The sequence below is a fragment of the Schistocerca serialis genome, unplaced genomic scaffold (assembly GCF_023864345.2).
Source record: "Schistocerca serialis cubense isolate TAMUIC-IGC-003099 unplaced genomic scaffold, iqSchSeri2.2 HiC_scaffold_1352, whole genome shotgun sequence".
In the NCBI taxonomy this organism is placed as follows: Eukaryota; Metazoa; Arthropoda; class Insecta; order Orthoptera; family Acrididae; genus Schistocerca; species Schistocerca serialis.
Window position 1 is genome coordinate 1,411,770 of NW_026047572.1, and position 288,358 is coordinate 1,700,127.

A 288,358-nucleotide genomic window follows, 5' to 3' on the forward strand; every position below is an offset into this window, starting at 1 on the left:
CTACGGTCGCATGTTCGAATTCTGCCTCGGGCATGGATGTGTGTGATGTCCTTAGGTTAGTTAGGTTTAATTAGTTCTAAGTTTTAGGCGACTGATGACCTGAGAAGTTAAGTCGCATAGTGCTCAGAGCCATTTGCACCATTTGATAATGGTCGAAATAGAGAGGACATAAAATGTTTCTGAAGAAGAGAAATTTGTTACCATGGAGTAAGGATTTAAGTGTCAGGAAGTCTTTTCTGAAAGTATTTGTGTTGAGTGTTGCCATGTATGGAAATGAAACATGGACGATGAACAGTTTACACACGAAGAGAATAAAACCCTTTGAAACGTGGTGCTACAGAAGAATGCTGAAGATTAGATGGGTGGATCACGTAAGTAATGAGGAGGGTACTGAATACAATTGGTGAAAAGAGAAATTTGTGGCCCACCTGACCAGAAGAAGGGATGGTTGTGTAAGACATATTCTGAGGGATCAACTGATCACCAATTTAATACTGGAGGGATTCATGAGGGGTAAAAAGCGTAGAGGAGACCAGGAGATGAATACACAAGCAGATTGAAAAGGATGTAGGTTCCAGTAGTGACTCGGAGATGAAGAGACTTCCACAGGATAGAGTAGCATGGAGAGCTGCATCAAAGCACTCTTTGGATGGGATATCACAACAACGGCAACAACAGCAACAAACAAAAATTTTCACTGCTTGGCTTAGCATTCGTCAAACAATTTAACATTTACCATATATCTTACAGACAATTACCATGTGCTTCTAACAATTTATTGTTCGCTGTCTAATTGAATGCAGAAACTGCACGGTAATAATTCATACTGATGGAAATAAAATCAGACTGACAACCCCTTCTAGAAAAATCTGTAGAAACTTTGTCGCAAAACTGTGATTGTTGCCAATATCAAGTAATTGTAAAAAAACGTCTTATGTTGAGATTTATACTGAGAAAACGAGACACTTAAATTCAATGCAGCTGCGCAATACACACATCAAAAAAGTTTTGCATCATCCCGGTTTCCAGACCTCTTGAAGATAGACGTTGATTGTGGATACTGTATCACAGAAACAGTCCCTCTGACTGTTCAGAGATGTTACTAAACCCGCCCAAAGATGTAAACAACTATGCATGAGCAGCGCCTATTGGGCGGAGGGCGTCCGCTAGCCGATCACTTCCAGTCATTCCACCAGGAGGGAGGTACACGGCTCGTAGTCAACCATGCCTAAACGGTTAAAACCGCGGTTTGACCACGTCCGCATTGTTACTTTTCCCTTGTTGATAGCCCTTCCTGGGATGGTGTCCAGGCGTTTCTGAGTGAACCAAAGTGATGTTGTTTGCACATGGAGGAGATACAGAGAGACAGGAACTGTCGATGACATGCATCTCTCAGGCAGTCCAAGGGCTGCTACTGCGAAGTATGACCGCTACCTTCGGGTTTTGGCCTGGAGGAACCCAGGCAGCCAAGCCACCATGTTGAATAATGCTTTACGTGCAGCCACACGACGTCGTATCCAGCTCAAACTGTGCACAATAGGCTGCAGGATGCGGGAATTCTCTCCCGACGCCCATCGCGAGGTCCATCTTTGCAACCACGACACCATGTAGTACGGTGCAGATGAGCCCACCAACATGCCGAATGGACAACTCAGAATTGGCATCATGTTCTCTTCATCGATGAGTGTAGCAAACGGCTTCAACCAGACAATCGTCGGAGGCGTGTTTGTGTCTAAAGCGTACAGCCTGACGTGGTTACCCCCATTGTCCAGCGAGTGCCGCAAACTGGAGGTTCCCTGCCGTCTTGGGTGGGATTATGTGGGGACGACGTACGCCACTGACGGTCATGGAAGGCGCCGTAATGATTGTACGATACGTGAATGCTATCTTCCGGCCGGTACTACAACTATATCAGCAGCATATTGGCGAGGTATTTGTCTTCAGGGCGACAATTCGCGCACCCATCTGCACATCTTGTGAATGACTTCCTCCAGGATAAATACAACGCTCGACTAGAGTGGCCAGCATGTTCTCCAGACATGAACCCTATCGCAGATGCCTGGGACAGATTCAAAAGAATTGTTTATGGACGACGTGACCCACCAACCACTCTGAGGGATCTGCGCCGAATCGCCGTTCAGGAGTGGTCCAATCTGGACCAACAGTGGTTTGATGAACTTGTGGGTAGTATGACATGACGACTACAGGCATGCATCAATGCAAGAGGATTCGCTACTGGGTATTAGAGGTACCGGCGAGTACAGCAGTCTCGACCACCACTTCTGAAGGTCTCGCCGTACGGTGGTACAACATGCAATGTCTGGTTTTCATAAGGAATATAAACGGCGAAATAATGTTTATGTTGATAAGCCAAACACAGAATCGATATGCAAACGCATCTCACACCTCCTGTCTTGTCAGGACTCACTTCATTCACCCTGGTTGCTACACAGCATCGGTATAAGCCCAAAGTAGTTCACCGGAAAGACACATAGCGGATTCGTTCTCAAATCTTAACACAAACAGAATCAAATACCGTCAGATCAAGTTGTTCCGCAAGTCAATTTTGCAATTCGAGGTACCTTCGCGCCTTTCAGTCGAAGCGTTGTTGGTAAGATCGTAGTTAAAGTGATTTTTTGTCGATGCAACAAGTAGTGATGAACTTGTGTTTCAACGAAGGTATATTAATTAATAATGGACCAAACGGGGGGGAGGGGGAAAACGAGAGGCACTTTATACCCGCCTTTTCGAAATATTGCTATCGAGTCATTTACTAGACTTGTGTAGACTTAGAGAAAGCTTTTGACAATGTTGACTGGAAGGAGTAAAACACACGGAGCGAAAGGCGATTTACAATTTGTACAGAAATTAGATGGCAGTCATAAGAGTCGAGGGACATGAAAGGGAAGCAGTGGTTGGGAAGGGAGTGAGACCGGGGTGTAGCCTCTCCCCCATGTTATTCAATCTGTATATTGAGCAAGCTGTAAAAGGAACAAAAGAAAATTTCGGAGTAGGTATTAAATCCACGGAGAAGAAATAAAAATTTGAGGTTCGCCGATCACATTGTAATTCTGTCACAGACAGCAAAGGACTTGGAAGAGCAACTGAACGGAATGGACAGTGTCTTGAAAGGAGGATTTAAGATGAACATCAACAAAAGCAAAACGAGGATAATGGAATGTAGTCGAATTAAATCGGGTGATGCTGGGGGAATTAGATTAGGAAATGAAACACTTGAAGTAGTAAAGGAGGTTTGCTTCTTGGGGAGCAAAATAACTGATGATGGTCGAAGTAGAGAGGATATAAAATGTAGACTGGCAATGGCAAGGAAAGCGTTTCTGAAGAAGAGAAATTTGTTAACATCGAGTGTAGATTTAAGTGTCAGGAAGTCATTTCTGAAACTATTTGTATGGAGTGTAGCCATGTATGGAAGTGAAACATGGACGATAAATAGTTTAGACAAGAAGAGAATAGAAGCTTTTGAAATGTGGTGCTACAGAAGAATGCTGAAGATTAGATGGGTAGATCACATAAGTAATGAGGAGGTATTGAATAGGATTAGGGAGAAAAGGAGTTTGTGCCACAACTTGACAAGAAGAAGGGATCGGTTGGTAGGACATGTTCTGAGGCTTCAAGGGATCACCAACTTAGTATTGGAGGGCAGCGTGGAGGGTAAGAGTTGTAGAGGGAGACCAAGAGATGAAAACACTAAGCAGATTCATCTCCCAGTACCTACTGCAACCTACATCCTTCTGAATAAGCTTGCACATGGGAGAGTTGCATGGAGAGCTGCATCAAACCAGTCTCTGGACTGGAGACCACAACAACAACAAGAGTCTTTTACTTTACATTTTAAAATTTTGAATGAAATTGTTGTTTTTAATTAATTGTCCTACCAGATTACATTTTTTTTAATTTTTCACTTAAATTTAACCCAAAAATTTAAGCTGTAATTGTGGAAGCCATTTCTCTGATGTATTTTCAAGTTGAGGACATCACTTACGCATCTGTACCTCTTTAAATAGTAAGTTGTGAGTAAATTTCAAATTTGCGTTTCTTAAATAAAGTAAAAAGACCAGTTTGGATTCCGGAAAGATAGAGGAACCAGAGAAGCAATATTTGCTCTAAAATTAATAACAGAGAAACGACTAGATAAGAACCTGGACATCTACATTCGTAGATGTAGAGAAATCCTTTGATAATGTTAAATAGAATAAGATATTTGAGGTACTCAAAAAAGTAGGAATAGACCATAAAAATAGAAAACTGATATGGAACCTGTACAAAAACGAGACAGCAGTTATCCATGGACGGACAAAACAAGAAGAGGTGCAGATACGGAAAGGTGTCCGACAAGGTTGCGCACTATCCCCTGTTATCTTTACTTTTTTCAGCGCCTCTTCATTGTATACGTTAAAGGAAATCTCACAGACATGTGTAGTAATTCATGTCCAACGAATAGATATGATAAGATATGCCGATGATATAGCTGTCCTGGCTGAAAGTGAAGAAGATCTTGTAGTCCTACTGAATAGAATGGATAAAGTTATGGGTGAAGAATATAATATGAGAATTAATAAAGCAAAAACAAAAGTAATGGCATGCGACAAAGAAGGTAAAGTGAAAGTGAAAGTCCAAGTTCATGTAGGCAATGAACCGCTTGAACAAGTTGATAAATTTACTTGTCTGGGCAGCAATATTACCATGGGTGGAAGGAGCAAGGCAGAAGTGAGAAGTAGAATAGCTCAAGCAAAGGCTGCTTTTAACAAGAAGAAAAACATATTAACATCTAAGAGCATCACCCATGAAATCAGGAAAAGATTTTTTAAATCATATGTGTGGAGTTTGGCATGCTATGGGTGTGAAATATGGACTCTCGGGACAGAGGAAGACCAGAAGCTAAATTCTTTTGAAATGTGGTGCTATAGACGCATGTTCACAATAAAATGTATCGACAAGGTCACAAACGTAGTGATTCTGGAAAGAGCAGGTGAGAAGAGAAGCTTCTGGAGTTTCATTGTTAAAAGAAGAGTCCAATTTACAGGCCATCTATTAAGACATAAAGGACTCCTGAACACAATCATAGAGGGATATGTCGAGGGAAAAAGACCAAGAGGAAGACCACGACTGAGATACATGGATCAAATCGTGAAAGATGTGGGATGTAACACCAATAAAGAAATGAAGAGAAAAGGTGAAAGGCGCACAGAATGGAGTCAAGCTGCCATTGTAGCTGCTGCAAACCAATCCTTGGATTGACCACTACAGAAGAAGAAAAATAATGTACCCCATCCCGTTTGTAGTACACGTTACTGAAGGTGTGTTGTTATTGTGAAGTGTGCTAAGAGATATTTGCAGGTTCTGGATCCTACTTAACATCAGTATGTCTTCGAAAACTATGTTGCTGATACAGCTCAAAAATAAATAACGAATTTTAATAATTATTTCGATACTATTTTAGGGTTGACAGTAAGTACGCCAAACCCGCTGCCCTTGGTGAAGCGCGTTATGAAAATTCGTTGGTATTAATACTGCCAAATTTCTCACCAGATGTGAGCTGTCACTTGATCGGAAGCCACTTGAAGTGAGAGTTGTGCTAATGCATTACTTTTGTTGTATTAACAAAGACATGTTCGTAAAAGAAGTTTGGAAGGTAGGAGACGAGATATTGGCAGAAGTAAACCTGTAAGTACCGGGCGTGAGTCGTGCTTCGGTAGCTCAGATAGTAGAGCACTTGCCCGCGAAAGGCAAAAGTCCCGAGTTCGAGTCGCGGTCGGGCACACAGTTTTAATCTGCCAGGAAGTTTCATATCAGCGCACACTCCGCTGCAGAGTGAAAATCTGTTCTGGAGACATGTTCGTACATTGCAAGAAATACAGAACCGAGGTCATTATGTCAAGCAGGCACAGAAAGGGGCAAAAGATATTTATTTAATGTACTGCAGCGTCATTCATTAATATTTTCAAAGTACCCAGATGTGATTACAAATTCTTCTTTTCAGTTTATATGGCAGGAGCATAGCAAGTTCATTGTCAGACCCTGACAGGATACAGGCAGAAATAGAAAAGGTATTACAGCAGCGTGTCATTGAACCAACGGTTAGGTCTTACAATAATCTGTTGTTAATTACCCCAAAGAAAAGAGTCAGAATTTTATCGTCCACTGATTTGAGATAGTGGTATTGGCAGAAACGGTTGCATCCGTCGTGTCCAAGATATACGTCATCTTTGTGTAATGCCTCTTGTCATTACCTTCACAAACTGCCTCTTAGACTGACGATAAGTTTGGCTACTTCCATTAGATGTTTCAGTATTATTTTTCGTTCTGATTTAAGACAGTGTGTAAGATGGATCTTCATGATATCTTGAAAGCAGAAAATAGTTGGTACAGGCATATTGATGGGTTAGATTTTTAAGCGTGATTGAAAACTGTAGGGTGCATGGTAACACAGAGAAAACAGATTTTAGTATGTGGGGCTTCTGTATCCTCCCACATCAGAATGTTCGTTACATTTTGGATATGTTTCGTTTTTCTATTGCAGGGTGTGATCTGCCAGTTTTTGTTTTGCCAGATGAACATAAATATTTTGGCTACTCCTTTTGTTTGTGGACAAAATGGTAAAAATTCCCCATGTACTAGGGATGCCCAGGTGCAAACTGACTGTAGTGTGAAACACGTTTATTATGAGGCTTCTCTCTTAACACAACTTGATTTGAGTAAGGATCTTTCTGTTTCGTTGAACAGTTGTAGAACTGGTCTTAGTCTAGAGCTCTTTGAAGAGTTAGAAGTCGATGATTTTATGTGTCATCTAACTGTTGTTTCTGAGAGCTGAGTACTCACAAAATTTGAATGTTACTATATAGTTATTGCACTGAAACATTGATGGTTACATGGGGATTTGTTAATTTCGTTCTTATCTGTTCGGTTAGGCGAGCAAGGTACCCATGCACCACAGAGCTTTACAGTTTCTGATGAGTTTAAACATCCGTGATTTATCAGATGAGTGCTATAACTGATTTGATTTCACTGTTACTAAAATCCTAGGAAAAAATGTATTACTACTGATACTCTCCAGCGCTGCATAGTGAGAGCAAGGAGAGTCATAATGAGAATAGGTTAATTTTCTTTTATTTGCCTGGATTTCTTTCCGAAAGTTTTATTACACGTTCACTTGCCAGAAGTGGTAACAAATGGTACAAGAATCCTTCTTGGAAGGGAGTGAATTCAAAGCGGATAGTTCACTTCACTATTGGAATTTGACAATACTAGGTAGTTGAAAATGACATTTTCTTTATGAGAAAGTATATCAGCAATTAGTGTAAGGGGACTTTTATACCGTCTTTATAATACCTGCTGCTTCGTTAACATAGAGAAAAGATTCAGTAAGCCACAGCTTCACGAAAATCTTGCCTGAAAGGTAAAGCTAATGACTCTACCTCAATGCTGCCTGTACCTGCGATGAAACATCACTATCCTAGCAGCTATGTTTCAGGAGATTGTGCCAATGCCTGGTGTTTGAAAATTAAAGCACTGTAACATGGTGGTCTCTTCAACTCATCGCACATCTTGCATTTCTTTCCCACCTTCTCAGTATAGCCCATCGCATATTCCTATAACATAATTCACACTGTAACAAAGGTGCTGGTGAAATCTCAAAAGTTAACAAGCAAGATAAATACATTGCCACTTGAGTTTTTCCTGTTTTATGCCGAACCAGTTTTGGTAATGTAAGTGGAGCAATGTAATGCTGAGGACAAAACTGTGTTGTGCCCTAGAACAATGTACCGAAACCTGGAAATTGTCTGTCACATTTGCGCTTTCCATTTCTGAATTTCGAGCATTTGCTGAAAAGTAATGAGTCCACACTTTTTATGTGAAATCTCTGAACTGAATTCCGTATGTTTAATGTGAGGATAATGCATTTCAGATGTGTTTGAAATTGCTTTCACTGACAAAGTTTCATGAGCAGCAGTGTTTTTTTGAAAATATGTAAATAACGCAATGTTGTAGTAATAACTTATAGTTTGAAGAGACAGGGAGGATTATTTTTCTCAATTAAACGTGTGCTGTTGTATACAAATTGTTGTTTATAAAACACTTCCCCCTGGGTGAAGCTGACGTCTGTGTCTGTATTAATTGTATTGAAATGTATATATTTGTAATTTTTCGTCTCACGAACTGTAAATTTTCAGTATCTGGCAGCTCAATGTCAACGTCTCGCGTCATTTCAGTTAACTCTCTGCAAGGTGTTCATTGCATGTTCAGTAGTGAAGTGTAAAGATAGAACTAACAGTACGTCTACATCTCCAACTACAGCCACAAGTCACTGTATGGCGCACGGTGCAGGGTACCTTGTACTACTAGTCGTAATTTCCTTCCTTTTTCCACTCGTAAATGGAACGAGGTATAAACGACTGTCTATATGCATCCGTGGGGCCACTAGTTTCTCTTATCTTGCCATTGTGACCGTAACCATAATGTATGTGGTGGTAGTAGAATCGTTCTGCAGTCAGCTTCAAATTCCGGTTCTTTAAAACTTCTCGGTGGTGCTTCGTGACAAAGGAAGTCGTCTTCCCTCAAAGGATTCCCATTTGAGTTCCCAAAGCAACTCTGTAATACCTGCAAGATGATCTCACGTATCGAAAACAAGTCTAAGCGGCACACGTCAGAACTGCTTTCTTTCTTTCTTTCTTTAATCGCACCTGTTGGGAATCGCACACAGTTGAGCAATACTGAAGTATTCCTTGAAAAATGAGTGACGTTTTCCTAAAATTCTCCCAGTAAGCCGATGTCATCCATTCTCCTTCGCTACCACGGCCCTTACGTGCTCGTTTCATTTCAAATAGATTTGTGACGTCACCCCTACACAGTTTAACGACGTGCACACCACTCATGCTTTATTCGAACGTTACAGGATTGTTTTTCCTTCTCATCCGCATTAACTTACATTTTTCAACTTTTAGCACATGCTGCCATTCGGCACACCAACGTGAAGTTCTGTCCAATTCATTTTGTATCCTCCTATAGTCGCCTAACGATGACACCTTCATGTACACCACAGCATCACAAGCAAACAGCCGCAGATCTCTGCCCACCCTGTCCACCAGATCATTTACATATACAGAGAATGAGGGCGCTCCTGTCACACTTGTAGGACGCAATCCTGACGGCGCCCTCCCTCTGACGAATACCTGCCGTTGAGGACAACTCACTGTGTTCTATTGCTAAAGATGTCCTTGAGCCAATCACGAATGTGAGAATATAATCCGTATGCTCGGACTATATCGTTCTGCAGTGGACACTGTACCAAACGGTTTCCGAAAATCTAGGAATATGGATTCTATGTGTTTCCCTTCACCCACGGTTTGCAGGAAATCACGTGAGAAACCAGTAAGCCGTGTTCTGCACGATCGTTGCTTCCTAAATCGGTGCTGGTTTATGGAAAGTAGCTTTTCTGCCTCAAAGAAATTTATTATATTCGAACTGCGAATATCCTCAAGAATTCTGCAGGAAACTGATATTAAGTGTATTGACCAGTAATTTTGCGACTCCATTCATTTAGTCACATCATACACATGAGCCATTCGAGGTTTGATCCCAGATAAGGGAGGGTTTCGCAATAAATTCAAGCTAAGGAAATGTCAAATGCCGAACAGTCCTTGCTATCAAAATAAATTGTGTTTCTACCCGGTACAGGCGGCTTGTTTTCAAATTTTTCAGGACGTATGTTTCACTATCCCCCTCACGGGAGTCTGCGCGACGCTCATACGATTCTCCTTAATGAATGATTTTTTAAACAAAAATTAAAATTTCAGTCTGGAAAGAAACCGTCGACTCGTTCAGTGGTTACTATATAACGATGGAAATTGTTGTATGCTTCGGGGCTCGACCTTTTTCTACATGCACGAATTGCTAATTTTGCCTGTCGATATTTCCGCCTTCCTTTTCTAATCCTGAGCATTTTCTGAATGTTGTTATTAAACCACGATGGGTCTTGCGCGCTTAGTCGCCACATGCTACTCCAGAGCGCGATTTGCAGCCAGATTAGTCTTGGCCAATGATGCATCCACGCTAATCGTATTGGAACTAAGTGCTGTTGATTTATAGTCTATGTGGAATGCTAACAACTGTTGATCCGCTCTTTGGAGTTTAAAGAACGGTCCTAGCTTTCTTTATCGACTGAATTTAAACTTTGTATTATTTCCAGCTACTCGGTTCAGCACCAATGACTACGGTAGATTTTAATGGCATGTGTCTATTCTAGCATCTTCAGAAACCTCATTTATCTATCTGCGCCTCATATTCTCGCGAGTCAATGTCCCTTTTATCTTTCCTCATCCGCATCAGAGACTTTCACAATGAGTGACAATTTAAGTTCGTCATTGCTCTCTCAGTCATTCCTGGAAACTCCCTCCTGACGACAAAAATAAGACAGAGGTAGTGTCATTGTCTCTCCTCCCACGACGTGGGTGTCGGGCCTTACCCAAAAACGTTGCTCTCTGCTGTTCTATTCCTATCATGAATGGCTTCTGCGGATCTTAGCTGCAGACGAATTTAGAAAGATAACGAGAATTAGTTCAACTGCAGAGGAATTTGGTGAGTATACAACAGAACGACAGGTGGTTGAATGGTAACGAAATAAATTGCGTAACGGTGATAATGTAAATAGATAGAAAGACCAGTTGGTTCTACACAAAGGTATCTTGTTTAATACATGCAGATATGGTTTAGAACGAAGGAGAGTGTGTATTCCTTTGGATTATAGATGTGAATTCATTTGGTATATCTACTAGACTTACGGTCATTTTGGTATTAAGAAATATATAGCTCACTTAAGGAGATATCACTATTGTAAAAGCATTAATCGAATTATCAGACAGAAATTAAGTACATGTAAGCTATGCCAACAAACCAAGTATGCATTAGACACTAGGCTGGTACTCATTTTCCATTTATACGTAGGAAGTACGCTGACATTTCTTCAACTGACACGTTTTGCCGGTTACCGAGAGGAATAGATGGTATATGTCAAATTATAGTCACGGTAGACTTATGTTCGAAGTTCCTTACATTACATCCTGTCAAAGCTGCCACTGGCCAAGCTGTTTCTATCGGGATTCCATATCTAATGCTGGGAAACCTGAGAGGTAACATCTGACATTGGAGTGCAGTTTATATATAGAGAATTAAAGAATTCAAAAAATAACTGGTGTTGCACGTGGCTACATTCGGCACCCACACCTAATATGTTCCATACCCACTTACTCCTAAATATAAAAATCAATGCCAATTTTGAGCACACTAATTAAAATCTATATAGAAATTTTAAAAAAATTATTTTTAAATGTTTGCCATCCTGAGCGAACTAGAATTAAAAAAAAAATAATTTGATGTCCAATAGCATTTAATATTATTTTATAATCAGTCAACAAATTTTCAGCAACACCTTTTGATTGGAAACGTACCAGGTTTTTTTCTGGTGGTACTCTCTTTATTTCATTTCAACCCACTAATTTTTTTTTAGTCAGTATCGCTTTTGGACTGCGATTCACCCATCGTCTTCTTCTTCTTGTTCTTCTTCTTCTGGCATCCTCTTGGCAACAATTTCTGCAGATGGTGCAGTTGCTAATAACAGATGTCCTCATTTTCTTTTTGATGTGCTCAAGCAAATAACAATAGTATTGGCCAGGCAAATGTAAACGTTATTTGCTTGCCTGTGGAGACAGCTGAATAGCTGTAGGTTTTAAGTTGTATGTACAGTTAGTATTTGAGAACAAAGCTGATTGAAGAACAAAAATGAGACACCAGCTTGCGGTTTCCTGGTCCAGCTCCAGCTGCTAAGGCTGTCCAGGAAGCTGTGGCTGGACAGCACGGCGCGGCCTCCCCGCCGCTCCGGATGGCGATCAGAATGTGAGAGAGACACAGGTCACTCAGGAGGCAGGTGCTAAGCTATATTTCACGCCAGCCAGCCTGCTGAATTGATCTAATTTCTTTGATTTTGCAGCCAAATATTAACCAGTTTTAAAAATTCAAAATTCTGGTATAATCTACATGAAAATGGATGTTGTTGTGGTCTTCAGTCCTGAGACTGGTTTGATGCAGCTCTCCCTGCTACCCTATCCTGTGCAAGCTTCTTCATCTCGCAGTAACTACTGCAACCTACATCCTTCTGAATCTGCTTGGTGTATTAATCTCTTGGTCTACCTCTACGATTTTTACCCTCCACGCTGCCCTCCAATACTAAATTGGTGACCCCTTGATGCCGCAGAACATGTGCTACCAACCGAGCCCTTCTTCTAGTCAAGTTCTGGCACAAACTTCTCTTCTCCCCAATCCTATTCAACACCTCCTCATTAGTTATGTGATCTACCCATCTAATCTTCAACATTCTTCTGTAGCACCACATTTCGAAAGCTTCTATTCTCTTCTTGTCTGAACTATTTAGCCGTGTATGGAAGTGAAACATGGACGATACACTCCATACAAATACTTTCAGAAACGACTTCCTGACACTTAAATCTGTACTCGATGTTAACAAATTTCTCGTGTTCAGAAACGCTTTCCTTGCCATTGCCAGTCTACATTTTATATCCTCTCTACTTTGACCATCATCAGTTAATTTGCCCCACCAAATAGCAAAACTCCTTTACTACTTTAAGTGTCTCATTTCCTAATCTAATACCCTCAACATCGCCCGACTTAATTCGACTACATTCCATTATCCTTGTTTTGCTTTTATTGATGTTCATCTTATATCCTCCCTTCAAGACACTATCCATTCCGTTCAACTGCTCTTCCAAGTCCTTTGCTGTCTCTGACAGAATTACAATGTCATCGGCGAACCTCAAAGTTTTTATTTCTTCTCCACGGATTTTAATACCTACTCCGAATTTTTCTTTTGTTTCTCTCACTGCTTGCTCAATACACAGATTGAATAACATTGGGGAGAGACTACAACCCTGTCTCACTCCCTTCCCAACCACTGCTTCCCTTTCTTGCCTCTCAACTCTTATAACTGCCATTTGGATTCTATACAAATTGTAAATTGCCTTTCGCTCCCTGTATTTTACCCCTACCACCTTCAGAATTTGAAAGAGCGTATTCCAGTAAACATTGTCAAAAGCTTTCTCTAAGTCTACAAATGCTAGAAACGTAGGTTTGCCTTTCCTTAATCTAGCTTCTAAAATAAGCCGTAGGGTCAGTATTGCCAGACGTGCTCCAATATTTCTACGGAGTCCAAACTGATATTCCCCAAGGTCGGCTTCTACTAGTTTTTTCCATTCGTCTGTAAAGAATTCGCGTTAGCATTTTGCAGCCGTGACTTATTAAACTGATTGTTTGGTAATTGTCACATCTGTGAACACCTGCTTTCTTTGGGATTGGAATTATTATATTCTTCTTGAAGTCTGAGGGTATTTCGCCTGTCTCATACATCTTGCTCACCAGATGGTAGAGTTTCGTCAGGACTGGCTCTCCCAAGGCCGTCATTAGTTCTAATGGAATGTTGTCTACTCCCGGGGCCTTGTTTTGACTCACTGCGTGAAGAGTTTGACAGAGCACTGAAAGACCTATCATATCTCCCATTTCATCTTCATTTGCATCCTCTTCCATTTCCATAATATTGTCCTCAAGAACGTCTCCCTTGTATAGACCCTCTATATACTCCTTCCACCTTTCTGCTTTCCCTTCTTACTTAGAACTGGATTTCCATCTGAGCTCTTGATATTCATACAAGTGATCCTCTTTTCTCCAAAGGTCTCTCTAGTTTTCCAGTAGGCAGTATCTATCTTACCTCTAGTGAGATAAGCCTCTAAATCCCTACATTTATCCTCTAGCCATCCCTGCTTAGCCATTTTGTACTTCCTGTCGATCTCATTTTTGAGACTTTTTTATTCCTTTTTGCCTGCTTCATTTACTGCATTTTTATATTTTCTCCTTTCATCAATTAAAATCAATATTTCTTCTGTTACCCAAGAATTTCTACTAGCCCTCGTCTTTTTCTCTACTTGACCCTCTGCTGCCTTCAATACTTCATCCCTCAAAGCTACCCATTCTTCTTCTACTCTATTTCTTTCCCCCATTCCTGCCATTTGTTCCCTTACGCCCTCACTGAAACTCTGTGCAACCTCTGGTTTAGTCAGTTTATCCAGGTCCCATCTCCTTAAATTCCCACCCTTTTGCAGTTTCTTCCGTTTTAATCTACAGTTCATAACCAATAGATTGTGGTCAGAGTTCATATCTGCCCCTGGAAATATCTTGCAGTTTAAACCTGGTTCCTAAATCTCTGTCTTACCATCATATAATCTATCTGAAATCTGTTAGTATCTCCAGGCTTCTTCCATGTATACCACCTTCTTTTATGATTCTTGAACCAAGTGTTAGCAATGATGAAGTTGTGCTCTGTGCAAAATTCTACCAGACGGCGCCCTCTTTCATTTCTTACCCCCAATCCATATTCACCTAATATGTTTCGTTCTCTCCCTTTTCCTACTATTTAATTCCAGTCACCCATGACTATTAAATTTTCGTCTCCCTTCACTATCTGAATAATTTCTTTTATTTCATCATACATTTCTTCAATTTCTTCGTCATCTGCAGAGCAAGTTGGCTTATAAACTTGTACTATTGTAGTAGGCGTCGGCTTCGTGTCTATCTTGGCCACAATAATGCGTTCACTATGCTGTTTGTAGTAGCTTACCCGTCTTCGTATATTTTTATTCATTATTAAACCTTCCCCTGCATTCCCCCTATTCGACATTGTATTTATAACCCTGTATTCGCCACACCAAAAGTCTTGTTCGTCCTGCCACCGAACTTCACTAATTCTCACTATATGTAGGTTTAACCTATCAATTTCCCTTTATAAATTTTCTAATCTACCTGCCCGTTTAAGGGATCTGACATTCCACGCTCCGATCCGTAGAACGCCAGTTTTCTTTCTTCTGATAACGACGTCCTCTTGAGTAATCCCCGCCCGGAGATCCAAATAGGGGACTATATTACCTCTGGAATATTTTACCCAAGAGGACGCCATCATCTTGAACCATACAGTAAAGCTGCATGCCCTCGGGAAAAATTACGGCTGTAGTTTCCCGCCGGCCGCGGTGGTCTCGCGGTTCTAGGCGCGCAGTCCGGAACTGTGCGACTGCTACGGTCGCAGGTTCGAATCCTGCTTCGGGCATGGATGTGTGTGATGTCCTTAGGTTAGTTAGGTTTAAGTAGTTCTAAATTCTAGGGGACTGATGACCACAGCTGTTAAGTCCCATAGTGCTCAGAGCTATTTGAACCATTTTTTGTAGTTTCCCCATGCTTTCAGCCGTTCGCAATACCAGCACAGCAAGTCCGTTTTGGTTAGTGTTACAAGGCCAGATCAGTCGATCATCCAGACTGTTGCCCCTGCAACTACTGAAAAGGCTGCTGCCCCTCTTCAGGAACCACATGTTTGTCTGGCCTCTCAACAGATAACCCTCCGTTGTGGTTGCACCTACGGCATTGCCATCTGTATCGCTGAGGCACGCAAGCCTCCCCACCAACGGCAAGGTCCATGGTTCATGGGGGGAGGTGAAAATGGATGTTTAGAAAAATTATAATGAATAAAATTGGGTATGACAAGTATACAGTTTTTCTGTTTAAATGTTTTCAGTAGGTATTCTGTGTTGAGCTTCCCATCTAAGTTTTTTCTTACTATACATGAGTATATAGAGAAGTGCGTCTTTTGATACCTTATCATTAAACGGACCCGCCAAATTCATTGGTGTCTTTTGACTTGTAACTATTTTGTCCAAGTGTCATGTTGATCACATATGAAGGACAATGTGTTATGAAATTAGGGGGATTTATACCAGTACCTCTTTTGTTGAGTAACTCGTTTAAAATAAAGAGAAGTGTCACAAGCTTTCAGATAATTATCTACAGGTTCTAAATTCCAAGCTTCTTGTGGAAACATGTCCTTTTTTCCGATTTTCATATACAGATTATACAGCCTTAGACGATCATAAATTGACTATCAGGAAACTGGAGGAGAGAGTCACTGCTCAGAATAACATCAAATTTGAGTAACATATTATTGATGCAGCGGGGAAATGCCATAGGATAAAAAACATTTAACGAAAATTTGACCAATAGATGGCACTGTAAGCGTCAGAATCTGCTTACCAATAGACGCACAGCACATAGCCCTCCCAGAATTGCGATTCATCTGTCAACGATAGCCGATTCCAGTTATGTTAAGACCCTTACAGCGCCATCTGGTGGGAATATTCGTCTCCATGATATTTCCCCCTGTGTCAATTATATGTTGTTCAAATATAGCGTCAATCTGAGTATTGTTTCTCATTCTACGGCGTTTTGAAACGAAAAATTTAATTACGGACATCCTATGTGTGTGTATGTATGTATGTATGTATGTATGGTCCACAGCAGTTCCTAAATCACTGTCCCGATTTCAACCACAATTGGTACAAATACCATTTACGATCTGGAGAGAAATACTGTCGAGTTAAGAACTGCCAGCCTCCTAGTGGGGTGGGGTCGGTAACTTAAGAGAGTGAATGGGGGAGGAGTAGGCTGTCATAAACAGGGGAAGGAGGAGTTGTGCAGAGAGAATGGGGAGGAAGAAATAGGCCGAGACTGGGGGATGGAGGATAAGGTTGGTGATGATGTTTGGTTTGTGGAGCGCTCAACTGGGGGATGGAGGAAGTGGATAGGGAGCAGAGTCAAGGGAAGCAGGAGACAGATGGGATGGTGGTGAGGGGGGAGAGAATGTGATGGACAGAGAGAGGGGTAAGGGGGAGATGGACAGAGAGAGGTGAAGGTGGAGATGAACGCTTGCAAGACTGGGATAAAAAAATATGTGGGCCATACCAAGTACTCAGTAAGTTCATTATAATTGCTCCATTGGCAAAAAGCCAGGAACGATCGAATGCCCATTTTAATGTTCATAACACTATCTGTCTAAAATCGTGTCCTAATCTTTTACTTCTATTGTGTTTTGTCTTAAATAATAACTGGTTCCTAGACAATGGTCTAGGGGTAGCGTCTTTGATTAATAATCAAAACTTCTTCGGTCCCGGGTTCGATCCCCGCCACTGCCTAAATTTTGATAAATAATCAGCATTGGCGGCCGAAGACTTCCGGCATTAGAAGTCAGCCTCATTCTGCCAACGGCCTTGTCAAAGAGGGCGGAGGAGCGGATAGAGGTTCAGGGCACTCTCTTGTCCTAGGGGTGGGAAATTGCCCCTGCCGCCGTTGGATAAGCAGCTGCAGCAGCAAGTCGTATACTCCTAGCTCACTCATTTGTTACATAGTTTAATTCTTAATTTCTTTGCGTGTTTTTGGTTCTTGCATTGTTTAATTCATAAATTTCGGGCGTATTATAGTATTTGAGAGTGTAGCATCGTGTTTTAGTACCTGAATACTGTAATTTCGCTTAGTCTCCTTCCGCCGCCGAGCAGTGTCAGCAGTGAGCGAGTAGCAGCATTACTGCATTTACTAGGCAATCTTGTATTTTAATAACCGTTTAAATTTTGTCGATTTGTTTGCGCTCTCTGTAGATTAGTTCAGACGTTCTTAGCAAAACAGTTTTTAGCATGGATAGTGACTGCAACTGCTGCGTTGGCTTCGGTCACACAGCTTGAGGCTGTTGCCAATGGGCATCACTGTGGGGGTCGGGATGGGGGTTTGTCGGGGACAGCCAGCTCGTCCCACGCATCGCCTGATCGGACTACGACTGTGGTTGCCCGGGATACTGCCCGCATTGAGGCTGATCCCTCACCTGTGGTAGAGTGGGAGGTCGTTTCAAGGTGTGGCAGGGGGCGAAAGACATTCCGGAGGGCTGAACGGAAAGCCTCTCCAGTTTGTCTGACGAACCGGTTTCAGGCTCTGTGTCAGGCTGATACTGATCTTCGGCCTGACATGGCTGCTTGTCCTGTTCCAGAGGTTGCCCCTCAGTCTGCAAGATCCGGGCAGTCGCAGAGGGTGGGCTTACTGGTAGTTGGGAGCTCCAACGTCAGGCGCGTAATGGGGCCCCTTAGGGAAATGGCAGCAAGAGAGGGGAAGAAAACGAATGTGCACTCCGTGTGCATACCGGGGGGAGTCATTCCAGATGTGGAAAGGGTCCTTCCGGATGCCATGAAGGGTACAGGGTGCACCCATCTGCAGGTGGTCGCTCATGTCAGCACCAATGATGTGTGTCGCTATTGATCGGAGGAAATCCTCTTTGGCTTCCGGCGGCTATCTGATTTGGTGAAGACTGCCAGTCTCGCTAGCGGGATGAAAGCAGAGCTCACCATCTGCAGCATCGTCGACAGGACTGACTGCGGACCTTTGGTACAGAGCCCAGTGGAGGGTCTGAATCAGAGGCTGAGACGGTTCTGCGACCGTGTGGGCTGCAGATTCCTCGACTTGCGCCATAGGGTGGTGGGGTTTCGGGTTCCGCTGGATAGGTCAGGAGTCCACTACACGCAACAAGCGGCTACACGGGTAGCAGGGGTTGTGTGGCGTGGGCTGGGCGGTTTTTTAGGTTAGATGGCCTTGGGCAAGTACAGAAAGGGCAACAGCCTCAACGGGTGCGGGGCAAAGTCAGGACATGCGGGGACCAAGCAGCAATCGGTATTGTAATTGTCAACTGTCGAAGCTGCGTTGGTAAAGTACCGGAACTTCAAGCGCTGATAGAAAGCACCGAAGCTGAAATCGTTATAGGTACAGAAAGCTGGCTTAAGCCAGAGATAAATTCTGCCGAAATTTTTACAAAGGTACAGACGGTGTTTAGAAAGGATAGATTGCATGCAACCGGTGGTGGAGTGTTCATCGCTGTTAGTAGTAGTTTATCCTGTAGTGAAGTAGAAGTGGATAGTTCCTGTGAATTATTATGGGTGGAGGTTACACTAAACAACCGAACTAGGTTAATAATTGGCTCCTTTTACCGACCTCCCGACTCAGCAGCATTAGTGGCAGAACAACTGAGAGAAAATTTGGAATACATTTCACATAAATTTTCTCAGCATGTTATAGTCTTAGGTGGAGATTTCAATTTACCAGATATAGACTGGGACACTCAGATGTTTAGGACGGGTGGTAGGGACAGAGCATCGAGTGACATTATACTGAGTGCATTATCCGAAAATTACCTCGAGCAATTAAACAGAGAACCGACTCGTGGAGATAACATATTGGACCTACTGATAACAAACAGACCCGAACTATTCGAATCTGTATGTACAGAACAGGGAATCAGTGATCATAAGGCCGTTGCAGCATCCCTGAATATGGAAGTTAATAGGAATATAAAAAAAGGGAGGAAGGTTTATCTGTTTAGCAAGAGTAATAGAAGGCAGATTTCAGACTACCTAACAGATCAAAACGAAAATTTCTGTTCCGACACTGACAATGTTGAGTGTTTATGGAAAAAGTTCAAGGCAATCGTAAAATGCGTTTTAGACAGGTACGTGCCGAGTAAAACTGTGAGGGACGGGAAAAACCCACCGTGGTACAACAACAAAGTTAGGAAACTACTGCGAAAGCAAAGAGAGCTCCACTCCAAGTTTAAACGCAGCCAAAACCTCTCAGACAAACAGAAGCTAAACGATGTCAAAGTTAGCGTAAGGAGGGCTATGCGTGAAGCGTTCATTGAATTCGAAAGTAAAATTCTATGTACCGACTTGACAGAAAATCCTAGGAAGTTCTGGTCTTACGTTAAATCAGTAAGTGGCTCGAAACAGCATATCCAGACACTACGGGATGATGATGGCATTGAAACAGAGGATGACACGCGTAAAGCAGAAATACTAAACACCTTTTTCCAAAGCTGTTTCACAGAGGAAGACCGCACTGCAGTTCCTTCTCTAAATCCTCGCACAAACGAAAAAATGGCTGGCATCGAAATAAGTGTCCAAGGAATAGAAAAGCAACTGGAATCACTCAATAGAGGAAAGTCCACTGGACCTGACGGGATACCAATTCGATTCTACACAGAGTACGCGAAAGAACTTGCCCCCCTTCTAACAGCCGTGTACCGCAAGTCTCTAGAGGAACGGAGGGTTCCAAATGATTGGAAAAGAGCACAGATAGTCCCAGTCTTCAAGAAGGGTCGTCGATCAGATGCGCAAAACTATAGACCTATATCTCTTACGTCGATCTCTTGTAGAATTTTAGAACACGTTTTTTGCTCGCGTATCATGTCTTTTCTGGAAACCCAGAATCTACTATGTAGGAATCAACATGGATTCCGGAAACAGCGATCGTGTGAGACCCAACTCGCCTTATTTGTTCTTGAGACCCAGAAAATATTAGATACAGGCTCCCAGGTAGATGCTATTTTTCTTGACTTCCGGAAGGCGTTCGATACAGTTGCGCACTGTCGCCTGATAAACAAAGTAAGAGCCTACGGAATATCAGACCAGCTGTGTGGCTGGATTGAAGAGTTTTTAGCAAACAGAACACAGCATGTTGTTATCAATGGAGAGACGTCTACAGACGTTAAAGTAACCTCTGGCGTGCCACAGGGGAGTGTTATGGGACCATTGCTTTTCACAATATATATAAATGACTTAGTAGATAGTGTCGGAAGTTCCATGCGGCTTTTCGCGGATGATGCTGTAGTATACAGAGAAGTTGCTGCATTAGAAAATTGTAGCGAAATACAGGAAGATCTGCAGCGGATAGGCACTTGGTGTAGGGAGTGGCAACTGACCCTTAACATAGACAAATGTAATGTATTGCGAATACATAGAAAGAAGGATCCTTTATTGTATGATTATATGATAGCGGAACAAACACTGGTAGCAGTTACTTCTGTAAAATATCTGGGAGTATGCGTACGGAACGATTTGAAGTGGAATGATCATATAAAACTAATTGTTGGTAAGGCGGGTACCAGGTTGAGATTCATTGGGAGAGTGCTTAGAAAATGTAGTCCATCAACAAAGGAGGTGGCTTACAAAACACTCGTTCGACCTATACTTGAGTATTGCTCATCAGTGTGGGATCCGTACCAGGTCGGGTTGACGGAGGAGATAGAGAAGATCCAAAGAAGAGCGGCGCGTTTCGTCACTGGGTTATTTGGTAACCGTGATAGCGTTACGGAGATGTTTAATAAACTCAAGTGGCAGACTCTGCAAGAGAGGCGCTCTGCATCGCGGTGTAGCTTGCTCGCCAGGTTTCGAGAGGGTGCGTTTCTGGATGAGGTATCGAATATATTGCTTCCCTCTACTTATACTTCCCGAGGAGATCACGAATGTAAAATTAGAGAGATTAGAGCGCGCACGGAGGCTTTCAGACAGTCGTTCTTCCCGCGAACCATACGCGACTGGAACAGGAAAGGGAGGTAATGACAGTGGCACGTAAAGTGCCCTCCGCCACACACCGTTGGGTGGCTTGCGGAGTATCAATGTAGAATGTAGATGTAGATGTAAAGGCGGAAGAATCCGCAATGTTCAATGACATGAGGATGCAGAAGGCAATGGAAACCACTGCATTAAAGACACGTAACGTGTATCCACATCCATGTGGCCTGTAATTGAAGAAGTGTCATGATGATCTCTCCATTGGTAAAAGATTCCGGAATAGTCCCCCATTCGGATCTCCGGGAGGGGACTGCCAAGGGGGAGGTTACCATGAGAAAAAGATTGAATAATCAACGAAAGGATAACTTTCTACGAATCGGGGCGTTGAATGTCAGAAGCTTGAACGTGGTAGGGAAACTAGGGGAAATGCAAAGGCTCAATCTAGATATAGTAGGGGTCAGTGAAGTGAAGTGGAAGGAAGACAAGGATTTCTGGTCGGATGACTATCGGGTAATATCAACAGCAGCAGAAAATGGTATAACAGGTGTAGGATCCGTTATGAATAGGAAAGTAGTGTGTTACTGTGAACAGTTCAGTGACCGGGTTGTTCTAATCAGATTCGACAGCAGACCAACACCGACAACGATAGTTCAGGTATACATGCCGACTTCGCAAGCTGAAGATGAACAGATAGAGAAAGTGTATGAGGATATTGAAATGGTAATGCAGTATGTAAAGGGGGACGAAAATGTAATAGTCGTGGGCGACTGGAATGCAGTTGTACGGGAAGGAGTAGAAGAAAAGGTTACAGGAGAATATGGGCTTGGGACAAGGAATGAAATAGGAGAAAGACTAATTGATTTCTGTAACAAGTTTCAGCTAGTAATAGCGAATACCCTGTTCAAAGATCACAAGAGGAGGAGGTATACTTGGAAAAGACCGGGAGATACAGGAAGATTTCAATTAGATTACATCATGGTCAGACAGAGATTCCGAAATCAGATACTGGATTGTAAGGCGTGCCCAGGAGCAGATATAGACTCAGATCACAATATAGTAGTGATGAAGAGTAGGCTGAAGTTCAAGGCATTAGTCAGGAAGAATCAATACGCAAAGAAGTGGGATACGGAAGTACTAAGGTATGACGAGATACGTTTGAAGTTCTCTAACGCTATAGATACAGCAATAAGGAATAGCGCAGTAGGCAGTACAATTGAAGGGGAATGGACATCCCTAAAAAGGGCCATCACAGAAGTTGGGAAGGAAAACATAGGTACAAAAGAAGGTAGCTGCGAAGAAACCATGGGTAACAGAAGAAATACTTCAGTTCATTGATGAAAGGAGAAAGTACAAACATGTTCCGGGAAAATCAGGAATACAGAAATACAAGTCGCTGAGGAATGAAATAAATAGGGAGTGCAGGTTGGCTCTGAGCACTATGGGACTCAACTTCTGAGGTCATTAGTCCCCTAGAACTTAGGTTAGTTAGGTTTAACTATTTCTAAGGACATCACAAACATCCATGCGCGAGGCAGGATTCGAACCTGCGACGTAGCGGTCTTGCGGTTCCAGACCGCAGCGCCTTTAACCGCACGGCCACTTCGGCCGGCGGAAGTGCAGGGAAGCTAAGATGAAATGGCTGCAGGAAAAATGTGAAGACATCGATAAAGATATGATTGTCGGAAGGACAGACTCAGCATACAGGAAAGTCAAAACAACCTTTGGTGACATTAAAAGCAACGGTGGTAACATTAAGAGTGCAACGGGAATTCCACTGTTAAATGCGGAGCAGAGAGCAGATAGGTGGAAAGAATACATTGAAAGCCTCTATGAGGGTGAAGATTTGTCTGATGTGATAGAAGAAATAGGTGTCGATTTAGAAGAGATAGGGGATCCAGTATTAGAATCGGAATTTAAAAGAGCTTTGGAGGACTTACGGTGAAATAAGGCAGGAGGGATAGATAACATTTCATCTGAATTTCTAAAATCATTGGGGGAAGTGGCAACAAAACGACACTTCACGTTGGTGTGTAGAATACATGAGTCTGGCGACATACCATCTGACTTTCGGAAAAGCATCATCCACACAATTCCGAAGACGGCAAGAGCTGACAAGTGCGAGAATTATCGCACAATCAGCTTAACAGCTCATGCATCGAAGCTACTTACAAGAATAATATACAGAAGAATGAAAAAGAAAATTGGGAATGCGCTAGGTGACGATCAGTTTGGCTTTAGGAGAAGTAAAGGGACGAGAGAGGCAATTCTGACGTTACGGCTAATAATTGAAGCAAGACTAAAGAAAAATCAGAACACTTTCATAGGATTTGTCGACCTGGAAAAAGCGTTCGACAATATAAAATGGTGCAAGCTGTTCGAGATTCTGAAAAAAGTAGGGATAAGCTATAGGGAGAGACGGGTCATATACAATACGTACAACAAGCAAGAGCGAATAATAAGAGTGGACGATCAAGAACGAAGTGCTCGTATTAAGAAGGGTGTAAGACAAGGCTGTAGCCTTTCGCCCCTACTCTTCAATCTGTACATCGAGGAAGCAATGATGGAAATAAAAGAAAGGTTCAGGAGTGGAATTAAAATACAAGGTGCAAGGATACCAGTGATACGATTCGCTGATGACATTGCTATCCTGAGTGAAAGAAAATGAAGAAGAATTAAATGATCTGCTGAAAGGAATGAACAGTCTAATGAGTACACAGTATGGTTTGAGAGTAAATCGGAGAAAGACGAAGGCAATGAGAAGTAGTAGAAATGAGAACAGCGAGAAACTTAACATTACCATTGATGGTCACGAAGTCAATGAAGTTAAGGAATTCTGCTACCTAGGCAGTAAAATAACCAATGACGGACGGAGCTAGGAGGACATCAAAAGCAGACTCACTATGGCAAAAAAGGCATTTCCGGCCAAGAGAAATCTACTAATATCAAATACCGGCCTTAATTTGAGGAAGAAATTTCTGAGGATGTACGTCTGGAGTGGAACAGAAGAGAATCGAAGCATTTGAGATGTGGTGCTATAGACGAATGTTGAAAATTAGGTGGACTGATAAGGTAAGGAATGAGGAGGTTCTACGCAGAATCGGAGAGGAAAGGAGTATGTGGAAAACACTGATAAGGAGAAGGGACAGGATGATAGGACATCTGCTAAGACATGAGGGAATGACTTCCATGGTACTAGAGGGAGATGTAGAGGGCAAAAACTATAGAGGAAGACAGAGATTGGAATACGTCAAGCAAATACTCACCACCACTTCCATGTTTCCAAGATCGTAATTTTATAATGTAAGACCGAAAGTCTTCGTAGAGGTCTACGATGATGATGCAGAAATGTCAGTCTAGCTCGCACTTAGCTTGGTAAAACGCATTATCAATTTGAAGAAACAGTCATTATGAAATTTGTCATAAGACAAAAAAGGAAAGAACACTGTGTACACATTATTTCACATGACATTAAAAATAAGGTTTACCCATTAACTGATGAAAGAAAATTTCCTTCAAAAGGAATCTGAAAAGTAGTTCATCGTATCGCGTCAAGTGGAATACGATAGTAGCGAGTATAAGAGCATTTTGGTTATATCAGAGTCACAGGAGAAGAAGTTAGTTGTACATTGGCTACCAGGTTGCGCCCACAATAAAAGAAAAACATAGTCTACATTAATAGAAGAACAACAGGCACAAACGTAAGTAAAATGAAAGTTACATTAAAAATATTGTTTTCGTTTGTCTTTCCATACTTCGGTACACAAAAATTAGCACATAACAACGATAAATATACAAGTTTAGCAAATTCTAATTGACTTGAGGACTAAAAAATATCAGACAGCTCTACAATAGAACGACATAACATTTTTCACATAAAATGAAAAGTTCGGACAATGGATGCAATACCCCAGGAAGTTACTTTGATGAGGAATCTACCATTACGTCTTGCAATGCATTAGGAGCTAAGGTTCTGCAGAGTCCAAAATTTGCAGTGACAAAGAGATGGAGTACAATGGAAATCCTTCTAAGTTGAAGTTCAACAAGTACTACTTTGGAACATTAAAGATAACTTCTCTTCTGAAAATAGGGAAAAAGAAAAAATTGGAATTATTTCTACAGAAGACTCATATATAAAAGTTGGCAGTAGAGGAAACAACATTTTTAGATAAGAATGTGATTGATAGACAACATTAGAATTTAGAAAGGTAGCCCAACAATAAAAATAGTGGAAAACACGCCAGTGTTTGAAACAGCAATTTATGTAAGCAAAAAATTGTTGGTAGTATAACAGAATTTACGTCTACATCAGAAAAATATGCATGCTAACACCAAAGCGCAAGAATAAAAGCTATAGTGTTACAAATTTCCATGCACTATAAATGATTACAGAAGAAATTTGCAGGAAGTAAATCAGTTTTGGGGTCTTTTAGATTCTGAAGTCACCAATACACCTAAAACCAACGTTACACTTCTTTTCCTTCCCAGCTTGGACGTTGAAGTCACCGAGAAGTATTTTAAGAATATTGTAGGCGTATATCCAGCACACTTACGAACAAACAGAAATGGAGAAAGTCTGATAATGTGCGTAAAATGTTGCACTTAAAACGATCTCCTGCACATTTTCGCAAACTACCAAGAAAAGCCAAAACTTAGATATCTCCAAATCAAAAAGTAGGAGAATATCAACTGGATCACATAGCCACATGTAACAGGCGTTTCATGGCAATCATGGACGTTAAAGCAATCAAATGTGCGGAATTTTATTGAAGCCATTAGCACAGTATAGTTAAAATACGATTTCTCCCCTTTAACAACAGTAGTACAACCAAGAAAGTAATCAGATAAAGTCTCGGAGCAACATAAAATATCGACATCACTTTAGCTTATACAGAAGCGGCGCGCCGTGTGAAAGGCAATGGATTGACGTCAAGTTACAATACCGTACACTATACCACCACTGGGAGGGAAATCCAAAACGCACAAGGCCCAAATACATCATCATGAAGGCTAACTGGGAAGAACTAAGAAGGGTGTTTCAGCGTCCGGGAAGTTCATCCCGCAAGAACTGACAGTGGCTATACATAGAGCAATGGAGGCATCCATACCTGCCGGCGCAAGTCATTCTAAAGGAGTGCCTCGCATCTGTACTGAGGTGCTGAAGAAACTAAGATGTGAAGCAGGAAGAGCCAGGAAGCTATACCTGAACAGCACGCCCCAAGGAGAAAGAATCCAAAGGTTGCATAGATACAGATACGTTAAGTAACATTTTACGGAAGACAAATGTAGGAAACAAAAATGGAACGATAAAAGCAGTTCGTGGAGGCCAACTTAGAAACCAATCCTTGGGGTATACCGTATAAAATAATCTGCGAGAAAATACGATCATTGGCAGTTTAGCCCACGCTCAAAACAAATGATGGACGGTAACAGGAAGTTGGCAACAGTCAGCTGCCCTGCTAATGGAAACACTACTTCCTGATGATGGAGATGACAGCTAGACAGAAGGTGACCATAGTTTACAAAACTGTTATGGGAAGACTACAGAAACAATAAATTTGTGAAACCCTTCGCACAAGAAGACGCTAGGCAAATAATTTTAAGGCTGAAGAAGAAGAAAACCTCCAGGACCGAAGAGACCCCTGCTGAAGTAATACAAGCTCTATGTGACCAATTAGATGGTTACTTGTGCGAACTATACAACAAATGTCTCTTGCAAGGAAGGATCCGTGTAGTGTGCAAGACTGCTGAAATGGTAGTAATTACTAAAGGGCAAGACAAGGATATCCGAATCCTACATACCAATCTGTCTAATGCAAGTTTTCCATAAGACATCTGAAAACTATTATTCAAATCGTTACAAGGTTATTGGCTGCTACATGGGATAAGCCGTCACGAGTGCGGGCTCAGAGGAGGCATGTCAACTGAAGACGTAATTAATAAGGCGATTTCGCTAACGACAGATACTCATTCTATGTACTCTCTAACGATAATGTTCGAACTGAGTGTCCTGGAGCACCGTTCCACTGCCTGAGAGATTATTGCCACCTCTGACGCGCTTCTTTAACATGCCCAGGAAAGACAATAACGAAGAGAATAAGAAAAGATTGTCCACAGGATCACTGGGTGGTCCAGAATTTTGGGATGTAGCACTGGAGCCTATACTACAAAAGTTGCATGATAGCTGCAACATAACACGTAACTGCAAATGCTACCAGACCGCTCAAGAGAAAGCAGACAGAACAGGTACAAACTTGATGAATAAAATTATAGAAAATGCAAATAGGCTATTTAGGACTCAGAGTTTACCACCAATATATATTAGCATCAGTCGTGGAATGTGGTGTGAGCGTTTGGGCCTGTAGACTGCAGATAGCGAAGCTAGCCTCAGTAGTAAGAGGAGTTCAACGAGGAGTGTTAGTAAGATTAATGTGCGCCTGCAGTGCTACACCGAATGATACCTTGGTAGTAATTCTAGGAATAGCCGTGCTTGACTTGCCAATTAGAAAAAGGCGAGCCTTTTACTGGTTAAAGAACGACAGTGAAACGTAAGTACGAAGGGTGCATGAAACTGTGGCGAATACGAAAAAGGCAATAAAAGATGGCATATTACAACTATGGCAAAATTAATGGGACACTTCGGGCCCAGGCATGGGAACATACGAATTTCACTCTAACATGAGAGACAGCCGAAAACATTTCTTAACCCATCGACTGAGTTGGTAAATTATCTGACAGACAGTGGCCCATATTCTGTAGGTCTATTCAAAATCAAAAGAAAGATGAATGATAGCAGCGCGTGCGGCTTTGTGGGCATACCACAATTCCATAGTGGGTCTGCACGCTTTATCGAGATGGGGTGGGCAATGGAGTAACGCTTCAAACGGTCTGTGCTTGGAACCACTGCTGGGAGTCCAGCAGTAGATTCCGATGCATCACTACAGGCTGACTGTAACCCTTGGACCTTCACAATGGCGACGAAACATAGAAATTGCATCGGGATTGAATAGAAAAGGCACAATGCCGACTTATGTCCATAGGGAGTAACGCTTCAAACAGTCTGTGCTTTGCACCTTACCTCGAAGACCACTATCAGGATCTGATGCACCACTAAAGGTTTACTATATCCCTTGGACCTTCACATTGACGCTGAAACACAGAAATTGCATCGGAATTGAGTACAAATGTCACAATGCCGACATATGTCCATGGGGAGTAACGGTTCAAACTGTCTGTGCTTGGAACCGTTCCTGGGAGGCCATTATTAGATTCCATTGCACCACTGAATGTAGACTGTAACCAATGGACATTGAAATAGAGGATGAAACACAAAATTTCCATCGGGAATGTGTACAAAAGGCACAAGGCCGACTTTTGTCCAGGGTGAGTATCGCTTCAAAAAGTCTGTGCTTTTAACCTATCCTGAATGTCCAGTAGCAGATTCCGTTGCACCACTGCAGGTTTACTGTAACCCTTGGACCTTCGCACTGGCCATGATGCACAGAAATTACAAATACAAATGGCACAATGCCATCTTCTGTCCACGTTGAGTAACGCCCCAAACAGTCTGTGAATTGAACCTTTCGTATAAGACCACTAGTAGATTCCGATGCACCACTGGAGGTTTACTGTAACACTTGGTTCTTCACATTGACCCTGAAGCACAGAAATTGCATCGGTATTGAATACAAAACGCACAATGCTGACTTCTCTCCAGGGTGAGTAACGCTTCAGACAGTCTGTGTTTGAACCTTTCCTGGGACACCAGTAGTAGATACTGATGCACCACTGCAGGTATACTGTAATCCTTGGACCATCACATTGACGATGAAACACATAAATTACATGGTGATAGAATACAAAAAGCACAATGCCGACTCCTCAAACAGGCGGTGCTTTGAACCTTTGCTGGGTGTCTAGTAGTAGATTCCGATGCACCACTGCAGTTTTACTGTAACCCTTGTACCTTCACATTGACGATAAAACACTGCCACAACAAAATCATATTCAGATGCCACAAGGGAATTGTGCACAAACACGCAACACAAACCAACAAATGACATCAGTCAACGGAAAACAGACAGGCGATTGGCAAAGACAAAATCCTAATGTAAATATTATTGTGGTAGCTAATGAAACTAAAACTACAATTACCAATGACCAGGTAAACTAGAACCAGTGATTACTGAGCCCTAGGTCGTGACTGAGTAACGTTTGGGTGCCAACTTCAATTTAGAAACTATGTTTGAATACACTCTTGCTAGTGAAACTGTGAAACAAGAAAAATTATCATTTACACAACAAGAGTTGCCTGCACTATTCTTAAGATATAATTAAAGTGGAAACTTAGCTGCTGATCTGATAAATGACAACACACAATGTAAAGAAAATATTGGTTCTGTCTTCCTCCTCAGGCATTGTTGGAGGTATACCTATTAACGTAATTATTGATACAGGAGCTGCTGTCAGTGTGATTTCTCACAGTTTTATACTATGATGAAGGAAACTTATATGATACCAGAGTTCCCAGTTCAAAACTGTTTAATATTAACTGCATTAGGTAATAAGTTAAGTAGGGTTAACAAGCAGGTATTAGTGACTGTTAATATGGGAAATGGAATCGTACAAAAGCCTTTCCTAGTTGTCCAAAACCTTGCTGCTAATTGTGTATTGGGCTTTGGTTTTCTTTGCGAGAAGGACTGCACTATAGACTTCTCCAAAGGCATTTGTTATTTTAAGCATGAAAGCAGATACATAGTTTGGAACTTGGACACTCGACTAGTAGACCATAACATGCGCTGTTCTGGCTACAAGATACAGATTATACATGAGACTGACGTAGATTCCACACAAAACCTGTATAACACTGTGAGGTAGTGAATGATAGAATTAATTTGTTTAAGTACAACTTATCAGAATGTGATGCTATTAATGAAGAGGAGAGGTCCCGTCTTAAACATATTTTATTTAAGAATAAGGATGTTTTCACTAGTAAGCCAGGTAGGATTAACACATATATGTATACAAAGTCAAGGCTCACCAAATCTATTACCGTTAAGTCATACTTCTACCATACCTCTAGCTCTGCGACCTGCGGTTTGGGAAAAACTAAAGAAAATGATTACATGGAGTATTATAGAACCATCAACACTCCATATTGTAGCCCTTTGCATGTAGTGAAAAGACACCATGGAAGTATCAGGTTAGTATTAGATGCAACAGCTATCAACCAAATTATCTTACCTGTGAGGACACAACCAGAGAATTTTTAGAGAATTAAACAGATTCATGAGAATATATACCTCAACACAGCACACAAACAGGCTACATTGCCTAGCACTTTTGGGGGAAATACACTACAATTTAAGTATATACAACACACCCTACACTCCCAGAGAAATCATGTTTGACGCAAAGGAAACTAATGAATGGAGCAACCCACTACCAAAATTTTCTGACACCAAAACTTCACACGAGGAAAAGATATGGGATGTACTCATCGCAAGTACTGAACAAGCTAAGATTAGAAATAAGAACTATGAAGCTAATCTTAAAAGAAGGCAAAATTTTACACTTGGCATGCAAGTTTTACTTAAGACCCACTATAAATCGTCATCACCTCTAAAACGTAATGTTAAGTGGCGTCCATTATATGAAGGTCCTTAAACAATCATTGATATACCACACACTGGAGCATATCTTCTACAAAACCGCAATAATAAGAGAATTTTAGGTTAGTACCCTCACAAAGATTTGAAAACCTTAAGCCTTAGCAGAGTATGCTGATACAACAACAAGGTAAGTCACATCTGGTGCATCAAGCTGGAAGAAGAAGAAGACATAAGCTACAATCTTAAGTACCTACATTTTACAGCACCAGCAACGACAGCAGCGTCAAGAAGATAAGACACAGGAAGAACTAACAATTTTCATACAATGCACAGCTACAGATTATATTTATTAATACCCTGCAGACAAGCTGACAGACTAAATGACCGGAGACAATTTCTGCCCTGAACCTGATATATTAATTGGCATGATAGACACTTGATTTGCTATTCACGCTCACACCATAATCCACATGAACAAACATGCACAAAAAACATTGAACAAGGAATGACAAATGAGATTAATTGAGCAAGGCTATATACTTTATTTTATTTGTAAATGGTACTTTGTGCATGTGCTAATTTGTAAATGATTGTGGGTGTGACGTGTTGTGTCTTATTGTAATCATGACTTTTCAGGACAGATCATCTCCAAAATGTTTTCTAATCTACTATGAAAGTTTGTGTTGCAGGAAACATTTAATGAGGAAGAACACTTATTGTCTAGTACTGATGTAAAGGAAAATATACTTAAAAGCAAAACTTTATTAAAAAAAAAAAACACTGAACCTATAAGATAATTTTTTTTGTGTCTGACCCATATGTATTTGTAAATATCTAGTTTAATGCAACTGCAAAATGTAAAATGTGTATATGTATTACCAAACAATGTAATGTCAATGTATAGGTACATGTTTCACAGAAAAGTTTTTATATCTACGTAGATATGTAATAGAACACTTTACTCAATGTGAAGTATAAATTGTTATGTTTTGTGCTCTCTGTTGTGAACGAACATATTGTTTTGCAATTAACAATGTATGAACAAGTTGTGTGCAAATTGTTAAAAAACGGTTCACTGCGCTCGTGATGGGACACTATAGGTGACGTGAGTCGCAAAACCACGACACACTTTTCGACGAAACGACGACACAATATCCAGGAGACGATATACGCCTTTCGGAAGACGAAATATGGAGGTTACTGACTAGATGTAACACGGACTGGTCAGTATGGAACCACTGACACCATGTATTCCTACCAAGACGAAACCACATTTTAACTACGTCTTCCAAAGCACACTTCATTGCGGGATTGTTGATCTCCAACTTATTTCTTCAAGAACTTTCGTCTCAACGTAAACTAAACGTGTGACATGTGATGTTTATTTTAAAGTGCAATGACTTTAGCACAGTGTAAACCATTTCTAACAAGCGACATTCTACAGAGAATACGTTCACATATCTTTGAATATGCACAAAAAACGTTAATTATTTTTATTCATTGAGTGAACATGTGAAATAACAATTTGAAGTGAAAGAGAACATTTGACTATACACCCAACAATTTTTTACAAAGTAACAGCACAAATGAATACGAACTGTGAAATGAATGTTAAGGTCTATCTTGTACAATAGCGAGACACTTGTAGCAACAAGCATCAGTAGTATCAGTCTGGCTTTAGCTGTCGCCGCGGTCGCACGCTCCTCAAGTTTGCTCCGTGAACGTTCAGTGTTTACGCCAGTGTTTTCGTGTTTCGTGATTGTTTATTGGCGTTTTTCACGTGAATAAATAGAGGTCTTGGTCTTCGTTCGTGTCGTCTTTCTACGCAGTGCCGTTGGGATTTCGGCGTTGTCCGAAATTTCTTCGCTGCAAAACACCATGGCAAACTCCGTGAGAAAAAACACCGTGATTTTCACTTTCAACAAGTACACCCGTCGAGAACAGCCCTCTGCACTTGAAATACACGACTGGATTACCGACGCAATTGGCCTTCATTCTGAATCTGTTCATACCATGCAGCTAGACTCCTATGAATACTGCATTTTTGTATGTTAACGGTCCCGTAAGTGTAGACTGCTTTCAGGAAAGATTTGGTTATGAAACGGAATTTATACACCGTGATGGTACAAAAAGTACTGTAAAACTCAGGAATTATGAGTCTGCAATTAGAAATGCTAGGTTTGTGAATATTCCTATAGAAGTAGACAACTCGAAAATTAAAGATGTCCTTTCAAAGTATGGGGTTGTGAGGCAAATAGTCAACGAAAGGTGGGCTTCGCATTTCAAGCTGCAGTGCTTTAATGGCATTCGCTCCGTGGAGATGAAAGTGAAGGCAAACATTCTCTCCCACATCTTTGTTGACGGGTACAAGGCGCATGTTATTTACTCAGGGCAAACCCCTACATGTCATGTAAGTAACGAGTCTGGTCACCTCCGTCAGCCGGCCGGTGTGGCCGTGCGGTTCTAGGCGCTTCAGCCTGGAACCGCGTGACCGCTACGGTCGCAGGTTCGAATCCGGCCTCGGGCATGGATGTGTGTGGTGTCCTTAGGTTAGTTACGTTTAACTAGTTCTAAGTTCTAGGGGACTAATGGCCTCAGAATTTCAGTCCCATAGCGCTCAGAGCTAGAGCCACCTCCGTCAGGACTGCCCTCGCCGTATTTTTGTGCTAAGAAATAACCTTACACAACGCCGGAAATTAAAACTCAACGATTTGTTGCCAGCCAGTAATACAACTGAGCCGGCGGCTGCCGTGGATCCTGTTACTACCTCTTAAAGACTGAAATTCATTAACATTGAGTGCAACATTTTCAAACCTGCTTTAACTGCTGAAATTCCGTCCCGTGACAGCGAGATTCCCACCAAAAAGCGTCCTCTAGAGGACACTGAAAAAATGTTGATGAGGACTCTCTCCCTGTGAAACACCCGTTGCCAGGAAGCAGAAGCCAAGTCCTGAAGATTTGTTGGAAGTGAAAAAGAAGAAGAAATGCAGGTCTATGTGGCTCCCACTTACGCATAAGGAATTATGCAGCCACGAAAAAGATAGTGACGCAGCGGGTTGTTACCTTTAACAGAAATGTGACCCTGAGCCTTAGGTCACAGCGGCAATAACCGCATCAAGTGCGCAGCCCATACAGTGCGAACAGTACGAGGAAGTACCAAGTAAACAACGTGCTGACTCCGAAGCGCAACACCGCGCGAAGGAGGAAATAAACAAGCATCACCGCCTCGCCAGCAAGACAACACAACAGACAACACGCCGGAGCCAAATATCGACGACTGGCAAGTCACCGCCGTTGCGCCAGACGGCCACCGTCGGAGGCTGCGACCGAAGCCAGGTTTTGCTGCCACGCGTCATCGTGCAAAAGCCACACCAGAGAAGAAAGACACCAAGAAAAAGAATAATAAATATGAAGTCATCAGGGCCAACACTGACGAGGAGAAAGAGAATGACCACAGTGACTTATAGCAATGCATTGTCAGAATTTCAGGATAATTTTCTTTTCAAGCACCTTGTTTAAAAGCAGTAAAAAATTTTTCTACGAAGTTAGTACTTGTAATGGGCACACAGCTTGTAAAGATCGTGACTTGTAACGAAGCACGTTGCTGCTATGATCATACCGATCCTCATCCCAAATAGCTTCTTCTGGCATGTCTGTGATGAAGCTTATAGCATTACTACTATTAACATTAATAAAATACAGTCACCGTCGAAATTGGCAGCACTAAAAGAATTCTTGTACCAGTGTGGGACAGATCGCGTTGCTACAAGAAGTTGCGATAACGGAATTTCGGATCCCAGGCTTTTTTGAAATTTTTGGTGTTTCTACGGAAGCCAATAGCGGTACAGCCATTCTTATAAGGGACGGCATTCCAGAGACTGAAATCGAACGACTAGAATCAGGAAGAGCCGTAGGCATAAAAATTTTCGATGTGACCGTGCTTAACCTTTACGCCCCTTCAGAAAATTCCCATGAATTGGATCGTGCGAAGTTTTTTCAAGATGAACTAATTTATTTATAGAGGAAAAATCCGTGTTCTCTTATACTAGGTGGGGATTTTAACTGTGTTTTAAACCAGAAAAATGAACAACCCAGTTTCAACTACTCGCCACAGTTAAAAAAGTTAGTAAGTTATCTACATCTTAAGGATGTGTGGGAACTTCAGTACCCGACGTCAGTCGAGTTCACGTATATAACCAGCCACTCCCGCAGCAGACTAGATAGAATTTATGTGTCACCAAATTTGCAAAATTTTTTATTAAACGTTGAAACTGTTCCCGTGTATTTTAGCGAACACAGTACACTTTGAGGCACAGTCGATTCAGAGGCCAATGGAATTTGAATATCTCTGTTTTAACTGACGAGGAACTGGAACAGGCAATAAGAGTAGCGTGGACTATGTGCCTCCGCACAGCAGACAAGCACCCAACAGTCATTGACTGGTGGACTAGGAGGGCTAAGCCGAAGCTACGGAAAGTTGTCATTTAGTATAGTGTAGCGAGGCACAAGGAGTTGAGGAATACAATGGAGTTTTATTATAATGTATTAAGAGACTTATATCAACAGGCACATGATGACGTAATTCGTCTGAATGATATAAAAAAATAAAAGCCAAGTTATTAAGAATTAAACAGCAACAGATGGAGGTACTAAAAATTAAATCGAAAGCCACATCAGTAGTAGCAGATAAAACAGCTTCTCTGTATCACTTGGTGCGACATGCTAAAAACAAACGTCAAACTTTTATTGATGAAGTTCAGACGCATACTGGTACTAGGCTCACATGCCAGAAAGAAATACTGGACGGAGTCCACAGGTACTATGACAACTTATATGCCCCTACCACAGTGGACGATGCAGCTCTCGATGACTTTCTCACTATTTTAGTTCCACAGTTGTCGGTAACAGAAAACGCTGACATCCTGCCACCTATTACTAAAGATGGAGTGCATGAAGCAGTGCGTAACTCACGTCTCAAAAAATCTCCGGGACTTGATGGCCTCCCTGTGGAGTTTTATGCCCGCTACTGGTCCATAATTAGGGACAAGATCATTTCCATGGCGAATGACGTCCTAAATGGAAAAGTGGTCCCTGCAGAGTTTAAGGAAAGTAAAATAGTACTGATTCCTAAGAGTAAAGGCAAAACTAACTCAAACAATTTTCGGCCTCTTTCGCTACGAAATTCTAATTACAAAATAATTTCGCATTGCCCTTTTTCAACAAAATATTGAGTCATCATCAATCTCGTTCTCCAGCCAGAACGATATTCGAAAGGCTATCTGCATACAGAGACGTCATTGCAATTACCACAGTGACGAGTGTAAAATGTGCTTTAATCTTCATAAATTTCAACAAAGCTTTTTACCGCGTTAGTCATAGATACCTCTTTGCGACACTGTCAAGAATGGCTTTCCACCCTCAGAGCGTCAACATGCTAAGAAATACAGGGTGTTACAAAAAGGTACGGCAAAGGTTCGGGAAACATTCCTCACACACAAACAAAGAAAAGATGTTATGTGGTCATGTGCCCGGAAACGCTTAATTTCCATGTTAGAGCTCATTTTAGTTTCGTCAGTATGTACTGCACTTCCTCGATTCACCGCCAGTTGGCCCAATTGAAGGAAGGTAATGTAGACCTTGGTGCTTGTGCTGACATGCGACTCATTGCTCTACAGTACTAGCATCAAGCACATCAGTACGTAGCATCAAATCACATTAATCATGGAATGGAAACACACAGCAACAGTACGTACCTGCATGACTTCAAACACTTTGTTACAGGAAATGCTGAAAAACTCCTCGTTGGCGGGGATACATGCATCCACCCTCCGTCGCGTGGAATCCCTGATGCGCTGATGCAGCCCTGGAGAATGGCGTATTGTTTCACAGCCGTCCGCAATACGAGCACGAAGAGTCTCTCATTTATGGGGGCATTTAAAAGCTCTTGTCTACGCAACCCCGGGACCAAATGTAGAGACTCTTCGTGCTCGTATTGTGGACGGCTGTAGAGCAATGAGTCGCATGTCAGCAGAAGCACCAAGGTCCACATTACCTTCCTTCCATTGGGCCAACTGGCTGTGAATCGAGGAAGTGCAGTACATACTGACGAAACTAAAATGAGCTCTAACATGGAAATTAAGCGTTTCCGGGGACATGTCCACATAACATCTTTTCTTTATTTGTGTGTGAGGAATGTTTCCTGAAAGTTTTGCTGTACATTTTTGTAACACCCTGTATTACAACAGGTGCAAATGCGAAAATAGCAATCAATGGCCAAACATCTAAACACATACAGATAAGGCGAGGGGTTCCACAGGGCAGTCCCTTATCTATGTTTTTGTTTTCCGAATCTTTAGAGCCCTTTCTCAGCACTGTCCACGCAATATTAACAGGCATAACATTGAATGGCGAGAAAACTGTCATACGAGCTTATGCTGATGACGTGGGTGTTGTAATAAGGAATAAGGAGGAGACAGTTACACTGGAAAGAGAAATCCAAAATTATTGTCTAGCATTGGGAGCGACAACAAATGAAAACAAAAGTAAGGTATTGAATCTGCGGGGCCTAAATCACCTCCGACTGGCATGACCAAAAAAAGGCAACAAACATAAAACTTTGAGAATAACCTTAATGGCATGTCCGATGAGGATGGCTGCTTTTAACTGGACGAAAACTAGGAGGAAAGTTCATGGTGCCGTAATGGAGTACATCCATCGAACTATGAACCAGGTGCAAAGAGTGAGATTCATCAACTACTGCATTTTGTCTAAAGCGTTTTCCACTGCACAGGTATTTCCAATCTCCAAACTACTAGCGAAAGGGATCATGTCCAATGTTACCAATTATTTATGGTGAGGAGACATATTCAGGGTTGGTGCGACTACCGTTATACTGGATGTCAGAAACGGTGACCTCGGTTTTGTGGATATTCGAAATAAAGCATCTGCTCTGTTCCTAAAATGGACTTTCCATATACTCAGAGAATTTCCACAATGTGTAAAAGCAAAGCTCTTTGAGGCTGTGACACCCCATAGACTGCAAGCACCGATTAATGGGCGAAGCATTAATGCCCATCTTTAGTTAAAAAAAATGGTTCAAATGGCTCTGAGCACTATGGGACTTAACATCTGTGGTCATCAGTCCCCTAAAACATAGAACAACTTAAACCTAACTGACCTAAGGACATCACACGCATCCATGCGCGAGGCAGGATTCGAACCTGCGACCGTAGCAGTCACGCGGTTCCGAACTGAGCGCCTAGAAGCGCTAGACCACCGCGGCTGGCTAGACGATATTTAATTTACTGAACTTAGATTATATGTATCGATTTCTTAAAACAAGAGAACGCAAAACAAAGGAATTAACACCGCTCTCTTTTCGCAGCCAGTAGGCATCAACTCACTCTTATGTCATTCGTTGCCCTAGAAGGACGTAATATTTTTTGTAGCTCCATATTCATACTTATTTGAAGAACAGAGGATCAGAATTAATAAGTCGCTCTCATTTGTGAATTATCAGCAATTATTTAACTAGAATTTTACGTAAGTGTCATTAATATCGTAATGTATATGTTAAAACGAATACATGTTTTATTTAGTCGTATATTTTTCTCTTTTTTAGTAGTTTTAGCCACCCCATTGTCATGATTGAAGCTGAGGTCAGATATCAGACTTTGTCTAAGAAAATATATAATGAGCCCTGGCTACGTTGAGTACATCTTCGGACGTGCGAAGCTCGATAAATTTGCGGCGTAAATTACATTTAGTTTATTGTGTGACCTCAAAGAACAATGCTACGTAAGACTATATGAAACATTAAGCAACTCAATTGCAGTCTTAAACGCGAAACAAACTTTAATCTCTCAATTACTTATCCAAACAACAAAAATTATTATTGTTAAAAATTATTATTATTATTTTATTTTTCATTTTATTTGTTAAAGAGTACGGTATTAGAATCAGATGCACCACTGCAGGTTAACTGTAACCCTCGGACCTCCACATTGACAATAAAACAGAGAGACTGCGTCGGGATTGAAAACAAGAGGCACAATGCCGACATCTGTCCATTGAGAGTAACGCTTCAAACAGTCTGTGCTTAAAACCTGTTCTGGGACTCCAGTAGTAGATACCGATGCACCATTGCAGGTTAATGTAACACTCGAACTTTCACATTGAAGATAAACCACAGAAATTGCATCGGGATAGAACACAAAAGGCACAATACCGACTTTTGTCCAGGGGGAGTAACGCCTGAAACAGTCTGTGCTTTGAACCCTTCCTGGGAGTCCAGTACTAGATTACAATCCACCACAGCAGGTTTACTGTAACCCTTGGCCCTTCACATTGCCGATGGAACACAGATATTGCATCGGGATTGAATACAAAACACGCAATACCGACTTTTGTCCAGGAATTGTAACGCTTCATACAGTCTGTGTTTCGAACCTTTTCTGGGAGACCAGTATTAGATTCCAATCTCCCGCGGCAGGTTTTCTTTACTCCTTGAACCTACACATTGACGATAAAACACAGAATTTACATAGGTATTGAATACAAAGGGCACGTTGCCGACATCTGTTCAGGGAGAATAAAGTCTCAAACAGTCTGTGCTTTGTTCCTTCCCTGGGAGTGCAGTAGTAGATTCCGATGAACCACCGCCGGTTTCCTGTATCCCTTCTACCTTCACATTGACGATGAAACACAGAAATTGCATCGGGATTGAATACAAAAGGCACAGTGCCGACTTCTGTCCAGGGGGATTAACGCATTAGTCTGTGCTTTGAACTTTTCTGGGAGACCAGTATTAGATTCCGATGCACCACTGTGGGCTTACTGTTACCCTTGGACCATTACATTGACGATGAAATACAGAAGTTGATTCAGGATTGAAAACAAAAGACACAATGCCGACTTCTATGCAGGGGGTGTAACGTTTCAGACGGTCTGTGTCGGAAACGTTCCTGTGAGACCAGTATTAGATTCCGGTGCACCACTGTAGGTTTTCTGTAACCTTTGTGTAGACTTATCAGTCCGTCGCTGACACAGAAGACTGCAAACCTCCCTTCCTTCCCGTCTGGGCATCCTGTGCAGTGACTAGAGTACATGTAAAGCTTGCTGGGACAGGGTAAATGCCAGCTACAATGAAGTCGGGAATTCCATCGTATTATTGCCATTTTAATTTTGTATTCCCCACAACTGACAAAGTCTACAAAAAAAATGTGAATCTCTTGTCCATCCACACACTCCTGAGAATGGCTCATTAACAATTTCCAGTTTCGCGCCCCTATTACCGGCAGCTGCGCTGATAAATACTCGGCACCTCGCAAGGCTATCTTCTGGATCGAGAGTATTGGGTAAGTTGTTGGAAGTGGTTGGGCGTTGGTGAAAATCTCGCTTCTAAGCTCACAAAGATCTCTAACCGCAGAACTCTGCACGGAACACGCGTTGGTGCAATGCTGCGATACAGGCCGTATATCTTCCTACGAAACGATGGCCAAGACGCCGTCTCCAAGGCCGTACTGCTCGATGGCTGAAGGCGAATTCCTTCCACAGTTCTCTCGGCTCGCACGCGCACGAAAACGCGGCGGAAAAATACTCAATTTCGGCCAATGTCGATCGCTCTATCATCCCCGAGATCCCTCCACTGAGATCTACCCGATGATTGAGTAGGTCATAACGCCCCTTGGCAAACGAAACTCCCGTCCTCGCAACGTATTGCCCAGCACAGATGGCTCCGGATGCCGGGCTACCCCCAAAACCGCCGTATTGTCCCGCGTTTCCGGTGACCGCTAACTACCGCCCATGGCGGCCCGGCGAGCTACGGCCATCTGCAGACTTTACGTTCCGCAACTCTCAACTTCCGACGCTTTTCGCCAACACTTTAAGATAGTGGCTCAATCCTGCAGACATGCAGGGAGTACCGCTCGAGAGTGCCTCATATTTAACAAAATTCTATAGAGTCATGATCTGATGCCCCTGCCAGTCCCTTTATTATTAATACTAATGTCGGTAAGCTAATGTGTAAGTGCCCATGTCCTGGCACCTTACACAGCCCCCACCTTTGTAAAAAAAAATTGTTAGTATCAGTGAACCAGTGGTTATGGTGAGCGAATGAAAAATATTTTCAGGTGTCCCGAGACTAGATGCTACCCATGTGCCATTCTCCTTATTCACACACTCATACAATCTTTGTGAGACATGAATTAATGGGAAATCTACGAAAAGCAGGACTGAATCCCATTAGTTTTACCGACACTGCTTGAAGGGAGCTTGTTCCCGTGCCGTCCCCACGAACATTCCCCTATCAAAATGTAATCTACATAGCACGTGACGCGCTCATTCAACGTCTCATTCATATCGTTCCCAGACCGCGAATGAATGCAGCTGAAGATACATTTAGCCCGAATGGTAAACATCGGAATCTAGTAACATCGGCCGAATGCTAGAAAGGCTGTATATTTGCGACACTCTGGCGCCAACTGTTTTTTACCAAAAACTATTTCGCAAATCGATCGAAGAAAAGATCGATACGCCGTCAAACTGCAGCAACAGCTCTTCTAGCGTCTCCGATGTATCCGTTTCTGGAATGATGATGGTGTTAATTTCACGGGAGTCTAGGACCATGCGGATTTTTCCATTCTTTTTCTCTACTACACGCAAGGGGCTGTTGTACGTGGACCCAGCCTCTTCTATTACTCCGTCTCTTAGCATTTCCTGAAGTTCGAGCGCCACCTGTTTCCGATATACCAGTGGAGTGGGATAGGGAGATACACGGAAGGGAACATGCGTCCTTAATCTAAACCTATATTGAAACCGTTTTATTTCTCCTGGTTTCGAAAGAAATACCTCCGCATTTCTTCTGAGTACTGTCTCTAATTCTATTCTCTCTGCAGCAGTTATGTCTTCCAGTAACGCCATTTTTCCTTGTATTGCATCATGGATTTCTGTCAGTGCTTCGTCTCTATCCTGACAGTTCGTTTGTAATTGGTCCTGTGCAGAATACGGTCGCACACCCTGCCTCTGGTCTCCAGTAATCCTTAGATTCAGACAATCCACTGGTAGTTCACCTTTCGTCTTTTATTCTGCAAACCTAATGCACGTTTCGCCCTTTTCTCCTAATGGCAGTGTGCCTAGGCCCATATTGATTATCGCTTTGTGTTGGGTCCTAAAATCAATCCCAATGATCATTTAAACCGCGAGATGTGGTACGATGAAAAAATTTCCGTGTAGTACATACCCCTGACAACTAAACTCCAGTCTTGTCTCTCGCCTAATTTCAGTGGGTTTCCCTCTGACGGCACCTCGGATTTTAATCTTCTGGGCCTTTAGTGTCGGAGGTTTCAACATGTTGCATCTGTCAAATAGGGTTTCCGAGATCGCTCAAATTTCGCTCCCGCTATCTAGTACAGCCTCAGCTGTTACGTCACCTAGTTTAATCTTAACGACCGGGTGCAGATCTCGCGTAACATCTTCCTCCCTCTCTTCTAAGAGCGATTCCCTAATATCCTCATACATGAGCATGCAGCTGTGGCGGTTTCCGATACGTGGTGCGGGTTTTTGTGCCACCGTCCCCGCAACGTTGGCTAGTCATGGCTGTTCGTGTACCTCTTCTATCTGTGCACGCCCAGGATTTGGCCCCCTAATATCTATTGTCTGCGAATTTTTTTCTCGACTTTTGTGAGACGCAAAGTTCGGTTGTGGGTGTCCTTGCGACCACGGCTGGTTGTTACCCCACTTTTCTTTCTTCCATCTATTACCGATATTCGTTTTTTCTTCCTGTTGACCGTTATACATTTGCCAGCTCTTACTACTATGCCATTGGTTCATCCGTTTATGATCTGCTTGTGCAGTGAAATTTTGTGACTACTTTCGTTTCTGTATCACTCTTACGGTTACGCGCCAGCTCCTCGTTCAACACCAATTCGACTTTTTTTAGTATATTTCTGAAGCCCTCCACATCTTCTCCGCATTTACCTATAAGATTTTGTTGGTGACGTGAGAGAAGCTTCATGCAGCAAATACGGATAATCTCGTTATTCGTATACGGGTTGTCTAGGAATTCATTCTTCTTGACCTTCTGGTCGAGGAATTTCACTGTGCTCTTAAAGCCTGCAGTTTCCATGTCCTTATCCATCATCATTTCGTGTTTTATTCTGGTCTGAGTACTTTGTGACCTGTATCGATTGAGAAATATTGGCGAAATTCTTCGAAAGACTCGCAAGACTTCCCACACTTAAGCATCGTTTCTGCCACTAACCCTTCTAAATGTGCACATACAAAGTTGATCTGTTTCCGCGTTCGCCAATGCGGTGGAAATGCTTCTGTGGTTTGGGAGATAAAAGTCCGTGGGTGCATAACATTATTGTCCTCTCGGTAGTGTTGGAATCTTCGTAGGCTTAAGTACTTTTCATGGCCGAACTGCTCCTCGTATCTTGGAGTACGTTCATTTCCATGACCCTGCTGTAGATTGTAGTGTGTCGGCGGTGTACTGTCTCCTCCGTTCGTACTGATTTGTGTTTCCGTACTACCGGAATTTCCGCTCTGCGAGTTGCACCATTGCAGAGGTAAACTGTTCTCATGGCTGCTTCGTACCGATCTCGGCTCTGCAACCATGAGAGCCACCGTACCTTTCCTCATCACGACCTGTCTAGCTGCTTGAGTGGGACTTGATTCGTAAGTGGGAGGTGGAGGACCTGATTGCTTCTGTCCCGCGCTACCTGCACTGCCACCGTTCAGAAACTCTGTGTCCCCAGTTAGCGGTGTTACATTTCCTGCACTCTCTTTTGATTGCACCGCGTCCCCAGTTATCTGCGTGCGAAGATATTCGCGTTCTTGCTGCACGACCTGCATGACCCTTTCGTCGATGGACTTTTCCATCTCCGCTACTCTCTCTTCAACTACTTCCTCGACATGAATCTGTAATGATTTTCCCGCAACTTTCGCTAGTTTGTCCAGGCGATGTTTCAGTTTAGTCAGTTACTTTGTTCCGACGGAGGTCGCCGTCTTAGTAAGCTCGCGAGCCTCTTGGGCAAACCGTTTCGTGCCGCGTGCGTCTCGTCTCGCCAGAACTGCGTCCCCCCCCCTGCGGGTCCGGGGGTTAGAATAGACCCGAGGTATTGCTGCCTGTCTTAAGAGCCGACTAAAAGGAGTCCATCCCCCTCAAGGGGGTTGTTAGCACCTGCGTCCGGAGACGGACGGTTCCACGACCCATATTTGCGGTCATTTTGGTTTTTCACCTATTCTGGTTTCTTCCTTCCTTTGGATGGTTCCTTTCTTTGTTCTTCTCCATCTCGCTGTCTTACTTACTCTTTCCCTTGCCTTCTTCTCCTTGCTTTCTTCTCCTTGCCTTCTTCCCCTTGCCTTCTTTGGTCTCCGCCTCGGCGTTTGAGACAGTCCTTTCTCTACCTGTCTCCCTCTTCTTCCTTCCTCCCTGTGCGTGCCTGAAGGCCGACCCACGCGTTCGCACGCGTAGCCGGTGACGGGGTAACGCGTAATTCCCCGCCCTGGGTAGACAAGTAAAGCACGCATGTACCCCCTGGTAAAGGCCAGGCCCAGGAAGGGGTGATTGCCTGAGTGGGCATCTTCCGACCATGCCGATTGGTCCCTCCGTCCGTTCCTCGGGAGGTGTGACCTGAGGTGTAAACATTCACCTAAGGCGGGAGTGCCCTCTGAGAGCGTCCCCACAAGGAAGGAGCGCGCCATCGGAGATGCTGGCAATCATGGGGGATTCCTCCGCAATGGATTTCTCTCCTTCTTCTCTCTCGACTTCTGCCCCAAAACGGAAACTTGACCAGCCACCAGTGACAAAAGTACTACCGCCTGCCCCACAGTTCCTCGTAGTTTCTCGATCTGAGGACGAAAAGGATTTTTCCTGTGTCAACCCTTTCGTTATATAGAAGGGCGTAGATGCCATAGCCGGTTCTGTCAAGTCTTGTACCAGGTTGCGTAACGGTACCTTGTTACTAGAAACTGAGAGCGCCTTTCAGGCACAAAAACTGCTTCGGGCCACATTCCTGTACACGTTCCCTGTCCGGGTGGAGGCTCACCGCACTTTGAATTCGTCTCATGGTGTGGTATATACTGGATCACTCGACGGATTGACTGACGAGGAGATTCAGTCTTTCCTCGCTGAGCAGGGCGTGACAGCTGTCCATAGGGTCATGAAAAATGTCAAAAATGACCTTGTACCGACCCGGACACTTTTTTTGACCTTTGATAGTGTTCAGCTGCCGTCGCGCATCAAAGCGGGCTACGAGGTTATTTCTGTTCGCCTCTATGTCCCGACACCTACGCGCTGCTATCAGTGTCAGCGTTTTAATCACACTCGCCAGGCTCGTTCAAATGCGGCTAAATGTGTCACTTGTGGCACGGATGCCCATGAGTGTGACTGTCCACCTCCGTCTCCTCGTTGTGTGAACTGTCAGGGTGACCATGCAGCGTCCTCCCGCGACTGTCCCATCTACAAGGAAAAACGCTGTATACAGGAAATTCGGGTCAAAGAGAAAGTGTCCACCTCGGCTGCTGGCAAGATATTTGCTAGTAGGAAACCCACACTGCCCCCAACGGGGAAATACGGTACCGTCCTCGCCTCTCCTCGAACTACCAGGGAGGTGGCGACGCAGACATGTGATCTGACCTTCAGTACTATGGTCGTCCGTTCGGCCTGTGCTAAGATCGCCCGGTCAACGTCTTCTCTTCCTCCCGTCACCCCTCAGACACGAGGACCTTCATCAGCTTCTGCCAAGAAGACCCAGAAGTCAGATGCACGGGCCTTCAAGAAGGAACTGTCCCGTGCAGACTTCCTACGTACCTCGAACTCCCAGCCATCGACTAGTACTTCCACCAAACGACCTTCCAAGAAGGCTCATAGGAAGCAAAGTTCTCCTTCTCCGCCACGGCGCTTTTGTTCTCCTGGGCCACCCAGCGGTTGCCGCCCCAGGCCGTCATCCGTTTCGCCTGGCCGCACCGCTGGTAGCCGAACATCTGGCCGTTCACCGGCGGAGGAAGCTCCCCCTCCCGGCCATCTTAACAAGATGGCCCATGAACCTATTGAACCAATGGGCGACGACTGTCCGCCTACTGATGGCGGTGGCAGTGCTAGCTCGAAGCAAGGCGCTCAGCGGCCTTCGAGGTGACCCCTTCTTGCATCTTCTTTTTCTTTTTCTTATCACGATGGCACTTATTCACTGGAATATTCCCAGTATTCGCTCCAACCGAGAGGACTTGAAGTTCCTGCTCCGCTTGCACCGTCCGCTTGTCGTAGCCCTCCAGGAAACGAAGCTACGCCCATGAGATCAAATTGCCTTGGCACACTACACCTCTGTGCGTTTTGACCAACCCCCTGTGGCAGGTATTCCGGCTCATGGAGGAGTTATGTTGCCGGTCCGGGATGATATTTACTACGATCCCATCACATTGCGCACCGGCCTGGGGGCAGTTTCCGTCCGAATTACTCTCCCCACTTTTACATTTTCCATTTGTACCGTTTACACTCCATCGTCGTCTGCCGTTACCAGGGCAGACATGATGCAAATTATTGCTCAGCTACCTGCACCATTTTTGTTAACTGGAGACTTCAATGCCCACCATCCCTTTTGGGGCTCTCCAGCATCCTGCCCGAGGGGCTCCCTGTTAGCAGACCTTTTCAAGCAGCTCAGTCTTGTCTGCCTCAATACTGGCGCCCCTACTTTTCTTTCGGACACATCTCACACCTATTCTCATTTAGACCTCTCTATATGTACTACCCAACTTGCACGCCGGTTCGAGTGGTATGCACTTTCTGATACTTATTCGAGCAACCACTTCCCGTGTGTCATCCATCTCCTGCATCATACCCCCTCTCCGTACACAGCTAGTTGGAACATCTCCAAAGCAGACTGGGGGCTCTTCTCTTCCAGGGCGACCTTTCAGGATCAAACCTTCACAAGCTACGATAGTCAGGTCGCACACCTCAGGGAATTCATTCTCACTGCTGCTGAATATTCCATCCCTCCACTACTTCTTCTCCACGTCGCGTACCGGTCCACCGGTGGTCCGCAGCATGTATAGATGCTTTACGTGCTCGTCGACGTGCTTTACGCACCTTTAAACGCCACCCTACAGTGGCGAATTGTATCATTTATAAACGATTACGTGCGCAGTGTCCTCGTATTATCAAAGAAAGTAAGAAAGCGAGCTGGGCTGCTTTCACAAGCACCTTCAACAGTTTTACTCCTTCTTCTGTTGTCTGGGGTAGCCTGCGCCGGATATCTGGCACTAAGGTCCACTCACCAGTTTCTGGCTTGACGGTCGCGAATGACGTCCTTGTGGCCCCTGAGGATGTCTCCAATGCCTTCGGCCGCCTTTTCGCAGAGGTTTCGAGCTCCGCTCATTACCACCCTGCCTTCCTCCCCCGAAAACAGGCAAAGGAGGCTAGGCCACCTAACTTCCGCTCCTCGAATCATGAAAGTTACCTGTGTTGCATCGTTCTGCCTGCATTTGCTCATGCTCAAACGGACCCTCGTGAACTTCTGCGGCTACCAACTTCCTATTTTCCTCACTATGGCCTTCCATATTTCTCTCACGAGCCTGCGTTCACTCTTCCGCCTTGGCCTGGCTGCGCGTCCTCATGAACTAACGATTATTAAACCCAAAATAACAATTAACTACACAAAATGCAGCACATAAAACACAAATCAAATCACAAAAGAATTCAAATGCAACTTACAGCAAAAGACAAGAAGAAGAGAAAAACAAAATTTCAACGATTTTGCGAAAACTACACTTATGCACGATACAGGAAGCCCATCACATGTGCGATTTCTGTGTCACTGTCCCACCAATATTTCAACATAGTCGTAGGCTACTGTCTCGCCTCAATACATATACAAGAACATACAAACTACATTACGTATCTAATATCCTGAAAAACGAAAAAAAAATCACAACGATTCAGCAACAACACAAGAAATCATTTATCTTATATCGCACAATTGCTGCTTCAAACCTCCTACATTATTCAGTAGCGAGAGTTTACAACACCACAACTAATCGCTGAAATTAAGGTCACCTTTAACAAAAATTTAGAAAATATGACAACGTCACAAAAAATGCCTATTTATGAACAATCCTGGCTCTGATGCACCTTGTGTAAACTTAGCAGTCCGTCGCTGACATAGAAGACTGCAAACCTCCCTTCCTTCCCGTCTGGGCAAGCTGTGCAGTGACTAGAGTACATGTGAAGCTTACTGGGACAGGGAAAATGCTAGCTATAATGAAGTCGATAATTCGATCGAAATACTGGCATTTTAATTTGATATTCACCAAAACTGACAAAATTTACAAAAAAAATATGAATCTCTTTGTCCACAAACTCACTCCTGAGAATGGCTCATTAACAATTTCCAATAACGCGCCCCTATTAGCGGCAGCTGCGTTGATAAATACTCTGCACCTAGCAAGGATAACTTCTGGATCGAGAATATTGGGTAAGTTGTGAGATGTGGTTAGGCGGTGGTGAAAATCTCGCTTCTGAGCACACAAAGAGCTCTAACCGCAGAACTCTGCACGGAACACGCGTTGGTGCAATGCTGCGATACAGACCGTATATCTCCCTTCGAAGACGATGGCCAAGACGCCGTCTCCAAGTCCGTACCGCTCGATGGCTGAAGGCGAATTCCTTCCACAATTCTCTCGTTTCCCATGTGTACGAAAACGCGGCGGATGAATACTCAATTTCGGCCAATGTCGATCGCTCTATCATCCCCGAGATCCCTCCACGGAGATCTACCCAATGATCGAGTAGGTCATAACGCCCCTTGGCAAACGAAACTCCCGTCCTCGCAACGTATTGCCCAGCACAGGTGACTCCGGATGCCGGGCTACCCCCAAAACCGCCGTACTGTCCCACGTTTCCGGTGACCGCTAACTGCCGCCCACAGCGGCCCGGCGAGCTACGGCCATCTGCAGACTTTACGTTTCACAACTCTCAACTTCCGACGCTTTTCGCCAACACTTTAAGATAGTGGCTCAATCCTGCAGACATGCAGGGAGTACCGCTCGAGAGTGCCTCATATTTAACAAAATTCTATAGAGTCATGATCTGATGCCCCTGCCAGTCCCTTTATTATTAATACTAATGTCGGTAAGCTAATGTGTAAGTGCCCATGCTCTAGCACTTTACACTTGTACCTTCACATTTACGATGAAACACAGAAATTGAATCGGAATTGAATAAAAAGCCACTATGACGACCTCTATCCAGGGAGAGAAAAGCCTCAAAAAGTGTGTGATTCCACCGATGTACCAGGGCAAGTGTACTGTAACCGTTTGACACTGAAATAAACGATGAATCACAGAAATTGCATTGGGATTGAATACAAAAGGCACAAAGCCGACTTCTGTCAAGGGGGAGTAAATCCTCAAGCTGTCTGTGCTTTGAATCTTTCCTGGGAGTGCAGTAGTAGATTCCGATGCACCACTGCAGGTTTACTGTAACCTCTGGACGTTCACATTATCGATCAAAGAAACGGCATCGGGATTGAATACATAAGGCACATTGCCCACTTCTGTGAAGGGCGAATAACGCTTCAGTCAGTGATTGAACCTTTCCTGCTAGACCAGTATTAGACATCGATACACCATTACAAGTTTCATCGTCAAAGTGAAGGTCCAAACGTTACAGTAAACACAGAAATTGCATTGGAATTGAATACAACAGCCAAAATGACGACTTCTGTATAGGGGGAGTAACGCTTTAAAGAGTCTATGATTTGAACCTTTCCACGTAGTCCAGTAGGAGATCGCGATGCACCACTGCAGTTTTACTGTAACCTTTCGACATTCACATTGACGATGAAAAACAGAAGCCGGCTGGAGTGGCTGTGCGGTTCTAGGCGCTACAGTATGGAGCCGAGCAACCGCTACGGTCGCAGGTTCGAATCCTGCCTCAAGCATGGATGTGTGTGATGTCTTGAGGTTAGTTAGGTTTAAGTAGTTCTAAGTTCTAGGGGACTGATGACCTAAGATGTTAAGTCCCATAGTGCTCAGAGCCATTTGAACCATTTTCTTGAAAAACAGAAATTCCATCGGCGTTAAAAACAAAAGGCACAAAGCCGATTTCTGCTTAGGGCGAGTAACTCCTCGAACAGTCTGTGCTTTGGAACTTCCTGGGAGGCCAGTGACCGATTCCGATGCACCACTAGAGGAGTTCCGGAATCCTTGGACCTTCACATTGACGATGAGACACAGAAATTTCATCGGGATTGAATACAAAAGGCACAAAGCCGACTTCTGTCCAGGGGGAGTAACACCTCAGAGAGTCGGTGCTATGAAAATTTCCTGGAATGCCAGTGTTCGATTCCGGTGCACCTCTACAGATTTTCTGCAACCCTTCGATCTTCACATTGACGAAAAAACACAGAAATTGCATCGGGAGTGAATACAAAAGCCACAATGCCGACTTCTGTCCAGAGCGACAAACACCTCAAAGAGTCGGTGCTTGAAACCTTTCCTGGGAGGCCAGTGTTCGATTCCGATGCACAACTACACGTTTTCCGCAACCCTAGAACCTTCACATTGACGATGAAACACAGAAAATGCATCGGGATTGAATACAAAAGGCACAACGCCGACTTCTGTCCTGGTGGAGTAACGCCTCAAAGACACGGCGTATGAAAATTTCCTGGGATGCCAGTGTTCGATTCCGATGCACCACTACAGGTTTTATGCAACACTTGGAACTTTACATTGACTATGAAACACACAAATGGCATCGGGATCGAAAACAAAACCCACAATACCGACTTCTGTCCAGGGCGAGTAACACCTCCAAGAGTCAGTGCTATGAAAATGCCTGGGAGGCCAGTGTTTCGATTCCGATGCACCAGTATAGGTTTTCTGCAACCCTTAAACGTTCACATTGACGATGAAACAGAGAAATTACATTGCGATCGAATACAAAAATCACAATGCCGACTTCTGTCCGAGGGGTGTATCGCCTCAAAGAGTCGATGCTTAGAACCTTTCCTGGGATGCCAGTGATAGATTCCGTAACCACTAGAGGTTTTCAGCAACCCTTGGTATTTCACATTGACGATGAAACACAGAATTTGCATCGGGATTGAATACAAAAGGCACAGTGCCGTCTTCTGTCCAGGGGGAGTAACGCCTCAAAAAGTCATTGCTATGAAAATTTCCTGTGATGCCAGTGTTCGATTCCGATGCACCACATCAGGTTTTCGGCAACTCTTTGACTTTTACATAGAAGATGAAACACAGAAATTACATCGGGATTGAATTCAAAAGGCACAAGGCCGGCTTCTGTCCAGGGGGAGTGACGCCTCCAACAGTCGGTGCTTAGAACCTTTCCTGGGAGACCAGTGATCGATTCCGATGCACCACTATAGGTTTTCTGCAATCCTTGGACCTTCCCATTGACGATGAAACACAAAAATTGCATCTGAATTCTGTACAAAAGGCACAATGCCGACTTAAGTACAAGAAGACTGACTTTTCTTAGTGTCTAGGTGTTGAGCTCTTCCTGTGAGACCAGTTTTAGACTCCGATGCTTCACATCTGGTTTACTGTGTCCCTTGGACCTTTACATTTACGATGAAACACAGAAATTGGATCTGAATTAAATACAAAAGGCATAATGCCGACTTAAGGACTACAAGACTGAGTCATCTTACCGTCTAAGTTTTGAGCCTTACCTGTGAGACCAGTTTTAGATTCCGATGCTTCACTTCAGGTTCACTATATCCCTTGGACCTTCACTTTGACGATGAAACACAGAAAATGCATCCGAATTAAGTACAAAAGGCACAATGCTGACTTAAGTACAGGAGGACTGAGTCTACTTAACGTCTATGTTCTGAGCCTTTACTGTGAGACCAGTTTACGATTCCATTGCTTCTCTTCAGGTTTACTGTATCCCTAGGACCTTCACTTTGACGATGAAACACAAAAATTGCATCGGAGTTAATTATAAAAGGCCGACTTAAGTACAAGAAAACTGACTTTTCTTAGTGTATATGTTTGAGCCTTTCCTGTGTCACCAGTTTTAGATTCCGATCCACAACTGCTGGTTTACAGTTCTTTTGGACCTTCACATTGACGATGACACACAGTATTTGCATCGGAATTTAATACAAAAGGCACAATGCCGACTTAAGTACAAGAAGACTGAGTCTTCTGACTGTCTATGTTGTGAGCCATCCCTGTGAGACCAGTTATAGATTCGGATGCTTCACTTCAGGTTTACTGTATCCCTTGGACCTTCACTTTGACGATGAAGCACAGTAATTGCATCGGAATTAAATACAAAAGGCACAATGCCGACTTAAGTACAAGATGATTGACTTTTCTTAGTGTCTATGTTTTGAGCATTTCCTGTGAGACCAGTTTTAGATTCCGATGCTTAACTTCAGGTTTACTGTATCCCTCGGATCTTAACTTTGACGAAGAAACACAGAAATTGCATCTGAATCAAATACAAAAGGCACAATGTCGACTTAAGTACGAGAAGACAGAGTCTTCTTACTGTCTATGTTGTGAGCATTTCCTGTGAGACCAGTTGTAGATTTCGATGCTTCACTTCAGGTTTACTGTATCCTTTGGAAATTCGCTTTGACGATGAAACACAGAAATTGAATCGGAATTAAATAGAAATGGCAGAATGCCAACATAAGTACAAGAAGATTGAGTCTTCCTACTGTCTATATTTTGAGCCTTATCTGTGTCACCAGTTTTAGTTTCCAAAGCTTTACTTCAGGTTTACTGTATTCCTTGGACCTTCACTTTGACGATGAAAAACAAAAATTGCATCGGAATTAGATACAAAAGGCACAATGCCGACTTAAGAACAAGAAGACTAAGTCATCTTACTGTCTATGTTTTGAGCCTTCCCTATGAGACCAGTTTTAGATTCCGATGCTTCACTTCAGGTGTACTGTATCCTTTGGACCTTCCCTTTGACGATGAAACGCAGAAGGTTTACATGTAGTGGCATATTGCTCCTGCAGGACTGACCACAGTAATAATTAATGAGTGGAAAGAAGGAAAGTAGGTCGAGCAGCTGGCAGCAGTAACTATGACTCTCTTAAGGTAGCCAAATGCCTCGTCACTCGGCGAAATTTATTTGAAAACTCGAGGAAATCGTTGTTGAAGTAACTCAGACAACGGTAACATGGACAGGTGGTGGCGTATCGCTTCTGCAGGACTGACCACAGTACGAATTAAAGACAGGAAAGATTCAAAGAAGGGGGAGCAGCTGGCTGCAGTAACTATGACGCTCTTAAGGTAGCCAAATGCCTCGTCATCCGGCGAGGTACATTTGCTAACTCGAGAGACTCGTAGTGGGAGTAACAGAGACGACGTTAACGTGGACATATAGTGGCACATCGGTTCTGTAGGACAGCCATAGCAAGAATGATAGAGAGAAAGGGCTTAGAAAAGTGGGAGCAGCAGGCAGGGGTACTATGACTCCCTTAAGGTAGCCGAATGCCTCGTCACCAAGTAAAATTTTTTTGAAAACTCGAGGATATCTTCGTTAAGGTAGCTCAGACAACGTTAAGAATTACATGTAGTGGCATATTGCTCCTGCAGGACTGACCACAGTAATAATTAAAGAGTGGAAAGAAAGAAAGTTGGTCGAGCAGCTGGCAACAGTAACTATGACTTTCTGAAGGTAGCCAAATGCCTCGTCACTCGGCGAAATGTATATGAAAACTCGAGGAAATCGTTGTTGAGGTAACTCAGACAATGGTAACATGGACAGGTGGTGGCGTATCGCTTCTGCAGGACACCACAGTACGAATTAAAGACAGGAAAGATTCAAAGAAGGGGGAGCAGCTGGCTGCAGTAACTATGACGCTCTTAAGGTAGCCAAATGCCTCGTCATCCGGCGAGGTACATTTGCTAACTCGAGAGACTCGTAGTGGGAGTAACAGAGACGACGTTAACGTGGACATATAGTGGCACATCGGTTCTGTAGGACAGACATAGCAAGAATGATAGAGAGAAAGGGCTTAGAAAAGTGGGAGCAGCAGGCAGGGGTACTATGACTCCCTTAAGGTAGCCGAATGCCTCGTCACCAAGTAAAATTTTTTTTGAAAACTCGAGGATATCTTCGTTAAGGTAGCTCAGACAACGTTAAGGTTTACATGTAGTCGCATATTGCTCCTGCAGGACTGACCACCGTAATAATTAAAGAGTGGAAAGAAAGAAAGTTGGTCGAGCAGCTGGCAACAGTAACTATGACTTTCTGAAGGTAGCCAAATGCCTCGTCACTCGGCGAAATGTATATGAAAACACGAGGAAATCGTTGTTGAGGTAACTCAGACAATGGTAACATGGACAGGTGGTGGCGTATCGCTTCTGCAGGACACCACAGTACGAATTAAAGACAGGAAAGATTCAAAGAAGGGGGAGCAGCTGGCTGCAGTAACTATGACGCTCTTAAGGTAGCCAAATGCCTCGTCATCCGGCGGGGTACATTTGCTAACTCGAGAGACTCGTAGTGGGAGTAACAGTGACGACGTTAACGTGGACATATAGTGGCACATCGGTTCCGTATGACAGGCCATAGCAAGAATGATAGAGAGAATGGGCTTAGAAAAGTGGGAGCAGCAGGCAGGAGTACTATGACTCTCATAAGGTAGCCAAATGCCTCGTCACCATGTGAAATTTTTTTTGAAAACTCGAGGATATCTTCGATAAGGTAGCTCAGACAACGTTAAGGTTTACATGTAGTGGCATATTGCTCCTGCAGGACTGACCACAGTAATAATTAAAGAGTGGAAAGAAAGAAAGTTGGTCGAGCAGCTGGCAACAGTAACTATGACTTTCTGAAGGTAGCCAAATGCCTCGTCACTCGGCGAAATGTATATGAAAACTCGAGGAAATCGTTGTTGAGGTAACTCAGACAATGGTAACATGGACAGGTGGTGGCGTATCGCTTCTGCAGGACACCACAGTACGAATTAAAGACAGGAAAGATTCAAAGAAGGGGGAGCAGCTGGCTGCAGTAACTATGACGTCCTTAAGGTAGCCAAATGCCTCGTCATCCGGCGGGGTACATTTGCTAACTCGAGAGACTCGTAGTGGGAGTAACAGTGACGACGTTAACGTGGACATATAGTGGCACATCGGTTCCGTATGACAGGCCATAGCAAGAATGATAGAGAGAATGGGCTTAGAAAAGTGGGAGCAGCAGGCAGGAGTACTATGACTCTCATAAGGTAGCCATATGCCTCGTCACCATGTGAAATTTTTTTTGAAAACTCGAATATATCTTCGATAAGGTAGCTCAGACAACGTTAAGGTTTACATGTAGTGGCATATTGCTCCTGCAGGACTGACCACAGTAATAATTAAAGAGTGGAAAGAAAGAAAGTTGGTCGAGCAGCTGGCAACAGTAACTATGACTTTCTGAAGGTAGCCAAATGCCTCGTCACTCGGCGAAATGTATATGAAAACTCGAGGAAATCGTTGTTGAGGTAACTCAGACAATGGTAACATGGACAGGTGGTGGCGTATCGCTTCTGCAGGACACCACAGTACGAATTAAAGACAGGAAAGATTCAAAGAAGGGGGAGCAGCTGGCTGCAGTAACTATGACGCTCTTAAGGTAGCCAAATGCCTCGTCATCCGGCGGGGTACATTTGCTAACTCGAGAGACTCGTAGTGGGAGTAACAGTGACGACGTTAACGTGGACATATAGTGGCACATCGGTTCCGTATGACAGGCCATAGCAAGAATGATAGAGAGAATGGGCTTAGAGAAGTGGGAGCAGCAGGCAGGAGTACTATGACTCTCATAAGGTAGCCAAATGCCTCGTCACCATGTGAAATTTTTTTTGAAAACTCGAGAATATCTCCGTTAAGGCAGCTCAGACAACGTTAAGGTTTACATGTAGTGGCATATTGCTCCTGCAGGACTGACCACAGTAATAATTAATGAGTGGAAAGAAGGAAAGTAGGTCGAGCAGCTGGCAGCAGTAACTATGACTCTCTTAAGGTAGCCAAATGCCTCGTCACTCGGCGAAATTTATTTGAAAACTCGAGGAAATCGTCGTTGAAGTAACTCAGACAACGGTAACATGGACAGGTGGTGGCGTATCGCTTCTGCAGGACACCACATAACGAATTAAAGAGAGGAAAGATTCAAAGAAGGGGGAGCAGCTCGCTGCAGTAACTATGACTCTCTTAAGGTAGCCAAATACCTCGTCACTCGGCGAAATTTATTTGAAAACTCGAGGAAATCGTTGTTGAAGTAACTCAGACAACGGTAACATGGACAGGTGGTGGCGTATCGCTTCTGCAGGACACCACAGTACGAATTAAAGACAGGAAAGATTCAAAGAAGGGGGAGCAGCTGGCTGCAGTAACTATGACGCTCTTAAGGTAGCCAAATGCCTCGTCATCCGGCGAGGTACATTTGCTAACTCGAGAGACTCGTAGTGGGAGTAACAGAGACGACGTTAACGTGGACATATAGTGGCACATCGGTTCTGTAGGACAGCCATAGCAAGAATGATAGAGAGAAAGGCTTAGAAAAGTGGGAGCAGCAGGCAGGGGTACTATGACTCCCTTAAGGTAGCCGAATGCCTCGTCACCAAGTAAAATTTTTTTGAAAACTCGAGGATATCTTCGTTAAGGTAGCTCAGACAACGTTAAGAATTACATGTAGTGGCATATTGCTCCTGCAGGACTGACCACAGTAATAATTAAAGAGTGGAAAGAAAGAAAGTTGGTCGAGCAGCTGGCAACAGTAACTATGACTTTCTGAAGGTAGCCAAATGCCTCGTCACTCGGCGAAATGTATATGAAAACTCGAGGAAATCGTTGTTGAGGTAACTCAGACAATGGTAACATGGACAGGTGGTGGCGTATCGCTTCTGCAGGACACCACAGTACGAATTAAAGACAGGAAAGATTCAAAGAAGGGGGAGCAGCTGGCTGCAGTAACTATGACGCTCTTAAGGTAGCCAAATGCCTCGTCATCCGGCGAGGTACATTTGCTAACTCGAGAGACTCGTAGTGGGAGTAACAGAGACGACGTTAACGTGGACATATAGTGGCACATCGGTTCTGTAGGACAGACATAGCAAGAATGATAGAGAGAAAGGGCTTAGAAAAGTGGGAGCAGCAGGCAGGGGTACTATGACTCCCTTAAGGTAGCCGAATGCCTCGTCACCAAGTAAAATTTTTTTTGAAAACTCGAGGATATCTTCGTTAAGGTAGCTCAGACAACGTTAAGGTTTACATGTAGTGGCATATTGCTCCTGCAGGACTGACCACAGTAATAATTAAAGAGTGGAAAGAAAGAAAGTTGGTCGAGCAGCTGGCAACAGTAACTATGACTTTCTGAAGGTAGCCAAATGCCTCGTCACTCGGCGAAATGTATATGAAAACTCGAGGAAATCGTTGTTGAGGTAACTCAGACAATGGTAACATGGACAGGTGGTGGCGTATCGCTTCTGCAGGACACCACAGTACGAATTAAAGACAGGAAAGATTCAAAGAAGGGGGAGCAGCTGGCTGCAGTAACTATGACGTCCTTAAGGTAGCCAAATGCCTCGTCATCCGGCGGGGTACATTTGCTAACTCGAGAGACTCGTAGTGGGAGTAACAGTGACGACGTTAACGTGGACATATAGTGGCACATCGGTTCCGTATGACAGGCCATAGCAAGAATGATAGAGAGAATGGGCTTAGAAAAGTGGGAGCAGCAGGCAGGAGTACTATGACTCTCATAAGGTAGCCATATGCCTCGTCACCATGTGAAATTTTTTTTGAAAACTCGAGGATATCTTCGATAAGGTAGCTCAGACAACGTTAAGGTTTACATGTAGTGGCATATTGCTCCTGCAGGACTGACCACAGTAATAATTAAAGAGTGGAAAGAAAGAAAGTTGGTCGAGCAGCTGGCAACAGTAACTATGACTTTCTGAAGGTAGCCAAATGCCTCGTCACTCGGCGAAATGTATATGAAAACTCGAGGAAATCGTTGTTGAGGTAACTCAGACAATGGTAACATGGACAGGTGGTGGCGTACCGCTTCTGCAGGACACCACAGTACGAATTAAAGACAGGAAAGATTCAAAGAAGGGGGAGCAGCTGGCTGCAGTAACTATGACGCTCTTAAGGTAGCCAAATGCCTCGTCATCCGGCGGGGTACATTTGCTAACTCGAGAGACTCGTAGTGGGAGTAACAGTGACGACGTTAACGTGGACATATAGTGGCACATCGGTTCCGTATGACAGGCCATAGCAAGAATGATAGAGAGAATGGGCTTAGAGAAGTGGGAGCAGCAGGCAGGAGTACTATGACTCTCATAAGGTAGCCAAATGCCTCGTCACCATGTGAAATTTTTTTTGAAAACTCGAGAATATCTCCGTTAAGGCAGCTCAGACAACGTTAAGGTTTACATGTAGTGGCATATTGCTCCTGCAGGACTGACCACAGTAATAATTAATGAGTGGAAAGAAGGAAAGTAGGTCGAGCAGCTGGCAGCAGTAACTATGACTCTCTTAAGGTAGCCAAATGCCTCGTCACTCGGCGAAATTTATTTGAAAACTCGAGGAAATCGTCGTTGAAGTAACTCAGACAACGGTAACATGGACAGGTGGTGGCGTATCGCTTCTGCAGGACACCACATAACGAATTAAAGAGAGGAAAGATTCAAAGAAGGGGGAGCAGCTCGCTGCAGTAACTATGACTCTCTTAAGGTAGCCAAATACCTCGTCACTCGGCGAAATTTATTTGAAAACTCGAGGAAATCGTTGTTGAAGTAACTCAGACAACGGTAACATGGACAGGTGGTGGCGTATCGCTTCTGCAGGACACCACAGTACGAATTAAAGACAGGAAAGATTCAAAGAAGGGGGAGCAGCTGGCTGCAGTAACTATGACGCTCTTAAGGTAGCCAAATGCCTCGTCATCCGGCGAGGTACATTTGCTAACTCGAGAGACTCGTAGTGGGAGTAACAGAGACGACGTTAACGTGGACATATAGTGGCACATCGGTTCTGTAGGACAGCCATAGCAAGAATGATAGAGAGAAAGGGCTTAGAAAAGTGGGAGCAGCAGGCAGGGGTACTATGACTCCCTTAAGGTAGCCGAATGCCTCGTCACCAAGTAAAATTTTTTTGAAAACTCGAGGATATCTTCGTTAAGGTAGCTCAGACAACGTTAAGAATTACATGTAGTGGCATATTGCTCCTGCAGGACTGACCACAGTAATAATTAAAGAGTGGAAAGAAAGAAAGTTGGTCGAGCAGCTGGCAACAGTAACTATGACTTTCTGAAGGTAGCCAAATGCCTCGTCACTCGGCGAAATGTATATGAAAACTCGAGGAAATCGTTGTTGAGGTAACTCAGACAATGGTAACATGGACAGGTGGTGGCGTATCGCTTCTGCAGGACACCACAGTACGAATTAAAGACAGGAAAGATTCAAAGAAGGGGGAGCAGCTGGCTGCAGTAACTATGACGCTCTTAAGGTAGCCAAATGCCTCGTCATCCGGCGAGGTACATTTGCTAACTCGAGAGACTCGTAGTGGGAGTAACAGAGACGACGTTAACGTGGACATATAGTGGCACATCGGTTCTGTAGGACAGACATAGCAAGAATGATAGAGAGAAAGGGCTTAGAAAAGTGGGAGCAGCAGGCAGGGGTACTATGACTCCCTTAAGGTAGCCGAATGCCTCGTCACCAAGTAAAATTTTTTTTGAAAACTCGAGGATATCTTCGTTAAGGTAGCTCAGACAACGTTAAGGTTTAAATGTAGTCGCATATTGCTCCTGCAGGACTGACCACCGTAATAATTAAAGAGTGGAAAGAAAGAAAGTTGGTCGAGCAGCTGGCAACAGTAACTATGACTTTCTGAAGGTAGCCAAATGCCTCGTCACTCGGCGAAATGTATATGAAAACTCGAGGAAATCGTTGTTGAGGTAACTCAGACAATGGTAACATGGACAGGTGGTGGCGTATCGCCTCTGCAGGACACCACAGTACGAATTAAAGACAGGAAAGATTCAAAGAAGGGGGAGCAGCTGGCTGCAGTAACTATGACGCTCTTAAGGTAGCCAAATGCCTCGTCATCCGGCGGGGTACATTTGCTAACTCGAGAGACTCGTAGTGGGAGTAACAGTGACGACGTTAACGTGGACATATAGTGGCACATCGGTTCCGTATGACAGGCCATAGCAAGAATGATAGAGAGAATGGGCTTAGAAAAGTGGGAGCAGCAGGCAGGAGTACTATGACTCTCATAAGGTAGCCATATGCCTCGTCACCATGTGAAATTTTTTTTGAAAACTCGAGGATATCTTCGATAAGGTAGCTCAGACAACGTTAAGGTTTACATGTAGTGGCATATTGCTCCTGCAGGACTGACCACAGTAATAATTAAAGAGTGGAAAGAAAGAAAGTTGGTCGAGCAGCTGGCAACAGTAACTATGACTTTCTGAAGGTAGCCAAATGCCTCGTCACTCGGCGAAATGTATATGAAAACTCGAGGAAATCGTTGTTGAGGTAACTCAGACAATGGTAACATGGACAGGTGGTGGCGTATCGCTTCTGCAGGACACCACAGTACGAATTAAAGACAGGAAAGATTCAAAGAAGGGGGAGCAGCTGGCTGCAGTAACTATGACGCTCTTAAGGTAGCCAAATGCCTCGTCATCCGGCGGGGTACATTTGCTAACTCGAGAGACTCGTAGTGGGAGTAACAGTGACGACGTTAACGTGGACATATAGTGGCACATCGGTTCCGTATGACAGGCCATAGCAAGAATGATAGAGAGAATGGGCTTAGAGAAGTGGGAGCAGCAGGCAGGAGTACTATGACTCTCATAAGGTAGCCAAATGCCTCGTCACCATGTGAAATTTTTTTTGAAAACTCGAGAATATCTCCGTTAAGGCAGCTCAGACAACGTTAAGGTTTACATGTAGTGGCATATTGCTCCTGCAGGACTGACCACAGTAATAATTAATGAGTGGAAAGAAGGAAAGTAGGTCGAGCAGCTGGCAGCAGTAACTATGACTCTCTTAAGGTAGCCAAATGCCTCGTCACTCGGCGAAATTTATTTGAAAACTCGAGGAAATCGTCGTTGAAGTAACTCAGACAACGGTAACATGGACAGGTGGTGGCGTATCGCTTCTGCAGGACACCACATAACGAATTAAAGAGAGGAAAGATTCAAAGAAGGGGGAGCAGCTCGCTGCAGTAACTATGACTCTCTTAAGGTAGCCAAATATCTCGTCACTCGGCGAAATTTATTTGAAAACTCGAGGAAATCGTTGTTGAAGTAACTCAGACAACGGTAACATGGACAGGTGGTGGCGTATCGCATCTGCAGGACACCACAGTACGAATTAAAGACAGGAAAGATTCAAAGAAGGGGGAGCAGCTGGCTGCAGTAACTATGACGCTCTTAAGGTAGCCAAATGCCTCGTCATCCGGCGAGGTACATTTGCTAACTCGAGAGACTCGTAGTGGGAGTAACAGAGACGACGTTAACGTGGACATATAGTGGCACATCGGTTCTGTAGGACAGCCATAGCAAGAATGATAGAGAGAAAGGGCTTAGAAAAGTGGGAGCAGCAGGCAGGGGTACTATGACTCCCTTAAGGTAGCCGAATGCCTCGTCACCAAGTAAAATTTTTTTGAAAACTCGAGGATATCTTCGTTAAGGTAGCTCAGACAACGTTAAGGTTTACATGTAGTGGCATATTGATCCTGCAGGACTGACCACAGTAATAATTAAAGAGTGGAAAGAAAGAAAGTTGGTCGAGCAGCTGGCAACAGTAACTATGACTTTCTGAAGGTAGCCAAATGCCTCGTCACTCGGCGAAATGTATATGAAAATTCGAGGAAATCGTTGTTGAGGTAACTCAGACAATGGTAACATGGACAGGTGGTGGCGTATCGCTTCTGCAGGACACCACAGTACGAATTAAAGACAGGAAAGATTCAAAGAAGGGGGAGCAGCTGGCTGCAGTAACTATGACGCTCTTAAGGTAGCCAAATGCCTCGTCATCCGGCGGGGTACATTTGCTAACTCGAGAGACTCGTAGTGGGAGTAACAGTGACGACGTTAACGTGGACATATAGTGGCACATCGGTTCCGTATGACAGGCCATAGCAAGAATGATAGAGAGAATGGGCTTAGAGAAGTGGGAGCAGCAGGCAGGAGTACTATGACTCTCATAAGGTAGCCAAATGCCTCGTCACCATGTGAAATTTTTTTTGAAAACTCGAGGATATCTTCGATAAGGTAGCTCAGACAACGTTAAGGTTTACATGTAGTGGCATATTGCTCCTGCAGGACTGACCACAGTAATAATTAAAGAGTGGAAAGAAAGAAAGTTGGTCGAGCAGCTGGCAACAGTAACTATGACTTTCTGAAGGTAGCCAAATGCCTCGTCACTCGGCGAAATGTATATGAAAACTCGAGGAAATCGTTGTTGAGGTAACTCAGACAATGGTAACATGGACAGGTGGTGGCGTATCGCTTCTGCAGGACACCACAGTACGAATTAAAGACAGGAAAGATTCAAAGAAGGGGGAGCAGCTGGCTGCAGTAACTATGACGCTCTTAAGGTAGCCAAATGCCTCGTCATCCGGCGGGGTACATTTGCTAACTCGAGAGACTCGTAGTGGGAGTAACAGTGACGACGTTAACGTGGACATATAGTGGCACATCGGTTCCGTATGACAGGCCATAGCAAGAATGATAGAGAGAATGGGCTTAGAGAAGTGGGAGCAGCAGGCAGGAGTACTATGACTCTCATAAGGTAGCCAAATGCCTCGTCACCATGTGAAATGTTTTTTGAAAACTCGAGAATATCTCCGTTAAGGCAGCTCAGACAACGTTAAGGTTTACATGTAGTGGCATATTGCTCCTGCAGGACTGACCACAGTAATAATTAATGAGTGGAAAGAAGGAAAGTAGGTCGAGCAGCTGGCAGCAGTAACTATGACTCTCTTAAGGTAGCCAAATGCCTCGTCACTCGGCGAAATTTATTTGAAAACTCGAGGAAATCGTCGTTGAAGTAACTCAGACAACGGTAACATGGACAGGTGGTGGCGTATCGCTTCTGCAGGACACCACATAACGAATTAAAGAGAGGAAAGATTCAAAGAAGGGGGAGCAGCTCGCTGCAGTAACTATGACTCTCTTAAGGTAGCCAAATATCTCGTCACTCGGCGAAATTTATTTGAAAACTCGAGGAAATCGTTGTTGAAGTAACTCAGACAACGGTAACATGGACAGGTGGTGGCGTATCGCATCTGCAGGACACCACAGTACGAATTAAAGACAGGAAAGATTCAAAGAAGGGGGAGCAGCTGGCTGCAGTAACTATGACGCTCTTAAGGTAGCCAAATGCCTCGTCATCCGGCGAGGTACATTTGCTAACTCGAGAGACTCGTAGTGGGAGTAACAGAGACGATGTTAACGTGGACATATAGTGGCACATCGGTTCTGTAGGACAGCCATAGCAAGAATGATAGAGAGAAAGGGCTTAGAAAAGTGGGAGCAGCAGGCAGGGGTACTATGACTCCCTTAAGGTAGCCGAATGCCTCGTCACCAAGTAAAATTTTTTTGAAAACTCGAGGATATCTTCGTTAAGGTAGCTCAGACAACGTTAAGGTTTACATGTAGTGGCATATTGATCCTGCAGGACTGACCACAGTAATAATTAAAGAGTGGAAAGAAAGAAAGTTGGTCGAGCAGCTGGCAACAGTAACTATGACTTTCTGAAGGTAGCTAAATACCTCGTCACTCGGCGAAATGTATATGAAAATTCGAGGAAATCGTTGTTGAGGTAACTCAGACAATGGTAACATGGACAGGTGGTGGCGTATCGCTTCTGCAGGACACCACAGTACGAATTAAAGACAGGAAAGATTCAAAGAAGGGGGAGCAGCTGGCTGCAGTAACTATGACGCTCTTAAGGTAGCCAAATGCCTCGTCATCCGGCGGGGTACATTTGCTAACTCGAGAGACTCGTAGTGGGAGTAACAGTGACGACGTTAACGTGGACATATAGTGGCACATCGGTTCCGTATGACAGGCCATAGCAAGAATGATAGAGAGAATGGCCTTAGAAAAGTGGGAGCAGCAGGCAGGAGTACTATGACTCTCATAAGGTAGCCAAATGCCTCGTCACCATGTGAAATTTTTTTTGAAAACTCGAGGATATCTTCGATAAGGTAGCTCAGACAACGTTAAGGTTTACATGTAGTGGCATATTGCTCCTGCAGGACTGACCACAGTAATAATTAAAGAGTGGAAAGAAAGAAAGTTGGTCGAGCAGCTGGCAACAGTAACTATGACTTTCTGAAGGTAGCCAAATGCCTCGTCACTCGGCGAAATGTATATGAAAACTCGAGGAAATCGTTGTTGAGGTAACTCAGACAATGGTAACATGGACAGGTGGTGGCGTATCGCTTCTGCAGGACACCACAGTACGAATTAAAGACAGGAAAGATTCAAAGAAGGGGGAGCAGCCGGCTGCAGTAACTATGACGCTCTTAAGGTAGCCAAATGCCTCGTCATCCGGCGGGGTACATTTGCTAACTCGAGAGACTCGTAGTGGGAGTAACAGTGACGACGTTAACGTCGACATATAGTGGCACATCGGTTCCGTATGACAGGCCATAGCAAGAATGATAGAGAGAATGGGCTTAGAAAAGTGGGAGCAGCAGGCAGGAGAACTATGACTCTCATAAGGTAGCCAAATGCCTCGTCACCATGTGAAATTTTTTTTGAAAACTCGAGGATATCTTCGATAAGGTAGCTCAGACAACGTTAAGGTTTACATGTAGTGGCATATTGCTCCTGCAGGACTGACCACAGTAATAATTAAAGAGTGGAAAGAAAGAAAGTTGGTCGAGCAGCTGGCAACAGTAACTATGACTTTCTGAAGGTAGCCAAATGCCTCGTCACTCGGCGAAATGTATATGAAAACTCGAGGAAATCGTTGTTGAGGTAACTCAGACAATGGTAACATGGACAGGTGGTGGCGTATCGCTTCTGCAGGACACCACAGTACGAATTAAAGACAGGAAAGATTCAAAGAAGGGGGAGCAGCTGGCTGCAGTAACTATGACGTCCTTAAGGTAGCCAAATGCCTCGTCATCCGGCGGGGTACATTTGCTAACTCGAGAGACTCGTAGTGGGAGTAACAGTGACGACGTTAACGTGGACATATAGTGGCACATCGGTTCTGTAGGACAGCCATAGCAAGAATGATAGAGCGTAAGGGGCTTAGAAAAGTGGGAGCAGCAGGCAGGGAAACTATGACTCAGTTAAGGTAGCCAAATGCCTCGTCACCATGTGAAATTTTTTTTGAAAACTCGAGGATATTGTCGTTAAGGTAGCTCAGACAACGTTAAGGTTTACATGTAGTGGCATATTGCTCCTGCAGGACTGACCACAGTAATAATTAAACAGTGGAAAGAAAGAAAGTTGGTCGAGCAGCTGGCAGCAGTAACTATGACTCTCTTAAGGTAGCCAAATGCCTCGTCACTCGGCGAAATTTATTTGAAAACTCGAGGAAATCGTCGTTGTAGTAACTCAGACAACGGTAACATGGACAGGTGGTGGCGTATCGCTTCTGCAAAACACCACAGTACGAACTAAAGAGAGGAAACATTCAAAGAAGGGGGAGCAGCTGGCTGCAGTAACTATGACTCTCTTAAGGTAGCCAAATGCCTCGTCATCCGGCGAGGTACATTTGCTAACTCGAGAGACTCGTAGTGGGAGTAACAGTGAAGACGTTAACGTGGACATATAGTGGCACATCGGTTCCGTAGGACAGGCCATAGCAAGAATGATAGAGAGAATGGGCTTAGAAAAGTGGGAGCAGCAGGCAGGAGTACCATGACTCTCTTAAGGTAGCCAAATGTCTCGTCACCATGTGAAATATTTTTTGAAAACTCGAGGATATCTTCGATAAGGTAGCTCAGACAGCGTTAAGGTTTACATGTAGTGGCATATTGCTCCTGCAGGACTGACCACAGTAATAATTAAAGAGTGGAAAGAAAGAAAGTAGGTCGAGCAGCTGGCAGCAGTAACTATGAGTCTCTTAAGGTAGCCAAATACCTCGTCACTCGGCGAAATTTATTTGAAAACTCGAGGAAATCGTTGTTGAAGTAACTCAGACAACGGTAACATGGACAGGTGGTGGCGTATCGCTTCTGCAGGACACCACAGTACGAATTAAAGACAGGAAAGATTCAAAGAAGGGGGAGCAGCCGGCTGCAGTAACTATGACGCTCTTAAGGTAGCCAAATGCCTCGTCATCCGGCGGGGTACATTTGCTAACTCGAGAGACTCGTAGTGGGAGTAACAGTGACGACGTTAACGTGGACATATAGTGGCACATCGGTTCCGTATGACAGGCCATAGCAAGAATGATAGAGAGAATGGGCTTAGAAAAGTGGGAGCAGCAGGCAGGAGAACTATGACTCTCATAAGGTAGCCAAATGCCTCGTCACCATGTGAAATTTTTTTTGAAAACTCGAGGATATCTTCGATAAGGTAGCTCAGACAACGTTAAGGTTTACATGTAGTGGCATATTGCTCCTGCAGGACTGACCACAGTAATAATTAAAGAGTGGAAAGAAAGAAAGTTGGTCGAGCAGCTGGCAACAGTAACTATGACTTTCTGAAGGTAGCCAAATGCCTCGTCACTCGGCGAAATGTATATGAAAACTCGAGGAAATCGTTGTTGAGGTAACTCAGACAATGGTAACATGGACAGGTGGTGGCGTATCGCTTCTGCAGGACACCACAGTACGAATTAAAGACAGGAAAGATTCAAAGAAGGGGGAGCAGCTGGCTGCAGTAACTATGACGTCCTTAAGGTAGCCAAATGCCTCGTCATCCGGCGGGGTACATTTGCTAACTCGAGAGACTCGTAGTGGGAGTAACAGTGACGACGTTAACGTGGACATATAGTGGCACATCGGTTCTGTAGGACAGCCATAGCAAGAATGATAGAGCGTAAGGGGCTTAGAAAAGTGGGAGCAGCAGGCAGGGAAACTATGACTCAGTTAAGGTAGCCAAATGCCTCGTCACCATGTGAAATTTTTTTTTGAAAACTCGAGGATATTTTCGTTAAGGTAGCTCAGACAACGTTAAGGTTTACATGTAGTGGCATATTGCTCCTGCAGGACTGACCACAGTAATAATTAAACAGTGGAAAGAAAGAAAGTTGGTCGAGCAGCTGGCAGCAGTAACTATGACTCTCTTAAGGTAGCCAAATGCCTCGTCACTCGGCGAAATTTATTTGAAAACTCGAGGAAATCGTCGTTGGAGTAACTCAGACAACGGTAACATGGACAGGTGGTGGCGTATCGCTTCTGCAAAACACCACAGTACGAATTAAAGAGAGGAAACATTCAAAGAAGGGGGAGCAGCTGGCTGCAGTAACTATGACTGTCTTAAGGTACCCAAATGCCTCGTCATCCGGCGAGGTACATTTGCTAACTCGAGAGACTCGTAGTGGGAGTAACAGTGAAGACGTTAACGTGGACATATAGTGGCACATCGGTTCCGTAGGACAGGCCATAGCAAGAATGATAGAGAGAATGGGCTTAGAAAAGTGGGAGCAGCAGGCAGGAGTACCATGACTCTCTTAAGGTAGCCAAATGTCTCGTCACCATGTGAAATATTTTTTGAAAACTCGAGGATATCTTCGATAAGGTAGCTCAGACAGCGTTAAGGTTTACATGTAGTGGCATATTGCTCCTGCAGGACTGACCACAGTAATAATTAAAGGGTGGAAAGAAAGAAAGTAGGTCGAGCAGCTGGCAGCATTAACTATGAGTCTCTTAAGGTAGCCAAATACCTCGTCACTCGGCGAAATTTATTTGAAAACTCGAGGAAATCGTTGTTGAAGTAACTCAGACAACGGTAACATGGACAGGTGGTGGCGTATCGCTTCTGCAGGACTGACCACAGTACGAATTAAAGACAGGAAAGATTCAAAGAAGGGGAACAGCTGGCTGCAGTAACTATGACGCTCTTAAGGTAGCCAAATGCCTCGTCACTCGGCGAAATTTATTTGAAAACTCGAGGAAATCGTTGTTGAAGTAACTCAGACAACAGTAACATGGACAGGTGGTGGCGTATCGCTTCTGCAGGACTGACCACAGTACGCATTAAAGACAGGAAAGATTCAAAGAAGGGGGAGCAGCTGGCTGCAGTAACTATGACGCTTATAAGGTAGCCAAATGCCTCGTCATCCGGCGAGGTACATTTGCTAACTCGAGAGACTCGTAGTGGGAGTAACAGAGACGACGTTAACGTGGACATATAGTGGCACATCGGTTCTGTAGGACAGCCATAGCAAGAATGATAGAGCGTAAGGGGCTTAGAAAAGTGGGAGCAGCAGGCAGGGAAACTATGACTCAGTTAAGGTAGCCAAATGCCTCGTCACCATGTGAAATTTTTTTTTGTAAACTCGAGGATATTTTCGTTAAGGTAGCTCAGACAACGTTAAGGTTTACATGTAGTGGCATATTGCTCCTGCAGGACTGACCACAGTAATAATTAAACAGTGGAAAGAAAGAAAGTTGGTCGAGCAGCTGGCAGCAGTAACTATGACTCTCTTAAGGTAGCCAAATGCCTCGTCACTCGGCGAAATTTATTTGAAAACTCGAGGAAATCGTCGTTGGAGTAACTCAGACAACGGTAACATGGACAGGTGGTGGCGTATCGCTTCTGCAAAACACCACAGTACGAATTAAAGAGAGGAAACATTCAAAGAAGGGGGAGCAGCTGGCTGCAGTAACTATGACTCTCTTAAGGTAGCCAAATGCCTCGTCATCCGGCGAGGTACATTTGCTAACTCGAGAGACTCGTAGTGGGAGTAACAGTGAAGACGTTATCGTGGACATATAGTGGCACATCGGTTCCGTAGGACAGGCCATAGCAAGAATGATAGAGAGAATGGGCTTAGAAAAGTGGGAGCAGCAGGCAGGAGTACCATGACTCTCTTAAGGTAGCCAAATGTCTCGTCACCATGTGAAATATTTTTTGAAAACTCGAGGATATCTTCGATAAGGTAGCTCAGACAGCGTTAAGGTTTACATGTAGTGGCATATTGCTCCTGCAGGACTGACCACAGTAATAATTAAAGAGTGGAAAGAAAGAAAGTAGGTCGAGCAGCTGGCAGCAGTAACTATGAGTCTCTTAAGGTAGCCAAATACCTCGTCACTCGGCGAAATTTATTTGAAAACTCGAGGAAATCGTTGTTGAAGTAACTCAGACAACGGTAACATGGACAGGTGGTGGCGTATCGCTTCTGCAGGACTGACCACAGTACGAATTAAAGACAGGAAAGATTCAAAGAAGGGGGAGCAGCTGGCTGCAGTAACTATGACGCTCTTAAGGTAGCCAAATGCCTCGTCATCCGGCGAGGTACATTTGCTAACTCGAGAGACTCGTAGTGGGAGTAACAGAGACGACGTTAACGTGGACATATAGTGGCACATCGGTTCTGTAGGACAGACATAGCAAGAATGATAGAGAGAAAGGGCTTAGAAAAGTGGGAGCAGCAGGCAGGGGTACTATGACTCCCTTAAGGTAGCCGAATGCCTCGCCACCAAGTAAAATTTTTTTTGAAAACTCGAGGATATCTTCGTTAAGGTAGCTCAGACAACGTTAAGGTTTACATGTAGTCGCATATTGCTCCTGCAGGACTGACCACCGTAATAATTAAAGAGTGGAAAGAAAGAAAGTTGGTCGAGCAGCTGGCAACAGTAACTATGACTTTCTGAAGGTAGCCAAATGCCTCGTCACTCGGCGAAATGTATATGAAAACACGAGGAAATCGTTGTTGAGGTAACTCAGACAATGGTAACATGGACAGGTGGTGGCGTATCGCTTCTGCAGGACACCACAGTACGAATTAAAGACAGGAAAGATTCAAAGAAGGGGGAGCAGCTGGCTGCAGTAACTATGACGCTCTTAAGGTAGCCAAATGCCTCGTCATCCGGCGGGGTACATTTGCTAACTCGAGAGACTCGTAGTGGGAGTAACAGTGACGACGTTAACGTGGACATATAGTGGCACATCGGTTCCGTATGACAGGCCATAGCAAGAATGATAGAGAGAATGGGCTTAGAAAAGTGGGAGCAGCAGGCAGGAGTACTATGACTCTCATAAGGTAGCCAAATGCCTCGTCACCATGTGAAATTTTTTTTGAAAACTCGAGGATATCTTCGATAAGGTAGCTCAGACAACGTTAAGGTTTACATGTAGTGGCATATTGCTCCTGCAGGACTGACCACAGTAATAATTAAAGAGTGGAAAGAAAGAAAGTAGGTCGAGCAGCTGGCAGCAGTAACTATGAGTCTCTTAAGGTAGCCAAATACCTCGTCACTCGGCGAAATTTATTTGAAAACTCGAGGAAATCGTTGTTGAAGTAACTCAGACAACGGTAACATGGACAGGTGGTGGCGTATCGCTTCTGCAGGACACCACAGTACGAATTAAAGACAGGAAAGATTCAAAGAAGGGGGAGCAGCTGGCTGCAGTAACTATGACGCTCTTAAGGTAGCCAAATGCCTCGTCATCCGGCGAGGTACATTTGCTAACTCGAGAGACTCGTAGTGGGAGTAACAGAGACGACGTTAACGTGGACATATAGTGGCACATCGGTTCTGTAGGACAGCCATAGCAAGAATGATAGAGAGAAAGGGCTTAGAAAAGTGGGAGCAGCAGGCAGGGGTACTATGACTCCCTTAAGGTAGCCGAATGCCTCGTCACCAAGTAAAATTTTTTTGAAAACTCGAGGATATCTTCGTTAAGGTAGCTCAGACAACGTTAAGGTTTACATGTAGTGGCATATTGCTCCTGCAGGACTGACCACAGTAATAATTAAAGAGTGGAAAGAAAGAAAGTTGGTCGAGCAGCTGGCAACAGTAACTATGACTTTCTGAAGGTAGCCAAATGCCTCGTCACTCGGCGAAATGTATATGAAAACTCGAGGAAATCGTTGTTGAGGTAACTCAGACAATGGTAACATGGACAGGTGGTGGCGTATCGCTTCTGCAGGACACCACAGTACGAATTAAAGACAGGAAAGATTCAAAGAAGGGGGAGCAGCTGGCTGCAGTAACTATGACGCTCTTAAGGTAGCCAAATGCCTCGTCATACGGCGGGGTACATTTGCTAACTCGAGAGACTCGTAGTGGGAGTAACAGTGACGACGTTAACGTGGACATATAGTGGCACATCGGTTCCGTATGACAGGCCATAGCAAGAATGATAGAGAGAATGGGCTTAGAAAAGTGGGAGCAGCAGGCAGGAGTACTATGACTCTCATAAGGTAGCCAAATGCCTCGTCACCATGTGAAATTTTTTTTGAAAACTCGAGGATATCTTCGATAAGGTAGCTCAGACAACGTTAAGGTTTACATGTAGTGGCATATTGCTCCTGCAGGACTGACCACAGTAATAATTAAAGAGTGGAAAGATAGAAAGTTGGTCGAGCAGCTGGCAACAGTAACTATGACTTTCTGAAGGTAGCCAAATGCCTCGTCACTCGGCGAAATGTATATGAAAACTCGAGGAAATCGTTGTTGAGGTAACTCAGACAATGGTAACATGGACAGGTGGTGGCGTATCGCTTCTGCAGGACACCACAGTACGAATTAAAGACAGGAAAGATTCAAAGAAGGGGGAGCAGCCGGCTGCAGTAACTATGACGCTCTTAAGGTAGCCAAATGCCTCGTCATCCGGCGGGGTACATTTGCTAACTCGAGAGACTCGTAGTGGGAGTAACAGTGACGACGTTAACGTGGACATATAGTGGCACATCGGTTCCGTATGACATTCCATAGCAAGAATGATAGAGAGAATGGGCTTAGAAAAGTGGGAGCAGCAGGCAGGAGTACTATGACTCTCATAAGGTAGCCAAATGCCTCGTCACCATGTGAAATTTTTTTTGAAAACTCGAGGATATCTTCGATAAGGTAGCTCAGACAACGTTAAGGTTTACATGTAGTGGCATATTGCTCCTGCAGGACTGACCACAGTAATAATTAAAGAGTGGAAAGAAAGAAAGTTGGTCGAGCAGCTGGCAACAGTAACTATGACTTTCTGAAGGTAGCCAAATGCCTCGTCACTCGGCGAAATGTATATGAAAACTCGAGGAAATCGTTGTTGAGGTAACTCAGACAATGGTAACATGGACAGGTGGTGGCGTATCGCTTCTGCAGGACACCACAGTACGAATTAAAGACAGGAAAGATTCAAAGAAGGGGGAGCAGCCGGCTGCAGTAACTATGACGCTCTTAAGGTAGCCAAATGCCTCGTCATCCGGCGGGGTACATTTGCTAACTCGAGAGACTCGAAGTGGGAGTAACAGTGACGACGTTAACGTGGACATATAGTGGCACATCGCTTCCGTATGACAGGCCATAGCAAGAATGATAGAGAGAATGGGCTTAGAAAAGTGGGAGCAGCAGGCAGGAGTACTATGACTCTCATAAGGTAGCCATATGCCTCGTCACCATGTGAAATTTTTTTTGAAAACTCGAGGATATCTTCGATAAGGTAGCTCAGACAACGTTAAGGTTTACATGTAGTGGCATATTGCTCCTGCAGGACTGACCACAGTAATAATTAAACAGTGGAAAGAAAGAAAGTTGGTCGAGCAGCTGGCAACAGTAACTATGACTTTCTGAAGGTAGCCAAATGCCTCGTCACTCGGCGAAATGTATAAGAAAACTCGAGGAAATCGTTGTTGAGGTAACTCAGACAATGGTAACATGGACAGGTGGTGGCGTATCGCTTCTGCAGGACACCACAGTACGAATTAAAGACAGGAAAGATTCAAAGAAGGGGGAGCAGCTGGCTGCAGTAACTATGACGCTCTTAAGGTAGCCCAATGCCTCGTCATCCGGCGGGGTACATTTGCTAACTCGAGAGACTCGTAGTGGGAGTAACAGTGACGACGTTAACGTGGACATATAGTGGCACATCGGTTCCGTATGACAGGCCATAGCAAGAATGATAGAGAGAATGGGCTTAGAGAAGTGGGAGCAGCAGGCAGGAGTACTATGACTCTCATAAGGTAGCCAAATGCCTCGTCACCATGTGAAATTTTTTTTGAAAACTCGAGAATATCTCCGTTAAGGCAGCTCAGACAACGTTAAGGTTTACATGTAGTGGCATATTGCTCCTGCAGGACTGACCACAGTAATAATTAATGAGTGGAAAGAAGGAAAGTAGGTCGAGCAGCTGGCAGCAGTAACTATGACTCTCTTAAGGTAGCCAAATGCCTCGTCACTCGGCGAAATTTATTTGAAAACTCGAGGAAATCGTCGTTGAAGTAACTCAGACAACGGTAACATGGACAGGTGGTGGCGTATCGCTTCTGCAGGACACCACATAACGAATTAAAGAGAGGAAAGATTCAAAGAAGGGGGAGCAGCTCGCTGCAGTAACTATGACTCTCTTAAGGTAGCCAAATGCCTCGTCACTCGGCGAAATTTATTTGAAAACTCGAGGAAATCGTTGTTGAAGTAACTCAGACAACAGTAACATGGACAGGTGGTGGCGTATCGCTTCTGCAGGACTGACCACAGTACGCATTAAAGACAGGAAAGATTCAAAGAAGGGGGAGCAGCTGGCTGCAGTAACTATGACGCTTATAAGGTAGCCAAATGCCTCGTCATCCGGCGAGGTACATTTGCTAACTCGAGAGACTCGTAGTGGGAGTAACAGAGACGACGTTAACGTGGACATATAGTGGCACATCGGTTCTGTAGGACAGCCATAGCAAGAATGATAGAGCGTAAGGGGCTTAGAAAAGTGGGAGCAGCAGGCAGGGAAACTATGACTCAGTTAAGGTAGCCAAATGCCTCGTCACCATGTGAAATTTTTTTTTGAAAACTCGAGGATATTTTCGTTAAGGTAGCTCAGACAACGTTAAGGTTTACATGTAGTGGCATATTGCTCCTGCAGGACTGACCACAGTAATAATTAAACAGTGGAAAGAAAGAAAGTTGGTCGAGCAGCTGGCAGCAGTAACTATGACTCTCTTAAGGTAGCCAAATGCCTCGTCACTCGGCGAAATTTATTTGAAAACTCGAGGAAATCGTCGTTGGAGTAACTCAGACAACGGTAACATGGACAGGTGGTGGCGTATCGCTTCTGCAAAACACCACAGTACGAATTAAAGAGAGGAAAGATTCAAAGAAGGGGGAGCAGCTGGCTGCAGTAACTATGACTCTCTTAAGGTAGCCAAATGCCTCGTCATCCGGCGAGGTACATTTGCTAACTCGAGAGACTCGTAGTGGGAGTAACAGTGACGACGTTAACGTGGACATATAGTGGCACATCGGTTCCGTAGGACAGGCCATAGCAAGAATGATAGAGAGAATGGGCTTAGAAAAGTGGGAGCAGCAGGCAGGAGTACCATGACTCTCTTAAGGTAGCCAAATGTCTCGTCACCATGTGAAATATTTTTTGAAAACTCGAGGATATCTTCGATAAGGTAGCTCAGACAGCGTTAAGGTTTACATGTAGTGGCATATTGCTCCTGCAGGACTGACCACAGTAATAATTAAAGAGTGGAAAGAAAGAAAGTAGGTCGAGCAGCTGGCAGCAGTAACTATGAGTCTCTTAAGGTAGCCAAATACCTCGTCACTCGGCGAAATTTATTTGAAAACTCGAGGAAATCGTTGTTGAAGTAACTCAGACAACGGTAACATGGACAGGTGGTGGCGTATCGCTTCTGCAGGACTGACCACAGTACGAATTAAAGACAGGAAAGATTCAAAGAAGGGGGAGCAGCTGGCTGCAGTAACTATGACGCTCTTAAGGTAGCCAAATGCCTCGTCATCCGGCGAGGTACATTTGCTAACTCGAGAGACTCGTAGTGGGAGTAACAGAGACGACGTTAACGTGGACATATAGTGGCACATCGGTTCTGTAGGACAGACATAGCAAGAATGATAGAGAGAAAGGGCTTAGAAAAGTGGGAGCAGCAGGCAGGGGTACTATGACTCCCTTAAGGTAGCCGAATGCCTCGCCACCAAGTAAAATTTTTTTTGAAAACTCGAGGATATCTTCGTTAAGGTAGCTCAGACAACGTTAAGGTTTACATGTAGTCGCATATTGCTCCTGCAGGACTGACCACAGTAATAATTAAAGAGTGGAAAGAAAGAAAGTTGGTCGAGCAGCTGGCAACAGTAACTATGACTTTCTGAAGGTAGCCAAATGCCTCGTCACTCGGCGAAATGTATATGAAAACACGAGGAAATCGTTGTTGAGGTAACTCAGACAATGGTAACATGGACAGGTGGTGGCGTATCGCTTCTGCAGGACACCACAGTACGAATTAAAGACAGGAAAGATTCAAAGAAGGGGGAGCAGCTGGCTGCAGTAACTATGACGCTCTTAAGGTAGCCAAATGCCTCGTCATCCGGCGGGGTACATTTGCTAACTCGAGAGACTCGTAGTGGGAGTAACAGTGACGACGTTAACGTGGACATATAGTGGCACATCGGTTCCGTATGACAGGCCATAGCAAGAATGATAGAGAGAATGGGCGTAGAAAAGTGGGAGCAGCAGGCAGGAGTACTATGACTCTCATAAGGTAGCCAAATGCCTCGTCACCATGTGAAATTTTTTTTGAAAACTCGAGGATATCTTCGATAAGGTAGCTCAGACAACGTTAAGGTTTACATGTAGTGGCATATTGCTCCTGCAGGACTGACCACAGTAATAATTAAAGAGTGGAAAGAAAGAAAGTAGGTCGAGCAGCTGGCAGCAGTAACTATGAGTCTCTTAAGGTAGCCAAATACCTCGTCACTCGGCGAAATTTATTTGAAAACTCGAGGAAATCGTTGTTGAAGTAACTCAGACAACGGTAACATGGACAGGTGGTGGCGTATCGCTTCTGCAGGACACCACAGTACGAATTAAAGACAGGAAAGATTCAAAGAAGGGGGAGCAGCTGGCTGCAGTAACTATGACGCTCTTAAGGTAGCCAAATGCCTCGTCATCCGGCGAGGTACATTTGCTAACTCGAGAGACTCGTAGTGGGAGTAACAGAGACGACGTTAACGTGGACATATAGTGGCACATCGGTTCTGTAGGACAGCCATAGCAAGAATGATAGAGAGAAAGGGCTTAGAAAAGTGGGAGCAGCAGGCAGGGGTACTATGACTCCCTTAAGGTAGCCGAATGCCTCGTCACCAAGTAAAATTTTTTTGAAAACTCGAGGATATCTTCGTTAAGGTAGCTCAGACAACGTTAAGGTTTACATGTAGTGGCATATTGCTCCTGCAGGACTGACCACAGTAATAATTAAAGAGTGGAAAGAAAGAAAGTTGGTCGAGCAGCTGGCAACAGTAACTATGACTTTCTGAAGGTAGCCAAATGCCTCGTCACTCGGCGAAATGTATATGAAAACTCGAGGAAATCGTTGTTGAGGTAACTCAGACAATGGTAACATGGACAGGTGGTGGCGTATCGCTTCTGCAGGACACCACAGTACGAATTAAAGACAGGAAAGATTCAAAGAAGGGGGAGCAGCTGGCTGCAGTAACTATGACGCTCTTAAGGTAGCCAAATGCCTCGTCATACGGCGGGGTACATTTGCTAACTCGAGAGACTCGTAGTGGGAGTAACAGTGACGACGTTAACGTGGACATATAGTGGCACATCGGTTCCGTATGACAGGCCATAGCAAGAATGATAGAGAGAATGGGCTTAGAAAAGTGGGAGCAGCAGGCAGGAGTACTATGACTCTCATAAGGTAGCCAAATGCCTCGTCACCATGTGAAATTTTTTTTGAAAACTCGAGGATATCTTCGATAAGGTAGCTCAGACAACGTTAAGGGTTTACATGTAGTGGCATATTGCTCCTGCAGGACTGACCACAGTAATAATTAAAGAGTGGAAAGATAGAAAGTTGGTCGAGCAGCTGGCAACAGTAACTATGACTTTCTGAAGGTAGCCAAATGCCTCGTCACTCGGCGAAATGTATATGAAAACTCGAGGAAATCGTTGTTGAGGTAACTCAGACAATGGTAACATGGACAGGTGGTGGCGTATCGCTTCTGCAGGACACCACAGTACGAATTAAAGACAGGAAAGATTCAAAGAAGGGGGAGCAGCCGGCTGCAGTAACTATGACGCTCTTAAGGTAGCCAAATGCCTCGTCATCCGGCGGGGTACATTTGCTAACTCGAGAGACTCGTAGTGGGAGTAACAGTGACGACGTTAACGTGGACATATAGTGGCACATCGGTTCCGTATGACATTCCATAGCAAGAATGATAGAGAGAATGGGTTTAGAAAAGTGGGAGCAGCAGGCAGGAGTACTATGACTCTCATAAGGTAGCCAAATGCCTCGTCACCATGTGAAATTTTTTTTGAAAACTCGAGGATATCTTCGATAAGGTAGCTCAGACAACGTTAAGGTTTACATGTAGTGGCATATTGCTCCTGCAGGACTGACCACAGTAATAATTAAAGAGTGGAAAGAAAGAAAGTTGGTCGAGCAGCTGGCAACAGTAACTATGACTTTCTGAAGGTAGCCAAATGCCTCGTCACTCGGCGAAATGTATATGAAAACTCGAGGAAATCGTTGTTGAGGTAACTCAGACAATGGTAACATGGACAGGTGGTGGCGTATCGCTTCTGCAGGACACCACAGTACGAATTAAAGACAGGAAAGATTCAAAGAAGGGGGAGCAGCTGGCTGCAGTAACTATGACGCTCTTAAGGTAGCCAAATGCCTCGTCATCCGGCGGGGTACATTTGCTAACTCGAGAGACTCGTAGTGGGAGTAACAGTGACGACGTTAACGTGGACATATAGTGGCACATCGGTTCCGTATGACAGGCCATAGCAAGAATGATAGAGAGAATGGGCTTAGAGAAGTGGGAGCAGCAGGCAGGAGTACTATGACTCTCATAAGGTAGCCAAATGCCTCGTCACCATGTGAAATTTTTTTTGAAAACTCGAGAATATCTCCGTTAAGGCAGCTCAGACAACGTTAAGGTTTACATGTAGTGGCATATTGCTCCTGCAGGACTGACCACAGTAATAATTAATGAGTGGAAAGAAGGAAAGTAGGTCGAGCAGCTGGCAGCAGTAACTATGACTCTCTTAAGGTAGCCAAATGCCTCGTCACTCGGCGAAATTTATTTGAAAACTCGAGGAAATCGTCGTTGAAGTAACTCAGACAACGGTAACATGGACAGGTGGTGGCGTATCGCTTCTGCAGGACACCACATAACGAATTAAAGAGAGGAAAGATTCAAAGAAGGGGGAGCAGCTCGCTGCAGTAACTATGACTCTCTTAAGGTAGCCAAATGCCTCGTCACTCGGCGAAATTTATTTGAAAACTCGAGGAAATCGTTGTTGAAGTAACTCAGACAACAGTAACATGGACAGGTGGTGGCGTATCGCTTCTGCAGGACTGACCACAGTACGCATTAAAGACAGGAAAGATTCAAAGAAGGGGGAGCAGCTGGCTGCAGTAACTATGACGCTTATAAGGTAGCCAAATGCCTCGTCATCCGGCGAGGTACATTTGCTAACTCGAGAGACTCGTAGTGGGAGTAACAGAGACGACGTTAACGTGGACATATAGTGGCACATCGGTTCTGTAGGACAGCCATAGCAAGAATGATAGAGCGTAAGGGGCTTAGAAAAGTGGGAGCAGCAGGCAGGGAAACTATGACTCAGTTAAGGTAGCCAAATGCCTCGTCACCATGTGAAATTTTTTTTTGAAAACTCGAGGATATTTTCGTTAAGGTAGCTCAGACAACGTTAAGGTTTACATGTAGTGGCATATTGCTCCTGCAGGACTGACCACAGTAATAATTAAACAGTGGAAAGAAAGAAAGTTGGTCGAGCAGCTGGCAGCAGTAACTATGACTCTCTTAAGGTAGCCAAATGCCTCGTCACTCGGCGAAATTTATTTGAAAACTCGAGGAAATCGTCGTTGGAGTAACTCAGACAACGGTAACATGGACAGGCGGTGGCGTATCGCTTCTGCAAAACACCACAGTACGAATTAAAGAGAGGAAAGATTCAAAGAAGGGGGAGCAGCTGGCTGCAGTAACTATGACTCTCTTAAGGTAGCCAAATGCCTCGTCATCCGGCGAGGTACATTTGCTAACTCGAGAGACTCGTAGTGGGAGTAACAGTGACGACGTTAACGTGGACATATAGTGGCACATCGGTTCCGTAGGACAGGCCATAGCAAGAATGATAGAGAGAATGGGCTTAGAAAAGTGGGAGCAGCAGGCAGGAGTACCATGACTCTCTTAAGGTAGCCAAATGTCTCGTCACCATGTGAAATATTTTTTGAAAACTCGAGGATATCTTCGATAAGGTAGCTCAGACAGCGTTAAGGTTTACATGTAGTGGCATATTGCTCCTGCAGGACTGACCACAGTAATAATTAAAGAGTGGAAAGAAAGAAAGTAGGTCGAGCAGCTGGCAGCAGTAACTATGAGTCTCTTAAGGTAGCCAAATACCTCGTCACTCGGCGAAATTTATTTGAAAACTCGAGGAAATCGTTGTTGAAGTAACTCAGACAACGGTAACATGGACAGGTGGTGGCGTATCGCTTCTGCAGGACTGACCACAGTACGAATTCAAGACAGGAAAGATTCAAAGAAGGGGGAGCAGCTGGCTGCAGTAACTATGACGCTCTTAAGGTAGCCAAATACTTCGTCATCCGGCGAGGTACATTTGCTAACTCGAGAGACTCGTAGTGGGAGTAACAGAGACGACGTTAACGTGGACATATAGTGGCACATCGGTTCTGTAGGACAGCCATAGCAAGAATGATAGAGAGGAAGGGCTTAGAAAAGTGGGAGCAGCAGGCAGGGGTACTATGACTCCCTTAAGGTAGCCGAATGCCTCGTCACCAAGTAAAATTTTTTTGAAAACTCGAGGATATCTTCGTTAAGGTAGCTCAGACAACGTTAAGGTTTACATGTAGTGGCATATTGCTCCTGCAGGACTGACCACAGTAATAATTAAAGAGTGGAAAGAAAGAAAGTTGGTCGAGCAGCTGGCAACAGTAACTATGACTTTCTGAAGGTAGCCAAATGCCTCGTCACTCGGCGAAATGTATATGAAAACTCGAGGAAATCGTTGTTGAGGTAACTCAGACAATGGTAACATGGACAGGTGGTGGCGTATCGCTTCTGCAGGACACCACAGTACGAAGTAAAGACAGGAAAGATTCAAAGAAGGGGGAGCAGCTGGCTGCAGTAACTATGACGCTCTTAAGGTAGCCAAATGCCTCGTCATACGGTGGGGTACATTTGCTAACTCGAGAGACTCGTAGTGGGAGTAACAGTGACGACGTTAACGTGGACATATAGTGGCACATCGGTTCCGTATGACAGGCCATAGCAAGAATGATAGAGAGAATGGGCTTAGAAAAGTGGGAGCAGCAGGCAGGAGTACTATGACTCTCATAAGGTAGCCAAATGCCTCGTCACCATGTGAAATTTTTTTTGAAAACTCGAGGATATCTTCGATAAGGTAGCTGAGACAACGTTAAGGTTTACATGTAGTGGCATATTGCTCCTGCAGGACTGACCACAGTAATAATTAAAGAGTGGAAAGATAGAAAGTTGGTCGAGCAGCTTACAACAGTAACTATGACTTTCTGAAGGTAGCCAAATGCCTCGTCACTCGGCGAAATGTATATGAAAACTCGAGGAAATCGTTGTTGAGGTAACTCAGACAATGGTAACATGGACAGGTGGTGGCGTATCGCTTCTGCAGGACACCACAGTACGAATTAAAGACAGGAAAGATTCAAAGAAGGGGGAGCAGCCGGCTGCAGTAACTATGACGCTCTTAAGGTAGCCAAATGCCTCGTCATCCGGCGGGGTACATTTGCTAACTCGAGAGACTCGTAGTGGGAGTAACAGTGACGACGTTAACGTGGACATATAGTGGCACATCGGTTCCGTATGACATTCCATAGCAAGAATGATAGAGAGAATGGGCTTAGAAAAGTGGGAGCAGCAGGCAGGAGTACTATGACTCTCATAAGGTAGCCAAATGCCTCGTCACCATGTGAAATTTTTTTTGAAAACTCGAGGATATCTTCGATAAGGTAGCTCAGACAACGTTAAGGTTTACATGTAGTGGCATATTGCTCCTGCAGGACTGACCACAGTAATAATTAAAGAGTGGAAAGAAAGAAAGTTGGTCGAGCAGCTGGCAACAGTAACTATGACTTTCTGAAGGTAGCCAAATGCCTCGTCACTCGGCGAAATGTATATGAAAACTCGAGGAAATCGTTGTTGAGGTAACTCAGACAATGGTAACATGGACAGGTGGTGGCGTATCGCTTCTGCAGGACACCACAGTACGAATTAAAGACAGGAAAGATTCAAAGAAGGGGGAGCAGCCGGCTGCAGTAACTATGACGCTCTTAAGGTAGCCAAATGCCTCGTCATCCGGCGGGGTACATTTGCTAACTCGAGAGACTCGTAGTGGGAGTAACAGTGACGACGTTAACGTGGACATATAGTGGCACATCGGTTCCGTATGACAGGCCATAGCAAGAATGATAGAGAGAATGGGCTTAGAAAAGTGGGAGCAGCAGGCAGGAGTACTATGACTCTCATAAGGTAGCCATATGCCTCGTCACCATGTGAAATTTTTTTTGAAAACTCGAGGATATCTTCGATAAGGTAGCTCAGACAACGTTAAGGTTTACATGTAGTGGCATATTGCTCCTGCAGGACTGACCACAGTAATAATTAAAGAGTGGAAAGAAAGAAAGTTGGTCGAGCAGCTGGCAACAGTAACTATGACTTTCTGAAGGTAGCCAAATGCCTCGTCACTCGGCGAAATGTATATGAAAACTCGAGGAAATCGTTGTTGAGGTAACTCAGACAATGGTAACATGGACAGGTGGTGGCGTATCGCTTCTGCAGGACACCACAGTACGAATTAAAGACAGGAAAGATTCAAAGAAGGGGGAGCAGCTGGCTGCAGTAACTATGACGCTCTTAAGGTAGCCAAATGCCTCGTCATCCGGCGGGGTACATTTGCTAACTCGAGAGACTCGTAGTGGGAGTAACAGTGACGACGTTAACGTGGACATATAGTGGCACATCGGTTCCGTATGACAGGCCATAGCAAGAATGATAGAGAGAATGGGCTTAGAGAAGTGGGAGCAGCAGGCAGGAGTACTATGACTCTCATAAGGTAGCCAAATGCCTCGTCACCATGTGAAATTTTTTTTGAAAACTCGAGAATATCTCCGTTAAGGCAGCTCAGACAACGTTAAGGTTTACATGTAGTGGCATATTGCTCCTGCAGGACTGACCACAGTAATAATTAATGAGTGGAAAGAAGGAAAGTAGGTCGAGCAGCTGGCAGCAGTAACTATGACTCTCTTAAGGTAGCCAAATGCCTCGTCACTCGGCGAAATTTATTTGAAAACTCGAGGAAATCGTCGTTGAAGTAACTCAGACAACGGTAACATGGACAGGTGGTGGCGTATCGCTTCTGCAGGACACCACATAACGAATTAAAGAGAGGAAAGATTCAAAGAAGGGGGAGCAGCTCGCTGCAGTAACTATGACTCTCTTAAGGTAGCCAAATGCCTCGTCACTCGGCGAAATTTATTTGAAAACTCGAGGAAATCGTTGTTGAAGTAACTCAGACAACAGTAACATGGACAGGTGGTGGCGTATCGCTTCTGCAGGACTGACCACAGTACGCATTAAAGACAGGAAAGATTCAAAGAAGGGGGAGCAGCTGGCTGCAGTAACTATGACGCTTATAAGGTAGCCAAATGCCTCGTCATCCGGCGAGGTACATTTGCTAACTCGAGAGACTCGTAGTGGGAGTAACAGAGACGACGTTAACGTGGACATATAGTGGCACATCGGTTCTGTAGGACAGCCATAGCAAGAATGATAGAGCGTAAGGGGCTTAGAAAAGTGGGAGCAGCAGGCAGGGAAACTATGACTCAGTTAAGGTAGCCAAATGCCTCGTCACCATGTGAAATTTTTTTTTGAAAACTCGAGGATATTTTCGTTAAGGTAGCTCAGACAACGTTAAGGTTTACATGTAGTGGCATATTGCTCCTGCAGGACTGACCACAGTAATAATTAAACAGTGGAAAGAAAGAAAGTTGGTCGAGCAGCTGGCAGCAGTAACTATGACTCTCTTAAGGTAGCCAAATGCCTCGTCACTCGGCGAAATTTATTTGAAAACTCGAGGAAATCGTCGTTGGAGTAACTCAGACAACGGTAACATGGACAGGTGGTGGCGTATCGCTTCTGCAAAACACCACAGTACGAATTAAAGAGAGGAAAGATTCAAAGAAGGGGGAGCAGCCGGCTGCAGTAACTATGACTCTCTTAAGGTAGCCAAATGCCTCGTCATCCGGCGAGGTACATTTGCTAACTCGAGAGACTCGTAGTGGGAGTAACAGTGACGACGTTAACGTGGACATATAGTGGCACATCGGTTCCGTAGGACAGGCCATAGCAAGAATGATAGAGAGAATGGGCTTAGAAAAGTGGGAGCAGCAGGCAGGAGTACCATGACTCTCTTAAGGTAGCCAAATGTCTCGTCACCATGTGAAATATTTTTTGAAAACTCGAGGATATCTTCGATAAGGTAGCTCAGACAGCGTTAAGGTTTACATGTAGTGGCATATTGCTCCTGCAGGACTGACAACAGTAATAATTAAAGAGTGGAAAGAAAGAAAGTAGGTCGAGCAGCTGGCAGCAGTAACTATGAGTCTCTTAAGGTAGCCAAATACCTCGTCACTCGGCGAAATTTATTTGAAAACTCGAGGAAATCGTTGTTGAAGTAACTCAGACAACGGTAACATGGACAGGTGGTGGCGTATCGCTTCTGCAGGACTGACCACAGTACGAATTCAAGACAGGAAAGATTCAAAGAAGGGGGAGCAGCTGGCTGCAGTAACTATGACGCTCTTAAGGTAGCCAAATACTTCGTCATCCGGCGAGGTACATTTGCTAACTCGAGAGACTCGTAGTGGGAGTAACAGAGACGACGTTAACGTGGACATATAGTGGCACATCGGTTCTGTAGGACAGCCATAGCAAGAATGATAGAGAGAAAGGGCTTAGAAAAGTGGGAGCAGCAGGCAGAGGTACTATGACTCCCTTAAGGTAGCCGGATGCCTCGTCACCAAGTAAAATTTCTTTTGAAAACTCGTGGATATCTTCGTTAAGGTAGCTCAGACAACGTTAAGGTTTACATGTAGTGGGATATTGCTCCTGCAGGACTGACCACAGTAATAATTAAAGAGTGGAAAGAAAGAAAGTTGGTCGAGCACCTGGCAACAGTAACTATGACTTTCTGAAGGTATCCAAATGCCTCGTCACTCGGCGAAATTTATATGAAAACTCGAGGAAATCGTTGTTGAGGTAACTCAGACAATGGTAACATGGACAGGTGGTGGCGTATCGCTTCTGCAGGACTGACCACAGTACTAATTAAAGACAGGAAAGATTCAAAGAAGGGGGAGAAGCTGGCTTCAGTAACTATGACGCTCTTAAGGTAGCCAAATGCCTCGTCATCCGGCGAGGTACATTAGCTAACTCGAGAGACTCGTATTGGGAGTAACAGTGACGACGTTAACGTGGACATATAGTGGCACATCGGTCATGTAGGACTGCCATAGCAAGAATGATAGAGAGAAAGGCCTTAGAAAAGTGGGAGCAGCAGGCAGGGGTACTATGACCCCCTTAAGGTAGCCAAATGCCTCGTCACCATGTGAAATTTTTTTTGGAAACTCGAGAATATCTCCGTTATGGTAGCTCAGACAACGTTAAGGTTTACATGTAGTGGCATATTGCTCCTGCAGGACTGACCACAGTAATAATTAATGAGTGGAAAGAAGGAAAGTAGGTCGAGCAGCTGGCAGCAGTAACTATGACTCTCTTAAGGTAGCCAAATGCCTCGTCACTCGGCGAAATTTATTTGAAAACTCGAGGAAATCGTCGTTGAAGTAACTCAGACAACGGTAACATGAACAGGTGGTGGCGTATCGCTTCTGCAGGACACCACATAACGAATTAAAGAGAGGAAAGATTCAAAGAAGGGGGAGCAGCTCGCTGCAGTAACTATGACTCTCTTAAGGTAGCCAAATGCCTCGTCACTCGGCGAAATTTATTTGAAAACTCGAGGAAATCGTTGTTGAAGTAACTCAGACAACAGTAACATGGACAGGTGGTGGCGTATCGCTTCTGCAGGACTAAACACAGTACGCATTAAAGACAGGAAAGATTCAAAGAAGGGGGAGCAGCTGGCTGCAGTAACTATGACGCTTATAAGGTAGCCAAATGCCTCGTCATCCGGCGAGGTACATTTGCTAACTCGAGAGACTCGTAGTGGGAGTAACAGTGACGACGTTAACGTGGACATATAGTGGCACATCGGTTCCGTAGGACAGGCCATAGCAAGAATGATAGAGAGAATGGGCTTAGAAAAGTGGGAGCAGCAGGCAGGAGTACCATGACTCTCTTAAGGTAGCCAAATGTCTCGTCACCATGTGAAATATTTTTTGAAAACTCGAGGATATCTTCGTTAAGGTAGCTCAGACAGCGTTAAGGTTTACATGTAGTGGCATATTGCTCCTGCAGGACTGACCACAGTAATAATTAAAGAGTGGAAAGAAAGAAAGTAGGTCGAGCAGCTGGCAGCAGTAACTATGAGTCTCTTAAGGTAGCCAAATACCTCGTCACTCGGCGAAATTTATTTGAAAACTCGAGGAAATCGTTGTTGAAGTAACTCAGACAACGGTAACATGCACAGGTGGTGGCGTATCGCTTCTGCAAAACACCACAGTACGAATTAAAGAGAGGAAAGATTCAAAGAAGGGGGAGCAGCTGGCTGCAGTAACTATGACTCTCTTAAGGTAACCAAATACCTCGTCATCCGGCGAGGTACATTTGCTAACTCGAGAGACTCGTAGTGGGAGTAACAGTGACGACGTTAACGTGGACATATAGTGGCACATCGGTTCCGTAGGACAGGCCATAGCAAGAATGATAGAGAGGATGGGCTTAGAAAAGTGGGAGCAGCAGGCAGGAGTACCATGACTCTCTTAAGGTAGCCAAATGCCTCGTCACCATGTGAAATTTTTTTTGAAAACTCGAGGATATCTTCGATAAGGTAGCTCAGACAGCGTTAAGGTTTACATGTAGTGGCATATGCTCCTGCAGGACTGACCACAGTAATAATTAAAGAGTGGAAAGAAAGACAGTAGGTCGAGCAGCTGGCAGCAGTAACTATGACTCTCTTAAGGTAGCCAAATGCCTCGCCACTCGGCGAGATTTATTTGAAAACTCGAGGAAATCGTCGTTGAAGTAACTCAGACAACGGTAACATGGACAGGTGGTGGCGTATCGCTTCTGCAGGACTGACCACAGTACGATATTAAGGGAGGAAAGATTCAAGGAAGGGGGAGCAGCTGGCTGCAGTAACTATGACTCTGTTATGGTAGCCAAATACCTCGTCACTCGGCGAGATTTATTTGAAAACTCGAGGAAATCGTCGTTGAAGTAACTCAGACAACGGTAACATGCACAGGTGGTGGCGTATCGCTTCTGCAAAACACCACAGTACGAATTAAAGAGAGGAAAGATTCAAAGAAGGGGGAGCAGCTGGCTGCAGTAACTATGACTCTCTTAAGGTAGCCAAATGCCTCGTCATCCGGCGAGGTACATTTGCTAACTCGAGAGACTCGTAGTGGGAGTAACAGTGACGACGTTATCGTGGACATATAGTGGCACATCGGTTCCGTAGGACAGGCCATAGCAAGAATGATAGAGAGAATGGGCTTAGAAAAGTGGGAGCAGCAGGCAGGAGTACCATGACTCTCTTAAGGTAGCCAAATGTCTCGTCACCATGTGAAATATTTTTTGAAAACTCGAGGAAATCTTCGATAAGGTAGCTCAGACAGCGTTAAGGTTTACATGTAGTGGCATATTGCTCCTGCAGGACTGACCACAGTAATAATTAAAGAGTGGAAAGAAAGAAAGTAGGTCGAGCAGCTGGCAGCAGTAACTATGAGTCTCTTAAGGTAGCCAAATGCCTCGTCACTCGGCGAAATGTATATGAAAACTCGAGGAAATCGTTGTTGAGGTAACTCAGACAATGGTAACATGGACAGGTGGTGGCGTATCGCTTCTGCAGGACACCACAGTACGAATTAAAGACAGGAAAGATTCAAAGAAGGGGGAGCAGCTGGCTGCAGTAACTATGACGCTCTTAAGGTAGCCAAATGCCTCGTCATCCGGCGGGGTACATTTGCTAACTCGAGAGACTCGTAGTGGGAGTAACAGTGACGACGTTAACGTGGACATATAGTGGCACATCGGTTCCGTATGACAGGCCATAGCAAGAATGATAGAGAGAATGGGCTTAGAGAAGTGGGAGCAGCAGGCAGGAGTACTATGACTCTCATAAGGTAGCCAAATGCCTCGTCACCATGTGAAATTTTTTTTGAAAACTCGAGAATATCTCCGTTAAGGCAGCTCAGACAACGTTAAGGTTTACATGTAGTGGCATATTGCTCCTGCAGGACTGACCACAGTAATAATTAATGAGTGGAAAGAAGGAAAGTAGGTCGAGCAGCTGGCAGCAGTAACTATGACTCTCTTAAGGTAGCCAAATGCCTCGTCACTCGGCGAAATTTATTTGAAAACTCGAGGAAATCGTCGTTGAAGTAACTCAGACAACGGTAACATGGACAGGTGGTGGCGTATCGCTTCTGCAGGACACCACATAACGAATTAAAGAGAGGAAAGATTCAAAGAAGGGGGAGCAGCTCGCTGCAGTAACTATGACTCTCTTAAGGTAGCCAAATGCCTCGTCACTCGGCGAAATTTATTTGAAAACTCGAGGAAATCGTTGTTGAAGTAACTCAGACAACAGTAACATGGACAGGTGGTGGCGTATCGCTTCTGCAGGACTGACCACAGTACGCATTAAAGACAGGAAAGATTCAAAGAAGGGGGAGCAGCTGGCTGCAGTAACTATGACGCTTATAAGGTAGCCAAATGCCTCGTCATCCGGCGAGGTACATTTGCTAACTCGAGAGACTCGTAGTGGGAGTAACAGAGACGACGTTAACGTGGACATATAGTGGCACATCGGTTCTGTAGGACAGCCATAGCAAGAATGATAGAGCGTAAGGGGCTTAGAAAAGTGGGAGCAGCAGGCAGGGAAACTATGACTCAGTTAAGGTAGCCAAATGCCTCGTCACCATGTGAAATTTTTTTTTGAAAACTCGAGGATATTTTCGTTAAGGTAGCTCAGACAACGTTAAGGTTTACATGTAGTGGCATACTGCTCCTGCAGGACTGACCACAGTAATAATTAAACAGTGGAAAGAAAGAAAGTTGGTCGAGCAGCTGGCAGCAGTAACTATGACTCTCTTAAGGTAGCCAAATGCCTCGTCACTCGGCGAAATTTATTTGAAAACTCGAGGAAATCGTCGTTGGAGTAACTCAGACAACGGTAACATGGACAGGTGGTGGCGTATCGCTTCTGCAAAACACCACAGTACGAATTAAAGAGAGGAAAGATTCAAAGAAGGGGGAGCAGCTGGCTGCAGTAACTATGACTCTCTTAAGGTAGCCAAATGCCTCGTCATCCGGCGAGGTACATTTGCTAACTCGAGAGACTCGTAGTGGGAGTAACAGTGACGACGTTAACGTGGACATATAGTGGCACATCGGTTCCGTAGGACAGGCCATAGCAAGAATGATAGAGAGAATGGGCTTAGAAAAGTGGGAGCAGCAGGCAGGAGTACCATGACTCTCTTAAGGTAGCCAAATGTCTCGTCACCATGTGAAATATTTTTTGAAAACTCGAGGATATCTTCGATAAGGTAGCTCAGACAGCGTTAAGGTTTACATGTAGTGGCATATTGCTCCTGCAGGACTGACCACAGTAATAATTAAAGAGTGGAAAGAAAGAAAGTAGGTCGAGCAGCTGGCAGCAGTAACTATGAGTCTCTTAAGGTAGCCAAATACCTCGTCACTCGGCGAAATTTATTTGAAAACTCGAGGAAATCGTTGTTGAAGTAACTCAGACAACGGTAACATGGACAGGTGGTGGCGTATCGCTTCTGCAGGACTGACCACAGTACGAATTCAAGACAGGAAAGATTCAAAGAAGGGGGAGCAGCTGGCTGCAGTAACTATGACGCTCTTAAGGTAGCCAAATACTTCGTCATCCGGCGAGGTACATTTGCTAACTCGAGAGACTCGTAGTGGGAGTAACAGAGACGACGTTAACGTGGACATATAGTGGCACATCGGTTCTGTAGGACAGCCATAGCAAGAATGATAGAGAGAAAGGGCTTAGAAAAGTGGGAGCAGCAGGCAGAGGTACTATGACTCCCTTAAGGTAGCCGGATGCCTCGTCACCAAGTAAAATTTCTTTTGAAAACTCGTGGATATCTTCGTTAAGGTAGCTCAGACAACGTTAAGGTTTACATGTAGTGGGATATTGCTCCTGCAGGACTGACCACAGTAATAATTAAAGAGTGGAAAGAAAGAAAGTTGGTCGAGCACCTGGCAACAGTAACTATGACTTTCTGAAGGTATCCAAATGCCTCGTCACTCGGCGAAATTTATATGAAAACTCGAGGAAATCGTTGTTGAGGTAACTCAGACAATGGTAACATGGACAGGTGGTGGCGTATCGCTTCTGCAGGACTGACCACAGTACTAATTAAAGACAGGAAAGATTCAAAGAAGGGGGAGAAGCTGGCTTCAGTAACTATGACGCTCTTAAGGTAGCCAAATGCCTCGTCATCCGGCGAGGTACATTAGCTAACTCGAGAGACTCGTATTGGGAGTAACAGTGACGACGTTAACGTGGACATATAGTGGCACATCGGTCCTGTAGGACTGCCATAGCAAGAATGATAGAGAGAAAGGCCTTAGAAAAGTGGGAGCAGCAGGCAGGGGTACTATGACCCCCTTAAGGTAGCCAAATGCCTCGTCACCATGTGAAATTTTTTTTGGAAACTCGAGAATATCTCCGTTATGGTAGCTCAGACAACGTTAAGGTTTACATGTAGTGGCATATTGCTCCTGCAGGACTGACCACAGTAATAATTAATGAGTGGAAAGAAGGAAAGTAGGTCGAGCAGCTGGCAGCAGTAACTATGACTCTCTTAAGGTAGCCAAATGCCTCGTCACTCGGCGAAATTTATTTGAAAACTCGAGGAAATCGTTGTTGAAGTAACTCAGACAACAGTAACATGGACAGGTGGTGGCGTATCGCTTCTGCAGGACTAAACACAGTACGCATTAAAGACAGGAAAGATTCAAAGAAGGGGGAGCAGCTGGCTGCAGTAACTATGACGCTTATAAGGTAGCCAAATGCCTCGTCATCCGGCGAGGTACATTTGCTAACTCGAGAGACTCGTAGTGGGAGTAACAGTGACGACGTTAACGTGGACATATAGTGGCACATCGGTTCCGTAGGACAGGCCATAGCAAGAATGATAGAGAGAATGGGCTTAGAAAAGTGGGAGCAGCAGGCAGGAGTACCATGACTCTCTTAAGGTAGCCAAATGCCTCGTCACCATGTGAAATATTTTTTGAAAACTCGAGGATATCTTCGATAAGGTAGCTCAGACAGCGTTAAGGTTTACATGTAGTGGCATATTGCTCCTGCAGGACTGACCACAGTAATAATTAAAGAGTGGAAAGAAAGAAAGTAGGTCGAGCAGCTGGCAGCAGTAACTATGAGTCTCTTAAGGTAGCCAAATACCTCGTCACTCGGCGAAATTTATTTGAAAACTCGAGGAAATCGTTGTTGAAGTAACTCAGACAACGGTAACATGCACAGGTGGTGGCGTATCGCTTCTGCAAAACACCACAGTACGAATTAAAGAGAGGAAAGATTCAAAGAAGGGGGAGCAGCTGGCTGCAGTAACTATGACTCTCTTAAGGTAACCAAATACCTCGTCATCCGGCGAGGTACATTTGCTAACTCGAGAGACTCGTAGTGGGAGTAACAGTGACGACGTTAACGTGGACATATAGTGGCACATCGGTTCCGTAGGACAGGCCATAGCAAGAATGATAGAGAGGATGGGCTTAGAAAAGTGGGAGCAGCAGGCAGGAGTACCATGACTCTCTTAAGGTAGCCAAATGCCTCGTCACCATGTGAAATTTTTTTTGAAAACTCGAGGATATCTTCGATAAGGTAGCTCAGACAGCGTTAAGGTTTACATGTAGTGGCATATGCTCCTGCAGGACTGACCACAGTAATAATTAAAGAGTGGAAAGAAAGACAGTAGGTCGAGCAGCTGGCAGCAGTAACTATGACTCTCTTAAGGTAGCCAAATGCCTCGCCACTCGGCGAGATTTATTTGAAAACTCGAGAAAATCGTCGTTGAAGTAACTCAGACAACGGTAACATGGACAGGTGGTGGCGTATCGCTTCTGCAGGACTGACCACAGTACGATTTTAAGGGAGGAAAGATTCAAGGAAGGGGGAGCAGCTGGCTGCAGTAACTATGACTCTGTTATGGTAGCCAAATGCCTCGCCACTCGGCGAGATTGATTTGAAAACTCGAGGAAATCGTTGTTGAAGTAACTCAGACAACAGTAACATGGACAGGTGGTGGCGTATCGCTTCTGCAGGACTGACCACAGTACGCATTAAAGACAGGAAAGATTCAAAGAAGGGGGAGCAGCTGGCTGCAGTAACTATGACGCTTATAAGGTAGCCAAATGCCTCGTCATCCGGCGAGGTACATTTGCTAACTCGAGAGACTCGTAGTGGGAGTAACAGAGACGACGTTAACGTGGACATATAGTGGCACATCGGTTCTGTAGGACAGCCATAGCAAGAATGATAGAGCGTAAGGGGCTTAGAAAAGTGGGAGCAGCAGGCAGGGAAACTATGACTCAGTTAAGGTAGCCAAATGCCTCGTCACCATGTGAAATTTTTTTTTGAAAACTCGAGGATATTTTCGTTAAGGTAGCTCAGACAACGTTAAGGTTTACATGTAGTGGCATATTGCTCCTGCAGGACTGACCACAGTAATAATTAAACAGTGGAAAGAAAGAAAGTTGGTCGAGCAGCTGGCAGCAGTAACTATGACTCTCTTAAGGTAGCCAAATGCCTCGTCACTCGGCGAAATTTATTTGAAAACTCGAGGAAATCGTCGTTGGAGTAACTCAGACAACGGTAACATGGACAGGTGGTGGCGTATCGCTTCTGCAAAACACCACAGTACGAATTAAAGAGAGGAAAGATTCAAAGAAGGGGGAGCAGCTGGCTGCAGTAACTATGACTCTCTTAAGGTAGCCAAATGCCTCGTCATCCGGCGAGGTACATTTGCTAACTCGAGAGACTCGTAGTGGGAGTAACAGTGAAGACGTTAACGTGGACATATAGTGGCACATCGGTTCCGTAGGACAGGCCATAGCAAGAATGATAGAGAGAATGGGCTTAGAAAAGTGGGAGCAGCAGGCAGGAGTACCATGACTCTCTTAAGGTAGCCAAATGTCTCGTCACCATGTGAAATATTTTTTGAAAACTCGAGGATATCTTCGATAAGGTAGCTCAGACAGCGTTAAGGTTTACATGTAGTGGCATATTGCTCCTGCAGGACTGACCACAGTAATAATTAAAGAGTGGAAAGAAAGTAAGTAGGTCGAGCAGCTGGCAGCAGTAACTATGAGTCTCTTAAGGTAGCCAAATACCTCGTCACTCGGCGAAATTTATTTGAAAACTCGAGGAAATCGTTGTTGAAGTAACTCAGACAACGGTAACATGGACAGGTGGTGGCGTATCGCTTCTGCAGGACTGACCACAGTACGAATTCAAGACAGGAAAGATTCAAAGAAGGGGGAGCAGCTGGCTGCAGTAACTATGACGCTCTTAAGGTAGCCAAATACTTCGTCATCCGGCGAGGTACATTTGCTAACTCGAGAGACTCGTAGTGGGAGTAACAGAGACGACGTTAACGTGGACATATAGTGGCACATCGGTTCTGTAGGACAGCCATAGCAAGAATGATAGAGAGAAAGGGCTTAGAAAAGTGGGAGCAGCAGGCAGAGGTACTATGACTCCCTTAAGGTAGCCGGATGCCTCGTCACCAAGTAAAATTTCTTTTGAAAACTCGTGGATATCTTCGTTAAGGTAGCTCAGACAACGTTAAGGTTTACATGTAGTGGCATATTGCTCCTGCAGGACTGACCACAGTAATAATTAAAGAGTGGAAAGAAAGAAAGTTGGTCGAGCACCTGGCAACAGTAACTATGACTTTCTGAAGGTATCCAAATGCCTCGTCACTCGGCGAAATTTATATGAAAAGTCGAGGAAATCGTTGTTGAGGTAACTCAGACAATGGTAACATGGACAGGTGGTGGCGTATCGCTTCTGCAGGACTGACCACAGTACTAATTAAAGACAGGAAAGATTCAAAGAAGGGGGAGAAGCTGGCTTCAGTAACTATGACGCTCTTAAGGTAGCCAAATGCCTCGTCATCCGGCGAGGTACATTAGCTAACTCGAGAGACTCGTATTGGGAGTAACAGTGACGACGTTAACGTGGACAAATAGTGGCACATCGGTCCTGTAGGACTGCCATAGCAAGAATGATAGAGAGAAAGGCCTTAGAAAAGTGGGAGCAGCAGGCAGGGGTACTATGACCCCCTTAAGGTAGCCAAATGCCTCGTCACCATGTGAAATTTTTTTTGGAAACTCGAGAATATCTCCGTTATGGTAGCACAGACAACGTTAAGGTTTACATGTAGTGGCATATTGCTCCTGCAGGACTGACCACAGTAATAATTAATGAGTGGAAAGAAGGAAAGTAGGTCGAGCAGCTGGCAGCAGTAACTATGACTCTCTTAAGGTAGCCAAATGCCTCGTCACTCGGCGAAATTTATTTTAAAACTCGAGGAAATCGTCGTTGAAGTAACTCAGACAACGGTAACATGAACAGGTGGTGGCGTATCGCTTCTGCAGGACACCACATAACGAATTAAAGAGAGGAAAGATTCAAAGAAGGGGGAGCAGCTCGCTGCAGTAACTATGACTCTCTTAAGGTAGCCAAATGCCTCGTCACTCGGCGAAATTTATTTGAAAACTCGAGGAAATCGTTGTTGAAGTAACTCAGACAACAGTAACATGGACAGGTGGTGGCGTATCGCTTCTGCAGGACTAAACACAGTACGCATTAAAGACAGGAAAGATTCAAAGAAGGGGGAGCAGCTGGCTGCAGTAACTATGACGCTTATAAGGTAGCCAAATGCCTCGTCATCCGGCGAGGTACATTTGCTAACTCGAGAGACTCGTAGTTTGAGTATCAGTGACGACGTTAACGTGGACATATAGTGACACATCGGTTCCGTAGGACAGGCCATAGCAAGAATGATAGAGAGAATGGGCTTAGAAAAGTGGGAGCAGCAGGCAGGAGTACCATGACTCTCTTAAGGTAGCCAAATGCCTCGTCACCATGTGAAATATTTTTTGAAAACTCGAGGATATCTTCGATAAGGTAGCTCAGACAGCGTTAAGGTTTACATGTAGTGGCATATTGCTCCTGCAGGACTGACCACAGTAATAATTAAAGAGTGGAAAGAAAGAAAGTAGGTCGAGCAGCTGGCAGCAGTAACTATGAGTCTCTTAAGGTAGCCAAATACCTCGTCACTCGGCGAAATTTATTTGAAAACTCGAGGAAATCGTTGTTGAAGTAACTCAGACAACGGTAACATGGACAGGTGGTGGCGTATCGCTTCTGCAGGACTGACCACAGTATGAATTAAAGACAGGAAAGATTCAAAGAAGGGAGAGCAGCTGGCTGCAGTAACTATGACGCTCTTAAGGTAGTCAAATGCCTCGTCATCCGGCGAGGTACATTTGCTAACTCGAGAGACTCGTAGTGGGAGTAACAGAGACGACGTTAACGTGGACATATAGTGGCACATCGGTTCTGTAGGACAGACATAGCAAGAATGATAGAGAGAAAGGGCTTAGAAAAGTGGGAGGAGCAGGCAGGGGTACTATGACTCCCTTAAGGTAGCCGAATGCCTCGTCACCAAGTAAAATTTTTTTTGAAAACTCGAGGATATCTTCGTTAAGTTAGCTCAGACAACGTTAAGGTTTACATGTAGTGGCATATTGCTCCTGCAGGACTTACCACAGTAATAATTAAAGAGTGGAAAGAAAGAAAGTAGGTCGAGCAGCTGGCAGCAGTAACTATGAGTCTCTTAAGGTAGCCAAATACCTCGTCACTCGGCGAAATTTATTTGAAAACTCGAGGAAATCGTTGTTGAAGTAACTCAGACAACGGTAACATGGACAGGTGGTGGCGTATCGCTTCTGCAGGACTGACCACAGTACGAATTAAAGACAGGAAAGATTCAAAGAAGGGGGAGCAGCTGGCTGCAGTAACTATGACGCTCTTAAGGTAGCCAAATGCCTCGTCACTCGGCGAAATTTATTTGAAAACTCGAGGAAATCGTTGTTGAAGTAACTCAGACAACAGTAACATGGACAGGTGGTGGCGTATCGCTTCTGCAGGACTGACCACAGTGCGCATTAAAGACAGGAAAGATTCAAAGAAGGGGGAGCAGCTGGCTGCAGTAACTATGACGCTTATAAGGTAGCCAAATGCCTCGTCATCCGGCGAGGTACATTTGCTAACTCGAGAGACTCGTAGTGGGAGTAACAGAGACGACGTTAACGTGGACATATAGTGGCACATCGGTTCTGTAGGACAGCCATAGCAAGAATGATAGAGCGTAAGGGGCTTAGAAAAGTGGGAGCAGCAGGCAGGGAAGCTATGACTCAGTTAAGGTAGCCAAATGCCTCGTCACCATGTGAAATTTTTTTTTGAAAACTCGAGGATATTTTCGTTAAGGTAGCTCAGACAACGTTAAGGTTTACATGTAGTGGCATATTGCTCCTGCAGGACTGACCACAGTAATAATTAAACAGTGGAAAGAAAGAAAGTTGGTCGAGCAGCTGGCAGCAGTAACTATGACTCTCTTAAGGTAGCCAAATGCCTCGTCACTCGGCGAAATTTATTTGAAAACTCGAGGAAATCGTCGTTGGAGTAACTCAGACAACGGTAACATGGACAGGTGGTGGCGTATCGCTTCTGCAAAACACCACAGTACGAATTAAAGAGAGGAAAGATTCAAAGAAGGGGGAGCAGCTGGCTGCAGTAACTATGACTCTCTTAAGGTAGCCAAATGCCTCGTCATCCGGCGAGGTACATTTGCTAACTCGAGAGACTCGTAGTGGGAGTAACAGTGAAGGCGTTAACGTGGACATATAGTGGCACATCGGTTCCGTAGGACAGGCCATAGCAAGAATGATAGAGAGAATGGGCTTAGAAAAGTGGGAGCAGCAGGCAGGAGTACCATGACTCTCTTAAGGTAGCCAAATGTCTCGTCACCATGTGAAATATTTTTTGAAAACTCGAGGATATCTTCGATAAGGTAGCTCAGACAGCGTTAAGGTTTACATGTAGTGGCATATTGCTCCTGCAGGACTGACGACAGTAATAATTAAAGAGTGGAAAGAAAGAAAGTAGGTCGAGCAGCTGGCAGCAGTAACTATGAGTCTCTTAAGGTAGCCAAATACCTCGTCACTCGGCGAAATTTATTTGAAAACTCGAGGAAATCGTTGTTGAAGTAACTCAGACAACGGTAACATGGACAGGTGGTTTCGTATCGCTTCTGCAGGACTGACCACAGTACGAATTAAAGACAGGAAAGATTCAAAGAAGGGGGAGCAGCTGGCTGCAGTAACTATGACGCTCTTAAGGTAGCCAAATGCCTCGTCATCCGGCGAGGTACATTTGCTAACTCGAGAGACTCGTAGTGGGAGTAACAGAGACGACGTTAACGTGGACATATAGTGGCACATCGGTTCTGTAGGACAGACATAGCAAGAATGATAGAGAGAAAGGGCTTAGAAAAGTGGGAGCAGCAGGCAGGGGTACTATGACTCCCTTAAGGTAGCCGAATGCCTCGTCACCAAGTAAAATTTTTTTTGAAAACTCGAGGATATCTTCGTTAAGGTAGCTCAGACAACGTTAAGGTTTACATGTAGTCGCATATTGCTCCTGCAGGACTGACCACCGTAATAATTAAAGAGTGGAAAGAAAGAAAGTTGGTCGAGCAGCTGGCAACAGTAACTATGACTTTCTGAAGGTAGCCAAATGCCTCGTCACTCGGCGAAATGTATATGAAAACACGAGGAAATCGTTGTTGATGTAACTCAGACAATGGTAACATGGACAGGTGGTGGCGTATCGCTTCTGCAGGACACCACAGTACGAATTAAAGACAGGAAAGATTCAAAGAAGGGGGAGCAGCTGGCTGCAGTAACTATGACGCTCTTAAGGTAGCCAAATGCCTCGTCATCCGGCGGGGTACATTTGCTAACTCGAGAGACTCGTAGTGGGAGTAACAGTGACGACGTTAACGTGGACATATAGTGGCACATCGGTTCCGTATGACAGGCCATAGCAAGAATGATAGAGAGAATGGGCTTAGAAAAGTGGGAGCAGCAGGCAGGAGTACTATGACTCTCATAAGGTAGCCAAATGCCTCGTCACCATGTGAAATTTTTTTTGAAAACTCAAGGATATCTTCGATAAGGTAGCTCAGACAACGTTAAGGTTTACATGTAGTGGCATATTGCTCCTGCAGGACTGACCACAGTAATAATTAAAGAGTGGAAAGAAAGAAAGTAGGTCGAGCAGCTGGCAGCAGTAACTATGAGTCTCTTAAGGTAGCCAAATAGCTCGTCACTCGGCGAAATTTATTTGAAAACTCGTGGAAATCGTTGTTGAAGTAACTCAGACAACGGTAACATGGACAGGTGGTGGCGTATCGCTTCTGCAGGACACCACAGTACGAATTAAAGACAGGAAAGATTCAAAGAAGGGGGAGCAGCTGGCTGCAGTAACTATGACGCTCTTAAGGTAGCCAAATGCCTCGTCATCCGGCGAGGTACATTTGCTAACTCGAGAGACTCGTAGTGGGAGTAACAGAGACGACGTTAACGTGGACATATAGTGGCACATCGGTTCTGTAGGACAGCCATAGCAAGAATGATAGAGAGAAAGGGCTTAGAAAAGTGGGAGCAGCAGGCAGAGGTACTATGACTCCCTTACGGTAGCCGAATGCCTCGTCACCAAGTAAAATTTTTTTGAAAACTCGAGGATATCTTCGTTAAGGTAGCTCAGACAACGTTAAGGTTTACATGTAGTGGCATATTGCTCCTGCAGGACTGACCACAGTAATAATTAAAGAGTGGAAAGAAAGAAAGTTGGTCGAGCAGCTGGCAACAGTAACTATGACTTTCTGAAGGTAGCCAAATGCCTCGTCACTCGGCGAAATGTATATGAAAACTCGAGGAAATCGTTGTTGAGGTAACTCAGACAATGGTAACATGGACAGGTGGTGGCGTATCGCTTCTGCAGGACACCACAGTACGAATTAAAGACAGGAAAGATTCAAAGAAGGGGGAGCAGCTGGCTGCAGTAACTATGACGCTCTTAAGGTAGCCAAATGCCTCGTCATCCGGCGGGGTACATTTGCTAACTCGAGAGACTCGTAGTGGGAGTAACAGTGACGACGTTAACGTGGACATATAGTGGCACATCGGTTCCGTATGACAGGCCATAGCAAGAATGATAGAGAGAATGGGCTTAGAAAAGTGGGAGCAGCAGGCAGGAGTACTATGACTCTCATAACTAGCCAAATGCCTCGTCACCATGTGAAATTTTTTTTGAAAACTCGAGGATATCTTCGATAAGGTAGCTCAGACAACGTTAAGGTTTACATGTAGTGGCATATTGCTCCTGCAGGACTGACCACAGTAATAATTAAAGAGTGGAAAGAAAGAAAGTTGGTCGAGCAGCTGGCAACAGTAACTATGACTTTCTTAAGGTAGCCAAATGCCTCGTCACTCGGCGAAATGTATATGAAAACTCGAGGAAATCGTTGTTGAGGTAACTCAGACAATGGTAACATGGACAGGTGGTGGCGTATCGCTTCTGCAGGACACCACAGTACGAATTAAAGACAGGAAAGATTCAAAGAAGGGGGAGCAGCCGGCTGCAGTAACTATGACGCTCTTAAGGTAGCCAAATGCCTCGTCATCCGGCGGGGTACATTTGCTAACTCGAGAGACTCGTAGTGGGAGTAACAGTGACGACGTTAACGTGGACATATAGTGGCACATCGGTTCCGTATGACAGGCCATAGCAAGAATGATAGAGAGAATGGGCTTAGAAAAGTGGGAGCAGCAGGCAGGAGTACTATGACTCTCATAAGGTAGCCAAATGCCTCGTCACCATGTGAAATTTATTTTGAAAACTCGAGGATATCTTCGATAAGGTAGCTCAGACAACGTTAAGGTTTACATGTAGTGGCATATTGCTCCTGCAGGACTGACCACAGTAATAATTAAAGAGTGGAAAGAAAGAAAGTTGGTCGAGCAGCTGGCAACAGTAACTATGACTTTCTGAAGGTAGCCAAATGCCTCGTCACTCGGCGAAATGTATATGAAAACTCGAGGAAATCGTTGTTGAGGTAACTCAGACAATGGTAACATGGACAGGTGGTGGCGTATCGCTTCTGCAGGACACCACAGTACGAATTAAAGACAGGAAAGATTCAAAGAAGGGGGAGCAGCTGGCTGCAGTAACTATGACGTCCTTAAGGTAGCCAAATGCCTCGTCATCCGGCGGGGTACATTTGCTAACTCGAGAGACTCGTAGTGGGAGTAACAGTGACGACGTTAACGTGGACATATAGTGGCACATCGGTTCCGTATGACAGGCCATAGCAAGAATGATAGAGAGAATGGGCTTAGAAAAGTGGGAGCAGCAGGCAGGAGTACTATGACTCTCATAAGGTAGCCATATGCCTCGTCACCATGTGAAATTTTTTTTGAAAACTCGAGGATATCTTCGATAAGGTAGCTCAGACAACGTTAAGGTTTACATGTAGTGGCATATTGCTCCTGCAGGACTGACCACAGTAATAATTAAAGAGTGGAAAGAAAGAAAGTTGGTCGAGCAGCTGGCAACAGTAACTATGACTTTCTGAAGGTAGCCAAATGCCTCGTCACTCGGCGAAATGTATATGAAAACTCGAGGAAATCGTTGTTGAGGTAACTCAGACAATGGTAACATGGACAGGTGGTGGCGTATCGCTTCTGCAGGACACCACAGTACGAATTAAAGACAGGAAAGATTCAAAGAAGGGGGAGCAGCTGGCTGCAGTAACTATGACGCTCTTAAGGTAGCCAAATGCCTCGTCATCCGGCGGGGTACATTTGCTAACTCGAGAGACTCGTAGTGGGAGTAACAGTGACGACGTTAACGTGGACATATAGTGGCACATCGGTTCCGTATGACAGGCCATAGCAAGAATGATAGAGAGAATGGGCTTAGAGAAGTGGGAGCAGCAGGCAGGAGTACTATGACTCTCATAAGGTAGCCAAATGCCTCGTCACCATGTGAAATTTTTTTTGAAAACTCGAGAATATCTCCGTTAAGGCAGCTCAGACAACGTTAAGGTTTACATGTAGTGGCATATTGCTCCTGCAGGACTGACCACAGTAATAATTAATGAGTGGAAAGAAGGAAAGTAGGTCGAGCAGCTGGCAGCAGTAACTATGACTCTCTTAAGGTAGCCAAATGCCTCGTCACTCGGCGAAATTTATTTGAAAACTCGAGGAAATCGTCGTTGAAGTAACTCAGACAACGGTAACATGGACAGGTGGTGGCGTATCGCTTCTGCAGGACACCACATAACGAATTTAAGAGAGGAAAGATTCAAAGAAGGGGGAGCAGCTCGCTGCAGTAACTATGACTCTCTTAAGGTAGCCAAATGCCTCGTCACTCGGCGAAATTTATTTGAAAACTCGAGGAAATCGTTGTTGAAGTAACTCAGACAACAGTAACATGGACAGGTGGTGGCGTATCGCTTCTGCAGGACTGACCACAGTACGCATTAAAGACAGGAAAGATTCAAAGAAGGGGGAGCAGCTGGCTGCAGTAACTATGACGCTTATAAGGTAGCCAAATGCCTCGTCATCCGGCGAGGTACATTTGCTAACTCGAGAGACTCGTAGTGGGAGTAACAGAGACGACGTTAACGTGGACATATAGTGGCACATCGGTTCTGTAGGACAGCCATAGCAAGAATGATAGAGCGTAAGGGGCTTAGAAAAGTGGGAGCAGCAGGCAGGGAAACTATGACTCAGTTAAGGTAGCCAAATGCCTCGTCACCATGTGAAATTTTTTTTTGAAAACTCGAGGATATTTTCGTTAAGGTAGCTCAGACAACGTTAAGGTTTACATGTAGTGGCATATTGCTCCTGCAGGACTGACCACAGTAATAATTAAACAGTGGAAAGAAAGAAAGTTGGTCGAGCAGCTGGCAGCAGTAACTATGACTCTCTTAAGGTAGCCAAATGCCTCGTCACTCGGCGAAATTTATTTGAAAACTCGAGGAAATCGTCGTTGGAGTAACTCAGACAACGGTAACATGGACAGGTGGTGGCGTATCGCTTCTGCAAAACACCACAGTACGAATTAAAGAGAGGAAAGATTCAAAGAAGGGGGAGCAGCTGGCTGCAGTAACTATGACTCTCTTAAGGTAGCCAAATGCCTCGTCATCCGGGGAGGTACATTTGCTAACTCGAGAGACTCGTAGTGGGAGTAACAGTGACGACGTTAACGTGGACATATAGTGGCACATCGGTTCCGTAGGACAGGCCATAGCAAGAATGATAGAGAGAATGGGCTTAGAAAAGTGGGAGCAGCAGGCAGGAGTACCATGACTCTCTTAAGGTAGCCAAATGTCTCGTCACCATGTGAAATATTTTTTGAAAACTCGAGGATATCTTCGATAAGGTAGCTCAGACAGCGTTAAGGTTTACATGTAGTGGCATATTGCTCCTGCAGGACTGACCACAGTAATAATTAAAGAGTGGAAAGAAAGAAAGTAGGTCGAGCAGCTGGCAGCAGTAACTATGAGTCTCTTAAGGTAGCCAAATACCTCGTCACTCGGCGAAATTTATTTGAAAACTCGAGGAAATCGTTGTTGAAGTAACTCAGACAACGGTAACATGGACAGGTGGTGGCGTATCGCTTCTGCAGGACTGACCACAGTACGAATTCAAGACAGGAAAGATTCAAAGAAGGGGGAGCAGCTGGCTGCAGTAACTATGACGCTCTTAAGGTAGCCAAATACTTCGTCATCCGGCGAGGTACATTTGCTAACTCGAGAGACTCGTAGTGGGAGTAACAGAGACGACGTTAACGTGGACATATAGTGGCACATCGGTTCTGTAGGACAGCCATAGCAAGAATGATAGAGAGAAAGGGCTTAGAAAAGTGGGAGCAGCAGGCAGAGGTACTATGACTCCCTTAAGGTAGCCGGATGCCACGTCACCAAGTAAAATTTTTTTTGAAAACTCGTGGATATCTTCGTTAAGGTAGCTCAGACAACGTTAAGGTTTACATGTAGTGGGATATTGCTCCTGCAGGACTGACCACAGTAATAATTAAAGAGTGGAAAGAAAGAAAGTTGGTCGAGCACCTGGCAACAGTAACTATGACTTTCTGAAGGTATCCAAATGCCTCGTCACTCGGCGAAATTTATATGAAAACTCGAGGAAATCGTTGTTGAGGTAACTCAGACAATGGTAACATGGACAGGTGGTGGCGTATCGCTTCTGCAGGACTGACCACAGTACTAATTAAAGACAGGAAAGATTCAAAGAAGGGGGAGAAGCTGGCTGCAGTAACTATAACGCTTTAAGGTAGCCAAATGCCTCGTCATCCGGCGAGGTACATTAGCTAACTCGAGAGACTCGTATTGGGAGTAACAGTGACGACGTTAACGTGGACATATAGTGGCACATCGGTCCTGTAGGACTGCCATAGCAAGAATGATAGAGAGAAAGGCCTTAGAAAAGTGGGAGCAGCAGGCAGGGGTACTATGACTCCCTTAAGGAAGCCAAATGCCTCGTCACCATGTGAAATTTTTTTTGGAAACTCGAGAATATCTCCGTTATGGTAGCTCAGACAACGTTAAGGTTTACATGTAGTGGCATATTGCTCCTGCAGGACTGACCACAGTAATAATTAATGAGTGGAAAGAAGGAAAGTAGGTCGAGCAGCTGGCAGCAGTAACTATGACTCTCTTAAGGTAGCCAAATGCCTCGTGACTCGGCGAAATTTATTTGAAAACTCGAGGAAATCGTCGTTGAAGTAACTCAGACAACGGTAACATGAACAGGTGGTGGCGTATCGCTTCTGCAGGACACCACATAACGAATTAAAGAGAGGAAAGATTCAAAGAAGGGGGAGCAGCTCGCTGCAGTAACTATGACTCTCTTAAGGTAGCCAAATGCCTCGTCACTCGGCGAAATTTATTTGAAAACTCGAGGAAATCGTTGTTGAAGTAACTCAGACAACAGTAACATGGACAGGTGGTGGCGTATCGCTTCTGCAGGACTAAACACAGTACGCATTAAAGACAGGAAAGATTCAAAGAAGGGGGAGCAGCTGGCTGCAGTAACTATGACGCTTATAAGGTAGCCAAATGCCTCGTCATCCGGCGAGGTACATTTGCTAACTCGAGAGACTCGTAGTGGGAGTAACAGTGACGACGTTAACGTGGACATATAGTGGCACATCGGTTCCGTAGGACAGGCCATAGCAAGAATGATAGAGAGAATGGGCTTAGAAAAGTGGGAGCAGCAGGCAGGAGTACCATGACTCTCTTAAGGTAGCCAAATGCCTCGTCACCATGTGAAATATTTTTTGAAAACTCGAGGATATCTTCGATAAGGTAGCTCAGACAGCGTTAAGGTTTACATGTAGTGGCATATTGCTCCTGCAGGACTGACCACAGTAATAATTAAAGAGTGGAAAGAAAGACAGTAGGTCGAGCAGCTGGCAGCAGTAACTATGACTCTCTTAAGGTAGCCAAATGCCTCGCCACTCGGCGAGATTTATTTGAAAACTCGAGGAAATCGTCGTTGAAGTAACTCAGACAACGGTAACATGGACAGGTGGTGGCGTATCGCTTCTGCAGGACTGACCACAGTACGATTTTAAGGGAGGAAAGATTCAAGGAAGGGGGAGCAGCTGGCTGCAGTAACTATGACTCTGTTATGGTAGCCAAATGCCTCGTCACTCGGCGAGATTTATTTGAAAACTCGAGGAAATCGTCGTTGAAGTAACTCAGACAACGGTAACATGCACAGGTAGTGGCGTATCGCTTCTGCAAAACACCACAGTACGAATTAAAGAGAGGAAAGATTCAAAGAAGGGGGAGCAGCTGGCTGCAGTAAATATGACTCTCTTAAGGTAGCCAAATACCTCGTCATCCGGCGAGGTACATTAGCTAACTCGAGAGACTCGTATTGGGAGTAACAGTGACGACGTTAACGTGGACATATAGTGGCACATCGGTCCTGTAGGACTGCCATAGCAAGAATGATGGAGAGAAAGGCCTTAGAAAAGTGGGAGCAGCAGGCAGGGGTACTATGACTACCTTAAGGTAGCCAAATGCCTCGTCACCATGTGAAATTTTTTTTGGAAACTCGAGAATATCTCCGTTAATGTAGCTCAGACAACGTTAAGGTTTACATGTAGTGGCATATTGCTCCTGCAGGACTGACCACAGTAATAATTAATGAGTGGAAAGAAGGAAAGTAGGTCGAGCAGCTGGCAGCAGTAACTATGACTCTCTTAAGGTAGCCAAATGCCTCGTCACTCGTCGAAATTTATTTGAAAACTCGAGGAAATCGTCGTCGAAGTAACTCAGACAACGGTAACATATACAGGTGGTGGCGTATCGCTTCTGCAGGACACCAAGGTACGAATTAAAGAGAGGAAAGATTCAAAGAAGGGGGAGCAGCTCGCTGCAGTAACTATGACTCTCTTAAGGTAGGCAAATGCCTCGTCACTCGCCGAGATTTATTTGAAAACTCGAGGAAATCGTCGTTGAAGTAACTCAGACAACGGTAACATGCACAGGTGGTGGTGTATCGCTTCTGCAAAACACCACAGTACGAATTAAAGAGAGGAAAGATTCAAAGAAGGGGGAGCAGCTGGCTGCAGTAACTATGACTCTCTTAAGGTAGCCAAATACCTCGTCATCCGGCGAGGTACATTTGCTAACTCGAGAGACTCGTAGTGGGAGTAACAGGGACGACGTTAACGTGGACATATAGTGGCACATCGGTTCCGTAGGACAGGCCATAGCAAGAATGATAGAGAGAATGGTCTTAGAAAAGTGGGAGCAGCAGGCAGGAGTACCATGACTCTCTTAAGGTAGCCAAATGCCTCGTCACCATGTGAAATTTTTTTTGAAATCTCGAGGATATCTTCGATAAGGTAGCTCAGACAGCGTTAAGGTTTACATGTAGTGGGATATTGCTCCTGCAGGACTGACCACAGTAATAATTAAAGAGTGGAAAGAAAGAAAGTTGGTCGAGCACCTGGCAACAGTAACTATGACTTTCTGAAGGTATCCAAATGCCTCGTCACTCGGCGAAATTTATATGAAAACTCGAGGAAATCGTTGTTGAGGTAACTCAGACAATGGTAACATGGACAGGTGGTGGCGTATCGCTTCTGCAGGACTGACCACAGTACTAATTAAAGACAGGAAAGATTCAAAGAAGGGGGAGAAGCTGGCTGCAGTAACTATGACGCTCTTAAGGTAGCCAAATGCCTCGTCATCCGGCGAGGTACATTTGCTAACTCGAGAGACTCGTAGTGGGAGTAACAGTGACGACGTTAACGTGGACATATAGTGGCACATCGGTTCCGTAGGACAGGCCATAGCAAGAATGATAGAGAGAATGGGCTTAGAAAAGTGGGAGCAGCAGGCAGGAGTACCATGACTCTCTTAAGGTAGCCAAATGCCTCGTCACCATGTGAAATATTTTTTGAAAACTCGAGGATATCTTCGATAAGGTAGCTCAGACAGCGTTAAGGTTTACATGTAGTGGCATATTGCTCCTGCAGGACTGACCACAGTAATAATTAAAGAGTGGAAAGAAAGACAGTAGGTCGAGCAGCTGGCAGCAGTAACTATGACTCTCTTAAGGTAGCCAAATGCCTCGCCACTCGGCGAGATTTATTTGAAAACTCGAGGAAATCGTCGTTGAAGTAACTCAGACAACGGTAACATGGACAGGTGGTGGCGTATCGCTTCTGCAGGACTGACCACAGTACGATTTTAAGGGAGGAAAGATTCAAGGAAGGGGGAGCAGCTGGCTGCAGTAACTATGACTCTGTTATGGTAGCCAAATGCCTCGTCACTCGGCGAGATTTATTTGAAAACTCGAGGAAATCGTCGTTGAAGTAACTCAGACAACGGTAACATGCACAGGTGGTGGCGTATCGCTTCTGCAAAACACCACAGTACGAATTAAAGAGAGGAAAGATTCAAAGAAGGGGGAGCAGCTGGCTGCAGTAAATATGACTCTCTTAAGGTAGCCAAATACCTCGTCATCCGGCGAGGTACATTAGCTAACTCGAGAGACTCGTATTGGGAGTAACAGTGACGACGTTAACGTGGACATATAGTGGCACATCGGTCCTGTAGGACTGCCATAGCAAGAATGATGGAGAGAAAGGCCTTAGAAAAGTGGGAGCAGGAGGCAGGGGTACTATGACTCCCTTAAGGTAGCCAAATGCCTCGTCACCATGTGAAATTTTTTTTGGAAACTCGAGAATATCTCCGTTAAGGTAGCTCAGACAACGTTAAGGTTTACATGTAGGGGCATATTGCTCCTGCAGGACTGACCACAGTAATAATTAATGAGTGGAAAGAAGGAAAGTAGGTCGAGAAGCTGGCAGCAGTAACTATGACTCTCTTAAGGTAGCCAAATGCCTCGTCACTCGTCGAAATTTATTTGAAAACTCGAGGAAATCGTCGTCGAAGTAACTCAGACAACGGTAACATATACAGGTGGTGGCGTATCGCTTCTGCAGGACACCAAGGTACGAATTAAAGAGAGGAAAGATTCAAAGAAGGGGGAGCAGCTCGCTGCAGTAACTATGACTCTCTTAAGGTAGCCAAATGCCTCGTCACTCGCCGAGATTTATTTGAAAACTCGAGGAAATCGTCGTTGAAGTAACTCAGACAACGGTAACATGCACAGGTGGTGGTGTATCGCTTCTGCAAAACACCACAGTACGAATTAAAGAGAGGAAAGATTCAAAGAAGGGGGAGCAGCTGGCTGCAGTAACTATGACTCTCTTAAGGTAGCCAAATACCTCGTCATCCGGCGAGGTACATTTGCTAACTCGAGAGACTCGTAGAGGGAGTAACAGGGACGACGTTAACGTGGACATATAGTGGCACATCGGTTCCGTAGGACAGGCCATAGCAAGAATGATAGAGAGAATGGTCTTAGAAAAGTGGGAGCAGCAGGCAGGAGTACCATGACTCTCTTAAGGTAGCCAAATGCCTCGTCACCATGTGAAATTTTTTTTGAAATCTCGAGGATATCTTCGATAAGGTAGCTCAGACAGCGTTAAGGTTTACATGTAGTGGGATATTGCTCCTGCAGGACTGACCACAGTAATAATTAAAGAGTGGAAAGAAAGAAAGTTGGTCGAGCACCTGGCAACAGTAACTATGACTTTCTGAAGGTATCCAAATGCCTCGTCACTCGGCGAAATTTATATGAAAACTCGAGGAAATCGTTGTTGAGGTAACTCAGACAATGGTAACATGGACAGGTGGTGGCGTATCGCTTCTGCAGGACTGACCACAGTACTAATTAAAGACAGGAAAGATTCAAAGAAGGGGGAGAAGCTGGCTGCAGTAACTATGACGCTCTTAAGGTAGCCAAATGCCTCGTCATCCGGCGAGGTACATTAGCTAACTCGAGAGACTCGTATTGGGAGTAACAGTGACGACGTTAACGTGGACATATAGTGGCACATCGGTCCTGTAGGACTGCCATAGCAAGAATGATAGAGAGAAAGGCCTTAGAAAAGTGGGAGCAGCTGGCAGGGGTACTATGACTCCCTTAAGGTAGCCAAATGCCTCGTCACCATGTGAAATTTTTTTTGGAAACTCGAGAATATCTCCGTTATGGTAGCTCAGACAACGTTAAGGTTTACATGTAGTGGCATATTGTTCCTGCAGGACTGACCACAGTAATAATTAATGAGTGGAAAGAAGGAAAGTAGGTCGAGAAGCTGGCAGCAGTAACTATGACTCTCTTAAGGTAGCCAAATGCCTCGCCACTCGGCGAGATTTATTTGAAAACTCGAGGAAATCGTCGTTGAAGTAACTCAGACAACGGTAACATGGACAGGTGGTGGCGTATCGCTTCTGCAGGACTGACCACAGTACGATTTTAAGGGAGGAAAGATTCAAGGAAGGGGGAGCAGCTGGCTGCAGTAACTATGACTCTGTTATGGTAGCCAAATGCCTCGTCACTCGGCGAGATTTATTTGAAAACTCGAGGAAATCGTCGTTGAAGTAACTCAGACAACGGTAACATGGACAGGTGGTGGCGTATCGCTTCTGCAAAACACCACAGTACGAATTAAAGAGAGGAAAGATTCAAAGAAGGGGGAGCAGCTGGCTGCAGTAACTATGACTCTCTTAAGGTAGCCAAATGCCTCGTCATCCGGGGAGGTACATTTGCTAACTCGAGAGACTCGTAGTGGGAGTAACAGTGACGACGTTAACGTGGACATATAGTGGCACATCGGTTCCGTAGGACAGGCCATAGCAAGAATGATAGAGAGAATGGGCTTAGAAAAGTGGGAGCAGCAGGCAGGAGTACCATGACTCTCTTAAGGTAGCCAAATGTCTCGTCACCATGTGAAATATTTTTTGAAAACTCGAGGATATCTTCGATAAGGTAGCTCAGACAGCGTTAAGGTTTACATGTAGTGGCATATTGCTCCTGCAGGACTGACCACAGTAATAATTAAAGAGTGGAAAGAAAGAAAGTAGGTCGAGCAGCTGGCAGGAGTAACTATGAGTCTCTTAAGGTAGCCAAATACCTCGTCACTCGGCGAAATTTATTTGAAAACTCGAGGAAATCGTTGTTGAAGTAACTCAGACAACGGTAACATGGACAGGTGGTGGCGTATCGCTTCTGCAGGACTGACCACAGTACGAATTCAAGACAGGAAAGATTCAAAGAAGGGGGAGCAGCTGGCTGCAGTAACTATGACGCTCTTAAGGTAGCCAAATACTTCGTCATCCGGCGAGGTACATTTGCTAACTCGAGAGACTCGTAGTGGGAGTAACAGAGACGACGTTAACGTGGACATATAGTGGCACATCGGTTCTGTAGGACAGCCATAGCAAGAATGATAGAGAGAAAGGGCTTAGAAAAGTGGGAGCAGCAGGCAGAGGTACTATGACTCCCTTAAGGTAGCCGGATGCCACGTCACCAAGTAAAATTTTTTTTGAAAACTCGTGGATATCTTCGTTAAGGTAGCTCAGACAACGTTAAGGTTTACATGTAGTGGGATATTGCTCCTGCAGGACTGACCACAGTAATAATTAAAGAGTGGAAAGAAAGAAAGTTGGTCGAGCACCTGGCAACAGTAACTATGACTTTCTGAAGGTATCCAAATGCCTCGTCACTCGGCGAAATTTATATGAAAACTCGAGGAAATCGTTGTTGAGGTAACTCAGACAATGGTAACATGGACAGGTGGTGGCGTATCGCTTCTGCAGGACTGACCACAGTACTAATTAAAGACAGGAAAGATTCAAAGAAGGGGGAGAAGCTGGCTGCAGTAACTATAACGCTTTAAGGTAGCCAAATGCCTCGTCATCCGGCGAGGTACATTAGCTAACTCGAGAGACTCGTATTGGGAGTAACAGTGACGACGTTAACGTGGACATATAGTGGCACATCGGTCCTGTAGGACTGCCATAGCAAGAATGATAGAGAGAAAGGCCTTAGAAAAGTGGGAGCAGCAGGCAGGGGTACTATGACTCCCTTAAGGTAGCCAAATGCCTCGTCACCATGTGAAATTTTTTTTGGAAACTCGAGAATATCTCCGTTATGGTAGCTCAGACAACGTTAAGGTTTACATGTAGTGGCATATTGCTCCTGCAGGACTGACCACAGTAATAATTAATGAGTGGAAAGAAGGAAAGTAGGTCGAGCAGCTGGCAGCAGTAACTATGACTCTCTTAAGGTAGCCAAATGCCTCGTGACTCGGCGAAATTTATTTGAAAACTCGAGGAAATCGTCGTTGAAGTAACTCAGACAACGGTAACATGAACAGGTGGTGGCGTATCGCTTCTGCAGGACACCACATAACGAATTAAAGAGAGGAAAGATTCAAAGAAGGGGGAGCAGCTCGCTGCAGTAACTATGAGTCTCTTAAGGTAGCCAAATACCTCGTCACTCGGCGAAATTTATTTGAAAACTCGAGGAAATCGTTGTTGAAGTAACTCAGACAACGGTAACATGCACAGGTGGTGGCGTATCGCTTCTGCAAAACACCACAGTACGAATTAAAGAGAGGAAAGATTCAAAGAAGGGGGAGCAGCTGGCTGCAGTAACTATGACTCTCTTAAGGTAACCAAATACCTCGTCATCCGGCGAGGTACATTTGCTAACTCGAGAGACTCGTAGTGGGAGTAACAGTGACGACGTTAACGTGGACATATAGTGGCACATCGGTTCCGTAGGACAGACCATAGCAAGAATGATAGAGAGGATGGGCTTAGAAAAGTGGGAGCAGCAGGCAGGAGTACCATGACTCTCTTAAGGTAGCCAAATGCCTCGTCACCATGTGAAATTTTTTTTGAAAACTCGAGGATATCTTCGATAAGGTAGCTCAGACAGCGTTAAGGTTTACATGTAGTGGCATATGCTCCTGCAGGACTGACCACAGTAATAATTAAAGAGTGGAAAGAAAGACAGTAGGTCGAGCAGCTGGCAGCAGTAACTATGACTCTCTTAAGGTAGCCAAATGCCTCGCCACTCGGCGAGATTTATTTGAAAACTCGAGGAAATCGTCGTTGAAGTAACTCAGACAACGGTAACATGGACAGGTGGTGGCGTATCGCTTCTGCAGGACTGACCACAGTACGATTTTAAGGGAGGAAAGATTCAAGGAAGGGGGAGCAGCTGGCTGCAGTAACTATGACTCTGTTATGGTAGCCAAATGCCTCGTCACTCGGCGAGATTTATTTGAAAACTCGAGGAAATCGTCGTTGAAGTAACTCAGACAACGGTAACATGCACAGGTGGTGGCGTATCGCTTCTGCAAAACACCACAGTACGAATTAAAGAGAGGAAAGATTCAAAGAAGGGGGAGCAGCTGGCTGCAGTAAATATGACTCTCTTAAGGTAGCCAAATACCTCGTCATCCGGCGAGGTACATTAGCTAACTCGAGAGACTCGTATTGGGAGTAACAGTGACGACGTTAACGTGGACATATAGTGGCACATCGGTCCTGTAGGACTGCCATAGCAAGAATGATAGAGAGAAAGGCCTTAGAAAAGTGGGAGCAGCAGGCAGGGGTACTATGACTCCCTTAAGGTAGCCAAATGCTTCGTCACCATGTGAAATTTTTTTTGGAAACTCGAGAATATCTCCGTTAAGGTAGCTCAGACAACGTTTAGGTTTACATGTAGGGGCATATTGCTCCTGCAGGACTGACCACAGTAATAATTAATGAGTGGAAAGAAGGAAAGTAGGTCGAGCAGCTGGCAGCAGTAACTATGGCTCTCTTAAGGTAGCCAAATGCCTCGTCACTCGTCGAAATTTATTTGAAAACTCGAGGAAATCGTCGTCGAAGTAACTCAGACAACGGTAACATATACAGGTGGTGGCGTATCGCTTCTGCAGGACACCAAGGTACGAATTAAAGAGAGGAAAGATTCAAAGAAGGGGGAGCAGCTCGCTGCAGTAACTATGACTCTCTTAAGGTAGCCAAATGCCTCGTCACTCGCCGAGATTTATTTGAAAACTCGAGGAAATCGTCGTTGAAGTAACTCAGACAACGGTAACATGCACAGGTGGTGGTGTATCGCTTCTGCAAAACACCACAGTACGAATTAAAGAGAGGAAAGATTCAAAGAAGGGGGAGCAGCTGGCTGCAGTAACTATGAGTCTCTTAAGGTAGCCAAATACCTCGTCATCCGGCGAGGTACATTAGCTAACTCGAGAGACTCGTATTGGGAGTAACAGTGACGACGTTAACGTGGACATATAGTGGCACATCGGTCCTGTAGGACTGCCATAGCAAGAATGATAGAGAGAAAGGCCTTAGAAAAGTGGGAGCAGCAGGCAGGGGTACTATGACTCCCTTAAGGTAGCCAAATGCCTCGTCACCATGTGAAATTTTTTTTGAAATCTCGAGGATATCTTCGATAAGGTAGCTCAGACAGCGTTAAGGTTTACATGTAGTGGGATATTGCTCCTGCAGGACTGACCACAGTAATAATTAAAGAGTGGAAAGAAAGAAAGTTGGTCGAGCACCTGGCAACAGTAACTATGACTTTCTGAAGGTATCCAAATGCCTCGTCACTCGGCGAAATTTATATGAAAACTCGAGGAAATCGTTGTTGAGGTAACTCAGACAATGGTAACATGGACAGGTGGTGGCGTATCGCTTCTGCAGGACTGACCACAGTACTAATTAAAGACAGGAAAGATTCAAAGAAGGGGGAGAAGCTGGCTGCAGTAACTATGACGCTCTTAAGGTAGCCAAATGCCTCGTCATCCGGCGAGGTACATTAGCTAACTCGAGAGACTCGTATTGGGAGTAACAGTGACGACGTTAACGTGGACATATAGTGGCACATCGGTCCTGTAGGACTGCCATAGCAAGAATGATAGAGAGAAAGGCCTTAGAAAAGTGGGAGCAGCAGGCAGGGGTACTATGACTCCCTTAAGGTAGCCAAATGCCTCGTCACCATGTGAAATTTTTTTTGGAAACTCGAGAATATCTCCGTTATGGTAGCTCAGACAACGTTAAGGTTTACATGTAGTGGCATATTGCTCCTGCAGGACTGACCACAGTAATAATTAATGAGTGGAAAGAAAGAAAGTAGGTCGAGCAGCTGGCGGCAGTAACTATGACTCTCTTAAGGTAGCCAAATGCCTCGTCACTCGGCGAGATTTATTTGAAAACTCGAGGAAATCGTCGTTGAAGTAACTCAGACAACGGTAACATGCACAGGTGGTGGCGTATCGCTTCTGCAGGACACCACAGTGCGAATTAAAGAGAGGAAAGATTCAAAGTAGGTCGAGCAGCTGGCAGCAGTAACTATGACTCCCTTAAGGTAGCCAAATGCCTCGTCACCATGTAAAATTTTTTTTGAAAACTCGAGGATATTTTCGTTAAGGTAGCTCAGACAACGTTATGGTTTACATGTAGTGGCATATTGTTCCTGCAGGACTGACCACAGTAATAATTAAAGAGTGGAAAGAAAGAAAGTAGGTCGAACAGCTGGCAGCAGTAACTATGACACTCTTAAGGTAGCCAAATGCCTCGTCACTCGGCGAAATTTATTTGAAAACTCGAGGATATCGTCGTTGAAGTAACTCAGACAACGGTAACATGGACAGGTGGTGGCGTATCGCTTCTGCAGGACACAAAGGTACGAATTAAAGAGAGGAAAGATTCGAAGAAGGGGGAGCAGCTGCTTGCAGTAACTATGACGCTCTTAAGGTAGCCAAATGCCTCGTCATCCGGCGAGGTACATTTGCTAACTCGAGACACTCGTAGTGGGAGTAACAGAGACGACGTTAACGTGGACATATAGTGGCACATCGGTTCTGTAGGACAGCCATAGCAAGAATGATAGAGTTAAAGGGCTTAGAAAAGTGGGAGCAGCAGGCAGGGGTACTATGACTCCCTTAAGGTAGCCAAATGCCTCGTCACCATGTAAAATTTTTTTTGAAAACTCGAGGATATCTTCGATAAGGAGGCTCAGACAACGTTAAGGTTTACATGTAGTGGCATATTGCTCCTGCAGGACTGACCACAGTAATAATTAAAGGGTGGAAAGAAAGAAAGTAGGTCGAGCAGCTGGCAGCAGTAACTATGACTCTCTTAAGGTAGCCAAATGCCTCGTCACTCGGCGAGATTTATTTGAAAACTCGAGGAAATCGTCGTTGAAGTAAATCAGACAACGGTAACACGCACAGGTGGTGGCGTATCGCTCTGCAGGACGGACCACAGTACGATTTAAAGGGAGGAAAGATTCAGAGAAGGGGGAGCAGCTGGCTGCAGTTACTATGACTCTCTTAAGGTAGCCAAATGCCTCGTCACTCGGCGAGATTTATTTGAAAACTCGAGGAAATCGTCGTTGAAGTAAATCAGACAACGGTAACATGCACAGGTTGTGGCGTATCGCTCTGCAGGACTGACCACAGTACGATTTAAAGGGAGGAAAGATTCAAAGAAGGGGGAGCAGCTGGCTGCAGTGACTATGACTCTCTTAAGGTAGCCAAATGCCTCGTCACTCGGCGAAATTTATTTGAAAACTCGAGGAAATCGTTGTTGAAATAACTCAGACAACGGTAACATGGACAGGTGGTGGCGTATCGCTTCTGCAGGACACCAAGGTACGAATTAAAGAGAGGAAAGATTCGAAGAAGGGGGAGCAGCTGCCTGCAGTAACTATGACGCTCTTAAGTTAGCCAAATGCCTCGTCATCCGGCGAGGTACATTTGCTAACTCGAGAGAATCGTAGTGGGAGTAACAGAGACGACGTTAACGTGGACATATAGTGGCACATCGGTTCTGTAGGACAGCCATAGCAAGAATGATAGAGAGAATGGGCTTAGAAAAGTGGGAGCAGCAGGCAGGGGTACTATGACTCCCTTAAGGTAGCCAAATGCCTCGTCACCATGTAAAATTTTTTTTGAAAACTCGAGGATATTTTCGTTAAGGTAGCTCAGAGAACGTTAAGGTTTACATGTAGTGGCATACTGCTCCTGCAGGACTGACCACAGTAATAATTAAAGAGTGGAAAGAAAGAAAGTAGGTCGCGCAGCTGGCAGCAGTAACTATGACTCTCTTAAGGTAGCCAATCGCCTCGTCACTCGGCGAAATTTATTTGAAAACTCGAGGATATCGTCGTTGAAGTAACTCAGACAACGGTAACATGGACAGGTGGTGGCGTATCGCTTCTGCAGGACGCCAAGGTGCGAATTAAAGAGAGGAAAGATTCGAAGAAGGGGAGCAGCTGCCTGCAGTAACTACGACGCTCTTAAGGTAGCCAAATGCCTCGTCATCCGGAGAGGTACATTTGCTAACTCGAGAGACTCGTAGTGGGAGTAACAGAGGCGACGTTAACGTGGACATATAGTGGCACATCGGTTCCGCAGGACAGGCCATAGCAAGAATGATAGAGAGAATGGGCTTAGAAAGGTGGGAGCAGCAGGCAGGAGTACTATGAATCTCTTAAGGTAGCCAAATGCCTCGTCACCACGTAAAATTTTTTTTGAAAACTCGAGGATATCTTCGATAAGGTAGCTCAGACAACGTTAAGGTTTACATGTAGTGGCATATTGCTGCTGCAGGACTGACCACAGTAATAATTAAAGAGTGGAAAGAAAGAAAGTAGGTCGAGCAGCTGGCAGCAGTAATTATGACTCTCTTAAGGTAGCCAAATGCCTCGTCACTCGGCGAGATTTATTTGAAAACTCGAGGAAATCGTCGTTGAAGTAAATCAGACAACGGTAACACGCACAGGTGTTGGCGTATCGCTCTGCAGGACTGACCACAGTACGATTTAAAGGGAGGAAAGATTCAAAGAAGGGGGAGCAGCTGGCTGCAGTAACTATGACTCTCTTAAGGTAGCCAAATGCCTCGTCACTCGGCGAGATTTATTTGAAAACTCGAGGAAATCGTCGTTGAAGTAAATCAGACAACGGTAACATGCACAGGTTGTGGCGTATCGCTCTGCAGGACTGACCACAGTACGTTTTAAAAGGAGGAAAGATTCAAAGAAGGGGGAGCAGCTGGCTGCAGTGACTATGACTCTCTTAAGGTAGCCAAATGCCTCGTCACTCGGCGAAATTTATTTGAAAACTCGAGGAAATCGTTGTTGTGGTAACTCAGACAACGGTAACATGGACAGGTGGTGGCGTATCGCTTCTGCAGGACACAAAGGTACGAATTAAAGAGAGGAAAGATTCGAAGAAGGGGGAGCAGCTGCCTGCAGTAACTATGACGCTTATAAGGTAGCCAAATGCCTCGTCATCCGGCGAGGTACATTTGCTAACTCGAGAGACTCGTAGTGGGAGTAACAGAGACGACGTTAACGTGGACATATAGTGGCACATCGGTTCTGTAGGACAGCCATAGCAAGAATGATAGAGAGAATGGGCTTAGAAAAGTGGGAGCAGCAGGCAGGGGTACTATGACTCCCTTAAGGTAGCCAAATGCCTCGTCACCACGTAAAATTTTTTTTGAAAACTCGAGGATATTTTCGTTAAGGTAGCTCAGACAACGTTAAGGTTTACATGTAATGGCATATTGCTCCTGCAGTACTGACCACAGTAATAATTAAAGAGTGGAAAGAAAGAAAGTTGGTCGAGCAGCTGGCAGCAGTAACTATGACTCTCTTAAGGTAGCCAAATGCCTCGTCACTCGGCGAAATTTATTTGAAAACTCGAGGAAATCGTTGTTGAAGTAACTCAGACAACGGTAACATGGACAGGTGGTGGCGTATCGCTTCTGCAGGCCTGTACACAGTACGATTTAAAGGGAGGAAGCATTCAAAGAAGGGGGAGCAGCTGGCTGCAGTAAGTATGACGCTTATAAAGTAGCCAAATGCCTCGTCATCCGGCGAGGTGCATTTGCTAACTCGAGAGACTCGTAGTGGGAGTAACAGTGACGACGTTAACGTGGACATATAGTGGCACATCGGTTCCGTAGGACAGGTTATAGCAAGAATGATAGAGAGAATAGGCTTAGAAAAGTGGGAGCAGCGGGCAGGAGTACTATGAATCTCTTAAGGTAGCCAAATGCCCCGTCACCACGTAAAATTTTTTTTGAAAACTCGAGGATATCTTCGATAAGGTAGCTCAGACAACGTTAAGGTTTACATGTAGTGGCATATTGCTGCTGCAGGACTGACCACAGTAATAATTAAAGAGTGGAAAGAAAGAAAGTAGGTCGAGCAGCTGGCAGCAGTAATTATGACTCTCTTAAGGTAGCCAAATGCCTCGTCACTCGGCGAGATTTATTTGAAAACTCGAGGAAATCGTCGTTGAAGTAAATCAGACAACGGTAACACGCACAGGTGGTGGCGTATCGCTCTGCAGGACTGACCACAGTACGATTTAAAGGGAGGAAAGATTCAAAGAAGGGGGAGCAGCTGGCTGCAGTAACTATGACTCTCTTAAGGTAGCCAAATGCCTCGTCACTCGGCGAGATTTATTTGAAAACTCGAGGAAATCGTCGTTGAAGTAACTCAGACAACGGTAACATGCACAGGTTGTGGCGTATCGCTCTGCAGGACTGACCACAGTACGATTTAAAGGGAGGAAAGATTCAAAGAAGGGGGAGGAGCTGGCTGCAGTGACTATGACTCTCTTAAGGTAGCCAAATGCCTCGTCACTCGGCGAAATTTATTTGAAAACTCGAGGAAATCGTTGTTGTGGTAACTCAGACAACGGTAACATGGACAGGTGGTGGCGTATCGCTTCTGCAGGACACAAAGGTACGAATTAAAGAGAGGAAAGATTCGAAGAAGGGGGAGCACCTGCCTGCAGTAACTATGACGCTTATAAGGTAGCCAAATGCCTCGTCATCCGGCGAGGTACATTTGCTAACTCCAGAGACTCGTAGTGGGAGTAACAGAGACGACGTTAACGTGGACATATAGTGGCACATCGGTTCTGTAGGACAGCCATAGCAAGAATGATAGAGAGAATGGGCTTAGAAAAGTGGGAGCAGCAGGCAGGGGTACTATGAATCCCTTAAGGTAGCCAAATGCCTCGTCACCATGTAAAATTTTTTTTGAAGACTCGAGGATATTTTCGTTAAGGTAGCTCAGACAACGTTAAGGTTTACATGTAGTGGCATATTGCTCCTGCAGTACTGACCACAGTAATAATTAAAGAGTGGAAAGAAAGAAAGTTGGTCGAGCAGCTGGCAGCAGTAACTATGACTCTCTTAAGGTAGCCAAATGCCTCGTCACTCGGAGATATTTATTTGAAAAATCGAGGAAATCGTCGTTGAAGTAAATCAGACAACGGTAACACGCACAGGTGGTGGCGTATCGCTCTGCAGGACTGACCACAGTACGATTTAAAGGGAGGAAAGATTCAAAGAAGGGGGAGCAGCTGGCTGCAGTAACTATGACTCTCTTAAGGTAGCCAAATGCCTCGTCACTCGGCGAAATTTATTTGAAAACTCGAGGAAATCGTTGTTGAAGTAACTCAGACAACGGTAACATGGACAGGTGGTGGCGTACCGCCTCTGCAGGCCTGTACACAGTACGATTTAAAGGGAGGAAGGATTCAAAGAAGGGGGAGCAGCTGGCTGCAGTAACTATGACGCTTATAAGGTAGCCAAATGCCTCGTCATCCGGCGAGGTGCATTTGCTAACTCGAGAGACTCGTAGTGGGAGTAACAGTGACGACGTTAACGTGGACATATAGTGGCACATCGGTTCCGTAGGACAGGCCATAGCAAGAATGATAGAGAGAATGGGCTTAGAAAAGTGGGAGCAGCGGGCAGGAGTACTATGAATCTCTTAAGGTAGCCAAATGCCTCGTCACCACGTAAAATTTTTTTTGAAAACTCGAGGATATCTTCGATAAGGTAGCTCAGACAACGTTAAGGTTTACATGTAGTGGCATATTGCTGCTGCATGACTGACCACAGTAATAATTAAAGAGTGGAAAGAAAGAAAGTAGGTCGAGCAGCTGGCAGCAGTAATTATGACTCTCTTAAGGTAGCCAAATGCCTCGTCACTCGGCGAGATTTATTTGAAAACTCGAGGAAATCGTCGTTGAAGTAACTCAGACAACGGTAACATGCACAGGTTGTGGCGTATCGCTCTGCAGGACTGACCACAGTACGATTTAAAGGGAGGAAAGATTCAAAGAAGGGGGAGGAGCTGGCTGCAGTGACTATGACTCTCTTAAGGTAGCCAAATGCCTCGTCACTCGGCGAAATTTATTTGAAAACTCGAGGAAATCGTTGTTGTGGTAACTCAGACAACGGTAACATGGACAGGTGGTGGCGTATCGCTTCTGCAGGACACAAAGGTACGAATTAAAGAGAGGAAAGATTCGAAGAAGGGGGAGCACCTGCCTGCAGTAACTATGACGCTTATAAGGTAGCCAAATGCCTCGTCATCCGGCGAGGTACATTTGCTAACTCCAGAGACTCGTAGTGGGAGTAACAGAGACGACGTTAACGTGGACATATAGTGGCACATCGGTTCTGTAGGACAGCCATAGCAAGAATGATAGAGAGAATGGGCTTAGAAAAGTGGGAGCAGCAGGCAGGGGTACTATGAATCCCTTAAGGTAGCCAAATGCCTCGTCACCATGTAAAATTTTTTTTGAAAACTCGAGGATATTTTCGTTAAGGTAGCTCAGACAACGTTAAGGTTTACATGTAGTGGCATATTGCTCCTGCAGTACTGACCACAGTAATAATTAATGAGTGGAAAGAAAGAAAGTTGGTCGAGCAGCTGGCAGCAGTAACTATGACTCTCTTAAGGTAGCCAAATGCCTCGTCACTCGGAGATATTTATTTGAAAAATCGAGGAAATCGTCGTTGAAGTAAATCAGACAACGGTAACACGCACAGGTGGTGGCGTATCGCTCTGCAGGACTGACCACAGTACGATTTAAAGGGAGGAAAGATTCAAAGAAGGGGGAGCAGCTGGCTGCAGTAACTATGACTCTCTTAAGGTAGCCAAATGCCTCGTCACTCGGCGAAATTTATTTGAAAACTCGAGGAAATCGTTGTTGAAGTAACTCAGACAACGGTAACATGGACAGGTGGTGGCGTATCGCCTCTGCAGGCCTGTACACAGTACGATTTAAAGGGAGGAAGGATTCAAAGAAGGGGGAGCAGCTGGCTGCAGTAACTATGACGCTTATAAGGTAGCCAAATGCCTCGTCATCCGGCGAGGTGCATTTGCTAACTCGAGAGACTCGTAGTGGGAGTAACAGTGACGACGTTAACGTGGACATATAGTGGCACATCGGTTCCGTAGGACAGGCCATAGCAAGAATGATAGAGAGAATGGGCTTAGAAAAGTGGGAGCAGCGGGCAGGAGTACTATGAATCTCTTAAGGTAGCCAAATGCCTCGTCACCACGTAAAATTTTTTTTGAAAACTCGAGGATATCTTCGATAAGGTAGCTCAGACAACGTTAAGGTTTACATGTAGTGGCATATTGCTGCTGCATGACTGACCACAGTAATAATTAAAGAGTGGAAAGAAAGAAAGTAGGTCGAGCAGCTGGCAGCAGTAATTATGACTCTCTTAAGGTAGCCAAATGCCTCGTCACTCGGCGAGATTTATTTGAAAACTCGAGGAAATCGTCGTTGAAGTAAATCAGACAACGGTGACACGCACAGGTGGTGGCGTATCGCTCTGCAGGACTGACCACAGTACGATTTAAAGGGAGGAAAGATTCAAAGAAGGGGGAGCAGCTGGCTGCAGTAACTATGACTCTCTTAAGGTAGCCAAATGCCTCGTCACTCGGCGAGATTTATTTGAAAACTCGAGGAAATCGTTGTTGAAGTAAATCAGACAACGGTAACATGCACAGGTTGTGGCGTATCGCTCTGCAGGACTGACCACAGTACGATTTAAAGGGAGGAAAGATTCAAAGAAGGGGGAGCAGCTGGCTGCAGTGACTATGACTCTCTTAAGGTAGCAAAATGCCTCGTCACTCGGCGAAATTTATTTGAAAACTCGAGGAAATCGTTGTTGTGGTAACTCAGACAACGGTAACATGGACAGGTGGTGGCGTATCGCTTCTGCAGGACACAAAGGTACGAATTAAAGAGAGGAAAGATTCGAAGAAGGGGGAGCAGCTGCCTGCAGTAACTATGACGCTTATGAGGTAGCCAAATGCCTCGTCATCCGGCGAGGTACATTTGCTAACTCGAGAGACTCGTAGTGGGAGTAACAGAGACGACGTTAACGTGGACATATAGTGGCACATCGGTTCTGTAGGACAGCCATAGCAAGAATGATAGAGAGAATGGGCTTAGAAAAGTGGGAGCAGCAGGCAGGGGTACTATGACTCCCTTAAGGTAGCCAAATGCCTCGTCACCATGTAAAATTTTTTTTGAAAACTCGAGGATATTTTCGTTAAGGTAGCTCAGACAACGTTAAGGTTTACATGTAGTGGCATATTGCTCCTGCAGTACTGACCACAGTAATAATTAAAGAGTGGAAAGAAAGAAAGTTGGTCGAGCAGCTGGCAGCAGTAACTATGACTCTCTTAAGGTAGCCAAATGCCTCGTCACTCGGAGAGATTTATTTGAAAAATCGAGGAAATCGTCGTTGAAGTAAATCAGACAACGGTAACACGCACAGGTGGTGGCGTATCGCTCTGCAGGACTGACCACAGTACGATTTAAAGGGAGGAAAGATTCAAAGAAGGGGGAGCAGCTGGCTGCAGTAACTATGACTCTCTTAAGGTAGCCAAATGCCTCGTCACTCGGCGAAATTTATTTGAAAACTCGAGGAAATCGTTGTTGAAGTAACTCAGACAACGGTAACATGGACAGGTGGTGGCGTATCGCTTCTGCAGGCCTGTACACAGTACGATTTAAAGGGAGGAAGGATTCAAAGAAGGGGGAGCAGCTGGCTGCAGTAACTATGACGCTTATAAGGTAGCCAAATGCCTCGTCATCCGGCGAGGTGCATTTGCTAACTCGAGAGACTCGTAGTGGGAGTAACAGTGACGACGTTAACGTGGACATATAGTGGCACATCGGTTCCGTAGGACAGGCCATAGCAAATATGATAGAGAGAATGGGCTTAGAAAAGTGGGAGCAGCGGGCAGGAGTACTATGAATCTCTTAAGGTAGCCAAATGCCTCGTCACCACGTAAAATTTTTTTTGAAAACTCGAGGATATCTTCGATAAGGTAGCTCAGACAACGTTAAGGTTTACATGTAGTGGCATATTGCTGCTGCAGGACTGACCACAGTAATAATTAAAGAGTGGAAAGAAAGAAAGTAGGTCGAGCAGCTGGCAGCAGTAATTATGACTCTCTTAAGGTAGCCAAATGCCTCGTCACTCGGCGAGATTTATATGAAAACTCGAGGAAATCGTCGTTGAAGTAAATCAGACAACGGTAACACGCACAGGTGGTGGCGTATCGCTCTGCAGGACTGACCACAGTACGATTTAAAGGGAGGAAAGATTCAAAGAAGGGGGAGCAGCTGGCTGCAGTGACTATGACTCTCTTAAGGTAGCCAAATGCCTCGTCACTCGGCGAAATTTATTTGAAAACGCGAGGAAATCGTCGTTGAAGTAAATCAGACAACGGTAACATGCACAGGTGGTGGCGTATCGCTCTGCAGGACTGACCACAGTACGATTTAAAGGGAGGAAAGATTCAAAGAAGGGGGAGCAGCTGGCTGCAGTGACTATGACTCTCTTAAGGTAGCCAAATGCCTCGTCACTCGGCGAAATTTATTTGAAAACGCGAGGAAATCGTTGTTGAAGTAACTCAGACAACGGTAACATGGACAGGTGGTGGCGTATCGCTTCTGCAGGACACCAAGGTACGAATTAAAGAGAGGAAAGATTCGAAGAAGGGGGAGCAGCTGCCTGCAGTAACTATGACGCTCTTAAGGTAGCGAAATGCCTCGTCATCCGGCGAGGTACATTTGCTAACTCGAGAGAATCGTAGTGGGAGTAACAGAGACGACGTTAACGTGGACATATAGTGGCACATCGGTTCTGTAGGACAGCCATAGCAAGAATGATAGAGAGAATGGGCTTAGAAAAGTGGGAGCAGCAGGCAGGGGTACTATGACTCCCTTAAGGTAGCCAAATGCCTCGTCACCATGTAAAATTATTTTTGAAAACTCGAGGATATTTTCGTTAAGGTAGCTCAGAGAACGTTAAGGTTTACATGTAGTGGCATACTGCTCCTGCAGGACTGACCACAGTAATAATTAAAGAGTGGAAAGAAAGAAAGTAGGTCGCGCAGCTGGCAGCAGTAACTATGACTCTCTTAAGGTAGCCAATCGCCTCGTCACTCGGCGAAATTTATTTGAAAACTCGAGGATATCGTCGTTGAAGTAACTCAGACAACGGTAACACGCACAGGTGTTGGCGTATCGCTCTGCAGGACTGACCACAGTACGATTTAAAGGGAGGAAAGATTCAAAGAAGGGGGAGCAGCTGCCTGCAGTAACTATGACGCTCTTAAGGTAGCCAAATGCCTCGTCACTCGGCGAAATTTATCTGAAAACGCGAGGAAATCGTCGTTGAAGTAAATCAGACAACGGTAACATGCACAGGTGGTGGCGTATCGCTCTGCAGGACTGACCACAGTACGATTTAAAGGGAGGAAAGATTCAAAGAAGGGGGAGCAGCTGGCTGCAGTGACTATGACTCTCTTAAGGTAGCGAAATGCCTCGTCACTCTTCGAAATTTATTTGAAAACTCGAGGAAATCGTTGTTGAAGTAACTCAGACAACGGTAACATGGACAGGTGGTGGCGTATCGCTTCTGCAGGACACCAAGGTACGAATTAAAGAGAGGAAAGATTCGAAGAAGGGGGAGCAGCTGCTGCAGTAACTATGACGCTCTTAAGGTAGCGAAATGCCTCGTCATCCGGCGAGGTACATTTGCTAACTCGAGAGAATCGTAGTGGGAGTAACAGAGACGACGTTAACGTGGACATATAGTGGCACATCGGTTCTGTAGGACAGCCATAGCAAGAATGATAGAGAGAATGGGCTTAGAAAAGTGGGAGCAGCAGGCAGGGGTACTATGACTCCCTTAAGGTAGCCAAATGCCTCGTCACCATGTAAAATTTTTTTTGAAAACTCGAGGATATTTTCGTTAAGGTAGCTCAGAGAACGTTAAGGTTTACATGTAGTGGCATACTGCTCCTGCAGGACTGACCACAGTAATAATTAAAGAGTGGAAAGAAAGAAAGTAGGTCGCGCAGCTGGCAGCAGTAACTATGACTCTCTTAAGGTAGCCAATCGCCTCGTCACTCGGCGAAATTTATTTGAAAACTCGAGGATATCGTCGTTGAAGTAACTCAGACAACGGTAACATGGACAGGTGGTGGCGTATCGCTTCTGCAGGACACCAAGGTACGAATTAAAGAGAGGAAAGATTCGAAGAAGGGGAGCAGCTGCCTGCAGTAACTACGACGCTCTTAAGGTAGCCAAATGCCTCGTCATCCGGAGAGGTACATTTGCTAACTCGAGAGACTCGTAGTGGGAGTAACAGAGGCGACGTTAACGTGGACATATAGTGGCACATCGGTTCCGCAGGACAGGCCATAGCAAGAATGATAGAGAGAATGGGCTTAGAAAAGTGGGAGCAGCAGGCAGGAGTACTATGAATCTCTTAAGGTAGCCAAATGCCTCGTCACCACGTAAAATTTTTTTTGAAAACTCGAGGATATCTTCGATAAGGTAGCTCAGACAACGTTAAGGTTTACATGTAGTGGCATATTGCTGCTGCAGGACTGACCACAGTAATAATTAAAGAGTGGAAAGAAAGAAAGTAGGTCGAGCAGCTGGCAGCAGTAATTATGACTCTCTTAAGGTAGCCAAATGCCTCGTCACTCGGCGAAATTTATTTGAAAACTCGAGGAAATCGTCGTTGAAGTAAATCAGACAACGGTAACACGCACAGGTGTTGGCGTATCGCTCTGCAGGACTGACCACAGTACGATTTAAAGGGAGGAAAGATTCAAAGAAGGGGGAGCAGCTGGCTGCAGTAACTATGACTCTCTTAAGGTAGCCAAATGCCTCGTCACTTGGCGAGATTTATTTGAAAACTCGAGGAAATCGTCGTTGAAGTAAATCAGACAACGGTAACATGCACAGGTTGTGGCGTATCGCTCTGCAGGACTGACCACAGTACGTTTTAAAGGGAGGAAAGATTCAAAGAAGGGGGAGCAGCTGGCTGCAGTGACTATGACTCTCTTAAGGTAGCCAAATGCCTCGTCACTCGGCGAAATTTATTTGAAAACTCGAGGAAATCGTTGTTGTGGTAACTCAGACAACGGTAACATGGACAGGTGGTGGCGTATCGCTTCTGCAGGACACAAAGGTACGAATTAAAGAGAGGAAAGATTCGAAGAAGGGGGAGCAGCTGCCTGCAGTAACTATGACGCTTATAAGGTAGCCAAATGCCTCGTCATCCGGCGAGGTGCATTTGCTAACTCGAGAGACTCGTAGTGGGAGTAACAGTGACGACGTTAACGTGGACATATAGTGGCACATCGGTTCCGTAGGACAGGCCATAGCAAGAATGATAGAGAGAATGGGCTTAGAAAAGTGGGAGCAGCAGGCAGGAGTACTATGAATCTCTTAAGGTAGCCAAATGCCTCGTCACCACGTAAAATTTTTTTTGAAAACTCGAGGATATCTTCGATAAGGTAGCTCAGACAACGTTAAGGTTTACATGTAGTGGCATATTGCTGCTGCAGGACTGACCACAGTAATAATTAAAGAGTGGAAAGAAAGAAAGTAGGTCGAGCAGCTGGCAGCAGTAATTATGACTCTCTTAAGGTAGCCAAATGCCTCGTCACTCGGCGAGATTTATTTGAAAACTCGAGGAAATCGTCGTTGAAGTAAATCAGACAACGGTAACACGCACAGGTGTTGGCGTATCGCTCTGCAGGACTGACCACAGTACGATTTAAAGGGAGGAAAGATTCAAAGAAGGGGGAGCAGCTGGCTGCAGTAACTATGACTCTCTTAAGGTAGCCAAATGCCTCGTCACTCGGCGAGATTTATTTGAAAACTCGAGGAAATCGTCGTTGAAGTAAATCAGACAACGGTAACATGCACAGGTTGTGGCGTATCGCTCTGCAGGACTGACCACAGTACGATTTAAAGGGAGGAAAGATTCAAAGAAGGGGGAGCAGCTGGCTGCAGTGACTATGACTCTCTTAAGGTAGCCAAATGCCTCGTCACTCGGCGAAATTTCTTTGAAAACTCGAGGAAATCGTTGTTGTGGTAACTCAGACAACGGTAACATGGACAGGTGGTGGCGTATCGCTTCTGCAGGCCTGTACACAGTACGATTTAAAGGGAGGAAGGATTCAAAGAAGGGGGAGCAGCTGGCTGCAGTAACTATGACGCTTATAAGGTAGCCAAATGCCTCGTCATCCGGCGAGGTGCATTTGCTAACTCGAGAGACTCGTAGTGGGAGTAACAGTGACGACGTTAACGTGGACATATAGTGGCACATCGGTTCCGTAGGACAGGCCATAGCAAGAATGATAGAGAGAATGGGCTTAGAAAAGTGGGAGCAGCGGGCAGGAGTACTATGAATCTCTTAAGGTAGCCAAATGCCTCGTCACCACGTAAAATTTTTTTTGAAAACTCGAGGATATCTTCGATAAGGTAGCTCAGACAACGTTAAGGTTTACGTGTAGTGGCATATTGCTGCTGCAGGACTGACCACAGTAATAATTAAAGAGTGGAAAGAAAGAAAGTAGGTCGAGCAGCTGGCAGCAGTAATTTTGACTCTCTTAAGGTAGCCAAATGCCTCGTCACTCGGCGAGATTTATTTGAAAACTCGAGGAAATCGTCGTTGAAGTAAATCAGACAACGGTAACACGCACAGGTGGTGGCGTATCGCTCTGCAGGACTGACCACAGTACGATTTAAAGGGAGGAAAGATTCAAAGAAGGGGGAGCAGCTGGCTGCAGTAACAATGACTCTCTTAAGGTAGCCAAATGCCTCGTCACTCGGCGAGATTTATTTGAAAACTCGAGGAAATCGTCGTTGAAGTAAATCAGACAACGGTAACATGCACAGGTTGTGGCGTATCGCTCTGCAGGACTGACCACAGTACGATTTAAAGGGAGGAAAGATTCAAAGAAGGGGGAGCAGCTGGCTGCAGTGACTATGACTCTCTTAAGGTAGCCAAATGCCTCGTCACTCGGCGAAATTTATTTGAAAACTCGAGGAAATCGTTGTTGTGGTAACTGAGACAACGGTAACATGGACAGGTGGTGGCGTATCGCTTCTGCAGGACTGACCACAGTACGATTTAAAGGGAGGAAAGATTCAAAGAAGGGGGAGCAGCTGCCTGCAGTAACTATGACGCTCTTAAGGTAGCCAAATGCCTCGTCACTCGGCGAAATTTATTTGAAAACGCGAGGAAATCGTCGTTGAAGTAAATCAGACAACGGTAACATGCACAGGTGGTGGCGTATCGCTCTGCAGGACTGACCACAGTACGATTTAAAGGGAGGAAAGATTCAAAGAAGGGGGAGCAGCTGGCTGCAGTAACTATGACTCTCTTAAGGTAGCCAAATGCCTCGTCACTCGGCAAAATTTATTTTAAAACTCGAGGAAATCGTTGTTGAAGTAACTCAGACAACGGTAACATGGACAGGTGGTGGCGTATTGCTTCTGCAGGACTGACCACAGTACGATTTAAAGGGAGGAAGGATTCAAAGAAGGGGGAGCAGCTGGCTGCAGTAACTATGACGCTTATAAGGTAGCCAAATGCCTCGTCATCCGGCGAGGTACATATGCTAACTCGAGAGACTCGTAGTGGGAGTAACAGTGACGACGTTAACGTGGACATACAGTGGCACATCGGTTCCATAGGACAGGCCATACCAAGAATGATAGAGAGAATGGGCTTAGAAAAGTGGGAGCAGCAGGCAGGAGTACTATGACTCTCTTAAGGTAGCCAAATGAATCGTCACCATGTGAAATTTTTTGTTGAAAACTCAAGGATATCTTCGATAAGGTAGCTCATACAACGTTAAGGTTTACATGTAGTGGCATATTGCTCCTGCAGGACTGACCACAGTAATAATTAAAGAGTGGAAAGAAAGAAGGTAGGTCGAGCAGCTGGCAACAGTAACTATGACTCTCTTAAGGTAGCCAAATGCCTCATCACTCGGAGAAATTTATTTGAAAACTCGAGGAAATCTTTGTTGAAGTAACTCAGACAACGGTAACATGGACAGGTGGTGGCGTATCGCTTCTGCAGGACTGGCCACAGTACGATTTAAAGGGAGGAAAGATTCAAAGAAGGGGGAGCAGCTGCCTGCAGTAACTATGACGCTCTTAAGGTAGCCAAATGCCTCGTCACTCGGCGAAATTTATTTGAAAACGCGAGGAAATCGTCGTTGAAGTAAATCAGACAACGGTAACATGCACAGGTGGTGGCGTATCGCTCTGCAGGACTGACCACAGTACGATTTAAAGGGAGGAAAGATTCAAAGAAGGGGGAGCAGCTGGCTGCAGTAACTATGACTCTCTTAAGGTAGCCAAATGCCTCGTCACTCGGCAAAATTTATTTTAAAACTCGGGGACATCGTTGTTGAAGTAACTCAGACAACAGTAACATGGACAGGTGGTGGCGTATCGCTTCTGCAGGACTGTATACAGTACGATTTAAAGGGAGGAAGGATTCAAAGAAGGGGGAGCAGCTGGCTGCTGTAACTATGACGCTTATAAGGTAGCCAAATGTCTCGTCATCCGGCGAGGTACATTTGCTAACTCGAGAGTCTCGTAGTGGGAGTAACAGAGACGACGTTAACGTGGACACATAGTGGCACATCGGTTCTGTAGGACAGCCATAGAAAGAATGATAGAGAGAATGGGCTTAGAAAAGTGGGAGCAGCAGGCAGGGGTACTATGACTCCCTTAAGGTAGCCAAATGCCTCGTCACCATGTAAATTTTTTTTTGAAAACTCGAGGATATTTTCGTTAAGGTAGCTCAGACAACGTTAAGGTTTACATGTAGTGGCATATTGCTCCTGCAGGACTGACCACAGTAATAATTAAAGAGTGGAAAGAAAGAAAGTTGGTCGAGCAGCTGGCAGCAGCAACTATGACTCTCTTAAGGCAGCCAAATGCCTCGTCACTCGGCGAAATTTATTTGAAAACTCGAGGAAATCGTCGTTGAAGTAACTCAGACAACGGTAACATGGACAGGTGGTGGCGTATCGCTTCTGCAGGACTGACCACAGTACGATTTAAAGGGAGGAAAGATTCAAAGAATTGGGAGCAGCTGCCTGCAGTAACTATGACGCTCTTAAGGTAGCCAAATGCCTCGTCACTCGGCGAAATTTATTTGAAAACGCGAGGAAATCGTCGTTGAAGTAAATCAGACAACGGTAACATGCACAGGTGGTGGCGTATCGCTCTGCAGGACTGACCACAGTACGATTTAAAGGGAGGAAAGATTCAAAGAAGGGGGAGCAGCTGGCTGCAGTAACTATGACTCTCTTAAGGTAGCCAAATGCCTCGTCACTCGGCGAGATTTATTTGAAAACTCGAGGAAATCGTCGTTGAAGTAAATCAGACAACGGTAACATGCACAGGTTGTGGCGTATCGCTCTGCAGGACTGACCACAGTACGATTTAAAGGGAGGAAAGATTCAAAGAAGGGGGAGCAGCTGGCTGCAGTGACTATGACTCTCTTAAGGTAGCCAAATGCCTCGTCACTCGGCGAAATTTATTTGAAAACTCGAGGAAATCGTTGTTGTGGTAACTCAGACACCGGTAACATGGACAGGTGGTGGCGTATCGCTTCTGCAGGACTGACCACAGTACGATTTAAAGGGAGGAAAGATTCAAAGAAGGGGGAGCAGCTGCCTGCAGTAACTATGACGCTCTTAAGGTAGCCAAATGCCTCGTCACTCGGCGAAATTTATTTGAAAACGCGAGGAAATCGTCGTTGAAGTAAATCAGACAACGGTAACATGCACAGGTGGTGGCGTATCGCTCTGCAGGACTGACCACAGTACGATTTAAAGGGAGGAAAGATTCAAAGAAGGGGGAGCAGCTGGCTGCAGTAACTATGACTCTCTTAAGGTAGCCAAATGCCTCGTCACTCGGCAAAATTTATTTTAAAACTCGAGGAAATCGTTGTTGAAGTAACTCAGACAACGGTAACATGGACAGGTGGTGGCGTATTGCTTCTGCAGGACTGACCACACTACGATTTAAAGGGAGGAAGGATTCAAAGAAGGGGGAGCAGCTGGCTGCAGTAACTATGACGCTTATAAGGTAGCCAAATGCCTCGTCATCCGGCGAGGTACATATGCTAACTCGAGAGACTCGTAGTGGGAGTAACAGTGACGACGTTAACGTGGACATACAGTGGCACATCGGTTCCATAGGACAGGCCATACCAAGAATGATAGAGAGAATGGGCTTAGAAAAGTGGGAGCAGCAGGCAGGAGTACTATGACTCTCTTAAGGTAACCAAATGAATCGTCACCATGTGAAATTTTTTGTTGAAAACTCGAGGATATCTTCGATAAGGTAGCTCATACAACGTTAAGGTTTACATGTAGTGGCATATTGCTCCTGCAGGACTGACTACAGTAATAATTAAAGAGTGGAAAGAAAGAAGGTAGGTCGAGCAGCTGGCAACAGTAACTATGACTCTCTTAAGGTAGCCAAATACCTCGTCACTCGGAGAAATTTATTTGAAAACTCGAGGAAATCTTTGTTGAAGTAACTCAGACAACGGTAACATGGACAGGTGGTGGCGTATCGCTTCTGCAGGACTGACCACAGTACGATTTAAAGGGAGGAAAGATTCAAAGAAGGGGGAGCAGCTGCCTGCAGTAACTATGACGCTCTTAAGGTAGCCAAATGCCTCGTCACTCGGCGAAATTTATTTGAAAACGCGAGGAAATCGTCGTTGAAGTAAATCAGACAACGGTAACATGCACAGGTGGTGGCGTATCGCTCTGCAGGACTGACCACAGTACGATTTAAAGGGAGGAAAGATTCAAAGAAGGGGGAGCAGCTGGCTGCAGTAACTATGACTCTCTTAAGGTAGCCAAATGCCTCGTCACTCGGCGAGATTTATTTGAAAACTCGAGGAAATCGTCGTTGAAGTAAATCAGACAACGGTAACATGCACAGGTTGTGGCGTATCGCTCTGCAGGACTGACCACAGTACGATTTAAAGGGAGGAAAGATTCAAAGAAGGGGGAGCAGCTGGCTGCAGTGACTATGACTCTCTTAAGGTAGCCAAATGCCTCGTCACTCGGCGAAATTTATTTGAAAACTCGAGGAAATCGTTGTTGTGGTAACTCAGACAACGGTAACATGGACAGGTGGTGGCGTATCGCTTCTGCAGGACTGACCACAGTACGATTTAAAGGGAGGAAAGATTCAAAGAAGGGGGAGCAGCTGCCTGCAGTAACTATGACGCTCTTAAGGTAGCCAAATGCCTCGTCACTCGGCGAAATTTATTTGAAAACGCGAGGAAATCGTCGTTGAAGTAAATCAGACAACGGTAACATGCACAGGTGGTGGCGTATCGCTCTGCAGGACTGACCACAGTACGATTTAAAGGGAGGAAAGATTCAAAGAAGGGGGAGCAGCTGGCTGCAGTAACTATGACTCTCTTAAGGTAGCCAAATGCCTCGTCACTCGGCAAAATTTATTTTAAAACTCGAGGAAATCGTTGTTGAAGTAACTCAGACAACGGTAACATGGACAGGTGGTGGCGTATTGCTTCTGCAGGACTGACCACAGTACGATTTAAAGGGAGGAAGGATTCAAAGAAGGGGGAGCAGCTGGCTGCAGTAACTATGACGCTTATAAGGTAGCCAAATGCCTCGTCATCCGGCGAGGTACATATGCTAACTCGAGAGACTCGTAGTGGGAGTAACAGTGACGACGTTAACGTGGACATACAGTGGCACATCGGTTCCATAGGACAGGCCATACCAAGAATGATAGAGAGAATGGGCTTAGAAAAGTGGGAGCAGCAGGCAGGAGTACTATGACTCTCTTAAGGTAACCAAATGAATCGTCACCATGTGAAATTTTTTGTTGAAAACTCGAGGATATCTTCGATAAGGTAGCTCATACAACGTTAAGGTTTACATGTAGTGGCATATTGCTCCTGCAGGACTGACCACAGTAATAATTAAAGAGTGGAAAGAAAGAAGGTAGGTCGAGCAGCTGGCAACAGTAACTATGACTCTCTTAAGGTAGCCAAATACCTCGTCACTCGGAGAAATTTATTTGAAAACTCGAGGAAATCTTTGTTGAAGTAACTCAGACAACGGTAACATGGACAGGTGGTGGCGTATCGCTTCTGCAGGACTGGCCACAGTACGATTTAAAGGGAGGAAAGATTCAAAGAAGGGGGAGCAGCTGCCTGCAGTAACTATGACGCTCTTAAGGTAGCCAAATGCCTCGTCACTCGGCGAAATTTATTTGAAAACGCGAGGAAATCGTCGTTGAAGTAAATCAGACAACGGTAACATGCACAGGTGGTGGCGTATCGCTCTGCAGGACTGACCACAGTACGATTTAAAGGGATGAAAGATTCAAAGAAGGGGGAGCAGCTGGCTGCAGTAACTATGACTCTCTTAAGGTAGCCAAATGCCTCGTCACTCGGCGAAATTTATTTGAAAACTCGAGGAAATCGTTGTTGAAGTAACTCAGACAACGGTAACATGGACAGGTGGTGGCGTATCGCTTCTGCAGGACTGTACACAGTACGATTTAAAGGGAGGAAGGATTCAAAGAAGGGGGAGCAGCTGGCTGCTGTAACTATGACGCTTATAAGGTAGCCAAATGCCTCGTCATCCGGCGAGGTACATTTGCTAACTCGAGAGACTCGTAGTGGGAGTAACAGAGACGACGTTAACGTGGACATATAGTGGCACATCGGTTCTGTAGGACAGCCATAGCAAGAATGATAGAGAGAATGGGCTTAGAAAAGTGGGAGCAGCAGGCAGGGGTACTATGACTCCCTTAAGGTAGCCAAATGCCTCGTCACCATGTAAATTTTTTTTTGAAAACTCGAGGATATTTTCGTTAAGGTAGCTCAGACAACGTTAAGATTTACATGTAGTGGCATATTGCTCCTGCAGGACTGACCACAGTAATAATTAAAGAGTGGAAAGAAAGAAAGTTGGTCGAGCAGCTGGCAGCAGCAACTATGACTTTCTTAAGGTAGCCAAATGCCTCGTCACTCGGCGAAATTTATTTGAAAACTCGAGGAAATCGTCGTTGAAGTAACTCAGACAACGGTAACATGGACAGGTGGTGGCGTATTGCTTCTGCAGGACTGACCACAGTACGATTTAAAGGGAGGAAGGATTCAAAGAAGGGGGAGCAGCTGGCTGCAGTAACTATGACGCTTATAAGGTAGCCAAATGCCTCGTCATCCGGCGAGGTACATATGCTAACTCGAGAGACTCGTAGTGGGAGTAACAGTGACGACGTTAACGTGGACATACAGTGGCACATCGGTTCCATAGGACAGCCATAGCAAGAATGATAGAGAGAATGGGCTTAGAAAAGTGGGAGCAGCAGGCAGGGGTACTATGACTCCCTTAAGGTAGCCAAATGCCTTGTCACCATGTAAATTTTTTTTTGAAAACTCGAGGATATTTTCGTTAAGGTAGCTCAGACAACGTTAAGGTTTACATGTAGTGGCATATTGCTCCTGCAGGACTGACCACAGTAATAATTAAATAGTGGAAAGAAAGAAAGTTGGTCGAGCAGCTGGCAGCAGCAACTATGACTCTCTTAAGGTAGCCAAATGCCTCGTCACTCGGCGAAATTTATTTGAAAACTCGAGGAAATCGTCGTTGAAGTAACTCAGACAACGGTAACATGGACAGGTGGTGGCGTATCGCTTCTGCAGGACTGGCCACAGTACGATTTAAAGGGAGGAAAGATTCAAAGAAGGGGGAGCAGCTGCCTGCAGTAACTATGACGCTCTTAAGGTAGCCAAATGCCTCGTCACTCGGCGAAATTTATTTGAAAACGCGAGGAAATCGTCGTTGAAGTAAATCAGACAACGGTAACATGCACAGGTGGTGGCGTATCGCTCTGCAGGACTGACCACAGTACGATTTAAAGGGAGGAAAGATTCAAAGAAGGGGGAGCAGCTGGCTGCAGTAACTATGACTCTCTTAAGGTAGCCAAATGCCTCGTCACTCGGCAAAATTTATTTTAAAACTCGAGGAAATCGTTGTTGAAGTAACTCAGACAACGGTAACATGGACAGGTGGTGGCGTATTGCTTCTGCAGGACTGACCACAGTACGATTTAAAGGGAGGAAGGATTCAAAGAAGGGGGAGCAGCTGGCTGCAGTAACTATGACGCTTATAAGGTAGCCAAATGCCTCGTCATCCGGCGAGGTACATATGCTAACTCGAGAGACTCGTAGTGGGAGTAACAGTGACGACGTTAACGTGGACATACAGTGGCACATCGGTTCCATAGGACAGGCCATACCAAGAATGATAGAGAGAATGGGCTTAGAAAAGTGGGAGCAGCAGGCAGGAGTACTATGACTCTCTTAAGGTAGCCAAATGAATCGTCACCATGTGAAATTTTTTGTTGAAAACTCGAGGATATCTTCGATAAGGTAGCTCATACAACGTTAAGGTTTACATGTAGTGGCATATTGCTCCTGCAGGACTGACCACAGTAATAATTAAAGAGTGGAAAGAAAGAAGGTAGGTCGAGCAGCTGGCAACAGTAACTATGACTCTCTTAAGGTAGCCAAATGCCTCGTCACTCGGAGAAATTTATTTGAAAACTCGAGGAAATCTTTGTTGAAGTAACTCAGACAACGGTAACATGGACAGGTGGTGGCGTATCGCTTCTGCAGGACTGGCCACAGTACGATTTAAAGGGAGGAAAGATTCAAAGAAGGGGGAGCAGCTGCCTGCAGTAACTATGACGCTCTTAAGGTAGCCAAATGCCTCGTCACTCGGCGAAATTTATTTGAAAACGCGAGGAAATCGTCGTTGAAGTAAATCAGACAACGGTAACATGCACAGGTGGTGGCGTATCGCTCTGCAGGACTGACCACAGTACGATTTAAAGGGAGGAAAGATTCAAAGAAGGGGGAGCAGCTGGCTGCAGTAACTATGACTCTCTTAAGGTAGCCAAATGCCTCGTCACTCGGCAAAATTTATTTTAAAACTCGGGGACATCGTTGTTGAAGTAACTCAGACAACAGTAACATGGACAGGTGGTGGCGTATCGCTTCTGCAGGACTGTATACAGTACGATTTAAAGGGAGGAAGGATTCAAAGAAGGGGGAGCAGCTGGCTGCTGTAACTATGACGCTTATAAGGTAGCCAAATGTCTCGTCATCCGGCGAGGTACATTTGCTAACTCGAGAGTCTCGTAGTGGGAGTAACAGAGACGACGTTAACGTGGACACATAGTGGCACATCGGTTCTGTAGGACAGCCATAGAAAGAATGATAGAGAGAATGGGCTTAGAAAAGTGGGAGCAGCAGGCAGGGGTACTATGACTCCCTTAAGGTAGCCAAATGCCTCGTCACCATGTAAATTTTTTTTTGAAAACTCGAGGATATTTTCGTTAAGGTAGCTCAGACAACGTTAAGGTTTACATGTAGTGGCATATTGCTCCTGCAGGACTGACCACAGTAATAATTAAAGAGTGGAAAGAAAGAAAGTTGGTCGAGCAGCTGGCAGCAGCAACTATGACTCTCTTAAGGCAGCCAAATGCCTCGTCACTCGGCGAAATTTATTTGAAAACTCGAGGAAATCGTCGTTGAAGTAACTCAGACAACGGTAACATGGACAGGTGGTGGCGTATCGCTTCTGCAGGACTGACCACAGTACGATTTAAAGGGAGGAAAGATTCAAAGAAGGGGGAGCAGCTGCCTGCAGTAACTATGACGCTCTTAAGGTAGCCAAATGCCTCGTCACTCGGCGAAATTTATTTGAAAACGCGAGGAAATCGTCGTTGAAGTAAATCAGACAACGGTAACATGCACAGGTGGTGGCGTATCGCTCTGCAGGACTGACCACAGTACGATTTAAAGGGAGGAAAGATTCAAAGAAGGGGGAGCAGCTGGCTGCAGTAACTATGACTCTCTTAAGGTAGCCAAATGCCTCGTCACTCGGCGAGATTTATTTGAAAACTCGAGGAAATCGTCGTTGAAGTAAATCAGACAACGGTAACATGCACAGGTTGTGGCGTATCGCTCTGCAGGACTGACCACAGTACGATTTAAAGGGAGGAAAGATTCAAAGAAGGGGGAGCAGCTGGCTGCAGTGACTATGACTCTCTTAAGGTAGCCAAATGCCTCGTCACTCGGCGAAATTTATTTGAAAACTCGAGGAAATCGTTGTTGTGGTAACTCAGACAACGGTAACATGGACAGGTGGTGGCGTATCGCTTCTGCAGGACTGACCACAGTACGATTTAAAGGGAGGAAAGATTCAAAGAAGGGGGAGCAGCTGCCTGCAGTAACTATGACGCTCTTAAGGTAGCCAAATGCCTCGTCACTCGGCGAAATTTATTTGAAAACGCGAGGAAATCGTCGTTGAAGTAAATCAGACAACGGTAACATGCACAGGTGGTGGCGTATCGCTCTGCAGGACTGACCACAGTACGATTTAAAGGGAGGAAAGATTCAAAGAAGGGGGAGCAGCTGGCTGCAGTAACTATGACTCTCTTAAGGTAGCCAAATGCCTCGTCACTCGGCAAAATTTATTTTAAAACTCGAGGAAATCGTTGTTGAAGTAACTCAGACAACGGTAACATGGACAGGTGGTGGCGTATTGCTTCTGCAGGACTGACCACAGTACGATTTAAAGGGAGGAAGGATTCAAAGAAGGGGGAGCAGCTGGCTGCAGTAACTATGACGCTTATAAGGTAGCCAAATGCCTCGTCATCCGGCGAGGTACATATGCTAACTCGAGAGACTCGTAGTGGGAGTAACAGTGACGACGTTAACGTGGACATACAGTGGCACATCGGTTCCATAGGACAGGCCATACCAAGAATGATAGAGAGAATGGGCTTAGAAAAGTGGGAGCAGCAGGCAGGAGTACTATGACTCTCTTAAGGTAATCAAATGAATCGTCACCATGTGAAATTTTTTGTTGAAAACTCGAGGATATCTTCGATAAGGTAGCTCATACAACGTTAAGGTTTACATGTAGTGGCATATTGCTCCTGCAGGACTGACCACAGTAATAATTAAAGAGTGGAAAGAAAGAAGGTAGGTCGAGCAGCTGGCAACAGTAACTATGACTCTCTTAAGGTAGCCAAATACCTCGTCACTCGGAGAAATTTATTTGAAAACTCGAGGAAATCTTTGTTGAAGTAACTCAGACAACGGTAACATGGACAGGTGGTGGCGTATCGCTTCTGCAGGACTGACCACAGTACGATTTAAAGGGAGGAAAGATTCAAAGAAGGGGGAGCAGCTGCCTGCAGTAACTATGACGCTCTTAAGGTAGCCAAATGCCTCGTCACTCGGCGAAATTTATTTGAAAACGCGAGGAAATCGTCGTTGAAGTAAATCAGACAACGGTAACATGCACAGGTTGTGGCGTATCGCTCTGCAGGACTGACCACAGTACGATTTAAAGGGAGGAAAGATTCAAAGAAGGGGGAGCAGCTGGCTGCAGTGACTATGACTCTCTTAAGGTAGCCAAATGCCTCGTCACTCGGCGAAATTTATTTGAAAACTCGAGGAAATCGTTGTTGAAGTAACTCAGACAACGGTAACATGGACAGGTGGTGGCGTATCGCTTCTGCAGGACTGTACACAGTACGATTTAAAGGGAGGAAGGATTCAAAGAAGGGGGAGCAGCTGGCTGCTGTAACTATGACGCTTATAAGGTAGCCAAATGCCTCGTCATCCGGCGAGGTACATTTGCTAACTCGAGAGACTCGTAGTGGGAGTAACAGAGACGACGTTAACGTGGACATATAGTGGCACATCGGTTCTGTAGGACAGCCATAGCAAGAATGATAGAGAGAATGGGCTTAGAAAAGTGGGAGCAGCAGGCAGGGGTACTATGACTCCCTTAAGGTAGCCAAATGCCTCGTCACCATGTAAATTTTTTTTTGAAAACTCGAGGATATTTTCGTTAAGGTAGCTCAGACAACGTTAAGATTTACATGTAGTGGCATATTGCTCCTGCAGGACTGACCACAGTAATAATTAAAGAGTGGAAAGAAAGAAAGTTGGTCGAGCAGCTGGCAGCAGCAACTATGACTCTCTTAAGGTAGCCAAATGCCTCGTCACTCGGCGAAATTTATTTGAAAACTCGAGGAAATCGTCGTTGAAGTAACTCAGACAACGGTAACATGGACAGGTGGTGGCGTATCGCTTCTGCAGGACTGGCCACAGTACGATTTAAAGGGAGGAAAGATTCAAAGAAGGGGGAGCAGCTGCCTGCAGTAACTATGACGCTCTTAAGGTAGCCAAATGCCTCGTCATCCGGCGAGGTACATATGCTAACTCGAGAGACTCGTAGTGGGAGTAACAGTGACGACGTTAACGTGGACATACAGTGGCACATCGGTTCCATAGGACAGGCCATACCAAGAATGATAGAGAGAATGGGCTTAGAAAAGTGGGAGCAGCAGGCAGGAGTACTATGACTCTCTTAAGGTAGCCAAATGAATCGTCACCATGTGAAATTTTTTGTTGAAAACTCGAGGATATCTTCGATAAGGTAGCTCATACAACGTTAAGGTTTACATGTAGTGGCATATTGCTCCTGCAGGACTGACCACAGTAATAATTAAAGAGTGGAAAGAAAGAAAGTTGGTCGTGCAGCTGGCAGCAGCAACTATGACTCTCTTAAGGTAGCCAAATGCCTCGTCACTCGGCGAAATTTATTTGAAAACTCGAGGAAATCGTCGTTGAAGTAACTCAGACAACGGTAACATGGACAGGTGGTGGCGTATCGCTTCTGCAGGACTGGCCACAGTACGATTTAAAGGGAGGAAAGATTCAAAGAAGGGGGAGCAGCTGCCTGCAGTAACTATGACGCTCTTAAGGTAGCCAAATGCCTCGACACTCGGCGAAATTTATTTGAACACTCGAGGAAATCTTTGTTGAAGTAACTCAGACAACGGTAACATGGACAGGTGGTGGCGTATCGCTTCTGCAGGACTGGCCACAGTACGATTTAAAGGGAGGAAAGATTCAAAGAAGGGGGAGCAGCTGCCTGCAGTAACTATGACGCTCTTAAGGTAGCCAAATGCCTCGTCACTCGGCGAAATTTATTTGAAAACGCGAGGAAATCGTCGTTGAAGTAAATCAGACAACGGTAACATGCACAGGTGGTGGCGTATCGCTCTGCAGGACTGACCACAGTACGATTTAAAGGGAGGAAAGATTCAAAGAAGGGGGAGCAGCTGGCTGCAGTAACTATGACTCTCTTAAGGTAGCCAAATGCCTCGTCACTCGGCGAAATTTATTTGAAAACTCGAGGAAATCGTTGTTGAAGTAACTCAGACAACGGTAACATGGACAGGTGGTGGCGTATCGCTTCTGCAGGACTGTACACACAGTACGATTTAAAGGGAGGAAGGATTCAAAGAAGGGGGAGCAGCTGGCTGCTGTAACTATGACGCTTATAAGGTAGCCAAATGCCTCGTCATCCGGCGAGGTACATTTGCTAACTCGAGAGACTCGTAGTGGGAGTAACAGAGACGACGTTAACATGGACATATAGTGGCACATCGGTTCTGTAGGACAGCCATAGCAAGAATGATAGAGAGAATGGGCTTAGAAAAGTGGGAGCAGCAGGCAGGGGTACTATGACTCCCTTAAGGTAGCCAAATGCCTCGTCACCATGTAAATTTTTTTTTGAAAACTCGAGGATATTTTCGTTAAGGTAGCTCAGACAACGTTAAGATTTACATGTAGTGGCATATTGCTCCTGCAGGACTGACCACAGTAATAATTAAAGAGTGGAAAGAAAGAAAGTTGGTCGAGCAGCTGGCAGCAGCAACTATGACTCTCTTAAGGTAGCCAAATGCCTCGTCACTCGGCGAAATTTATTTGAAAACTCGAGGAAATCGTCGTTGAAGTAACTCAGACAACGGTAACATGGACAGGTGGTGGCGTATCGCTTCTGCAGGACTGGCCACAGAACGATTTAAAGGGAGGAAAGATTCAAAGAAGGGGGAGCAGCTGCCTGCAGTAACTATGACGCTCTTAAGGTAGCCAAATGCCTCGTCACTCGGCGAAATTTATTTGAAAACGCGACGAAATCGTCGTTGAAGTAAATCAGACAACGGTAACATGCACAGGTGGTGGCGTATCGCTCTGCAGGACTGACCACAGTACGATTTAAAGGGAGGAAAGATTCAAAGAAGGGGGAGCAGCTGGCTGCAGTAACTATGACTCTCTTAAGGTAGCCAAATGCCTCGTCACTCGGCGAAATTTATTTTAAAACTCGAGGAAATCGTTGTTAAAGTAACTCAGACAACGGTAACATGGACAGGTGGTGGCGTATTGCTTCTGCAGGACTGACCACAGTACGATTTAAAGGGAGGAAGGATTCAAAGAAGGGGGAGCAGCTGGCTGCAGTAACTATGACGCTTATAAGGTAGCCAAATGCCTCGTCATCCGGCGAGGTACATATGCTAACTCGAGAGACTCGTAGTGGGAGTAACAGTGACGACGTTAACGTGGACATACAGTGGCACATCGGTTCCATAGGACAGGCCATACCAAGAATGATAGAGAGAATGGGCTTAGAAAAGTGGGAGCAGCAGGCAGGAGTACTATGACTCTCTTAAGGTAGCCAAATGAATCGTCACCATGTGAAATTTTTTGTTGAAAACTCGAGGATATCTTCGATAAGGTAGCTCATACAACGTTAAGGTTTACATGTAGTGGCATATTGCTCCTGCAGGACTGACCACAGTAATAATTAAAGAGTGGAAAGAAAGAAAGTTGGTCGTGCAGCTGGCAGCAGCAACTATGACTCTCTTAAGGTAGCCAAATGCCTCGTCACTCGGCGAAATTTATTTGAAAACTCGAGGAAATCGTCGTTGAAGTAACTCAGACAACGGTAACATGGACAGGTGGTGGCGTATCGCTTCTGCAGGACTGGCCACAGTACGATTTAAAGGGAGGAAAGATTCAAAGAAGGGGGAGCAGCTGCCTGCAGTAACTATGACGCTCTTAAGGTAGCCAAATGCCTCGTCACTCGGCGAAATTTATTTGAAAACGCGAGGAAATCGTCGTTGAAGTAAATCAGACAACGGTAACATGCACAGGTGGTGGCGTATCGCTCTGCAGGACTGACCACAGTACGATTTAAAGGGAGGAAAGATTCAAAGAAGGGGGAGCAGCTGGCTGCAGTAACTATGACTCTCTTAAGGTAGCCAAATGCCTCGTCACTCGGCGAAATTTATTTTAAAACTCGAGGAAATCGTTGTTAAAGTAACTCAGACAACGGTAACATGGACAGGTGGTGGCGTATTGCTTCTGCAGGACTGACCACAGTACGATTTAAAGGGAGGAAGGATTCAAAGAAGGGGGAGCAGCTGGCTGCAGTAACTATGACGCTTATAAGGTAGCCAAATGCCTCGTCATCCGGCGAGGTACATTTGCTAACTCGAGAGACTCGTAGTGGGAGTAACAGAGACGACGTTAACGTGGACATATAGTGGCACATCGGTTCTGTAGGACAGCCATAGCAAGAATGATAGAGAGAATGGGCTTAGAAAAGTGGGAGCAGCAGGCAGGGGTACTATGACTCCCTTAAGGTAGCCAAATGCCTTGTCACCATGTAAATTTTTTTTTGAAAACTCGAGGATATTTTCGTTAAGGTAGCTCAGACAACGTTAAGGTTTACATGTAGTGGCATATTGCTCCTGCAGGACTGACCACAGTAATAATTAAAGAGTGGAAAGAAAGAAAGTTGGTCGAGCAGCTGGCAGCAGCAACTATGACTCTCTTAAGGTAGCCAAATGCCTCGTCACTCGGCGAAATTTATTTGAAAACTCGAGGAAATCGTCGTTGAAGTAACTCAGACAACGGTAACATGGACAGGTGGTGGCGTATCGCTTCTGCAGGACTGGACACAGTACGATTTAAAGGGAGGAAAGATTCAAAGAAGGGGGAGCAGCTGCCTGCAGTAACTATGACGCTCTTAAGGTAGCCAAATGCCTCGACACTCGGCGAAATTTATTTGAAAACTCGAGGAAATCTTTGTTGAAGTAACTCAGACAACGGTAACATGGACAGGTGGTGGCGTATCGCTTCTGCAGGACTGGCCACAGTACGATTTAAAGGGAGGAAAGATTCAAAGAAGGGGGAGCAGCTGCCTGCAGTAACTATGACGCTCTTAAGGTAGCCAAATGCCTCGACACTCGGCGAAATTTATTTGAAAACTCGAGGAAATCTTTGTTGAAGTAACTCAGACAACGGTAACATGCACAGGTGGTGGCGTATCGCTTCTGCAGGACTGGCCACAGTACGATTTAAAGGGAGGAAAGATTCAAAGAAGGGGGAGCAGCTGCCTGCAGTAACTATGACGCTCTTAAGGTAGCCAAATGCCTCGTCACTCGGCGAAATTTATTTGAAAACGCGAGGAAATCGTCGTTGAAGTAAATCAGACAACGGTAACATGCACAGGTGGTGGCGTATCGCTCTGCAGGACTGACCACAGTACGATTTAAAGGGAGGAAAGATTCAAAGAAGGGGGAGCAGCTGGCTGCAGTAACTATGACTCTCTTAAGGTAGCCAAATGCCTCGTCACTCGGCGAAATTTATTTGAAAACTCGAGGAAATCGTTGTTGAAGTAACTCAGACAACGGTAACATGGACAGGTGGTGGCGTATCGCTTCTGCAGGACTGTACACACAGTACGATTTAAAGGGAGGAAGGATTCAAAGAAGGGGGAGCAGCTGGCTGCTGTAACTATGACGCTTATAAGGTAGCCAAATGCCTCGTCATCCGGCGAGGTACATTTGCTAACTCGAGAGACTCGTAGTGGGAGTAACAGAGACGACGTTAACGTGGACATATAGTGGCACATCGGTTCTGTAGGACAGCCATAGCAAGAATGATAGAGAGAATGGGCTTAGAAAAGTGGGAGCAGCAGGCAGGGGTACTATGACTCCCTTAAGGTAGCCAAATGCCTCGTCACCATGTAAATTTTTTTTTGAAAACTCGAGGATATTTTCGTTAAGGTAGCTCAGACAACGTTAAGATTTACATGTAGTGGCATATTGCTCCTGCAGGACTGACCACAGTAATAATTAAAGAGTGGAAAGAAAGAAAGTTGGTCGAGCAGCTGGCAGCAGCAACTATGACTCTCTTAAGGTAGCCAAATGCCTCGTCACTCGGCGAAATTTATTTGAAAACTCGAGGAAATCGTCGTTGAAGTAACTCAGACAACGGTATCATGGACAGGTGGTGGCGTATCGCTTCTGCAGGACTGGCCACAGAACGATTTAAAGGGAGGAAAGATTCAAAGAAGGGGGAGCAGCTGCCTGCAGTAACTATGACGCTCTTAAGGTAGCCAAATGCCTCGTCACTCGGCGAAATTTATTTGAAAACGCGAGGAAATCGTCGTTGAAGTAAATCAGACAACGGTAACATGCACAGGTGGTGGCGTATCGCTCTGCAGGACTGACCACAGTACGATTTAAAGGGAGGAAAGATTCAAAGAAGGGGGAGCAGCTGGCTGCAGTAACTATGACTCTCTTAAGGTAGCCAAATGCCTCGTCACTCGGCGAAATTTATTTTAAAACTCGAGGAAATCGTTGTTAAAGTAACTCAGACAACGGTAACATGGACAGGTGGTGGCGTATCGCTCTGCAGGACTGACCACAGTACGATTTAAAGGGAGGAAAGATTCAAAGAAGGGGGAGCAGCTGGCTGCAGTAACTATGACTCTCTTAAGGTAGCCAAATGCCTCGTCACTCGGCGAAATTTATTTTAAAACTCGAGGAAATCGTTGTTAAAGTAACTCAGACAACGGTAACATGGACAGGTGGTGGCGTATTGCTTCTGCAGGACTGACCACAGTACGATTTAAAGGGAGGAAGGATTCAAAGAAGGGGGAGCAGCTGGCTGCAGTAACTATGACGCTTATAAGGTAGCCAAATGCCTCGTCATCCGGCGAGGTACATATGCTAACTCGAGAGACTCGTAGTGGGAGTAACAGTGACGACGTTAACGTGGACATACAGTGGCACATCGGTTCCATAGGACAGGCCATACCAAGAATGATAGAGAGAATGGGCTTAGAAAAGTGGGAGCAGCAGGCAGGAGTACTATGACTCTCTTAAGGTAGCCAAATGAATCGTCACCATGTGAAATTTTTTGTTGAAAACTCGAGGATATCTTCGATAAGGTAGCTCATACAACGTTAAGGTTTACATGTAGTGGCATATTGCTCCTGCACGACTGACCACAGTAATAATTAAAGAGTGGAAAGAAAGAAAGTTGGTCGTGCAGCTGGCAGCAGCAACTATGACTCTCTTAAGGTAGCCAAATGCCTCGTCACTCGGCGAAATTTATTTGAAAACTCGAGGAAATCGTCGTTGAAGTAACTCAGACAACGGTAACATGGACAGGTGGTGGCGTATCGCTTCTGCAGGACTGGCCACAGTACGATTTAAAGGGAGGAAAGATTCAAAGAAGGGGGAGCAGCTGCCTGCAGTAACTATGACGCTCTTAAGGTAGCCAAATGCCTCGTCACTCGGCGAAATTTATTTGAAAACGCGAGGAAATCGTCGTTGAAGTAAATCAGACAACGGTAACATGCACAGGTGGTGGCGTATCGCTCTGCAGGACTGACCACAGTACGATTTAAAGGGAGGAAAGATTCAAAGAAGGGGGAGCAGCTGGCTGCAGTAACTATGACTCTCTTAAGGTAGCCAAATGCCTCGTCACTCGGCGAAATTTATTTTAAAACTCGAGGAAATCGTTGTTAAAGTAACTCAGACAACGGTAACATGGACAGGTGGTGGCGTATTGCTTCTGCAGGACTGACCACAGTACGATTTAAAGGGAGGAAGGATTCAAAGAAGGGGGAGCAGCTGGCTGCAGTAACTATGACGCTTATAAGGTAGCCAAATGCCTCGTCATCCGGCGAGGTACATTTGCTAACTCGAGAGACTCGTAGTGGGAGTAACAGAGACGACGTTAACGTGGACATATAGTGGCACATCGGTTCTGTAGGACAGCCATAGCAAGAATGATAGAGAGAATGGGCTTAGAAAAGTGGGAGCAGCAGGCAGGGGTACTATGACTCCCTTAAGGTAGCCAAATGCCTTGTCACCATGTAAATTTTTTTTTGAAAACTCGAGGATATTTTCGTTAAGGTAGCTCAGACAACGTTAAGGTTTACATGTAGTGGCATATTGCTCCTGCAGGACTGACCACAGTAATAATTAAAGAGTGGAAAGAAAGAAAGTTGGTCGAGCAGCTGGCAGCAGCAACTATGACTCTCTTAAGGTAGCCAAATGCCTCGTCACTCGGCGAAATTTATTTGAAAACTCGAGGAAATCGTCGTTGAAGTAACTCAGACAACGGTAACATGGACAGGTGGTGGCGTATCGCTTCTGCAGGACTGTACACAGTACGATTTAAAGGGAGGAAGGATTCAAAGAAGGGGGAGCAGCTGGCTGCTGTAACTATGACGCTTATAAGGTAGCCAAATGCCTCGTCATCCGGCGAGGTACATTTGCTAACTCGAGAGACTCGTAGTGGGAGTAACAGAGACGACGTTAACGTGGACATATAGTGGCACATCGGTTCTGTAGGACAGCCATAGCAAGAATGATAGAGAGAATGGGCTTAGAAAAGTGGGAGCAGCAGGCAGGGGTACTATGACTCCCTTAAGGTAGCCAAATGCCTCGTCACCATGTAAATTTTTTTTTGAAAACTCGAGGATATTTTCGTTAAGGTAGCTCAGACAACGTTAAGATTTACATGTAGTGGCATATTGCTCCTGCAGGACTGACCACAGTAATAATTAAAGAGTGGAAAGAAAGAAAGTTGGTCGAGCAGCTGGCAGCAGCAACTATGACTCTCTTAAGGTAGCCAAATGCCTCGTCACTCGGCGAAATTTATTTGAAAACTCGAGGAAATCGTCGTTGAAGTAACTCAGACAACGGTAACATGGACAGGTGGTGGCGTATCGCTTCTGCAGGACTGACCACAGTACGATTTAAAGGGAGGAAAGATTCAAAGAAGGGGGAGCAGCTGCCTGCAGTAACTATGACGCTCTTAAGGTAGCCAAATGCCTCGTCACTCGGCGAAATTTATTTGAAAACGCGAGGAAATCGTCGTTGAAGTAAATCAGACAACGGTAACATGCACAGGTGGTGGCGTATCGCTCTGCAGGACTGACCACAGTACGATTTAAAGGGAGGAAAGATTCAAAGAAGGGGGAGCAGCTGGCTGCAGTAACTATGACTCTCTTAAGGTAGCCAAATGCCTCGTCACTCGGCGAAATTTATTTTAAAACTCGAGGAAATCGTTGTTAAAGTAACTCAGACAACGGTAACATGGACAGGTGGTGGCGTATTGCTCCTGCAGGACTGACCACAGTACGATTTAAAGGGAGGAAGGATTCAAAGAAGGGGGAGCAGCTGGCTGCAGTAACTATGACGCTTATAAGGTAGCCAAATGCCTCGTCATCCGGCGAGGTACATATGCTAACTCGAGAGACTCGTAGTGGGAGTAACAGTGACGACGTTAACGTGGACATACAGTGGCACATCGGTTCCATAGGACAGGCCATACCAAGAATGATAGAGAGAATGGGCTTAGAAAAGTGGGAGCAGCAGGCAGGAGTACTATGACTCTCTTAAGGTAGCCAAATGAATCGTCACCATGTGAAATTTTTTGTTGAAAACTCGAGGATATCTTCGATAAGGTAGCTCATACAACGTTAAGGTTTACATGTAGTGGCATATTGCTCCTGCAGGACTGACCACAGTAATAATTAAAGAGTGGAAAGAAAGAAAGTTGGTCGTGCAGCTGGCAGCAGCAACTATGACTCTCTTAAGGTAGCCAAATGCCTCGTCACTCGGCGAAATTTATTTGAAAACTCGAGGAAATCGTCGTTGAAGTAACTCAGACAACGGTAACATGGACAGGTGGTGGCGTATCGCTTCTGCAGGACTGGCCACAGTACGATTTAAAGGGAGGAAAGATTCAAAGAAGGGGGAGCAGCTGCCTGCAGTAACTATGACGCTCTTAAGGTAGCCAAATGCCTCGTCACTCGGCGAAATTTATTCGAAAACTCGAGGAAATCTTTGTTGAAGTAACTCAGACAACGGTAACATGGACAGGTGGTGGCGTATCGCTTCTGCAGGACTGGCCACAGTACGATTTAAAGGGAGGAAAGATTCAAAGAAGGGGGAGCAGCTGCCTGCAGTAACTATGACGCTCTTAAGGTAGCCAAATGCCTCGTCACTCGGCGAAATTTATTTGAAAACGCGAGGAAATCGTCGTTGAAGTAAATCAGACAACGGTAACATGCACAGGTGGTGGCGTATCGCTCTGCAGGACTGACCACAGTACGATTTAAAGGGAGGAAAGATTCAAAGAAGGGGGAGCAGCTGGCTGCAGTAACTATGACTCTCTTAAGGTAGCCAAATGCCTCGTCACTCGGCGAAATTTATTTGAAAACTCGAGGAAATCGTTGTTGAAGTAACTCAGACAACGGTAACATGGACAGGTGGTGGCGTATCGCTTCTGCAGGACTGTACACAGTACGATTTAAAGGGAGGAAGGATTCAAAGAAGGGGGAGCAGCTGGCTGCTGTAACTATGACGCTTGTAAGGTAGCCAAATGCCTCGTCATCCGGCGAGGCACATTTGCTAACTCGAGAGACTCGTAGTGGGAGTAACAGAGACGACGTTAACGTGGACATATAGTGGCACATCGGTTCTGTAGGACAGCCATAGCAAGAATGATAGAGAGAATGGGCTTAGAAAAGTGGGAGCAGCAGGCAGGGGTACTATGACTCCCTTAAGGTAGCCAAATGCCTCGTCACCATGTAAATTTTTTTTTGAAAACTCGAGGATATTTTCGTTAAGGTAGCTCAGACAACGTTAAGATTTACATGTAGTGGCATATTGCTCCTGCAGGACTGACCACAGTAATAATTAAAGAGTGGAAAGAAAGAAAGTTGGTCGAGCAGCTGGCAGCAGCAACTATGACTCTCTTAAGGTAGCCAAATGCCTCGTCACTCGGCGAAATTTATTTGAAAACTCGAGGAAATCGTCGTTGAAGTAACTCAGACAACGGTAACATGGACAGGTGGTGGCGTATCGCTTCTGCAGGACTGGCCACAGTACGATTTAAAGGGAGGAAAGATTCAAAGAAGGGGGAGCAGCTGCCTGCAGTAACTATGACGCTCTTAAGGTAGCCAAATGCCTCGTCACTCGGCGAAATTTATTTGAAAACGCGAGGAAATCGTCGTTGAAGTAAATCAGACAACGGTAACATGCACAGGTGGTGGCGTATCGCTCTGCAGGACTGACCACAGTACGATTTAAAGGGAGGAAAGATTCAAAGAAGGGGGAGCAGCTGGCTGCAGTAACTATGACTCTCTTAAGGTAGCCAAATGCCTCGTCACTCGGCGAAATTTATTTTAAAACTCGAGGAAATCGTTGTTAAAGTAACTCAGACAACGGTAACATGGACAGGTGGTGGCGTATTGCTTCTGCAGGACTGACCACAGTACGATTTAAAGGGAGGAAGGATTCAAAGAAGGGGGAGCAGCTGGCTGCAGTAACTATGACGCTTATAAGGTAGCCAAATGCCTCGTCATCCGGCGAGGTACATATGCTAACTCGAGAGACTCGTAGTGGGAGTAACAGTGACGACGTTAACGTGGACATACAGTGGCACATCGGTTCCATAGGACAGGCCATACCAAGAATGATAGAGAGAATGGGCTTAGAAAAGTGGGAGCAGCAGGCAGGAGTACTATGACTCTCTTAAGGTAGCCAAATGAATCGTCACCATGTGAAATTTTTTGTTGAAAACTCGAGGATATCTTCGATAAGGTAGCTCATACAACGTTAAGGTTTACATGTAGTGGCATATTGCTCCTGCAGGACTGACCACAGTAATAATTAAAGAGTGGAAAGAAAGAAAGTTGGTCGTGCAGCTGGCAGCAGCAACTATGACTCTATTAAGGTAGCCAAATGCCTCGTCACTCGGCGAAATTTATTTGAAAACTCGAGGAAATCGTCGTTGAAGTAACTCAGACAACGGTAACATGGACAGGTGGTGGCGTATCGCTTCTGCAGGACTGGCCACAGTACGATTTAAAGGGAGGAAAGATTCAAAGAAGGGGGAGCAGCTGCCTGCAGTAACTATGACGCTCTTAAGGTAGCCAAATGCCTCGTCACTCGGCGAAATTTATTTGAAAACGCGACGAAATCGTCGTTGAAGTAAATCAGACAACGGTAACATGCACAGGTGGTGGCGTATCGCTCTGCAGGACTGACCACAGTACGATTTAAAGGGAGGAAAGATTCAAAGAAGGGGGAGCAGCTGGCTGCAGTAACTATGACTCTCTTAAGGTAGCCAAATGCCTCGTCACTCGGCGAAATTTATTTTAAAACTCGAGGAAATCGTTGTTAAAGTATCTTAGACAACGGTAACATGGACAGGTGGTGGCGTATTGCTTCTGCAGGACTGACCACAGTACGATTTAAAGGGAGGAAGGATTCAAAGAAGGGGGAGCAGCTGGCTGCAGTAACTATGACGCTTATAAGGTAGCCAAATGCCTCGTCATCCGGCGAGGTACATTTGCTAACTCGAGAGACTCGTAGTGGGAGTAACAGAGACGACGTTAACGTGGACATATAGTGGCACATCGGTTCTGTAGGACAGCCATAGCAAGAATGATAGAGAGAATGGGCTTAGAAAAGTGGGAGCAGCAGACAGGGGTACTATGACTCCCTTAAGGTAGCCAAATGCCTTGTCACCATGTAAATTTTTTTTTGAAAACTCGAGGATATTTTCGTTAAGGTAGCTCAGACAACGTTAAGGTTTACATGTAGTGGCATATTGCTCCTGCAGGACTGACCACAGTAATAATTAAAGAGTGGAAAGAAAGAAAGTTGGTCGAGCAGCTGGCAGCAGCAACTATGACTCTCTTAAGGTAGCCAAATGCCTCGTCACTCGGCGAAATTTATTTGAAAACTCGAGGAAATCGTCGTTGAAGTAACTCAGACAACGGTAACATGGACAGGTGGTGGCGTATTGCTTCTGCAGGACTGACCACAGTACGATTTAAAGGGAGGAAAGATTCAAAGAAGGGGGAGCAGCTGGCTGCAGTAACTATGACTCTCTTAAGGTAGCCAAATGCCTCGTCACTCGGCGAAATTTATTTTAAAACTCGAGGAAATCGTTGTTAAAGTAACTTAGACAACGGTAACATGGACAGGTGGTGGCGTATTGCTTCTGCAGGACTGACCACAGTACGATTTAAAGGGAGGAAGGATTCAGAGAAGGGGGAGCAGCTGGCTGCAGTAACTATGACGCTTATAAGGTAGCCAAATGCCTCGTCATCCGGCGAGGTACATTTGCTAACTCGAGAGACTCGTAGTGGGAGTAACAGAGACGACGTTAACGTGGACATATAGTGGCACATCGGTTCTGTAGGACAGCCATAGCAAGAATGATAGAGAGAATGGGCTTAGAAAAGTGGGAGCAGCAGACAGGGGTACTATGACTCCCTTAAGGTAGCCAAATGCTTTGTCACCATGTAAATTTTTTTTTGAAAACTCGAGGATATTTTCGTTAAGGTAGCTCAGACAACGTTAAGGTTTACATGTAGTGGCATATTGCTCCAGCAGGACTGACCACAGTAATAATTAAAGAGTGGAAAGAAAGAAAGTTGGTCGAGCAGCTGGCAGCAGCAACTATGACTCTCTTAAGGTAGCCAAATGCCTCGTCACTCGGCGAAATTTATTTGAAAACTCGAGGAAATCGTCGTTGAAGTAACTCAGACAACGGTAACATGGACAGGTGGTGGCGTATCGCTTCTGCAGGACTGACCACAGTACGATTTAAAGGGAGGAAGGATTCAAAGAAGGGGGAGCAGCTGGCTGCAGTAACTATGACGCTTATAAGGTAGCCAAATGCCTCGTCATCCGGCGAGGTACATTTGCTAACTCGAGAGACTCGTAGTGGGAGTAACAGAGACGACGTTAACGTGGACATATAGTGGCACATCGGTTCTGTAGGACAGCCATAGCAAGAATGATAGAGAGAATGGGCTTAGAAAAGTGGGAGCAGCAGGCAGGGGTACTATGACTCCCTTAAGGTAGCCAAATGCCTTGTCACCATGTAAATTTTTTTTTGAAAACTCGAGGATATTTTCGTTAAGGTAGCTCAGACAACGTTAAGGTTTACATGTAGTGGCATATTGCTCCTGCAGGACTGACCACAGTAATAATTAAAGAGTGGAAAGAAAGAAAGTTGGTCGAGCAGCTGGCAGCAGCAACTATGACTCTCTTAAGGTAGCCAAATGCCTCGTCACTCGGCGAAATTTATTTGAAAACTCGAGGAAATCGTCGTTGAAGTAACTCAGACAACGGTAACATGGACAGGTGGTGGCGTATCGCTTCTGCAGGACTGGCCACAGTACGATTTAAAGGGAGGAAAGATTCAAAGAAGGGGGAGCAGCTGCCTGCAGTAACTATGACGCTCTTAAGGTAGCCAAATGCCTCGTCACTCGGCGAAATTTATTTGAAAACGCGAGGAAATCGTCGTTGAAGTAAATCAGACAACGGTAACATGCACAGGTGGTGGCGTATCGCTCTGCAGGACTGACCACAGTACGATTTAAAGGGATGAAAGATTCAAAGAAGGGGTTGCAGCTGGCTGCAGTAACTATGACTCTCTTAAGGTAGCCAAATGCCTCGTCACTCGGCGAAATTTATTTGAAAACTCGAGGAAATCGTTGTTGAAGTAACTCAGACAACGGTAACATGGACAGGTGGTGGCGTATCGCTTCTGCAGGACTGTACACAGTACGATTTAAAGGGAGGAAGGATTCAAAGAAGGGGGAGCAGCTGGCTGCTGTAACTATGACGCTTATAAGGTAGCCAAATGCCTCGTCATCCGGCGAGGTACATTTGCTAACTCGAGAGACTCGTAGTGGGAGTAACAGAGACGACGTTAACGTGGACATATAGTGGCACATCGGTTCTGTAGGACAGCCATAGCAAGAATGATAGAGAGAATGGGCTTAGAAAAGTGGGAGCAGCAGGCAGGGGTACTATGACTCCCTTAAGGTAGCCAAATGCCTCGTCACCATGTAAATTTTTTTTTGAAAACTCGAGGATATTTTCGTTAAGGTAGCTCAGACAACGTTAAGATTTACATGTAGTGGCATATTGCTCCTGCAGGACTGACCACAGTAATAATTAAAGAGTGGAAAGAAAGAAAGTTGGTCGAGCAGCTGGCAGCAGCAACTATGACTCTCTTAAGGTAGCCAAATGCCTCGTCACTCGGCGAAATTTATTTGAAAACTCGAGGAAATCGTCGTTGAAGTAACTCAGACAACGGTAACATGGACAGGTGGTGGCGTATCGCTTCTGCAGGACTGACCACAGTACGATTTAAAGGGAGGAAAGATTCAAAGAAGGGGGAGCAGCTGCCTGCAGTAACTATGACGCTCTTAAGGTAGCCAAATGCCTCGTCACTCGGCGAAATTTATTTGAAAACGCGAGGAAATCGTCGTTGAAGTAAATCAGACAACGGTAACATGCACAGGTGGTGGCGTATCGCTCTGCAGGACTGACCACAGTACGATTTAAAGGGAGGAAAGATTCAAAGAAGGGGGAGCAGCTGGCTGCAGTAACTATGACTCTCTTAAGGTAGCCAAATGCCTCGTCACTCGGCGAAATTTATTTTAAAACTCGAGGAAATCGTTGTTAAAGTAACTCAGACAACGGTAACATGGACAGGTGGTGGCGTATTGCTCCTGCAGGACTGACCACAGTACGATTTAAAGGGAGGAAGGATTCAAAGAAGGGGGAGCAGCTGGCTGCAGTAACTATGACGCTTATAAGGTAGCCAAATGCCTCGTCATCCGGCGAGGTACATATGCTAACTCGAGAGACTCGTAGTGGGAGTAACAGTGACGACGTTAACGTGGACATACAGTGGCACATCGGTTCCATAGGACAGGCCATACCAAGAATGATAGAGAGAATGGGCTTAGAAAAGTGGGAGCAGCAGGCAGGAGTACTATGACTCTCTTAAGGTAGCCAAATGAATCGTCACCATGTGAAATTTTTTGTTGAAAACTCGAGGATATCTTCGATAAGGTAGCTCATACAACGTTAAGGTTTACATGTAGTGGCATATTGCTCCTGCAGGACTGACCACAGTAATAATTAAAGAGTGGAAAGAAAGAAAGTTGGTCGTGCAGCTGGCAGCAGCAACTATGACTCTCTTAAGGTAGCCAAATGCCTCGTCACTCGGCGAAATTTATTTGAAAACTCGAGGAAATCGTCGTTGAAGTAACTCAGACAACGGTAACATGGACAGGTGGTGGCGTATCGCTTCTGCAGGACTGGCCACAGTACGATTTAAAGGGAGGAAAGATTCAAAGAAGGGGGAGCAGCTGCCTGCAGTAACTATGACGCTCTTAAGGTAGCCAAATGCCTCGTCACTCGGCGAAATTTATTCGAAAACTCGAGGAAATCTTTGTTGAAGTAACTCAGACAACGGTAACATGGACAGGTGGTGGCGTATCGCTTCTGCAGGACTGGCCACAGTACGATTTAAAGGGAGGAAAGATTCAAAGAAGGGGGAGCAGCTGCCTGCAGTAACTATGACGCTCTTAAGGTAGCCAAATGCCTCGTCACTCGGCGAAATTTATTTGAAAACGCGAGGAAATCGTCGTTGAAGTAAATCAGACAACGGTAACATGCACAGGTGGTGGCGTATCGCTCTGCAGGACTGACCACAGTACGATTTAAAGGGAGGAAAGATTCAAAGAAGGGGGAGCAGCTGGCTGCAGTAACTATGACTCTCTTAAGGTAGCCAAATGCCTCGTCACTCGGCGAAATTTATTTGAAAACTCGAGGAAATCGTTGTTGAAGTAACTCAGACAACGGTAACATGGACAGGTGGTGGCGTATCGCTTCTGCAGGACTGTACACAGTACGATTTAAAGGGAGGAAGGATTCAAAGAAGGGGGAGCAGCTGGCTGCTGTAACTATGACGCTTGTAAGGTAGCCAAATGCCTCGTCATCCGGCGAGGCACATTTGCTAACTCGAGAGACTCGTAGTGGGAGTAACAGAGACGACGTTAACGTGGACATATAGTGGCACATCGGTTCTGTAGGACAGCCATAGCAAGAATGATAGAGAGAATGGGCTTAGAAAAGTGGGAGCAGCAGGCAGGGGTACTATGACTCCCTTAAGGTAGCCAAATGCCTCGTCACCATGTAAATTTTTTTTTGAAAACTCGAGGATATTTTCGTTAAGGTAGCTCAGACAACGTTAAGATTTACATGTAGTGGCATATTGCTCCTGCAGGACTGACCACAGTAATAATTAAAGAGTGGAAAGAAAGAAAGTTGGTCGAGCAGCTGGCAGCAGCAACTATGACTCTCTTAAGGTAGCCAAATGCCTCGTCACTCGGCGAAATTTATTTGAAAACTCGAGGAAATCGTCGTTGAAGTAACTCAGACAACGGTAACATGGACAGGTGGTGGCGTATCGCTTCTGCAGGACTGGCCACAGTACGATTTAAAGGGAGGAAAGATTCAAAGAAGGGGGAGCAGCTGCCTGCAGTAACTATGACGCTCTTAAGGTAGCCAAATGCCTCGTCACTCGGCGAAATTTATTTGAAAACGCGAGGAAATCGTCGTTGAAGTAAATCAGACAACGGTAACATGCACAGGTGGTGGCGTATCGCTCTGCAGGACTGACCACAGTACGATTTAAAGGGAGGAAAGATTCAAAGAAGGGGGAGCAGCTGGCTGCAGTAACTATGACTCTCTTAAGGTAGCCAAATGCCTCGTCACTCGGCGAAATTTATTTTAAAACTCGAGGAAATCGTTGTTAAAGTAACTCAGACAACGGTAACATGGACAGGTGGTGGCGTATTGCTTCTGCAGGACTGACCACAGTACGATTTAAAGGGAGGAAGGATTCAAAGAAGGGGGAGCAGCTGGCTGCAGTAACTATGACGCTTATAAGGTAGCCAAATGCCTCGTCATCCGGCGAGGTACATATGCTAACTCGAGAGACTCGTAGTGGGAGTAACAGTGACGACGTTAACGTGGACATACAGTGGCACATCGGTTCCATAGGACAGGCCATACCAAGAATGATAGAGAGAATGGGCTTAGAAAAGTGGGAGCAGCAGGCAGGAGTACTATGACTCTCTTAAGGTAGCCAAATGAATCGTCACCATGTGAAATTTTTTGTTGAAAACTCGAGGATATCTTCGATAAGGTAGCTCATACAACGTTAAGGTTTACATGTAGTGGCATATTGCTCCTGCAGGACTGACCACAGTAATAATTAAAGAGTGGAAAGAAAGAAAGTTGGTCGTGCAGCTGGCAGCAGCAACTATGACTCTCTTAAGGTAGCCAAATGCCTCGTCACTCGGCGAAATTTATTTGAAAACTCGAGGAAATCGTCGTTGAAGTAACTCAGACAACGGTAACATGGACAGGTGGTGGCGTATCGCTTCTGCAGGACTGGCCACAGTACGATTTAAAGGGAGGAAAGATTCAAAGAAGGGGGAGCAGCTGCCTGCAGTAACTATGACGCTCTTAAGGTAGCCAAATGCCTCGTCACTCGGCGAAATTTATTTGAAAACGCGACGAAATCGTCGTTGAAGTAAATCAGACAACGGTAACATGCACAGGTGGTGGCGTATCGCTCTGCAGGACTGACCACAGTACGATTTAAAGGGAGGAAAGATTCAAAGAAGGGGGAGCAGCTGGCTGCAGTAACTATGACTCTCTTAAGGTAGCCAAATGCCTCGTCACTCGGCGAAATTTATTTTAAAACTCGAGGAAATCGTTGTTAAAGTATCTTAGACAACGGTAACATGGACAGGTGGTGGCGTATTGCTTCTGCAGGACTGACCACAGTACGATTTAAAGGGAGGAAGGATTCAAAGAAGGGGGAGCAGCTGGCTGCAGTAACTATGACGCTTATAAGGTAGCCAAATGCCTCGTCATCCGGCGAGGTACATTTGCTAACTCGAGAGACTCGTAGTGGGAGTAACAGAGACGACGTTAACGTGGACATATAGTGGCACATCGGTTCTGTAGGACAGCCATAGCAAGAATGATAGAGAGAATGGGCTTAGAAAAGTGGGAGCAGCAGACAGGGGTACTATGACTCCCTTAAGGTAGCCAAATGCCTTGTCACCATGTAAATTTTTTTTTGAAAACTCGAGGATATTTTCGTTAAGGTAGCTCAGACAACGTTAAGGTTTACATGTAGTGGCATATTGCTCCTGCAGGACTGACCACAGTAATAATTAAAGAGTGGAAAGAAAGAAAGTTGGTCGAGCAGCTGGCAGCAGCAACTATGACTCTCTTAAGGTAGCCAAATGCCTCGTCACTCGGCGAAATTTATTTGAAAACTCGAGGAAATCGTCGTTGAAGTAACTCAGACAACGGTAACATGGACAGGTGGTGGCGTATTGCTTCTGCAGGACTGACCACAGTACGATTTAAAGGGAGGAAAGATTCAAAGAAGGGGGAGCAGCTGGCTGCAGTAACTATGACTCTCTTAAGGTAGCCAAATGCCTCGTCACTCGGCGAAATTTATTTTAAAACTCGAGGAAATCGTTGTTAAAGTAACTTAGACAACGGTAACATGGACAGGTGGTGGCGTATTGCTTCTGCAGGACTGACCACAGTACGATTTAAAGGGAGGAAGGATTCAGAGAAGGGGGAGCAGCTGGCTGCAGTAACTATGACGCTTATAAGGTAGCCAAATGCCTCGTCATCCGGCGAGGTACATTTGCTAACTCGAGAGACTCGTAGTGGGAGTAACAGAGACGACGTTAACGTGGACATATAGTGGCACATCGGTTCTGTAGGACAGCCATAGCAAGAATGATAGAGAGAATGGGCTTAGAAAAGTGGGAGCAGCAGACAGGGGTACTATGACTCCCTTAAGGTAGCCAAATGCTTTGTCACCATGTAAATTTTTTTTTGAAAACTCGAGGATATTTTCGTTAAGGTAGCTCAGACAACGTTAAGGTTTACATGTAGTGGCATATTGCTCCAGCAGGACTGACCACAGTAATAATTAAAGAGTGGAAAGAAAGAAAGTTGGTCGAGCAGCTGGCAGCAGCAACTATGACTCTCTTAAGGTAGCCAAATGCCTCGTCACTCGGCGAAATTTATTTGAAAACTCGAGGAAATCGTCGTTGAAGTAACTCAGACAACGGTAACATGGACAGGTGGTGGCGTATCGCTTCTGCAGGACTGGCCACAGTACGATTTAAAGGGAGGAAAGATTCAAGGAAGGGGGAGCAGCTGCCTGCAGTAACTATGACGCTCTTAAGGTAGCCAAATGCCTCGTCACTCGGCGAAATTTATTTGAAAACGCAAGGAAATCGTCGTTGAAGTAAATCAGACAACGGTAACATGCACAGGTGGTGGCGTATCGCTCTGCAGGACTGACCACAGTACGATTTAAAGGGAGGAAAGATTCAAAGAAGGGGGAGCAGCTGGCTGCAGTAACTATGACTCTCTTAAGGTAGCCAAATGCCTCGTCACTCGGCGAAATTTATTTTAAAACTCGAGGAAATCGTTGTTAAAGTAACTCAGACAACGGTAACATGGACAGGTGGTGGCGTATTGCTTCTGCAGGACTGACCACAGTACGATTTAAAGGGAGGAAGGATTCAAAGAAGGGGGAGCAGCTGGCTGCAGTAACTATGACGCTTATAAGGTAGCCAAATGCCTCGTCATCCGGCGAGGTACATATGCTAACTCGAGAGACTCGTAGTGGGAGTAACAGTGACGACGTTAACGTGGACATACAGTGGCACATCGGTTCCATAGGACAGGCCATACCAAGAAAGATAGAGAGAATGGGCTTAGAAAAGTGGGAGCAGCAGGCAGGAGTACTATGACTCTCTTAAGGTAGCCAAATGAATCGTCACCATGTGAAATTTTTTGTTGAAAACTCGAGGATATCTTCGATAAGGTAGCTCATACAACGTTAAGGTTTACATGTAGTGGCATATTGCTCCTGCAGGACTGACCACAGTAATAATTAAAGAGTGGAAAGAAAGAAAGTTGGTCGTGCAGCTGGCAGCAGCAACTATGACTCTCTTAAGGTAGCCAAATGCCTCGTCCCTCGGCGAAATTTATTTGAAAACTCGAGGAAATCGTCGTTGAAGTAACTCAGACAACGGTAACATGGACAGGTGGTGGCGTATCGCTTCTGCAGGACTGGCCACAGTACGATTTAAAGGGAGGAAAGATTCAAAGAAGGGGGAGCAGCTGCCTGCAGTAACTATGACGCTCTTAAGGTAGCCAAATGCCTCGTCACTCGGCGAAATTTATTTGAAAACGCGACGAAATCGTCGTTGAAGTAAATCAGACAACGGTAACATGCACAGGTGGTGGCGTATCGCTCTGCAGGACTGACCACAGTACGATTTAAAGGGAGGAAAGATTCAAAGAAGGGGGAGCAGCTGGCTGCAGTAACTATGACTCTCTTAAGGTAGCCAAATGCCTCGTCACTCGGCGAAATTTATTTTAAAACTCGAGGAAATCGTTGTTAAAGTAACTTAGACAACGGTAACATGGACAGGTGGTGGCGTATTGCTTCTGCAGGACTGACCACAGTACGATTTAAAGGGAGGAAGGATTCAAAGAAGGGGGAGCAGCTGGCTGCAGTAACTATGACGCTTATAAGGTAGCCAAATGCCTCGTCATCCGGCGAGGTACATTTGCTAACTCGAGAGACTCGTAGTGGGAGTAACAGAGACGACGTTAACGTGGACATATAGTGGCACATCGGTTCTGTAGGACAGCCATAGCAAGAATGATAGAGAGAATGGGCTTAGAAAAGTGGGAGCAGCAGACAGGGGTACTATGACTCCCTTAAGGTAGCCAAATGCCTTGTCACCATGTAAATTTTTTTTTGAAAACTCGAGGATATTTTCGTTAAGGTAGCTCAGACAACGTTAAGGTTTACATGTAGTGGCATATTGCTCCTGCAGGACTGACCACAGTAATAATTAAAGAGTGGAAAGAAAGAAAGTTGGTCGAGCAGCTGGCAGCAGCAACTATGACTCTCTTAAGGTAGCCAAATGCCTCGTCACTCGGCGAAATTTATTTGAAAACTCGAGGAAATCGTCGTTGAAGTAACTCAGACAACGGTAACATGGACAGGTGGTGGCGTATCGCTTCTGCAGGACTGGCCACAGTACGATTTAAAGGGAGGAAAGATTCAAAGAAGGGGGAGCAGCTGCCTGCAGTAACTATGACGCTCTTAAGGTAGCCAAATGCCTCGTCACTCGGCGAAATTTATTTGAAAACGCAAGGAAATCGTCGTTGAAGTAAATCAGACAACGGTAACATGCACAGGTGGTGGCGTATCGCTCTGCAGGACTGACCACAGTACGATTTAAAGGGAGGAAAGATTCAAAGAAGGGGGAGCAGCTGGCTGCAGTAACTATGACTCTCTTAAGGTAGCCAAATGCCTCGTCACTCGGCGAAATTTATTTTAAAACTCGAGGAAATCGTTGTTAAAGTAACTCAGACAACGGTAACATGGACAGGTGGTGGCGTATTGCTTCTGCAGGACTGACCACAGTACGATTTAAAGGGAGGAAGGATTCAAAGAAGGGGGAGCAGCTGGCTGCTGTAACTATGACGCTTATAAGGTAGCCAAATGCCTCGTCATCCGGCGAGGTACATATGCTAACTCGAGAGACTCGTAGTGGGAGTAACAGTGACGACGTTAACGTGGACATACAGTGGCACATCGGTTCCATAGGACAGGCCATACCAAGAATGATAGAGAGAATGGGCTTAGAAAAGTGGGAGCAGCAGGCAGGAGTACTATGACTCTCTTAAGGTAGCCAAATGAATCGTCACCATGTGAAATTTTTTGTTGAAAACTCGAGGATATCTTCGATAAGGTAGCTCATACAACGTTAAGGTTTACATGTAGTGGCATATTGCTCCTGCAGGACTGACCACAGTAATAATTAAAGAGTGGAAAGAAAGAAAGTTGGTCGAGCAGCTGGCAGCAGCAACTATGACTCTCTTAAGGCAGCCAAATGCCTCGTCACTCGGCGAAATTTATTTGAAAACTCGAGGAAATCGTCGTTGAAGTAACTCAGACAACGGTAACATGGACAGGTGGTGGCGTATCGCTTCTGCAGGACTGGCCACAGTACGATTTAAAGGGAGGAAAGATTCAAAGAAGGGGCGCAGCTGCCTGCAGTAACTATGACGCTCTTAAGGTAGCCAAATGCCTCGTCACTCGGCGAAATTTATTTGAAAACGCGAGGAAATCGTCGTTGAAGTAAATCAGACAACGGTAACATGCACAGGTGGTGGCGTATCGCTCTGCAGGACTGACCACAGTACGATTTAAAGGGAGGAAAGATTCAAAGAAGGGGGAGCAGCTGGCTGCAGTAACTATGACTCTCTTAAGGTAGCCAAATGCCTCGTCACTCGGCGAAATTTATTTTAAAACTCGAGGAAATCGTTGTTAAAGTAACTCAGACAACGGTAACATGGACAGGTGGTGGCGTATTGCTTCTGCAGGACTGACCACAGTACGATTTAAAGGGAGGAAGGATTCAAAGAAGGGGGAGCAGCTGGCTGCAGTAACTATGACGCTTATAAGGTAGCCAAATGCCTCGTCATCCGGCGAGGTACATTTGCTAACTCGAGAGACTCGTAGTGGGAGTAACAGAGACGACGTTAACGTGGACATATAGTGGCACATCGGTTCTGTAGGACAGCCATAGCAAGAGTGATAGAGAGAATGGGCTTAGAAAAGTGGGAGCAGCAGGCAGGGGTACTATGACTCCCTTAAGGTAGCCAAATGCCTCGTCACCATGTAAATTTTTTTTTTGAAAACTCGAGGATATTTTCGTTAAGGTAGCTCAGACAACGTTAAGGTTTACATGTAGTGGCATATTGCTCCTGCAGGACTGACCACAGTAATAATTAAAGAGTGGAAAGAAAGAAAGTTGGTCGAGCAGCTGGCAGCAGCAACTATGACTCTCTTAAGGCAGCCAAATGCCTCGTCAGTCGGCGAAATTTATTTGAAAACTCGAGGAAATCGTCGTTGAAGTAAATCAGACAACGGTAACATGCACAGGTGGTGGCGTATCGCTCTGCAGGACTGACCACAGTACGATTTAAAGGGAGGAAAGATTCAAAGAAGCGGGAGCAGCTGGCTGCAGTAACTATGACTCTCTTAAGGTAGCCAAATGCCTCGTCACTCGGCGAGATTTATTTGAAAACTCGAGGAAATCGTCGTTGAAGTAAATCAGACAACGGTAACATGCACAGGTTGTGGCGTATCGCTCTGCAGGACTGACCACAGTACGATTTAAAGGGAGGAAAGATTCAAAGAAGGGGGAGCAGCTGGCTGCAGTGACTATGACTCTCTTAAGGTAGCCAAATGCCTCGTCACTCGGCGAAATTTATTTGAAAACTCGAGGAAATCGTTGTTGTGGTAACTCAGTCAACGGTAAAATGGACAGGTGGTGGCGTATCGCTTCTGCAGGACTGACCACAGTACGATTTAAAGGGAGGAAAGATTCAAAGAAGGGGGAGCAGCTGCCTGCAGTAACTATGACGCTCTTAAGGTAGCCAAATGCCTCGTCACTCGGCGAAATTTATTTGAAAACGCGAGGAAATCGTCGTTGAAGTAAATCAGACAACGGTAACATGCACAGGTGGTGGCGTATCGCTCTACAGGACTGACCACAGTACGATTTAAAGGGAGGAAAGATTCAAAGAAGGGGGAGCAGCTGGCTGCAGTAACTATGACTCTCTTAAGGTAGCCAAATGCCTCGTCACTCGGCGAAATTTATTTGAAAACTCGAGGAAATCGTTGTTAAAGTAACTCAGACAACGGTAACATGGACAGGTGGTGGCGTATTGCTTCTGCAGGACTGACCACAGTACGATTTAAAGGGAGGAAGGATTCAAAGAAGGGGGAGCAGCTGGCTGCAGTAACTATGACGCTTATAAGGTAGCCAAATGCCTCGTCATCCGGCGAGGTACATTTGCTAACTCGAGAGACTCGTAGTGGGAGTAACAGAGACGACGTTAACGTGGACATATAGTGGCACATCGGTTCTGTAGGACAGCCATAGCAAGAGTGATAGAGAGAATGGGCTTAGAAAAGTGGGAGCAGCAGGCAGGGGTACTATGACTCAATTAAGGTAGCCAAATGCCTCGTCACCATGTAAATTTTTTTTTGAAAACTCGAGGATATTTTCGTTAAGGTAGCTCAGACAACGTTAAGGTTTACATGTAGTGGCATATTGGTCCTGCAGGACTGACCACAGTAATAATTAAAGAGTGGAAAGAAAGAAAGTTGGTCGAGCAGCTGGCAGCAGCAACTATGACTCTCTTAAGGCAGCCAAATGCCTCGTCACTCGACGAAATTTATTTGAAAACTCGAGGAAATCGTCGTTGAAGTAAATCAGACAACGGTAACATGCACAGGTGGTGGCGTATCGCTCTGCAGGACTGACCACAGTACGATTTAAAGGGAGGAAAGATTCAAAGAAGCGGGAGCAGCTGGCTGCAGTAACTATGACTCTCTTAAGGTAGCCAAATGCCTCGTCACTCGGCGAGATTTATTTGAAAACTCGAGGAAATCGTCGTTGAAGTAAATCAGACAACGGTAACATGCACAGGTTGTGGCGTATCGCTCTGCAGGACTGACCACAGTACGATTTAAAGGGAGGAAAGATTCAAAGAAGGGGGAGCAGCTGGCTGCAGTGACTATGACTCTCTTAAGGTAGCCAAATGCCTCGTCACTCGGCGAAATTTATTTGAAAACTCGAGGAAATCGTTGTTGTGGTAACTCAGACAACGGTAACATGGACAGGTGGTGGCGTATCGCTTCTGCAGGACTGACCACAGTACGATTTAAAGGGAGGAAAGATTCAAAGAAGGGGGAGCAGCTGGCTGCAGTAACTATGACGCTTATAAGGTAGCCAAATGCCTCGTCATCCTGCGAGGTACATTTGCTAACTCGAGAGACTCGTAGTGGGAGTAACAGAGACGACGTTAACGTGGACATATAGTGGCACATCGGTTCTGTAGGACAGCCATAGCAAGAGTGATAGAGAGAATGGGCTTAGAAAAGTGGGAGCAGCAGGCAGGGGTACTATGACTCCCTTAAGGTAGCCAAATGCCTCGTAACCATGTAAATTTTTTTTTGAAAACTCGAGGATATTTTCGTTAAGGTAGCTCAGACAACGTTAAGGTTTACATGTAGTGGCATATTGCTCCTGCAGGACTGACCACAGTAATAATTAAAGAGTGGAAAGAAAGAAAGTTGGTCGAGCAGCTGGCAGCAGCAACTATGACTCTCTTAAGGCAGCCAAATGCCTCGTCACTCGGCGAAATTTATTTGAAAACTCGAGGAAATCGTCGTTGAAGTAACTCAGACAACGGTAACATGGACAGGTGGTGGCGTATCGCTTCTGCTGGACTGACCACAGTACGATTTAAAGGGAGGAAAGATTCAAAGAAGGGGCGCAGCTGCCCGCAGTAACTATGACGCTCTTAAGGTAGCCAAATGCCTCGTCACTCGGCGAAATTTATTTGAAAACGCGAGGAAATCGTCGTTGAAGTAAATCAGACAACGGTAACATGCACAGGTGGTGGCGTATCGCTCTGCAGGACTGACCACAGTACGATTTAAAGGGAGGAAAGATTCAAAGAAGGGGGAGCAGCTGGCTGCAGTAACTATGACTCTCTTAAGGTAGCCAAATGCCTCGTCACTCGGCGAAATTTATTTTAAAACTCGAGGAAATCGTTGTTAAAGTAACTCAGACAACGGTAACATGGACAGGTGGTGGCGTATTGCTTCTGCAGGACTGACCACAGTACGATTTAAAGGGAGGAAGGATTCAAAGATGGGGGAGCAGCTGGCTGCAGTAACTATGACGCTTATAAGGTAGCCAAATGCCTCGTCATCCGGCGAGGTACATTTGCTAACTCGAGAGACTCGTAGTGGGAGTAACAGAGACGACGTTAACGTGGACATATAGTGGCACATCGGTTCTGTAGGACAGCCATAGCAAGAGTGATAGAGAGAATGGGCTTAGAAAAGTGGGAGCAGCAGGCAGGGGTACTATGACTCCCTTAAGGTAGCCAAATGCCTCGTCACCATGTAAATTTTTTTTTGAAAACTCGAGGATATTTTCGTTAAGGTAGCTCAGACAACGTTAAGGTTTACATGTAGTGGCATATTGCTCCTGCAGGACTGACCACAGTAATAATTAAAGAGTGGAAAGAAAGAAAGTTGGTCGAGCAGCTGGCAGCAGCAACTATGACTCTCTTAAGGCAGCCAAATGCCTCGTCACTCGGCGAAATTTATTTGAAAACTCGAGGAAATCGTCGTTGAAGTAAATCAGACAACGGTAACATGCACAGGTGGTGGCGTATCGCTCTGCAGGACTGACCACAGTACGATTTAAAGGGAGGAAAGATTCAAAGAAGGGGGAGCAGCTGCCTGCAGTAACTATGACGCTCTTAAGGTAGCCAAATGCCTCGTCACTCGGCGAAATTTATTTGAAAACGCGAGGAAATCGTCGTTGAAGTAAATCAGACAACGGTAACATGCACAGGTGGTGGCGTATCGCTCTGCAGGACTGACCACAGTACGATTTAAAGGGAGGAAAGATTCAAAGAAGGGGGAGCAGCTGGCTGCAGTAACTATGACTCTCTTAAGGTAGCCAAATGCCTCGTCACTCGGCGAAATTTATTTTAAAACTCGAGGAAATCGTTGTTAAAGTAACTCAGACAACGGTAACATGGACAGGTGGTGGCGTATTGCTTCTGCAGGACTGACCACAGTACGATTTAAAGGGAGGAAGGATTCAAAGAAGGGGGAGCAGCTGGCTGCAGTAACTATGACGCTTATAAGGTAGCCAAATGCCTCGTCATCCGGCGAGGTACATTTGCTAACTCGAGAGACTCGTAGTGGGAGTAACAGAGACGACGTTAACGTGGACATATAGTGGCACATCGGTTCTGTAGGACAGCCATAGCAAGAGTGATAGAGAGAATGGGCTTAGAAAAGTGGGAGCAGCAGGCAGGGGTACTATGACTCCCTTAAGGTAGCCAAATGCCTCGTCACCATGTAAATTTTTTTTTGAAAACTCGAGGATATTTTCGTTAAGGTAGCTCAGACAACGTTAAGGTTTACATGTAGTGACATATTGCTCCTGCAGATCTGACCACAGTAATAATTAAAGAGTGGAAAGAAAGAAAGTTGGTCGAGCAGCTGGCAGCAGCAACTATGACTCTCTTAAGGCAGCCAAATGCCTCGTCACTCGGCGAAATTTATTTGAAAACTCGAGGAAATCGTCGTTGAAGTAAATCAGACAACGATAACATGCACAGGTGGTGGCGTATCGCTCTGCAGGACTGACCACAGTACGATTTAAAGGGAGGAAAGATTCAAAGAAGCGGGAGCAGCTGGCTGCAGTAACTATGACTCTCTTAAGGTAGCCAAATGCCTCGTCACTCGGCGAGATTTATTTGAAAACTCGAGGAAATCGTCGTTGAAGTAAATCAGACAACGGTAACATGCACAGGTTGTGGCGTATCGCTCTGCAGGACTGACCACAGTACGATTTAAAGGGAGGAAAGATTCGAAGAAGGGGGAGCAGCTGGCTGCAGTGACTATGACTCTCTTAAGGTAGCCAAATGCCTCGTCACTCGGCGAAATTTATTTGAAAACTCGAGGAAATCGTTGTTGTGGTAACTCAGACAACGGTAACATGGACAGGTGGTGGCGTATCGCTTCTGCAGGACTGACCACAGTACGATTTAAAGGGAGGAAAGATTCAAAGAAGGGGGAGCAGCTGCCTGCAGTAACTATGACGCTCTTAAGGTAGCCAAATGCCTCGTCACTCGGCGAAATTTATTTGAAAACGCGAGGAAATCGTCGTTGAAGTAAATCAGACAACGGTAACATGCACAGGTGGTGGCGTATCGCTCTGCAGGACTGACCACAGTACGATTTAAAGGGAGGAAAGATTCAAAGAAGGGGGAGCAGCTGGCTGCAGTAACTATGACTCTCTTAAGGTAGCCAAATGCCTCGTCACTCGGCAAAATTTATTTTAAAACTCGAGGAAATCGTTGTTGAAGTAACTCAGACAACGGTAACATGGACAGGTGGTGGCGTATTGCTTCTGCAGGACTGACCACAGTACGATTTAAAGGGAGGAAGGATTCAAAGAAGGGGGAGCAGCTGGCTGCAGTAACTATGACGCTTATAAGGTAGCCAAATGCCTCGTCATCCGGCGAGGTACATATGCTAACTCGAGAGACTCGTAGTGGGAGTAACAGTGACGACGTTAACGTGGACATACAGTGGCACATCGGTTCCATAGGACAGGCCATACCAAGAATGATAGAGAGAATGGGCTTAGAAAAGTGGGAGCAGCAGGCAGGAGTACTATGACTCTCTTAAGGTAGCCAAATGAATCGTCACCATGTGAAATTTTTTGTTGAAAACTCGAGGATATCTTCGATAAGGTAGCTCATACAACGTTAAGGTTTACATGTAGTGGCATATTGCTCCTGCAGGACTGACCACAGTAATAATTAAAGAGTGGAAAGAAAGAAGGTAGGTCGAGCAGCTGGCAACAGTAACTATGACTCTCTTAAGGTAGCCAAATGCCTCGTCACTCGGAGAAATTTATTTGAAAACTCGAGGAAATCTTTGTTGAAGTAACTCAGACAACGGTAACATGGACAGGTGGTGGCGTATCGCTTCTGCAGGACTGGCCACAGTACGATTTAAAGGGAGGAAAGATTCAAAGAAGGGGGAGCAGCTGCCTGCAGTAACTATGACGCTCTTAAGGTAGCCAAATGCCTCGTCACTCGGCGAAATTTATTTGAAAACGCGAGGAAATCGTCGTTGAAGTAAATCAGACAACGGTAACATGCACAGGTGGTGGCGTATCGCTCTGCAGGACTGACCACAGTACGATTTAAAGGGAGGAAAGATTCAAAGAAGGGGGAGCAGCTGGCTGCAGTAACTATGACTCTCTTAAGGTAGCCAAATGCCTCGTCACTCGGCAAAATTTATTTTAAAACTCGAGGAAATCGTTGTTGAAGTAACTCAGACAACGGTAACATGGACAGGTGGTGGCGTATTGCTTCTGCAGGACTGACCACAGTACGATTTAAAGGGAGGAAGGATTCAAAGAAGGGGGAGCAGCTGGCTGCAGTAACTATGACGCTTATAAGGTAGCCAAATGCCTCGTCATCCGGCGAGGTACATATGCTAACTCGAGAGACTCGTAGTGGGAGTAACAGTGACGACGTTAACGTGGACATACAGTGGCACATCGGTTCCATAGGACAGGCCATACCAAGAATGATAGAGAGAATGGGCTTAGAAAAGTGGGAGCAGCAGGCAGGAGTACTATGACTCTCTTAAGGTAGCCAAATGAATCGTCACCATGTGAAATTTTTTGTTGAAAACTCGAGGATATTTTCGTTAAGGTAGCTCAGACAACGTTAAGGTTTACATGTAGTGGCATATTGCTCCTGCAGGACTGACCACAGTAATAATTAAAGAGTGGAAAGAAAGAAAGTTGGTCGAGCAGCTGGCAGCAGCAACTATGACTCTCTTAAGGCAGCCAAATGCCTCGTCACTCGGCGAAATTTATTTGAAAACTCGAGGAAATCGTCGTTGAAGTAAATCAGACAACGGTAACATGCACAGGTGGTGGCGTATCGCTCTGCAGGACTGACCACAGTACGATTTAAAGGGAGGAAAGATTCAAAGAAGGGGGAGCAGCTGCCTGCAGTAACTATGACGCTCTTAAGGTAGCCAAATGCCTCGTCACTCGGCGAAATTTATTTGAAAACGCGAGGAAATCGTCGTTGAAGTAAATCAGACAACGGTAACATGCACAGGTGGTGGCGTATCGCTCTGCAGGACTGACCACAGTACGATTTAAAGGGAGGAAAGATTCAAAGAAGGGGGAGCAGCTGGCTGCAGTAACTATGACTCTCTTAAGGTAGCCAAATGCCTCGTCACTCGGCGAAATTTATTTTAAAACTCGAGGAAATCGTTGTTAAAGTAACTCAGACAACGGTAACATGGACAGGTGGTGGCGTATTGCTTCTGCAGGACTGACCACAGTACGATTTAAAGGGAGGAAGGATTCAAAGAAGGGGGAGCAGCTGGCTGCAGTAACTATGACGCTTATAAGGTAGCCAAATGCCTCGTCATCCGGCGAGGTACATTTGCTAACTCGAGAGACTCGTAGTGGGAGTAACAGAGACGACGTTAACGTCGACATATAGTGGCACATCGGTTCTGTAGGACAGCCATAGCAAGAGTGATAGAGAGAATGGGCTTAGAAAAGTGGGAGCAGCAGGCAGGGGTACTATGACTCCCTTAAGGTAGCCAAATGCCTCGTCACCATGTAAATTTTTTTTTGAAAACTCGAGGATATTTTCGTTAAGGTAGCTCAGACAACGTTAAGGTTTACATGTAGTGACATATTGCTCCTGCAGATCTGACCACAGTAATAATTAAAGAGTGGAAAGAAAGAAAGTTGGTCGAGCAGCTGGCAGCAGCAACTATGACTCTCTTAAGGCAGCCAAATGCCTCGTCACTCGGCGAAATTTATTTGAAAACTCGAGGAAATCGTCGTTGAAGTAAATCAGACAACGATAACATGCACAGGTGGTGGCGTATCGCTCTGCAGGACTGACCACAGTACGATTTAAAGGGAGGAAAGATTCAAAGAAGCGGGAGCAGCTGGCTGCAGTAACTATGACTCTCTTAAGGTAGCCAAATGCCTCGTCACTCGGCGAGATTTATTTGAAAACTCGAGGAAATCGTCGTTGAAGTAAATCAGACAACGGTAACATGCACAGGTTGTGGCGTATCGCTCTGCAGGACTGACCACAGTACGATTTAAAGGGAGGAAAGATTCGAAGAAGGGGGAGCAGCTGGCTGCAGTGACTATGACTCTCTTAAGGTAGCCAAATGCCTCGTCACTCGGCGAAATTTATTTGAAAACTCGAGGAAATCGTTGTTGTGGTAACTCAGACAACGGTAACATGGACAGGTGGTGGCGTATCGCTTCTGCAGGACTGACCACAGTACGATTTAAAGGGAGGAAAGATTCAAAGAAGGGGGAGCAGCTGCCTGCAGTAACTATGACGCTCTTAAGGTAGCCAAATGCCTCGTCACTCGGCGAAATTTATTTGAAAACGCGAGGAAATCGTCGTTGAAGTAAATCAGACAACGGTAACATGCACAGGTGGTGGCGTATCGCTCTGCAGGACTGACCACAGTACGATTTAAAGGGAGGAAAGATTCAAAGAAGGGGGAGCAGCTGGCTGCAGTAACTATGACTCTCTTAAGGTAGCCAAATGCCTCGTCACTCGGCAAAATTTATTTTAAAACTCGAGGAAATCGTTGTTGAAGTAACTCAGACAACGGTAACATGGACAGGTGGTGGCGTATTGCTTCTGCAGGACTGACCACAGTACGATTTAAAGGGAGGAAGGATTCAAAGAAGGGGGAGCAGCTGGCTGCAGTAACTATGACGCTTATAAGGTAGCCAAATGCCTCGTCATCCGGCGAGGTACATATGCTAACTCGAGAGACTCGTAGTGGGAGTAACAGTGACGACGTTAACGTGGACATACAGTGGCACATCGGTTCCATAGGACAGGCCATACCAAGAATGATAGAGAGAATGGGCTTAGAAAAGTGGGAGCAGCAGGCAGGAGTACTATGACTCTCTTAAGGTAGCCAAATGAATCGTCACCATGTGAAATTTTTTGTTGAAAACTCGAGGATATTTTCGTTAAGGTAGCTCAGACAACGTTAAGGTTTACATGTAGTGGCATATTGCTCCTGCAGGACTGACCACAGTAATAATTAAAGAGTGGAAAGAAAGAAAGTTGGTCGAGCAGCTGGCAGCAGCAACTATGACTCTCTTAAGGCAGCCAAATGCCTCGTCACTCGGCGAAATTTATTTGAAAACTCGAGGAAATCGTCGTTGAAGTAAATCAGACAACGGTAACATGCACAGGTGGTGGCGTATCGCTCTGCAGGACTGACCACAGTACGATTTAAAGGGAGGAAAGATTCAAAGAAGGGGGAGCAGCTGCCTGCAGTAACTATGACGCTCTTAAGGTAGCCAAATGCCTCGTCACTCGGCGAAATTTATTTGAAAACGCGAGGAAATCGTCGTTGAAGTAAATCAGACAACGGTAACATGCACAGGTGGTGGCGTATCGCTCTGCAGGACTGACCACAGTACGATTTAAAGGGAGGAAAGATTCAAAGAAGGGGGAGCAGCTGGCTGCAGTAACTATGACTCTCTTAAGGTAGCCAAATGCCTCGTCACTCGGCGAAATTTATTTTAAAACTCGAGGAAATCGTTGTTAAAGTAACTCAGACAACGGTAACATGGACAGGTGGTGGCGTATTGCTTCTGCAGGACTGACCACAGTACGATTTAAAGGGAGGAAGGATTCAAAGAAGGGGGAGCAGCTGGCTGCAGTAACTATGACGCTTATAAGGTAGCCAAATGCCTCGTCATCCGGCGAGGTACATTTGCTAACTCGAGAGACTCGTAGTGGGAGTAACAGAGACGACGTTAACGTCGACATATAGTGGCACATCGGTTCTGTAGGACAGCCATAGCAAGAGTGATAGAGAGAATGGGCTTAGAAAAGTGGGAGCAGCAGGCAGGGGTACTATGACTCCCTTAAGGTAGCCAAATGCCTCGTCACCATGTAAATTTTTTTTTGAAAACTCGAGGATATTTTCGTTAAGGTAGCTCAGACAACGTTAAGGTTTACATGTAGTGACATATTGCTCCTGCAGATCTGACCACAGTAATAATTAAAGAGTGGAAAGAAAGAAAGTTGGTCGAGCAGCTGGCAGCAGCAACTATGACTCTCTTAAGGCAGCCAAATGCCTCGTCACTCGGCGAAATTTATTTGAAAACTCGAGGAAATCGTCGTTGAAGTAAATCAGACAACGATAACATGCACAGGTGGTGGCGTATCGCTCTGCAGGACTGACCACAGTACGATTTAAAGGGAGGAAAGATTCAAAGAAGCGGGAGCAGCTGGCTGCAGTAACTATGACTCTCTTAAGGTAGCCAAATGCCTCGTCACTCGGCGAGATTTATTTGAAAACTCGAGGAAATCGTCGTTGAAGTAAATCAGACAACGGTAACATGCACAGGTTGTGGCGTATCGCTCTGCAGGACTGACCACAGTACGATTTAAAGGGAGGAAAGATTCGAAGAAGGGGGAGCAGCTGGCTGCAGTGACTATGACTCTCTTAAGGTAGCCAAATGCCTCGTCACTCGGCGAAATTTATTTGAAAACTCGAGGAAATCGTTGTTGTGGTAACTCAGACAACGGTAACATGGACAGGTGGTGGCGTATCGCTTCTGCAGGACTGACCACAGTACGATTTAAAGGGAGGAAAGATTCAAAGAAGGGGGAGCAGCTGCCTGCAGTAACTATGACGCTCTTAAGGTAGCCAAATGCCTCGTCACTCGGCGAAATTTATTTGAAAACGCGAGGAAATCGTCGTTGAAGTAAATCAGACAACGGTAACATGCACAGGTGGTGGCGTATCGCTCTGCAGGACTGACCACAGTACGATTTAAAGGGAGGAAAGATTCAAAGAAGGGGGAGCAGCTGGCTGCAGTAACTATGACTCTCTTAAGGTAGCCAAATGCCTCGTCACTCGGCAAAATTTATTTTAAAACTCGAGGAAATCGTTGTTGAAGTAACTCAGACAACGGTAACATGGACAGGTGGTGGCGTATTGCTTCTGCAGGACTGACCACAGTACGATTTAAAGGGAGGAAGGATTCAAAGAAGGGGGAGCAGCTGGCTGCAGTAACTATGACGCTTATAAGGTAGCCAAATGCCTCGTCATCCGGCGAGGTACATATGCTAACTCGAGAGACTCGTAGTGGGAGTAACAGTGACGACGTTAACGTGGACATACAGTGGCACATCGGTTCCATAGGACAGGCCATACCAAGAATGATAGAGAGAATGGGCTTAGAAAAGTGGGAGCAGCAGGCAGGAGTACTATGACTCTCTTAAGGTAGCCAAATGAATCGTCACCATGTGAAATTTTTTGTTGAAAACTCGAGGATATCTTCGATAAGGTAGCTCATACAACGTTAAGGTTTACATGTAGTGGCATATTGCTCCTGCAGGACTGACCACAGTAATAATTAAAGAGTGGAAAGAAAGAAGGTAGGTCGAGCAGCTGGCAACAGTAACTATGACTCTCTTAAGGTAGCCAAATGCCTCGTCACTCGGAGAAATTTATTTGAAAACTCGAGGAAATCTTTGTTGAAGTAACTCAGACAACGGTAACATGGACAGGTGGTGGCGTATCGCTTCTGCAGGACTGGCCACAGTACGATTTAAAGGGAGGAAAGATTCAAAGAAGGGGGAGCAGCTGCCTGCAGTAACTATGACGCTCTTAAGGTAGCCAAATGCCTCGTCACTCGGCGAAATTTATTTGAAAACGCGAGGAAATCGTCGTTGAAGTAAATCAGACAACGGTAACATGCACAGGTGGTGGCGTATCGCTCTGCAGGACTGACCACAGTACGATTTAAAGGGAGGAAAGATTCAAAGAAGGGGGAGCAGCTGGCTGCAGTAACTATGACTCTCTTAAGGTAGCCAAATGCCTCGTCACTCGGCAAAATTTATTTTAAAACTCGAGGAAATCGTTGTTGAAGTAACTCAGACAACGGTAACATGGACAGGTGGTGGCGTATTGCTTCTGCAGGACTGACCACAGTACGATTTAAAGGGAGGAAGGATTCAAAGAAGGGGGAGCAGCTGGCTGCAGTAACTATGACGCTTATAAGGTAGCCAAATGCCTCGTCATCCGGCGAGGTACATATGCTAACTCGAGAGACTCGTAGTGGGAGTAACAGTGACGACGTTAACGTGGACATACAGTGGCACATCGGTTCCATAGGACAGGCCATACCAAGAATGATAGAGAGAATGGGCTTAGAAAAGTGGGAGCAGCAGGCAGGAGTACTATGACTCTCTTAAGGTAGCCAAATGAATCGTCACCATGTGAAATTTTTTGTTGAAAACTCGAGGATATCTTCGATAAGGTAGCTCATACAACGTTAAGGTTTACATGTAGTGGCATATTGCTCCTGCAGGACTGACCACAGTAATAATTAAAGAGTGGAAAGAAAGAAGGTAGGTCGAGCAGCTGGCAACAGTAACTATGACTCTCTTAAGGTAGCCAAATGCCTCGTCACTCGGAGAAATTTATTTGAAAACTCGAGGAAATCTTTGTTGAAGTAACTCAGACAACGGTAACATGGACAGGTGGTGGCGTATCGCTTCTGCAGGACTGGCCACAGTACGATTTAAAGGGAGGAAAGATTCAAAGAAGGGGGAGCAGCTGCCTGCAGTAACTATGACGCTCTTAAGGTAGCCAAATGCCTCGTCACTCGGCGAAATTTATTTGAAAACGCGAGGAAATCGTCGTTGAAGTAAATCAGACAACGGTAACATGCACAGGTGGTGGCGTATCGCTCTGCAGGACTGACCACAGTACGATTTAAAGGGAGGAAAGATTCAAAGAAGGGGGAGCAGCTGGCTGCAGTAACTATGACTCTCTTAAGGTAGCCAAATGCCTCGTCACTCGGCGAAATTTATTTTAAAACTCGAGGAAATCGTTGTTGAAGTAACTCAGACAACGGTAACATGGACAGGTGGTGGCGTATTGCTTCTGCCGGACTGACCACAGTACGATTTAAAGGGAGGAAGGATTCAAAGAAGGGGGAGCAGCTGGCTGCAGTAACTATGACGCTTATAAGGTAGCCAAATGCCTCGTCATCCGGCGAGGTACATTTGCTAACTCGAGAGACTCGTAGTGGGAGTAACAGAGACGACGTTAACGTGGACATATAGTGGCACATCGGTTCTGTAGGACAGCCATAGCAAGAATGATAGAGAGAATGGGCTTAGAAAAGTGGGAGCAGCAGGCAGGAGTACTATGACTCTCTTAAGGTAGCCAAATGAATCGTCACCATGTGAAATTTTTTGTTGAAAACTCGAGGATATCTTCGATAAGGTAGCTCATACAACGTTAAGGTTTACATGTAGTGGCATATTGCTCCTGCAGGACTGACCACAGTAATAATTAAAGAGTGGAAAGAAAGAAGGTAGGTCGAGCAGCTGGCAACAGTAACTATGACTCTCTTAAGGTAGCCAAATGCCTCGTCACTCGGAGAAATTTATTTGAAAACTCGAGGAAATCGTCGTTGAAGTAACTCAGACAACGGTAACATGGACAGGTGGTGGCGTATCGCTTCTGCAGGACTGGCCACAGTACGATTTAAAGGGAGGAAAGATTCAAAGAAGGGGGAGCAGCTGCCTGCAGTAACTATGACGCTCTTAAGGTAGCCAAATGCCTCGTCACTCGGCGAAATTTATTTGAAAACGCGAGGAAATCGTCGTTGAAGTAAATCAGACAACGGTAACATGCACAGGTGGTGGCGTATCGCTCTGCAGGACTGACCACAGTACGATTTAAAGGGAGGAAAGATTCAAAGAAGGGGGAGCAGCTGGCTGCAGTAACTATGACTCTCTTAAGGTAGCCAAATGCCTCGTCACTCGGCGAAATTTATTTTAAAACTCGAGGAAATCGTTGTTGAAGTAACTCAGACAACGGTAACATGGACAGGTGGTGGCGTATTGCTTCTGCCGGACTGACCACAGTACGATTTAAAGGGAGGAAGGATTCAAAGAAGGGGGAGCAGCTGGCTGCAGTAACTATGACGCTTATAAGGTAGCCAAATGCCTCGTCATCCGGCGAGGTACATTTGCTAACTCGAGAGACTCGTAGTGGGAGTAACAGAGACGACGTTAACGTGGACATATAGTGGCACATCGGTTCTGTAGGACAGCCATAGCAAGAATGATAGAGAGAATGGGCTTAGAAAAGTGGGAGCAGCAGGCAGGGGTACTATGACTCCCTTAAGGTAGCCAAATGCCTCGTCACCATGTAAATTTTTTTTTTGAAAACTCGAGGATATTTTCGTTAAGGTAGCTCAGACAACGTTAAGGTTTACATGTAGTGGCATATTGCTCCTGCAGGACTGACCACAGTAATAATTAAAGAGTGGAAAGAAAGAAAGTTGGTCAAGCAGCTGGCAGCAGCAACTATGACTCTCTTAAGGTAGCCAAATGCCTCGTCACTCGGAGAAATTTATTTGAAAACTCGAGGAAATCTTTGTTGAAGTAACTCAGACAACGGTAACATGGACAGGTGGTGGCGTATCGCTTCTGCAGGACTGGCCACAGTACGATTTAAAGGGAGGAAAGATTCAAAGAAGGGGGAGCAGCTGCCTGCAGTAACTATGACGCTCTTAAGGTAGCCAAATGCCTCGTCACTCGGCGAAATTTATTTGAAAACGCGAGGAAATCGTCGTTGAAGTAAATCAGACAACGGTAACATGCACAGGTGGTGGCGTATCGCTCTGCAGGACTGACCACAGTACGATTTAAAGGGAGGAAAGATTCAAAGAAGGGGGAGCAGCTGGCTGCAGTAACTATGACTCTCTTAAGGTAGCCAAATGCCTCGTCACTCGGCGAAATTTATTTTAAAACTCGAGGAAATCGTTGTTGAAGTAACTCAGACAACGGTAACATGGACAGGTGGTGGCGTATTGCTTCTGCCGGACTGACCACAGTACGATTTAAAGGGAGGAAGGATTCAAAGAAGGGGGAGCAGCTGGCTGCAGTAACTATGACGCTTATAAGGTAGCCAAATGCCTCGTCATCCGGCGAGGTACATTTGCTAACTCGAGAGACTCGTAGTGGGAGTAACAGAGACGACGTTAACGTGGACATATAGTGGCACATCGGTTCTGTAGGACAGCCATAGCAAGAATGATAGAGAGAATGGGCTTAGAAAAGTGGGAGCAGCAGGCAGGAGTACTATGACTCTCTTAAGGTAGCCAAATGAATCGTCACCATGTGAAATTTTTTGTTGAAAACTCGAGGATATCTTCGATAAGGTAGCTCATACAACGTTAAGGTTTACATGTAGTGGCATATTGCTCCTGCAGGACTGACCACAGTAATAATTAAAGAGTGGAAAGAAAGAAGGTAGGTCGAGCAGCTGGCAACAGTAACTATGACTCTCTTAAGGTAGCCAAATGCCTCGTCACTCGGAGAAATTTATTTGAAAACTCGAGGAAATCTTTGTTGAAGTAACTCAGACAACGGTAACATGGACAGGTGGTGGCGTATCGCTTCTGCAGGACTGGCCACAGTACGATTTAAAGGGAGGAAAGATTCAAAGAAGGGGGAGCAGCTGCCTGCAGTAACTATGACGCTCTTAAGGTAGCCAAATGCCTCGTCACTCGGCGAAATTTATTTGAAAACGCGAGGAAATCGTCGTTGAAGTAAATCAGACAACGGTAACATGCACAGGTGGTGGCGTATCGCTCTGCAGGACTGACCACAGTACGATTTAAAGGGAGGAAAGATTCAAAGAAGGGGGAGCAGCTGGCTGCAGTAACTATGACTCTCTTAAGGTAGCCAAATGCCTCGTCACTCGGCGAAATTTATTTTAAAACTCGAGGAAATCGTTGTTGAAGTAACTCAGACAACGGTAACATGGACAGGTGGTGGCGTATTGCTTCTGCCGGACTGACCACAGTACGATTTAAAGGGAGGAAGGATTCAAAGAAGGGGGAGCAGCTGGCTGCAGTAACTATGACGCTTATAAGGTAGCCAAATGCCTCGTCATCCGGCGAGGTACATTTGCTAACTCGAGAGACTCGTAGTGGGAGTAACAGAGACGTCGTTAACGTGGACATATAGTGGCACATCGGTTCTGTAGGACAGCCATAGCAAGAATGATAGAGAGAATGGGCTTAGAAAAGTGGGAGCAGCAGGCAGGGGTACTATGACTCCCTTAAGGTAGCCAAATGCCTCGTCACCATGTAAATTTTTTTTTTGAAAACTCGAGGATATTTTCGTTAAGGTAGCTCAGACAACGTTAAGGTTTACATGTAGTGGCATATTGCTCCTGCAGGACTGACCACAGTAATAATTAAAGAGTGGAAAGAAAGAAAGTTGGTCAAGCAGCTGGCAGCAGCAACTATGACTCTCTTAAGGTAGCCAAATGCCTCGTCACTCGGAGAAATTTATTTGAAAACTCGAGGAAATCTTTGTTGAAGTAACTCAGACAACGGTAACATGGACAGGTGGTGGCGTATCGCTTCTGCAGGACTGGCCACAGTACGATTTAAAGGGAGGAAAGATTCAAAGAAGGGGGAGCAGCTGGCTGCAGTAACTATGACTCTCTTAAGGTAGCCAAATGCCTCGTCACTCGGCGAAATTTATTTTAAAACTCGAGGAAATCGTTGTTGAAGTAACTCAGACAACGGTAACATGGACAGGTGGTGGCGTATTGCTTCTGCCGGACTGACCACAGTACGATTTAAAGGGAGGAAGGATTCAAAGAAGGGGGAGCAGCTGGCTGCAGTAACTATGACGCTTATAAGTTAGCCAAATGCCTCGTCATCCGGCGAGGTACATTTGCTAACTCGAGAGACTCGTAGTGGGAGTAACAGAGACGACGTTAACGTGGACATATAGTGGCACATCGGTTCTGTAGGACAGCCATAGCAAGAATGATAGAGAGAATGGGCTTAGAAAAGTGGGAGCAGCAGGCAGGAGTACTATGACTCTCTTAAGGTAGCCAAATGAATCGTCACCATGTGAAATTTTTTGTTGAAAACTCGAGGATATCTTCGATAAGGTAGCTCATACAACGTTAAGGTTTACATGTAGTGGCATATTGCTCCTGCAGGACTGACCACAGTAATAATTAAAGAGTGGAAAGAAAGAAGGTAGGTCGAGCAGCTGGCAACAGTAACTATGACTCTCTTAAGGTAGCCAAATGCCTCGTCACTCGGAGAAATTTATTTGAAAACTCGAGGAAATCTTTGTTGAAGTAACTCAGACAACGGTAACATGGACAGGTGGTGGCGTATCGCTTCTGCAGGACTGGCCACAGTACGATTTAAAGGGAGGAAAGATTCAAAGAAGGGGGAGCAGCTGCCTGCAGTAACTATGACGCTCTTAAGGTAGCCAAATGCCTCGTCACTCGGCGAAATTTATTTGAAAACGCGAGGAAATCGTCGTTGAAGTAAATCAGACAACGGTAACATGCACAGGTGGTGGCGTATCGCTCTGCAGGACTGACCACAGTACGATTTAAAGGGAGGAAAGATTCAAAGAAGGGGGAGCAGCTGGCTGCAGTAACTATGACTCTCTTAAGGTAGCCAAATGCCTCGTCACTCGGCGAAATTTATTTTAAAACTCGAGGAAATCGTTGTTGAAGTAACTCAGACAACGGTAACATGGACAGGTGGTGGCGTATTGCTTCTGCCGGACTGACCACAGTACGATTTAAAGGGAGGAAGGATTCAAAGAAGGGGGAGCAGCTGGCTGCAGTAACTATGACGCTTATAAGGTAGCCAAATGCCTCGTCATCCGGCGAGGTACATTTGCTAACTCGAGAGACTCGTAGTGGGAGTAACAGAGACGACGTTAACGTGGACATATAGTGGCACATCGGTTCTGTAGGACAGCCATAGCAAGAATGATGGAGAGAATGGGCTTAGAAAAGTGGGAGCAGCAGGCAGGGGTACTATGACTCCCTTAAGGTAGCCAAATGCCTCGTCACCATGTAAATTTTTTTTTTGAAAACTCGAGGATATTTTCGTTAAGGTAGCTCAGACAACGTTAAGGTTTACATGTAGTGGCATATTGCTCCTGCAGGACTGACCACAGTAATAATTAAAGAGTGGAAAGAAAGAAAGTTGGTCAAGCAGCTGGCAGCAGCAACTATGACTCTCTTAAGGTAGCCAAATGCCTCGTCACTCGGAGAAATTTATTTGAAAACTCGAGGAAATCTTTGTTGAAGTAACTCAGACAACGGTAACATGGACAGGTGGTGGCGTATCGCTTCTGCAGGACTGGCCACAGTACGATTTAAAGGGAGGAAAGATTCAAAGAAGGGGGAGCAGCTGCCTGCAGTAACTATGACGCTCTTAAGGTAGCCAAATGCCTCGTCACTCGGCGAAATTTATTTGAAAACGCGAGGAAATCGTCGTTGAAGTAAATCAGACAACGGTAACATGCACAGGTGGTGGCGTATCGCTCTGCAGGACTGACCACAGTACGATTTAAAGGGAGGAAAGATTCAAAGAAGGGGGAGCAGCTGGCTGCAGTAACTATGACTCTCTTAAGGTAGCCAAATGCCTCGTCACTCGGCGAAATTTATTTTAAAACTCGAGGAAATCGTTGTTGAAGTAACTCAGACAACGGTAACATGGACAGGTTGTGGCGTATTGCTTCTGCAGGACTGACCATAGTACGATTTAAAGGGAGGAAGGATTCAAAGAAGGGGGAGCAGCTGGCTGCAGTAACTATGACGCTTATAAGGTAGCCAAATGCCTCGTCATCCGGCGAGTTACATTTGCTAACTCGAGAGACTCGTAGTGGGAGTAACAGAGACGACGTTAACGTGGACATATAGTGGCACATCGGTTCTGTAGGACAGCCATAGCAAGAATGATAGAGAGAATGGGCTTAGAAAAGTGGGAGCAGCAGGCAGGGGTACTATGACTCCCTTAAGGTAGCCAAATGCCTCGTCACCATGTAAATTTTTTTTTGAAAACTCGAGGATATTTTCGTTAAGGTAGCTCAGACAACGTTAAGGTTTACATGTAGTGGCATATTGCTCCTGCAGGACTGACCACAGTAATAATTAAAGAGTGGAAAGAAAGAAAGTTGGTCGAGCAGCTGGCAGCAGCAACTATGACTCTCTTAAGGTAGCCAAATGCCTCGTCACTCGGAGAAATTTATTTGAAAACTCGAGGAAATCTTTGTTGAAGTAACTCAGACAACGGTAACATGCACAGGTGGTGGCGTATCGCTCTGCAGGACTGACCACAGTACGATTTAAAGGGAGGAAAGATTCAAAGAAGCGGGAGCAGCTGGCTGCAGTAACTATGACTCTCTTAAGGTAGCCAAATGCCTCGTCACTCGGCGAGATTTATTTGAAAACTCGAGGAAATCGTCGTTGAAGTAAATCAGACAACGGTAACATGCACAGGTTGTGGCGTATCGCTCTGCAGGACTGACCACAGTACGATTTAAAGGGAGGAAAGATTCAAAGAAGGGGGAGCAGCTGGCTGCAGTAACTATGACTCTCTTAAGGTAGCCAAATGCCTCGTCACTCGGCAAAATTTATTTTAAAACTCGAGGAAATCGTTGTTGAAGTAACTCAGACAACGGTAACATGGACAGGTGGTGGCGTATTGCTTCTGCAGGACTGACCACAGTACGATTTAAAGGGAGGAAGGATTCAAAGAAGGGGGAGCAGCTGGCTGCAGTAACTATGACGCTTATAAGGTAGCCAAATGCCTCGTCATCCGGCGAGGTACATATGCTAACTCGAGAGACTCGTAGTGGGAGTAACAGTGACGACGTTAACGTGGACATACAGTGGCACATCGGTTCCATAGGACAGGCCATACCAAGAATGATAGAGAGAATGGGCTTAGAAAAGTGGGAGCAGCAGGCAGGAGTACTATGACTCTCTTAAGGTTGCCAAATGAATCGTCACCATGTGAAATTTTTTGTTGAAAACTCGAGGATATCTTCGATAAGGTAGCTCATACAACGTTAAGGTTTACATGTAGTGGCATATTGCTCCTGCAGGACTGACCACAGTAATAATTAAAGAGTGGAAAGAAAGAAGGTAGGTCGAGCAGCTGGCAACAGTAACTATGACTCTCTTAAGGTAGCCAAATGCCTCGTCACTCGGAGAAATTTATTTGAAAACTCGAGGAAATCTTTGTTGAAGTAACTCAGACAACGGTAACATGGACAGGTGGTGGCGTATCGCTTCTGCAGGACTGGCCACAGTACGATTTAAAGGGAGGAAAGATTCAAAGAAGGGGGAGCAGCTGCCTGCAGTAACTATGACGCTCTTAAGGTAGCCAAATGCCTCGTCACTCGGCGAAATTTATTTGAAAACGCGAGGAAATCGTCGTTGAAGTAAATCAGACAACGGTAACATGCACAGGTGGTGGCGTATCGATCTGCAGGACTGACCACAGTACGATTTAAAGGGAGGAAAGATTCAAAGAAGGGGGAGCAGCTGGCTGCAGTAACTATGACTCTCTTAAGGTAGCCAAATGCCTCGTCACTCGGCGAAATTTATTTTAAAACTCGAGGAAATCGTTGTTGAAGTAACTCAGACAACGGTAACATGGACAGGTGGTGGCGTATTGCTTCTGCCGGACTGACCACAGTACGATTTAAAGGGAGGAAGGATTCAAAGAAGGGGGAGCAGCTGGCTGCAGTAACTATGACGCTTATAAGGTAGCCAAATGCCTCGTCATCCGGCGAGGTACATTTGCTAACTCGAGAGACTCGTAGTGGGAGTAACAGAGACGACGTTAACGTGGACATATAGTGGCACATCGGTTCTGTAGGACAGCCATAGCAAGAATGATAGAGAGAATGGGCTTAGAAAAGTGGGAGCAGCAGGCAGGGGTACTATGACTCCCTTAAGGTAGCCAAATGCCTCGTCACCATGTAAATTTTTTTTTTGAAAACTCGAGGATATTTTCGTTAAGGTAGCTCAGACAACGTTAAGGTTTACATGTAGTGGCATATTGCTCCTGCAGGACTGACCACAGTAATAATTAAAGAGTGGAAAGAAAGAAAGTTGGTCAAGCAGCTGGCAGCAGCAACTATGACTCTCTTAAGGTAGCCAAATGCCTCGTCACTCGGAGAAATTTATTTGAAAACTCGAGGAAATCTTTGTTGAAGTAACTCAGACAACGGTAACATGGACAGGTGGTGGCGTATCGCTTCTGCAGGACTGGCCACAGTACGATTTAAAGGGAGGAAAGATTCAAAGAAGGGGGAGCAGCTGCCTGCAGTAACTATGACGCTCTTAAGGTAGCCAAATGCCTCGTCACTCGGCGAAATTTATTTGAAAACGCGAGGAAATCGTCGTTGAAGTAAATCAGACAACGGTAACATGCACAGGTGGTGGCGTATCGCTCTGCAGGACTGACCACAGTACGATTTAAAGGGAGGAAAGATTCAAAGAAGGGGGAGCAGCTGGCTGCAGTAACTATGACTCTCTTAAGGTAGCCAAATGCCTCGTCACTCGGCGAAATTTATTTTAAAACTCGAGGAAATCGTTGTTGAAGTAACTCAGACAACGGTAACATGGACAGGTGGTGGCGTATTGCTTCTGCAGGACTGACCACAGTACGATTTAAAGGGAGGAAGGATTCAAAGAAGGGGGAGCAGCTGGCTGCAGTAACTATGACGCTTATAAGGTAGCCAAATGCCTCGTCATCCGGCGAGTTACATTTGCTAACTCGAGAGACTCGTAGTGGGAGTAACAGAGACGACGTTAACGTGGACATATAGTGGCACATCGGTTCTGTAGGACAGCCATAGCAAGAATGATAGAGAGAATGGGCTTAGAAAAGTGGGAGCAGCAGGCAGGGGTACTATGACTCCCTTAAGGTAGCCAAATGCCTCGTCACCATGTAAATTTTTTTTTGAAAACTCGAGGATATTTTCGTTAAGGTAGCTCAGACAACGTTAAGGTTTACATGTAGTGGCATATTGCTCCTGCAGGACTGACCACAGTAATAATTAAAGAGTGGAAAGAAAGAAAGTTGGTCGAGCAGCTGGCAGCAGCAACTATGACTCTCTTAAGGTAGCCAAATGCCTCGTCACTCGGAGAAATTTATTTGAAAACTCGAGGAAATCTTTGTTGAAGTAACTCAGACAACGGTAACATGGACAGGTGGTGGCGTATCGCTTCTGCAGGACTGACCAGAGTACGATTTAAAGGGAGTAAAGATTCAAAGAAGGGGGAGCAGCTGCCTGCAGTAACTATGACGCTCTTAAGGTAGCCAAATGCCTCGTCACTCGGCGAAATTTATTTGAAAACGCGAGGAAATCGTCGTTGAAGTAAATCAGACAACGGTAACATGCACAGGTGGTGGCGTATCGCTCTGCAGGACTGACCACAGTACGATTTAAAGGGAGGAAAGATTCAAAGAAGGGGGAGCAGCTGGCTGCAGTAACTATGACTCTCTTAAGGTAGCCAAATGCCTCGTCACTCGGCAAAATTTATTTTAAAACTCGAGGAAATCGTTGTTGAAGTAACTCAGACAACGGTAACATGGACAGGTGGTGGCGTATTGCTTCTGCAGGACTGACCACAGTACGATTTAAAGGGAGGAAGGATTCAAAGAAGGGGGAGCAGCTGGCTGCAGTAACTATGACGCTTATAAGGTAGCCAAATGCCTCGTCATCCGGCGAGGTACATATGCTAACTCGAGAGACTCGTAGTGGGAGTAACAGTGACGACGTTAACGTGGACATACAGTGGCACATCGGTTCCATAGGACAGGCCATACCAAGAATGATAGAGAGAATGGGCTTAGAAAAGTGGGAGCAGCAGGCAGGAGTACTATGACTCTCTTAAGGTAGCCAAATGAATCGTCACCATGTGAAATTTTTTGTTGAAAACTCGAGGATATCTTCGATAAGGTAGCTCATACAACGTTAAGGTTTACATGTAGTGGCATATTGCTCCTGCAGGACTGACCACAGTAATAATTAAAGAGTGGAAAGAAAGAAGGTAGGTCGAGCAGCTGGCAACAGTAACTATGACTCTCTTAAGGTAGCCAAATGCCTCGTCACTCGGAGAAATTTATTTGAAAACTCGAGGAAATCTTTGTTGAAGTAACTCAGACAACGGTAACATGGACAGGTGGTGGCGTATCGCTTCTGCAGGACTGGCCACAGTACGATTTAAAGGGAGGAAAGATTCAAAGAAGGGGGAGCAGCTGCCTGCAGTAACTATGACGCTCTTAAGGTAGCCAAATGCCTCGTCACTCGGCGAAATTTATTTGAAAACGCGAGGAAATCGTCGTTGAAGTAATTCAGACAACGGTAACATGCACAGGTGGTGGCGTATCGCTCTGCAGGACTGACCACAGCACGATTTAAAGGGAGGAAAGATTCAAAGAAGCGGGAGCAGCTGGCTGCAGTAACTATGACTCTCTTAAGGTAGCCAAATGCCTCGTCACTCGGCGAGATTTATTTGAAAACTCGAGGAAATCGTCGTTGAAGTAAATCAGACAACGGTAACATGCACAGGTTGTGGCGTATCGCTCTGCAGGACTGACCACAGTACGATTTAAAGGGAGGAAAGATTCGAAGAAGGGGGAGCAGCTGGCTGCAGTGACTATGACTCTCTTAAGGTAGCCAAATGCCTCGTCACTCGGCGAAATTTATTTGAAAACTCGAGGAAATCGTTGTTGTGGTAACTCAGACAACGGTAACATGGACAGGTGGTGGCGTATCGCTTCTGCAGGACTGACCAGAGTACGATTTAAAGGGAGGAAAGATTCAAAGAAGGGGGAGCAGCTGCCTGCAGTAACTATGACGCTCTTAAGGTAGCCAAATGCCTCGTCACTCGGCGAAATTTATTTGAAAACGCGAGGAAATCGTCGTTGAAGTAAATCAGACAACGGTAACATGCACAGGTGGTGGCGTATCGCTCTGCAGGACTGACCACAGTACGATTTAAAGGGAGGAAAGATTCAAAGAAGGGGGAGCAGCTGGCTGCAGTAACTATGACTCTCTTAAGGTAGCCAAATGCCTCGTCACTCGGCAAAATTTATTTTAAAACTCGAGGAAATCGTTGTTGAAGTAACTCAGACAACGGTAACATGGACAGGTGGTGGCGTATTGCTTCTGCAGGACTGACCACAGTACGATTTAAAGGGAGGAAGGATTCAAAGAAGGGGGAGCAGCTGGCTGCAGTAACTATGACGCTTATAAGGTAGCCAAATGCCTCGTCATCCGGCGAGGTACATATGCTAACTCGAGAGACTCGTAGTGGGAGTAACAGTGACGACGTTAACGTGGACATACAGTGGCACATCGGTTCCATAGGACAGGCCATACCAAGAATGATAGAGAGAATGGGCTTAGAAAAGTGGGAGCAGCAGGCAGGAGTACTATGACTCTCTTAAGGTAGCCAAATGAATCGTCACCATGTGAAATTTTTTGTTGAAAACTCGAGGATATCTTCGATAAGGTAGCTCATACAACGTTAAGGTTTACATGTAGTGGCATATTGCTCCTGCAGGACTGACCACAGTAATAATTAAAGAGTGGAAAGAAAGAAGGTAGGTCGAGCAGCTGGCAACAGTAACTATGACTCTCTTAAGGTAGCCAAATGCCTCGTCACTCGGAGAAATTTATTTGAAAACTCGAGGAAATCTTTGTTGAAGTAACTCAGACAACGGTAACATGGACAGGTGGTGGCGTATCGCTTCTGCAGGACTGGCCACAGTACGATTTAAAGGGAGGAAAGATTCAAAGAAGGGGGAGCAGCTGCCTGCAGTAACTATGACGCTCTTAAGGTAGCCAAATGCCTCGTCACTCGGCGAAATTTATTTGAAAACGCGAGGAAATCGTCGTTGAAGTAATTCAGACAACGGTAACATGCACAGGTGGTGGCGTATCGCTCTGCAGGACTGACCACAGCACGATTTAAAGGGAGGAAAGATTCAAAGAAGCGGGAGCAGCTGGCTGCAGTAACTATGACTCTCTTAAGGTAGCCAAATGCCTCGTCACTCGGCGAGATTTATTTGAAAACTCGAGGAAATCGTCGTTGAAGTAAATCAGACAACGGTAACATGCACAGGTTGTGGCGTATCGCTCTGCAGGACTGACCACAGTACGATTTAAAGGGAGGAAAGATTCGAAGAAGGGGGAGCAGCTGGCTGCAGTGACTATGACTCTCTTAAGGTAGCCAAATGCCTCGTCACTCGGCGAAATTTATTTGAAAACTCGAGGAAATCGTTGTTGTGGTAACTCAGACAACGGTAACATGGACAGGTGGTGGCGTATCGCTTCTGCAGGACTGACCACAGTACGATTTAAAGGGAGGAAAGATTCAAAGAAGGGGGAGCAGCTGCCTGCAGTAACTATGACGCTCTTAAGGTAGCCAAATGCCTCGTCACTCGGCGAAATTTATTTGAAAACGCGAGGAAATCGTCGTTGAAGTAAATCAGACAACGGTAACATGCACAGGTGGTGGCGTATCGCTCTGCAGGACTGACCACAGTACGATTTAAAGGGAGGAAAGATTCAAAGAAGGGGGAGCAGCTGGCTGCAGTAACTATGACTCTCTTAAGGTAGCCAAATGCCTCGTCACTCGGCAAAATTTATTTTAAAACTCGAGGAAATCGTTGTTGAAGTAACTCAGACAACGGTAACATGGACAGGTGGTGGCGTATTGCTTCTGCAGGACTGACCACAGTACGATTTAAAGGGAGGAAGGATTCAAAGAAGGGGGAGCAGCTGGCTGCAGTAACTATGACGCTTATAAGGTAGCCAAATGCCTCGTCATCCGGCGAGGTACATATGCTAACTCGAGAGACTCGTAGTGGGAGTAACAGTGACGACGTTAACGTGGACATACAGTGGCACATCGGTTCCATAGGACAGGCCATACCAAGAATGATAGAGAGAATGGGCTTAGAAAAGTGGGAGCAGCAGGCAGGAGTACTATGACTCTCTTAAGGTAGCCAAATGAATCGTCACCATGTGAAATTTTTTGTTGAAAACTCGAGGATATCTTCGATAAGGTAGCTCATACAACGTTAAGGTTTACATGTAGTGGCATATTGCTCCTGCAGGACTGACCACAGTAATAATTAAAGAGTGGAAAGAAAGAAGGTAGGTCGAGCAGCTGGCAACAGTAACTATGACTCTCTTAAGGTAGCCAAATGCCTCGTCACTCGGAGAAATTTATTTGAAAACTCGAGGAAATCTTTGTTGAAGTAACTCAGACAACGGTAACATGGACAGGTGGTGGCGTATCGCTTCTGCAGGACTGGCCACAGTACGATTTAAAGGGAGGAAAGATTCAAAGAAGGGGGAGCAGCTGCCTGCAGTAACTATGACGCTCTTAAGGTAGCCAAATGCCTCGTCACTCGGCGAAATTTATTTGAAAACGCGAGGAAATCGTCATTGAAGTAAATCAGACAACGGTAACATGCACAGGTGGTGGCGTATCGCTCTGCAGGACTGACCACAGTACGATTTAAAGGGAGGAAAGATTCAAAGAAGGGGGAGCAGCTGGCTGCAGTAACTATGACTCTCTTAAGGTAGCCAAATGCCTCGTCACTCGGCGAAATTTATTTTAAAACTCGAGGAAATCGTTGTTGAAGTAACTCAGACAACGGTAACATGGACAGGTGGTGGCGTATTGCTTCTGCCGGACTGACCACAGTACGATTTAAAGGGAGGAAGGATTCAAAGAAGGGGGAGCAGCTGGCTACAGTAACTATGACGCTTATAAGGTAGCCAAATGCCTCGTCATCCGGCGAGGTACATTTGCTAACTCGAGAGACTCGTAGTGGGAGTAACAGAGACGACGTTAACGTGGACATATAGTGGCACATCGGTTCTGTAGGACAGCCATAGCAAGAATGATAGAGAGAATGGGCTTAGAAAAGTGGGAGCAGCAGGCAGGGGTACTATGACTCCCTTAAGGTAGCCAAATGCCTCGTCACCATGTAAATTTTTTTTTGAAAACTCGAGGATATTTTCGTTAAGGTAGCTCAGACAACGTTAAGGTTTACATGTAGTGGCATATTGCTCCTGCAGGACTGACCACAGTAATAATTAAAGAGTGGAAAGAAAGAAAGTTGGTCAAGCAGCTGGCAGCAGCAACTATGACTCTCTTAAGGTAGCCAAATGCCTCGTCACTCGGAGAAATTTATTTGAAAACTCGAGGAAATCTTTGTTGAAGTAACTCAGACAACGGTAACATGGACAGGTGGTGGCGTATCGCTTCTGCAGGACTGGCCACAGTACGATTTAAAGGGAGGAAAGATTCAAAGAAGGGGGAGCAGCTGCCTGCAGTAACTATGACGCTCTTAAGGTAGCCAAATGCCTCGTCACTCGGCGAAATTTATTTGAAAACGCGAGGAAATCGTCGTTGAAGTAAATCAGACAACGGTAACATGCACAGGTGGTGGCGTATCGCTCTGCAGGACTGACCACAGTACGATTTAAAGGGAGGAAAGATTCAAAGAAGGGGGAGCAGCTGGCTGCAGTAACTATGACTCTCTTAAGGTAGCCAAATGCCTCGTCACTCGGCGAAATTTATTTTAAAACTCGAGGAAATCGTTGTTGAAGTAACTCAGACAACGGTAACATGGACAGGTGGTGGCGTATTGCTTCTGCAGGACTGACCACAGTACGATTTAAAGGGAGGAAGGATTCAAAGAAGGGGGAGCAGCTGGCTGCAGTAACTATGACGCTTATAAGGTAGCCAAATGCCTCGTCATCCGGCGAGTTACATTTGCTAACTCGAGAGACTCGTAGTGGGAGTAACAGAGACGACGTTAACGTGGACATATAGTGGCACATCGGTTCTGTAGGACAGCCATAGCAAGAATGATAGAGAGAATGGGCTTAGAAAAGTGGGAGCAGCAGGCAGGGGTACTATGACTCCCTTAAGGTAGCCAAATGCCTCGTCACCATGTAAATTTTTTTTTGAAAACTCGAGGATATTTTCGTTAAGGTAGCTCAGACAACGTTAAGGTTTACATGTAGTGGCATATTGCTCCTGCAGGACTGACCACAGTAATAATTAAAGAGTGGAAAGAAAGAAAGTTGGTCGAGCAGCTGGCAGCAGCAACTATGACTCTCTTAAGGTAGCCAAATGCCTCGTCACTCGGCGAAATTTATTTGAAAACTCGAGGAAATCTTTGTTGAAGTAACTCAGACAACGGTAACATGGACAGGTGGTGGCGTATCGCTTCTGCAGGACTGACCAGAGTACGATTTAAAGGGAGGAAAGATTCAAAGAAGGGGGAGCAGCTGCCTGCAGTAACTATGACGCTCTTAAGGTAGCCAAATGCCTCGTCACTCGGCGAAATTTATTTGAAAACGCGAGGAAATCGTCGTTGAAGTAAATCAGACAACGGTAACATGCACAGGTGGTGGCGTATCGCTCTGCAGGACTGACCACAGTACGATTTAAAGGGAGGAAAGATTCAAAGAAGGGGGAGCAGCTGGCTGCAGTAACTATGACTCTCTTAAGGTAGCCAAATGCCTCGTCACTCGGCAAAATTTATTTTAAAACTCGAGGAAATCGTTGTTGAAGTAACTCAGACAACGGTAACATGGACAGGTGGTGGCGTATTGCTTCTGCAGGACTGACCACAGTACGATTTAAAGGGAGGAAGGATTCAAAGAAGGGGGAGCAGCTGGCTGCAGTAACTATGACGCTTATAAGGTAGCCAAATGCCTCGTCATCCGGCGAGGTACATATGCTAACTCGAGAGACTCGTAGTGGGAGTAACAGTGACGACGTTAACGTGGACATACAGTGGCACATCGGTTCCATAGGACAGGCCATACCAAGAATGATAGAGAGAATGGGCTTAGAAAAGTGGGAGCAGCAGGCAGGAGTACTATGACTCTCTTAAGGTAGCCAAATGAATCGTCACCATGTGAAATTTTTTGTTGAAAACTCGAGGATATCTTCGATAAGGTAGCTCATACAACGTTAAGGTTTACATGTGGTGGCATATTGCTCCTGCAGGACTGACCACAGTAATAATTAAAGAGTGGAAAGAAAGAAGGTAGGTCGAGCAGCTGGCAACAGTAACTATGACTCTCTTAAGGTAGCCAAATGCCTCGTCACTCGGAGAAATTTATTTGAAAACTCGAGGAAATCTTTGTTGAAGTAACTCAGACAACGGTAACATGGACAGGTGGTGGCGTATCGCTTCTGCAGGACTGGCCACAGTACGATTTAAAGGGAGGAAAGATTCAAAGAAGGGGGAGCAGCTGCCTGCAGTAACTATGACGCTCTTAAGGTAGCCAAATGCCTCGTCACTCGGCGAAATTTATTTGAAAACGCGAGGAAATCGTCGTTGAAGTAAATCAGACAACGGTAACATGCACAGGTGGTGGCGTATCGCTCTGCAGGACTGACCACAGTACGATTTAAAGGGAGGAAAGATTCAAAGAAGGGGGAGCAGCTGGCTGCAGTAACTATGACTCTCTTAAGGTAGCCAAATGCCTCGTCACTCGGCGAAATTTATTTTAAAACTCGAGGAAATCGTTGTTGAAGTAACTCAGACAACGGTAACATGGACAGGTGGTGGCGTATTGCTTCTGCCGGACTGACCACAGTACGATTTAAAGGGAGGAAGGATTCAAAGAAGGGGGAGCAGCTGGCTGCAGTAACTATGACGCTTATAAGGTAGCCAAATGCCTCGTCATCCGGCGAGGTACATTTGCTAACTCGAGAGACTCGTAGTGGGAGTAACAGAGACGACGTTAACGTGGACATATAGTGGCACATCGGTTCTGTAGGACAGCCATAGCAAGAATGATAGAGAGAATGGGCTTAGAAAAGTGGGAGCAGCAGGCAGGGGTACTATGACTCCCTTAAGGTAGCCAAATGCCTCGTCACCATGTAAATTTTTTTTTGAAAACTCGAGGATATTTTCGTTAAGGTAGCTCAGACAACGTTAAGGTTTACATGTAGTGGCATATTGCTCCTGCAGGACTGACCACAGTAATAATTAAAGAGTGGAAAGAAAGAAAGTTGGTCAAGCAGCTGGCAGCAGCAACTATGACTCTCTTAAGGTAGCCAAATGCCTCGTCACTCGGAGAAATTTATTTGAAAACTCGAGGAAATCTTTGTTGAAGTAACTCAGACAACGGTAACATGGACAGGTGGTGGCGTATCGCTTCTGCAGGACTGGCCACAGTACGATTTAAAGGGAGGAAAGATTCAAAGAAGGGGGAGCAGCTGCCTGCAGTAACTATGACGCTCTTAAGGTAGCCAAATGCCTCGTCACTCGGCGAAATTTATTTGAAAACGCGAGGAAATCGTCGTTGAAGTAAATCAGACAACGGTAACATGCACAGGTGGTGGCGTATCGCTCTGCAGGACTGACCACAGTACGATTTAAAGGGAGGAAAGATTCAAAGAAGGGGGAGCAGCTGGCTGCAGTAACTATGACTCTCTTAAGGTAGCCAAATGCCTCGTCACTCGGCGAAATTTATTTTAAAACTCGAGGAAATCGTTGTTGAAGTAACTCAGACAACGGTAACATGGACAGGTGGTGGCGTATTGCTTCTGCAGGACTGACCACAGTACGATTTAAAGGGAGGAAGGATTCAAAGAAGAGGGAGCAGCTGGCTGCAGTAACTATGACGCTTATAAGGTAGCCAAATGCCTCGTCATCCGGCGAGTTACATTTGCTAACTCGAGAGACTCGTAGTGGGAGTAACAGAGACGACGTTAACGTGGACATATAGTGGGACATCGGTTCTGTAGGACAGCCATAGCAAGAATGATAGAGAGAATGGGCTTAGAAAAGTGGGAGCAGCAGGCAGGGGTACTATGACTCCCTTAAGGTAGCCAAATGCCTCGTCACCATGTAAATTTTTTTTTGAAAACTCGAGGATATTTTCGTTAAGGTAGCTCAGACAACGTTAAGGTTTACATGTAGTGGCATATTGCTCCTGCAGGACTGACCACAGTAATAATTAAAGAGTGGAAAGAAAGAAAGTTGGTCGAGCAGCTGGCAGCAGCAACTATGACTCTCTTAAGGTAGCCAAATGCCTCGTCACTCGGAGAAATTTATTTGAAAACTCGAGGAAATCTTTGTTGAAGTAACTCAGACAACGGTAACATGGACAGGTGGTGGCGTATCGCTTCTGCAGGACTGACCACAGTACGATTTAAAGGGAGGAAAGATTCAAAGAAGGGGGAGCAGCTGCCTGCAGTAACTATGACGCTCTTAAGGTAGCCAAATGCCTCGTCACTCGGCGAAATTTATTTGAAAACGCGAGGAAATCGTCGTTGAAGTAAATCAGACAACGGTAACATGCACAGGTGGTGGCGTATCGCTCTGCAGGACTGACCACAGTACGATTTAAAGGGAGGAAAGATTCAAAGAAGGGGGAGCAGCTGGCTGCAGTAACTATGACTCTCTTAAGGTAGCCAAATGCCTCGTCACTCGGCGAAATTTATTTTAAAACTCGAGGAAATCGTTGTTGAAGTAACTCAGACAACGGTAACATGGACAGGTGGTGGCGTATTGCTTCTGCCGGACTGACCACAGTACGATTTAAAGGGAGGAAGGATTCAAAGAAGGGGGAGCAGCTGGCTGCAGTAACTATGACGCTTATAAGGTAGCCAAATGCCTCGTCATCCGGCGAGTTACATTTGCTAACTCGAGAGACTCGTAGTGGGAGTAACAGAGACGACGTTAACGTGGACATATAGTGGCACATCGGTTCTGTAGGACAGCCATAGCAAGAATGATAGAGAGAATGGGCTTAGAAAAGTGGGAGCAGCAGGCAGGGGTACTATGACTCCCTTAAGGTAGCCAAATGCCTCGTCACCATGTAAATTTTTTTTTGAAAACTCGAGGATATTTTCGTTAAGGTAGCTCAGACAACGTTAAGGTTTACATGTAGTGGCATATTGCTCCTGCAGGACTGACCACAGTAATAATTAAAGAGTGGAAAGAAAGAAAGTTGGTCGAGCAGCTGGCAGAAGCAACTATGACTCTCTTAAGGTAGCCAAATGCCTCGTCACTCGGAGAAATTTATTTGAAAACTCGAGGAAATCTTTGTTGAAGTAACTCAGACAACGGTAACATGGACAGGTGGTGGCGTATCGCTTCTGCAGGACTGGCCACAGTACGATTTAAAGGGAGGAAAGATTCAAAGAAGGGGGAGCAGCTGCCTGCAGTAACTATGACGCTCTTAAGGTAGCCAAATGCCTCGTCACTCGGCGAAATTTATTTGAAAACGCGAGGAAATCGTCGTTGAAGTAAATCAGACAACGGTAACATGCACAGGTGGTGGCGTATCGCTCTGCAGGACTGACCACAGTACGATTTAAAGGGAGGAAAGATTCAAAGAAGGGGGAGCAGCTGGCTGCAGTAACTATGACTCTCTTAAGGTAGCCAAATGCCTCGTCACTCGGCGAAATTTATTTTAAAACTCGAGGAAATCGTTGTTGAAGTAACTCAGACAACGGTAACATGGACTAGTGGTGGCGTATTGCTTCTGCAGGACTGACCACAGTACGATTTAAAGGGAGGAAGGATTCAAAGAAGGGGGAGCAGCTGGCTGCAGTAACTATGACGCTTATAAGGTAGCCAAATGCCTCGTCATCCGGCGAGTTACATTTGCTAACTCGAGAGACTCGTAGTGGGAGTAACAGAGACGACGTTAACGTGGACATATAGTGGCACATCGGTTCTGTAGGACAGCCATAGCAAGAATGATAGAGAGAATGGGCTTAGAAAAGTGGGAGCAGCAGGCAGGGGTACTATGACTCCCTTAAGGTAGCCAAATGCCTCGTCACCATGTAAATTTTTTTTTGAAAACTCGAGGATATTTTCGTTAAGGTAGCTCAGACAACGTTAAGGTTTACATGTAGTGGCATATTGCTCCTGCAGGACTGACCACAGTAATAATTAAAGAGTGGAAAGAAAGAAAGTTGGTCGAGCAGCTGGCAGCAGCAACTATGACTCTCTTAAGGTAGCCAAATGCCTCGTCACTCGGAGAAATTTATTTGAAAACTCGAGGAAATCTTTGTTGAAGTAACTCAGACAACGGTAACATGGACAGGTGGTGGCGTATCGCTTCTGCAGGACTGGCCACAGTACGATTTAAAGGGAGGAAAGATTCAAAGAAGGGGGAGCAGCTGCCTGCAGTAACTATGACGCTCTTAAGGTAGCCAAATGCCTCGTCACTCGGCGAAATTTATTTGAAAACGCGAGGAAATCGTCGTTGAAGTAAATCAGACAACGGTAACATGCACAGGTGGTGGCGTATCGCTCTGCAGGACTGACCACAGTACGATTTAAAGGGAGGAAAGATTCAAAGAAGGGGGAGCAGCTGGCTGCAGTAACTATGACTCTCTTAAGGTAGCCAAATGCCTCGTCACTCGGCGAAATTTATTTTAAAACTCGAGGAAATCGTTGTTGAAGTAACTCAGACAACGGTAACATGGACAGGTGGTGGCGTATTGCTTCTGCAGGACTGACCACAGTACGATTTAAAGGAAGGAAGGATTCAAAGAAGGGGGAGCAGCTGGCTGCAGTAACTATGACGCTTATAAGGTAGCCAAATGCCTCGTCATCCGGCGAGGTACATTTGCTAACTCGAGAGACTCGTAGTGGGAGTAACAGAGACGACGTTAACGTGGACATATAGTGGCACATCGGTTCTGTAGGACAGCCATAGCAAGAATGATAGAGAGAATGGGCTTAGAAAAGTGGGAGCAGCAGGCAGGGGTACTATGACTCCCTTAAGGTAGCCAAATGCCTCGTCACCATGTAAATTTTTTTTTGAAAACTCGAGGATATTTTCGTTAAGGTAGCTCAGACAACGTTAAGGTTTACATGTAGTGGCATATTGCTCCTGCAGGACTGACCACAGTAATAATTAAAGAGTGGAAAGAAAGAAAGTTGGTCGAGCAGCTGGCAGCAGCAACTATGACTCTATTAAGGTAGCCAAATGCCTCGTCACTCGGCGAAATTTGTTTGAAAACTCGAGGAAATCGTCGTTGAAGTAACTCAGACAACGGTAACATGGACAGGTGGTGGCGTATCGCTTCTGCAGGACTGGCCACAGTACGATTTAAAGGGAGTAAAGATTCAAAGAAGGGGGAGCAGCTGCCTGCAGTAACTATAACGCTCTTAAGGTAGCCAAATGCCTCGTCACTCGGCGAAATTTATTTGAAAACGCGAGGAAATCGTCGTTGAAGTAAATCAGACAACGGTAACATGCACAGGTGGTGGCGTATCGCTCTGCAGGACTGACCACAGTACGATTTAAAGGGAGGAAAGATTCAAAGAAGGGGGAGCAGCTGCCTGCAGTAACTATGACGCTCTTAAGGTAGCCAAATGCCTCGTCACTCGGCGAAATTTATTTGAAAACGCGAGGAAATCGTCGTTGAAGTAAATCAGACAACGGTAACATGCACAGGTGGTGGCGTATCGCTCTGCAGGACTGACCACAGTACGATTTAAAGGGAGGAAAGATTCAAAGAAGGGGGAGCAGCTGGCTGCAGTAACTATGACTCTCTTAAGGTAGCCAAATGCCTCGTCACTCGGCGAAATTTATTTTAAAACTCGAGGAAATCGTTGTTGAAGTAACTCAGACAACGGTAACATGGACAGGTGGTGGCGTATTGCTTCTGCAGGACTGACCACAGTACGATTTAAAGGGAGGAAGGATTCAAAGAAGGGGGAGCAGCTGGCTGCAGTAACTATGACGCTTATAAGGTAGCCAAATGCCTCGTCATCCGGCGAGGTACATTTGCTAACTCGAGAGACTCGTAGTGGGAGTAACAGAGACGACGTTAACGTGGACATATAGTGGCACATCGGTTCTGTAGGACAGCCATAGCAAGAATGATAGAGAGAATGGGCTTAGAAAAGTGGGAGCAGCAGGCAGGGGTACTATGACTCCCTTAAGGTAGCCAAATGCCTCGTCACCAAGTAAATTTTTTTTTGAAAACTCGAGGATATTTTCGTTAAGGTAGCTCAGACAACGTTAAGGTTTACATGTAGTGGCATATTGCTCCTGCAGGACTGACCACAGTAATAATTAAAGAGTGGAAAGAAAGAAAGTTGGTCGAGCAGCTGGCAGCAGCAACTATGACTCTCTTAAGGTAGCCAAATGCCTCGTCACTCGGAGAAATTTATTTGAAAACTCGAGGAAATCTTTGTTGAAGTAACTCAGACAACGGTAACATGGACAGGTGGTGGCGTATCGCTTCTGCAGGACTGGCCACAGTACGATTTAAAGGGAGGAAAGATTCAAAGAAGGGGGAGCAGCTGCCTGCAGTAACTATGACGCTCTTAAGGTAGCCAAATGCCTCGTCACTCGGCGAAATTTATTTGAAAACGCGAGGAAATCGTCGTTGAAGTAAATCAGACAACGGTAACATGCACAGGTGGTGGCGTATCGCTCTGCAGGACTGACCACAGTACGATTTAAAGGGAGGAAAGATTCAAAGAAGGGGGAGCAGCTGGCTGCAGTAACTATGACTCTCTTAAGGTAGCCAAATGCCTCGTCACTCGGCGAAATTTATTTTAAAACTCGAGGAAATCGTTGTTGAAGTAACTCAGACAACGGTAACATGGACAGGTGGTGGCGTATTGCTTCTGCAGGACTGACCACAGTACGATTTAAAGGAAGGAAGGATTCAAAGAAGGGGGAGCAGCTGGCTGCAGTAACTATGACGCTTATAAGGTAGCCAAATGCCTCGTCATCCGGCGAGGTACATTTGCTAACTCGAGAGACTCGTAGTGGGAGTAACAGAGACGACGTTAACGTGGACATATAGTGGCACATCGGTTCTGTAGGACAGCCATAGCAAGAATGATAGAGAGAATGGGCTTAGAAAAGTGGGAGCAGCAGGCAGGGGTACTATGACTCCCTTAAGGTAGCCAAATGCCTCGTCACCATGTAAATTTTTTTTTGAAAACTCGAGGATATTTTCGTTAAGGTAGCTCAGACAACGTTAAGGTTTACATGTAGTGGCATATTGCTCCTGCAGGACTGACCACAGTAATAATTAAAGAGTGGAAAGAAAGAAAGTTGGTCGAGCAGCTGGCAGCAGCAACTATGACTCTATTAAGGTAGCCAAATGCCTCGTCACTCGGCGAAATTTGTTTGAAAACTCGAGGAAATCGTCGTTGAAGTAACTCAGACAACGGTAACATGGACAGGTGGTGGCGTATCGCTTCTGCAGGACTGGCCACAGTACGATTTAAAGGGAGTAAAGATTCAAAGAAGGGGGAGCAGCTGCCTGCAGTAACTATAACGCTCTTAAGGTAGCCAAATGCCTCGTCACTCGGCGAAATTTATTTGAAAACGCGAGGAAATCGTCGTTGAAGTAAATCAGACAACGGTAACATGCACAGGTGGTGGCGTATCGCTCTGCAGGACTGACCACAGTACGATTTAAAGGGAGGAAAGATTCAAAGAAGGGGGAGCAGCTGCCTGCAGTAACTATGACGCTCTTAAGGTAGCCAAATGCCTCGTCACTCGGCGAAATTTATTTGAAAACGCGAGGAAATCGTCGTTGAAGTAAATCAGACAACGGTAACATGCACAGGTGGTGGCGTATCGCTCTGCAGGACTGACCACAGTACGATTTAAAGGGAGGAAAGATTCAAAGAAGGGGGAGCAGCTGGCTGCAGTAACTATGACTCTCTTAAGGTAGCCAAATGCCTCGTCACTCGGCGAAATTTATTTTAAAACTCGAGGAAATCGTTGTTGAAGTAACTCAGACAACGGTAACATGGACAGGTGGTGGCGTATTGCTTCTGCAGGACTGACCACAGTACGATTTAAAGGGAGGAAGGATTCAAAGAAGGGGGAGCAGCTGGCTGCAGTAACTATGACGCTTATAAGGTAGCCAAATGCCTCGTCATCCGGCGAGGTACATTTGCTAACTCGAGAGACTCGTAGTGGGAGTAACAGAGACGACGTTAACGTGGACATATAGTGGCACATCGGTTCTGTAGGACAGCCATAGCAAGAATGATAGAGAGAATGGGCTTAGAAAAGTGGGAGCAGCAGGCAGGGGTACTATGACTCCCTTAAGGTAGCCAAATGCCTCGTCACCAAGTAAATTTTTTTTTGAAAACTCGAGGATATTTTCGTTAAGGTAGCTCAGACAACGTTAAGGTTTACATGTAGTGGCATATTGCTCCTGCAGGACTGACCACAGTAATAATTAAAGAGTGGAAAGAAAGAAAGTTGGTCGAGCAGCTGGCAGCAGCAACTATGACTCTCTTAAGGTAGCCAAATGCCTCGTCACTCGGAGAAATTTATTTGAAAACTCGAGGAAATCTTTGTTGAAGTAACTCAGACAACGGTAACATGGACAGGTGGTGGCGTATCGCTTCTGCAGGACTGGCCACAGTACGATTTAAAGGGAGGAAAGATTCAAAGAAGGGGGAGCAGCTGCCTGCAGTAACTATGACGCTCTTAAGGTAGCCAAATGCCTCGTCACTCGGCGAAATTTATTTGAAAACGCGAGGAAATCGTCGTTGAAGTAAATCAGACAACGGTAACATGCACAGGTGGTGGCGTATCGCTCTGCAGGACTGACCACAGTACGATTTAAAGGGAGGAAAGATTCAAAGAAGGGGGAGCAGCTGGCTGCAGTAACTATGACTCTCTTAAGGTAGCCAAATGCCTCGTCACTCGGCGAAATTTATTTTAAAACTCGAGGAAATCGTTGTTGAAGTAACTCAGACAACGGTAACATGGACAGGTGGTGGCGTATTGCTTCTGCAGGACTGACCACAGTACGATTTAAAGGGAGGAAGGATTCAAAGAAGGGGGAGCAGCTGGCTGCAGTAACTATGACGCTTATAAGGTAGCCAAATGCCTCGTCATCCGGCGAGTTACATTTGCTAACTCGAGAGACTCGTAGTGGGAGTAACAGAGACGACGTTAACGTGGACATATAGTGGCACATCGGTTCTGTAGGACAGCCATAGCAAGAATGATAGAGAGAATGGGCTTAGAAAAGTGGGAGCAGCAGGCAGGGGTACTATGACTCCCTTAAGGTAGCCAAATGCCTCGTCACCATGTAAATTTTTTTTTGAAAACTCGAGGATATTTTCGTTAAGGTAGCTCAGACAACGTTAAGGTTTACATGTAGTGGCATATTGCTCCTGCAGGACTGACCACAGTAATAATTAAAGAGTGGAAAGAAAGAAAGTTGGTCGAGCAGCTGGCAGCAGCAACTATGACTCTCTTAAGGTAGCCAAATGCCTCGTCACTCGGAGAAATTTATTTGAAAACTCGAGGAAATCTTTGTTGAAGTAACTCAGACAACGGTAACATGGACAGGTGGTGGCGTATCGCTTCTGCAGGACTGGCCACAGTACGATTTAAAGGGAGGAAAGATTCAAAGAAGGGGGAGCAGCTGCCTGCAGTAACTATGACGCTCTTAAGGTAGCCAAATGCCTCGTCACTCGGCGAAATTTATTTGAAAACGCGAGGAAATCGTCGTTGAAGTAAATCAGACAACGGTAACATGCACAGGTGGTGGCGTATCGCTCTGCAGGACTGACCACAGTACGATTTAAAGGGAGGAAAGATTCAAAGAAGGGGGAGCAGCTGGCTGCAGTAACTATGACTCTCTTAAGGTAGCCAAATGCCTCGTCACTCGGCGAAATTTATTTTAAAACTCGAGGAAATCGTTGTTGAAGTAACTCAGACAACGGTAACATGGACAGGTGGTGGCGTATTGCTTCTGCAGGACTGACCACAGTACGATTTAAAGGAAGGAAGGATTCAAAGAAGGGGGAGCAGCTGGCTGCAGTAACTATGACGCTTATAAGGTAGCCAAATGCCTCGTCATCCGGCGAGGTACATTTGCTAACTCGAGAGACTCGTAGTGGGAGTAACAGAGACGACGTTAACGTGGACATATAGTGGCACATCGGTTCTGTAGGACAGCCATAGCAAGAATGATAGAGAGAATGGGCTTAGAAAAGTGGGAGCAGCAGGCAGGGGTACTATGACTCCCTTAAGGTAGCCAAATGCCTCGTCACCATGTAAATTTTTTTTTGAAAACTCGAGGATATTTTCGTTAAGGTAGCTCAGACAACGTTAAGGTTTACATGTAGTGGCATATTGCTCCTGCAGGACTGACCACAGTAATAATTAAAGAGTGGAAAGAAAGAAAGTTGGTCGAGCAGCTGGCAGCAGCAACTATGACTCTATTAAGGTAGCCAAATGCCTCGTCACTCGGCGAAATTTATTTGAAAACTCGAGGAAATCGTCGTTGAAGTAACTCAGACAACGGTAACATGGACAGGTGGTGGCGTATCGCTTCTGCAGGACTGGCCACAGTACGATTTAAAGGGAGTAAAGATTCAAAGAAGGGGGAGCAGCTGCCTGCAGTAACTATAACGCTCTTAAGGTAGCCAAATGCCTCGTCACTCGGCGAAATTTATTTGAAAACGCGAGGAAATCGTCGTTGAAGTAAATCAGACAACGGTAACATGCACAGGTGGTGGCGTATCGCTCTGCAGGACTGACCACAGTACGATTTAAAGGGAGGAAAGATTCAAAGAAGGGGGAGCAGCTGCCTGCAGTAACTATGACGCTCTTAAGGTAGCCAAATGCCTCGTCACTCGGCGAAATTTATTTGAAAACGCGAGGAAATCGTCGTTGAAGTAAATCAGACAACGGTAACATGCACAGGTGGTGGCGTATCGCTCTGCAGGACTGACCACAGTACGATTTAAAGGGAGGAAAGATTCAAAGAAGGGGGAGCAGCTGGCTGCAGTAACTATGACTCTCTTAAGGTAGCCAAATGCCTCGTCACTCGGCGAAATTTATTTTAAAACTCGAGGAAATCGTTGTTGAAGTAACTCAGACAACGGTAACATGGACAGGTGGTGGCGTATTGCTTCTGCAGGACTGACCACAGTACGATTTAAAGGGAGGAAGGATTCAAAGAAGGGGGAGCAGCTGGCTGCAGTAACTATGACGCTTATAAGGTAGCCAAATGCCTCGTCATCCGGCGAGGTACATTTGCTAACTCGAGAGACTCGTAGTGGGAGTAACAGAGACGACGTTAACGTGGACATATAGTGGCACATCGGTTCTGTAGGACAGCCATAGCAAGAATGATAGAGAGAATGGGCTTAGAAAAGTGGGAGCAGCAGGCAGGGGTACTATGACTCCCTTAAGGTAGCCAAATGCCTCGTCACCAAGTAAATTTTTTTTTGAAAACTCGAGGATATTTTCGTTAAGGTAGCTCAGACAACGTTAAGGTTTACATGTAGTGGCATATTGCTCCTGCAGGACTGACCACAGTAATAATTAAAGAGTGGAAAGAAAGAAAGTTGGTCGAGCAGCTGGCAGCAGCAACTATGACTCTCTTAAGGTAGCCAAATGCCTCGTCACTCGGAGAAATTTATTTGAAAACTCGAGGAAATCTTTGTTGAAGTAACTCAGACAACGGTAACATGGACAGGTGGTGGCGTATCGCTTCTGCAGGACTGGCCACAGTACGATTTAAAGGGAGGAAAGATTCAAAGAAGGGGGAGCAGCTGCCTGCAGTAACTATGACGCTCTTAAGGTAGCCAAATGCCTCGTCACTCGGCGAAATTTATTTGAAAACGCGAGGAAATCGTCGTTGAAGTAAATCAGACAACGGTAACATGCACAGGTGGTGGCGTATCGCTCTGCAGGACTGACCACAGTACGATTTAAAGGGAGGAAAGATTCAAAGAAGGGGGAGCAGCTGGCTGCAGTAACTATGACTCTCTTAAGGTAGCCAAATGCCTCGTCACTCGGCGAAATTTATTTTAAAACTCGAGGAAATCGTTGTTGAAGTAACTCAGACAACGGTAACATGGACAGGTGGTGGCGTATTGCTTCTGCAGGACTGACCACAGTACGATTTAAAGGGAGGAAGGATTCAAAGAAGGGGGAGCAGCTGGCTGCAGTAACTATGACGCTTATAAGGTAGCCAAATGCCTCGTCATCCGGCGAGTTACATTTGCTAACTCGAGAGACTCGTAGTGGGAGTAACAGAGACGACGTTAACGTGGACATATAGTGGCACATCGGTTCTGTAGGACAGCCATAGCAAGAATGATAGAGAGAATGGGCTTAGAAAAGTGGGAGCAGCAGGCAGGGGTACTATGACTCCCTTAAGGTAGCCAAATGCCTCGTCACCATGTAAATTTTTTTTTGAAAACTCGAGGATATTTTCGTTAAGGTAGCTCAGACAACGTTAAGGTTTACATGTAGTGGCATATTGCTCCTGCAGGACTGACCACAGTAATAATTAAAGAGTGGAAAGAAAGAAAGTTGGTCGAGCAGCTGGCAGCAGCAACTATGACTCTCTTAAGGTAGCCAAATGCCTCGTCACTCGGAGAAATTTATTTGAAAACTCGAGGAAATCTTTGTTGAAGTAACTCAGACAACGGTAACATGGACAGGTGGTGGCGTATCGCTTCTGCAGGACTGGCCACAGTACGATTTAAAGGGAGGAAAGATTCAAAGAAGGGGGAGCAGCTGCCTGCAGTAACTATGACGCTCTTAAGGTAGCCAAATGCCTCGTCACTCGGCGAAATTTATTTGAAAACGCGAGGAAATCGTCGTTGAAGTAAATCAGACAACGGTAACATGCACAGGTGGTGGCGTATCGCTCTGCAGGACTGACCACAGTACGATTTAAAGGGAGGAAAGATTCAAAGAAGGGGGAGCAGCTGGCTGCAGTAACTATGACTCTCTTAAGGTAGCCAAATGCCTCGTCACTCGGCGAAATTTATTTTAAAACTCGAGGAAATCGTTGTTGAAGTAACTCAGACAACGGTAACATGGACTAGTGGTGGCGTATTGCTTCTGCAGGACTGACCACAGTACGATTTAAAGGGAGGAAGGATTCAAAGAAGGGGGAGCAGCTGGCTGCAGTAACTATGACGCTTATAAGGTAGCCAAATGCCTCGTCATCCGGCGAGTTACATTTGCTAACTCGAGAGACTCGTAGTGGGAGTAACAGAGACGACGTTAACGTGGACATATAGTGGCACATCGGTTCTGTAGGACAGCCATAGCAAGAATGATAGAGAGAATGGGCTTAGAAAAGTGGGAGCAGCAGGCAGGGGTACTATGACTCCCTTAAGGTAGCCAAATGCCTCGTCACCATGTAAATTTTTTTTTGAAAACTCGAGGATATTTTCGTTAAGGTAGCTCAGACAACGTTAAGGTTTACATGTAGTGGCATATTGCTCCTGCAGGACTGACCACAGTAATAATTAAAGAGTGGAAAGAAAGAAAGTTGGTCGAGCAGCTGGCAGCAGCAACTATGACTCTCTTAAGGTAGCCAAATGCCTCGTCACTCGGAGAAATTTATTTGAAAACTCGAGGAAATCTTTGTTGAAGTAACTCAGACAACGGTAACATGGACAGGTGGTGGCGTATCGCTTCTGCAGGACTGGCCACAGTACGATTTAAAGGGAGGAAAGATTCAAAGAAGGGGGAGCAGCTGCCTGCAGTAACTATGACGCTCTTAAGGTAGCCAAATGCCTCGTCACTCGGCGAAATTTATTTGAAAACGCGAGGAAATCGTCGTTGAAGTAAATCAGACAACGGTAACATGCACAGGTGGTGGCGTATCGCTCTGCAGGACTGACCACAGTACGATTTAAAGGGAGGAAAGATTCAAAGAAGGGGGAGCAGCTGGCTGCAGTAACTATGACTCTCTTAAGGTAGCCAAATGCCTCGTCACTCGGCGAAATTTATTTTAAAACTCGAGGAAATCGTTGTTGAAGTAACTCAGACAACGGTAACATGGACAGGTGGTGGCGTATTGCTTCTGCAGGACTGACCACAGTACGATTTAAAGGAAGGAAGGATTCAAAGAAGGGGGAGCAGCTGGCTGCAGTAACTATGACGCTTATAAGGTAGCCAAATGCCTCGTCATCCGGCGAGGTACATTTGCTAACTCGAGAGACTCGTAGTGGGAGTAACAGAGACGACGTTAACGTGGACATATAGTGGCACATCGGTTCTGTAGGACAGCCATAGCAAGAATGATAGCGAGAATGGGCTTAGAAAAGTGGGAGCAGCAGGCAGGGGTACTATGACTCCCTTAAGGTAGCCAAATGCCTCGTCACCATGTAAATTTTTTTTTGAAAACTCGAGGATATTTTCGTTAAGGTAGCTCAGACAACGTTAAGGTTTACATGTAGTGGCATATTGCTCCTGCAGGACTGACCACAGTAATAATTAAAGAGTGGAAAGAAAGAAAGTTGGTCGAGCAGCTGGCAGCAGCAACTATGACTCTATTAAGGTAGCCAAATGCCTCGTCACTCGGCGAAATTTATTTGAAAACTCGAGGAAATCGTCGTTGAAGTAACTCAGACAACGGTAACATGGACAGGTGGTGGCGTATCGCTTCTGCAGGACTGGCCACAGTACGATTTAAAGGGAGGAAAGATTCAAAGAAGGGGGAGCAGCTGCCTGCAGTAACTATAACGCTCTTAAGGTAGCCAAATGCCTCGTCACTCGGCGAAATTTATTTGAAAACGCGAGGAAATCGTCGTTGAAGTAAATCAGACAACGGTAACATGCACAGGTGGTGGCGTATCGCTCTGCAGGACTGACCACAGTACGATTTAAAGGGAGGAAAGATTCAAAGAAGGGGGAGCAGCTGCCTGCAGTAACTATGACGCTCTTAAGGTAGCCAAATGCCTCGTCACTCGGCGAAATTTATTTGAAAACGCGAGGAAATCGTCGTTGAAGTAAATCAGACAACGGTAACATGCACAGGTGGTGGCGTATCGCTCTGCAGGACTGACCACAGTACGATTTAAAGGGAGGAAAGATTCAAAGAAGGGGGAGCAGCTGGCTGCAGTAACTATGACTCCCTTAAGGTAGCCAAATGCCTCGTCACTCGGCGAAATTTATTTTAAAACTCGAGGAAATCGTTGTAGAAGTAACTCAGACAACGGTAACATGGACAGGTGGTGGCGTATTGCTTCTGCAGGACTGACCACAGTACGATTTAAAGGGAGGAAGGATTCAAAGAAGGGGGAGCAGCTGGCTGCAGTAACTATGACGCTTATAAGGTAGCCAAATGCCTCGTCATCCGGCGAGGTACATTTGCTAACTCGAGAGACTCGTAGTGGGAGTAACAGAGACGACGTTAACGTGGACATATAGTGGCACATCGGTTCTGTAGGACAGCCATAGCAAGAATGATAGAGAGAATGGGCTTAGAAAAGTGGGAGCAGCAGGCAGGGGTACTATGACTCCCTTAAGGTAGCCAAATGCCTCGTCACCAAGTAAATTTTTTTTTGAAAACTCGAGGATATTTTCGTTAAGGTAGCTCAGACAACGTTAAGGTTTACATGTAGTGGCATATTGCTCCTGCAGGACTGACCACAGTAATAATTAAAGAGTGGAAAGAAAGAAAGTTGGTCGAGCAGCTGGCAGCAGCAACTATGACTCTCTTAAGGTAGCCAAATGCCTCGTCACTCGGAGAAATTTATTTGAAAACTCGAGGAAATCTTTGTTGAAGTAACTCAGACAACGGTAACATGGACAGGTGGTGGCGTATCGCTTCTGCAGGACTGGCCACAGTACGATTTAAAGGGAGGAAAGATTCAAAGAAGGGGGAGCAGCTGCCTGCAGTAACTATGACGCTCTTAAGGTAGCCAAATGCCTCGTCACTCGGCGAAATTTATTTGAAAACGCGAGGAAATCGTCGTTGAAGTAAATCAGACAACGGTAACATGCACAGGTGGTGGCGTATCGCTCTGCAGGACTGACCACAGTACGATTTAAAGGGAGGAAAGATTCAAAGAAGGGGGAGCAGCTGGCTGCAGTTACTATGACTCTCTTAAGGTAGCCAAATGCCTCGTCACTCGGCGAAATTTATTTTAAAACTCGAGGAAATCGTTGTTGAAGTAACTCAGACAACGGTAACATGGACTAGTGGTGGCGTATTGCTTCTGCAGGACTGACCACAGTACGATTTAAAGGGAGGAAGGATTCAAAGAAGGGGGAGCAGCTGGCTGCAGTATCTATGACGCTTATAAGGTAGCCAAATGCCTCGTCATCCGGCGAGTTACATTTGCTAACTCGAGAGACTCGTAGTGGGAGTAACAGAGACGACGTTAACGTGGACATATAGTGGCACATCGGTTCTGTAGGACAGCCATAGCAAGAATGATAGAGAGAATGGGCTTAGAAAAGTGGGAGCAGCAGGCAGGGGTACTATGACTCCCTTAAGGTAGCCAAATGCCTCGTCACCATGTAAGTTTTTTTTTGAAAACTCGAGGATATTTTCGTTAAGGTAGCTCAGACAACGTTAAGGTTTGCATGTAGTGGCATATTGCTCCTGCAGGACTGACCACAGTAATAATTAAAGAGTGGAAAGAAAGAAAGTTGGTCGAGCAGCTGGCAGCAGCAACTATGACTCTCTTAAGGTAGCCAAATGCCTCGTCACTCGGAGAAATTTATTTGAAAACTCGAGGAAATCTTTGTTGAAGTAACTCAGACAACGGTAACATGGACAGGTGGTGGCGTATCGCTTCTGCAGGACTGGCCACAGTACGATTTAAAGGGAGGAAAGATTCAAAGAAGGGGGAGCAGCTGCCTGCAGTAACTATGACGCTCTTAAGGTAGCCAAATGCCTCGTCACTCGGCGAAATTTATTTGAAAACGCGAGGAAATCGTCGTTGAAGTAAATCAGACAACGGTAACATGCACAGGTGGTGGCGTATCGCTCTGCAGGACTGACCACAGTACGATTTAAAGGGAGGAAAGATTCAAAGAAGGGGGAGCAGCTGGCTGCAGTAACTATGACTCTCTTAAGGTAGCCAAATGCCTCGTCACTCGGCGAAATTTATTTTAAAACTCGAGGAAATCGTTGTTGAAGTAACTCAGACAACGGTAACATGGACAGGTGGTGGCGTATTGCTTCTGCAGGACTGACCACAGTACGATTTAAAGGAAGGAAGGATTCAAAGAAGGGGGAGCAGCTGGCTGCAGTAACTATGACGCTTATAAGGTAGCCAAATGCCTCGTCATCCGGCGAGGTACATTTGCTAACTCGAGAGACTCGTAGTGGGAGTAACAGAGACGACGTTAACGTGGACATATAGTGGCACATCGGTTCTGTAGGACAGCCATAGCAAGAATGATAGAGAGAATGGGCTTAGAAAAGTGGGAGCAGCAGGCAGGGGTACTATGACTCCCTTAAGGTAGCCAAATGCCTCGTCACCATGTAAATTTTTTTTTGAAAACTCGAGGATATTTTCGTTAAGGTAGCTCAGACAACGTTAAGGTTTACATGTAGTGGCATATTGCTCCTGCAGGACTGACCACAGTAATAATTAAAGAGTGGAAAGAAAGAAAGTTGGTCGAGCAGCTGGCAGCAGCAACTATGACTCTATTAAGGTAGCCAAATGCCTCGTCACTCGGCGAAATTTATTTGAAAACTCGAGGAAATCGTCGTTGAAGTAACTCAGACAACGGTAACATGGACAGGTGGTGGCGTATCGCTTCTGCAGGACTGGCCACAGTACGATTTAAAGGGAGGAAAGATTCAAAGAAGGGGGAGCAGCTGCCTGCAGTAACTATAACGCTCTTAAGGTAGCCAAATGCCTCGTCACTCGGCGAAATTTATTTGAAAACGCGAGGAAATCGTCGTTGAAGTAAATCAGACAACGGTAACATGCACAGGTGGTGGCGTATCGCTCTGCAGGACTGACCACAGTACGATTTAAAGGGAGGAAAGATTCAAAGAAGGGGGAGCAGCTGCCTGCAGTAACTATGACGCTCTTAAGGTAGCCAAATGCCTCGTCACTCGGCGAAATTTATTTGAAAACGCGAGGAAATCGTCGTTGAAGTAAATCAGACAACGGTAACATGCACAGGTGGTGGCGTATCGCTCTGCAGGACTGACCACAGTACGATTTAAAGGGAGGAAAGATTCAAAGAAGGGGGAGCAGCTGGCTGCAGTAACTATGACTCTCTTAAGGTAGCCAAATGCCTCGTCACTCGGCGAAATTTATTTTAAAACTCGAGGAAATCGTTGTTGAAGTAACTCAGACAACGGTAACATGGACAGGTGGTGGCGTATTGCTTCTGCAGGACTGACCACAGTACGATTTAAAGGGAGGAAGGATTCAAAGAAGGGGGAGCAGCTGGCTGCAGTAACTATGACGCTTATAAGGTAGCCAAATGCCTCGTCATCCGGCGAGGTACATTTGCTAACTCGAGAGACTCGTAGTGGGAGTAACAGAGACGACGTTAACGTGGACATATAGTGGCACATCGGTTCTGTAGGACAGCCATAGCAAGAATGATAGAGAGAATGGGCTTAGAAAAGTGGGAGCAGCAGGCAGGGGTACTATGACTCCCTTAAGGTAGCCAAATGCCTCGTCACCATGTAAATTTTTTTTTGAAAACTCGAGGATATTTTCGTTAAGGTAGCTCAGACAACGTTAAGGTTTACATGTAGTGGCATATTGCTCCTGCAGGACTGACCACAGTAATAATTAAAGAGTGGAAAGAAAGAAAGTTGGTCGAGCAGCTGGCAGCAGCAACTATGACTCTCTTAAGGCAGCCAAATGCCTCGTCACTCGGAGAAATTTATTTGAAAACTCGAGGAAATCGTCGTTGAAGTAACTCAGACAACGGTAACATGGACAGGTGGTGGCGTATCGCATCTGCAGGACTGACCACAGTACGATTTAAAGGGAGGAAAGATTCAAAGAAGGGGGAGCAGCTGGCTGCAGTAACTATGACGCTCTTAAGGTAGCCAAATGCCTCGTCACTCGGCGAAATTTATTTGAAAACGCGAGGAAATCGTCGTTGAAGTAAATCAGACAACGGTAACATGGACAGGTGGTGGCGTATCGCTTCTGCAGGACTGGCCACAGTACGATTTAAAGGGAGGAAAGATTCAAAGAAGGGGGAGCAGCTGGCTGCAGTAACTATGACGCTCTTAAGGTAGCCAAATGCCTCGTCACTCGGCGAAATTTATTTGAAAACTCGAGGAAATCGTTGTTGTGGTAACTCAGACAACGGTAACATGGACAGGTGGTGGCGTATCGCTTCTGCAGGACTGACCACAGTACGATTTAAAGGGAGGAAAGTTTCAAAGAAGGGGGAGCAGCTGCCTGCAGTAACTATGACGCTCTTAAGGTAGCCAAATGCCTCGTCACTCGGCGAAATTTATTTGAAAACGCGAGGAAATCGTCGTTGAAGTAAATCAGACAACGGTAACATGCACAGGTGGTGGCGTATCGCTCTGCAGGACTGACCACAGTACGATTTAAAGGGAGGAAAGATTCAAAGAAGGGGGAGCAGCTGGCTGCAGTAACTATGACTCTCTTAAGGTAGCCAAATGCCTCGTCACTCGGCGAAATTTATTTTAAAACTCGAGGAATTCGTTGTTAAAGTAACTCAGACAACGGTAACATGGACAGGTGGTGGCGTATTGCTTCTGCAGGACTGACCACAGTACGATTTAAAGGGAGGAAGGATTCAAAGAAGGGGGAGCAGCTGGCTGCAGTAACTATGACGCTTATAAGGTAGCCAAATGCCTCGTCATCCGGCGAGGTACATTTGCTAACTCGAGAGACTCGTAGTGGGAGTAACAGAGACGACGTTAACGTGGACATATAGTGGCACATCGGTTCTGTAGGACAGCCATAGCAAGAATGATAGAGAGAATGGGCTTAGAAAAGTGGGAGCAGCAGGCAGGGGTACTATGACTCCCTTAAGGTAGCCAAATGCCTCGTCACCATGTAAATTTTTTTTTGAAAACTCGAGGATATTTTCGTTAAGGTAGCTCAGACAACGTTAAGGTTTACATGTAGTGGCATATTGCTCCTGCAGGACTGACCACAGTAATAATTAAAGAGTGGAAAGAAAGAAAGTTGGTCGAGCAGCTGGCAGCAGCAACTATGACTCTCTTAAGGCAGCCAAATGCCTCGTCACTCGGCGAAATTTATTTGAAAACTCGAGGAAATCGTCGTTGAAGTAACTCAGACAACGGTAACATGGACAGGTGGTGGCGTATCGCATCTGCAGGACTGACCACAGTACGATTTAAAGGGAGGAAAGATTCAAAGAAGGGGGAGCAGCTGCCTGCAGTAACTATGACGCTCTTAAGGTAGCCAAATGCCTCGTCACTCGGCGAAATTTATTTGAAAACGCGAGGAAATCGTCGTTGAAGTAAATCAGACAACGGTAACATGCACAGGTGGTGGCGTATCGCTCTGCAGGACTGACCACAGTACGATTTAAAGGGAGGAAAGATTCAAAGAAGGGGGAGCAGCTGGCTGCAGTAACTATGACGCTCTTAAGGTAGCCAAATGCCTCGTCACTCGGCGAAATTTATTTGAAAACTCGAGGAAATCGTTGTTGTTTTAACTCAGACAACGGTAACATGGACAGGTGGTGGCGTATCGCTTCTGCAGGACTGACCACAGTACGATTTAAAGGGAGGAAAGATTCAAAGAAGGGGGAGCAGCTGCCTGCAGTAACTATGACGCTCTTAAGGTAGCCAAATGCCTCGTCACTCGGCGAAATTTATTTGAAAACGCGAGGAAATCGTCGTTGAAGTAAATCAGACAACGGTAACATGCACAGGTGGTGGCGTATCGCTCTGCAGCACTGACCACAGTACGATTTAAAGGGAGGAAAGATTCAAAGAAGGGGGAGCAGCTGGCTGCAGTAACTATGACTCTCTTAAGGTAGCCAAATGCCTCGTCACTCGGCAAAATTTATTTTAAAACTCGAGGAAATCGTTGTTGAAGTAACTCAGACAACGGTAACATGGACAGGTGGTGGCGTATTGCTTCTGCAGGACTGACCACAGTACGATTTAAAGGGAGGAAGGATTCAAAGAAGGGGGAGCAGCTGGCTGCAGTAACTATGACGCTTATAAGGTAGCCAAATGCCTCGTCATCCGGCGAGGTACATATGCTAACTCGAGAGACTCGTAGTGGGAGTAACAGTGACGACGTTAACGTGGACATACAGTGGCACATCGGTTCCATAGGACAGGCCATACCAAGAATGATAGAGAGAATGGGCTTAGAAAAGTGGGAGCAGCAGGCAGGAGTACTATGACTCTCTTAAGGTAGCCAAATGAATCGTCACCATGTGAAATTTTTTGTTGAAAACTCGAGGATATCTTCGATAAGGTAGCTCATACAACGTTAAGGTTTACATGTAGTGGCATATTGCTCCTGCAGGACTGACCACAGTAATAATTAAAGAGTGGAAAGAAAGAAGGTAGGTCGAGCAGCTGGCAACAGTAACTATGACTCTCTTAAGGTAGCCAAATGCCTCGTCACTCGGAGAAATTTATTTGAAAACTCGAGGAAATCTTTGTTAAAGTAACTCAGACAACGGTAACATGGACAGGTGGTGGCGTATCGCTTCTGCAGGACTGGCCACAGTACGATTTAAAGGGAGGAAAGATTCAAAGAAGGGGGAGCAGCTGCCTGCAGTAACTATGACGCTCTTAAGGTAGCCAAATGCCTCGTCACTCGGCGAAATTTATTTTAAAACTCGAGGAAATCGTTGTTGAAGTAACTCAGACAACGGTAACATGCTCAGGTGGTGGCGTATTGCTTCTGCAGGACTGACCACAGTACGATTTAAAGGGAGGAAGGATTCAAAGAAGGGGGAGGAGCTGGCTGCAGTAACTATGACGCTTATAAGGTAGCCAAATGCCTCGTCATCCGGCGAGGTACATTTGCTAACTCGAGAGACTCGTAGTGGGAGTAACAGAGACGACGTTAACGTGGACATATAGTGGCACATCGGTTCTGTAGGACAGCCATAGCAAGAATGATAGAGAGAATGGGCTTAGAAAAGTGGGAGCAGCAGGCAGGGGTACTATGACTCCCTTAAGGTAGCCAAATGCCTCGTCACCATGTAAATTTTTTTTTGAAAACTCGAGGATATTTTCGTTAAGGTAGCTCAGACAACGTTAAGGTTTACATGTAGTGGCATATTGCTCCTGCAGGACTGACCACAGTAATAATTAAAGAGTGGAAAGAAAGAAAGTTGGTCGAGCAGCTGGCAGCAGCAACTATGACTCTATTAAGGTAGCCAAATGCCTCGTCACTCGGCGAAATTTATTTGAAAACTCGAGGAAATCGTCGTTGAAGTAACTCAGACAACGGTAACATGGACAGGTGGTGGCGTATCGCTTCTGCAGGACTGACCACAGTACGATTTAAAGGGAGGAAAGATTCAAAGAAGGGGGAGCAGCTGGCTGCAGTAACTATGACGCTCTTAAGGTAGCCAAATGCCTCGTCACTCGGCGAAATTTATTTGAAAACGCGAGGAAATCGTCGTTGAAGTAAATCAGACAACGGTAACATGGACAGGTGGTGGCGTATCGCTTCTGCAGGACTGGCCACAGTACGATTTAAAGGGAGGAAAGATTCAAAGAAGGGGGAGCAGCTGGCTGCAGTAACTATGACGCTCTTAAGGTAGCCAAATGCCTCGTCACTCGGCGAAATTTATTTGAAAACTCGAGGAAATCGTTGTTGTGGTAACTCAGACAACGGTAACATGGACAGGTGGTGGCGTATCGCTTCTGCAGGACTGACCACAGTACGATTTAAAGGGAGGAAAGTTTCAAAGAAGGGGGAGCAGCTGCCTGCAGTAACTATGACGCTCTTAAGGTAGCCAAATGCCTCGTCACTCGGCGAAATTTATTTGAAAACGCGAGGAAATCGTCGTTGAAGTAAATCAGACAACGGTAACATGCACAGGTGGTGGCGTATCGCTCTGCAGGACTGACCACAGTACGATTTAAAGGGAGGAAAGATTCAAAGAAGGGGGAGCAGCTGGCTGCAGTAACTATGACTCTCTTAAGGTAGCCAAATGCCTCGTCACTCGGCAAAATTTATTTTAAAACTCGAGGAAATCGTTGTTGAAGTAACTCAGACAACGGTAACATGGACAGGTGGTGGCGTATTGCTTCTGCAGGACTGACCACAGTACGATTTAAAGGGAGGAAGGATTCAAAGAAGGGGGAGCAGCTGGCTGCAGTAACTATGACGCTTATAAGGTAGCCAAATGCCTCGTCATCCGGCGAGGTACATATGCTAACTCGAGAGACTCGTAGTGGGAGTAACAGTGACGACGTTAACGTGGACATACAGTGGCACATCGGTTCCATAGGACAGGCCATACCAAGAATGATAGAGAGAATGGGCTTAGAAAAGTGGGAGCAGCAGGCAGGAGTACTATGACTCTCTTAAGGTAGCCAAATGAATCGTCACCATGTGAAATTTTTTGTTGAAAACTCGAGGATATCTTCGATAAGGTAGCTCATACAACGTTAAGGTTTACATGTAGTGGCATATTGCTCCTGCAGGACTGACCACAGTAATAATTAAAGAGTGGAAAGAAAGAAGGTAGGTCGAGCAGCTGGCAACAGTAACTATGACTCTCTTAAGGTAGCCAAATGCCTCGTCACTCGGAGAAATTTATTTGAAAACTCGAGGAAATCTTTGTTAAAGTAACTCAGACAACGGTAACATGGACAGGTGGTGGCGTATCGCTTCTGCAGGACTGGCCACAGTACGATTTAAAGGGAGGAAAGATTCAAAGAAGGGGGAGCAGCTGCCTGCAGTAACTATGACGCTCTTAAGGTAGCCAAATGCCTCGTCACTCGGCGAAATTTATTTGAAAACGCGAGGAAATCGTCGTTGAAGTAAATCAGACAACGGTAACATGCTCAGGTGGTGGCGTATCGCTCTGCAGGACTGACCACAGTACGATTTAAAGGGAGGAAAGATTCAAAGAAGGGGGAGCAGCTGGCTGCAGTAACTATGACTCTCTTAAGGTAGCCAAATGCCTCGTCACTCGGCGAAATTTATTTTAAAACTCGAGGAAATCGTTGTTGAAGTAACTCAGACAACGGTAACATGGACAGGTGGTGGCGTATTGCTTCTGCAGGACTGACCACAGTACGATTTAAAGGGAGGAAGGATTCAAAGAAGGGGGACGAGCTGGCTGCAGTAACTATGACGCTTATAAGGTAGCCAAATGCCTCGTCATCCGGCGAGGTACATTTGCTAACTCGAGAGACTCGTAGTGGGAGTAACAGAGACGACGTTAACGTGGACATATAGTGGCACATCGGTTCTGTAGGACAGCCATAGCAAGAATGATAGAGAGAATGGGCTTAGAAAAGTGGGAGCAGCAGGCAGGGGTACTATGACTCCCTTAAGGTAGCCAAATGCCTCGTCACCATGTAAATTTTTTTTTGAAAACTCGAGGATATTTTCGTTAAGGTAGCTCAGACAACGTTAAGGTTTACATGTAGTGGCATATTGCTCCTGCAGGACTGACCACAGTAATAATTAAAGAGTGGAAAGAAAGAAAGTTGGTCGAGCAGCTGGCAGCAGCAACTATGACTCTATTAAGGTAGCCAAATGCCTCGTCACTCGGCGAAATTTATTTGAAAACTCGAGGAAATCGTCGTTGAAGTAACTCAGACAACGGTAACATGGACAGGTGGTGGCGTATCGCTTCTGCAGGACTGACCACAGTACGATTTAAAGGGAGGAAAGATTCAAAGAAGGGGGAGCAGCTGGCTGCAGTAACTATGACGCTCTTAAGGTAGCCAAATGCCTCGTCACTCGGCGAAATTTATTTGCAAACGCGAGGAAATCGTCGTTGAAGTAAATCAGACAACGGTAACATGGACAGGTGGTGGCGTATCGCTTCTGCAGGACTGGCCACAGTACGATTTAAAGGGAGGAAAGATTCAAAGAAGGGGGAGCAGCTGGCTGCAGTAACTATGACGCTCTTAAGGTAGCCAAATGCCTCGTCACTCGGCGAAATTTATTTGAAAACTCGAGGAAATCGTTGTTGTGGTAACTCAGACAACGGTAACATGGACAGGTGGTGGCGTATCGCTTCTGCAGGACTGACCACAGTACGATTTAAAGGGAGGAAAGTTTCAAAGAAGGGGGAGCAGCTGCCTGCAGTAACTATGACGCTCTTAAGGTAGCCAAATGCCTCGTCACTCGGCGAAATTTATTTGAAAACGCGAGGAAATCGTCGTTGAAGTAAATCAGACAACGGTAACATGCACAGGTGGTGGCGTATCGCTCTGCAGGACTGACCACAGTACGATTTAAAGGGAGGAAAGATTCAAAGAAGGGGGAGCAGCTGGCTGCAGTAACTATGACTCTCTTAAGGTAGCCAAATGCCTCGTCACTCGGCGAAATTTATTTTAAAACTCGAGGAATTCGTTGTTAAAGTAACTCAGACAACGGTAACATGGACAGGTGGTGGCGTATTGCTTCTGCAGGACTGACCACAGTACGATTTAAAGGGAGGAAGGATTCAAAGAAGGGGGAGCAGCTGGCTGCAGTAACTATGACGCTTATAAGGTAGCCAAATGCCTCGTCATCCGGCGAGGTACATTTGCTAACTCGAGAGACTCGTAGTGGGAGTAACAGAGACGACGTTAACGTGGACATATAGTGGCACATCGGTTCTGTAGGACAGCCATAGCAAGAATGATAGAGAGAATGGGCTTAGAAAAGTGGGAGCAGCAGGCAGGGGTACTATGACTCCCTTAAGGTAGCCAAATGCCTCGTCACCATGTAAATTTTTTTTTGAAAACTCGAGGATATTTTCGTTAAGGTAGCTCAGACAACGTTAAGGTTTACATGTAGTGGCATATTGCTCCTGCAGGACTGACCACAGTAATAATTAAAGAGTGGAAAGAAAGAAAGTTGGTCGAGCAGCTGGCAGCAGCAACTATGACTCTCTTAAGGCAGCCAAATGCCTCGTCACTCGGCGAAATTTATTTGAAAACTCGAGGAAATCGTCGTTGAAGTAACTCAGACAACGGTAACATGGACAGGTGGTGGCGTATCGCATCTGCAGGACTGACCACAGTACGATTTAAAGGGAGGAAAGATTCAAAGAAGGGGGAGCAGCTGCCTGCAGTAACTATGACGCTCTTAAGGTAGCCAAATGCCTCGTCACTCGGCGAAATTTATTTGAAAACGCGAGGAAATCGTCGTTGAAGTAAATCAGACAACGGTAACATGCACAGGTGGTGGCGTATCGCTCTGCAGGACTGACCACAGTACGATTTAAAGGGAGGAAAGATTCAAAGAAGGGGGAGCAGCTGGCTGCAGTAACTATGACGCTCTTAAGGTAGCCAAATGCCTCGTCACTCGGCGAAATTTATTTGAAAACTCGAGGAAATCGTTGTTGTGGTAACTCAGACAACGGTAACATGGACAGGTGGTGGCGTATCGCTTCTGCAGGACTGACCACAGTACGATTTAAAGGGAGGAAAGATTCAAAGAAGGGGGAGCAGCTGCCTGCAGTAACTATGACGCTCTTAAGGTAGCCAAATGCCTCGTCACTCGGCGAAATTTATTTGAAAACGCGAGGAAATCGTCGTTGAAGTAAATCAGACAACGGTAACATGCACAGGTGGTGGCGTATCGCTCTGCAGGACTGACCACAGTACGATTTAAAGGGAGGAAAGATTCAAAGAAGGGGGAGCAGCTGGCTGCAGTAACTATGACTCTCTTAAGGTAGCCAAATGCCTCGTCACTCGGCAAAATTTATTTTAAAACTCGAGGAAATCGTTGTTGAAGTAACTCAGACAACGGTAACATGGACAGGTGGTGGCGTATTGCTTCTGCAGGACTGACCACAGTACGATTTAAAGGGAGGAAGGATTCAAAGAAGGGGGAGCAGCTGGCTGCAGTAACTATGACGCTTATAAGGTAGCCAAATGCCTCGTCATCCGGCGAGGTACATATGCTAACTCGAGAGACTCGTAGTGGGAGTAACAGTGACGACGTTAACGTGGACGTACAGTGGCACATCGGTTCCATAGGACAGGCCATACCAAGAATGATAGAGAGAATGGGCTTAGAAAAGTGGGAGCAGCAGGCAGGAGTACTATGACTCTCTTAAGGTAGCCAAATGAATCGTCACCATTTGAAATTTTTTGTTGAAAACTCGAGGATATCTTCGATAAGGAGCTCATACAACGTTAAGGTTTACATGTAGTGGCATATTGCTCCTGCAGGACTGACCACAGTAATAATTAAAGAGTGGAAAGAAAGAAAGTTGGTCGTGCAGCTGGCAGCAGCAACTATGACTCTCTTAAGGTAGCCAAATGCCTCGTCACTCGGCGAAATTTATTTGAAAACTCGAGGAAATCGTTGTTGAAGTAACTCAGACAACGGTAACATGGACAGGTGGTGGCGTATTGCTTCTGCAGGACTGACCACAGTACGATTTAAAGGGAGGAAGGATTCAAAGAAGGGGGAGCAGCTGGCTGCAGTAACTATGACGCTTATAAGGTAGCCAAATGCCTCGTCATCCGGCGAGGTACATTTGCTAACTCGAGAGACTCGTAGTGGGAGTAACAGAGACGACGTTAACGTGGACATATAGTGGCACATCGGTTCTGTAGGACAGCCATAGCAAGAATGATAGAGAGAATGGGCTTAGAAAAGTGGGAGCAGCAGGCAGGGGTACTATGACTCCCTTAAGGTAGCCAAATGCCTCGTCACCATGTAAATTTTTTTTTGAAAACTCGAGGATATTTTCGTTAAGGTAGCTCAGACAACGTTAAGGTTTACATGTAGTGGCATATTGCTCCTGCAGGACTGACCACAGTAATAATTAAAGAGTGGAAAGAAAGAAAGTTGGTCGAGCAGCTGGCAGCAGCAACTATGACTCTCTTAAGGTAGCCAAATGCCTCGTCACTCGGAGAAATTTATTTGAAAACTCGAGGAAATCTTTGTTGAAGTAACTCAGACAACGGTAACATGTACAGGTGGTGGCGTATCGCTTCTGCAGGACTGGCCACAGTACGATTTAAAGGGAGGAAAGATTCAAAGAAGGGGGAGCAGCTGCCTGCAGTAACTATGACGCTCTTAAGGTAGCCAAATGCCTCGTCACTCGGCGAAATTTATTTGAAAACGCGAGGAAATCGTCGTTGAAGTAAATCAGACAACGGTAACATGCACAGGTGGTGGCGTATCGCTCTGCAGGACTGACCACAGTACGATTTAAAGGGAGGAAAGATTCAAAGAAGGGGGAGCAGCTGGCTGCAGTAACTATGACTCTCTTAAGGTAGCCAAATGCCTCGTCACTCGGCGAAATTTATTTTAAAACTCGAGGAAATCGTTGTTGAAGTAACTCAGACAACGGTAACATGGACAGGTGGTGGCGTATTGCTTCTGCAGGACTGACCACAGTACGATTTAAAGGGAGGAAGGATTCAAAGAAGGGGGAGCAGCTGGCTGCAGTAACTATGACGCTTATAAGGTAGCCAAATGCCTCGTCATCCGGCGAGGTACATTTGCTAACTCGAGAGACTCGTAGTGGGAGTAACAGAGACGACGTTAACGTGGACATATAGTGGCACATCGGTTCTGTAGGACAGCCATAGCAAGAATGATAGAGAGAATGGGCTTAGAAAAGTGGGAGCAGCAGGCAGGGGTACTATGACTCCCTTAAGGTAGCCAAATGCCTCGTCACCATGTAAATTTTTTTTTGAAAACTCGAGGATATTTTCGTTAAGGTAGCTCAGACAACGTTAAGGTTTACATGTAGTGGCATATTGCTCCTGCAGGACTGACCACAGTAATAATTAAAGAGTGGAAAGAAAGAAAGTTGGTCGAGCAGCTGGCAGCAGCAACTATGACTCTCTTAAGGTAGCCAAATGCCTCGTCACTCGGAGAAATTTATTTGAAAACTCGAGGAAATCTTTGTTGAAGTAACTCAGACAACGGTAACATGTACAGGTGGTGGCGTATCGCTTCTGCAGGACTGGCCACAGTACGATTTAAAGGGAGGAAAGATTCAAAGAAGGGGGAGCAGCTGCCTGCAGTAACTATGACGCTCTTAAGGTAGCCAAATGCCTCGTCACTCGGCGAAATTTATTTGAAAACGCGAGGAAATCGTCGTTGAAGTAAATCAGACAACGGTAACATGCACAGGTGGTGGCGTATCGCTCTGCAGGACTGACCACAGTACGATTTAAAGGGAGGAAAGATTCAAAGAAGGGGGAGCAGCTGGCTGCAGTAACTATGACTCTCTTAAGGTAGCCAAATGCCTCGTCACTCGGCGAAATTTATTTTAAAACTCGAGGAAATCGTTGTTGAAGTAACTCAGACAACGGTAACATGGACAGGTGGTGGCGTATTGCTTCTGCAGGACTGACCACAGTACGATTTAAAGGGAGGAAGGATTCAAAGAAGGGGGAGCAGCTGGCTGCAGTAACTATGACGCTTATAAGGTAGCCAAATGCCTCGTCATCCGGCGAGGTACATTTGCTAACTCGAGAGACTCGTAGTGGGAGTAACAGAGACGACGTTAACGTGGACATATAGTGGCACATCGGTTCTGTAGGACAGCCATAGCAAGAATGATAGAGAGAATGGGCTTAGAAAAGTGGGAGCAGCAGGCAGGGGTACTATGACTCCCTTAAGGTAGCCAAATGCCTCGTCACCATGTAAATTTTTTTTTGAAAACTCGAGGATATTTTCGTTAAGGTAGCTCAGACAACGTTAAGGTTTACATGTAATGGCATATTGCTCCTGCAGGACTGACCACAGTAATAATTAAAGAGTGGAAAGAAAGAAAGTTGGTCGAGCAGCTGGCAGCAGCAACTATGACTCTCTTAAGGTAGCCAAATGCCTCGTCACTCAACGAAATTTATTTGAAAACTCGAGGAAATCGTCGTTGAAGTAACTCAGACAACGGTAACATGGACAGGTGGTGGCGTATCGCTTCTGCAGGACTGGCCACAGTACGATTTAAAGGGAGGAAAGATTCAAAGAAGGGGGAGCAGCTGCCTGCAGTAACTATGACGCTCTTAAGGTAGCCAAATGCCTCGTCACTCGGCGAAATTTATTTGAAAACGCGAGGAAATCGTCGTTGAAGTAAATCAGACAACGGTAACATGCACAGGTGGTGGCGTATCGCTCTGCAGGACTGACCACAGTACGATTTAAAGGGAGGAAAGATTCAAAGAAGGGGGAGCAGCTGGCTGCAGTAACTATGACTCTCTTAAGGTAGCCAAATGCCTCGTCACTCGGCAAAATTTATTTTAAAACTCGAGGAAATCGTTGTTGAAGTAACTCAGACAACGGTAACATGGACAGGTGGTGGCGTATTGCTTCTGCAGGACTGACCACAGTACGATTTAAAGGGAGGAAGGATTCAAAGAAGGGGGAGCAGCTGGCTGCAGTAACTATGACGCTTATAAGGTAGCCAAATGCCTCGTCATCCGGCGAGGTACATATGCTAACTCGAGAGACTCGTAGTGGGAGTAACAGTGACGACGTTAACGTGGACGTACAGTGGCACATCGGTTCCATAGGACAGGCCATACCAAGAATGATAGAGAGAATGGGCTTAGAAAAGTGGGAGCAGCAGGCAGGAGTACTATGACTCTCTTAAGGTAGCCAAATGAATCGTCACCATGTGAAATTTTTTGTTGAAAACTCGAGGATATCTTCGATAAGGAGCTCATACAACGTTAAGGTTTACATGTAGTGGCATATTGCTCCTGCAGGACTGACCACAGTAATAATTAAAGAGTGGAAAGAAAGAAGGTAGGTCGAGCAGCTGGCAACAGTAACTATGACTCTCTTAAGGTAGCCAAATGCCTCGTCACTCGGAGAAATTTATTTGAAAACTCGAGGAAATCTTTGTTGAAGTAACTCAGACAACGGTAACATGGACAGGTGGTGGCGTATCGCTTCTGCAGGACTGGCCACAGTACGATTTAAAGGGAGGAAAGATTCAAAGAAGGGGGAGCAGCTGCCTGCAGTAACTATGACGCTCTTAAGGTAGCCAAATGCCTCGTCACTCGGCGAAATTTATTTGAAAACGCGAGGAAATCGTCGTTGAAGTAAATCAGACAACGGTAACATGCACAGGTGGTGGCGTATCGCTCTGCAGGACTGACCACAGTACGATTTAAAGGGAGGAAAGATTCAAAGAAGGGGGAGCAGCTGGCTGCAGTAACTATGACTCTCTTAAGGTAGCCAAATGCCTCGTCACTCGGCGAAATTTATTTTAAAACTCGAGGAAATCGTTGTTGAAGTAACTCAGACAACGGTAACATGGACAGGTGGTGGCGTATTGCTTCTGCAGGACTGACCACAGTACGATTTAAAGGGAGGAAGGATTCAAAGAAGGGGGAGCAGCTGGCTGCAGTAACTATGACGCTTATAAGGTAGCCAAATGCCGCGTCATCCGGCGAGGTACATTTGCTAACTCGAGAGACTCGTAGTGGGAGTAACAGAGACGACGTTAACGTGGACATATAGTGGCACATCGGTTCTGTAGGACAGCCATAGCAAGAATGATAGAGAGAATGGGCTTAGAAAAGTGGGAGCAGCAGGCAGGGGTACTATGACTCCCTTAATGTAGCCAAATGCCTCGGCACCATGTAAATTTTTTTTTGAAAACTCGAGGATATTTTCGTTAAGGTAGCTCAGACAACGTTAAGGTTTACATGTAGTGGCATATTGCTCCTGCAGGACTGACCACAGTAATAATTAAAGAGTGGAAAGAAAGAAAGTTGGTCGAGCAGCTGGCAGCAGCAACTATGACTCTCATAAGGTAGCCAAATGCCTCGTCACTCGGAGAAATTTATTTGAAAACTCGAGGAAATCTTTGTTGAAGTAACTCAGACAACGGTAACATGGACAGGTGGTGGCGTATCGCTTCTGCAGGACTGGCCACAGTACGATTTAAAGGGAGGAAAGATTCAAAGAAGGGGGAGCAGCTGCCTGCAGTAACTATGACGCTCTTAAGGTAGCCAAATGCCTCGTCACTCGGCGAAATTTATTTGAAAACGCGAGGAAATCGTCGTTGAAGTAAATCAGACAACGGTAACATGCACAGGTGGTGGCGTATCGCTCTGCAGGACTGACCACAGTACGATTTAAAGGGAGGAAAGATTCAAAGAAGGGGGAGCAGCTGGCTGCAGTAACTATGACTCTCTTAAGGTAGCCAAATGCCTCGTCACTCGGCGAAATTTATTTTAAAACTCGAGGAAATCGTTGTTGAAGTAACTCAGACAACGGTAACATGGACAGGTGGTGGCGTATTGCTTCTGCAGGACTGACCACAGTACGATTTAAAGGGAGGAAGGATTCAAAGAAGGGGGAGCAGCTGGCTGCAGTAACTATGACGCTTATAAGGTAGCCAAATGCCTCGTCATCCGGCGAGGTACATTTGCTAACTCGAGAGACTCGTAGTGGGAGTAACAGAGACGACGTTAACGTGGACATATAGTGGCACATCGGTTCTGTAGGACAGCCATAGCAAGAATGATAGAGAGAATGGGCTTAGAAAAGTGGGAGCAGCAGGCAGGGGTACTATGACTCCCTTAAGGTAGCCAAATGCCTCGTCACCATGTAAATTTTTTTTTGAAAACTCGAGGATATTTTCGTTAAGGTAGCTCAGACAACGTTAAGGTTTACATGTAGTGGCATATTGCTCCTGCAGGACTGACCACAGTAATAATTAAAGAGTGGAAAGAAAGAAAGTTGGTCGAGCAGCTGGCAGCAGCAACTATGACTCTCTTAAGGTAGCCAAATGCCTCGTCACTCGGCGAAATTTATTTTAAAACTCGAGGAAATCGTTGTTGAAGTAACTCAGACAACGGTAACATGGACAGGTGGTGGCGTATTGCTTCTGCAGGACTGACCACAGTACGATTTAAAGGGAGGAAGGATTCAAAGAAGGGGGAGCAGCTGGCTGCAGTAACTATGACGCTTATAAGGTAGCCAAATGCCTCGTCATCCGGCGAGGTACATTTGCTAACTCGAGAGACTCGTAGTGGGAGTAACAGAGACGACGTTAACGTGGACATATAGTGGCACATCGGTTCTGTAGGACAGCCATAGCAAGAATGATAGAGAGAATGGGCTTAGAAAAGTGGGAGCAGCAGGCAGGGGTACTATGACTCCCTTAAGGTAGCCAAATGCCTCGTCACCATGTAAATTTTTTTTTGAAAACTCGAGGATATTTTCGTTAAGGTAGCTCAGACAACGTTAAGGTTTACATGTAGTGGCATATTGCTCCTGCAGGACTGACCACAGTAATAATTAAAGAGTGGAAAGAAAGAAAGTTGGTCGAGCAGCTGGCAGCAGCAACTATGACTCTCTTAAGGTAGCCAAATGCCTCGTCACTCGGCGAAATTTATTTGAAAACTCGAGGAAATCGTCGTTGAAGTAACTCAGACAACGGTAACATGGACAGGTGGTGGCGTATCGCTTCTGCAGGACTGGCCACAGTACGATTTAAAGGGAGGAAAGATTCAAAGAAGGGGGAGCAGCTGGCTGCAGTAACTATGACGCTCTTAAGGTAGCCAAATGCCTCGTCACTCGGCGAAATTTATTTGAAAACGCGAGGAAATCGTCGTTGAAGTAAATCAGACAACGGTAACATGCACAGGTGGTGGCGTATCGCTCTGCAGGACTGACCACAGTACGATTTAAAGGGAGGAAAGATTCAAAGAAGGGGGAGCAGCTGGCTGCAGTAACTATGACTCTCTTAAGGTAGCCAAATGCCTCGTCACTCGGCAAAATTTATTTTAAAACTCGAGGAAATCGTTGTTGAAGTAACTCAGACAACGGTAACATGGACAGGTGGTGGCGTATTGCTTCTGCAGGACTGACCACAGTACGATTTAAAGGGAGGAAGGATTCAAAGAAGGGGGAGCAGCTGGCTGCAGTAACTATGACGCTTATAAGGTAGCCAAATGCCTCGTCATCCGGCGAGGTACATATGCTAACTCGAGAGACTCGTAGTGGGAGTAACAGTGACGACGTTAACGTGGACATACAGTGGCACATCGGTTCCATAGGACAGGCCATACCAAGAATGATAGAGAGAATGGGCTTAGAAAAGTGGGAGCAGCAGGCAGGAGTACTATGACTCTCTTAAGGTAGCCAAATGAATCGTCACCATGTGAAATTTTTTGTTGAAAACTCGAGGATATCTTCGATAAGGTAGCTCATACAACGTTAAGGTTTACATGTAGTGGCATATTGCTCCTGCAGGACTGACCACAGTAATAATTAAAGAGTGGAAAGAAAGAAGGTAGGTCGAGCAGCTGGCAACAGTAACTATGACTCTCTTAAGGTAGCCAAATGCCTCGTCACTCGGAGAAATTTATTTGAAAACTCGAGGAAATCTTTGTTAAAGTAACTCAGACAACGGTAACATGGACAGGTGGTGGCGTATCGCTTCTGCAGGACTGGCCACAGTACGATTTAAAGGGAGGAAAGATTCAAAGAAGGGGGAGCAGCTGCCTGCAGTAACTATGACGCTCTTAAGGTAGCCAAATGCCTCGTCACTCGGCGAAATTTATTTGAAAACGCGAGGAAATCGTCGTTGAAGTAAATCAGACAACGGTAACATGCACAGGTGGTGGCGTATCGCTCTGCAGGACTGACCACAGTACGATTTAAAGGGAGGAAAGATTCAAAGAAGGGGGAGCAGCTGGCTGCAGTAACTATGACTCTCTTAAGGTAGCCAAATGCCTCGTCACTCGGCGAAATTTATTTTAAAACTCGAGGAAATCGTTGTTAAAGTAACTCAGACAACGGTAACATGGACAGGTGGTGGCGTATTGCTTCTGCAGGACTGACCACAGTACGATTTAAAGGGAGGAAGGATTCAAAGAAGGGGGAGCAGCTGGCTGCAGTAACTATGACGCTTATAAGGTAGCCAAATGCCTCGTCATCCGGCGAGGTACATTTGCTAACTCGAGAGACTCGTAGTGGGAGTAACAGAGACGACGTTAACGTGGACATATAGTGGCACATCGGTTCTGTGGGACAGCCATAGCAAGAATGATAGAGAGAATGGGCTTAGAAAAGTGGGAGCAGCAGGCAGGGGTACTATGACTCCCTTAAGGTAGCCAAATGCCTCGTCACCATGTAAATTTTTTTTTGAAAACTCGAGGATATTTTCGTTAAGGTAGCTCAGACAACGTTAAGGTTTACATGTAGTGGCATATTGCTCCTGCAGGACTGACCACAGTAATAATTAAAGAGTGGAAAGAAAGAAAGTTGGTCGAGCAGCTGGCAGCAGCAACTATGACTCTCTTAAGGCAGCCAAATGCCTCGTCACTCGGCGAAATTTATTTGAAAACTCGATCAAATCGTCGTTGAAGTAACTCAGACAACGGTAACATGGACAGGTGGTGGCGTATCGCTTCTGCAGGACTGACCACAGTACGATTTAAAGGGAGGAAAGATTCAAAGAAGGGGGAGCAGCTGCCTGCAGTAACTATGACGCTCTTAAGGTAGCCAAATGCCTCGTCACTCGGCGAAATTTATTTGAAAACGCGAGGAAATCGTCGTTGAAGTAAATCAGACAACGGTAACATGCACAGGTGGTGGCGTATCGCTCTGCAGGACTGACCACAGTACGATTTAAAGGGAGGAAAGATTCAAAGAAGGGGGAGCAGCTGGCTGCAGTAACTATGACTCTCTTAAGGTAGCCAAATGCCTCGTCACTCGGCGAGATTTATTTGAAAACTCGAGGAAATCGTCGTTGAAGTAAATCAGACAACGGTAACATGCACAGGTTGTGGCGTATCGCTCTGCAGGACTGACCACAGTACGATTTAAAGGGAGGAAAGATTCAAAGAAGGGGGAGCAGCTGGCTGCAGTGACTATGACTCTCTTAAGGTAGCCAAATGCCTCGTCACTCGGCGAGATTTATTTGAAAACTCGAGGAAATCGTCGTTGAAGTAAATCAGACAACGGTAACATGCACAGGTTGTGGCGTATCGCTCTGCAGGACTGACCACAGTACGATTTAAAGGGAGGAAAGATTCAAAGAAGGGGGAGCAGCTGGCTGCAGTAACTATGACGCTCTTAAGGTAGCCAAATGCCTCGTCACTCGGCGAAATTTATTTGAAAACGCGAGGAAATCGTCGTTGAAGTAAATCAGACAACGGTAACATGCACAGGTGGTGGCGTATCGCTCTGCAGGACTGACCACAGTACGATTTAAAGGGAGGAAAGATTCAAAGAAGGGGGAGCAGCTGGCTGCAGTAACTATGACTCTCTTAAGGTAGCCAAATGCCTCGTCACTCGGCGAAATTTATTTTAAAACTCGAGGAAATCGTTGTTGAAGTAACTCAGACAACGGTAACATGGACAGGTGGTGGCGTATTGCTTCTGCAGGACTGACCACAGTACGATTTAAAGGGAGGAAGGATTCAAAGAAGGGGGAGCAGCTGGCTGCAGTAACTATGACGCTTATAAGGTAGCCAAATGCCTCGTCATCCGGCGAGGTACATTTGCTAACTCGAGAGACTCGTAGTGGGAGTAACAGAGACGACGTTAACGTGGACATATAGTGGCACATCGGTTCTGTAGGACAGCCATAGCAAGAATGATAGAGAGAATGGGCTTAGAAAAGTGGGAGCAGCAGGCAGGGGTACTATGACTCCCTTAAGGTAGCCAAATGCCTCGTCACCATGTAAATTTTTTTTTGAAAACTCGAGGATATTTTCGTTAAGGTAACTCAGACAACGTTAAGGTTTACATGTAGTGGCATATTGCTCCTGCAGGACTGACCACAGTAATAATTAAAGAGTGGAAAGAAAGAAAGTTGGTCGAGCAGCTGGCAGCAGCAACTATGACTCTCTTAAGGTAGCCAAATGCCTCGTCACTCGGCGAAATTTATTTGAAAACTCGAGGAAATCGTCGTTGAAGTAACACAGACAACGGTAACATGGACAGGTGGTGGCGTATCGCTTCTGCAGGACTGGCCACAGTACGATTTAAAGGGAGGAAAGATTCAAAGAAGGGGGAGCAGCTGCCTGCAGTAACTATGACGCTCTTAAGGTAGCCAAATGCCTCGTCACTCGGCGAAATTTATTTGAAAACGCGAGGAAATCGTCGTTGAAGTAAATCAGACAACGGTAACATGCACAGGTGGTGGCGTATCGCTCTGCAGGACTGACCACAGTACGATTTAAAGGGAGGAAAGATTCAAAGAAGGGGGAGCAGCTGGCTGCAGTAACTATGACTCTCTTAAGGTAGCCAAATGCCTCGTCACTCGGCGAAATTTATTTGAAAACGCGAGGAAATCGTCGTTGAAGTAAATCAGACAACGGTAACATGCACAGGTGGTGGCGTATCGCTCTGCAGGACTGACCACAGTACGATTTAAAGGGAGGAAAGATTCAAAGAAGGGGGAGCAGCTGGCTGCAGTAACTATGACTCTCTTAAGGTAGCCAAATGCCTCGTCACTCGGCAAAATTTATTTTAAAACTCGAGGAAATCGTTGTTGAAGTAACTCAGACAACGGTAACATGGACAGGTGGTGGCGTATTGCTTCTGCAGGACTGACCACAGTACGATTTAAAGGGAGGAAGGATTCAAAGAAGGGGGAGCAGCTGGCTGCAGTAACTATGACGCTTATAAGGTAGCCAAATGCCTCGTCATCCGGCGAGGTACATATGCTAACTCGAGAGACTCGTAGTGGGAGTAACAGTGACGACGTTAACGTGGACATACAGTGGCACATCGGTTCCATAGGACAGGCCATACCAAGAATGATAGAGAGAATGGGCTTAGAAAAGTGGGAGCAGCAGGCAGGAGTACTATGACTCTCTTAAGGTAGCCAAATGAATCGTCACCATGTGAAATTTTTTGTTGAAAACTCGAGGATATCTTCGATAAGGTAGCTCATACAACGTTAAGGTTTACATGTAGTGGCATATTGCTCCTGCAGGACTGACCACAGTAATAATTAAAGAGTGGAAAGAAAGAAGGTAGGTCGAGCAGCTGGCTGCAGTAACTATGACTCTCTTAAGGTAGCCAAATGCCTCGTCACTCGGCGAAATTTATTTTAAAACTCGAGGAAATCGTTGTTAAAGTAACTCAGACAACGGTAACATGGACAGGTGGTGGCGTATTGCTTCTGCAGGACTGACCACAGTACGATTTAAAGGGAGGAAGGATTCAAAGAAGGGGGAGCAGCTGGCTGCAGTAACTATGACGCTTATAAGGTAGCCAAATGCCTCGTCATCCGGCGAGGTACATTTGCTAACTCGAGAGACTCGTAGTGGGAGTAACAGAGACGACGTTAACGTGGACATATAGTGGCACATCGGTTCTGTAGGACAGCCATAGCAAGAATGATAGAGAGAATGGGCTTAGAAAAGTGGGAGCAGCAGGCAGGGGTACTATGACTCCCTTAAGGTAGCCAAATGCCTCGTCACCATGTAAATTTTTTTTTGAAAACTCGAGGATATTTTCGTTAAGGTAGCTCAGACAACGTTAAGGTTTACATGTAGTGGCATATTGCTCCTGCAGGACTGACCACAGTAATAATTAAAGAGTGGAAAGAAAGAAAGTTGGTCGAGCAGCTGGCAGCAGCAACTATGACTCTCTTAAGGCAGCCAAATGCCTCGTCACTCGGCGAAATTTATTTGAAAACTCGAGGAAATCGTCGTTGAAGTTACTCAGACAACGGTAACATGGACAGGTGGTGGCGTATCGCTTCTGCAGGACTGACCACAGTACGATTTAAAGGGAGGAAGGATTCAAAGAAGGGGGAGCAGCTGGCTGCAGTAACTATGACGCTTATAAGGTAGCCAAATGCCTCGTCATCCGGCGAGGTACATTTGCTAACTCGAGAGACTCGTAGTGGGAGTAACAGAGACGACGTTAACGTGGACATATAGTGGCACATCGGTTCTGTAGGACAGCCATAGCAAGAATGATAGAGAGAATGGGCTTAGAAAAGTGGGAGCAGCAGGCAGGGGTACTATGACTCCCTTAAGGTAGCCAAATGCCTCGTCACCATGTAAATTTTTTTTTGAAAACTCGAGGATATTTTCGTTAAGGTAACTCAGACAACGTTAAGGTTTACATGTAGTGGCATATTGCTCCTGCAGGACTGACCACAGTAATAATTAAAGAGTGGAAAGAAAGAAAGTTGGTCGAGCAGCTGGCAGCAGCAACTATGACTCTCTTAAGGTAGCCAAATGCCTCGTCACTCGGCGAAATTTATTTGAAAACTCGAGGAAATCGTCGTTGAAGTAACACAGACAACGGTAACATGGACAGGTGGTGGCGTATCGCTTCTGCAGGACTGGCCACAGTACGATTTAAAGGGAGGAAAGATTCAAAGAAGGGGGAGCAGCTGCCTGCAGTAACTATGACGCTCTTAAGGTAGCCAAATGCCTCGTCACTCGGCGAAATTTATTTGAAAACGCGAGGAAATCGTCGTTGAAGTAAATCAGACAACGGTAACATGCACAGGTGGTGGCGTATCGCTCTGCAGGACTGACCACAGTACGATTTAAAGGGAGGAAAGATTCAAAGAAGGGGGAGCAGCTGGCTGCAGTAACTATGACTCTCTTAAGGTAGCCAAATGCCTCGTCACTCGGCGAAATTTATTTGAAAACGCGAGGAAATCGTCGTTGAAGTAAATCAGACAACGGTAACATGCACAGGTGGTGGCGTATCGCTCTGCAGGACTGACCACAGTACGATTTAAAGGGAGGAAAGATTCAAAGAAGGGGGAGCAGCTGGCTGCAGTAACTATGACTCTCTTAAGGTAGCCAAATGCCTCGTCACTCGGCAAAATTTATTTTAAAACTCGAGGAAATCGTTGTTGAAGTAACTCAGACAACGGTAACATGGACAGGTGGTGGCGTATTGCTTCTGCAGGACTGACCACAGTACGATTTAAAGGGAGGAAGGATTCAAAGAAGGGGGAGCAGCTGGCTGCAGTAACTATGACGCTTATAAGGTAGCCAAATGCCTCGTCATCCGGCGAGGTACATATGCTAACTCGAGAGACTCGTAGTGGGAGTAACAGTGACGACGTTAACGTGGACATACAGTGGCACATCGGTTCCATAGGACAGGCCATACCAAGAATGATAGAGAGAATGGGCTTAGAAAAGTGGGAGCAGCAGGCAGGAGTACTATGACTCTCTTAAGGTAGCCAAATGAATCGTCACCATGTGAAATTTTTTGTTGAAAACTCGAGGATATCTTCGATAAGGTAGCTCATACAACGTTAAGGTTTACATGTAGTGGCATATTGCTCCTGCAGGACTGACCACAGTAATAATTAAAGAGTGGAAAGAAAGAAGGTAGGTCGAGCAGCTGGCTGCAGTAACTATGACTCTCTTAAGGTAGCCAAATGCCTCGTCACTCGGCGAAATTTATTTTAAAACTCGAGGAAATCGTTGTTAAAGTAACTCAGACAACGGTAACATGGACAGGTGGTGGCGTATTGCTTCTGCAGGACTGACCACAGTACGATTTAAAGGGAGGAAGGATTCAAAGAAGGGGGAGCAGCTGGCTGCAGTAACTATGACGCTTATAAGGTAGCCAAATGCCTCGTCATCCGGCGAGGTACATTTGCTAACTCGAGAGACTCGTAGTGGGAGTAACAGAGACGACGTTAACGTGGACATATAGTGGCACATCGGTTCTGTAGGACAGCCATAGCAAGAATGATAGAGAGAATGGGCTTAGAAAAGTGGGAGCAGCAGGCAGGGGTACTATGACTCCCTTAAGGTAGCCAAATGCCTCGTCACCATGTAAATTTTTTTTTGAAAACTCGAGGATATTTTCGTTAAGGTAGCTCAGACAACGTTAAGGTTTACATGTAGTGGCATATTGCTCCTGCAGGACTGACCACAGTAATAATTAAAGAGTGGAAAGAAAGAAAGTTGGTCGAGCAGCTGGCAGCAGCAACTATGACTCTCTTAAGGCAGCCAAATGCCTCGTCACTCGGCGAAATTTATTTGAAAACTCGAGGAAATCGTCGTTGAAGTTACTCAGACAACGGTAACATGGACAGGTGGTGGCGTATCGCTTCTGCAGGACTGACCACAGTACGATTTAAAGGGAGGAAAGATTCAAAGAAGGGGGAGCAGCTGCCTGCAGTAACTATGACGCTCTTAAGGTAGCCAAATGCCTCGTCACTCGGCGAAATTTATTTGAAAACGCGAGGAAATCGTCGTTGAAGTAAATCAGACAACGGTAACATGCACAGGTGGTGGCGTATCGCTCTGCAGGACTGACCACAGTACGATTTAAAGGGAGGAAAGATTCAAAGAAGGGGGAGCAGCTGGCTGCAGTAACTATGACTCTCTTAAGGTAGCCAAATGCCTCGTCACTCGGCGAGATTTATTTGAAAACTCGAGGAAATCGTCGTTGAAGTAAATCAGACAACGGTAACATGCACAGGTTGTGGCGTATCGCTCTGCAGGACTGACCACAGTACGATTTAAAGGGAGGAAAGATTCAAAGAAGGGGGAGCAGCTGGCTGCAGTGACTATGACTCTCTTAAGGTAGCCAAATGCCTCGTCACTCGGCGAAATTTATTTGAAAACTCGAGGAAATCGTTGTTGTGGTAACTCAGACAACGGTAACATGGACAGGTGGTGGCGTATCGCTTCTGCAGGACTAACCACAGTACGATTTAAAGGGAGGAAAGATTCAAAGAAGGGGGAGCAGCTGCCTGCAGTAACTATGACGCTCTTAAGGTAGCCAAATGCCTCGTCACTCGGCGAAATTTATTTGAAAACGCGAGGAAATCGTCGTTGAAGTAAATCAGACAACGGTAACATGCACAGGTGGTGGCGTATCGCTCTGCAGGACTGACCACAGTACGATTTAAAGGGAGGAAAGATTCAAAGAAGGGGGAGCAGCTGGCTGCAGTAACTATGACTCTCTTAAGGTAGCCAAATGCCTCGTCACTCGGCAAAATTTATTTTAAAACTCGAGGAAATCGTTGTTGAAGTAACTCAGACAACGGTAACATGGACAGGTGGTGGCGTATTGCTTCTGCAGGACTGACCACAGTACGATTTAAAGGGAGGAAGGATTCAAAGAAGGGGGAGCAGCTGGCTGCAGTAACTATGACGCTTATAAGGTAGCCAAATGCCTCGTCATCCGGCGAGGTACATATGCTAACTCGAGAGACTCGTAGTGGGAGTAACAGTGACGACGTTAACGTGGACATACAGTGGCACATCGGTTCCATAGGACAGGCCATACCAAGAATGATAGAGAAAATGGGCTTAGAAAAGTGGGAGCAGCAGGCAGGAGTACTATGACTCTCTTAAGGTAGCCAAATGAATCGTCACCATGTGAAATTTTTTGTTGAAAACTCGAGGATATCTTCGATAAGGTAGCTCATACAACGTTAAGGTTTACATGTAGTGGCATATTGCTCCTGCAGGACTGACCACAGTAATAATTAAAGAGTGGAAAGAAAGAAGGTAGGTCGAGCAGCTGGCAGCAGCAACTATGACTCTCTTAAGGCAGCCAAATGCCTCGTCACTCGGCGAAATTTATTTGAAAACTCGAGGAAATCGTCGTTGAAGTAACTCAGACAACGGTAACATGGACAGGTGGTGGCGTATCGCTTCTGCAGGACTGACCACAGTACGATTTAAAGGGAGGAAAGATTCAAAGAAGGGGGAGCAGCTGCCTGCAGTAACTATGACGCTCTTAAGGTAGCCAAATGCCTCGTCACTCGGCGAAATTTATTTGAAAACGCGAGGAAATCGTCGTTGAAGTAAATCAGACAACGGTAACATGCACAGGTGGTGGCGTATCGCTCTGCAGGACTGACCACAGTACGATTTAAAGGGAGGAAAGATTCAAAGAAGGGGGAGCAGCTGGCTGCAGTAACTATAACTCTCTTAAGGTAGCCAAATGCCTCGTCACTCGGCGAGATTTATTTGAAAACTCGAGGAAATCGTCGTTGAAGTAAATCAGACAACGGTAACATGCACAGGTTGTGGCGTATCGCTCTGCAGGACTGACCACAGTACGATTTAAAGGGAGGAAAGATTCAAAGAAGGGGGAGCAGCTGGCTGCAGTGACTATGACTCTCTTAAGGTAGCCAAATGCCTCGTCACTCGGCGAAATTTATTTGAAAACTCGAGGAAATCGTTGTTGTGGTAACTCAGACAACGGTAACATGGACAGGTGGTGGCGTATCGCTTCTGCAGGACTAACCACAGTACGATTTAAAGGGAGGAAAGAATCAAAGAAGGGGGAGCAGCTGCCTGCAGTAACTATGACGCTCTTAAGGTAGCCAAATGCCTCGTCACTCGGCGAAATTTATTTGAAAACGCGAGGAAATCGTCGTTGAAGTAAATCAGACAACGGTAACATGCACAGGTGGTGGCGTATCGCTCTGCAGGACTGACCACAGTACGATTTAAAGGGAGGAAAGATTCAAAGAAGGGGGAGCAGCTGGCTGCAGTAACTATGACTCTCTTAAGGTAGCCAAATGCCTCGTCACTCGGCAAAATTTATTTTAAAACTCGAGGAAATCGTTGTTGAAGTAACTCAGACAACGGTAACATGGACAGGTGGTGGCGTATTGCTTCTGCAGGACTGACCACAGTACGATTTAAAGGGAGGAAGGATTCAAAGAAGGGGGAGCAGCTGGCTGCAGTAACTATGACGCTTATAAGGTAGCCAAATGCCTCGTCATCCGGCGAGGTACATATGCTAACTCGAGAGACTCGTAGTGGGAGTAACAGTGACGACGTTAACGTGGACGTACAGTGGCACATCGGTTCCATAGGACAGGCCATACCAAGAATGATAGAGAGAATGGGCTTAGAAAAGTGGGAGCAGCAGGCAGGAGTACTATGACTCTCTTAAGGTAGCCAAATGAATCGTCACCATGTGAAATTTTTTGTTGAAAACTCGAGGATATCTTCGATAAGGTAGCTCATACAACGTTAAGGTTTACATGTAGTGGCATATTGCTCCTGCAGGACTGACCACAGTAATAATTAAAGAGTGGAAAGAAAGAAGGTAGGTCGAGCAGCTGGCTGCAGTAACTATGACTCTCTTAAGGTAGCCAAATGCCTCGTCACTCGGCGAAATTTATTTTAAAACTCGAGGAAATCGTTGTTAAAGTAACTCAGACAACGGTAACATGGACAGGTGGTGGCGTATTGCTTCTGCAGGACTGACCACAGTACGATTTAAAGGGAGGAAGGATTCAAAGAAGGGGGAGCAGCTGGCTGCAGTAACTATGACGCTTATAAGGTAGCCAAATGCCTCGTCATCCGGCGAGGTACATTTGCTAACTCGAGAGACTCGTAGTGGGAGTAACAGAGACGACGTTAACGTGGACATATAGTGGCACATCGGTTCTGTAGGACAGCCATAGCAAGAATGATAGAGAGAATGGGCTTAGAAAAGTGGGAGCAGCAGGCAGGGGTACTATGACTCCCTTAAGGTAGCCAAATGCCTCGTCACCATGTAAATTTTTTTTTGAAAACTCGAGGATATTTTCGTTAAGGTAGCTCAGACAACGTTAAGGTTTACATGTAGTGGCATATTGCTCCTGCAGGACTGACCACAGTAATAATTAAAGAGTGGAAAGAAAGAAAGTTGGTCGAGCAGCTGGCAGCAGCAACTATGACTCTCTTAAGGCAGCCAAATGCCTCGTCACTCGGCGAAATTTATTTGAAAACTCGAGGAAATCGTCGTTGAAGTAACTCAGACAACGGTAACATGGACAGGTGGTGGCGTATCGCTTCTGCAGGACTGACCACAGTACGATTTAAAGGGAGGAAAGATTCAAAGAAGGGGGAGCAGCTGCCTGCAGTAACTATGACGCTCTTAAGGTAGCCAAATGCCTCGTCACTCGGCGAAATTTATTTGAAAACGCGAGGAAATCGTCGTTGAAGTAAATCAGACAACGGTAACATGCACAGGTGGTGGCGTATCGCTCTGCAGGACTGACCACAGTACGATTTAAAGGGAGGAAAGATTCAAAGAAGGGGGAGCAGCTGGCTGCAGTAACTATGACTCTCTTAAGGTAGCCAAATGCCTCGTCACTCGGCGAGATTTATTTGAAAACTCGAGGAAATCGTCGTTGAAGTAAATCAGACAACGGTAACATGCACAGGTTGTGGCGTATCGCTCTGCAGGACTGACCACAGTACGATTTAAAGGGAGGAAAGATTCAAAGAAGGGGGAGCAGCTGGCTGCAGTGACTATGACTCTCTTAAGGTAGCCAAATGCCTCGTCACTCGGCGAAATTTATTTGAAAACTCGAGGAAATCGTTGTTGTGGTAACTCAGACAACGGTAACATGGACAGGTGGTGGCGTATCGCTTCTGCAGGACTAACCACAGTACGATTTAAAGGGAGGAAAGATTCAAAGAAGGGGGAGCAGCTGCCTGCAGTAACTATGACGCTCTTAAGGTAGCCAAATGCCTCGTCACTCGGCGAAATTTATTTGAAAACGCGAGGAAATCGTCGTTGAAGTAAATCAGACAACGGTAACATGCACAGGTGGTGGCGTATCGCTCTGCAGGACTGACCACAGTACGATTTAAAGGGAGGAAAGATTCAAAGAAGGGGGAGCAGCTGGCTGCAGTAACTATGACTCTCTTAAGGTAGCCAAATGCCTCGTCACTCGGCAAAATTTATTTTAAAACTCGAGGAAATCGTTGTTGAAGTAACTCAGACAACGGTAACATGGACAGGTGGTGGCGTATTGCTTCTGCAGGACTGACCACAGTACGATTTAAAGGGAGGAAGGATTCAAAGAAGGGGGAGCAGCTGGCTGCAGTAACTATGACGCTTATAAGGTAGCCAAATGCCTCGTCATCCGGCGAGGTACATATGCTAACTCGAGAGACTCGTAGTGGGAGTAACAGTGACGACGTTAACGTGGACATACAGTGGCACATCGGTTCCATAGGACAGGCCATACCAAGAATGATAGAGAGAATGGGCTTAGAAAAGTGGGAGCAGCAGGCAGGAGTACTATGACTCTCTTAAGGTAGCCAAATGAATCGTCACCATGTGAAATTTTTTGTTGAAAACTCGAGGATATCTTCGATAAGGTAGCTCATACAACGTTAAGGTTTACATGTAGTGGCATATTGCTCCTGCAGGACTGACCACAGTAATAATTAAAGAGTGGAAAGAAAGAAGGTAGGTCGAGCAGCTGGCTGCAGTAACTATGACTCTCTTAAGGTAGCCAAATGCCTCGTCACTCGGCGAAATTTATTTTAAAACTCGAGGAAATCGTTGTTAAAGTAACTCAGACAACGGTAACATGGACAGGTGGTGGCGTATTGCTTCTGCAGGACTGACCACAGTACGATTTAAAGGGAGGAAGGATTCAAAGAAGGGGGAGCAGCTGGCTGCAGTAACTATGACGCTTATAAGGTAGCCAAATGCCTCGTCATCCGGCGAGGTACATTTGCTAACTCGAGAGACTCGTAGTGGGAGTAACAGAGACGACGTTAACGTGGACATATAGTGGCACATCGGTTCTGTAGGACAGCCATAGCAAGAATGATAGAGAGAATGGGCTTAGAAAAGTGGGAGCAGCAGGCAGGGGTACTATGACTCCCTTAAGGTAGCCAAATGCCTCGTCACCATGTAAATTTTTTTTTGAAAACTCGAGGATATTTTCGTTAAGGTAGCTCAGACAACGTTAAGGTTTACATGTAGTGGCATATTGCTCCTGCAGGACTGACCACAGTAATAATTAAAGAGTGGAAAGAAAGAAAGTTGGTCGAGCAGCTGGCAGCAGCAACTATGACTCTCTTAAGGCAGCCAAATGCCTCGTCACTCGGCGAAATTTATTTGAAAACTCGAGGAAATCGTCGTTGAAGTAACTCAGACAACGGTAACATGGACAGGTGGTGGCGTATCGCTTCTGCAGGACTGACCACAGTACGATTTAAAGGGAGGAAAGATTCAAAGAAGGGGGAGCAGCTGCCTGCAGTAACTATGACGCTCTTAAGGTAGCCAAATGCCTCGTCACTCGGCGAAATTTATTTGAAAACGCGAGGAAATCGTCGTTGAAGTAAATCAGACAACGGTAACATGCACAGGTGGTGGCGTATCGCTCTGCAGGACTGACCACAGTACGATTTAAAGGGAGGAAAGATTCAAAGAAGGGGGAGCAGCTGGCTGCAGTAACTATGACTCTCTTAAGGTAGCCAAATGCCTCGTCACTCGGCGAGATTTATTTGAAAACTCGAGGAAATCGTCGTTGAAGTAAATCAGACAACGGTAACATGCACAGGTTGTGGCGTATCGCTCTGCAGGACTGACCACAGTACGATTTAAAGGGAGGAAAGATTCAAAGAAGGGGGAGCAGCTGGCTGCAGTGACTATGACTCTCTTAAGGTAGCCAAATGCCTCGTCACTCGGCGAAATTTATTTGAAAACTCGAGGAAATCGTTGTTGTGGTAACTCAGACAACGGTAACATGGACAGGTGGTGGCGTATCGCTTCTGCAGGACTGACCACAGTACGATTTAAAGGGAGGAAAGATTCAAAGAAGGGGGAGCAGCTGACTGCAGTAACTATGACGCTCTTAAGGTAGCCAAATGCCTCGTCACTCGGCGAAATTTATTTTAAAACGCGAGGAAATCGTCGTTGAAGTAAATCAGACAACGGTAACATGCACAGGTGGTGGCGTATCGCTCTGCAGGACTGACCACAGTACGATTTAAAGGGAGGAAAGATTCAAAGAAGGGGGAGCAGCTGGCTGCAGTAACTATGACTCTCTTAAGGTAGCCAAATGCCTCGTCACTCGGCAAAATTTATTTTAAAACTCGAGGAAATCGTTGTTGAAGTAACTCAGACAACGGTAACATGGACAGGTGGTGGCGTATTGCTTCTGCAGGACTGACCACAGTACGATTTAAAGGGAGGAAGGATTCAAAGAAGGGGGAGCAGCTGGCTGCAGTAACTATGACGCTTATAAGGTAGCCAAATGCCTCGTCATCCGGCGAGGTACATATGCTAACTCGAGAGACTCGTAGTGGGAGTAACAGTGACGACGTTAACGTGGACATACAGTGGCACATCGGTTCCATAGGACAGGCCATACCAAGAATGATAGAGAGAATGGGCTTAGAAAAGTGGGAGCAGCAGGCAGGAGTACTATGACTCTCTTAAGGTAGCCAAATGAATCGTCACCATGTGAAATTTTTTGTTGAAAACTCGAGGATATCTTCGAAAAGGTAGCTCATACAACGTTAAGGTTTACATGTAGTGGCATATTGCTCCTGCAGGACTGACCACAGTAATAATTAAAGAGTGGAAAGAAAGAAGGTAGGTCGAGCAGCTGGCAACAGTAACTATGACTCTCTTAAGGTAGCCAAATGCCTCGTCACTCGGCGAGATTTATTTGAAAACTCGAGGAAATCGTCGTTGAAGTAAATCAGACAACGGTAACATGCACAGGTTGTGGCGTATCGCTCTGCAGGACTGACCACAGTACGATTTAAAGGGAGGAAAGATTCAAAGAAGGGGGAGCAGCTGGCTGCAGTGACTATGACTCTCTTAAGGTAGCCAAATGCCTCGTCACTCGGCGAAATTTATTTGAAAACTCGAGGAAATCGTTGTTGTGGTAACTCAGACAACGGTAACATGGACAGGTGGTGGCGTATCGCTTCTGCAGGACTGACCACAGTACGATTTAAAGGGAGGAAAGATTCAAAGAAGGGGGAGCAGCTGACTGCAGTAACTATGACGCTCTTAAGGTAGCCAAATGCCTCGTCACTCGGCGAAATTTATTTTAAAACGCGAGGAAATCGTCGTTGAAGTAAATCAGACAACGGTAACATGCACAGGTGGTGGCGTATCGCTCTGCAGGACTGACCACAGTACGATTTAAAGGGAGGAAAGATTCAAAGAAGGGGGAGCAGCTGGCTGCAGTAACTATGACTCTCTTAAGGTAGCCAAATGCCTCGTCACTCGGCAAAATTTATTTTAAAACTCGAGGAAATCGTTGTTGAAGTAACTCAGACAACGGTAACATGGACAGGTGGTGGCGTATTGCTTCTGCAGGACTGACCACAGTACGATTTAAAGGGAGGAAGGATTCAAAGAAGGGGGAGCAGCTGGCTGCAGTAACTATGACGCTTATAAGGTAGCCAAATGCCTCGTCATCCGGCGAGGTACATATGCTAACTCGAGAGACTCGTAGTGGGAGTAACAGTGACGACGTTAACGTGGACATACAGTGGCACATCGGTTCCATAGGACAGGCCATACCAAGAATGATAGAGAGAATGGGCTTAGAAAAGTGGGAGCAGCAGGCAGGAGTACTATGACTCTCTTAAGGTAGCCAAATGAATCGTCACCATGTGAAATTTTTTGTTGAAAACTCGAGGATATCTTCGATAAGGTAGCTCATACAACGTTAAGGTTTACATGTAGTGGCATATTGCTCCTGCAGGACTGACCACAGTAATAATTAAAGAGTGGAAAGAAAGAAGGTAGGTCGAGCAGCTGGCAACAGTAACTATGACTCTCTTAAGGTAGCCAAATGCCTCGTCACTCGGAGAAATTTATTTGAAAACTCGAGGAAATCTTTGTTAAAGTAACTCAGACAACGGTAACATGGACAGGTGGTGGCGTATCGCTTCTGCAGGACTGGCCACAGTACGATTTAAAGGGAGGAAAGATTCAAAGAAGGGGGAGCAGCTGCCTGCAGTAACTATGACGCTCTTAAGGTAGCCAAATGCCTCGTCACTCGGCGAAATTTATTTGAAAACGCGAGGAAATCGTCGTTGAAGTAAATCAGACAACGGTAACATGCACAGGTGGTGGCGTATCGCTCTGCAGGACTGACCACAGTACGATTTAAAGGGAGGAAAGATTCAAAGAAGGGGGAGCAGCTGGCTGCAGTAACTATGACTCTCTTAAGGTAGCCAAATGCCTCGTCACTCGGCGAAATTTATTTTAAAACTCGAGGAAATCGTTGTTGAAGTAACTCAGACAACGGTAACATGGACAGGTGGTGGCGTATCGCTTCTGCAGGACTGTACACAGTACGATTTAAAGGGAGGAAGGATTCAAAGAAGGGGGAGCAGCTGGCTGCTGTAACTATGACGCTTATGAGGTAGCCAAATGCCTCGTCATCCGGCGAGGTACATTTGCTAACTCGAGAGACTCGTAGTGGGAGTAACAGAGACGACGTTAACGTGGACATATAGTGGCACATCGGTTCTGTAGGACAGCCATAGCAAGAATGATAGAGAGAATGGGCTTAGAAAAGTGGGAGCAGCAGGCAGGGGTACTATGACTCCCTTAAGGTAGCCAAATGCCTCGTCACCATGTAAATTTTTTTTTGAAAACTCGAGGATATTTTCGTTAAGGTAGCTCAGTTAACGTTAAGGTTTACATGTAGTGGCATATTGCTCCTGCAGGACTGACCACAGTAATAATTAAAGAGTGGAAAGAAAGAAAGTTGGTCGAGCAGCTGGCAGCAGCAACTATGACTCTCTTAAGGTAGCCAAATGCCTCGTCACTCGGCGAAATTTATTTGAAAACTCGAGGAAATCGTCGTTGAAGTAACTCAGACAACGGTAACATGGACAGGTGGTGGCGTATCGCTTCTGCAGGACTGGCCACAGTACGATTTAAAGGGAGGAAAGATTCAAAGAAGGGGGAGCAGCTGCCTGCAGTAACTATGACGCTCTTAAGGTAGCCAAATGCCTCGTCACTCGGCGAAATTTATTTGAAAACGCGAGGAAATCGTCGTTGAAGTAAATCAGACAACGGTAACATGCACAGGTGGTGGCGTATCGCTCTGCAGGACTGACCACAGTACGATTTAAAGGGAGGAAAGATTCAAAGAAGGGGGAGCAGCTGGCTGCAGTAACTATGACTCTCTTAAGGTAGCCAAATGCCTCGTCACTCGGCGAAATTTATTTCAAAACTCGAGGAAATCGTTGTTAAAGTAACTCAGACAACGGTAACATGGACAGGTGGTGGCGTATTGCTTCTGCAGGACTGACCACAGTACGATTTAAAGGGAGGAAGGATTCAAAGAAGGGGGAGCAGCTGGCTGCAGTAACTATGACGCTTATAAGGTAGCCAAATGCCTCGTCATCCGGCGAGGTACATATGCTAACTCGAGAGACTCGTAGTGGGAGTAACAGTGACGACGTTAACGTGGACATACAGTGGCACATCGGTTCCATAGGACAGGCCATACCAAGAATGATAGAGAGAATGGGCTTAGAAAAGTGGGAGCTGCAGGCAGGAGTACTATGACTCTCTTAAGGTAGCCAAATGAATCGTCACCATGTGAAATTTTTTGTTGAAAACTCGAGGATATCTTCGATAAGGTAGCTCATACAACGTTAAGGTTTACATGTAGTGGCATATTGCTCCTGCAGGACTGACCACAGTAATAATTAAAGAGTGGAAAGAAAGAAGGTAGGTCGAGCAGCTGGCAACAGTAACTATGACTCTCTTAAGGTAGCCAAATGCCTCGTCACTCGGAGAAATTTATTTGAAAACTCGAGGAAATCTTTGTTGAAGTAACTCAGACAACGGTAACATGGACAGGTGGTGGCGTATCGCTTCTGCAGGACTGACCACAGTACGATTTAAAGGGAGGAAAGATTCAAAGAAGGGGGAGCAGCTGCCTGCAGTAACTATGACGCTCTTAAGGTAGCCAAATGCCTCGTCACTCGGCGAAATTTATTTGAAAACGCGAGGAAATCGTCGTTGAAGTAAATCAAACAACGGTAACATGCACAGGTGGTGGCGTATCGCTCTGCAGGACTGACCACAGTACGATTTAAAGGGAGGAAAGATTCAAAGAAGGGGGAGCAGCTGGCTGCAGTAACTATGACTCTCTTAAGGTAGCCAAATGCCTCGTCACTCGGCGAAATTTATTTTAAAACTCGAGGAAATCGTTGTTGAAGTAACTCAGACAACGGTAACATGGACAGGTGGTGGCGTATCGCTTCTGCAGGACTGTACACAGTACGATTTAAAGGGAAGAAGGATTCAAAGAAGGGGGAGCAGCTGGCTGCTGTAACTATGACGCTTATAAGGTAGCCAAATGCCTCGTCATCCGGCGAGGTACATTTGCTAACTCGAGAGACTCGTAGTGGGAGTAACAGTGACGACGTTAACGTGGACATACAGTGGCACATCCGTTCCATAGGACAGGCCATACCAAGAATGATAGAGAGAATGGGCTTAGAAAAGTGGGAGCTGCAGGCAGGAGTACTATGACTCTCTTAAGGTAGCCAAATGAATCGTCACCATGTGAAATTTTTTGTTGAAAACTCGAGGATATCTTCGATAAGGTAGCTCATACAACGTTAAGGTTTACATGTAGTGGCATATTGCTCCTGCAGGACTGACCACAGTAATAATTAAAGAGTGGAAAGAAAGAAGGTAGGTCGAGCAGCTGGCAACAGTAACTATGACTCTCTTAAGGTAGCCAAATGCCTCGTCACTCGGAGAAATTTATTTGAAAACTCGAGGAAATCTTTGTTGAAGTAACTCAGACAACGGTAACATGGACAGGTGGTGGCGTATCGCTTCTGCAGGACTGACCACAGTACGATTTAAAGGGAGGAAAGGTTCAAAGAAGGGGGAGCAGCTGCCTGCAGTAACTATGACGCTCTTAAGGTAGCCAAATGCCTCGTCACTCGGCGAAATTTATTTTAAAACTCGAGGAAATCGTTGTTGAAGTAACTCAGACAACGGTAACATGGACAGGTGGTGGCGTATCGCTTCTGCAGGACTGTACACAGTACGATTTAAAGGGAGGAAGGATTCAAAGAAGGGGGAGCAGCTGGCTGCTGTAACTATGACGCTTATAAGGTAGCCAAATGCCTCGTCATCCGGCGAGGTACATTTGCTAACTCGAGAGACTCGTAGTGGGAGTAACAGAGACGACGTTAACGTGGACATATAGTGGCACATCGGTTCTGTAGGACAGCCATAGCAAGAATGATAGAGAGAATGGGCTTAGAAAAGTGGGAGCAGCAGGCAGGGGTACTATGACTCCCTTAAGGTAGCCAAATGCCTCGTCACCATGTAAATTTTTTTTTGAAAACTCGAGGATATTTTCGTTAAGGTAGCTCAGACAACGTTAAGGTTTACATGTAGTGGCATATTGCTCCTGCAGGACTGACCACAGTAATAATTAAAGAGTGGAAAGAAAGAAAGTTGGTCGAGCAGCTGGCAGCAGCAACTATGACTCTCTTAAGGTAGCCAAATGCCTCGTCACTCGGCGAAATTTATTTGAAAACGCGAGGAAATCGTCGTTGAAGTAAATCAGACAACGGTAACATGCACAGGTGGTGGCGTATCGCTCTGCAGGACTGACCACAGTACGATTTAAAGGGAGGAAAGATTCAAAGAAGGGGGAGCAGCTGCCTGCAGTAACTATGACGCTCTTAAGGTAGCCAAATGCCTCGTCACTCGGCGAAATTTATTTGAAAACGCGAGGAAATCGTCGTTGAAGTAAATCAGACAACGGTAACATGCACAGGTGGTGGCGTATCGCTCTGCAGGACTGACCACAGTACGATTTAAAGGGAGGAAAGATTCAAAGAAGGGGGAGCAGCTGGCTGCAGTAACTATGACTCTCTTAAGGTAGCCAAATGCCTCGTCACTCGGCGAAATTTATTTTAAAACTCGAGGAAATCGTTGTTGAAGTAACTCAGACAACGGTAACATGGACAGGTGGTGGCGTATCGCTTCTGCAGGACTGTACACAGTACGATTTAAAGGGAGGAAGGATTCAAAGAAGGGGGAGCAGCTGGCTGCTGTAACTATGACGCTTATGAGGTAGCCAAATGCCTCGTCATCCGGCGAGGTACATTTGCTAACTCGAGAGACTCGTAGTGGGAGTAACAGAGACGACGTTAACGTGGACATATAGTGGCACATCGGTTCTGTAGGACAGCCATAGCAAGAATGATAGAGAGAATGGGCTTAGAAAAGTGGGAGCAGCAGGCAGGGGTACTATGACTCCCTTAAGGTAGCCAAATGCCTCGTCACCATGTAAATTTTTTTTTGAAAACTCGAGGATATTTTCGTTAAGGTAGCTCAGTTAACGTTAAGGTTTACATGTAGTGGCATATTGCTCCTGCAGGACTGACCACAGTAATAATTAAAGAGTGGAAAGAAAGAAAGTTGGTCGAGCAGCTGGCAGCAGCAACTATGACTCTCTTAAGGTAGCCAAATGCCTCGTCACTCGGCGAAATTTATTTGAAAACTCGAGGAAATCGTCGTTGAAGTAACTCAGACAACGGTAACATGGACAGGTGGTGGCGTATCGCTTCTGCAGGACTGGCCACAGTACGATTTAAAGGGAGGAAAGATTCAAAGAAGGGGGAGCAGCTGCCTGCAGTAACTATGACGCTCTTAAGGTAGCCAAATGCCTCGTCACTCGGCGAAATTTATTTGAAAACGCGAGGAAATCGTCGTTGAAGTAAATCAGACAACGGTAACATGCACAGGTGGTGGCGTATCGCTCTGCAGGACTGACCACAGTACGATTTAAAGGGAGGAAAGATTCAAAGAAGGGGGAGCAGCTGGCTGCAGTAACTATGACTCTCTTAAGGTAGCCAAATGCCTCGTCACTCGGCGAAATTTATTTCAAAACTCGAGGAAATCGTTGTTAAAGTAACTCAGACAACGGTAACATGGACAGGTGGTGGCGTATTGCTTCTGCAGGACTGACCACAGTACGATTTAAAGGGAGGAAGGATTCAAAGAAGGGGGAGCAGCTGGCTGCAGTAACTATGACGCTTATAAGGTAGCCAAATGCCTCGTCATCCGGCGAGGTACATATGCTAACTCGAGAGACTCGTAGTGGGAGTAACAGTGACGACGTTAACGTGGACATACAGTGGCACATCGGTTCCATAGGACAGGCCATACCAAGAATGATAGAGAGAATGGGCTTAGAAAAGTGGGAGCTGCAGGCAGGAGTACTATGACTCTCTTAAGGTAGCCAAATGAATCGTCACCATGTGAAATTTTTTGTTGAAAACTCGAGGATATCTTCGATAAGGTAGCTCATACAACGTTAAGGTTTACATGTAGTGGCATATTGCTCCTGCAGGACTGACCACAGTAATAATTAAAGAGTGGAAAGAAAGAAGGTAGGTCGAGCAGCTGGCAACAGTAACTATGACTCTCTTAAGGTAGCCAAATGCCTCGTCACTCGGAGAAATTTATTTGAAAACTCGAGGAAATCTTTGTTGAAGTAACTCAGACAACGGTAACATGGACAGGTGGTGGCGTATCGCTTCTGCAGGACTGACCACAGTACGATTTAAAGGGAGGAAAGATTCAAAGAAGGGGGAGCAGCTGCCTGCAGTAACTATGACGCTCTTAAGGTAGCCAAATGCCTCGTCACTCGGCGAAATTTATTTGAAAACGCGAGGAAATCGTCGTTGAAGTAAATCAAACAACGGTAACATGCACAGGTGGTGGCGTATCGCTCTGCAGGACTGTCCACAGTACGATTTAAAGGGAGGAAAGATTCAAAGAAGGGGGAGCAGCTGGCTGCAGTAACTATGACTCTCTTAAGGTAGCCAAATGCCTCGTCACTCGGCGAAATTTATTTTAAAACTCGAGGAAATCGTTGTTGAAGTAACTCAGACAACGGTAACATGGACAGGTGGTGGCGTATCGCTTCTGCAGGACTGTACACAGTACGATTTAAAGGGAGGAAGGATTCAAAGAAGGGGGAGCAGCTGGCTGCTGTAACTATGACGCTTATAAGGTAGCCAAATGCCTCGTCATCCGGCGAGGTACATTTGCTAACTCGAGAGACTCGTAGTGGGAGTAACAGTGACGACGTTAACGTGGACATACAGTGGCACATCCGTTCCATAGGACAGGCCATACCAAGAATGATAGAGAGAATGGGCTTAGAAAAGTGGGAGCTGCAGGCAGGAGTACTATGACTCTCTTAAGGTAGCCAAATGAATCGTCACCATGTGAAATTTTTTGTTGAAAACTCGAGGATATCTTCGATAAGGTAGCTCATACAACGTTAAGGTTTACATGTAGTGGCATATTGCTCCTGCAGGACTGACCACAGTAATAATTAAAGAGTGGAAAGAAAGAAGGTAGGTCGAGCAGCTGGCAACAGTAACTATGACTCTCTTAAGGTAGCCAAATGCCTCGTCACTCGGAGAAATTTATTTGAAAACTCGAGGAAATCTTTGTTGAAGTAACTCAGACAACGGTAACATGGACAGGTGGTGGCGTATCGCTTCTGCAGGACTGACCACAGTACGATTTAAAGGGAGGAAAGGTTCAAAGAAGGGGGAGCAGCTGCCTGCAGTAACTATGACGCTCTTAAGGTAGCCAAATGCCTCGTCACTCGGCGAAATTTATTTTAAAACTCGAGGAAATCGTTGTTGAAGTAACTCAGACAACGGTAACATGGACAGGTGGTGGCGTATCGCTTCTGCAGGACTGTACACAGTACGATTTAAAGGGAGGAAGGATTCAAAGAAGGGGGAGCAGCTGGCTGCTGTAACTATGACGCTTATAAGGTAGCCAAATGCCTCGTCATCCGGCGAGGTACATTTGCTAACTCGAGAGACTCGTAGTGGGAGTAACAGAGACGACGTTAACGTGGACATATAGTGGCACATCGGTTCTGTAGGACAGCCATAGCAAGAATGATAGAGAGAATGGGCTTAGAAAAGTGGGAGCAGCAGGCAGGGGTACTATGACTCCCTTAAGGTAGCCAAATGCCTCGTCACCATGTAAATTTTTTTTTGAAAACTCGAGGATATTTTCGTTAAGGTAGCTCAGACAACGTTAAGGTTTACATGTAGTGGCATATTGCTCCTGCAGGACTGACCACAGTAATAATTAAAGAGTGGAAAGAAAGAAAGTTGGTCGAGCAGCTGGCAGCAGCAACTATGACTCTCTTAAGGTAGCCAAATGCCTCGTCACTCGGCGAAATTTATTTGAAAACTCGAGGAAATCGTCGTTGAAGTAACTCAGACAACGGTAACATGGACAGGTGGTGGCGTATCGCTTCTGCAGGACTGGCCACAGTACGATTTAAAGGGAGGAAAGATTCAAAGAAGGGGGAGCAGCTGCCTGCAGTAACTATGACGCTCTTAAGGTAGCCAAATGCCTCGTCACTCGGCGAAATTTATTTGAAAACGCGAGGAAATCGTCGTTGAAGTAAATCAGACAACGGTAACATGCACAGGTGGTGGCGTATCGCTCTGCAGGACTGACCACAGTACGATTTAAAGGGAGGAAAGATTCAAAGAAGGGGGAGCAGCTGGCTGCAGTAACTATGACTCTCTTAAGGTAGCCAAATGCCTCGTCACTCGGCGAAATTTATTTCAAAACTCGAGGAAATCGTTGTTAAAGTAACTCAGACAACGGTAACATGGACAGGTGGTGGCGTATTGCTTCTGCAGGACTGACCACAGTACGATTTAAAGGGAGGAAGGATTCAAAGAAGGGGGAGCAGCTGGCTGCAGTAACTATGACGCTTATAAGGTAGCCAAATGCCTCGTCATCCGGCGAGGTACATATGCTAACTCGAGAGACTCGTAGTGGGAGTAACAGTGACGACGATAACGTGGACATACAGTGCCACATCGGTTCCATAGGACAGGCCATACCAAGAATGATAGAGAGAATGGGCTTAGAAAAGTGGGAGCTGCAGGCAGGAGTACTATGACTCTCTTAAGGTAGCCAAATGAATCGTCACCATGTGAAATTTTTTGTTGAAAACTCGAGGATATCTTCGATAAGGTAGCTCATACAACGTTAAGGTTTACATGTAGTGGCATATTGCTCCTGCAGGACTGACCACAGTAATAATTAAAGAGTGGAAAGAAAGAAGGTAGGTCGAGCAGCTGGCAACAGTAACTATGACTCTCTTAAGGTAGCCAAATGCCTCGTCACTCGGAGAAATTTATTTGAAAACTCGAGGAAATCTTTGTTGAAGTAACTCAGACAACGGTAACATGGACAGGTGGTGGCGTATCGCTTCTGCAGGACTGACCACAGTACGATTTAAAGGGAGGAAAGATTCAAAGAAGGGGGAGCAGCTGCCTGCAGTAACTATGACGCTCTTAAGGTAGCCAAATGCCTCGTCACTCGGCGAAATTTATTTGAAAACGCGAGGAAATCGTCGTTGAAGTAAATCAGACAACGGTAACATGCACAGGTGGTGGCGTATCGCTCTGCAGGACTGACCACAGTACGATTTAAAGGGAGGAAAGATTCAAAGAAGGGGGAGCAGCTGGCTGCAGTAACTATGACTCTCTTAAGGTAGCCAAATGCCTCGTCACTCGGCGAAATTTATTTTAAAACTCGAGGAAATCGTTGTTGAAGTAACTCAGACAACGGTAACATGGACAGGTGGTGGCGTATCGCTTCTGCAGGACTGTACACAGTACGATTTAAAGGGAGGAAGGATTCAAAGAAGGGGGAGCAGCTGGCTGCTGTAACTATGACGCTTATAAGGTAGCCAAATGCCTCGTCATCCGGCGAGGTACATTTGCTAACTCGAGAGACTCGTAGTGGGAGTAACAGTGACGACGTTAACGTGGACATACAGTGGCACATCGGTTCCATAGGACAGGCCATACCAAGAATGATAGAGAGAATGGGCTTAGAAAAGTGGGAGCTGCAGGCAGGAGTACTATGACTCTCTTAAGGTAGCCAAATGAATCGTCACCATGTGAAATTTTTTGTTGAAAACTCGAGGATATCTTCGATAAGGTAGCTCATACAACGTTAAGGTTTACATGTAGTGGCATATTGCTCCTGCAGGACTGACCACAGTAATAATTAAAGAGTGGAAAGAAAGAAGGTAGGTCGAGCAGCTGGCAACAGTAACTATGACTCTCTTAAGGTAGCCAAATGCCTCGTCACTCGGAGAAATTTATTTGAAAACTCGAGGAAATCTTTGTTGAAGTAACTCAGACAACGGTAACATGGACAGGTGGTGGCGTATCGCTTCTGCAGGACTGACCACAGTACGATTTAAAGGGAGGAAAGATTCAAAGAAGGGGGAGCAGCTGCCTGCAGTAACTATGACGCTCTTAAGGTAGCCAAATGCCTCGTCACTCGGCGAAATTTATTTGAAAACGCGAGGAAATCGTCGTTGAAGTAAATCAGACAACGGTAACATGCACAGGTGGTGGCGTATCGCTCTGCAGGACTGACCACAGTACGATTTAAAGGGAGGAAAGATTCAAAGAAGGGGGAGCAGCTGGCTGCAGTAACTATGACTCTCTTAAGGTAGCCAAATGCCTCTCACTCGGCGAAATTTATTTTAAAACTCGAGGAAATCGTTGTTGAAGTAACTCAGACAACGGTAACATGGACAGGTGGTGGCGTATCGCTTCTGCAGGACTGTACACAGTACGATTTAAAGGGAGGAAGGATTCAAAGAAGGGGGAGCAGCTGGCTGCTGTAACTATGACGCTTATAAGGTAGCCAAATGCCTCGTCATCCGGCGAGGTACATTTGCTAACTCGAGAGACTCGTAGTGGGAGTAACAGAGACGACGTTAACGTGGACATATAGGGGCACATCAATTCTGTAGGACAGCCATAGCAAGAATGATAGAGAGAATGGGCTTAGAAAAGTGGGAGCAGCAGGCAGGGGTACTATGACTCCCTTAAGGTAGCCAAATGCCTCGTCACCATGTAATTTTTTTTTTTGAAAACTCGAGGATATTTTCGTTAAGGTAGCTCAGACAACGTTAAGGTTTACATGTAGTGGCATATTGCTCCTGCAGGACTGACCACAGTAATAATTAAAGAGTGGAAAGAAAGAAAGTTGGTCGAGCAGCTGGCAGCAGCAACTATGACTCTCTTAAGGTAGCCAAGTGCCTCGTCACTCGGCGAAATTTATTTGAAAACTCGAGGAAATCGTCGTTGAAGTAACTCAGACAACGGTAACATGGACAGGTGGTGGCGTATCGCTTCTGCAGGACTGGCCACAGTACGATTTAAAGGGAGGAAAGATTCAAAGAAGGGGGAGCAGCTGCCTGCAGTAACTATGATGCTCTTAAGGTAGCCAAATGCCTCGTCACTCGGCGAAATTTATTTGAAAACGCGAGGAAATCGTCGTTGAAGTAAATCAGACAACGGTAACATGCACAGGTGGTGGCGTATCGCTCTGCAGGACTGACCACAGTACGATTTAAAGGGAGGAAAGATTCAAAGAAGGGGGAGCAGCTGGCTGCAGTAACTATGACTCTCTTAAGGTAGCCAAATGCCTCGTCACTCGGCGAAATTTATTTTAAAACTCGAGGAAATCGTTGTTAAAGTAACTCAGACAACGGTAACATGGACAGGTGGTGGCGTATTGCTTCTGCAGGACTGACCACAGTACGATTTAAAGGGAGGAAAGATTCAAAGAAGGGGGAGCAGCTGGCTGCAGTAACTATGACGCTTATAAGGTAGCCAAATGCCTCGTCATCCGGCGAGGTACATATGCTAACTCGAGAGACTCGTAGTGGGAGTAACAGTGACGACGTTAACGTGGACATACAGTGGCACATCGGTTCCATAGGACAGGCCATACCAAGAATGATAGAGAGAATGGGCTTAGAAAAGTGGGAGCTGCAGGCAGGAGTACTATGACTCTCTTAAGGTAGCCAAATGAATCGGCACCATGTGAAATTTTTTTTTGAAAACTCGAGGATATCTTCGATAAGGTAGCTCATACAACGTTAAGGTTTACATGTAGTGGCATATTGCTCCTGCAGGACTGACCACAGTAATAATTAAAGAGTGGAAAGAAAGAAGGTAGGTCGAGCAGCTGGCAACAGTAACTATGACTCTCTTAAGGTAGCCAAATGCCTCGTCACTCGGAGAAATTTATTTGAAAACTCGAGGAAATCTTTGTTGAAGTAACTCAGACAACGGTAACATGGACAGGTGGTGGCGTATCGCTTCTGCAGGACTGACCACAGTACGATTTAAAGGGAGGAAAGATTCAAAGAAGGGGGAGCAGCTGCCTGCAGTAACTATGACGCTCTTAAGGTAGCCAAATGCCTCGTCACTCGGCGAAATTTATTTGAAAACGCGAGGAAATCGTCGTTGAAGTAAATCAGACAACGGTAACATGCACAGGTGGTGGCGTATCGCTCTGCAGGACTGACCACAGTACGATTTAAAGGGAGGAAAGATTCAAAGAAGGGGGAGCAGCTGGCTGCAGTAACTATGACTCTCTTAAGGTAGCCAAATGCCTCGTCACTCGGCGAAATTTATTTTAAAACTCGAGGAAATCGTTGTTGAAGTAACTCAGACAACGGTAACATGGACAGGTGGTGGCGTATCGCTTCTGCAGGACTGTACACAGTACGATTTAAAGGGAGGAAGGATTCAAAGAAGGGGGAGCAGCTGGCTGCTGTAACTATGACGCTTATAAGGTAGCCAAATGCCTCGTCATCCGGCGAGGTACATTTGCTAACTCGAGAGACTCGTAGTGGGAGTAACAGAGACGACGTTAACGTGGACATATAGGGGCACATCAATTCTGTAGGACAGCCATAGCAAGAATGATAGAGAGAATGGGCTTAGAAAAGTGGGAGCAGCAGGCAGGGGTACTATGACTCCCTTAAGGTAGCCAAATGCCTCGTCACCATGTTAGTTTTTTTTTTGAAAACTCGAGGATATTTTCGTTAAGGTAGCTCAGACAACGTTAAGGTTTACATGTAGTGGCATATTGCTCCTGCAGGACTGACCACAGTAATAATTAAAGAGTGGAAAGAAAGAAAGTTGGTCGAGCAGCTGGCAGCAGCAACTATGACTCTCTTAACGTAGCCAAGTGCCTCGTCACTCGGCGAAATTTATTTGAAAACTCGAGGAAATCGTCGTTGAAGTAACTCAGACAACGGTAACATGGACAGGTGGTGGCGTATCGCTTCTGCAGGACTGGCCACAGTACGATTTAAAGGGAGGAAAGATTCAAAGAAGGGGGAGCAGCTGCCTGCAGTAACTATGACGCTCTTAAGGTAGCCAAATGCCTCGTCACTCGGCGAAATTTATTTGAAAACGCGAGGAAATCGTCGTTGAAGTAAATCAGACAACGGTAACATGCACAGGTGGTGGCGTATCGCTCTGCAGGACTGACCACAGTACGATTTAAAGGGAGGAAAGATTCAAAGAAGGGGGAGCAGCTGGCTGCAGTAACTATGACTCTCTTAAGGTAGCCAAATGCCTCGTCACTCGGCGAAATTTATTTTAAAACTCGAGGAAATCGTTGTTAAAGTAACTCAGACAACGGTAACATGGACAGGTGGTGGCGTATTGCTTCTGCAGGACTGACCACAGTACGATTTAAAGGGAGGAAGGATTCAAAGAAGGGGGAGCAGCTGGCTGCAGTAACTATGACGCTTATAAGGTAGCCAAATGCCTCGTCATCCGGCGAGGTACATATGCTAACTCGAGAGACTCGTAGTGGGAGTAACAGTGACGACGTTAACGTGGACATACAGTGGCACATCGGTTCCATAGGACAGGCCATACCAAGAATGATAGAGAGAATGGGCTTAGAAAAGTGGGAGCTGCAGGCAGGAGTACTATGACTCTCTTAAGGTAGCCAAATGAATCGTCACCATGTGAAATTTTTTGTTGAAAACTCGAGGATATCTTCGATAAGGTAGCTCATACAACGTTAAGGTTTACATGTAGTGGCATATTGCTCCTGCAGGACTGACCACAGTAATAATTAAAGAGTGGAAAGAAAGAAGGTAGGTCGAGCAGCTGGCAACAGTAACTATGACTCTCTTAAGGTAGCCAAATGCCTCGTCACTCGGAGAAATTTATTTGAAAACTCGAGGAAATCTTTGTTGAAGTAACTCAGACAACGGTAACATGGACAGGTGGTGGCGTATCGCTTCTGCAGGACTGACCACAGTACGATTTAAAGGGAGGAAAGATTCAAAGAAGGGGGAGCAGCTGCCTGCAGTAACTATGACGCTCTTAAGGTAGCCAAATGCCTCGTCACTCGGCGAAATTTATTTGAAAACGCGAGGAAATCGTCGTTGAAGTAAATCAGACAACGGTAACATGCACAGGTGGTGGCGTATCGCTCTGCAGGACTGACCACAGTACGATTTAAAGGGAGGAAAGATTCAAAGAAGGGGGAGCAGCTGGCTGCAGTAACTATGACTCTCTTAAGGTAGCCAAATGCCTCGTCACTCGGCGAAATTTATTTTAAAACTCGAGGAAATCGTTGTTGAAGTAACTCAGACAACGGTAACATGGACAGGTGGTGGCGTATCGCTTCTGCAGGACTGTACACAGTACGATTTAAAGGGAGGAAGGATTCAAAGAAGGGGGAGCAGCTGGCTGCTGTAACTATGACGCTTATAAGGTAGCCAAATGCCTCGTCATCCGGCGAGGTACATTTGCTAACGCGAGAGACTCGTAGTGGGAGTAACAGGGACGACGTTAACGTGGACATATAGGGGCACATCAATTCTGTAGGACAGCCATAGCAAGAATGATAGAGAGAATGGGCTTAGAAAAGTGGGAGCAGCAGGCAGGGGTACTATGACTCCCTTAAGGTAGCCAAATGCCTCGTCACGATGTAATTTTTTTTTTGAAAACTCGAGGATATTTTCGTTAAGGTAGCTCAGACAACGTTAAGGTTTACATGTAGTGGCATATTGCTCCTGCAGGACTGACCACAGTAATAATTAAAGAGTGGAAAGAAAGAAAGTTGGTCGAGCAGCTGGCAGCAGCAACTATGACTCTCTTAAGGTAGCCAAGTGCCTCGTCACTCGGAGAAATTTATTTGAAAACTCGAGGAAATCGTCGTTGAAGTAACTCAGACAACGGTAACATGGACAGGTGGTGGCGTATCGCTTCTGCAGGACTGGCCACAGTACGATTTAAAGGGAGGAAAGATTCAAAGAAGGGGGAGCAGCTGCCTGCAGTAACTATGACGCTCTTAAGGTAGCCAAATGCCTCGTCACTCGGCGAAATTTATTTGAAAACGCGAGGAAATCGTCGTTGAAGTAAATCAGACAACGGTAACATGCACAGGTGGTGGCGTATCGCTCTGCAGGACTGACCACAGTACGATTTAAAGGGAGGAAAGATTCAAAGAAGGGGGAGCAGCTGGCTGCAGTAACTATGACTCTCTTAAGGTAGCCAAATGCCTCGTCACTCGGCGAAATTTATTTTAAAACTCGAGGAAATCGTTGTTAAAGTAACTCAGACAACGGTAACATGGACAGGTGGTGGCGTATTGCTGCTGCAGGACTGACCACAGTACGATTTAAAGGGAGGAAGGATTCAAAGAAGGGGGAGCAGCTGGCTGCAGTAACTATGACGCTTATAAGGTAGCCAAATGCCTCGTCATCCGGCGAGGTACATATGCTAACTCGAGAGACTCGTAGTGGGAGTAACAGTGACGACGTTAACGTGGACATACAGTGGCACATCGGTTCCATAGGACAGGCCATACCAAGAATGATAGAGAGAATGGGCTTAGAAAAGTGGGAGCTGCAGGCAGGAGTACTATGACTCTCTTAAGGTAGCCAAATGAATCGTCACCATGTGAAATTTTTTGTTGAAAACTCGAGGATATCTTCGATAAGGTAGCTCATACAACGTTAAGGTTTACATGTAGTGGCATATTGCTCCTGCAGGACTGACCACAGTAATAATTAAAGAGTGGAAAGAAAGAAGGTAGGTCGAGCAGCTGGCAACAGTAACTATGACTCTCTTAAGGTAGCCAAATGCCTCGTCACTCGGAGAAATTTATTTGAAAACTCGAGGAAATCTTTGTTGAAGTAACTCAGACAACGGTAACATGGACAGGTGGTGGCGTATCGCTTCTGCAGGACTGACCACAGTACGATTTAAAGGGAGGAAAGATTCAAAGAAGGGGGAGCAGCTGCCTGCAGTAACTATGACGCTCTTAAGGTAGCCAAATGCCTCGTCACTCGGCGAAATTTATTTGAAAACGCGAGGAAATCGTCGTTGAAGTAAATCAGACAACGGTAACATGCACAGGTGGTGGCGTATCGCTCTGCAGGACTGACCACAGTACGATTTAAAGGGAGGAAAGATTCAAAGAAGGGGGAGCAGCTGGCTGCAGTAACTATGACTCTCTTAAGGTAGCCAAATGCCTCGTCACTCGGCGAAATTTATTTTAAAACTCGAGGAAATCGTTGTTGAAGTAACTCAGACAACGGTAACATGGACAGGTGGTGGCGTATCGCTTCTGCAGGACTGTACACAGTACGATTTAAAGGGAGGAAGGATTCAAAGAAGGGGGAGCAGCTGGCTGCTGTAACTATGACGCTTATAAGGTAGCCAAATGCCTCGTCATCCGGCGAGGTACATTTGCTAACTCGAGAGACTCGTAGTGGGAGTAACAGAGACGACGTTAACGTGGACATATAGGGGCACATCAATTCTGTAGGACAGCCATAGCAAGAATGATAGAGAGAATGGGCTTAGAAAAGTGGGAGCAGCAGGCAGGGGTACTATGACTCCCTTAAGGTAGCCAAATGCCTCGTCACCATGTAATTTTTTTTTTGAAAACTCGAGGATATTTTCGTTAAGGTAGCTCAGACAACGTTAAGGTTTACATGTAGTGGCATATTGCTCCTGCAGGACTGACCACAGTAATAATTAAAGAGTGGAAAGAAAGAAAGTTGGTCGAGCAGCTGGCAGCAGCAACTATGACTCTCTTAAGGTAGCCAAGTGCCTCGTCACTCGGCGAAATTTATTTGAAAACTCGAGGAAATCGTCGTTGAAGTAACTCAGACAACGGTAACATGGACAGGTGGTGGCGTATCGCTTCTGCAGGACTGGCCACAGTACGATTTAAAGGGAGGAAAGATTCAAAGAAGGGGGAGCAGCTGCCTGCAGTAACTATGACGCTCTTAAGGTAGCCAAATGCCTCGTCACTCGGCGAAATTTATTTGAAAACGCGAGGAAATCGTCGTTGAAGTAAATCAGACAACGGTAACATGCACAGGTGGTGGCGTATCGCTCTGCAGGACTGACCACAGTACGATTTAAAGGGAGGAAAGATTCAAAGAAGGGGGAGCAGCTGGCTGCAGTAACTATGACTCTCTTAAGGTAGCCAAATGCCTCGTCACTCGGCGAAATTTATTTTAAAACTCGAGGAAATCGTTGTTAAAGTAACTCAGACAACGGTAACATGGACAGGTGGTGGCGTATTGCTTCTGCAGGACTGACCACAGTACGATTTAAAGGGAGGAAGGATTCAAAGAAGGGGGAGCAGCTGGCTGCAGTAACTATGACGCTTATAAGGTAGCCAAATGCCTCGTCATCCGGCGAGGTACATATGCTAACTCGAGAGACTCGTAGTGGGAGTAACAGTGACGACGTTAACGTGGACATACAGTGGCACATCGGTTCCATAGGACAGGCCATACCAAGAATGATAGAGAGAATGGGCTTAGAAAAGTGGGAGCTGCAGGCAGGAGTACTATGACTCTCTTAAGGTAGCCAAATGAATCGTCACCATGTGAAATTTTTTGTTGAAAACTCGAGGATATCTTCGATAAGGTAGCTCATACAACGTTAAGGTTTACATGTAGTGGCATATTGCTCCTGCAGGACTGACCACAGTAATAATTAAAGAATGGAAAGAAAGAAGGTAGGTCGAGCAGCTGGCAACAGTAACTATGACTCTCTTAAGGTAGCCAAATGCCTCGTCACTCGGAGAAATTTATTTGAAAACTCGAGGAAATCTTTGTTGAAGTAACTCAGACAACGGTAACATGGACAGGTGGTGGCGTATCGCTTCTGCAGGACTGACCACAGTACGATTTAAAGGGAGGAAAGATTCAAAGAAGGGGGAGCAGCTGCCTGCAGTAACTATGACGCTCTTAAGGTAGCCAAATGCCTCGTCACTCGGCGAAATTTATTTGAAAACGCGAGGAAATCGTCGTTGAAGTAAATCAGACAACGGTAACATGCACAGGTGGTGGCGTATCGCTGTGCAGGACTGACCACAGTACGATTTAAAGGGAGGAAAGATTCAAAGAAGGGGGAGCAGCTGGCTGCAGTAACTATGACTCTCTTAAGGTAGCCAAATGCCTCGTCACTCGGCGAAATTTATTTTAAAACTCGAGGAAATCGTTGTTGAAGTAACTCAGACAACGGTAACATGGACAGGTGGTGGCGTATCGCTTCTGCAGGACTGTACACAGTACGATTTAAAGGGAGGAAGGATTCAAAGAAGGGGGAGCAGCTGGCTGCTGTAACTATGACGCTTATAAGGTAGCCAAATGCCTCGTCATCCGGCGAGGTACATTTGCTAACTCGAGAGACTCGTAGTGGGAGTAACAGAGACGACGTTAACGTGGACATATAGGGGCACATCAATTCTGTAGGACAGCCATAGCAAGAATGATAGAGAGAATGGGCTTAGAAAAGTGGGAGCAGCAGGCAGGGGTACTATGACTCCCTTAAGGTAGCCAAATGCCTCGTCACCATGTAATTTTTTTTTTGAAAACTCGAGGATATTTTCGTTAAGGTAGCTCAGACAACGTTAAGGTTTACATGTAGTGGCATATTGCTCCTGCAGGACTGACCACAGTAATAATTAAAGAGTGGAAAGAAAGAAAGTTGGTCGAGCAGCTGGCAGCAGCAACTATGACTCTCTTAAGGTAGCCAAGTGCCTCGTCACTCGGCGAAATTTATTTGAAAACTCGAGGAAATCGTCGTTGAAGTAACTCAGACAACGGTAACATGGACAGGTGGTGGCGTATCGCTTCTGCAGGACTGGCCACAGTACGATTTAAAGGGAGGAAAGATTCAAAGAAGGGGGAGCAGCTGCCTGCAGTAACTATGACGCTCTTAAGGTAGCCAAATGCCTCGTCACTCGGCGAAATTTATTTGAAAACGCGAGGAAATCGTCGTTGAAGTAAATCAGACAACGGTAACATGCACAGGTGGTGGCGTATCGCTCTGCAGGACTGACCACAGTACGATTTAAAGGGAGGAAAGATTCAAAGAAGGGGGAGCAGCTGGCTGCAGTAACTATGACTCTCTTAAGGTAGCCAAATGCCTCGTCACTCGGCGAAATTTATTTTAAAACTCGAGGAAATCGTTGTTAAAGTAACTCAGACAACGGTAACATGGACAGGTGGTGGCGTATTGCTTCTGCAGGACTGACCACAGTACGATTTAAAGGGAGGAAGGATTCAAAGAAGGGGGAGCAGCTGGCTGCAGTAACTATGACGCTTATAAGGTAGCCAAATGCCTCGTCATCCGGCGAGGTACATATGCTAACTCGAGAGACTCGTAGTGGGAGTAACAGTGACGACGTTAACGTGGACATACAGTGGCACATCGGTTCCATAGGACAGGCCATACCAAGAATGATAGAGAGAATGGGCTTAGAAAAGTGGGAGCTGCAGGCAGGAGTACTATGACTCTCTTAAGGTAGCCAAATGAATCGTCACCATGTGAAATTTTTTGTTGAAAACTCGAGGATATCTTCGATAAGGTAGCTCATACAACGTTAAGGTTTACATGTAGTGGCATATTGCTCCTGCAGGACTGACCACAGTAATAATTAAAGAGTGGAAAGAAAGAAGGTAGGTCGAGCAGCTGGCAACAGTAACTATGACTCTCTTAAGGTAGCCAAATGCCTCGTCACTCGGAGAAATTTATTTGAAAACTCGAGGAAATCTTTGTTGAAGTAACTCAGACAACGGTAACATGGACAGGTGGTGGCGTATCGCTTCTGCAGGACTGACCACAGTACGATTTAAAGGGAGGAAAGATTCAAAGAAGGGGGAGCAGCTGCCTGCAGTAACTATGACGCTCTTAAGGTAGCCAAATGCCTCGTCACTCGGCGAAATTTATTTGAAAACGCGAGGAAATCGTCGTTGAAGTAAATCAGACAACGGTAACATGCACAGGTGGTGGCGTATCGCTCTGCAGGACTGACCACAGTACGATTTAAAGGGAGGAAAGATTCAAAGAAGGGGGAGCAGCTGGCTGCAGTAACTATGACTCTCTTAAGGTAGCCAAATGCCTCGTCACTCGGCGAAATTTATTTTAAAACTCGAGGAAATCGTTGTTGAAGTAACTCAGACAACGGTAACATGGACAGGTGGTGGCGTATCGCTTCTGCAGGACTGTACACAGTACGATTTAAAGGGAGGAAGGATTCAAAGAAGGGGGAGCAGCTGGCTGCTGTAACTATGACGCTTATAAGGTAGCCAAATGCCTCGTCATCCGGCGAGGTACATTTGCTAACTCGAGAGACTCGTAGTGGGAGTAACAGAGACGACGTTAACGTGGACATATAGGGGCACATCAATTCTGTAGGACAGCCATAGCAAGAATGATAGAGAGAATGGGCTTAGAAAAGTGGGAGCAGCAGGCAGGGGTACTATGACTCCCTTAAGGTAGCCAAATGCCTCGTCACCATGTAATTTTTTTTTTGAAAACTCGAGGATATTTTCGTTAAGGTAGCTCAGACAACGTTAAGGTTTACATGTAGTGGCATATTGCTCCTGCAGGACTGACCACAGTAATAATTAAAGAGTGGAAAGAAAGAAAGTTGGTCGAGCAGCTGGCAGCAGCAACTATGACTCTCTTAAGGTAGCCAAGTGCCTCGTCACTCGGCGAAATTTATTTGAAAACTCGAGGAAATCGTCGTTGAAGTAACTCAGACAACGGTAACATGGACAGGTGGTGGCGTATCGCTTCTGCAGGACTGGCCACAGTACGATTTAAAGGGAGGAAAGATTCAAAGAAGGGGGAGCAGCTGCCTGCAGTAACTATGACGCTCTTAAGGTAGCCAAATGCCTCGTCACTCGGCGAAATTTATTTGAAAACGCGAGGAAATCGTCGTTGAAGTAAATCAGACAACGGTAACATGCACAGGTGGTGGCGTATCGCTCTGCAGGACTGACCACAGTACGATTTAAAGGGAGGAAAGATTCAAAGAAGGGGGAGCAGCTGGCTGCAGTAACTATGACTCTCTTAAGGTAGCCAAATGCCTCGTCACTCGGCGAAATTTATTTTAAAACTCGAGGAAATCGTTGTTAAAGTAACTCAGACAACGGTAACATGGACAGGTGGTGGCGTATTGCTGCTGCAGGACTGACCACAGTACGATTTAAAGGGAGGAAGGATTCAAAGAAGGGGGAGCAGCTGGCTGCAGTAACTATGACGCTTATAAGGTAGCCAAATGCCTCGTCATCCGGCGAGGTACATATGCTAACTCGAGAGACTCGTAGTGGGAGTAACAGTGACGACGTTAACGTGGACATACAGTGGCACATCCGTTCCATAGGACAGGCCATACCAAGAATGATAGAGAGAATGGGCTTAGAAAAGTGGGAGCTGCAGGCAGGAGTACTATGACTCTCTTAAGGTAGCCAAATGAATCGTCACCATGTGAAATTTTTTGTTGAAAACTCGAGGATATCTTCGATAAGGTAGCTCATACAACGTTAAGGTTTACATGTAGTGGCATATTGCTCCTGCAGGACTGACCACAGTAATAATTAAAGAGTGGAAAGAAAGAAGGTAGGTCGAGCAGCTGGCAACAGTAACTATGACTCTCTTAAGGTAGCCAAATGCCTCGTCACTCGGAGAAATTTATTTGAAAACTCGAGGAAATCTTTGTTGAAGTAACTCAGACAACGGTAACATGGACAGGTGGTGGCGTATCGCTTCTGCAGGACTGACCACAGTACGATTTAAAGGGAGGAAAGATTCAAAGAAGGGGGAGCAGCTGCCTGCAGTAACTATGACGCTCTTAAGGTAGCCAAATGCCTCGTCACTCGGCGAAATTTATTTGAAAACGCGAGGAAATCGTCGTTGAAGTAAATCAGACAACGGTAACATGCACAGGTGGTGGCGTATCGCTGTGCAGGACTGACCACAGTACGATTTAAAGGGAGGAAAGATTCAAAGAAGGGGGAGCAGCTGGCTGCAGTAACTATGACTCTCTTAAGGTAGCCAAATGCCTCGTCACTCGGCGAAATTTATTTTAAAACTCGAGGAAATCGTTGTTGAAGTAACTCAGACAACGGTAACATGGACAGGTGGTGGCGTATCGCTTCTGCGGGACTGTACACAGTACGATTTAAAGGGAGGAAGGAATCAAAGAAGGGGGAGCAGCTGGCTGCTGTAACTATGACGCTTATAAGGTAGCCAAATGCCTCGTCATCCGGCGAGGTACATTTGCTAACTCGAGAGACTCGTAGTGGGAGTAACAGAGACGACGTTAACGTGGACATATAGTGGCACATCGGTTCTGTAGGACAGCCATAGCAAGAATGATAGAGAGAATGGGCTTAGAAAAGTGGGAGCAGCAGGCAGGGGTACTATGACTCCCTTAAGGTAGCCAAATGCCTCGTCACCATGTAAATTTTTTTTTGAAAACTCGAGGATATTTTCGTTAAGGTAGCTCAGACAACGTTAATGTTTACATGTAGTGGCATATTGCTCCTGCAGGACTGACCACAGTAATAATTAAAGAGTGGAAAGAAAGAAAGTTGGTCGAGCAGCTGGCAGCAGCAACTATGACTCTCTTAAGGTAGCCAAATGCCACGTCACTCGGCGAAATTTATTTGAAAACTCGAGGAAATCGTCGTTGAAGTAACTCAGACAACGGTAACATGGACAGGTGGTGGCGTATCGCTTCTGCAGGACTGGCCACAGTACGATTTAAAGGGAGGAAAGATTCAAAGAAGGGGGAGCAGCTGCCTGCAGTAACTATGACGCTCTTAAGGTAGCCAAATGCCTCGTCACTCGGCGAAATTTATTTGAAAACGCGAGGAAATCGTCGTTGAAGTAAATCAGACAACGGTAACATGCACAGGTGGTGGCGTATCGCTCTGCAGGACTGACCACAGTACGATTTAAAGGGAGGAAAGATTCAAAGAAGGGGGAGCAGCTGGCTGCAGTAACTATGACTCTCTTAAGGTAGCCAAATGCCTCGTCACTCGGCGAAATTTATTTTAAAACTCGAGGAAATCGTTGTTAAAGTAACTCAGACAACGGTAACATGGACAGGTGGTGGCGTATTGCTTCTGCAGGACTGACCACAGTACGATTTAAAGGGAGGAAGGATTCAAAGAAGGGGGAGCAGCTGGCTGCAGTAACTATGACGCTTATAAGGTAACCAAATGCCTCGTCATCCGGCGAGGTACATATGCTAACTCGAGAGACTCGTAGTGGGAGTAACAGTGACGACGTTAACGTGGACATACAGTGGCACATCGATTCCATAGGACAGGCCATACCAAGAATGATAGAGAGAATGGGCTTAGAAAAGTGGGAGCTGCAGGCAGGAGTACTATGACCCTCTTAAGGTAGCCAAATGAATCGTCACCATGTGAAATTTTTTGTTGAAAACTCGAGGATATCTTCGATAAGGTAGCTCATACAACGTTAAGGTTTACATGTAGTGGCATATTGCTCCTGCAGGACTGACCACAGTAATAATTAAAGAGTGGAAAGAAAGAAAGTTGGTCGAGCAGCTGGCAGCAGCAACTATGACTCTCTTAAGGTAGCCAAATGCCTCGTCACTCGGCGAAATTTATTTGAAAACTCGAGGAAATCGTCGTTGAAGTAACTCAGACAACGGTAACATGGACAGGTGGTGGCGTATCGCTTCTGCAGGACTGGCCACAGTACGATTTAAAGGGAGGAAAGATTCAAAGAAGGGGGAGCAGCTGCCTGCAGTAACTATGACGCTCTTAAGATAGCCAAATGCCTCGTCACTCGGCGAAATTTATTTGAAAACGCGAGGAAATCGTCGTTGAAGTAAATCAGACAACGGTAACATGCACAGGTGGTGGCGTATCGCTCTGCAGGACTGACCACAGTACGATTTAAAGGGAGGAAAGATTCAAAGAAGGGGGAGCAGCTGGCTGCAGTAACTATGACTCTCTTAAGGTAGCCAAATGCCTCGTCACTCGGCGAAATTTATTTTAAAACTCGAGGAAATCGTTGTTAAAGTAACTCAGACAACGGTAACATGGACAGGTGGTGGCGTATTGCTTCTGCAGGACTGACCACAGTACGATTTAAAGGGAGGAAGGATTCAAAGAAGGGGGAGCAGCTGGCTGCAGTAACTATGACGCTTATAAGGTAGCCAAATGCCTCGTCATCCGGCGAGGTACATATGCTAACTCGAGAGACTCGTAGTGGGAGTAACAGTGACGACGTTAACGTGGACATACAGTGGCACATCGGTTCCATAGGACAGGCCATACCAAGAATGATAGAGAGAATGGGCTTAGAAAAGTGGGAGCTGCAGGCAGGAGTACTATGACTCTCTTAAGGTAGCCAAATGAATCGTCACCATGTGAAATTTTTTGTTGAAAACTCGAGGATATCTTCGATAAGGTAGCTCATACAACGTTAAGGTTTACATGTAGTGGCATATTGCTCCTGCAGGACTGACCACAGTAATAATTAAAGAGTGGAAAGAAAGAAGGTAGGTCGAGCAGCTGGCAACAGTAACTATGACTCTCTTAAGGTAGCCAAATGCCTCGTCACTCGGAGAAATTTATTTGAAAACTCGAGGAAATCTTTGTTGAAGTAACTCAGACAACGGTAACATGGACAGGTGGTGGCGTATCGCTTCTGCAGGACTGTACACAGTACGATTTAAAGGGAGGAAGGAATCAAAGAAGGGGGAGCAGCTGGCTGCTGTAACTATGACGCTTATAAGGTAGCCAAATGCCTCGTCATCCGGCGAGGTACATTTGCTAACTCGAGAGACTCGTAGTGGGAGTAACAGAGACGACGTTAACGTGGACATATAGTGGCACATCGGTTCTGTAGGACAGCCATAGCAAGAATGATAGAGAGAATGGGCTTAGAAAAGTGGGAGCAGCAGGCAGGGGTACTATGACTCCCTTAAGGTAGCCAAATGCCTCGTCACCATGTAAATTTTTTTTTGAAAACTCGAGGATATTTTCGTTAAGGTAGCTCAGACAACGTTAATGTTTACATGTAGTGGCATATTGCTCCTGCAGGACTGACCACAGTAATAATTAAAGAGTGGAAAGAAAGAAAGTTGGTCGAGCAGCTGGCAGCAGCAACTATGACTCTCTTAAGGTAGCCAAATGCCACGTCACTCGGCGAAATTTATTTGAAAACTCGAGGAAATCGTCGTTGAAGTAACTCAGACAACGGTAACATGGACAGGTGGTGGCGTATCGCTTCTGCAGGACTGGCCACAGTACGATTTAAAGGGAGGAAAGATTCAAAGAAGGGGGAGCAGCTGCCTGCAGTAACTATGACGCTCTTAAGGTAGCCAAATGCCTCGTCACTCGGCGAAATTTATTTGAAAACGCGAGGAAATCGTCGTTGAAGTAAATCAGACAACGGTAACATGCACAGGTGGTGGCGTATCGCTCTGCAGGACTGACCACAGTACGATTTAAAGGGAGGAAAGATTCAAAGAAGGGGGAGCAGCTGGCTGCAGTAACTATGACTCTCTTAAGGTAGCCAAATGCCTCGTCACTCGGCGAAATTTATTTTAAAACTCGAGGAAATCGTTGTTAAAGTAACTCAGACAACGGTAACATGGACAGGTGGTGGCGTATTGCTTCTGCAGGACTGACCACAGTACGATTTAAAGGGAGGAAGGATTCAAAGAAGGGGGAGCAGCTGGCTGCAGTAACTATGACGCTTATAAGGTAGCCAAATGCCTCGTCATCCGGCGAGGTACATATGCTAACTCGAGAGACTCGTAGTGGGAGTAACAGTGACGACGTTAACGTGGACATACAGTGGCACATCGGTTCCATAGGACAGGCCATACCAAGAATGATAGAGAGAATGGGCTTAGAAAAGTGGGAGCTGCAGGCAGGAGTACTATGACTCTCTTAAGGTAGCCAAATGAATCGTCACCATGTGAAATTTTTTGTTGAAAACTCGAGGATATCTTCGATAAGGTAGCTCATACAACGTTAAGGTTTACATGTAGTGGCATATTGCTCCTGCAGGACTGACCACAGTAATAATTAAAGAGTGGAAAGAAAGAAGGTAGGTCGAGCAGCTGGCAACAGTAACTATGACTCTCTTAAGGTAGCCAAATGCCTCGTCACTCGGAGAAATTTATTTGAAAACTCGAGGAAATCTTTGTTGAAGTAACTCAGACAACGGTAACATGGACAGGTGGTGGCGTATCGCTTCTGCAGGACTGTACACAGTACGATTTAAAGGGAGGAAGGAATCAAAGAAGGGGGAGCAGCTGGCTGCTGTAACTATGACGCTTATAAGGTAGCCAAATGCCTCGTCATCCGGCGAGGTACATTTGCTAACTCGAGAGACTCGTAGTGGGAGTAACAGAGACGACGTTAACGTGGACATATAGTGGCACATCGGTTCTGTAGGACAGCCATAGCAAGAATGATAGAGAGAATGGGCTTAGAAAAGTGGGAGCAGCAGGCAGGGGTACTATGACTCCCTTAAGGTAGACAAATGCCTCGTCACCATGTAAATTTTTTTTTGAAAACTCGAGGATATTTTCGTTAAGGTAGCTCAGACAACGTTAATGTTTACATGTAGTGGCATATTGCTCCTGCAGGACTGACCACAGTAATAATTAAAGAGTGGAAAGAAAGAAAGTTGGTCGAGCAGCTGGCAGCAGCAACTATGACTCTCTTAAGGTAGCCAAATGCCACGTCACTCGGCGAAATTTATTTGAAAACTCGAGGAAATCGTCGTTGAAGTAACTCAGACAACGGTAACATGGACAGGTGGTGGCGTATCGCTTCTGCAGGACTGGCCACAGTACGATTTAAAGGGAGGAAAGATTCAAAGAAGGGGGAGCAGCTGCCTGCAGTAACTATGACGCTCTTAAGGTAGCCAAATGCCTCGTCACTCGGCGAAATTTATTTGAAAACGCGAGGAAATCGTCGTTGAAGTAAATCAGACAACGGTAACATGCACAGGTGGTGGCGTATCGCTCTGCAGGACTGACCACAGTACGATTTAAAGGGAGGAAAGATTCAAAGAAGGGGGAGCAGCTGGCTGCAGTAACTATGACTCTCTTAAGGTAGCCAAATGCCTCGTCACTCGGCGAAATTTATTTTAAAACTCGAGGAAATCGTTGTTAAAGTAACTCAGACAACGGTAACATGGACAGGTGGTGGCGTATTGCTTCTGCAGGACTGACCACAGTACGATTTAAAGGGAGGAAGGATTCAAAGAAGGGGGAGCAGCTGGCTGCAGTAACTATGACGCTTATAAGGTAACCAAATGCCTCGTCATCCGGCGAGGTACATATGCTAACTCGAGAGACTCGTAGTGGGAGTAACAGTGACGACGTTAACGTGGACATACAGTGGCACATCGATTCCATAGGACAGGCCATACCAAGAATGATAGAGAGAATGGGCTTAGAAAAGTGGGAGCTGCAGGCAGGAGTACTATGACCCTCTTAAGGTAGCCAAATGAATCGTCACCATGTGAAATTTTTTGTTGAAAACTCGAGGATATCTTCGATAAGGTAGCTCATACAACGTTAAGGTTTACATGTAGTGGCATATTGCTCCTGCAGGACTGACCACAGTAATAATTAAAGAGTGGAAAGAAAGAAAGTTGGTCGAGCAGCTGGCAGCAGCAACTATGACTCTCTTAAGGTAGCCAAATGCCTCGTCACTCGGCGAAATTTATTTGAAAACTCGAGGAAATCGTCGTTGAAGTAACTCAGACAACGGTAACATGGACAGGTGGTGGCGTATCGCTTCTGCAGGACTGGCCACAGTACGATTTAAAGGGAGGAAAGATTCAAAGAAGGGGGAGCAGCTGCCTGCAGTAACTATGACGCTCTTAAGATAGCCAAATGCCTCGTCACTCGGCGAAATTTATTTGAAAACGCGAGGAAATCGTCGTTGAAGTAAATCAGACAACGGTAACATGCACAGGTGGTGGCGTATCGCTCTGCAGGACTGACCACAGTACGATTTAAAGGGAGGAAAGATTCAAAGAAGGGGGAGCAGCTGGCTGCAGTAACTATGACTCTCTTAAGGTAGCCAAATGCCTCGTCACTCGGCGAAATTTATTTTAAAACTCGAGGAAATCGTTGTTAAAGTAACTCAGACAACGGTAACATGGACAGGTGGTGGCGTATTGCTTCTGCAGGACTGACCACAGTACGATTTAAAGGGAGGAAGGATTCAAAGAAGGGGGAGCAGCTGGCTGCAGTAACTATGACGCTTATAAGGTAGCCAAATGCCTCGTCATCCGGCGAGGTACATATGCTAACTCGAGAGACTCGTAGTGGGAGTAACAGTGACGACGTTAACGTGGACATACAGTGGCACATCGGTTCCATAGGACAGGCCATACCAAGAATGATAGAGAGAATGGGCTTAGAAAAGTGGGAGCTGCAGGCAGGAGTACTATGACTCTCTTAAGGTAGCCAAATGAATCGTCACCATGTGAAATTTTTTGTTGAAAACTCGAGGATATCTTCGATAAGGTAGCTCATACAACGTTAAGGTTTACATGTAGTGGCATATTGCTCCTGCAGGACTGACCACAGTAATAATTAAAGAGTGGAAAGAAAGAAGGTAGGTCGAGCAGCTGGCAACAGTAACTATGACTCTCTTAAGGTAGCCAAATGCCTCGTCACTCGGAGAAATTTATTTGAAAACTCGAGGAAATCTTTGTTGAAGTAACTCAGACAACGGTAACATGGACAGGTGGTGGCGTATCGCTTCTGCAGGACTGTACACAGTACGATTTAAAGGGAGGAAGGAATCAAAGAAGGGGGAGCAGCTGGCTGCTGTAACTATGACGCTTATAAGGTAGCCAAATGCCTCGTCATCCGGCGAGGTACATTTGCTAACTCGAGAGACTCGTAGTGGGAGTAACAGAGACGACGTTAACGTGGACATATAGTGGCACATCGGTTCTGTAGGACAGCCATAGCAAGAATGATAGAGAGAATGGGCTTAGAAAAGTGGGAGCAGCAGGCAGGGGTACTATGACTCCCTTAAGGTAGCCAAATGCCTCGTCACCATGTAAATTTTTTTTTGAAAACTCGAGGATATTTTCGTTAAGGTAGCTCAGACAACGTTAATGTTTACATGTAGTGGCATATTGCTCCTGCAGGACTGACCACAGTAATAATTAAAGAGTGGAAAGAAAGAAAGTTGGTCGAGCAGCTGGCAGCAGCAACTATGACTCTCTTAAGGTAGCCAAATGCCACGTCACTCGGCGAAATTTATTTGAAAACTCGAGGAAATCGTCGTTGAAGTAACTCAGACAACGGTAACATGGACAGGTGGTGGCGTATCGCTTCTGCAGGACTGGCCACAGTACGATTTAAAGGGAGGAAAGATTCAAAGAAGGGGGAGCAGCTGCCTGCAGTAACTATGACGCTCTTAAGGTAGCCAAATGCCTCGTCACTCGGCGAAATTTATTTGAAAACGCGAGGAAATCGTCGTTGAAGTAAATCAGACAACGGTAACATGCACAGGTGGTGGCGTATCGCTCTGCAGGACTGACCACAGTACGATTTAAAGGGAGGAAAGATTCAAAGAAGGGGGAGCAGCTGGCTGCAGTAACTATGACTCTCTTAAGGTAGCCAAATGCCTCGTCACTCGGCGAAATTTATTTTAAAACTCGAGGAAATCGTTGTTAAAGTAACTCAGACAACGGTAACATGGACAGGTGGTGGCGTATTGCTTCTGCAGGACTGACCACAGTACGATTTAAAGGGAGGAAGGATTCAAAGAAGGGGGAGCAGCTGGCTGCAGTAACTATGACGCTTATAAGGTAGCCAAATGCCTCGTCATCCGGCGAGGTACATATGCTAACTCGAGAGACTCGTAGTGGGAGTAACAGTGACGACGTTAACGTGGACATACAGTGGCACATCGGTTCCATAGGACAGGCCATACCAAGAATGATAGAGAGAATGGGCTTAGAAAAGTGGGAGCTGCAGGCAGGAGTACTATGACTCTCTTAAGGTAGCCAAATGAATCGTCACCATGTGAAATTTTTTGTTGAAAACTCGAGGATATCTTCGATAAGGTAGCTCATACAACGTTAAGGTTTACATGTAGTGGCATATTGCTCCTGCAGGACTGACCACAGTAATAATTAAAGAGTGGAAAGAAAGAAGGTAGGTCGAGCAGCTGGCAACAGTAACTATGACTCTCTTAAGGTAGCCAAATGCCTCGTCACTCGGAGAAATTTATTTGAAAACTCGAGGAAATCTTTGTTGAAGTAACTCAGACAACGGTAACATGGACAGGTGGTGGCGTATCGCTTCTGCAGGACTGTACACAGTACGATTTAAAGGGAGGAAGGAATCAAAGAAGGGGGAGCAGCTGGCTGCTGTAACTATGACGCTTATAAGGTAGCCAAATGCCTCGTCATCCGGCGAGGTACATTTGCTAACTCGAGAGACTCGTAGTGGGAGTAACAGAGACGACGTTAACGTGGACATATAGTGGCACATCGGTTCTGTAGGACAGCCATAGCAAGAATGATAGAGAGAATGGGCTTAGAAAAGTGGGAGCAGCAGGCAGGGGTACTATGACTCCCTTAAGGTAGACAAATGCCTCGTCACCATGTAAATTTTTTTTTGAAAACTCGAGGATATTTTCGTTAAGGTAGCTCAGACAACGTTAATGTTTACATGTAGTGGCATATTGCTCCTGCAGGACTGACCACAGTAATAATTAAAGAGTGGAAAGAAAGAAAGTTGGTCGAGCAGCTGGCAGCAGCAACTATGACTCTCTTAAGGTAGCCAAATGCCACGTCACTCGGCGAAATTTATTTGAAAACTCGAGGAAATCGTCGTTGAAGTAACTCAGACAACGGTAACATGGACAGGTGGTGGCGTATCGCTTCTGCAGGACTGGCCACAGTACGATTTAAAGGGAGGAAAGATTCAAAGAAGGGGGAGCAGCTGCCTGCAGTAACTATGACGCTCTTAAGGTAGCCAAATGCCTCGTCACTCGGCGAAATTTATTTGAAAACGCGAGGAAATCGTCGTTGAAGTAAATCAGACAACGGTAACATGCACAGGTGGTGGCGTATCGCTCTGCAGGACTGACCACAGTACGATTTAAAGGGAGGAAAGATTCAAAGAAGGGGGAGCAGCTGGCTGCAGTAACTATGACTCTCTTAAGGTAGCCAAATGCCTCGTCACTCGGCGAAATTTATTTTAAAACTCGAGGAAATCGTTGTTAAAGTAACTCAGACAACGGTAACATGGACAGGTGGTGGCGTATTGCTTCTGCAGGACTGACCACAGTACGATTTAAAGGGAGGAAGGATTCAAAGAAGGGGGAGCAGCTGGCTGCAGTAACTATGACGCTTATAAGGTAACCAAATGCCTCGTCATCCGGCGAGGTACATATGCTAACTCGAGAGACTCGTAGTGGGAGTAACAGTGACGACGTTAACGTGGACATACAGTGGCACATCGATTCCATAGGACAGGCCATACCAAGAATGATAGAGAGAATGGGCTTAGAAAAGTGGGAGCTGCAGGCAGGAGTACTATGACCCTCTTAAGGTAGCCAAATGAATCGTCACCATGTGAAATTTTTTGTTGAAAACTCGAGGATATCTTCGATAAGGTAGCTCATACAACGTTAAGGTTTACATGTAGTGGCATATTGCTCCTGCAGGACTGACCACAGTAATAATTAAAGAGTGGAAAGAAAGAAAGTTGGTCGAGCAGCTGGCAGCAGCAACTATGACTCTCTTAAGGTAGCCAAATGCCTCGTCACTCGGCGAAATTTATTTGAAAACTCGAGGAAATCGTCGTTGAAGTAACTCAGACAACGGTAACATGGACAGGTGGTGGCGTATCGCTTCTGCAGGACTGGCCACAGTACGATTTAAAGGGAGGAAAGATTCAAAGAAGGGGGAGCAGCTGCCTGCAGTAACTATGACGCTCTTAAGATAGCCAAATGCCTCGTCACTCGGCGAAATTTATTTGAAAACGCGAGGAAATCGTCGTTGAAGTAAATCAGACAACGGTAACATGCACAGGTGGTGGCGTATCGCTCTGCAGGACTGACCACAGTACGATTTAAAGGGAGGAAAGATTCAAAGAAGGGGGAGCAGCTGGCTGCAGTAACTATGACTCTCTTAAGGTAGCCAAATGCCTCGTCACTCGGCGAAATTTATTTTAAAACTCGAGGAAATCGTTGTTAAAGTAACTCAGACAACGGTAACATGGACAGGTGGTGGCGTATTGCTTCTGCAGGACTGACCACAGTACGATTTAAAGGGAGGAAGGATTCAAAGAAGGGGGAGCAGCTGGCTGCAGTAACTATGACGCTTATAAGGTAGCCAAATGCCTCGTCATCCGGCGAGGTACATATGCTAACTCGAGAGACTCGTAGTGGGAGTAACAGTGACGACGTTAACGTGGACATACAGTGGCACATCGGTTCCATAGGACAGGCCATACCAAGAATGATAGAGAGAATGGGCTTAGAAAAGTGGGAGCTGCAGGCAGGAGTACTATGACTCTCTTAAGGTAGCCAAATGAATCGTCACCATGTGAAATTTTTTGTTGAAAACTCGAGGATATCTTCGATAAGGTAGCTCATACAACGTTAAGGTTTACATGTAGTGGCATATTGCTCCTGCAGGACTGACCACAGTAATAATTAAAGAGTGGAAAGAAAGAAGGTAGGTCGAGCAGCTGGCAACAGTAACTATGACTCTCTTAAGGTAGCCAAATGCCTCGTCACTCGGAGAAATTTATTTGAAAACTCGAGGAAATCTTTGTTGAAGTAACTCAGACAACGGTAACATGGACAGGTGGTGGCGTATCGCTTCTGCAGGACTGTACACAGTACGATTTAAAGGGAGGAAGGAATCAAAGAAGGGGGAGCAGCTGGCTGCTGTAACTATGACGCTTATAAGGTAGCCAAATGCCTCGTCATCCGGCGAGGTACATTTGCTAACTCGAGAGACTCGTAGTGGGAGTAACAGAGACGACGTTAACGTGGACATATAGTGGCACATCGGTTCTGTAGGACAGCCATAGCAAGAATGATAGAGAGAATGGGCTTAGAAAAGTGGGAGCAGCAGGCAGGGGTACTATGACTCCCTTAAGGTAGCCAAATGCCTCGTCACCATGTAAATTTTTTTTTGAAAACTCGAGGATATTTTCGTTAAGGTAGCTCAGACAACGTTAATGTTTACATGTAGTGGCATATTGCTCCTGCAGGACTGACCACAGTAATAATTAAAGAGTGGAAAGAAAGAAAGTTGGTCGAGCAGCTGGCAGCAGCAACTATGACTCTCTTAAGGTAGCCAAATGCCACGTCACTCGGCGAAATTTATTTGAAAACTCGAGGAAATCGTCGTTGAAGTAACTCAGACAACGGTAACATGGACAGGTGGTGGCGTATCGCTTCTGCAGGACTGGCCACAGTACGATTTAAAGGGAGGAAAGATTCAAAGAAGGGGGAGCAGCTGCCTGCAGTAACTATGACGCTCTTAAGGTAGCCAAATGCCTCGTCACTCGGCGAAATTTATTTGAAAACGCGAGGAAATCGTCGTTGAAGTAAATCAGACAACGGTAACATGCACAGGTGGTGGCGTATCGCTCTGCAGGACTGACCACAGTACGATTTAAAGGGAGGAAAGATTCAAAGAAGGGGGAGCAGCTGGCTGCAGTAACTATGACTCTCTTAAGGTAGCCAAATGCCTCGTCACTCGGCGAAATTTATTTTAAAACTCGAGGAAATCGTTGTTAAAGTAACTCAGACAACGGTAACATGGACAGGTGGTGGCGTATTGCTTCTGCAGGACTGACCACAGTACGATTTAAAGGGAGGAAGGATTCAAAGAAGGGGGAGCAGCTGGCTGCAGTAACTATGACGCTTATAAGGTAGCCAAATGCCTCGTCATCCGGCGAGGTACATATGCTAACTCGAGAGACTCGTAGTGGGAGTAACAGTGACGACGTTAACGTGGACATACAGTGGCACATCGGTTCCATAGGACAGGCCATACCAAGAATGATAGAGAGAATGGGCTTAGAAAAGTGGGAGCTGCAGGCAGGAGTACTATGACTCTCTTAAGGTAGCCAAATGAATCGTCACCATGTGAAATTTTTTGTTGAAAACTCGAGGATATCTTCGATAAGGTAGCTCATACAACGTTAAGGTTTACATGTAGTGGCATATTGCTCCTGCAGGACTGACCACAGTAATAATTAAAGAGTGGAAAGAAAGAAGGTAGGTCGAGCAGCTGGCAACAGTAACTATGACTCTCTTAAGGTAGCCAAATGCCTCGTCACTCGGAGAAATTTATTTGAAAACTCGAGGAAATCTTTGTTGAAGTAACTCAGACAACGGTAACATGGACAGGTGGTGGCGTATCGCTTCTGCAGGACTGTACACAGTACGATTTAAAGGGAGGAAGGAATCAAAGAAGGGGGAGCAGCTGGCTGCTGTAACTATGACGCTTATAAGGTAGCCAAATGCCTCGTCATCCGGCGAGGTACATTTGCTAACTCGAGAGACTCGTAGTGGGAGTAACAGAGACGACGTTAACGTGGACATATAGTGGCACATCGGTTCTGTAGGACAGCCATAGCAAGAATGATAGAGAGAATGGGCTTAGAAAAGTGGGAGCAGCAGGCAGGGGTACTATGACTCCCTTAAGGTAGACAAATGCCTCGTCACCATGTAAATTTTTTTTTGAAAACTCGAGGATATTTTCGTTAAGGTAGCTCAGACAACGTTAATGTTTACATGTAGTGGCATATTGCTCCTGCAGGACTGACCACAGTAATAATTAAAGAGTGGAAAGAAAGAAAGTTGGTCGAGCAGCTGGCAGCAGCAACTATGACTCTCTTAAGGTAGCCAAATGCCACGTCACTCGGCGAAATTTATTTGAAAACTCGAGGAAATCGTCGTTGAAGTAACTCAGACAACGGTAACATGGACAGGTGGTGGCGTATCGCTTCTGCAGGACTGGCCACAGTACGATTTAAAGGGAGGAAAGATTCAAAGAAGGGGGAGCAGCTGCCTGCAGTAACTATGACGCTCTTAAGGTAGCCAAATGCCTCGTCACTCGGCGAAATTTATTTGAAAACGCGAGGAAATCGTCGTTGAAGTAAATCAGACAACGGTAACATGCACAGGTGGTGGCGTATCGCTCTGCAGGACTGACCACAGTACGATTTAAAGGGAGGAAAGATTCAAAGAAGGGGGAGCAGCTGGCTGCAGTAACTATGACTCTCTTAAGGTAGCCAAATGCCTCGTCACTCGGCGAAATTTATTTTAAAACTCGAGGAAATCGTTGTTAAAGTAACTCAGACAACGGTAACATGGACAGGTGGTGGCGTATTGCTTCTGCAGGACTGACCACAGTACGATTTAAAGGGAGGAAGGATTCAAAGAAGGGGGAGCAGCTGGCTGCAGTAACTATGACGCTTATAAGGTAACCAAATGCCTCGTCATCCGGCGAGGTACATATGCTAACTCGAGAGACTCGTAGTGGGAGTAACAGTGACGACGTTAACGTGGACATACAGTGGCACATCGATTCCATAGGACAGGCCATACCAAGAATGATAGAGAGAATGGGCTTAGAAAAGTGGGAGCTGCAGGCAGGAGTACTATGACCCTCTTAAGGTAGCCAAATGAATCGTCACCATGTGAAATTTTTTGTTGAAAACTCGAGGATATCTTCGATAAGGTAGCTCATACAACGTTAAGGTTTACATGTAGTGGCATATTGCTCCTGCAGGACTGACCACAGTAATAATTAAAGAGTGGAAAGAAAGAAAGTTGGTCGAGCAGCTGGCAGCAGCAACTATGACTCTCTTAAGGTAGCCAAATGCCTCGTCACTCGGCGAAATTTATTTGAAAACTCGAGGAAATCGTCGTTGAAGTAACTCAGACAACGGTAACATGGACAGGTGGTGGCGTATCGCTTCTGCAGGACTGGCCACAGTACGATTTAAAGGGAGGAAAGATTCAAAGAAGGGGGAGCAGCTGCCTGCAGTAACTATGACGCTCTTAAGATAGCCAAATGCCTCGTCACTCGGCGAAATTTATTTGAAAACGCGAGGAAATCGTCGTTGAAGTAAATCAGACAACGGTAACATGCACAGGTGGTGGCGTATCGCTCTGCAGGACTGACCACAGTACGATTTAAAGGGAGGAAAGATTCAAAGAAGGGGGAGCAGCTGGCTGCAGTAACTATGACTCTCTTAAGGTAGCCAAATGCCTCGTCACTCGGCGAAATTTATTTTAAAACTCGAGGAAATCGTTGTTAAAGTAACTCAGACAACGGTAACATGGACAGGTGGTGGCGTATTGCTTCTGCAGGACTGACCACAGTACGATTTAAAGGGAGGAAGGATTCAAAGAAGGGGGAGCAGCTGGCTGCAGTAACTATGACGCTTATAAGGTAGCCAAATGCCTCGTCATCCGGCGAGGTACATATGCTAACTCGAGAGACTCGTAGTGGGAGTAACAGTGACGACGTTAACGTGGACATACAGTGGCACATCGGTTCCATAGGACAGGCCATACCAAGAATGATAGAGAGAATGGGCTTAGAAAAGTGGGAGCTGCAGGCAGGAGTACTATGACTCTCTTAAGGTAGCCAAATGAATCGTCACCATGTGAAATTTTTTGTTGAAAACTCGAGGATATCTTCGATAAGGTAGCTCATACAACGTTAAGGTTTACATGTAGTGGCATATTGCTCCTGCAGGACTGACCACAGTAATAATTAAAGAGTGGAAAGAAAGAAGGTAGGTCGAGCAGCTGGCAACAGTAACTATGACTCTCTTAAGGTAGCCAAATGCCTCGTCACTCGGAGAAATTTATTTGAAAACTCGAGGAAATCTTTGTTGAAGTAACTCAGACAACGGTAACATGGACAGGTGGTGGCGTATCGCTTCTGCAGGACTGTACACAGTACGATTTAAAGGGAGGAAGGAATCAAAGAAGGGGGAGCAGCTGGCTGCTGTAACTATGACGCTTATAAGGTAGCCAAATGCCTCGTCATCCGGCGAGGTACATTTGCTAACTCGAGAGACTCGTAGTGGGAGTAACAGAGACGACGTTAACGTGGACATATAGTGGCACATCGGTTCTGTAGGACAGCCATAGCAAGAATGATAGAGAGAATGGGCTTAGAAAAGTGGGAGCAGCAGGCAGGGGTACTATGACTCCCTTAAGGTAGTCAAATGCCTCGTCACCATGTAAATTTTTTTTTGAAAACTCGAGGATATTTTCGTTAAGGTAGCTCAGACAACGTTAATGTTTACATGTAGTGGCATATTGCTCCTGCAGGACTGACCACAGTAATAATTAAAGAGTGGAAAGAAAGAAAGTTGGTCGAGCAGCTGGCAGCAGCAACTATGACTCTCTTAAGGTAGCCAAATGCCACGTCACTCGGCGATATTTATTTGAAAACTCGAGGAAATCGTCGTTGAAGTAACTCAGACAACGGTAACATGGACAGGTGGTGGCGTATCGCTTCTGCAGGACTGGCCACAGTACGATTTAAAGGGAGGAAAGATTCAAAGAAGGGGGAGCAGCTGCCTGCAGTAACTATGACGCTCTTAAGGTAGCCAAATGCCTCGTCACTCGGCGAAATTTATTTGAAAACGCGAGGAAATCGTCGTTGAAGTAAATCAGACAACGGTAACATGCACAGGTGGTGGCGTATCGCTCTGCAGGACTGACCACAGTACGATTTAAAGGGAGGAAAGATTCAAAGAAGGGGGAGCAGCTGGCTGCAGTAACTATGACTCTCTTAAGGTAGCCAAATGCCTCGTCACTCGGCGAAATTTATTTTAAAACTCGAGGAAATCGTTGTTAAAGTAACTCAGACAACGGTAACATGGACAGGTGGTGGCGTATTGCTTCTGCAGGACTGACCACAGTACGATTTAAAGGGAGGAAGGATTCAAAGAAGGGGGAGCAGCTGGCTGCAGTAACTATGACGCTTATAAGGTAACCAAATGCCTCGTCATCCGGCGAGGTACGTTTGCTAACTCGAGAGACTCGTAGTGGGAGTAACAGAGACGACGTTAACGTGGACATATAGTGGCACATCGGTTCTGTAGGACAGCCATAGCAAGAATGATAGAGAGAATGGGCTTAGAAAAGTGGGAGCAGCAGGCAGGGGTACTATGACTCCCTTAAGGTAGCCAAATGCCTCGTCACCATGTAAATTTTTTTTTGAAAACTCGAGGATATTTTCGTTAAGGTAGCTCAGACAACGTTAAGGTTTACATGTATTGGCATATTGCTCCTGCAGGACTGACCACAGTAATAATTAAAGAGTGGAAAGAAAGAAAGTTGGTCGAGCAGCTGGCAGCAGCAACTATGACTCTCTTAAGGTAGCCAAATGCCTCGTCACTCGGCGAAATTTATTTGAAAACTCGAGGAAATCGTCGTTGAAGTAACTCAGACAACGGTAACATGGACAGGTGGTGGCGTATCGCTTCTGCAGGACTGGCCACAGTACGATTTAAAGGGAGGAAAGATTCAAAGAAGGGGGAGCAGCTGCCTGCAGTAACTATGACGCTCTTAAGATAGCCAAATGCCTCGTCACTCGGCGAAATTTATTTGAAAACGCGAGGAAATCGTCGTTGAAGTAAATCAGACAACGGTAACATGCACAGGTGGTGGCGTATCGCTCTGCAGGACTGACCACAGTACGATTTAAAGGGAGGAAAGATTCAAAGAAGGGGGAGCAGCTGGCTGCAGTAACTATGACTCTCTTAAGGTAGCCAAATGCCTCGTCACTCGGCGAAATTTATTTTAAAACTCGAGGAAATCGTTGTTAAAGTAACTCAGACAACGGTAACATGGACAGGTGGTGGCGTATTGCTTCTGCAGGACTGACCACAGTACGATTTAAAGGGAGGAAGGATTCAAAGAAGGGGGAGCAGCTGGCTGCAGTAACTATGACGCTTATAAGGTAGCCAAATGCCTCGTCATCCGGCGAGGTACATATGCTAACTCGAGAGACTCGTAGTGGGAGTAACAGTGACGACGTTAACGTGGACATACAGTGGCACATCGGTTCCATAGGACAGGCCATACCAAGAATGATAGAGAGAATGGGCTTAGAAAAGTGGGAGCTGCAGGCAGGAGTACTATGACTCTCTTAAGGTAGCCAAATGAATCGTCACCATGTGAAATTTTTTGTTGAAAACTCGAGGATATCTTCGATAAGGTAGCTCATACAACGTTAAGGTTTACATGTAGTGGCATATTGCTCCTGCAGGACTGACCACAGTTATAATTAAAGAGTGGAAAGAAAGAAGGTAGGTCGAGCAGCTGGCAACAGTAACTATGACTCTCTTAAGGTAGCCAAATGCCTCGTCACTCGGAGAAATTTATTTGAAAACTCGAGGAAATCTTTGTTGAAGTAACTCAGACAACGGTAACATGGACAGGTGGTGGCGTATCGCTTCTGCAGGACTGACCACAGTACGATTTAAAGGGAGGAAAGATTCAAAGAAGGGGGAGCAGCTGCCTGCAGTAACTATGACGCTCTTAAGGTAGCCAAATGCCTCGTCACTCGGCGAAATTTATTTGAAAACGCGAGGAAATCGTCGTTGAAGTAAATCAGACAACGGTAACATGCACAGGTGGTGGCGTATCGCTCTGCAGGACTGACCACAGTACGATTTAAAGGGAGGAAAGATTCAAAGAAGGGGGAGCAGCTGGCTGCAGTAACTATGACTCTCTTAAGGTAGCCAAATGCCTCGTCACTCGGCGAAATTTATTTTAAAACTCGAGGAAATCGTTGTTGAAGTAACTCAGACAACGGTAACATGGACAGGTGGTGGCGTATCGCTTCTGCAGGATTGTACACAGTACGATTTAAAGGGAGGAAGGATTCAAAGAAGGGGGAGCAGCTGGCTGCTGTAACTATGGCGCTTATAAGGTAGCCAAATGCCTCGTCATCCGGCGAGGTACGTTTGCTAACTCGAGAGACTCGTAGTGGGAGTAACAGAGACGACGTTAACGTGGACATATAGTGGCACATCGGTTCTGTAGGACAGCCATAGCAAGAATGATAGAGAGAATGGGCTTAGAAAAGTGGGAGCAGCAGGCAGGGGTACTATGACTCCCTTAAGGTAGCCAAATGCCTCGTCACCATGTAAATTTTTTTTTGAAAACTCGAGGATATTTTCGTTAAGGTAGCTCAGACAACGTTAAGGTTTACATGTATTGGCATATTGCTCCTGCAGGACTGACCACAGTAATAATTAAAGAGTGGAAAGAAAGAAAGTTGGTCGAGCAGCTGGCAGCAGCAACTATGACTCTCTTAAGGTAGCCAAGTGCCTCGTCACTCGGCGAAATTTATTTGAAAACTCGAGGAAATCGTCGTTGAAGTAACTCAGACAACGGTAACATGGACAGGTGGTGGCGTATCGCTTCTGCAGGACTGGCCACAGTACGATTTAAAGGGAGGAAAGATTCAAAGAAGGGGGAGCAGCTGCCTGCAGTAACTATGACGCTCTTAAGATAGCCAAATGCCTCGTCACTCGGCGAAATTTATTTGAAAACGCGAGGAAATCGTCGTTGAAGTAAATCAGACAACGGTAACATGCACAGGTGGTGGCGTATCGCTCTGCAGGACTGACCACAGTACGATTTAAAGGGAGGAAAGATTCAAAGAAGGGGGAGCAGCTGGCTGCAGTAACTATGACTCTCTTAAGGTAGCCAAATGCCTCGTCACTCGGCGAAATTTATTTTAAAACTCGAGGAAATCGTTGTTAAAGTAACTCAGACAACGGTAACATGGACAGGTGGTGGCGTATTGCTTCTGCAGGACTGACCACAGTACGATTTAAAGGGAGGAAGGATTCAAAGAAGGGGGAGCAGCTGGCTGCAGTAACTATGACGCTTATAAGGTAGCCAAATGCCTCGTCATCCGGCGAGGTACATATGCTAACTCGAGAGACTCGTAGTGGGAGTAACAGTGACGACGTTAACGTGGACATACAGTGGCACATCGGTTCCATAGGACAGGCCATACCAAGAATGATAGAGAGAATGGGCTTAGAAAAGTGGGAGCTGCAGGCAGGAGTACTATGACTCTCTTAAGGTAGCCAAATGAATCGTCACCATGTGAAATTTTTTGTTGAAAACTCGAGGATATCTTCGATAAGGTAGCTCATACAACGTTAAGGTTTACATGTAGTGGCATATTGCTCCTGCAGGACTGACCACAGTAATAATTAAAGAGTGGAAAGAAAGAAGGTAGGTCGAGCAGCTGGCAACAGTAACTATGACTCTCTTAAGGTAGCCAAATGCCTCGTCACTCGGAGAAATTTATTTGAAAACTCGAGGAAATCTTTGTTGAAGTAACTCAGACAACGGTAACATGGACAGGTGGTGGCGTATCGCTTCTGCAGGACTGACCACAGTACGATTTAAAGGGAGGAAAGATTCAAAGAAGGGGGAGCAGCTGCCTGCAGTAACTATGACGCTCTTAAGGTAGCCAAATGCCTCGTCACTCGGCGAAATTTATTTGAAAACGCGAGGAAATCGTCGTTGAAGTAAATCAGACAACGGTAACATGCACAGGTGGTGGCGTATCGCTCTGCAGGACTGACCACAGTACGATTTAAAGGGAGGAAAGATTCAAAGAAGGGGGAGCAGCTGGCTGCAGTAACTATGACTCTCTTAAGGTAGCCAAATGCCTCGTCACTCGGCGAAATTTATTTTAAAACTCGAGGAAATCGTTGTTGAAGTAACTCAGACAACGGTAACATGGACAGGTGGTGGCGTATCGCTTCTGCAGGATTGTACACAGTACGATTTAAAGGGAGGAAGGATTCAAAGAAGGGGGAGCAGCTGGCTGCTGTAACTATGGCGCTTATAAGGTAGCCAAATGCCTCGTCATCCGGCGAGGTACGTTTGCTAACTCGAGAGACTCGTAGTGGGAGTAACAGAGACGACGTTAACGTGGACATATAGTGGCACATCGGTTCTGTAGGACAGCCATAGCAAGAATGATAGAGAGAATGGGCTTAGAAAAGTGGGAGCAGCAGGCAGGGGTACTATGACTCCCTTAAGGTAGCCAAATGCCTCGTCACCATGTAAATTTTTTTTTGAAAACTCGAGGATATTTTCGTTAAGGTAGCTCAGACAACGTTAAGGTTTACATGTATTGGCATATTGCTCCTGCAGGACTGACCACAGTAATAATTAAAGAGTGGAAAGAAAGAAAGTTGGTCGAGCAGCTGGCAGCAGCAACTATGACTCTCTTAAGGTAGCCAAATGCCTCGTCACTCGGCGAAATTTATTTGAAAACTCGAGGAAATCGTCGTTGAAGTAACTCAGACAACGGTAACATGGACAGGTGGTGGCGTATCGCTTCTGCAGGACTGGCCACAGTACGATTTAAAGGGAGGAAAGATTCAAAGAAGGGGGAGCAGCTGCCTGCAGTAACTATGACGCTCTTAAGGTAGCCAAATGCCTCGTCACTCGGCGAAATTTATTTGAAAACGCGAGGAAATCGTCGTTGAAGTAAATCAGACAACGGTAACATGCACAGGTGGTGGCGTATCGCTCTGCAGGACTGACCACAGTACGATTTAAAGGGAGGAAAGATTCAAAGAAGGGGGAGCAGCTGGCTGCAGTAACTATGACTCTCTTAAGGTAGCCAAATGCCTCGTCACTCGGCAAAATTTATTTTAAAACTCGAGGAAATCGTTGTTGAAGTAACTCAGACAACGGTAACATGGACAGGTGGTGGCGTATTGCTTCTGCAGGACTGACCACAGTACGATTTAAAGGGAGGAAGGATTCAAAGAAGGGGGAGCAGCTGGCTGCAGTAACTATGACGCTTATAAGGTAGCCAAATGCCTCGTCATCCGGCGAGGTACATATGCTAACTCGAGAGACTCGTAGTGGGAGTAACAGTGACGACGTTAACGTGGACATACAGTGGCACATCGGTTCCATAGGACAGGCCATACCAAGAATGATAGAGAGAATGGGCTTAGAAAAGTGGGAGCTGCAGGCAGGAGTACTATGACTCTCTTAAGGTAGCCAAATGAATCGTCACCATGTGAAATTTTTTGTTGAAAACTCGAGGATATCTTCGATAAGGTAGCTCATACAACGTTAAGGTTTACATGTAGTGGCATATTGCTCCTGCAGGACTGACCACAGTTATAATTAAAGAGTGGAAAGAAAGAAGGTAGGTCGAGCAGCTGGCAACAGTAACTATGACTCTCTTAAGGTAGCCAAATGCCTCGTCACTCGGAGAAATTTATTTGAAAACTCGAGGAAATCTTTGTTGAAGTAACTCAGACAACGGTAACATGGACAGGTGGTGGCGTATCGCTTCTGCAGGACTGACCACAGTACGATTTAAAGGGAGGAAAGATTCAAAGAAGGGGGAGCAGCTGCCTGCAGTAACTATGACGCTCTTAAGGTAGCCAAATGCCTCGTCACTCGGCGAAATTTATTTGAAAACGCGAGGAAATCGTCGTTGAAGTAAATCAGACAACGGTAACATGCACAGGTGGTGGCGTATCGCTCTGCAGGACTGACCACAGTACGATTTAAAGGGAGGAAAGATTCAAAGAAGGGGGAGCAGCTGGCTGCAGTAACTATGACTCTCTTAAGGTAGCCAAATGCCTCGTCACTCGGCGAAATTTATTTTAAAACTCGAGGAAATCGTTGTTGAAGTAACTCAGACAACGGTAACATGGACAGGTGGTGGCGTATCGCTTCTGCAGGATTGTACACAGTACGATTTAAAGGGAGGAAGGATTCAAAGAAGGGGGAGCAGCTGGCTGCTGTAACTATGGCGCTTATAAGGTAGCCAAATGCCTCGTCATCCGGCGAGGTACATTTGCTAACTCGAGAGACTCGTAGTGGGAGTAACAGAGACGACGTTAACGTGGACATATAGTGGCACATCGGTTCTGTAGGACAGCCATATCAAGAATGATAGAGAGAATGGGCTTAGAAAAGTGGGAGCAGCAGGCAGGGGTACTATGACTCCCTTAAGGTAGCCAAATGCCTCGTCACCATGTAAATTTTTTTTTGAAAACTCGAGGATATTTTCGTTAAGGTAGCTCAGACAACGTTAAGGTTTACATGTAGTGGCATATTGCTCCTGCAGGACTGACCACAGTAATAATTAAAGAGTGGAAAGAAAGAAAGTTGGTCGAGCAGCTGGCAGCAGCAACTATGACTCTCTTAAGGCAGACAAATGCCTCGTCACTCGGCGAAATTTATTTGAAAACTCGAGGAAATCGTCGTTGAAGTAACTCAGACAACGGTAACATGGACAGGTGGTGGCGTATCGCTTCTGCAGGACTGACCACAGTACGATTTAAAGGGAGGAAAGATTCAAAGAAGGGGGAGCAGCTGCCTGCAGTAACTATGACGCTCTTAAGGTAGCCAAATGCCTCGTCACTCGGCGAAATTTATTTGAAAACGCGAGGAAATCGTCGTTGAAGTAAATCAGACAACGGTAACATGCACAGGTGGTGGCGTATCGCTCTGCAGGACTGACCACAGTACGATTTAAAGGGAGGAAAGATTCAAAGAAGGGGGAGCAGCTGGCTGCAGTAACTATGACTCTCTTAAGGTAGCCAAATGCCTCGTCACTCGGCGAAATTTATTTTAAAACTCGAGGAAATCGTTGTTGAAGTAACTCAGACAACGGTAACATGGACAGGTGGTGGCGTATTGCTTCTGCGGGACTGACCACAGTACGATTTAAAGGGAGGAAGGATTCAAAGAAGGGGGAGCAGCTGGCTGCAGTAACTATGACGCTTATAAGGTAGCCAAATGCCTCGTCATCCGGCGAGGTACATATGCTAACTCGAGAGACTCGTAGTGGGAGTAACAGTGACGACGTTAACGTGGACATACAGTGGCACATCGGTTCCATAGGACAGGCCATACCAAGAATGATAGAGAGAAAGGGCTTAGAAAAGTGGGAGCAGCAGGCAGGAGTACTATGACTCTCTTAAGGTAGCCAAATGAATCGTCACCATGTGAAATTTTTTGTTGAAAACTCGAGGATATCTTCGATAAGGTAGCTCATACAACGTTAAGGTTTACATGTAGTGGCATATTGCTCCTGCAGGACTGACCACAGTAATAATTAAAGAGTGGAAAGAAAGAAAGTTGGTCGAGCAGCTGGCAGCAGCAACTATGACTCTCTTAAGGCAGACAAATGCCTCGTCACTCGGCGAAATTTATTTGAAAACTCGAGGAAATCGCCGTTGAAGTAACTCAGACAACGGTAACATGGACAGGTGGTGGCGTATCGCTTCTGCAGGACTGACCACAGTACGATTTAAAGGGAGGAAAGATTCAAAGAAGGGGGAGCAGCTGCCTGCAGTAACTATGACGCTCTTAAGGTAGCCAAATGCCTCGTCACTCGGCGAAATTTATTTGAAAACGCGAGGAAATCGTCGTTGAAGTAAATCAGACAACGGTAACATGCACAGGTGGTGGCGTATCGCTCTGCAGGACTGATCACAGTACGATTTAAAGGGAGGAAAGATTCAAAGAAGGGGGAGCAGCTGGCTGCAGTAACTATGACTCTCTTAAGGTAGCCAAATGCCTCGTCACTCGGCGAAATTTATTTTAAAACTCGAGGAAATCGTTGTTGAAGTAACTCAGACAACGGTAACATGGACAGGTGGTGGCGTATTGCTTCTGCAGGACTGACCACAGTACGATTTAAAGGGAGGAAGGATTCAAAGAAGGGGGAGCAGCTGGCTGCAGTAACTATGACGCTTATAAGGTAGCCAAATGCCTCGTCATCCGGCGAGGTACATATGCTAACTCGAGAGACTCGTAGTGGGAGTAACAGTGACGACGTTAACGTGGACATACAGTGGCACATCGGTTCCATAGGACAGGCCATACCAAGAATGATAGAGAGAATGGGCTTAGAAAAGTGGGAGCTGCAGGCAGGAGTACTATGACTCTCTTAAGGTAGCCAAATGAATCGTCACCATGTGAAATTTTTTGTTGAAAACTCGAGGATATCTTCGATAAGGTAGCTCATACAACGTTAAGGTTTACATGTAGTGGCATATTGCTCCTGCAGGACTGACCACAGTTATAATTAAAGAGTGGAAAGAAAGAAGGTAGGTCGAGCAGCTGGCAACAGTAACTATGACTCTCTTAAGGTAGCCAAATGCCTCGTCACTCGGAGAAATTTATTTGAAAACTCGAGGAAATCTTTGTTGAAGTAACTCAGACAACGGTAACATGGACAGGTGGTGGCGTATCGCTTCTGCAGGACTGACCACAGTACGATTTAAAGGGAGGAAAGATTCAAAGAAGGGGGAGCAGCTGCCTGCAGTAACTATGACGCTCTTAAGGTAGCCAAATGCCTCGTCACTCGGCGAAATTTATTTGAAAACGCGAGGAAATCGTCGTTGAAGTAAATCAGACAACGGTAACATGCACAGGTGGTGGCGTATCGCTCTGCAGGACTGACCACAGTACGATTTAAAGGGAGGAAAGATTCAAAGAAGGGGGAGCAGCTGGCTGCAGTAACTATGACTCTCTTAAGGTAGCCAAATGCCTCGTCACTCGGCGAAATTTATTTTAAAACTCGAGGAAATCGTTGTTGAAGTAACTCAGACAACGGTAACATGGACAGGTGGTGGCGTATCGCTTCTGCAGGATTGTACACAGTACGATTTAAAGGGAGGAAGGATTCAAAGAAGGGGGAGCAGCTGGCTGCTGTAACTATGGCGCTTATAAGGTAGCCAAATGCCTCGTCATCCGGCGAGGTACATTTGCTAACTCGAGAGACTCGTAGTGGGAGTAACAGAGACGACGTTAACGTGGACATATAGTGGCACATCGGTTCTGTAGGACAGCCATATCAAGAATGATAGAGAGAATGGGCTTAGAAAAGTGGGAGCAGCAGGCAGGGGTACTATGACTCCCTTAAGGTAGCCAAATGCCTCGTCACCATGTAAATTTTTTTTTGAAAACTCGAGGATATTTTCGTTAAGGTAGCTCAGACAACGTTAAGGTTTACATGTAGTGGCATATTGCTCCTGCAGGACTGACCACAGTAATAATTAAAGAGTGGAAAGAAAGAAAGTTGGTCGAGCAGCTGGCAGCAGCAACTATGACTCTCTTAAGGCAGACAAATGCCTCGTCACTCGGCGAAATTTATTTGAAAACTCGAGGAAATCGTCGTTGAAGTAACTCAGACAACGGTAACATGGACAGGTGGTGGCGTATCGCTTCTGCAGGACTGACCACAGTACGATTTAAAGGGAGGAAAGATTCAAAGAAGGGGGAGCAGCTGCCTGCAGTAACTATGACGCTCTTAAGGTAGCCAAATGCCTCGTCACTCGGCGAAATTTATTTGAAAACGCGAGGAAATCGTCGTTGAAGTAAATCAGACAACGGTAACATGCACAGGTGGTGGCGTATCGCTCTGCAGGACTGACCACAGTACGATTTAAAGGGAGGAAAGATTCAAAGAAGGGGGAGCAGCTGGCTGCAGTAACTATGACTCTCTTAAGGTAGCCAAATGCCTCGTCACTCGGCGAAATTTATTTTAAAACTCGAGGAAATCGTTGTTGAAGTAACTCAGACAACGGTAACATGGACAGGTGGTGGCGTATTGCTTCTGCGGGACTGACCACAGTACGATTTAAAGGGAGGAAGGATTCAAAGAAGGGGGAGCAGCTGGCTGCAGTAACTATGACGCTTATAAGGTAGCCAAATGCCTCGTCATCCGGCGAGGTACATATGCTAACTCGAGAGACTCGTAGTGGGAGTAACAGTGACGACGTTAACGTGGACATACAGTGGCACATCGGTTCCATAGGACAGGCCATACCAAGAATGATAGAGAGAAAGGGCTTAGAAAAGTGGGAGCAGCAGGCAGGAGTACTATGACTCTCTTAAGGTAGCCAAATGAATCGTCACCATGTGAAATTTTTTGTTGAAAACTCGAGGATATCTTCGATAAGGTAGCTCATACAACGTTAAGGTTTACATGTAGTGGCATATTGCTCCTGCAGGACTGACCACAGTAATAATTAAAGAGTGGAAAGAAAGAAAGTTGGTCGAGCAGCTGGCAGCAGCAACTATGACTCTCTTAAGGCAGACAAATGCCTCGTCACTCGGCGAAATTTATTTGAAAACTCGAGGAAATCGTCGTTGAAGTAACTCAGACAACGGTAACATGGACAGGTGGTGGCGTATCGCTTCTGCAGGACTGACCACAGTACGATTTAAAGGGAGGAAAGATTCAAAGAAGGGGGAGCAGCTGCCTGCAGTAACTATGACGCTCTTAAGGTAGCCAAATGCCTCGTCACTCGGCGAAATTTATTTGAAAACGCGAGGAAATCGTCGTTGAAGTAAATCAGACAACGGTAACATGCACAGGTGGTGGCGTATCGCTCTGCAGGACTGATCACAGTACGATTTAAAGGGAGGAAAGATTCAAAGAAGGGGGAGCAGCTGGCTGCAGTAACTATGACTCTCTTAAGGTAGCCAAATGCCTCGTCACTCGGCGAAATTTATTTTAAAACTCGAGGAAATCGTTGTTGAAGTAACTCAGACAACGGTAACATGGACAGGTGGTGGCGTATTGCTTCTGCAGGACTGACCACAGTACGATTTAAAGGGAGGAAGGATTCAAAGAAGGGGGAGCAGCTGGCTGCAGTAACTATGACGCTTATAAGGTAGCCAAATGCCTCGTCATCCGGCGAGGTACATATGCTAACTCGAGAGACTCGTAGTGGGAGTAACAGTGACGACGTTAACGTGGACATACAGTGGCACATCGGTTCCATAGGACAGGCCATACCAAGAATGATAGAGAGAAAGGGCTTAGAAAAGTGGGAGCAGCAGGCAGGAGTACTATGACTCTCTTAAGGTAGCCAAATGAATCGTCACCATGTGAAATTTTTTGTTGAAAACTCGAGGATATCTTCGATAAGGTAGCTCATACAACGTTAAGGTTTACATGTAGTGGCATATTGCTCCTGCAGGACTGACCACAGTAATTATTAAAGAGTGGAAAGAAAGAAGGTAGGTCGAGCAGCTGGCAACAGTAACTATGACTCTCTTAAGGTAGCCAAATGCCTCGTCACTCGGAGAAATTTATTTGAAAACTCGAGGAAATCTTTGTTGAAGTAACTCAGACAACGGTAACATGGACAGGTGGTGGCGTATCGCTTCTGCAGGACTGGCCACAGTACGATTTAAAGGGAGGAAAGATTCAAAGAAGGGGGAGCAGCTGCCTGCAGTAACTATGACGCTCTTAAGGTAGCCAAATGCCTCGTCACTCGGCGAAATTTATTTGAAAACGCGAGGAAATCGTCGTTGAAGTAAATCAGACAACGGTAACATGCACAGGTGGTGGCGTATCGCTCTGCAGGACTGACCACAGTACGATTTAAGGGGAGGAAAGATTCAAAGAAGGGGGAGCAGCTGGCTGCAGTAACTATGACTCTCTTAAGGTAGCCAAATGCCTCGTCACTCGGCGAAATTTATTTTAAAACTTGAGGAAATCGTTGTTGAAGTAACTCAGACAACGGTAACATGGACAGGTGGTGGCGTATCGCTTCTGCAGGACTGTACACAGTACGATTTAAAGGGAGGAAGGATTCAAAGAAGGGGGAGCAGCTGGCTGCTGTAACTATGACGCTTATAAGGTAGCCAAATGCCTCGTCATCCGGCGAGGTACATTTGCTAACTCGAGAGACTCGTAGTGGGAGTAACAGAGACGACGTTAACGTGGA